The 268,677-nt window shown below is 57.0% G+C and overlaps 18 protein-coding genes across 59 annotated transcripts in view; 7 read left to right on the forward strand and 11 right to left on the reverse strand.

Annotated features, from left to right (window-relative positions):
* Positions 1 to 12,658: 12,658 nt before the first annotated feature.
* Dhx58 (DExH-box helicase 58) lies at positions 12,659 to 18,152 on the reverse strand. Of its 2 annotated transcripts, XM_063251560.1 has the most exons (13): positions 17,787 to 18,152; positions 17,406 to 17,607; positions 16,943 to 17,133; positions 16,436 to 16,552; positions 16,025 to 16,151; positions 15,667 to 15,858; positions 14,947 to 15,200; positions 14,682 to 14,831; positions 14,425 to 14,586; positions 14,159 to 14,349; positions 13,931 to 14,027; positions 13,261 to 13,357; positions 12,956 to 13,144 (listed from the first exon to the last, which is right to left on the reverse strand). In XM_063251560.1, exons 1-12 carry the CDS (start codon positions 17,952 to 17,954, stop codon positions 13,280 to 13,282), a joined length of 1,929 nt encoding a protein of 642 aa, XP_063107630.1. In that variant the 5' UTR covers positions 17,955 to 18,152; the 3' UTR covers positions 12,956 to 13,144; positions 13,261 to 13,279. The 2 variants fall into 2 exon arrangements, with proteins under 2 accessions (XP_013005131.1, XP_063107630.1); XM_013149677.3 differs by lacking the exon at positions 13,931 to 14,027 and having other exon boundaries at positions 12,659 to 13,144; positions 17,787 to 18,148.
* Positions 18,153 to 18,478: 326 nt separating this feature from the next.
* On the reverse strand, positions 18,479 to 23,427 carry Kat2a (lysine acetyltransferase 2A). Of its 2 annotated transcripts, XM_063251554.1 has the most exons (16): positions 23,122 to 23,427; positions 22,918 to 23,041; positions 22,662 to 22,807; positions 22,484 to 22,573; positions 21,990 to 22,363; positions 21,527 to 21,633; positions 21,314 to 21,424; positions 21,084 to 21,220; positions 20,800 to 21,008; positions 20,553 to 20,679; positions 19,899 to 20,009; positions 19,638 to 19,781; positions 19,425 to 19,539; positions 19,300 to 19,336; positions 19,156 to 19,219; positions 18,479 to 19,039 (listed from the first exon to the last, which is right to left on the reverse strand). In XM_063251554.1, the coding sequence occupies exons 1-16, from the start codon at positions 23,410 to 23,412 to the stop codon at positions 18,761 to 18,763; spliced, it is 2,466 nt and encodes an 821-aa protein (XP_063107624.1). In that variant the 5' UTR covers positions 23,413 to 23,427; the 3' UTR covers positions 18,479 to 18,760. The 2 variants fall into 2 exon arrangements, with proteins under 2 accessions (XP_063107624.1, XP_063107625.1); XM_063251555.1 differs by lacking the exon at positions 19,300 to 19,336 and having other exon boundaries at positions 18,804 to 19,039.
* Positions 23,428 to 23,548: 121 nt separating this feature from the next.
* Positions 23,549 to 25,231, forward strand: Hspb9 (heat shock protein family B (small) member 9). The gene has a single exon (XM_003467119.4). The coding sequence runs from the start codon at positions 24,727 to 24,729 to the stop codon at positions 25,204 to 25,206; it is 480 nt and encodes a 159-aa protein (XP_003467167.1). The 5' UTR covers positions 23,549 to 24,726; the 3' UTR covers positions 25,207 to 25,231.
* Positions 25,232 to 26,142: 911 nt separating this feature from the next.
* Rab5c (RAB5C, member RAS oncogene family) lies at positions 26,143 to 40,575 on the reverse strand. Its single transcript, XM_003466981.5, has 6 exons — positions 40,429 to 40,575; positions 28,675 to 28,939; positions 27,908 to 28,059; positions 27,655 to 27,777; positions 27,203 to 27,296; positions 26,143 to 26,950 (listed from the first exon to the last, which is right to left on the reverse strand). The coding sequence occupies exons 2-6, from the start codon at positions 28,838 to 28,840 to the stop codon at positions 26,835 to 26,837; spliced, it is 651 nt and encodes a 216-aa protein (XP_003467029.1). The 5' UTR covers positions 28,841 to 28,939; positions 40,429 to 40,575; the 3' UTR covers positions 26,143 to 26,834.
* Positions 40,576 to 40,726: 151 nt separating this feature from the next.
* On the reverse strand, positions 40,727 to 56,880 carry Kcnh4 (potassium voltage-gated channel subfamily H member 4). Of its 9 annotated transcripts, none has more exons than XR_010048346.1 (18): positions 56,519 to 56,880; positions 54,813 to 55,046; positions 54,574 to 54,720; positions 54,337 to 54,464; positions 53,386 to 53,629; positions 53,059 to 53,216; positions 50,464 to 50,671; positions 49,616 to 49,807; positions 49,282 to 49,481; positions 47,882 to 48,131; positions 47,114 to 47,358; positions 46,766 to 46,804; positions 46,360 to 46,679; positions 46,051 to 46,157; positions 44,955 to 45,028; positions 43,308 to 43,622; positions 42,850 to 42,930; positions 42,148 to 42,345 (listed from the first exon to the last, which is right to left on the reverse strand). XR_010048346.1 is itself a non-coding variant. In XM_063251542.1 (17 exons), the coding sequence occupies exons 1-17, from the start codon at positions 56,592 to 56,594 to the stop codon at positions 42,112 to 42,114; spliced, it is 3,171 nt and encodes a 1,056-aa protein (XP_063107612.1). In that variant the 5' UTR covers positions 56,595 to 56,880; the 3' UTR covers positions 40,727 to 42,111. The 9 variants fall into 9 exon arrangements, 6 of the variants coding, with proteins under 6 accessions (XP_063107612.1, XP_063107615.1, XP_063107617.1 ...); XR_010048345.1 differs by having other exon boundaries at positions 42,850 to 42,988; XM_063251542.1 differs by lacking the exon at positions 42,850 to 42,930 and having other exon boundaries at positions 40,727 to 42,345.
* A 1,650-nt stretch (positions 56,881 to 58,530) lies between these two features.
* Positions 58,531 to 61,949, reverse strand: Hcrt (hypocretin neuropeptide precursor). The gene is made up of 4 exons (XM_003467121.5): positions 61,781 to 61,949; positions 61,208 to 61,293; positions 59,587 to 59,710; positions 58,531 to 58,938 (listed from the first exon to the last, which is right to left on the reverse strand). The coding sequence occupies exons 3-4, from the start codon at positions 59,605 to 59,607 to the stop codon at positions 58,627 to 58,629; spliced, it is 333 nt and encodes a 110-aa protein (XP_003467169.1). The 5' UTR covers positions 59,608 to 59,710; positions 61,208 to 61,293; positions 61,781 to 61,949; the 3' UTR covers positions 58,531 to 58,626.
* On the reverse strand, positions 60,510 to 63,293 carry Ghdc (GH3 domain containing). The gene is given in 7 exon segments (XM_023563941.2): positions 60,510 to 61,084; positions 61,208 to 61,293; positions 61,781 to 61,914; positions 61,984 to 62,055; positions 62,133 to 62,325; positions 62,579 to 63,080; positions 63,171 to 63,293. Coding segments are annotated over 7 exon segments (1,329 nt in total). The 3' UTR covers positions 60,510 to 60,865.
* A 2,441-nt stretch (positions 63,294 to 65,734) lies between these two features.
* Stat5b (signal transducer and activator of transcription 5B) lies at positions 65,735 to 98,830 on the reverse strand. Of its 5 annotated transcripts, none has more exons than XM_063251548.1 (19): positions 98,489 to 98,830; positions 81,398 to 81,535; positions 79,014 to 79,142; positions 77,196 to 77,285; positions 76,282 to 76,456; positions 75,925 to 76,055; positions 75,701 to 75,852; positions 75,387 to 75,542; positions 75,108 to 75,287; positions 74,805 to 74,892; positions 74,597 to 74,719; positions 73,677 to 73,769; positions 72,661 to 72,867; positions 71,862 to 71,956; positions 71,648 to 71,778; positions 70,438 to 70,608; positions 68,410 to 68,461; positions 68,090 to 68,194; positions 65,735 to 67,549 (listed from the first exon to the last, which is right to left on the reverse strand). In XM_063251548.1, the coding sequence occupies exons 1-19, from the start codon at positions 98,813 to 98,815 to the stop codon at positions 67,423 to 67,425; spliced, it is 2,670 nt and encodes an 889-aa protein (XP_063107618.1). In that variant the 5' UTR covers positions 98,816 to 98,830; the 3' UTR covers positions 65,735 to 67,422. The 5 variants fall into 5 exon arrangements, with proteins under 5 accessions (XP_063107618.1, XP_063107622.1, XP_063107623.1 ...); XM_063251552.1 differs by lacking the exon at positions 98,489 to 98,830 and adding an exon at positions 98,166 to 98,284 and having other exon boundaries at positions 79,014 to 79,170; XM_063251553.1 differs by lacking the exon at positions 98,489 to 98,830 and adding an exon at positions 98,166 to 98,244 and having other exon boundaries at positions 79,014 to 79,170; positions 81,398 to 81,538.
* A 5,643-nt stretch (positions 98,831 to 104,473) lies between these two features.
* Positions 104,474 to 114,637, forward strand: LOC100716811 (signal transducer and activator of transcription 5A). 3 transcript variants are annotated; one of them, XM_013149664.3, is made up of 19 exons: positions 104,474 to 104,634; positions 105,195 to 105,328; positions 105,534 to 105,690; positions 106,409 to 106,498; positions 107,576 to 107,750; positions 108,443 to 108,573; positions 108,646 to 108,797; positions 108,956 to 109,111; positions 109,211 to 109,390; positions 110,546 to 110,639; positions 110,733 to 110,855; positions 111,021 to 111,113; positions 111,308 to 111,514; positions 112,007 to 112,101; positions 112,184 to 112,314; positions 112,410 to 112,565; positions 113,211 to 113,262; positions 113,519 to 113,623; positions 113,814 to 114,637. In XM_013149664.3, exons 2-19 carry the CDS (start codon positions 105,201 to 105,203, stop codon positions 113,974 to 113,976), a joined length of 2,388 nt encoding a protein of 795 aa, XP_013005118.1. In that variant the 5' UTR covers positions 104,474 to 104,634; positions 105,195 to 105,200; the 3' UTR covers positions 113,977 to 114,637. The 3 variants fall into 3 exon arrangements, with proteins under 3 accessions (XP_013005118.1, XP_063107626.1, XP_063107627.1); XM_063251556.1 differs by having other exon boundaries at positions 105,195 to 105,287; XM_063251557.1 differs by lacking the exons at positions 104,474 to 104,634; positions 105,195 to 105,328 and having other exon boundaries at positions 107,581 to 107,750.
* Positions 114,638 to 115,282: 645 nt separating this feature from the next.
* Positions 115,283 to 144,282, reverse strand: Stat3 (signal transducer and activator of transcription 3). 5 transcript variants are annotated; one of them, XM_005002452.4, is made up of 23 exons: positions 144,085 to 144,282; positions 130,430 to 130,576; positions 129,612 to 129,756; positions 129,096 to 129,194; positions 127,544 to 127,636; positions 127,374 to 127,455; positions 127,049 to 127,143; positions 126,808 to 126,959; positions 126,469 to 126,627; positions 125,988 to 126,080; positions 125,625 to 125,684; positions 123,384 to 123,413; positions 123,200 to 123,293; positions 123,005 to 123,052; positions 121,785 to 121,868; positions 121,102 to 121,200; positions 120,871 to 121,006; positions 120,285 to 120,337; positions 119,976 to 120,210; positions 119,373 to 119,585; positions 117,621 to 117,663; positions 117,247 to 117,359; positions 115,283 to 116,541 (listed from the first exon to the last, which is right to left on the reverse strand). In XM_005002452.4, the coding sequence occupies exons 2-23, from the start codon at positions 130,555 to 130,557 to the stop codon at positions 116,486 to 116,488; spliced, it is 2,310 nt and encodes a 769-aa protein (XP_005002509.1). In that variant the 5' UTR covers positions 130,558 to 130,576; positions 144,085 to 144,282; the 3' UTR covers positions 115,283 to 116,485. The 5 variants fall into 5 exon arrangements, with proteins under 5 accessions (XP_005002509.1, XP_013005128.1, XP_003467032.1 ...); XM_013149674.3 differs by having other exon boundaries at positions 117,247 to 117,309; positions 119,376 to 119,585; positions 127,544 to 127,639; XM_003466984.5 differs by having other exon boundaries at positions 119,376 to 119,585; positions 127,544 to 127,639.
* A 12,038-nt stretch (positions 144,283 to 156,320) lies between these two features.
* On the reverse strand, positions 156,321 to 167,082 carry Cavin1 (caveolae associated protein 1). Its single transcript, XM_003466986.5, has 2 exons — positions 166,469 to 167,082; positions 156,321 to 158,131 (listed from the first exon to the last, which is right to left on the reverse strand). Exons 1-2 carry the CDS (start codon positions 166,940 to 166,942, stop codon positions 157,427 to 157,429), a joined length of 1,179 nt encoding a protein of 392 aa, XP_003467034.1. The 5' UTR covers positions 166,943 to 167,082; the 3' UTR covers positions 156,321 to 157,426.
* A 16,931-nt stretch (positions 167,083 to 184,013) lies between these two features.
* On the forward strand, positions 184,014 to 228,079 carry Atp6v0a1 (ATPase H+ transporting V0 subunit a1). 14 transcript variants are annotated; one of them, XM_013149662.3, is made up of 22 exons: positions 184,014 to 184,142; positions 185,722 to 185,883; positions 198,260 to 198,338; positions 199,632 to 199,729; positions 200,670 to 200,798; positions 205,197 to 205,300; positions 205,450 to 205,576; positions 207,142 to 207,224; positions 208,175 to 208,268; positions 209,656 to 209,868; positions 211,616 to 211,766; positions 212,260 to 212,399; positions 212,664 to 212,821; positions 213,041 to 213,131; positions 215,754 to 215,872; positions 217,002 to 217,218; positions 217,363 to 217,470; positions 221,375 to 221,482; positions 222,125 to 222,142; positions 224,388 to 224,505; positions 224,592 to 224,763; positions 227,333 to 228,079. In XM_013149662.3, the coding sequence occupies exons 2-22, from the start codon at positions 185,767 to 185,769 to the stop codon at positions 227,424 to 227,426; spliced, it is 2,538 nt and encodes an 845-aa protein (XP_013005116.1). In that variant the 5' UTR covers positions 184,014 to 184,142; positions 185,722 to 185,766; the 3' UTR covers positions 227,427 to 228,079. The 14 variants fall into 14 exon arrangements, with proteins under 14 accessions (XP_013005116.1, XP_013005117.1, XP_005002510.1 ...); XM_013149663.3 differs by having other exon boundaries at positions 184,056 to 184,142; positions 185,726 to 185,883; XM_005002453.4 differs by lacking the exon at positions 184,014 to 184,142 and adding an exon at positions 184,230 to 184,376.
* A 3,371-nt stretch (positions 228,080 to 231,450) lies between these two features.
* Naglu (N-acetyl-alpha-glucosaminidase) lies at positions 231,451 to 235,895 on the forward strand. The gene is made up of 6 exons (XM_003467122.5): positions 231,451 to 231,898; positions 232,417 to 232,564; positions 232,779 to 232,925; positions 233,017 to 233,102; positions 233,526 to 233,782; positions 234,391 to 235,895. Exons 1-6 carry the CDS (start codon positions 231,498 to 231,500, stop codon positions 235,599 to 235,601), a joined length of 2,250 nt encoding a protein of 749 aa, XP_003467170.2. The 5' UTR covers positions 231,451 to 231,497; the 3' UTR covers positions 235,602 to 235,895.
* Positions 235,896 to 236,275: 380 nt separating this feature from the next.
* Hsd17b1 (hydroxysteroid 17-beta dehydrogenase 1) lies at positions 236,276 to 238,403 on the forward strand. 6 transcript variants are annotated; one of them, XM_003467123.5, is made up of 6 exons: positions 236,276 to 236,436; positions 236,503 to 236,670; positions 236,759 to 236,938; positions 237,272 to 237,365; positions 237,566 to 237,740; positions 237,827 to 238,403. In XM_003467123.5, the coding sequence occupies exons 1-6, from the start codon at positions 236,331 to 236,333 to the stop codon at positions 238,055 to 238,057; spliced, it is 954 nt and encodes a 317-aa protein (XP_003467171.1). In that variant the 5' UTR covers positions 236,276 to 236,330; the 3' UTR covers positions 238,058 to 238,403. The 6 variants fall into 6 exon arrangements, with proteins under 6 accessions (XP_003467171.1, XP_063107666.1, XP_063107670.1 ...); XM_063251596.1 differs by having other exon boundaries at positions 236,276 to 236,670; positions 237,566 to 237,731; XM_063251600.1 differs by lacking the exon at positions 236,759 to 236,938.
* Positions 238,404 to 241,906: 3,503 nt separating this feature from the next.
* Psmc3ip (PSMC3 interacting protein) lies at positions 241,907 to 252,878 on the reverse strand. 4 transcript variants are annotated; one of them, XM_003466993.5, is made up of 8 exons: positions 251,922 to 252,878; positions 251,738 to 251,838; positions 251,565 to 251,654; positions 250,821 to 250,932; positions 250,101 to 250,246; positions 249,979 to 250,032; positions 249,848 to 249,907; positions 249,529 to 249,775 (listed from the first exon to the last, which is right to left on the reverse strand). In XM_003466993.5, the coding sequence occupies exons 1-8, from the start codon at positions 252,253 to 252,255 to the stop codon at positions 249,719 to 249,721; spliced, it is 954 nt and encodes a 317-aa protein (XP_003467041.2). In that variant the 5' UTR covers positions 252,256 to 252,878; the 3' UTR covers positions 249,529 to 249,718. The 4 variants fall into 4 exon arrangements, with proteins under 4 accessions (XP_063107664.1, XP_063107663.1, XP_003467041.2 ...); XM_013149679.3 differs by having other exon boundaries at positions 249,848 to 249,937; XM_063251594.1 differs by having other exon boundaries at positions 241,907 to 249,775; positions 249,979 to 250,246.
* Coasy (Coenzyme A synthase) lies at positions 242,656 to 245,891 on the forward strand. Its single transcript, XM_003467124.5, has 9 exons — positions 242,656 to 243,385; positions 243,931 to 244,145; positions 244,302 to 244,433; positions 244,521 to 244,710; positions 244,793 to 244,857; positions 244,965 to 245,049; positions 245,129 to 245,226; positions 245,331 to 245,477; positions 245,572 to 245,891. Exons 1-9 carry the CDS (start codon positions 242,656 to 242,658, stop codon positions 245,626 to 245,628), a joined length of 1,719 nt encoding a protein of 572 aa, XP_003467172.3. The 3' UTR covers positions 245,629 to 245,891.
* Positions 246,114 to 249,540, forward strand: Mlx (MAX dimerization protein MLX). Its single transcript, XM_003466992.5, has 8 exons — positions 246,114 to 246,266; positions 246,518 to 246,554; positions 246,916 to 247,005; positions 247,225 to 247,331; positions 247,431 to 247,530; positions 247,616 to 247,715; positions 247,880 to 248,081; positions 248,843 to 249,540. The coding sequence occupies exons 1-8, from the start codon at positions 246,114 to 246,116 to the stop codon at positions 248,897 to 248,899; spliced, it is 846 nt and encodes a 281-aa protein (XP_003467040.4). The 3' UTR covers positions 248,900 to 249,540.
* Positions 252,879 to 253,023: 145 nt separating the features above from the next.
* Positions 253,024 to 268,677, reverse strand: part of Retreg3 (reticulophagy regulator family member 3) — a 15,733-nt gene continuing 79 nt past the window's right edge. The window contains exons 1-9 of the mRNA XM_003466995.5: positions 268,458 to 268,677; positions 259,150 to 259,256; positions 257,878 to 257,908; positions 257,141 to 257,267; positions 256,636 to 256,720; positions 255,689 to 255,826; positions 255,142 to 255,224; positions 254,809 to 254,941; positions 253,024 to 254,662 (exon numbers count right to left, since the gene is read on the reverse strand). The exon at positions 268,458 to 268,677 is cut by the window's right edge and continues 79 nt beyond it. Of these exons, the coding sequence (XP_003467043.2) occupies positions 254,205 to 254,662; positions 254,809 to 254,941; positions 255,142 to 255,224; positions 255,689 to 255,826; positions 256,636 to 256,720; positions 257,141 to 257,267; positions 257,878 to 257,908; positions 259,150 to 259,256; positions 268,458 to 268,677 (1,382 nt within the window). The 3' untranslated portion in view covers positions 253,024 to 254,204. The remainder of the gene's footprint in view (positions 254,663 to 254,808; positions 254,942 to 255,141; positions 255,225 to 255,688; positions 255,827 to 256,635; positions 256,721 to 257,140; positions 257,268 to 257,877; positions 257,909 to 259,149; positions 259,257 to 268,457) is intronic.

The following is a 268,677-nucleotide window of genomic DNA, read 5'->3' on the forward strand; positions in this document are numbered from 1 at the left end:
TGATCCCAGCCTGTCTGGGCTTCGGTCAGCCCTTGGTTTTATGCCTAGGGATACTTTCATCTCAGTCTTTTATTTCTATATCATTTTGAGACAGGGTCTCACTAAGTGGCTAAGTTGCCCAGGCTAGGCTTGAACTTGGAATCCTCCTGCCTCAGCCTCCAGAGTGCTGGGATGACAGACATGTGTCATAACACCCAGTTTGGTTTTGATCCTCACAGAGAAGGACTGGCTCAGGTTGAGCTCAGGGTGTCTGAGGCTGAGACAATATGGGGAGGTAGGTGGGGACCTCTGTACCCTCTTTCTACCCTCTGCTGCCGGGAACCCCCGTGGACCAGCAGCTGTGAGAGGACCTTGATGCCCATGCCTGTGCCCACTGCTGGGACCATCACCTGGTCCACTCCCTGCTTCTGGCCCAGCTTCTGTAGGATGCAAAGGGAATCATCATCCTGAACCCCGCTCCTTGCCCTGGCAGTTCCCCAAACCAGCACTTCCAAGCTGGCACCAGAGGGAGCAAGGCTTGAGGTCCCAGCTGCTAGGGGCAGAACTTCCTGTGCCATGAAGGGGTGCAGGCTGGGAGGACACAGAGGCCTTCAGTGCCTGGGAATGGCAGGTGGGCAGCCAGTCAGCCCACCTCACCCACCTGGGCAGCGCTGGTGACGTGGCCCAAGGTCCCAGCCCACCCCTCCTGCCGCCCGGGCCTACCAGCTTCCTGGATTTGCTGCAGGGAGGGGTATGCGGGGCTCCCTGGCTGGGGAGCTGGGCCAGATAGTGAGAGCACCCTGCCTCACTGGATTCATCAGGCCTGGGGAGCCCCGTGGTCCCCCACTTTGCAGCTGGGGAAGAAGACTGGACCAGAAGTAGGCTGACAAGGCACTGGCTCTGAGGTGCAGGGCCGGGTGGCATTTCTGGTCCCCACAGCATGGCACACACACATGGGAGTGTGACACCCCCCAGGGAGGGCAAGCAGTTCTGGTGTCCTGATGTCTAGTCCATACTGTGGGCCCTGAGCCCTCCAGCAGGAGGGAAACAGGAAGCGAGCAAGAGCTGGAGAAAGAGAGGACACCGGAGAGCAACCCTACCTTGTGGCCTTCCTGCCCCACACACCTCATATTTCCTCTGGCAGTGTCACCTCCAGACTGCAGCCCTGCCCTGGACACTCACCTGTGTCCCCTGCACAGTGGGGCCTCTATATCCCAGGGATCCGTGTGTGACACAGCCCTGAGCCCGTTCACACCCAGGAGGTGTCCTGCAGGAGGCCCTGGGCGAAGGAATGAATGAACCAGCGTCCCCTGGACCAGCCTTACGCAGCGCTGGAGAGCAGCTGCCCGAGCAAGCGGCGGGTTGGGGAGGGCACACGGTCCCGGCCACCTAGAGCACACCTATCTTCCAGCCGGAGTTGGCCCGGCCCACACCCCGCATCTGTCAGTGCAGAACTGCAGTTGCTGCAACTTGGAAGGGATCTTGGAGGTCACCCTGTCCGTTCGGGAGTAGCCTCCAAGCCCTGCTTGAGCAGGCCGGGGACGGCGAGCTCACCACCTCCCAAGGCAGGACACTGTTGTCACTGGGGCCGAACCTGAACTCCGTTGCTTTGGTTTTGTTTCTTTGCCTGTTTTTTTAGACAGTGTCTCGCTATGTAGCTCAGGATGGTTTAAACTCACGCTGATCCTCCTGTCTCGGCCTCCTGAATGCTGGGATTTTAGATGTGTGCGGCTTCTGTCTCTCAGCACTGGGCCCCACACCTGCTGATGCCTTCTATCTCTGATCTGTCCCCAGCCTGAGAGATGTCTTGATCCGTGAGTGGCAGACCTGCTGTGTGCCTCGGCCCCTCCTGTCCAACCCAGTGAGAACAGGAAATCCCTCAGCATGACCGCAGGTGCCAGCTTGGGCCACCCACAAAGCTGTGGGTCACCAAGATACCCAGGAATAACACAGCCCTGAAGGCCCACCTCACATACAGAACCGGTACCTTCCCATGCCCTTGCCAGCACCCCCCTCCCTGAGGTGACTCTGGGCGGTCATGGTCACTGTACCTCTCTGGGGTTTGAGACTGGGCAGGGGTGGTGTGGAGGTTAATTCATCTGCCTGGACCCAAAGCATCAGGGGGTGGGATGGCCCATCTGGGTGGCTCTGCTCCACGCCATGCTTTCTTCTAGGCCAGGTGCCCCCCAAAGCCCTGCACCAACATCCCCAGTGACCCCAGAAACACAGAGCTGAGGTGTCACCATCCCTTGCCCAGTGAGGGATCCAGGATGCTTGGTCAGAGAATGACCTGTCCTCTATCTAAAGCCTGAGTCCCCAGCCTGGCTGCTGTGGCCCCCAAGCTGGACCTCTGTGTCCTGTCCCCAAGTCCACCCTGGCCAAGGATGAAGAAGTGGCTCCCACTGCCCATGTGAGGATGGGGAGCAGGGCCTCACAGGTTGTCACTGGGCATCCCCGAGCCTCAGTTTCCCTTGTGTGCAGCCGGGTGAGGGAGACATCCCTGCAGGGGTGATGGACTTAGGGAATCAGCGCTCCAGGCTCCAGGCTTGGACGGAGCCACAGAACCAGGGGTGTCCAGAGGGGCCAGGGCCTGGGGCTGGGAGGGTAGGCGAAGCTCCTGGCTGCTTGGATGCCAGGCGCCCACTAGTTCTCCTGTCCACCCCCACCTCTGTACCTAAAATAGCCCCAGCACCACGTGGCCAGGACAACTCCCTGAGGGATGCAAATCCCCTGAAATCAAATCCCCACCGGGCTGAGCAGGAGCAGGAGTAGCGTGGCACCACCTCCTGCACCCCAGCTGGGCGCTGGCAGGCTCCCCCTGCCTGGGTGTACAGCTGTCCTTCAGGGTGACCTGGCCCGAAATCCTCTCCTAATGAAGCAGGCGCTGAACATGAAATCTGATACCATGTTAATTGGTTTGCTTCAGGGCGGTGGGGCCGAAGTCCCCAGCACCAGGGAGGGTAGGGCCACTCCTCTGAGGGATCTGGAACCGAGGTGACCATGGGGCACAGCTGGGATGGACGCTCTGGGACATGGTCCCCCAGGGATGTGTGACAGGTCTGCCTGGAATTGATGCCAAGGCCCTGTTCCCCACTACCCTGCAAACCCTACAAGGCACAGCAGCAATGTGGCCTAGAACCTGAGTCACAAAACACGAAGGAAGACAAACAGGCCCAGGCAGTGTGCAAGAGCCTCACCAGGATCCCTCTCCCGCTGCACACCAGGACTGGTCCAGCTGCTTGGGAGGCTGAGGCAGGAAGATTGCATGTTCTAGGTTAACTGAGCAATGTAGCAAGATTGTCTAAAAACAAAATTTAAGGGGGCTGGGGATTTAGCTCAGTGGCATAAGCGCCTGCCTTGCAAGCAGGCATGAGTTCGATCCCCGGTACTGATAAAAAGGAAAAAGACAAAAAAAAAAAATTAAAAATAGGACTGGTAAAGCCAGGCATGGTGGCGTGCACGTGTAACCCTTGTACTTGGGAGGCTGAGACAGGAGGATTGTAGCAAGTTTGCAACCAGCCTGGGCCACACAGAAAGTGCCAGGCCAGCCTCACAGAGACCCAGTCTCACAGAGACACAAAAATTAAAAAGTAAAAATGGGGTGGAGCCGTAGCTCAGTCTCTCCCTAGGTTCAGTTCCCAGTATTGACACGCGTACACACGCACACACGCACACACATACTAGTGCAATGGAAATTATCCTCTACCGGCCTGGCCCGGTAGAGCTGTCCGTGGTACACAAGAGAGACCTCATGTAGGCACAGAGGCTAGGGACTGGGGCGTGGCCTCCTCAGACAGGGGTGGCCACAGTAGTCAGCTTGTGATGGGACTTTCTGTATAGCCCCTCCCTGCTAATTTTTTTAATTTTAATTTTTTCCTAGTATGTAGTTCTCAACTCACTATGTAGCCTAGGCTGACCTTGAACTCAGTGATCCTCCTGCCTCAGCCTCCCAAGGACTGGAATTGCAGGCACATGTCACCACCCCTGGCCTGAGCTTTGGTGGCATGAATGTCCAGTAGGGTCCTCCCAGCCCTGCCCACCAGCCTGAGAAGACACTGGGCCCACCTTCACCTCAGAGGGAGGGAGAGGAAGCCAAGAAGACCCTGAAGGGCCCTAGGCCTGGAGGGGGACAGTCTCAAGGCCAGGGGTGACCATAGCTACTTTGCTGGCCTGGGGGCATCTGTGACCACATCAAGGCAAGGTCCACTCAGATCTACCTGGTGGTAGACACGCCCAGCTGCCGTGGACCAGGAGAGGGGTCTTCAGTTCAGCCGGGGACCCCAGAAATGCCCAAGGACTGGCTGTGTGCACATATCCAGTGCCCCGGCCCCAGGAGGGGCCCCAGTCTGGTGTGGAGGATGAGGCCAGGCCTGCCTTGGATACAGGTCCATGCCACTCCCTGGACTCAGCAGGCTCTGAGGAAAATCCAGCCTCAAGCCCAGGCCTGGTTTGAGGCGTGGCTGGGGTGTTAAATTCTGCCCCTTTATTCCCTGTCCTTTCTTCTCCCTCTCTTCTAGGGGTTGAGCCCAGGCCCTCCACAGTAAACCACAGCCTTTCTTTTTAATTTTTTTATTCTTATTTTTTAATTAGTATCAGGGATCGAAATCACAACCCAGCACTTGCAAGACAGGCACTTATGCCACTGAGCTAAATCCCCAGCCCCCACAGCCTTCCTTTAAAATCCTGAGACAGGGTCTCCCTAAATTGCTACATTGCACAGGCCTGGCTCAAACTTGCAGTCTTCCTGCCTCAACCTCCCAGAGAGCTGGGCTTGAGAACTGCACAGGTAACTGATGGACAGCGCTGAGTGAGAAGCGCAGAGATCCAAGGACGGCCGGGCCACTGCCCACTGCAGAGCCCCGGAACCCTGCATGAGGGCCCTGAGCGCCTCTCCCCCACTGGCACAGTGGCCTTCCAGTTTGCACAGCCAGGCACGCCCCAGGGCACCACCCCACCATGTCTACCTGGCTCAGCAGTGGGTCAGGGGTACAGGGCTGTGACTACACAGCAGGCCTGACTAAGGGTGTGAGACAGCTCTGAGGAGTCTGACTGCCCCTCTTCCCCCTCCTGAGGTTATACTAGGCGCTCAGACCCCTTGTGGGAGACAGGGGCAGTTCTTTCCCCACAGCAGATCTGACCCAGGGATTGAGGACCCCTACTCCCAGGCCAGTCTCGGCAAGGACCCCGATCAGGCCCAGAGCAGGTCAGCCACAGGGCCCAGGACACTTCCTGGCTGTGTGGCTTTGGCCACCTCTGGCCTGGGCTTCCCACCTGTGCGGGCGACTTTGCTTTGGGTTATTCTGGAAACCAGCGTGCTGACTATTGCATATGTGTCCATGCCAACAGTCAGTCAGCCACCAGCCAGGCCCGTGAGGCTGCAATTCAGGTCCTGCATTACAGGCCGGACATGGCAATACACAGCTGTCATCCCAGCACTCGGGAGGCTGAGGCAGGAGGGCAGCCTGGGCTACGAAGGAGAGACCCTGGCTCAAAAACCAAAATGAAGAAGAGGAAGAGGAGGAGGAATAGGCCAGACCCCGTTTTCCAAGCAGGGGGCTGAGCCCAAGGACAGGAAGTGACCGAGCCCCCAGTACCAGAAGCTCCGTCGCCATCACTCTGAACTCCCCATTCCCTGGGCACTTGGCCCAGCCCAGGTAGGCGCTGTGCCTACAGGCCCACAGAGCTCCCTTTGTGCCCCCGCAGGGCCACACCCTGGGTCTGACAGGTGCCCTGTCTGCCTGGCTTCCCAGCCAGGTCTGTGGCCACAGCCGCTCCGGTGACAGGACGGGCGGGTCACCCACTTCTCTATCCTAGGCACTCACCCTCAGCAAGGCACCCCAATCCGGGCTTCACCCTGTGCCTTCTTCACCCCTAGCTGTCTTCCAAGCCTCTTCCTTCCCATTTGGATCTGGAAACAGCCACCTTGCTCAGATTTCCCACCTCCATTCCCTCCTCCACTTTTGTCCCCCCAACAGTCTCCTCACAGAACCCAGATGAACCCCTTTAAGAAGCAAACATGGGGAACTGGGGATTTAGCTCAGCGGCAAGCAGGCAGTCGTGAGTTCAATTCCTGGTACCGATAAAAAAGGACAAAAAAAAAAAAAAAAAAAAGAAGCAAACATGCCCAGCAGGGTGGTGGTGCACGCCTGTTATCCCAGCCATGGGGAGGCTGAGGCAGGAGGATTGCTGCAAGTGCAAGACCAGCCTGGGCTACAAAGTGAGCTGAGAACAGCCCGAACTGCATATGAGACCCTGTCTCTAAAACACACACACACACAGTAAGCAACTCTAGGCTGCTTGCCACTCAGCAGCAGAGGGCCTGCCTAGCATTGTGAGGCCCTGTGTTCATCCGACAGCACTGGAAAACCCATCGGATCACATCAACATCTCCCTGGGGCTCAGCACAGCCTGGAAGATCCGCCTGCCCCATCCCCACCCCACTCCTGCCTCCTGGCAGCCCTCTGCTCTGTGCCTCCCACAGACAATCTCCCAGATAAATACCTCCTGCCACCTAAAAAGGCACCCATGGAAGGACGCTAAGGACCACCAGCACTGGACACAAAAACCTTGTTGTTAACTAGGTGGACCAAAGAAGCAACTCTTGCCAGGCGTGGTGGCACACAGGTACAATCCCAGCACTCAGGAGGCTGAGGCAGGAGGAGCGCCTCAAATGTGATGCCAGTCTGGGCCATATAGCAAGATCTTGGCTCAAAACAACCAGCAAAACACACAAAGGAAAGAAACAAAAGAAAAGAAAAGAAAAATGATCAAAATCGGACCAAAAATCTTTTTATTTCAGTCTCCCTGGTCAGTTGCACCATGGCAGAGTGGGATGGGGATCGGGGGAGGAGGAGCGCGTGGGACCCCAGCAGCCCAGGGACTCAGGAGTGGGTGCTGACAAATATGCCAGGAGGGGAGGAGCTGGAATCAGCGGGATGTGGGGAAGCTTCTGCAGGCCAGGGTGCGAGTGGGAGGCCAGAAATGTTTGCATGCAAAAGACTCTCAGGGGCCAAGCATACAGGCCTCTCCTGCCCATTTCCCTGGGACTCCAGTGCCCCAACCGGAGGCTCAGAGGCTGGGTTCTGGGTCCTGAGTTCCTCCCTCTCTGTCCAGTTCCTGGGGCTGAGGCCAAAAGATCATCTCTGAGAGAGCAGAGGACTCTCCACCCTCCCAGACTGAACCCTGTGCCTGAACTGCACCCCACTCTTTTTACCATGAGTCAAGGTTTTGCCAAGTCTCTAAGGACTGGACTTAGGGCTCTCTTGCCTCAGCCTCCTAGGTTGCTGGATGCCAGGATGTAACACCAGGCCCAGCTCACTGCCCTCCATAGGGCAGATTTTGCTCTCCCTCGCCCCCTCATTCCTCCACCTGCTCTTCCTTGTATCCCTAAGACCTGGCAAGGAACCCATTGTAAGTGCTCAGTAAGTATGTGGGGGACTCATCAGTAAACCACTGACCCCAGGGGTAGGGGGAGGGCAGAGGGTTGGGGCTGGGAGTAAGAGGGACCGGGCGGCGGGGGTTCCCTGGGCTGTGACACCAGCTCCTGGACAGATGGAAGACACCTGTGTGCCTCTCCAGTGCCAACCCACCAGCTGCCCACCACCCAGCTCCTGGGCCTGGCCACCCTGCCAGTCTCCCCACCCCTGAACCCTGTCCTGCTGACCTGGCCTCCACGTGGGAATAGTCCATTCCCATGGAGCGCCCAGGTGGCTGGAGCCGAGGTCACTGTCCCCTCTGGAGGCGGCTAAGTGGGATAGAGTGTTTCAGAACAGGGTCACAGGGCTGTGCCTGCCCCACACACTGTGCCGGCCCGGGCCCTAGGAGTGCACTCAGGCCGGGTTGAGGGGCCACACAGAATCAAGGCCTGGCCGGGCCCTCAGTCCCCAGAGAGAGAGTGCAGATCACACAGAACTGCCCCACCTGCTGAGCCCAGCGTGCTGGTACCCTGGGGAGGGGAGGGGACCTGATAGGGACTTGCTGGAGTAGACATGGCATCAGCCAGCAGGGTGCAGAGGTCTGGCCTGGGCACCAGCAGAGGCACAGGGACCTGAACACAGTGGTGGGCAGTGGGGAGCAGCTGGCCCTCACCTTGGCATCTGGAGACGAAGAAGGGGCAGGGAGGTGGCTGGCCCCACCCAGAACCTCAGTCCCTGAACAAGAGCCACCCAGCCGGGCCTGTTTGAGGCCCTGGGAGCCCAGCAAGGCGGCAGTGTTGGCCAGGCTGGGCAGGGGCTGAGCTTGGTCACCCTCTGCCCTGTGCCAGTGCCTCTCCCTCTCCAGAAACCCCCATCCACAGCCACCCACTCGAGGTCAGTGGGTCACTCGGACAGGGCCCCACCCAGCACCCTGAACTCCTCATGGGTCCTGGTGTGTTTACCCGCCTGCCCAATGTGCCAGCCCACAGGGAGACTGCAGCTCCTGGACATGCTGCCACCTTCTCCACAGGTGGCTGCCCTGTCCCCTGGAAAGAGGAGCCTGGAGGAGAGCAGAGGACAGAATGGGACAGAGCTGGTGGCATCAGCCCGGATAGAGAAGGTGGAGCCAGGTGGAGGCTCACAGGAATGTCCAGGACAGGTGGACAGAAGGGAGAACAGCCAGAGAGTGCAGGGAATGGGGAGCCCTGAGTTACTGCAGGCTCCTGGCCCCGGCCACCCCCAAGCAGACCAAGCCTGGCAGGTCACCGGAATGAAGAAGTCAGTGGTCAGGGATGGGGCAGCAGCCACTGCAGAGGGCATGGGGCTTGGTAGGGTCAGGAGCTCCCCTGGGTGCAGCTCACGTTCAGTGCCACCAAGCACCTCAGGGCAGGGACCAGGCCATGGGGACAGCAGGATCCCCAGGTGGCCCTGACAACAAGCTCCCTGGGGCAGTGTGCCCTCCGTCCCCACTGGGATGTCCCAGGGCCTGGCCCCTGGCCCCACACTGCCCTGTCCACAGCCCAGGAGAGAAACCGAGTCGCAGAAGCCCAGCCCCTCACCAAGACAGCGGGGACGGTGGGGGGCAGCCTGAGGCCCCGCCCCTTGTCTCCCCCATTCCCCACCCGAGCTCAATGCCCCTCCTCAGCCTTTCTCTGGCAGCTTTCAAAACTGTCCCAATTTTGGGGTGGAGAATGAGGTCAAGAGACCCAAGGAGACACAGCTCTGGTGACAAGTGGCTTCTTTGATTCACCTTGAAATTCCTTCCTGGTCTAAGAAGTGAATCCCAAGCCTAGCCACTCTGGGTGACTGGGAGAATAGGAAGGAATGAACCAAGGGCTTGTGGTCACCTACCCGCCAGCCCACTGGGTGCATGGGCAGGACTGGGACAATAGATATACGGATCCATGTGGCTTTTTTTTTTTTTTTGAGGCCTCTATGGGGTTGAGCCCAAGGCCTTCAAACAGAGTTACTTCCCCAGCCCTTCAGTCATTATCAGGCTGCCTGCCCTCGGGCTCCTGCAATCCTCCCATGTGGGCCTCCCGGGGAAACTACACCTGGCCCAAAATAGTCTACAGTTACCAGTGAAGACAAGAAGAAAACCAAATGCTGTCTGAGGCGGTACCTTAACTTCCTCCACACATGCACTTTCCCAAGGCCCAGGGTAAAAGTTCCAGTTCAGGCTGCTCTGCCCCTGGGGATTCACACGTCTTTGAGGGGCACAGTGATGTGAGGGACACTGGACCGGGACGCTGGCCGAGAGTCCCCATCTCATCGCTAGCCAAGGATGCCCTTGCAGGTACAAGGGTGACACCTCTATCCTGGACCCGGCCCACTCCAAAGCTGTGTCTCCAATGGGCCACACAGGTGGAGGATGGGGACAGTGGTCCAGAGTACGGCTGGTCCCTGTGCCCCGTTAACTCCTCACAGGACAGGAGGTATCTGGGAGGAGCCCGAGTCCTGGGTCCCAGGGTACCTGGCAGGGCTCACTGGCAGTCGCTGGTATTATCTTCCTGGAAGAATTCTGTGTGGCTTGGTCCCAACCTGGGAATTTCTGGAGGGAGGTGATGCTGAAGGGACTTTTTAAAAAAGTGTAGTCTCCAAGCCAGAGCCCGTTCCAAGGAGGCAGTGCCATAACTGGGCTCCACTAGGCACTGGCCCCTGCCAGGGACTTAAAAGCCACACGGCGATCAATTGGGTGATGGGGTGGCAGCCGGATGAGCCCCATGTGCCAGCCAGCAGGGCCAGGGTGGTGACAAAGGGCACCGTGGCACTTTCCTCGTTGGCCAAGCTTTAGAAATCCTTCCACCCCACCTCGCCCCCACAGATGGGCTTTGCTGTCCCAAGGGAGGGGACAGGAGGGACGCTTGGGCTCCCCTGAGCTCTATCTAGGCGCCTGGCACTGCGCTCAGCAGGCCCGCTCCTCTTAGCCTAGTCTCCTCTCCTTACCCCCTCGCCGCAAGGAAGCAGGTGACCCAGAGGGTCAGGTGAGGGAGCTAGCCCAGGCACCCTCTTTCCCGGAAGCGAGAAGAAGCCGGCACTGAAGAAGAGGAGAGATTGAGGGAGGACAAGAGGGGGAACTCGTACCCTGAGGGCAGTGGGGACACGGGATGGGGGCTGCCAGTGGCCACAGGAGCGGCCACCTTCTGTCTGAAGGCCTTCGATGACCTCCAGGAGGCCTCTGGGGCCCCAGGCAGAGCTGCCCCGCTCTGCCAAGAGCTGTCCCCAGGGTGCAGAGGCCGCTGTCCAATGCAACCTCCACATCCAAGCCTTGGCCCCAGACACGCCTCTCCAGCGTGCTCCCCTCGGGGTCTGGGCGGGGAAACTCCCTCCCCCACCCCACCACGGAGAGCGCATGCACCCCCAGTCTGTAACAGGTTCCCCAGCGCCAGACCACACACCTCAGAGTCCAGTGTGGTAAGTGGGGTGCAGGTGTCAGGCCCGTACCTCCCGTCTGCAGAGCAGCACCCAAGGGGACCTCTGCTCACCGTCTCAGTCACCCCTTTCCTTGAGCCCCTCGGAGTACATCCAAAGGCCCAACGGGCACCTCTGCCCGCCTCGGATACCCAGTGTCCATGTGAAAGTCCCCACGGTCTTAGGGGACCTGGGCAGATGGCACCCCGGGCCGGCACGATGGGGGACACCCCGAGTCGTAGTCTTACCTGCAGGGACAGGCAGCGCGCCGCGGCCACCTGCACTCGCAGGGCTCCGAAAGCCGCGCCGGCGACACCCGGCAGGCAGGGGGCGGGGCCTGGGCGGGGCCTGGGCGGAGTGGGCGGGGCTGCCCGGCTTGACCAGACTGCACGGGAAGCTTCCGAGCCTCTGTGCCTAGGTGGGCCTGAGCTGGGTCCTCAGGGCCCTTCCCCAGATTCAGGAAGTGCAGAGACCTGGCCTGAGCCATAGCCCAGCTCTTGGAAACCCACCCAGCCGGGGGTGGTGCCTCATACCTGTAGTCCCAGGACTGAGGAGGCTGAGGCAGGAGAATCACAAATTTGAACCCAGCCTGGACAACTTAGTCAGACCCTCAAATAACAAGAAGTCTGGGGATGTAGCTCAGTCTGAAAGCCAGGGTGCAATCCCCAGTACCAATCAATCAATCGATCAGTGCAGGCTCCCCATCCCAGAGTCAGCCGCATGGGAACTTAGGGTGCTTGGGTGGCTTACAGGCCCAGGGCGCCCCCCCCACTGAACCATCTGTGGTCCCTCAGCTGTTACTGTTTAGCCCTGGAATGACAGGCACCCGGACTCCGTGAGCCCAGCCACATTTGAGGCCAGGGAGCTTAGCACCAGGCACTCCCGCCCTTCGGCTGCCCAGAGTCACTAATTTTATTGACTTGTGACAGGCACGTAGCAGCCGCTGAGAAGACATGACAACTTGGGTGCCACGGGAAGCAGGTGGGGTGCAGTGGCCCAGGAGATGGGGGAGGGGGCAGAGATGGGGGAGGGGAGGGTAGAAGGGGGTCCCCACAGAGAGCAAGAAAGCAGCTGGGGACAGAGCCTGCACTTGGGGGTACACAGGGTGGGGTCTCAGCCCACAATCACAAAAGAGCAGACACATCACTGACACCCACTGGAGGATGGGAAGAGGAGAGGGACCAGAGAGGTGGGACGGTCATCCTCTGCACCCTATCCAGCTCCCCCCCCCCTTGACGTGAAGGTGACTCCAGTCCTCTGAGCCTCTCACTGCAGAAATAGCCCTTTCCCTGAAGAATCGACCTACATCTACAGCTAGCCTTATTAAAATGAGGCCGGAAATGAGGCCTTTGTAATTCTCCCTGCCCCCTTCCCATCTACGCCCACCCCTCCAGCCCTGTGTCTCTCCACTCATCCCCACCCAGGGAGATGGCCTGGCACAGACCGAAGGCCTGAACGGGTCTTCGGAACTCGGGCTCCTGTTCCAGCTCATGCAACCCACCCGCAAAAGCTATGCTATGGAGCAGGGCCCAGGTCTTCTGTCTGGACTCTCTCAATGCTTCCTCTCAAGGAGGCAACAGACACCCACGACACCGGAGTGTCCAGTGCCACACAATATGTGCAGCCTGCTTCCTGTCAATTATGCCTCAACAAAGCGTGGTTGCAAATACCATACATCACCAGGCATGGTTATACACCCCTGTGATCCCAGCGCTAAGGAGGCTGAGGCAGGAGGATCACCTAAGTTCGAGGCCAGCCAGGGCTACCTAGTGAGTCCAAGGCCAGCTTGAACTGTATAGTGAGACTTGGTTTCAAAAAACCCAAAACTAAACAAAAACAAAATCCCACACAAGTTCGACCCCCATTTCCCACTTCTTTTTAATTTTGGAGGCGCCGTAAGAACCAGAAGCGGCCTTGGCAGGGAGGGGGTTGGGATGCTGCTGGTACTGTAGCTCCTCCTGCCCCCACCCCCAGGCTCTGTCCAGTCCCTAAGTGAGCGCACGCGCGCAGCCAGCGGCCAGCGGCAGCGCTGCAGCCCCTCCAGCTGCCTTGCCATGCAGGACCCAGAGTCAGCCCGGGTCCAGAAGGAGCAGGTCGGGCCGCGGACTCTGCTGCCCCCTGCAGGCCGAACCGGGCACCGCAGCGACCGGCTGTCAGTTCAGGGAGAGGTCGGCCAGGTTCTGGGCGCAGTGCTGCACGAAGTCGAAGTCGTCCACCGGGAAGGGCACGCGCGACCACTTCTTGACCTGGATCCGCCTCTGCGGGGTCTCCAGGAGCAGGCTGCGGACCTTGAGCACCGGCAGTGTCACTGACTTGTAGATCATCTGTAGTCCCCAGCTCTGGGTGGGGCAGAGAGGACAGCGTCTGGGGCCCGGGTCCCTGTATCCCACGGCAGTCTCCTTGGCAGGGCTCCCGACCGGAGTGGGGCTCCCCGGGAGCAGTGGCCTGCACACACCTCCCCACAGTTGCGGCAGCTAATGGCGCCCCCTGGCTTCCAGTCCTTGAAGACTCTGTCGATTACCACGGGCTCCCGGGACACAGTGTAATAGATCCTGGGGGGAAAACGGTGGCTACAGACCCCATGGGCCCTGGGCCCAGGCCTTGCACCCTGTAGCCAGCAAAGCCTCCCCTTGCTGCCCACCAAGGGGCACTGTCGTCCTGGAGCCAAGCTGAACCCCCATCTCCAGGGTGCAGCAACCTCTCCCACCGAATGCCCCGAATGTCCACCCACTGGCGGCTCTGGTGGGTTGCATTGTGGGAACGGCCCAGGGCTGCTCAACTTCAGGACCCTGCAGGGCTCCCCTGTCTGCAGTCTGCATTCCCCACCCAACCCTGCCACGCCCCCTTGTCCAACCTGTGACATCTTCTACTCATCTTCTCGGAGCCAAGTGCTGCTCCCCCCCCCCCATGCAGGAAGTGGGACAGGACCTTGGCATGTAGGCCCCTAATAAATGCTCCCAACTCCACAGGAGTTGGCTGGAGCAACACTACTCTCCAGGGGACCACGGGTGGGTGGGACATGGCTTTCAGAGTCAGTCATGCTATATTGCCTAAGTGGACCTTGAATTCCTGGGTTCAAGCCACTGTCCTGTCTTAGACTCCTATGAAGCCAGAACTGCGTGTACCCCCATGTGGGACAGCACCAAGCATTTGACACCCTGGGCTCCAGTTCCTGCTGCGTGGCACAGTGGCTCTGGGAACACAGGCAGGTCACTGGTTCCTCTGTTGTTGAACAGGGCAGGGATAAAACTCATGTCACCAGGTGCAGCTTGTCATCTCCCCTGACCCCGCAAAGGCTCCAAGCATCCTCCCACTCCGCCTCCCTCTCCTGATAGCCCTCTCAGCAGGCTCACGAGAAGGTTGGGTTCACGTTGACATGGTGGGTGCCTTCCACCTTCCGCAGGTCGCTGCCGTGACCCACGGCCACCATGCAGTTGATGCAGAGGAGCTGCACGCACTCGGCAGGGAACTGTTGCCGCTGTCTGTCCTTCTGAGAGGCCCGGGCAGCACGCTTGACCACGGCTGCAAGCTGTAGATCCCGGATCTGGGGGTCACGGAGGGAATGCAGTTAGAGTCCTGCCGAGCACAGCACCCAGTTGTGACCCCACCTGCTGCCAACCTTGGCCTGGTACTCGGCAGGGTCCATCCTCTGCACGGTGGCCACTGCCTGCTCCATCAGGGTCTCCAGCCTCTCATTGGTCAATTCACGCCGCAGCTCCCGGCTGCCCTCCGTGGCCACAAATGAGTACACACTCTGGCTGGCCCGTGCACGGCCCCGAGCCTGCAGGGAAGAAGACCTGTCCAGATAGGAGCAGGGCTGGGGTGCCAGCTCCCCTGAAGCTGCTGGGGGCTGGGCAGGGCACAAGGGCTGAGCACCTGGACCATAGAGATCTCGTTGGTCAGCAACCCGTAGCGCACCACCACGCTGCACTTGGCAATGTCCAGCCCCTCCTCCGCCACGCTTGTGGCCACCAGAAGATTCAGGCTGCCCATGCGGAACTTCTGGATCACTTCCTGCTGGTTCCTCTGTTGGGATACAGGCAGCCCTCCACCTTAGCTGGGGACTCAGCTCGCACCCTCACCACAGAGAGTCTCCCTGCACCCTGCCAGGGTGTACCCCTGCCGGTCCCCAGACCCTCACCTGGGTCATGTGTGCGCTCTGGCTGCTGTTCCCCGCCCCAATCAGCATCTGGGCCCTGATGTCCACTAGCTGCAGGCTCGGCTGCTGCTGGAGCCAGAGCAGCAGGGACTGGGTGCTCTGGCGAGTTCGGGTGAAGATGATGCCCCGGGGGTTGGCGGGGTCCTTGAATTTCACCCGCAGAATCTGCTCTAGTGTTTCCAGTTTCGGGTTCTCAGGGCCATGTGTCGCCAACTGGGTTAGTTCGTCCTTGTGGTCTGTGAGGACCCCAGAGGTTGGTTTAGCCCAATGCCTTTGTTCTGAGCTACATCTGAGACTCTTAACGTTTTCCTGTTTTGAAACAGGGCCTCCAGGGGCCAGGGATTTAGCTTAGTGGCAAGTGTGAGGTTGTAAGCTTGATTCCTGATACAAAAAAAGTCTTCTTAGAGTAGGTAAACTGCCCAAGCTGGGTTTGAATTTGCGATCCTCCTGCCTCAGCCTCCAGAACAAAAAGATGACACGTATGTGCCAGCATGATTGGCAACCCAGTTTTGGATTTTTGAGGACCATTCCAACTAAACAGTTTAAACAAATATCTGCCAAAAACACTTTTAAAAATTCTGTCAATAAGGTAAACTTGTGCACACCTTCACAGATGAGGAAATGACCCTGTCAATAGCCATGGCTGTGGATTTGGGCTTGAAAAACTGGGTTCTCCCCACGGCCCCTTCTCAGGCTCCTCACCGTCGAACAGGTCTAGCAGCCAGCGCTCAGCGCGCAGGATCTGACTCTTTGTGTTGCGCTCCCGGTTGTAGAAGTCCTGCAGCGAGGCCAGCGCGTCCACGGCGCGCACTGTGTCGTGGATGAGCAGCGCATCATTGTAACGGCGCAGGTGAAGGGCAAGGACTCGGCGTTGCTGGAGCCCTGCCTCCGCGGCTGTGAACAGGGCCAGCGTCGGGGTGGGGGCGAAAGGAGGCCCCGCCCACAGGTCAGGACTGCTGGAGCTCCAACCCCCAGCGGCCAGCCCCGCCCCTTGAACGACCAGGTTCCCCCCCAGTCCCGCCCTTGAGTGGCCAGTCCTAGTCTTGGTCCTGTCTCTCACCTGTCTTGGACAGCTGAACCACCTGCTGCTCATACATCTGCGTCCCAAAGTCTTGGGTCAAGTCGGGCATTTCTGGATGGTTGTGGATCTGAGCCATAAGCTTCTTTATCAAGTCCCCAAATGGGTCCTGGGCAAGAGAGTGGATGAGGCGGAGCCCTGGGTGTAGCAGAGACCGGGTCCTGGTCTCGCCCCATGTGCTCTGTTCATACAGGGCACAGGCCAGCGCTCCTGCTGCAGGACAGAGCTCAATACACCCCGGGAGCAGCCCAGGCTTGTGCCAAGGGCCTGACTAATGTCCATTGTGCCACCTGGGACATAATGGAGACACAGGCCCAACACACAAGCCAGGGACCTGCCCTGTCCAGCTGGCGGGGTGCAGGCAGCACAGCTCCCCCACACCTCCCCTCACACCTGGCTGCGCTGCTGGCACAAGTCGTACTGCTTGCAGGGCTCAGGACGGTGCTCCAGCAGTGCTGGGCGGTGGATCTTGGGCGACATGATGCGCCACGCATCCAGGTTGGCACAGAGCTGCAGGAGACAGGAAGGGCCTTGCTGGGAAGGGGCAGTGGGCAGGACTTCAGGGTGGTGGGTCCCAGTGGGGGACTGCAGAGCCTGAAGCAGGCTTGCTGAGCAGGGGCAGGGTTAGCACAGCTTAGGAGCCTGTCTCACACTGAAGAAGGCTGGGCTGGAGCTCCCCGAAGGCCCTGGGCTTAGGCCCCAGCTTCATGAAAGTAAACGAGTAAAATGGAAGGACAGCCAGCAGGTTCTCAACAAGCACGGGGCAGTGGAGGATGGCACAGAAATGAGGCTGGGGAGCTAGTTCCAGGCACAGTAGGGGTAGGGAGGCCTGGGGGTCAGGAGGCCCTGGCAGGAGACCCTGACCAGGCTGGGGCAGGAGGGTCCCAGGGCCCAGCGGACCTGCAGGATGTGACTGATGGCCCCCTCGAGCTTGGAGTTCCCGCCGGTGCCTGGTGAGGCCGTGAGACCCAGCACCTGCGGCAGGCGCCGCGGGCTCTGCAGCTTGTGCTCCAGGTACTGGCTCAAGATGACGTTGTAGACGGTGTCCTTGTGCGTGTGGTGACACTCATCCACCACAATGAGGGAGAAGGCTGGGGCCGGGGGGTGGGGGGGGAAGCCAGGATCTAGGTCACATGTGGGGCCTTTCCTTCTGTTACTCCTGCCCTGGGGTCCTGCCATGTCAGACCTCCACAACCCCAGAGAAGGAGGGCCAGGTGGGGGATTTGGGACCAAATGATGGAGGAGTACACTGAGGCTCGCTTCAGGAAGGGACCCGCCCCAGGTCTCCCTGCAGCACTCTGCCTGGCCCCAAACGCCCTGGCTGGGGAGGGCCCAGGTGTGCGCCCCCATGGCCTCGGCCCACCTGTGAGCTCCATGTGCTCCTCCTCCTCTGTGCTGTTCAGCGCCATCTGCAGCAGCTCAGCAGTGCAGATGAGCAGGTCGTGTTTTCGGGCTGTGTGGCCAAAGCCTGCTCGTGCTCCCATGTCCCCACTCAAGGTTGTCATGGCCCAGCGTCCACCCAGCACGAGGCTGAACTCCTCAGCGTGCTGGGTCACCAGGTGCACCTACGGGTGCAGACAAGGTGGGGAGAGGATGCTGGATGGGGGGCAGGAAGCAGGGGAGGGGTGCGGTGGCCCCTACCTCCTGGCTGGTCCTAGATTGGGGTGGAAGCTCTGAGGGTTGGGGCCACAGCAGCTGTGGTGTCCTAGAGAGGACCAAGGTGCCTGCGTACTGAGCCACTCACCCTGTTGACCAGAACCACCACCTTGGCTCCGTCCACGGTCTCCAGGTGCCTCTTGGCCACATAGGCGGCCGCCCGTGTCTTGCCAGCACCCGTGGGCAGCCAGATGATGATGTTTTTGCCCTCCAGGGCAGGCATGATCACCTCCCACTGGTAGGGTCGCAGCTCCATGGCCTCAGGCCAGCCCCAGCCCGTGCCCACCCAGTAGGTACAGAAACCGGCTTCCCCTGGACTCAGCCACCTGAGGAAGCTGGCAAGCTTCCCGGATCCACCTGCAACCTGCTGGCTGACCAGAAGCAGAAGCAACAGAGCCTGCACACTGGAAGCCACAGAGCTCTGTAAGTACAGCCAGCTGGGGCTGGGAACAGGAAACTGAAACCAAGGGGTGGAGCCAGCTGGCCTGGAGCTGGAGCCTGAGCATGCGCAACTGGGGCAGCCCCTGCAGAGGGGCAGTCCGTGCTGCAGAGCAGAGCAAAACTAGATGGGCAGGGCCTTGCCAGGGGCTGCAGGCACTGTGTCCACGTCAGGCTGAGGTTGCAGCAGCGGAGGGTTTGACATTGCTGGCCCTGGCATCTGGACGGGGACAACAAGGACCACAGCCTGGCAGATGCCGCCATCTCTGGCAGAAGCAGGGACTGGCATCCCTTGCTCCTGGTGTGCAGGGGCCAGGGCAGCAAGACAGAATTACACAGGAGAAAAAAACCACAGAGCTTTATTGTTCCCTGGAAGGGGTTAACAAGTGGTTCCCATGCCCCCAGCCTGGGGGACAGACCACAGGACAGTGCAGGGCAAGCCACAGCCCCCCAGCAGGACTTGGCTCGGACTGCTAAAGTCACCTGTGGAGGTGACATGGAGCAGTCCTGGCCCTCAGGGGCAGAGCCACCAGGCCAGGTCAGGCCCAGGCCCAGGCCAGGCCCCATGGCTGAGGGATTGTGGCCACCAGGGCCGGCAGAACCCGAGCTCCAGCCCGGTGCCGGCTACTTGTCGATGAGCCCACCCTCCTTGAGCTTGAAGTAGAAAAACTTCTCCAGGGCGCTGGCACAGCGGCAGTACTCGCTGTCTGGTGGGTTGTACTCGCGGCAGTTGGCGATGACCCGCTGCAGGTCGGCCACAAAGAGCTTTCGGGTCACGTAGTAGCGGCTGCGTAGCCGCTCGCTCATGGTCCTCAGGTCAATGGGGAAGCGGATGACCTCGTAGTAGTCAGGGGCCTCGGACTTCTTTACAGGCTCCATGAAGGGCCAGGCGCTGGGATGTGACTGGAGAGAGCAGGAGCTGGGGTGGAGCTGCCCCAGCCATGTCCCGCCCACCTGGGAAGGGGACCCAAAGCTCAGCTGGGGTGCAGGAAGCCCCAGGGGGCGCCCGGTCTCCCCACCTTGATCTGGGCCAGCAGGTTTTTGAGGGTCGTGTACAACTGGTCAGGGTCCTTGAGCTCCTTGCTGGGGTGAGAAGCCAGGTCTCAGGTGGTATGTCCCTGAACCCCTAAAACCCCAGCACTGCCCCTTTGCAGCTCACTTACCCCTTCTCCTTCCCCAGCGGCTTCCAGCCAGTCTCTCCTGGAAAGGGAGCGGCACAGCAACCCTAAGCCCACCTGTCTATGCAGCAAGCAGGGACCCCACCCACCCCGATGAGAACCCCGCTCACGGATGCCAGGGACGCTCTCCACGGGGATTTGCCGCACGCCCTCCTTGAAGCAGCTGAGCCCAGGGTAGACCTTGCGGATCTGGGCCTGTTTACGCTCAATCAGCTTCTTGATGATCTGAGGGGGAAGGTAATGAGACCCTGCTCACCCAGGGGAAAAGCCAGGGCACCTGGCTTCCCTCCCCGGTCTGTGGAGTGGGGCACATCGCACCACACCTCCTTCTGCTTCTTGATGATGTGCGACAGCTCCGTGTAGGGGATCCGGGGGTTCAGCTCGCACTCCATCAGCGTCGCCCCCTCATAGTCCTTGATGTAGCCCAGGTAGCGGCTCTTGGGGACCTTGATGTCCTTGGAGAAGCCCTGGAGTGTGCAGCAGGGCTCCATCCTTCAGCATGCACACCCCTCCCCCACGTCTGGGGGTTACAGGGACCCCATGTGTCTCAGCTGGGCAGCAGCAGCCCAGGAGGCCGGACTCACCTGCTTCTTGAAGTAACCGATGGCATACTCATCGGCGTAGGTGAGGAAGTAGAGGATGCCGTGCTTGATGTGGTACTCCTTCAGGTGGTTCATGAGGTGCGTGCCGTAGCCCTGCGGGGAGTGGGCGTGGTGCAGTGGGCAGGCTGACCCGGAGACCTGTGTCCTGCACACATTGGGGCCACACAGAGCTGGGCCACCTGCTTGGGACACTAAAGGGCCCTCCTGCTGTTCTGTGGGGCAGGAGTGCAGGGCTTTGTGCCGATGAGTGCCCTACTGCAGCAGGTGCACCATGATCAAGTGGGGGTTCAGTCCTGCTGTCAGGGGTGCAGCCTGGGGCAGGGAGATGGCCCAGCACTGAAGGAAAAAATAAATGAGCTCTCCTAACTCTTGAGCTCCGTTTCCCAATAAGCAAGTTCCTTATCTTTTTCCCAGTGCTGAGGCCTGAACCCTCGGCTCTTGCACAGAGCTCCACCCCTCCCGTTTATTTCCAGACAAAATCTCATGAAGCTTCGACATCACCCAGGCCGGGCTTGAACTTGGGATCTTCCTGCCTCAGCCTCCCAAAGCACTGGGACTATAACAAGCACTGGCCACTACAGGGGACAGACTGAGCCTGCTGCAGACCTGGCCTGTGGTGGCCACAATCGGGCTCACCTTGACCTGCTCGTTGGAGGTGACAGCACAGAAGACGATTTCAGTGAAGCCCTGGGTGGGGAACATTCGAAAGCAGATGCCACCGATGACGCGCCCGTCCTTGATCAGTGCCAGCGTCTTGTGCTTCCTAGGAGAGGGAGGTGCATCACAGCCAAGCCTGTCACCCCAGGGAGGCTCAAAAGGCCATGCTGTGGTCAGGGAAGAGGGAGGGAGGGAGGAAATGGGTGGGGTGGGGAAGGGGACGCACGGGTCGAAGACCAGGCGGGCAATGTACTCCTTAGGCATGCGCGGCAGCTGGTGCGAGAACACGTTCTGCAGCCCCACCAGCCACAGCAGCACCCGCCGGTTGGCCTTGGGTGCCAGTGAGTTGCCGATGACATGGAACTCGATGATGCCCCGCCGCTCCTCCAGGCGGGCTGTCTCGTCTCGTGCTGCGTTGGCCGACAGTAGGCTGGTCTGGGGGAGGGGAGGGCCGTGAGTGAGGGCAGGGCTGAGGCCCAGCCCTGTGTGGTCAGCAGGTCGGCTGCCCACCTCGGGGCCCAGCATGGCAGCAGGGTCAGTGATGGTCAGCATGACCTCGTTGACCAGCTCCATGGGGATGTCGCCCATCACACGCAGCCTCTTGGCATCCTCCAGGGTCAGGTTCTCTGGCAGCTTCCTCTTTTCCCCTGCAGGAGGGTGGCAAGGTCACCGACGAAAAGCAGAGCCAAAGGCAAGCAGGTTGGAGGTCAGGGGTCGGAGGTCAGGGCTCAAGTGCCCACCTGGCATGGGCTCAGCTCCTGCCGCATCCAGACTCAGGGAGGTGTTGTTGCCCCCTCCCATGGTGGGGCTGAAGATCGGGGTGCTGGGAACTACTGCGGCGCTGACCGTGGCTGAGGAACAGACAGAGTCAAGGACAGGGACAGGAAGGTGATCCGGGCCCTCTTGGCTCCAGCACAGCCCCCAGCACGCCCCCAGCCTGTAGTGCCACCCACCTGGCCTAGGCACCAGCTGAGTCCCCTCCGAGGGTGGCATGGTGAAGCCCGACTCCCAGATGGGTGAGTTTGCCCCATAGATCTCCTCCTCCAGCATGGACAGGAACCTGGGGGCAGCACGGATGGTCCTACCACCCCATTGTGCAACCAGAGGGGCCCTTAGGGGCCCAAGGTCACTGGCTACAGCCTTCTTTTGGGGATTGGGAGGCTGAGACAGGAGACAGTGTTGCCCTTGAGAAGCCTTCTAACTGCACACTCACTGGAGGCAAGGAACTGCCCAGGAGGACCAGCAGAGCACCGGAGCAGAAGGCCCTGCTCAATGTCACCTTTCTATTCCCTGGGCTTGGTGGGAATGTTGTCACCTTGAATGTAAACTCTGGTTTTGGGGTGCTGGAAGCCAAGGGGCGGCAGCCAGAATGTGAAATAGGGTGGCAAACTCTCAGCGGGCAGCATCGAGCCTTACTTGGGGAAGTGGGTGAGGATGAGGGTCCTTTTCTCAGGTACCAGTTTGTCCTTTTCCACTCGGAACTTTTCCAGCAGCTGCCGGCGGGTGACAGTGAAGATGGAGCGCAGCAGGCTGCGCCCGAAGACGTGGGTGGTCTCGTAACGAGGGAGGCTGTCACAGCTCTGGGGCACATGGCAGTAACAGAGCCACCTGGTATAGTTGACCTTGTAGGTGGCCACATCCTCTGACTGAGACCTCTGCCGGAACTGGGCGGGCGTCTCCAGCTTCCAGTAGTTGAGACACAGTAGGAACATCTTCGAGAGCTCAAACATGGTCTGGCGCTCCCGGGGAGCCAGGTGGCTGAACTTGTACTGCACAAAGTTGAGCACACCCTGAACAGGGGACAAACCAGAAGGGTGCTGAGTGGGTAACCAGGAGGAGGTGGACCCAGGTCATGATAGGAGATCCCCCACTGCTCCATGCCACCTCCAGCTTCTCCTTCCCTGTCCCACCTGCTCAATGTTAGGCTTCTCAAATGGGGGGCTGCCCAGGGAACCTTCCACCACGGGCCGGGTCATCTGCAAGATGCATTTCCGCAGGAGCTGGAAGACAGGGACAGCAGAGCTACAGAAACCCCCAACACCGGACCAAATGCACCCCTTCACTCCCACATCCACCCCAGAAGCTCACCTTGAAGAGGTAGAAATACACCTGCTTGGTGTCCGTGTCCTCCTCCTTGTGTACCGACATGAACAGGTTCTCTACGTCCACCACCATGCCCAGCAGCCGGTTGATCTCGTCCTCCGACACGTTCTCCAGGTGAGACACGTGGTCAGCTGCCGTGGGGTCAGGGGCGGGGTTGGGAAAGCCGGAGAGACCTCCAAAGGGCTGCCTGCGCCCCCGACCACCTGGGTTTCCCAGGAGCCCAGGCCCTGCCCGCGCCTACCCAGAGGATGCTCGCAGCTGCGGCACAGCTCGCCCAGGTTGGCGGCCGGCTGGTGCAGGTCCATGCGGGGCGCGGTGGGTGGCTTGGGGTTCTTCCAGCCATTGCACTTGCAGGTCTCGTTGGCCTGGGTGCGGGACGGGGAGTCATGGCAGTGCACCCCAGGCCAGCGCCTGCACCCCGCGCCCACGCGCTCCCATCGCCCACCTTGCAGGCTGAGAAGACGCCCAGCTTCTCCAGTTTCTTGGCGCGCGGCAGACCGCGGACCTGCGCCTTGCGCTGGCTGGCGCGCTGCTGCTGGCTGAGCCCGGGCCGCGCAGGGTCCCCGCCGCCCCCCGGAGCCCCAGGCCCCGCGCTCCCGGCAGGGGCTGCAGTCGCGGCGGGCGCGGGAAGCGGCGCGGGCGCAGAAGCGAGGCCCGGTGCGGGCGGCGCGGGCCCCGGGGGCGGCGGGGGGCGGGGCTGTGCGGCTGGAGCGGGGGCCGGGGCCGGGTCCGCCATGGCCGCCCGCAGCCCGGCGCGGCGCTCAGCCTAGGGCCGCATGGGCGCGGGCGCAGTACGCAAGCGCCGCGCGGCGCACGCTGGGAGTCGCAGTCTTCCGCCCGGAGTTCCAGACGGTTCCGCCCGGCAAGGTCCGGGCAGGTGTGCAGTTCCTCGCTACTGAGCCTTTTTTCTCTCTGTTTTTCATTACTGAAGATTGAATCCAGAGCCTTTCCATCGAGCTGCATCCTTTTTTTTTTTTTTTTTTTTTTTTTTGAGACAAGGTCTCGCTAAATTGCTAAATTAGCCAGGCCGGGCTCTAACGCGAGATCCACCTGACTCAGCCTCCCCGGAGTGCTGGAATGATACACCTGCGCCACCGCGCCGACCACTTCTCATCTTTCTTGATGTTGGCTGGGATATTCATGATTGCTGAAAGCATCTTTAAACTTAGACCCTGAAGGGGGTTCTCTATCCAAGCTCAAGGGCTGAGGCACAGGGCTTGAGTTGCCTTCTTTGATCTGTCCCACCCATTTGCCCCACAAAGGTCCTAGCCTTTCGAGGCTGGGGACACGGAGCTGTCTCTGCGCTTGAATAAAAAAAAAAAAAATTTTTTTTTTTTTTTTTGGTATTGGGAATTGAACTCAGAACCCGCACTTGGCCAAGCAGGTGCTGTGCCACTGAGCTAACATCCCTGGTCCTGCGGTTGAAATTTAAATGCAGCATACCTGGGCGCGGTGGCGCTCGCCTGTTAGCCTAGCGCCCTGGGAGGCTGAGGCAGGAAGATCTCCAAACTTAAGCCCAGCGCTGACAACTTAGTGACTTAGGGAGTTTCAAAATAAAAAAAGAAAGGACTGTAGTTCGATCCCCAGTACGAGAGAAGAACTGTGGCAAACAGCACTCCATTCCTTGCTGGTGACTCAGTGTGCTGGTTTCTGGACATGAGCCACCCCCGATTGCGCTCCTCCTGTACACAAGGTAAACGCAACAGTTTTATTATCCTCGCACTGAGGCGAGGAGAGCCGCAGCCGCGACTGGCGCCAAGTGGGCGAAACCGAGGCTGCAGGCATTCCGGAGCTCTCGGATCTGGACCTGAGCAGGTTGACGTCCTCCCTTCCAGGTCCCGCACGCATAAGCTCTGCGGGTGACAGCGTCAGGGCTGGAACCTGAGCGTCGCATCATCCTGTCCCGCCCTCGCCTCTGCGCAGGTGGGCGGGGCCTTAGGCCCCGCCCCTGACGCCGGCAAAGTTCCAGTCTGGCGCACCTGCACCTCTCTTCCTGCCACCTATCTCGCGCACCTGTCGCCTAACCTCCCGCCCACGGTTGCGCCCTTCGATGCGGCGCGTCGAGGGCAGCGTTTCCAACGACCGTGGGGTGGCGTCCCCAGGCCCCAGCAAGGCGCTGGCACAGCCAGAGCGGGGGGCCACGCTGCCCGTGAGGCTGCTGAGGGATACCCCTTTGGCTGTGCGGGACACTGGCCATAGCCAGGACTTCCAGATGAAGATGGACGCGCGAGGATTCACCCCGGAGGACCTGCAGGTGCGGATGGATGGGCAGAGCCTGGTAGTGACCGGCCAGCGGCAAGAGGAGGGCCGCGACCCCCACGGGGGCAGCTACAGCTTGACGCAGAAGGTGTTCCGGCAGATGCAGCTCCCCGGGGACCTGGACCCTGCCACCACCACCTGCTCCCTGACCCCCTCCGGCCAACTGTGGGTGCAAGGCCCGTACAGACCGCCACCTCTGCCTGCATCCCTGGTGGGCCCGTCCCAGAGCCTGTCACACCAGGGCTCTCAGAAAGGCCCCAGCCCCACCTGAGCCAGTAAACAACGACGACGCACAGCAGCCCGTGTCCACTGTTTTCTGGGGCCCCAAAGGCAGAGGGGCTGGAGCCTGCGGTACACACCTTAATCCATCCTCTGGAGAGGCTGAGGCAGGAGGATCACTGCTTCAGGCCCAACTGGATCAACTTAGACCATCTCAGAATCAACAGTAACAAAGGATGGGAAGGGGGCTCACTGCTGTGTCAGAGTGCTGGGTTAAAGTCCTAATGTTACCTCCATAGAAGAGGGTAGAGGGAGGCAAAAAAGGCACCCAAAAGTCAGGGGAGCCCAGGATTAGAAACCAGGATGGGGGTGTGGCCTTTGCAGCCTGCACTGGCTCCAGCAGGGAGCTGCAGAGTGGAAAGGACCCACTTGTCACCTGACCCAGAGGCAAGGTGACAGGAGGGAAGGAGCGCCAAGGAAATGGAGGGCAGTGGCTTTGGACTTGTGACCGAGCCAACATCCCAGGAGAGGTGGGCAGTTTCCTTTCACTTCTAGGGAGACCTGGTACAGATCAACTGGCTCCATGGGTGTGGTAGACCATACCTGCAATCCCTGCAACTCAGGAGGCTGAGGCAGGAGGATCACTTTGTCTGAAGCCAACCTGAGCTACAGAGGGAAAGCCTACCTAAAAAGTGTAAAATCCCAAAAAACAAACCCATGGAGATCATGTTGTCTTAAGAGTCCAATGTCTACACACCACACCCACCAGTATAAGCTGTTGGGCCAGGGTGGGTAGGGGGCAGCAGTGAGCCCTGACTTCTGGTGTGGCTGGCCCCAGACCAGTGCCCGGCAGGGCTGCAACTTCAGTCTTGTTTCCCAGTTACCATGACTACCAGCATCCCAGGGCAAGGGGTTTTAGATTAGCATCAGGTGACCAAGAGCGGCTGAGGTGTGTCGGACTCTGCCACAGAAAGACAGAAGACGAGGGTTAGGTCCATCGATCAGCTGACTATATTGACAAGATACTGATTGGTTACATGTTGAAGAAACATACAATACAAAATACAGAAAAAGTTGGTTCTGTCCCTTCCCATGCCCCCTACCCCCCAATACTCATCATCGTGATTTGGTCAGAACAGGGCTCAGAGCAGAGGTCGGGTTGACCGAGGGGGGCATCTGGGCCATGGGTGTGTGGCTGTCACAAGGACGCTGCAGTAATGCTGTGGTCCCCTCCTGCCCAGAGCTGGCTGGCAGCAGGGTAGCAGAGGAGGGCCAGCCACAGGGAGTAGGTCCCTTCCAGGGCCCACCGTCCTGGGTGAGGCCACTCCTGACAAGGTGAGGACACAGGTGCCCCAAATCTGCCCTTCAGCAAGAAGGCACAGAGGGGTCACCTTTGGCTGTATCCCCAAGGCGGGGACAAGAGCTTGGCCATCCCTGCAAAGGACCAGCGGCAGAGTGGTGGAGGGGGCGGTGGGAAGAGAAGAGATCATATATATATTAAAAAAGTGACTTAAGACTTAAAATTGAATTAGTATTTGTACAGAAGGTGCAGGTGGAACATTGCCCCAGCCCAGGATCAGAGTCAGAGGAGGGTCCCGAGCCTCCTGCCCGCAGCCAGCAGCGGCCTAAGTGCAGTGGGCGGCATGGGTTCCGGCAGTTGTGTTGGTCTGAGGGCAGCGCTCAGTTGCTGCAGCACTGGCCCCGGCTGGCTGGGCTGCTCTCCTGCAGGTCAACACCTCGGTTCCGGCCTGGCGCACCTGCTACGTTCTGGGGCTCATTCTTGGGCAGCTTCTTGGCTGTGGGGGAGGGACAGGCGTCTGTGGGCTTCTCCCATGGGCAGAGTAGGCCATCACCACCCTGCCTGGGACCACAAGGTACAGCAGTAGGGTCAGAACAGAGTGAGAAGCTGGTAAGTAGGGGCAGGGAAGCCAGGGCATGAGGGCTGACTGGTCTGGCTTGGTGCACTGCTCTGCACCTGGCTCAGACATGGGGACTGCCGGGCCCCTGGCACTGAGGCCCAAGGAGCCCAGGCGGGCCGTGCTGCTCACCGATGGCCATGAAGACCTCGTTGACGTTCATGGCAGTCTTGGCAGATGTCTCCATGAACAGCAGGCTGTTGTCCTCAGCGTAGGCCTGGGCATCCTGGCAGAGGGCACAGGTGCTGTGTTGGGGCTGAACCCAGGACCAAACGTTCCCAGCATGCAAACCTGGGCCTCCTCTTGGCCTGCCTGGGCCCGCGGGGTACCCCTGGCTTCTGGAACCGGCAGAGGAGGTCCCCATACCCCTTTGCATCCCTGAGAATATTGGGGAAGCCAGCCTCACAGTGCTGAGCAAGGTTCAGTCCCCTCTCGGGTCCCGGACAGGCAGTGGGTGATGCCGTGCCATGGTGCGTGGGGCATGTGTCCGTCCAGGGACAGAGAAGGACCCATGGAGGCGGCGTAGGGCCAAGGCCTCCCTGCCACCCACAAGCCAGGGAGACGGGCCATGGGCCCAGGCCCACCTGGAACTCCACGGCCCGCTTGCTGGCCAGGTCGGCCTTGTTCCCCGCCAGCGCTATGACGATGTTGGGGCTGGCCTGCCGCTGCAGCTCCTTCACCCAGTTCTTGGCCCGCAAGAAAGTGTCCTGGGGGAACAGGGCTGGGATCAGGGGTAGCAGGGGCCTCACCTGGAGCTGGACAGCCATTCCCGGCAGGCAGGAGACCCCGCCACTGTAGGCCCAGGAGGAGGGCAGGGAGGGTGCCACCGCACCGTACCGTGTTGGTGATGTCGTAGACCACGATGGCTGCCTGTGCGCCGCGGTAGTACATGGGCGCCAGGCTGTGGTACCGCTCCTGGCCAGCTGTGTCCCAGATCTCAAACTTGACCGTTGTGTCGTCCAGGCAGACCGTCTGTGTGAGGAAGGCCGCTGCGCAGAGGCGGGGCCATGGGCACGCTCGAGTCAGGGCTTCAGGTAGGGAGACTGAGGCAGGTCCCGCTCCTCTGCCACAGTGAGCAGCCTCGGGGGCCCCCGGCCCTTGGCGCTCCTGACCTTCATGTCCTAGGGGCACTGCCCCAGGCTCCAGATCCTCGATGGCCACGCCTGTCCCCAGCTCTGGTCCAGCCCAGCCTGTGTGGTCACCTTGAGCTCTGACCCTCAGGGCCATGGGGACTGTGCCCGAGCTGGGAGCATGGGGCACAAGGCCAGTGTGCTAGGGAGGTCTGGAGCTGTGACAGACAGCTGGGGTGCCTTCTGCCTCACCCGAAGCTCGCCTGAGCAGTCTGCGCTGCTTGGTCCCCCCACTCAGGTCATCACCCCACTTCCTGTGTCCAGCTACCGACTGGGCAGATGTGGAGGAAGCAGGACAGCTGACGTGAAGGAAGCAGGAGGTCAGCTGACTCGAATCCCAGGCTGGTCCTAGTCCTGCCTCCACCTCAGTGCTGACCAGCAGGAGCCCAGCAGTATGCTCAGAGCTCCCAAGCTGCAGAGATGCCAGCCATCATAGCTGCCTCCCAGTCTCCAGCTGCATCCTTGGCCACTCACCTCCAATGGTGCTCTCCTGGTACTCGTGGAACTGGCCCTTGACAAAGCGGAGCACGAGGCTGGACTTGCCCACTGCCGACTCCCCCAGCAGGACCAGCTTGAACTGGCAGATCTTGTTCCCCGAGGCTGGTCCGTTGGGGCGAGCTGCGCCTCCCCGACCCGCCATGGCCTGTGCTGCTGACTGTCGTGGTCCCTGGGAGCGTGGGGTGGGGGCTGGTGCTGCGGTGCTGCGCAGAGAGGCACTTGGTGGGAAGGGGGCTTCCAACTGCAGGGACAAGGGGATGGGTGAGCCTTACCGAGTCAGACGTGGTGGTGCACTCAGGGAGGCTGAGGCAGGAGGATCGAGTTTGAGACTACACAATGAGACCTCATCTCAAAAAATAATAAAGCATTAGGACTTAGGGCAACAGCCCTTAACCTGCAGTGTGGCCCCAGTGCTGCAGCCTGTGCCGCGCGGGGCCAGAGCCCATGGAGGCAGCCTCTCAAGTGGGAGCCAGGATCCGGCTGGCTAAGCTACCGGTCCCAGCCTCCTCCCCAGCCAGGGGCACAAACTGGACACACACTGAGCACCAGTGCACATGCGTACCCCAACCCAGGCTCCCTGAGGAGCAGCGGGCTGGCCCCCAGCTCTTCTGGTCCCTCAGAGCTGGGAGAGTTGGAGAATAAGAGGAAGTCGGGGCAGAGACCTGCGCCCCAGAGGCTAGGGGACTCAGCCCTGCTTTACAAACTGGAGCTCGGGCAGCCAGAGATCCAGGAGACAAGGCTTCAGAGGGGACCCTGGGAAGGCCGGAGCCGCTGCAGCAAGGGGTGTGCAGCCCTGTGGCTGGACAGGGCATGAGGAGGAGGGCACCTTGCTCTCCACAGGCCAGCGTCTGGTGTCCAGGCCGGGCTCCCACGGCCGCTGCCCAGCATGCATCAGGAAGCGTGAGTCACTTGCCAGGAACTAGTGTTTCCTCCCCAGGCAGCCCTGGAGCACAGGGCCCTGAAATGGGGGCCGCCCAGCCCCGAAGTACAAGGAAGGAAGTGGGGGGGTTTCACTATGTCAGGGAAGACACTGTCCTCTCTGCGTGCTTACCAGGCTTCCTCTTATACCCTGTGTTCTAGGAACTCGCAGTGCTGACCCAAGGGAGTGGCTCTCAACTCAGCGGGTGTTTGCTGAGTGACTGTACAACCATTATCTCCAAGACATAAGCAGCGCGCCAGTTTTAGACAAGCAAAGGACACTCAGTATGTGAATGGGAGTGGGTAGCACCTAATGCCTCCTGCATGGCAGGGACCCTGGGTTCCCCAGTGATGGATGCCCACGGATAATGGTGGCCCCCCACAATGTCTGAGAAGTGGAAGCGAGTAGCAGTGACACCAATATTCACAAAACCTTCTAGGATCCCGGGGGAGGCTGCCCTCCCGGGCCTGAGGGTGAGCACCAAGGAAGGGGCTCCAGAGCCCCAGACAGGGCGAGGCACCGAGGACACCCCCAGGATGGCAGCTGGAGGCTGAGGTTCTGACATGACCACCAACAGTTGAGTGGCTTGAAGATGGCACACAAGTAACCTTGGAGTCTGAGGTCAAATTCCCTTCCAGGACAGCCTAGGACAGGCGGCGACAGCACTCCTGCCCCCAATCAGAGCCCCATTCCTGCCCACAGAAGGGAGAGAGACCACGAGGACATGGGGTGCCCTGCTCTGTGTGTCCCCCAATGCACAGCAGAGGGCAGATGATGTGCTGGACAGTCGGGGCCCAGTGGGAGGCCAGGGAGACAGCAGGCCCTACACCTCCAGGGTTGGCGACACTGCGGCCCTGTGCGTGAGGAAACAACCTGACTCCCAGAAGTGAGTCTCTGGGGTGTGACCCAAAACCCCATATCATTAACACAGGTTCCTGAGTGGTTCTCGGGGCCAACTCGGGCTGTGGGTGACCTGGGGGTCCCAGAGAGCTAGGAACCAGGGCAGCAGGGATGACCTGTGGATCATTCTGACTGGTGCTGCCACAGTGTCCTGTCCCCGACAGCCAGCCCCGGGGACATTGCCACTTCCTGTCCCTCCTGGTGAGCAGGTACAGGTCAGGCTGCCTGCATCTCTTATGCTTCCTGTTTGCTGCAGACACATGTGCAGACCGCCACCAGGGCAGTATGGGCCACTGACCAGGCCGGTGGGGTGGGCAGGTGGGGCCAGGTGGTTCTGGCTAGTCTTGGGGGAGGGGCAGCCCCCGGGCCCATAGGAGAGGCTGGGGTCATGGCAGGGAGTGACCAGGTTCAAAGGTCAAGCTGGGGGAGCTGCACAGCACGTCAGTGGGGCAGGGCCTTGCAGAGGACACCTGGGCCCCTGTTCTGTGGGGAGGAGGGGGCCTCAAGGCAGCATAGCCTGGCTTTAGATTGGTCACAGCCACAGGAAGGGCACAGCTAAGGCCCTGCGGTCCCCAGCGTCCAGTGTGACCGGGCAGCTGGGACACAGGAGGCTCCGCCATCGGCTGTGACCTCAGCCAGTCACCCAGTCATGCTCTGATGCTATCACTAGCACTAGGCTCCTTATCTGCACACTGGAATTCTGGCACTAATTGCCCTGGGTGGCCACAGAGGCAGGAGGACAGCTTGTGCACTGGGGTCAGGCCTGGGCTTCCAGGATAAGGCCGGTAGCAGCCAGGGCCCAGCCCTGCCCGGCCAGGTACAGCAGAAACATGGGTCCGATAGCTACTGGCCAGGGTCCAGGGCAGGGGCAGCCCTGCACCAGGAGGACTCGGGTGGATATGGAGACCGGAGCTCAGGAGCGGCAAAATCGCCAGCTCAGCCGCTAATGGCAGGGACATGGCCCCATGGCTCTCGGCGCAGGAACAGAGCTTTCAGTGTCTACCAGGCCCGCAGCCCTGCTTCGGGGAAGCTGCGCCCACCGGCCAGGGACGCAATGCCCCTGTGTGAAACTCCACCGCCTGACTGTGCACAGCCCCAGGAGCACACACACCAGCAGTGATGGGGTCTGGAGCGGGCAGGGGCGTTAACTCCTGCACTCAGGATGACAGGAAACCCGCCCAGCTCGCCTGCCTTTAGACTTCCTGCTCCATCCTCGCTGACCTGGAAATGCAGAATGCGTTCAACGACAACCATGAGATGGGCACAGTGCTGGCACCAGGGAGGCCCTGGGTTTGCAAAAACTAAAAAGGCCTCGCTGTAGTGGCACAGGCGGGAAGCTCTGGAATGCGAACAGGGATGCAGCACTGTGGGCCTGCAGCTCACACCCAGGGCTTGGGTTGGCTCTGGCATCCAGAGGTTGTGGGGGGGGGGGCCTGTACTCCCTGCCACTCTCGACTGCCACAGTGAGCAAAGGGCTGGGACCAGGGCAAGGTATCCTCCTGTGCCAGGGCCACCGGAGTGAGAGCACAGGGTGCTTGACAGCTGGGCTGAGGTCCAGGAAGGTTCCTCACCCCACCAGTAGGCAGGGAGGTAACAGGAGCTGGCAGCAGAGGGGAGGACGCTGCCCATCAGTGGCCCCAGAAGGTGACTGCTTGGGGACAGATCACATCCCAGCACACCCTGCCCCTTTCAGGGCCAAGGACGGGGAGCTGTACCTGCAAAGCCCCGGCCTGGCCCTGGCCCCCACCAAGGCCCGTTAACGGGCACCAAGGCGTGCTGGCCTGGGACACACTGCCAAGTGCCCGGGCATCTCCCAGAACAGTACGGCCAGTTCCTGTGGCCCTTTCCCTTGGGCAGGGGCCCAGTGGTGCTAAAGGGAAGCTGCCCTTCTGGGACAGGCCCTGCAGAAGCTCAGGAGCCCCAAGCTCTCCACGGCCCATAGGATACAGCCTGCTTTCAACTAAGACCAAACCTCAAGCCTCCTGCCTCAGCCTCCTGAGTGTCAGTGTGCAACCACAGGTCTGGCTTTGCCAAGGGGTTCTGGGAGGCCCCTGAATCCTGAGATGGTTTCCAACACTGCACCCATTGCAGGCTTGGCTGCAGCACTCTCTGTGGCCCAAGCCCCCATGAACACTGTCCAGACGGGGTGCGGGGACAGGTTGCAGCTGTGGCTCACACTACAGTGACATCCCCAGGCCTCCCGGCCTTCCCTGGGCAGTGACTGCTGCTCAGGACGCCACTGACTGTACCTCGCCTGGCCCAGGAGAGGCCCTGCTGGGCGAGGACAGTGGCAGCTCCATGCTGCCCAAAGTCAGGCCTCTGGAGCTGACACCACAGGCACAGCCGACTGCCCTCAGTGCCCGTGGCCAGCCGGCCCTGCAGCACCATGCCAGGCCATGTCCAAGACAGGAAGAGGGGATGAGGCTAATGGCAGTAGCGGTGGTGGCGGTGAGGGCAGCAGCCACGGCCCAGTCCCCTGAGCACAGCAGCAAGGCCTGGGCGGGAGAGGTTTCCAATGCCCCAGCAGCAGCGTGGATGCCCAAGGATGTCCTTTAGGGTGGCCTTCCTTTCTTCACTTTTGCTGAATGACACCTAGGACAGTACAGCTGAGGGACTCAGGGGACTTGGGGTCAGAACCCTGATGGCCAAGTCACACTTTCTGCATGGCGCCCCTTCTCAGAGACTGCTGTAGGGAGAGACCTTGAGAGCTCAGGGTTGAGAAGACCAGAACCTGGAGGCATTGCTGCCACTGCCACTGTCTGATGACAAGGACCACTGTGCAACCCAAGGCTGGTAGGGCCCCTCTGTCATCACTGCACTTTGCACTGGGTATGCTCTCGGGTATGGGGAGCACAGCAGGCCTGGGGAGGTCTGTCCCTAGGTGGCCCTGTCCCAACGGCCACACAGCTCCAGTCCAGCCCTGCAGCCCTGCTACCAGGGTGCTGTGCCCCTCCCTGAAACACCTCCTGCTTCCCAAGGGGGATGGCACCCGCACCTGGGCACTGGATGATGGCAGAGTGGGCCCTCAGGAAGGACCAGTCCCATGGCACTTGGGTTGCTGGTGCCTCGGGAGCCCCTGGAGGCCACAGGTCTGCATGCCCCACTCCTGCTGTCTCTACCCCTCCCCCAGGCCCCACCTGGAGGGACTGCTGAGCGGGGCCCCTCCCCAGTGAACCCTCAAGCACCCCCACCTCGAGCTCCTAGGATTGGAATGGGATGGATAAGCTCGTTCAGAAATGGGAAGAGACCCAAGTTTGCTGCAGAGGGGGAGGGGCCACCAGTTCCTTCTGAACCCAGCTGAAGAAGGCCAGGCTGGACATCGGGTGGCACCAGCACTGCAGTAGCTCAGAAAGCAACCTGATGACCAGGAGGGCAGCCACAGTGACCGGGCCTCCGGAGCCCCCTCCATGCCACCTGACAGGGACACACGCAGGGCTAAGAACACAGGCAGAGTCCAGTGGGGTGCTCTGGACACACAGTGGGAAGAGTCAAGCGACTCCATGATTCAGGATCACAGCACCAAGTGGCAGCCACCTTGGGCTGAGAACCCTCTGGGAGAAGGGGTGGGTTTCTGAGCGGAAGCAACAGTGGCGGTCCAGCCCATGCAGTCTCTCAAGGAACCACAGAGCAGGAGTGCAGGCAGGTTTGTGGAGGGAATCTGGCCCTGAAGCGGGGCGCCTCTGTGCATTCACCCCCCCCCAGCCCCAGTGCAAGGTCAGACACAAAGTAAACACCAAATCCTCTGGGCACAGGTGCAGCCAGCTACAGAACAGGCAGGAGGAGTACAAGAAAGGGGTGGCTGCCAGGACCGGGGCCGGGGCTGGACCCGAGGGCCAGGTGGCCCAGACTCACATGCGCTGGCCCTGGTGACACCGGCAGGAACAACCTGCACTGCATGCAGGCCAGAGCTCTGTCAGTGCATGAGGTGGAAACAACCATGACCTTCGGGCTGAGCCCAGGAGGCTCTGCAATCGGGCAGGAACCATACCGAGAGCACTGTACTGGGCTAGAAAGCAAAGATGCCCCCATGCCCAAGCACAGACAAGAAGCCTCTCAAGGACAGGATGGGCCATTCATAGGGGGCTGTGAGCAACTCAGGGGGAAAGCTGGAACAATCCACACAATCAGAGGACCGAGCACAGGCTTCTAAATCAAAGGGTAAAAAAGTACCCCTAGATAAACGAGCGGATACATAAATGAGAGGGGGGCAACAGAGACAGGAGGTACAGGTACTGATTCCCTGCAATGAATGTAACCACTGCCTTCTACAAACACTGACTAAAAAAATCAAACATTAAAACAAAATTAAGAGCCTGGTGTGGTGATGCACACCTGTAATTCCAGGATTGGGAAGGTTGAGGCAGGAGGATCCTTGCAAGTTTTGTGACCAGCCTGGGCTACAAAGTGAGCTCAAGGCCAGCTTGAACTGCACGCAAGACTCTGTTTCAAAAAAATAAATAAAATTAAGGAGGCCTTAAATCTAAACATACACACAGGGGAGCAATGTTGCCTGCCTTCAGGGAGGTGCTTAACTCCGGGTGCCCCAAGAGTGGGAGCCGTTTGGGTGACGACACTGGCCAGGCCTGACCTTGGCCACACGATCATGGCTGCCATCCACGGCAAGGCCACCTGGGATGGAAGCGCCACAGTGTCCAGGTCTAAACCTAACCCTCTTCCTTCTTTGGGCGTGACAGATTATGGCCAATGGTGACAAAACCCAAGCAGAGCCAACCCAGGGCTGCTGTACAGACACGGGGCCAGAGCACCTCGAGACACCATCGTCGCTGGCATCAAGGGAACACAGAATCTAGAATTTGCTGGCCCCTGGACTGCAAAATGGGGACCGGAGGCTTGCAGCTCTCCTGGGTGCTGGCCCTGAGGGCCGCGGGCGGGGGGCTGGGGGAGCCAGGCTCCAAGTCTGGCAGGTTCTTTCTTCCCTGCCTTTCCCCCGGGGTGCTGAGGTGGGCGCCCAAGGCCTGCTATCCTTGCTCTGGGCCGAGCAGCACCCACAGAGCACGGCCATACTCGTGGCCCGGGCCCTGCTGGGTGCTGGCCTGGGTGGGCGGTCCTGGGCAAGCCTGTGCGTTCCATCCTAGCAGCAGACCGAGACGCGGATCGAGACGCGGATCGGTCACTGGGAGGACAGCAGCCCCGCCCCGCCCCATCGCCCCGCCCTCCGCCCCGCCCCTCGCCCCTTCCACCTTCCGGTCCCCTCGGCTGGGTCGGAGCAACTTCTAGAGCAGAGACCAAGACGCGGCTGGCGCCCGCAGCAAATAAACACAACTGCGGACCCGGCCTGTAGGCAGCTCTAGGCGGGCAGCTCCGTTGTGGTCCAGAGGCCAGTGGGCCCAGACATCTCCCGTTCCTAGGCAGCGCCTCGCCACACGCTGGGGACCCAGCCAGCAGCCACAGTGGGACTCCGCCTGTGCCCACCCCCTCACCCAGCAGAGCTTAGACGCCAGACGGGGCACAAAGCGCAGGGGCAACGGCAGGTGGAAGAGAGCCTGGGGCACCTGCGGCAGGGGCGAGGGGTTGCAGCTAGAGGAAGCGTCCCTCCAGCTGATCTCCTGCACCAGCAGCAGGCCCCACCTCTTGGAGCGAGGGGGCGGAAACCCAGAGCCCAGGCTCCCAGGGCTGCCCGCTGGCCAGCATGGGTTGGTGTGCTTGGCCCTGTGTGCTGCGCAAACAAGCCTCTCCCGAGGCCAGGCCGCTCCTGCTGAGGGCTCCTTGAGAAGTTCCCGTTCTCCTCTGCCAAGTCTCATGGAGGCACCACTGCCTCGATTTTTGGACAGTAGTGCTTTGGGTTTGGTTTGGGTTGGTTTAGAATTTTTTTTTGGTTCCAGGGATCGAACTCGACCTCGCGCTTGCTAGGCAGGTGCTTATGCCTCTGAGCTAAATCCCCAGCCCCTTTGTTTGGTTTTTGAGACAGGGTCTTGCTGTGTAGCCTAGCCTCGAACTCACAGCAATCCTCCTGCCTCAGTCTCGGGAGTGCTGGGATTACAGGCATGTGCCACCACATCAAGCTGGACAACATAGTTCCTGTTTATTTATTTTAGATTTTTGAGACACGGTTTCATTATATAGTTCAAGCTGGCCTTGAACTCCAGATGACCCTCCTGCCTCAGCCACCTGTATGCTGAGATTACTGGCATGTACCACTACACCTGCCTTTGGATATCCTTATTTGTGTGTGTATGTATGTATTTTGGGGGCTTGAGGCAGGGTCTCACTGTATAGCTCAAGCTGGCCTTGAGTTGTCGACCCTCCTGCCTCAGCCTCCTGAGTGCTGGATTACAGGTGTGTACAACCATGTTCAGCTTTGGACATCCTACTTTTTAAACCCTACCTGAAACACTGCTTCCCAAACAGCTCTGACAAAAGTACCATGGGGCAAATGCAAAGCCCAGGAATCCCAGCAAGAAGGAGCCCAACGCAGCTGGCCACCACCACCAGCCATGCTACATTAGCTTGAACCATGTGCACCTGCATTCAAACCCGTACCAGACACAGGCTGCTTTTACCCGCAGGTGCCTTGTGCCTGGAAGGTGGAGGCTTTGCTGGGTGGACTAGAAGGGCCTGGGGACCCCAGAGGGGAAGCAGTGTTTGTCAAGTATTCCCCTCTGCGCAATGGGAACACAGCCCACGCCAGTTCCATTGAAGATCAGCTAAGCGAGAAGACCGGAATCACAGCAGCCGAGGTACTGACCTGCCCCGTGCTGGACACCTTCCCACTCGGTTTCTAACTCCGCAAGCCTTAGCCTCCCCACATCCTGGAGGGGCCAGGCCTGGGGTGCTCACGTGACAAGCCTGAGGTCCCATCAGGGAAGAAGGGTGGGGTCTCGACAGAGCACAAGTCTGGCTGACTGCAGAGGTCTGCCCTGCCTCAGTTTCCCAACAAGGGATTGCAAGAAGTGACAAGTCCTGCTGGGTGGGGCTGAGCTTCCCTTTCTGACCGAGCTCTGTTTCCAGGTAAATTCTGATGGGAAGATGGGAGGACTGGATTTTTCCCACTCCAAGCAGTGGGCTCTTGGGGTGTGTGTGTGTGTGTAGATCCCAGACCAGCTAAACAGGTCCCAGTCCTTACTCAGCAGTAGGCCCTGAGTCCTTTTCCTTTTACTTTCATTTTCCTGCAGTTGTGATGTTAAAGTTCCCAGGAGATTAAATGCACACAGATTGTCAGCAGACTCCTGGACCATGGAGACGACTGGCCTGGGGCTCTCCAGGATCCCCAGAAGCAGAGACAAAAAAGAGCAGGTGAAGAAAGGTGGGAGGTTGAAGTAGAGGCCACACTGTGCCTGCCCATTCATTTAGTGGGAGGCTCGATGGATGGGAGCAGGGCCAGCTATGGGGAGGACAGTTTATAGCTGACCCCAAGTCCCAGGCCACACCTGACCCTTTGTAACTGCACGGTCTGGGGCAAAGTGCCCAAGTCCCTGAGATTGTCTTGAAGGTACGAACACAAACTACCACCACTATCAGAACACTTGGGGGTCAGGAGAAGAGAAGTTTCACCTTTACAATTTATAAATGTTAGTTGTCCAGTCCTCTTGCAGCAGGAAGCCAGAAAAAGACCAATGGATTTCAAGAGGCAGAGAGGAAAGGCTGCATGCAGGGCAGTCTTGCCCTTGGGAGCAGTGTCACACCTCTGCCTGCTGGGACCCTGCCATTTTTGAACGAAAGAACCTGTGTAACCATCTAGGCGGCGTTCCCTCACTGCTCCATCTAAGCCTGTTCGGAGTTGGAGCCAGAAGGTTCATGCACACAAAGGGAAGAAGAGCCCCTCCAAAGCAGCCCCTTCATCGTGGAAGCCTGGGGAGCTCTCCGAATTAAAGTCCACGCCCAGAGAGCTAAACTGAGCACAAGACAGTGGCCACATCTCTCAGGCAGACACGGCTCACATCTGAGAACCAGGATGACCACACTGTTGGGCTAGCCCACAAGGATAAAGAGTTTGCGATCCACCTGCTGACCCTAAGCAGGACTTTCTTTTGGTGACTGTTGTCCAGGAAAACGGGAAGTAGTTCACTGGTCTAGCTCACAATATGGGAATCAGAGCAAGGCATAGTGGCTGGGAACTAGGACCTGGGAAGCTGAGGCAGGATGCCTGCCAAGAGTTCAACATGTGCTGAACTATACAGCCAAACTTGTCTCAAAAACAACAGCAGCAAATTGCTGGGATTAGCTCAGAGGCACAAAGCCTGCCTGGCAAGCATGGAAGTCCTGAGGTGGACTCTGGGTATCAAAAGCAAACAGGTGAAACAACAACAACAACAAAAACCCCAGCAAGTGGTAGGAATCAGATACTTGTAGCTGTCCCGAAATAGTCAAAAAGATCACAAAGCAAAACTTTAGCTCCTGTAAACAGCATCCAAGTGCAGTTAAAGTGGCCCTGAAAGCTAAAGAGCTACAGAAACTTCCAATGTCTGTGTGGTTTTCCTTCCCTTCCTCCCTCATAGATAGCAAGGGTCAGTCCTGGCCTAAGCCAGGCTACTCCTCATTAAGGCATAGTCTCCAGCCTGTACTTTGGCCACGTAAGAGAAAAGCCTGCCAGCTCGGCCTGACACAGCAGCCATTTCACAAACTTAGGTCCCAAGTCACCGCAAGGACCATGCATCCAGAGGCAGGGAACCTGCACTGTCTGACATGTATATGAATTCCCTTGGCTAAAACCTCAGCATGTCAGGAGAGCAGAGTGCACTGTGATCTTCACTTACTACTCTGCAGTAAGTCCCAGCCAGAATGGACTGGGGACCTCGGTGCCACAGGAACCGCTGTTCAGGGTGGTGCACACGTTTGAGAAGAGGTGCCCCGGATCCCAGAGTCCTCACAGGCGGCTAGGAAACCACTCACATGCTCTGGGAGGGCAGGACTGAGCCTGAGCTGGGGGGAGGAGCAGCAGGAGCTGGAAGAGGAGGAGGAGGAGGAGGAGGAGGAGGAGGAGGAGGAGGAGGAGGAGGAGGAGGAGGAGGAGGAGGAGGAGGAGGAGGAGGAGGAGGAGGAGGAGGAGGAGGAGGAGGAGGAGGAGGAGGAGGAGGAGGAGGAGGAGGAGGAGGAGGAGGAGGAGGAGGAGGAGGAGGAGGAGGAGGAGGAGGAGGAGGAGGAGGAGGAGGAGGAGGAGGAGGAGGAGGAGGAGGAGGAGGAGGAGGAGGAGGAGGAGGAGGAGGAGGAGAAGGAGAAGGAGAGAAGATAATGAATGGGCAGATCGGCCCGGATCTGTGATCTGGAGCTAAGATTGAGCAAGCCTCAGCTAAATTCTTCAAGAGGCAGGAAGAGAGATATGGAGAAAACGACACGACTGGGGGACAGGGCCGGGGAACAGGGGGCAAAAGAAGACAGCTTGTCCCTACTCAGTGACCCGTATTTCAAAGTCTTCTGAGGTTCTGGCTCGAGAAGGAGAAGAAGTGAGTAACGGGGGAGCAAACTTACTTCGAGGCCGTGGATGCCACCCGTCCGGACCCCTCCCCGGCCCGACACCCGACACCCGCCACCCGCAGGAAAGCAAGATAAAAATTCTCCAGGGCTGGAGGGGACAACTGTTTCCGATGGGACCAGGAGGAGAGCGTGGACAGACAGCGCCTCTCGACACCTCTAAACATAAGGGAGGAAGGCTCCTCCGCACCTGGCGGGGCCCCTCACATTCCGGGAGCAGGGGAAGAGGAACTTGGGGTCTCTCTCTCCACCACTGGGTTGGCGAGGCAGGGGCGAGCCGCGGAGGTTCCCAGGCTCAAGCGTGACAGCCCGGTGAAGTAGAGGGGCTCCCCCTTTGGCCCGACGCCCCGGGAGCTCCAAAGAGGGGCTACGGGTCGGGGGAGGGGTCAGTACCCCTAAGCCAGGAATGGGCGGGAGGAAGGGGCGGCTCCGAAGACGTTTCAGCTCAAGCAAGACCCTGATCCCGGGACGGGCACACTCACCGTGGCTCCGGGGCGGCGGCGTCCTGTGAGGCGGGGGCTCGGGCTGACTCCGCTCCTCTCCCCCCCGGCGGTGTCCCAGGCTCCGACCTCCACTTCCGCCTTTCAGCCGCTCCGGATCCGGATCTCCACCTTCGGCCCGCCCCTCCACGCTCCAGGGTGATTGATAGGAAACAGGAACCAATGGGAGACAACCTCGGCCGACCGGAGAGCTGCGACGGCGGGGAGCACGCGAGAGGCGGGTCGGAGCGCGCAGGGCATGGCGGGAATTGTAGTCCGAAGTGCGGGGCGTGGCCCCGATATCCCGGACTCCGGCGTAGGGCGGAGCCGTGGGTCCGGGGGAATAGGCACCGCCAACCCGGCTGTCGCGGTCCGGGAGGGGCCTGTTCGGTGCTCTCCCACCGAGACTGCGCCGGTGGCAGGCACGAGGAGCGCCGGCAGCGCGGTGACAGGTGTGCAGAGGACCGGTGAGCCCTACCCGGACCCCTAGGACCGGCCCCACTTCACCCCACCCAGAGCCACTGTGTTCTCTGATGCCTGCACCCCGCCTGGCGCCCTCCACTCGTCATGGAGATCAGAACCATATCTCCCAGTGCACGCCTGTACCTGCTCTTTCCTGCATCTCCCGCAGGGACTCTACGCAAAACCTGCAAGCAGAGGCGGGCGTGGTGGTGCATGCTTGTCATCCTAGCCCCTCCGGGAGGCTGACACAGGAAGATCGCTGAAAGTCCTAGGTCAGCCTGGGCTACACAGTGAGTTCCAGGCTAGCCTGAACTACATAGTGAGACCTGTTTTAAAAAACAAAGAGCTGGACGTAGTGGCATCTGCCTGTCATCCCAGCAATTGGGAGGCTGACACAGGAAGGTCACGGAAAGCCCAGAGCTACAGTGAGTTCAAGGCCAGTCTGAACAGCATCTTGAGACCCTGTCTAAAACAAACACCTGTATGGAATCAAAACCCACCTCAGAGAGCTGTGGCCTTCATCCCCTTGGACACTGGCCAACACCAATCATACATTTTGGAGTGAGACGTGAAGAATCGACCTGCCTGAAGAGACAAACTGACAAAAAGCTATGCCCTCACCTAGTTCTGTCTGGTTGTCAGGTTACCTGTTTCTTTCTTCTTTTTTTCTTTCTTGAGACAGAGTCTCTCTAAGTAATTCAAGCTGGAGTTGAACTCATTGTTGATCTCCAGTGATCCTCCTGCCTCAGCCTCTCAGGTTCGGGGATCACAGACCTACACTGCCACACCTGCTATGGGTCCCTGTTTGATACAACACCTCAAACCCTTCCTGCCCTGCTCTCCAGCAGTGACCGTCAGAGTGGAGTGGTTACAGATGGGAGAGAAGCCAGGTCTTGGGAGGCCAGGAAGGACTCCTAGCTGGCTCTCAGCTGGGGACAACCTGTCCTATACCCTTACCCAGCAGCAGCTCCATATACGTAGAGCTGGGGGTCCCCTGGGCCCATGTTTCCAGGGCTGGATGTGGACCTGCCCCAGGATGGGGATGAGGGGTTGTAATGGGCCTTTAGGGACTCATTAAGGTTTTTCTCTCAGCCCTGGGGCCCCTGGGGGTGGGGTGGTGCCCAGTGGACTGGCTGGCGTCTCTGCCCTTCCTAGACACAGCAGCAAGGCCCTGAGAGTGGCGCTGGTGACTGTGGTGTGGACTCCTCCAAAGCCATGGGGCTCTCAGCCCAAACCCCAGGAACAGCCAATGCTAAGGGCTACAAAAATAAAGAGTTTATTTCCTATCCAAAAGTGAGACATTGGGCAGAGGAAGGCAGGGTTCAGAAAAGCCCAGACCCCGAGCAGAGGGCGCTGAAGTGAGGGGCCCGGCTGCGGCGGGGGTGGGCAAGGTCGGAGCGATGCTGGAGCCTTCTGAGTTGCTGCCCAGCAGCAGGAGACACCAGCCTGAGTGACAGCCTGTAGAGACATGGACACAGATGCTGGCCAGCAGATCCTGGGGTAGAAACAGATGCTTGGGGCCCAAGAGGCACCAGCACAGGTGCCAAAGCCCTGCGTGCAGACCCTGCCCGTGGAGACCAAACTGCTGGGTGTTGGGAAGTGACCTGGCAAGCTGGGACTGCAAAGGGCCGGCAACTGTAGGTTCTGCCTAAAGGGGACAGTGGGCATCTAGGCATGGGGACATGTCCCTGTGACTCCAGTACTCTGGGAGGCTGAGACAGGAGGATCACCAAGTTCAAGCCCAGCCCGGGCAACTTAGCAACTTAGTGAGACCCTGTTGCAAAAAAAAAAAGAGGTGGGGATGTAACAAAAGTCAGTGCAAAATCCAGGGGTTTAACCTCTAGTGGTCCCCAAACCAAGCAATAACCAAAAAGGCCATCCAATAACAAGTAGTCACCAGTATTTGCCAAATAACTACTGGCTCGGGGTGCGAGCTTTGAAATCCTGAGGCAAAATTCTTACTATATTCCCAGGCTGGGCTTGATCTTGCAGTCCTCCTGCCTCTGCCTCCCAGAGTGTAGAAATTACAGGTGTGCGTCACCACTGCCAGGCAGAATACGGAATTTTAATGTGACCTGTCTTCTTTGTTTAATGTGGGCACCTAATCCACATTTTGGAAAAATGCAGAGAATGCAGAGGAGGAGCGGTCAGTGTGTTCCCTGCGCACACTGGGAGCCCCTCTGGCCTGACCCAGGGCCGGAACATTCTGGTTGCTCAGATGCCACCCAGAATAGCAGAGGTGCAACCTCAAGGTGGCACTGCCCTCGGGGTCTCCCGTGGAGAACCCAGGAGCTGGGACAGAGGGCCCAGGGTTCACCAAGCTACCTCCAGAGTGGAATTCCCTTCTGGGGACACAGAGTCCTGCCCAGGCTTTCATTCCAGGCTGCCCCAGGGCCCACCCACCCACATCCCAGTGCTACCTGCTCCAGGATCCAAGGAGGAGAGGAGGCAGGGCACTGTGTCCGCCCGGCCCAGTAGGCTCCATTTCCGTCTCTGCTGTCGGCTGTCTGTCTGTGGATGGCCCCTCGATGAGGGGGATGGGGGAAGTGGTTTGTAGAAGGGGTTAGGGTCAGAAGTCCAGAGAATCCAGAGCCAGCCAGACCAGCTGGTGGCAGCCGACCCCCAGGCCGAGGGCCCACCTCCTCCCCATCGGTAGGCGGCAGTATCCACTCCAGACAGGCCCGGGCCCCAGCCGGGGTCAGTGTAGCGTGTCCGAACTTGACTGGAAGCCAGGCCTGGTAAAGTTTAGGGTGGGAGGTGAAGCCTCCGGCTCTGGGGGGGCTCTTGGCAAGTCTGGCTGTGAGGGATGGGGTGCCAGGGTGGATGGTGTGAACCTCGTCTCCACTATCCCTGTGCTAGCCGGGCAGTGGACCTCAGCAAGCGTTGTATCTTGGAGACTCTGGGGAGCTCCAGATGCACATGGAGAGCTTCGTGGTAGCCGCTGGGGGCGATGACGAAGGTCTGGGGGCCAGGCTGTGGGTGCTGGGGGGCCCAGGGGACCCAGGTGGCCCTGCAGCAGCCCCATCACATGCCGAAGCTCCTGGCTCAGCTGAGACACCTCCCGGTTGAGGCGGGAAAGCTGTTGGGGACATACAGGGCGTCTGGCAGAGCCACAGCCCTGGGCACACACCCTTGTGGCTTGTAGAACTCCTCAGCCTCACCCCAGAGAAGGGTCCAGGCTGGACCCCTCAGTCTCCATTCCCTTCCTCAAGGCAAGGACATCTGGGCCCACCCCAGCTACATTCCAAGCTGTTCAAGCCCGTTTTAATGCTTGGGATTGAACCCCAGGCCTTGGCCCGGAGCTGCAACCCCAGCACTTGTGGACCTTTACTTTGAGACCTTAGTCTCACTAGTTACTGACTCACCCAAACTGGGTTTGAATGTTTAATCCTCCTGCCTCAGCCTTCTAGAGTGCTGGGACTACAAAGCAGGTGCCACCGCACCCAAGGGACTCCAATAGACACTCAGGTTTGGGGACCCTGACCTAAAGGTGGAGGCACTTCGGGAAGTGACAGCAGGAAGGCTTGTCCCTCATCTAGCAAGCAAGGGCTGGTCCTGCCCGGGCCTAGGCTCCATCCCTTTGGGGTGCCAACTGTTTATCAGAGCCCAGGGAAGGCAACTCCCTGGGGCGAGCCTGGCTGCACTATGGTGACAGACAACAGAGATCCTGGACCCTGGGAAGGAGGCAGAATAGCACATGGCCTGCCAAACCTGGGCTTGTCCCAGCCGGGTCCCCCAGGCATGAAGGCCTCTCCTGTCCTCTGCCACCATGAACCTCTGTGAGCTGTCCTTTCCAGGGCCAGGTGTAGGGGGCCAGCCCAGGCAGGAGAGAACCCCAGCCTTGAGATGGGGGTGGACAGGAGACCCAGGCTGGCCATGAGAGCCTTTCACTGGGAACTGCAGTGCATCTCACACCTCCGGGGAACATGTTTTACTGTTTCACCCAACCCAGAGAGCCTATGGGACTCACACAAGAAGATCCAGCCCTGTGAGGACTGGACCCCAGGACCGGCTCCAGAGCCCTCGGCCCTGCTCCTCAGGATGGCAGGAGCACCCACCTCACCTACCTCCTGGTTCAGCCTGCACACTTTCTCTTGCACCTCCTCGGCCTCAGTGGTCAGCGCCCAGCCTGTCCCGGTGCCTGCACGAGAGGGAGAGAGGGGTGGGGCATCTCAGCCCACAGCAGGGTGAGCAGGAAACAGGGTAGGAGGAACTCTGGGGTCCTGGACTGGGGAAACCAAGGCCCACGGGCTGCTGTGAAGGTCCTGGAGTTCCCCAGCCATGTCCCCTCCTCTACCCTCTGGGCAAAGCCTCTCAGCACCTGACCACAGCCCCCGAAGCTGTGTGTGCCCTGATGCTTTCCATGGCTGTCCCACTCCACAGGGCTCTCCTTTCTTTTTGCTTTTTTTTTAGTACTGGAGATTAAACACTAAACTACATCCCCAGACCTTTATTTAATATTTTATTTTGAGACAAACTCTTAAGTCGCTAAATTCCCTAGGCAGGGTTCAAAGTTGCAATCCTCCTGCCTCAGCCATCCAGAGAGTGTGCTTCACAGGTGTGCGCTGCCATGCCAAGGGATCTCTTTAAGAAGCAACTCCAGTGTCCTCTCCTCACAGAGTCCTGTCTGTGTCTTGGCTGGGGTATTTCCCACCTGATTTTAGACTCATTTATCAGGGTACACCATTGTTCCCAACACTAGGGAAGGGATCTCCCAAGGAGTGGGTCAGGTCTCGTTTATCTGTGCATTCCTAGCATGGTGATTGGCCATGGTGCCATGTGGACAGATGGGTGCATGAATGGAAGATGGATAATGGGTGACATGTGAAGGAAGGATGGAGGATGATGTATGGAGGGTGATGGATGGGATGGTGATGGATGGAGGGTGATGGATGGAGGGTGACGGATGGGAGAATGATGGATGGAAGGTGATGGATGGGATGGTGATGGATGCATGGTGATGGATGGAGGGTGATGAATGGAGGGTGATGGAATTGTGATGGTTGGAGGGTGATGGATGGGAGAATGATGGATGAATCATGGGTGATGGATGGATGGTGAGAGGATGAGTGGTGGGTGACGAACGGTGGATGGAAGATGGAGGAAAGATGGAGGCACAGATGGAGGGATGACTGTGAGCTGACATCTGCCACTGCCCCTTACCTGTGTGTGGGGTCTGTGAGCGGGGTCTTGGGGGCTCAGGCCTCCTGCTGAACCGGAAGGTGGAGGCCTCAGCTGTGCTGCCCGAGTCTTCGATGCCATCCACTACCCTGGGGATGGGGCAGTGCCCGTCAGCACCACGCAGGGTGCGTGGGACTCAGCCACGGAACGAGGAAGGGCAGTGGTTAAAGGGATGCGCTGCAAGCTGCGTTTAGGGGGTAGGGGCTGCAGAGGATAGGAAGAAAAAGCAGTAGTGGAAAGTTCTGGAAGCCAGAGGGGACTCGGGAAAGGCAGCAGAGGCTGGCGTCTCACCGGGGACTGAGGTCCGGAGGTCCGCAGGTTCCCAGCGGAGGAATGAGAAGCTGGGGGGGCTTCCAGGCAGCAGAGCCCCTGAGAGGGCCGTGGGGAGAGGGGGAGGCAGAAAGGGAAGAAGAGGAGGCCGGGGCGGAGAACAAGGGCAGCTCCTCGCCCAAGAGGCTGACTAGGGAGCCCTGGGGCTGGGCGGGGCTGAGGTTGGGCAGCAGGACGGGCCGAAGGGGCCTGGGTCCTCCCCCAGGCTCCAAGCTCGCCTCTGTTTCCGCGATGGACGGCAGGGTCTTGTCCGAGAAGGAGCCGAGGCTGTCGGAGCGGGGCTGCGCAGAGGGATGGTGGCATTGCAGGAGAGGGACAGCAGCCTCTCCCCACCACGCCTGCCCCACCTGCCTGGGCCGAGGGTTACCTGGGAGAGGCGGGGTGACCGGGATCCGCGGCCCAGGCCCTGTAGGACAGGAAGTTCAGCCCCGCCCAATGGGGCGGAGTCAGACACCTCCAACCCGGCCCCAGGTTCAGCCCTGCCCCATGGGGGCGGAGTCAGATACCTCCAACCTGGGCTCCAAGGAGAGGAGGGTAGCGAATGGGAGGCCGAGGGTGCTCACAGATAGGGCATGGGTGGGGAGGAGGAAGCAGAGTCCAGCGGGTCGAGGAAGGGTTGGGGCTGCAACAGTCTCCGGGGATGAGGGTGTCCCCTGGGCTCCCGGGGGGCTGGGGCAGTCGGGTTTGGAGAAAGCAATCTAGGGGGTCGACATACACTTGTGTGGCTGCCCTGTCGCAGGTTGAACGTGAGGTCACGGGGCAGGCCAGCTCGGAAGGTGGCCCCGTACTCGGGGTACAGCCGCAGGACCTCAGCCAGTCCTCGGCTGCTCAGCTGCTGCAGGCCACAATAGGTCAGGGCTTTCACATCGGCACTGGTCTTCAGCACGCAGCTTGGATCGGCTTCTGGCCCGGAATCCAGCCCGGGCTCAGGGATGTCTGCCCCAATTAAGTCCCCCTTCCCTGAGGGGAGGGATGGCGCAGTCAGCTGTGGCAGAGGGATGACTAGGAAGGGTGGATGGATGGACGCATGAAGGATGGATGGATTGGTGGGGGATGGTGGATGGATGGGTGGGTGGATGGGTGGGTGATGGTGGATGGATGATGGCTGGATGGCTAATCCATGAGGATGGTCAGATGGATGATGGGGGGAGGTGGCTGGTGGATTGGAGGGGTGATAGGATGTTGGAGATAGTTATGGAGGCCGGATCCAAGGCTCAGTGGAGATCACCAAGGGAGGTGAGACAAGACCAGTGGAGGATGACAAACGGAGCCAGGGAGACATGTATGGGTGTGTGAGGAGGGCTAGAAATGACCAGTGGAACCGGGTGACCATCCATGCAGCAGCCAGTTAAAGGGCCAGAGCCCAGAAAGATCCAGGTCATCGGGAAACAGTCGACAGAGCTGGGCCCATAGGGAAAGCGCAGTAGCCTTGGGGGGAGCTCAGATGGGTTGTGGGCAGTGGCAGGTGGTGTGAGACCCTCACCCAGGATGGCCAGCACCGTGCTGTCTCGCAGCACCTCCAGGGAGCCAGAGCACACATAGTAGTGGGCCTGCAGGGCATCCCCGCGGCGCAGCAGGTACTCGCCCGGGGCACAGAAGGAAGTCTTGATGTGCAGGGACAGGGCCCGCAGGCAGCCCCGGCTCGCTGCCCCAAACAGCGGCAGCTGCAGGATCTCCCGGTTCAGGTGCATGGCGATGTCGGCTCTGAGCTCTTCTGGGAAGTCGCGCAGTAACTGCATAAGGGGCAGACGTCACTCCACTGCACACGTGCCGTGCATGTGCAGGGCAGCACCTGTCCCCCCACCTCCAGGAAGCCTCCCACGTTTGCAACCTCGATCTCATTGGTTGTGTCCAGCTCCCAGCCTGACACCCGGAGCAGAGGTGGGGCTTCCTCCTGGGGCACCACATGAGCTGCCCCGTCACTCTCACACGTCCTCACACATCGTCGTTCTCAACCCCCCATAGCCCAGAGCCACTGCAGCGGATTAGCCTTTAACCAGGAATCAGGACACGCTGCCTCTCCAGGGGCCTTGGTCACCCCAGGGTTATACAAGGTCCTCCTAGGACCTTCTAGGACAGAGCATGTGTCCATGTCTGCATTTCCTACTGGGGCGGCCTCGACCACTCTGGCCTCGCCCCCTATCTATCCCGTCTCCTCCCTCAGCCTGGGCCACCTCTTCCTGTTCCTCCCCACCCCACTGTGAAGCACCTGTCACTGCCCACTCCTCCCTGCCTGGGCACCAGCTCCTGATTCCGGCGCCCTTGGGAGGTCCCTAAACTCTACCGCTGACCTCACCCATCCCTGAGCCCCACCAGCCCCACCCTCACCTGTGCTGCCTCCCCCTCCCCACAGTGCCCCAGCCCACGCTGGGCTTCCTTAGGGTCTTTCTTGCACCTAGCTGGAGACCACCCTGGGCCCGGCCATCCAGCCCTCGAGAGCCCCAGCAATCCACTCCCTCCCCACCCCCGGGGCTGCCTTCTAGGCTCAAGGTGGGCTGCTGGGCCTCCTGCCGCCTGCTCTGCAGCCCCTGCCCTTCTCACCCGGCAGCTCTGAGCCCTGAACTCGCTTGGCTCTGGTTCAGCTGCCAGCCCTTCTGGCTCTGTGTTCCTACATCTCTTTCTCTCTCTCTTAGTTTCACTAGGTAGCTCAGGCTGGCCTTAGACTCTTAGCGATCCTCCTGCCTCAGCCTCCCGGGTGCTGCTACGACAGAGTACCCCATCCCTGACATACTAGTCTCTGGAGTGGCAGGGTCCAGGCCTGAGCTGCCTCTGACTCCCGTGGTTAAATACAAAGAAAAGGGATTTGGACAGAGTGGGAGGGCGCATCATGGCTGCCTGTTCATAGACGGTGGTGACCCCAGCCTACCCCGTGAGCCCACCCACCTCGTCGGCGTCGATGCCGCAGTTGGCAGCCCACGTGGTCTGGAAGTACTCGAGCACACGCTGCTTGAGTGGCCGCGGCAGGCGGTGCACGCGCACAAAGTCCTCCAGATCCTTCACGCGGCGGTGGTAGAGCGAGCGGCGCGAGTACAGGCGCTGGATAATGGCGGTGACGTTGCCGAAGACCACGGCGTGCATCAGCGCTGGAGACAGGTGGGCGGGGCGTCACAGGTGTCCCGGGGGCTCTGCACACCCTCCAGGCCAGGGCTTGGGCCCCAGAGTCCCCAGCCAGAGCCGGGCTGGCGCCTGGCCGCTCCCTGCTGGGGCCTGCGCTCACCACCAACGAGCATGGTGCAGATGGAGAAAACCTTCTCGGCGTCTGTGTTGGCGGACACGTTGCCGAAGCCCACGCTGGTGAGGCTGCTGAGCGTGAAGTAGAGCGCGGCGATGTAGGCGCTGCGCCGCGAGGGCCCCGCCGAGCCATTCACATAGGGTGCGTCCAGCCGCCGGCCCAGCTCCTGCAGCCAGCCTGGGGGTGGGCGTGGGCCGGGTGGGACTCAATGGCACTGGGGGAGGCCTGGTTCTGAACCGCGGGGCGCTTGGGGACCTGGAGCGAGGCAGGAGGGTCCCCTAGGGCATGGGTTGGCTGAGGTAGGAAACGTCAAGGCTCGAAAAGAGAAGGTAGGCGGCCTGGGCCAGGAGGGAGGCAGTGCACTGCCACTCCGGGGCACAGAGCGGGCCGCGGCTGCGGAGGTGTTCGAGCCCAGGAGTGGGGGCAGTGCACGGGACTGAATCCAGGGTTTTCCACGGAGCTGCATCCCCAGTGGTTTTTTTAAAAACTAATTTATTTATTTATTTATTTTTGAGACAGGGTCTCACTATGTAGCCCAGGCTGGCCTCAAACCCATGATGATTCCTCCTGCCTCAGCCTCCTTGAGAACTGGGATGACAAGTGTAGGATACCATGCTGGTTAAGATTTTCTTAATTATCTCGATAATGTCCTTTGGGGCTGTGTTTTAGGCTGCCAGGTTTGCCCTGGGCAGCATCCTTCCGTCTGATCTCCACGGAGCCCAGGCAGGTTTGGGGGATCACTGGGGATGTGGGGGAACCTGAGAATCCTGGGGAGACTGGGGGGGAGAGGACAGGTGACAGGTGGGAAGCATGAGTCTGGGTTGGTGGCTCACCAATGTCCCAGAGCAGCGGGTTATTGGCCTCCATCTCTTGGCGCCCGATGACGTACCAGATGCAGGCCATCCAGTGGGCCAGGAGCGCGAACACCGACATGAGCAGCATGAGCACCACAGCGCTGCACTGTGAGTACCGCTCCAGCTTCTGCAGCAACCGCAGGAGCCGCAGCAGCCGCACCGTCTTCAGTAGGTGTACGAGGGAGGTCTGCAGAAGGAGAGGGATCAGAGCAGCTGGGTGGACACTCAGGAGCCCAGGCGGGGAGAACCGGGAGATGCAGGGGGAGAGGAAGGAATCAGACAGCAGCCACTAAGCATCCGTGATCCTCATAAAGACCAATGCCAGGGGTCTAGCTCTCAGCTTAGCTCCTATCCCTGGGGCCAGCCACGCACCAAAGCCCTTAGGGGGCGCCCTGCCTCAGAGCCTGTTGGGACAGTGCAAGACAGGGATCTGGGACCAGGGAGAAGCTCTAGCGAGGGCAGGAGCTACAAAAAGCCTGGTAGGGACCCTTCCTGTCAGGGGCTGAGCTTGGGTGGGTGAGGCCACTGGGGCTTCGGATAGAACCTTAAGGTGCATCTGGATCCCAGGGAGTTGCATTTGGGCGCCGTTCTGAAGAGCCAACCTGGCAGTGCTCCTTTGCTGAGCTGTATCCCCAGACTTTATGTTCGGAAACAGGATCTGGCTAAAATGCACAGTTGCCTGGTAGGTAGGACTGGAACTTGGTGCACTCTTGACTCAGCCTCCTTCAGTGCTGGGCAACACTGGCTATATCAGCACAACTGTTTTTTCTTTTTTTAGTTTTGGGGATTGAACTGGAGCCTTGAGCATGCCTGGCAGCATTTTAACACTGACTTACACCCCAGTCCTGAGATTGCTGTCTTCATTATGGTTATTATCATCACTGTTTGTTGTTACTGTTTAGAGATAGGGCCTCTTTATGTAGCCCAGCATGGCCCTGAACTCTCAGCAACTCTCCTGCTTTAGCCTCTCCAGTCCTGGGATTACAGACATGTACCACCACACCTGGAAATTACTGTTTTGTTTTGAGACAGGGACTCCTTATGAACTCACAGCGATCCTTCTGACTCAGCCTCCTGAGCACTGGGACGACAGGTGTGCGCCACCATGCACAGCTCTATGATCATTAATTCTTAGTTAGCCCTTCCTGGTGTGGAGATGAGAACACCGCTGGGTTCTGCACCGCTCCTGAACTGCCCTGTATTCTCTCATGTGGGGTGCAGGAAGTGGACAGGACGTGGCCCCAGTGCTCCTCATAGGCCTGTCTAGGGTTCACACCTGCCTCGGCCCCTGGCTGGCTCCAAGCCTAAGCCCTGCAGGGTGTCCCCGGCCCCTAGGCCCTGTGCCCTGTGCCTCTTGCTCTCCTCAGGCTGGAAGGTCCCCGGCCCGGCTACTTTGCATCTGTGCTGTTGGTACCTTGCCTTGCTATCACTGCCTGGCCTCTCTCTGGATGCCCAGAGGGCAGGTGACAGCTGGACCAGGAGCCCGGGACCTCAGCAGCCGCTGACTGTGTGGCCTTTGGCATACTTTGGAGCCTCTCTGAGATGACTCAGAGGCAGAGGATTCAAGACTCTTCCCTGAAGACAGCAGGGGAAACACAAGCCGGACTGCAGTGTGCCCCTGGGCTGGTGGTGCAGGTTATGCCCGCAAGGAGGGCTGGGGACGGCATGGTCAGGCAATTCCAGTATGGGGGATGGCTAGGGGTGAGTGTACACCTGTGAGGCTACAGGGCAGTCATGCACAAGCACACGTGTGTAGAGTGTGCACACACATGTGCACAGCCAGAAGAGGAGGCCTGCAGCCGTTGGCGGCTAGTTAAATCAGGCTGCGTGTAGGTGGTTTCCTGCTATATCCCAGTGCCGGGGAGGCACCAGGGAAAATGCTCCCCTCCATTCCCCACAGTTGAGGGGGTCTGGGGACACAGGTACAGCTGAGAGGGCCAGTGCCTACCACTCCGGGCAAAGCTGGGGGCCCTGGGTGAGGGTCAGGTCCTCCCTGTCTCCTTGGGACTCTGCACACAGCCTGGCTCCATGCCCGGCTACCTGGGCTCCCCTATGGCCCCGGTTACCCCTGCCTGCCAAAGTCTACGCACCCCAAAGCCCCAGCCCCAGCCATGGAGCCGCTGCACCTCCTGCCCAGGCTGCCCCAGCCCCTGTGTGCCAGGCTGCTTCTGCCCCCGGTCCCCTTCCCTGCCACTTTTGCCAGTGGTCTCCAAGCTTTTCCCAGCCCCCTGCCACAAACCTTGGCCCCAGCCGGCACGCCACACACTTCTCTGTCCCAGGGTCCCCTCGCCCGCCAAGGGGCTTGGGGGCTGAGCCCTTGTCCCTTCCTCCTACTGAAACCATGCCCTGAGTGGGTCCCAAAGACGGCTAAATGCTCATCATTTGTTTGCTAAATAGAAATGGGAAAAGCACCACTCTTCTGGCAGCTGCCCAAGCCGCCCCAGTCACCAGAGTTAGCTTCTGTTCATCTCAGTTTGCCTCAGACACCGGGGGGCGGGCTGAGCAACCGGCACCCACCCAGCCCAGGACCCCAGTAAGGCAGAGCGGCAGAGGCCTGTGAACGAGGTCACTCACCACGGTGACATTGAAGACATAAAGTAGGTCAAAAGGCAGAGCGGCAATGAGGTCCACAAAGAACCAGGTGGCCAGGTAGTGGAGGCCAATGGAGCGAGGCGCCGAGACCACCTGGCCAGACTGGGACACATAGGTGGTTCGGAAGTTCAGGATGATGTCTGTGGTAGAGAGGCCGTTCCTGGGTGCATGGCCAGGGGAACTGGGGCGTGCTGGGGGTGAGCTGTGAATAGGGGCATGCAGGGCCCGGGTGGAGGAAGGCTCGGCCCAAGAGGTCCCCACAGCCCACCCGCCAGGTCGGTCTGCGGCCTACGAGTCGGAGGCGCTGACCCAGGATGAAAAGCATCTCCACCACGATGTCACTAACGAGCGTGTGTCGGGATGCCGTGGGAGTGTCATCATCGCCCGAGAAGCAGACGTTGTAGGGAACAGTGACCGCAACATAGAAGGTGGCAAGGAGGATGAGGCCATCCCAGACAGCCTTGGGGATGCTGTAGTGGAGGAGGAGGCAGCGGGACCCCCCCACGGAGGCCACCTTGTACTCGGGCACCGATGGCTTTGGCTCAAACATGTTCTAAAGGGAGAGGGGTGTCGGTTGGGGACACTTGGAGGAAAGGGGAACCAGGGCTAGGGAAGGGAGGGCAAGGTATGATGGGGAGAAGGGAGAGGCGAACCTTGCTAGGGCGGCCACGGCAGGAGATGGTTTGTGAGAGAGACCAGAAACTGACTCCTGCCATGTCCTCCTTTCTGTGTGGCCTCGTTTCATGGAGGGCCCCTCAGGACTCACCCCATGTGGCAAGGAGATTCTGACCAACCAGGTAGATTCCTTACCTGGAGGCTGGCTGGCCTCTCCCTCAAACTCCCTGGGCTCTGGGGGCCTAGACAGGGCGGGTAGGTTGGGGAAGGGGCAGCTAGCACCACCGACCCCGTCTGTGGCCCTAACTCTCTCTGCCCTGGTTCGATATGCCCCTAGGAGGTGGCACACAGGCGAGATGCCAGGCCCAAGGGTGGACTTTCTCTCCCAAACCAGAGCCGGTGAATTCCCACCTCAGGGTCAAGGCTGGGTTACATGGCAGTGCTGCCAGCGCTCCAGCCATGTGACATCACAAGGTAGCAATTGGTTAACCAAGGAGGATGGGCACGGAGGCAGCTTGTGGGCATGGATGGGGCAGCATGGTACCCAGAAGTGGGTGGGCAGAGTGCAAGCAGATGATGGAGACAGGGCAGCCGGGGCACCAGAGAGACAGCCCGGAAATTGGGGCCCAACAGGACGGCACTCACATTACTGGTCTTCATGCCTCCCTGGCCCTGGCGACGGAAGTGGCCAGTCAGCTGGTGTAGGATGGTGCGGCTTTGCCTCTTGGAGGACCAGAGTTTGGAACAGGCTCCCCTCCTGCCAAGGAAATTTTCTGTGGGAGGAAGGAAGGGTGTGTGAGGGTCTCCTGGGGACAGGTGGGTCTTGGATGACACACTGGTCAAGGACTTCCAGCCTTCCTACCTCCCACAACGTGCAATTACCATGGCTATTGTCACCATGAACACCTGGGGGGCCAAGCCCAGGGCCTCCACTCTGAGTGATGTCCTTGAAGGAGAAGAGGAACAGCACAACCTCACCCATCTCGTTCTTGATTGGCATCATGTCCAGGAGGCACCAAAAGGCTGAGCCTGCAGCATGGCGAGGACGGAGAGGGTGAGCTGTAATCCCCACGTGCCTGGCTTTCCTCCAGGCTGAGAGAGTTGGGGTGGGTGCCACTCACCGTCCTTGCGGTAGAAGCAGATCTCAGCCCGGTGCTCCTGGTGGCCCTCCAGGGCCTTGTGTAGCTGCTGCAGCACTGGCTTACTGGTCTCTGGGCCATAGAGGAAGTGGCAGCTGCAGGTTTTCTGCATGACTTCGGTGCGGCCGTAGCCAGTCAGCTCACAGAAGCCGTCGGAGCAGTACACGATGGGAAAGCCCCTTGGGCCCTGTGCATTGGCCAGCAAGAAGTTGCTGTCTGTGGGGGCAGAGATCAAGGTCAGGGTTAGTCCAGGAGAGGAGCAAGCTCCCGGGGCAGGGGCAGTAGCTCCCCTGAGCTGTGTCCCAGAGCCAGTGGCTTTCCCTAATGATGTATTCTGAAGTCAGGATGAGAGGGAGCAAAGGGACGAGGACCCAAGGGTGCCTGTAGCTGAGGCCCAACCACTGAGGTATTGGAGAAGGAACCCTTAGGGGCCATGCAGGCCGCCCCTGCCATGGAGCTCCAGTGAGGCAGCGCCTCCGGATCCGCGGGCCATGACCCTAGGCACCTTGATGACCTCTTCTGGGCCTCAGTTTCTTCAGCAAAGTGGGAGAGGAAACACTTTCACGGGTGTGAGAGTCATGTCATTCACTTGGGAAAACAAGTCCTGCATGACAGCCACTGGGAATGGGCAGGATGACACCCTTCCCTCAGCTTCAGGGCGGCAGGTGGCCTGTTATCCTGTGACAGTGATCAGGTGATGAACCCGATGGCCTCACGCCCTTTTATTCTCCAAACCCACAAATTGCCTTAGTTTGGGGGGCAGACAGGGCTGAGCAGGGTCCTCATGCCTGCCTTCCGGGAAAGGTCTCCTTTCTAACACCCTTTAGTTGCCCTCAGGGATCTCATCCCAGGGTTGGACATCGGGTGGGGGAGGGCAGTGAGAGTGGGGACCTGAGAAGCCAGCGACGCCAGCAGCAAAACCAGGCTGGTTCCCTGGGTCCCAGCAGAGGGACTTGTGGGTTATCTGGGGACAGTCTCAAGTGAGGGATGGGGCTTAAAACACGACCCATGCTGGGGCCTAAGGAAGGTGACAGTCAGGGGTAAGCTTCGATGGGGACATGGGGTGCAGAGGAGGCCCCAGGTGCAGGCTCCTTCTTCCATCCCAGGGCCTGTTGCCTGGGAGATGGGTGCTATGGAAACAGGGAGGGGTGGGGGGAAGGGGTAGGCGGGAGGGCACTGGCGGCTCATTTCCGCCCTCGGGTACCGCTCCCCTCCTGCGCCCTGCGAGGGTTCCCGAGGGGGCGGGGGGGGGGCGCACTGTGCCCCAACAGGGAGAGGGTGTTGGAAGAGGAGGCTGGGAGGAGCGATGCGGCTGTCCAAGGTGCTGATCCGGGACCGCGCTCGGGTGGGCGACGGGGTCTCTTGGACGCTGGGACGCCCCATCCCCTCCGCCCCATATCGGTCACAGGCGCCCCACTACTTGGGGGAGCGTGGCTCTCATCCAAGCCGTAGGCTGCCGCGGTCCGATCTGTATCTTTTTCCCTGAGGCAGGAGAATTGGCAGGGTCCTCAGAACACTTCGCCACTTTGTCCCGCCCTTGGGCCTCAGAACCTCACGCAGGTCACACCCCCTGCCCATCCCAATCGCACCGGGCTCTGTCCTCTCGGCTGGGGTTCCAGGTTTGCAGTGGTCGCGGGGGTCCCTGGCCCTCGGCGCCGCCCTCGCGCGGCCCGGCCCGCCCAACTCACGCGTGCCGTCAAAGCGGGTGGCGATGGTGTCCAGAAAGGTGTTCTGCGGGGCCAGCAAGCCCTTCATGACCGGCATGGCCCCGGGCCGAGGCTCCACAGCGAGCCGCGCGGCGGGGCCGGAGGGGGCACCCCATGCGCTCGCTGCGCTGCCTCCGCTCGCCGCGCCGTACCCCGGGCTCTGAGCGCCCGGCGCCGCCGCGCCCGCACTTCCCGCGGCTCGGGCTCTTCCCCTGGTGGCCCGCGCTCGCCACGTGTCCCTCACGGGAGGGGCTGCCGGCGACACCGCGCCGTTCGCTAGCAGCCTGGCGCGGAGGGGCGAGGCTCGGCGGTAGGACTCGCCTCCTCCAAGGGACGGCTGCGCCCCAAGCGCGTATTGGGAGAACAGGGGATACGCCCCCGCTTTAGGAGGCGTGGCTTTGAAGGGATACATCCTCCTTCCGGGACGGCCACGCCCCCATGCAATTGCTCCGAGGTTGGGGCCACGCCCACCTGATGGAAGGGCGGGGATTGGGAGCGAACATGCCCTCCTTCCTGTGGCCACGCCCCCGAGTGTGGTTCGGAGGTGCTTCGGCGGCTCCGCCCCATGGGTTTCCCCGCACGCGGCCCACGCCCGGGCTGGCTCCTGGTGCACAGTGCCGCCTACCGGAGTTTGGGGATCTCGCGACGAGCAGGCGTCCTGTGCTCCCGGGAGGTCGTAAGGGTTCTGAGGAGGGGGCGGGCGTCACGCCGGGAGCGGCTGGAACCCCAGCCCTGGAAAGCTCAGCCGGAGATCGTCGCCTCTCTGTCCTCGCGGCGCAGCGGCGCGCTCTGCTTCTGCGATGGCGGGGCTGAACTCGAAGCTCCTGGGTCGATTCGGGCCCCATGAGGACTCAGCCTGTCCCAGCCGAACAGTACCTATCACCCGGCAGGAAATAGATGAGGCAGGCGGTGGTCGGGACAGAAGAGCTAAGGCCGGGAAGTTTGCGCGGGAGGGGCCATGCGGCGACATGCTCCGGTCGCCCAGTCTGTCCCCAGGCGGAGCCCGTCCTCCTGCGAGGCCCAAGGGGTTAGCAGAGCCACGCCTTTTTACTCTGCTTTCGCGAGTCGCGGAGTGTCCCGCGGCCCCTACCCACCGAAAGCTGCCGTCCCGCCCCTGAGCCGGAGTGCAGGTGATAGCGAGGCACGCGCCTGCCGCCCAGTGGCCCGCGGTCGCAGGGAAAAACTTGGCACTGGTAGGCTTGTGGCTGCGCCCCCAGGGTCTCCTCTCAGGTTCCCGTGGGTCTAGGTTCTGTGTCCAAATCCTCCTTCTAGTAAGAACCCGACTGGTGGAGGGCCAGAGGTCTCCTGCTCCGGTTCCCCTTGTCCTAATGTATCGTTTACCAGGACCGGCATGCTGGGGTTAAGTCTGCCCCTCAGGAATTTGGGGGAACAAGCGTCTTTGGCTAGAGCTGCAGAGAAATCTTACCCTTCCCCCACCCTCATCTCTGCCTGGGAACTTTCCGTGGTCAGTTGTGGTGGTCCAAGCTCGTAATTCCAGCTACTGCGGAGGCAGAGGCAGGAGGATCCCAAATTCAAAGCCATTCTGCTTACATTTAGGGAGGATCTTCCGCAACATGAAATTAAAAAGGGATGGGCTGGGATATAGCTCAGTAGCACAGTTCCTGCCTGGTAAGCGCGAGGTCTTGAGTTTGATTCGTGGTACAAAAAAAAAAAAAAAAAAAGATATAAAGGGCCAGAGATGTCACTTTGTTCCCCAGGGTTAATCCCGCCCGTGATGAGAAAACAAAAACTTTCTGTGCCCACATAGGATCTCTCCCCAATCTCTACGCCTCGCTGAGCGCTGCGGGAGGTTCCCTGTTGAACCCAGATCCAGGCCTGGTCTTTCCTTGTGCAGCCTGCCTCGCCCTCCCGGGTTGCAGAGTGACTTGCAGATCCCAGGGTCACGCGGGATGCTCGCTCGGGCGTTGCATGCTGGCCCAAGCGCTTGGGGCAGGCATGAGGCTCTCCCGCCCACCCGGGGACAGAGACCAACATCACGCACAGACCTCATCTTTATTGCTTTCTGTTAAGGACCGACACTGGGAAGCAGGGTGGGAGGGGTGGAGGCGCGCAGCGGACCTCGAGGGGGCTCAGAGCCCTCGCCGCGGCCCCGGCTGCGCACCTGCGCGGCGGCCCATGGTGAGGATGCCAGCCGCGTGGTTGCCGCCCGCCAACAGGAGGCGCTGCAGCCGGCCCTGCAGCCCCGCGGGCCTCGGCCGCCGCTTGCCCAGCGTGAGGATCCCGGCCGCGTGGTTGCCCGCGCCGTGCAGCAGCTCGTACAGCCGACACGAGCAGGTCTTCTGGCGGCAGCAGTCGGGCAGGGGCTGCGCGGCCGCCCAGGGGGACAGCAGAGCGGGCGGCAGGAGCAGCAGCAACAGCAGTGTCACGGTGGCCCAGGAGACCTGGGGGAGGGGGCAGCACGGGTGCTGTGAGCTGGGAGGGGGTCCAGACCCACGGCCAGCACCGTGCCGCTTCTGTGGCCTCACGGTCACTGCACTGTCCCACTTCTGCGCCCTTTCTGGGATCCTTCAGGGTCTGCAGAGCGCCGCCTTCAGGAAGACCTTGGAGACTGCAAGGCCCCCACCCCGCTTCTCCGGTTCCTTTGGGCTTCCCGCCCGGCTTAAAGCCTGTGCCCCGCCTGAGCACGCGTGTCATAATCTGTGTGTGCCACAGCTTGGAAACTCGGGGGAAACAGCGCCCCCGTTTAGTGTATTTCTGTTTAGTGTCCGGCTGGGACAGTGGGCACTGGCAGGACCCCAGGCAGTCATCTGCTGTCTGCTGCCTGCTGTCGCCTGGGGACACAGCAGCCAGGCCTGTGAACTGTGCTGAGCAGATCCTCCTGGGCAGGGCTGCTGAGGGAACCGGGGGGTGGGGGGGACTGGAGGTCAGAGGGACGGGAGGTGACTGTGAACACAAACTCTTAGGAGAACAGGGTGCAAATGCTGTCAGCTGAGGGGGACACCTGTGGCCTCTCCTGCAGCTCTGCAGCACTTGCTCCAGTCCCCTCATGGGCCACGGAGTGCTCCCATTCCCATGTCCCCGAGTCTTACCTTTGTGGGGGGCAGGCTCATGGTGCCTAGGGCTCTCTGGAGTGTCTGCAGATCAGGGGTCTGGGTGCCCAGGGTCCTCCCGGCTGTGACTGTGGCTGCCGCCAGGGCTGGGGTTTATAGTGCTCTGAGTTTCCGGGGAAGGGGGAAGCAGCTAAGTGTTCCCAGGGCCAAACAAAGGCTTGTGGCTAAGATTAGCACCCTGCAGAGCCCGGTCTCCAGGCTGAGGCCCAGGAATGGCCGCCCAGACTCCAGGCCCCCGTCATCGTCTGCCTGCCTGCTCCCTGGAGACCAGCGGTCTTGGGGTGCTAATGAGGCCACCTTGCACCTAGGAACTCGAGCACACAAAGCAGGCCTGGGACAATGAGGAGAAGGAGAAGGCGCTGGCTAATTAGGGCAGCACGGGGACCCACCATTGGGCCCCGGTGTCCATGCCATGCTGCAGGCCTCTCCCTCCTCCATCTGTGTCACTACCTTGGGGCCATCTCCATGGAGACGTTCCCCGGTCCTAGCATGGTCTCTCTGGCCCCTCTGCCCCCTCCATGGAGTGACATGGTAGAGACTTGGGATGCTTGCTGCGGGTAACAGGAAAAAAGGACGCCAGAAGCCACTAGAAAGTGTCTTCTAGGCTTGAGCCTCCGGGTTCAGGATGCTGTCCACTGCGCACCCAGCATGGAAGTGGTTTGTGGGGCCTCCAGGAAACCTGCTCTGGCAACGGGAGGACTTGGGAACAGCCTTGCCCACTCCATGCTCTGCTGGGGGCACAGGTGAGGCCCTGGGCTTTGGGGGACACTCTACTGTCCTGCAGGTATACTGCTTGGAGGATGAGTCTAGCCCAAGTGTGGGATACCTTGGCACTCAGGGTGGAGAGGGGACTGGGTGGTTGGGGACCCTGAGGGGTTCCCCAGAGCAGACTCGAGCCAAGGTTCTAGGTGGGAGAGGAGGTTTATTGGGGGCTGACCCAGGAGGCACCCTATGGTATGGGGCACTGTTTGGCAGAGTCCCTCCAGAGAGCTGTGAAGGACACTTCAGGGCCATTCCTTGATGGGCAGTGTCACTGTCTTTATTCACTCGACCTGTTCCGCTCCTCCCTGAGCAGCATTACCCTGGGGAGTCTCCCCACCCCACTCCCGGCTCGGGGGTCAGGCACAGGGCTGCAGCTAGGGCACACGGGAAGCTCCAGGAGGTGGAGGTGGAGGCAGGGCTGGCAATAGCTCTGATGGGCCAGGGACATCAGCTGTGCTGGGCAACTAGGGTGACCCAGGGCTTTTGAGGAGCAGGTTCAGGACAGCACCCCACTCTGCAGGAGCTGAGCCAGGTGCCTGTGCCTCAGGACACGGGGCATCTGGGGAGAAGCAGAGGAAGAGGGCCACGCAGCCAGGGTGGCTCCGAGGGCACTGAAGGCCCCACGGGCCACGAGGTGCACCTGGGCGGGGCCCATGCTGCCTCGGAGGCACAGGAACTTGTAGCTCAGGGAGATGTCCTGCAGGCAGAGGTCCAGCTGGGGACAGAGGCCAGGGTGAGGCGGGGTAGTCTGCATGCAGGAGTCAAATGTGTGCCAGGGCCTTCGCTGTGGAGCCTGCCCTCCCTCCCTCGGGCCCCAGAGGGAGACCTGGCCTCTCACTTTGCCTCGGTTTTCCTCCGACAGGTTCCTCAGCCCCCTCAGGTCCAGGAACACCTCATAGTGCGGAGCGGATCCCTTGGAGGAGTCTGCAGAGACCAGTGCCCACTGTTCCCTCAGGGAGGTCCTCTCCTGCTCCCCACATTGGTTTTTGTTTTTTTTTTTTTTTTTGATAAAGGGTATACTATGCAGTCCAGGATGGCCTGGAACTCACTATAGAGCCCAGGCTGGCCTCAAACTTGCTGAGATCCTCCTGCCTCAGCCTCCTGTGAGCTGGGATGACAGTTATGCACCACCACACCCAGCTTGAGATTCCCTATTCTGAGATGCACAGGAAGAGGGCTTCCTGGGGAGGGTGTACATAGAGGGAGGCCCAGGGCCTCAGCCTACACTAGACGGGCAGGGAGAAAGTAGGCAGGGACTGCAACAGGAAGGACTTGAATGGGATCAGCAGAGGACCTTGGTGTGGGGCCTTGGAGGAGACAAGGAGTAGAGTCCCAGCCCATCTGAGGTCCCCTGGCCTGGGATGTGGGTCACAGGGAAGCCAAGGACAGGAGGCAGGGCCCTGATGCTCACCCAAGACACTGCATCCCACACAACAGTGGTCCAGCAGCTCGGCGCCTGGCCACTGTGCCACAGCCCAGTACAGGGCCTCCAAGAACAGGTGCTCCCTGGTGACTTCGCCACACACGCTCAGGGCCTGGTCTAGCCTGGGAAAGAGCATGGCGGAAGTGCTGGGCCCAGGGCCCGGGGCAGCCCCTGGTACCCCGTGCACTCACCTGTAGACAAACCTAACCACTGGACACTGATTATGAGCGCCGACCACCTGAATCACATCACCCAGGTGGTACCTGAAGGGCAGCAGTAGGAGGAGGTCAGCTGAGCCCCTGCACCCCGAAGGGCTGGGCGGGCAGGGCCAGGCGGGCACCTGGTCAGGCTGGCATGGTCTGTGAGCACCATTTCATACTCTTCACCCTGTTGGGCCTTGGCCAGGAGGAGGGTGCAGGGTTCGTCCTCTGGGGCTCCCTCCTTGGCTGGCAGCAGCTCAATGAAGGGGGGCCCAGGGGTCAGGAGGTAGAGCCCCTGTGGCTGATCTGGCCACAGGTTCAGAGCTAGCACCCCTGAGGGGAAAGTGGCATGCCTGTCACCTGACACTGCTATTTCTTCCCGTGGGCTGTGGTAGCCTCCAGGTCTTGCCTTGGGCCCAGCCCCTCTGCTGCCTTCCAGGTTCCCCCCACCTCAGCTCCCCAGCTGCCCCCTTGGCCCTGGCTGGTGGCCCACAGGTGGCAGAGCTGGGTACAAGCTAGTGGGGAGATAGGACAGAGCTGGTAGCAGCCACCCCCTGCCCCACAGCCCTGCCCAACATCCGCTGACCTCCGGCAGCTGCAAAAGCCGGAGAGAAGAATGCCAGGCCTTGGCACCACAAGGCCCTGAGGGCAGCTACTGCCTCAGCCTGGCCGCCGGCGTCCAAAGTCACCACCACCTGTAGCTGTGGCCAGACACGCAGGGCCAGACCCCGGGGCCCCTGCTCCAGGGCTGCCCGGAGCTCAGCCGCCCGCCCTGGAAGAGGCACTCCTGGGTCCCCGGCAGCTATGGCCCCGGCCAGCTCTTCGCCCTGAGCCTCCAGGCCCGTGAAGACATCCAAAAGCCCCGTGGCTGTCCCGGCTTCCAGGACCCTGATCCCTGGGGATCTCAGGGCAGCCAGCAACAGGGTCCAGGGGTCCTTGGCGCCAGGGGGTCCTGCCAGGCCCAGGATGGGCCCCAGTCAGGGCAGTGGGCATGGCCATGGGGAGGTTGGGGTCACAAGGGCTGCAGTCCCAGGAGCCAGTGCAGCAGGGTGCGCCTTGCTGAGGGCCACCAGACCCAGCACAGTGGCCTGGGGACAAGAGTGGCTGTTGGCATGGCCCGTGGGCTGGAGGCTGGTACAGAAGGGTCCCTGTGGGGCTGGGCTGCAGGCATCCGTTACCTGCAGGGCGGCCTCCTGGGGGTACTGGCTTGAGACCAGGGGCTGCCCCCTCTGCTCCCCATTTTCTTCCTCTGGGGCCTGGCTCATCTTGGTCAGAGGGAGGCAGTTCCTGAAGGGACTCATGTCTGCAGTCCCCAAAAACACCAGAAACAACTCAAGAAGCCAAAGTTTCCCCAGTTTCAAGTGAGACTTGAGACTCTAGAGGAAGGGATCCCGAAGAGGCCTGGGGGGTGGGATGGGAGTGGGAGACGAACGGGTCTCTGCTGGAGTGGCTGAGCTCTGGGATCCGACCATCCTCCCTGGGGGTACGGTGGGGACCCAGGACTCCCCGAAGACACCACACCAGGGTCTGCTGCTGGCTTCAGGCTGCATGGTGGGTACTGTGTTCCAGTATGCGCCACTACCAGGCAGCCACGCAGTCCAGGGCACCCTGGGCAGCACCATAGCAGGCAGCAGCAGCAGGAACCAGCATGGCCTGCAGTGACTGGGACCACAGCCAGAGGCTGGGCAAAGCCAGAGCCCCAGGGCAGGCGGAGGAGACCCTGGGAACCTCACTGGCCTGGGTTCAAATTCTGCTGTGCAGTGCCCGAGCTCACACCCTCATCTCCGCAAGCAGGAGGGCAGCATCGGCCCCCTCAGAGCCCTGGGCTTGGCCTAGAGCTGCTGTCCAGCTAGCGACATGGCTCCCTGGCCACCTAAGGCTCTGCTCTGCTCAGGATCCTCTCTGTCCTGCCTCTGTGTTTCTCATGCGTCTGCCAGCAGGCCGGTCCCTGCCCACTCCTGCCCTGCTGGGGCCCTGAGCACTTCCACACTCTCCCACTTCCCACTTCCGGCTAGAAGGTGGGTGGGTGACTTTAAAGGACCAGTGCGCAGGGACATCCGGCATGGGTGGGGGGGACTCTTAAAGTGACAGGGAGGCTAAAAGAGGATTAGCTGGATGTGGGAGGCTGGGGACAAATAGCACCTCCCCAAACTTGTGGGGTGAAGAGAATGCGGCTCACTGCACTGTGGAGCAGATACAGGCCTGAGAGCCTTTAAAACAGAACTTTTTCCCGGCCCAGGTCATCTTCTCAAAAGTCGTGCTGGGCTGCACCCTTGCCTTTTTTAGTTTTTATCTTGAAACAAATCTCAGTTACTCAGGCTGGGGGAGATCCTCTTGCCTCAGCCTCCTCTAACATGGGATGACAGGTGTGCATGATTACGCCGGGCCAGAGAGAAAGTAGGCTTATTACTGAAGACGAGGCCTGCAGGTGGTATGTGTCAGGGGAGCCGGCTAAGGCGGCAGCACAGAGACTGGGAACCAGGGCTTTCAGGATAGACACTGACCGGTACCCAAGTGAGTCAGCCTTGAAGCCTGAGTTCATCCTGATGGAGCCTGGGCTCGGGGCAGCTGTGTTGACTCTCACTGGCTTTATCTGCAGGAGACTCAGAATTCTTAGATCTTCAGGACAGGAGGGAACAGGGTACCAACAAAGTCAGCCTCCTGCCCTCAGCCAAATCCTAGGCTCTGCCCAGGGCCCCTCCTCTGCCTTCTTCCCCACCCCTCTTACAGGGCCCTGGGCTCCACCCGCCTCCAGGGTCTCAGGGATCAAAGGTCTGCACCACCACACCTGCCTCAACTTTTGTAACATTTGCATTGGAACACAAACCTTTAGCTCGGTGTGGTGCTGCACACCTACAGTCCCAGTGCTCTAGAGGCTGAGGCGGGAGGATTGCCTCCAGTTGAAAGTCAGCCCTGGTCTTCTCAGTCCTGAAAACAAAAATGACCTCCCAAGCCCATCTACTTTTTAGCCATTTCCTTCCAATGTCTTCCCAATAGCTAAGCACCCACAAATCTACCTGTTTTGGGGGGACAGGTCTTCCTGTGTAGCTCAGGTTGGCCTTGAACTCACGGAGACCCTCCTGCCTCAGCCTCTGGAGTGCTGGGGTTACAGGCGTGCACCACGCCCGGCCTCAGGGTCTGTATTCTTCAGACATGTTAGTCATGTGCTGTCTTGGTGTGAGGATAATATCGGCTCCATGGTTTGAGTTGGGAAGGGTTCACTCCAGTTTTTAGAGACATTTATGAAGAATTGGTATTAATTCTTCTGTGTTTGTGGAATTCAGAGTCCTGAGCTTTTTGCAGAGTATTTTGAGTCCTGACTGATCTAGCTGGAAATTATTCCAGCTGTCTTTTCTTTTCTTTTTTCTTTTGAGACAGGGTCTCACCATGGAGTCCAGGCTGCCCTCGGACTTGCGGCAACCCCTCTGCCTCAGCCTTCAGTGCTGGCACACTCAGGACTGTTGCACGCCACCCTACCCTGCTCCACGTGCGAATCTGAAGCCCGGCTTTTCACCAGGAAGCATGCGGGCTGCCAGGGGAGCCAAACAGTCCCCCTTTTCCAAACATCACACGAGCAGGATGGTCCAAGGCGCCCTATCTGCCATCTCAGCCCATGCCACACCCTGAAGGCCACCTCCTCCAGCAGTTCCTCTTTTCCAGGCCACACGAATGACTCAGAACTTTTTCCTGCAAAGGCTCCCCTCCCCCACTGCACGACGGAAAGAAAGAAAAACCAGGACTCTGGGTGGCCCTGCAGGGGGAGCCTTTATTAGAAATAACATAAAATGCGCAGTTTGGTGATTGCCCCGATTGCACACGATACTCTTTGCTGACTAGATACTAATCTGCTTTGATGCTAAAAATACATATCTCAAATAATTTCATAAGTTTGAAGAGGAAAAAAAATTATAAAAGTATGCTTTTATTGTAGGAGAGGGGCTCTGCTTGAGTCCTCCCCGCCCCTCTACAAGCCCTGCGAAGCACATGGCAGGAGACGGGGACCAGGCTTTCCTGGCCTCCCTGGCAGCTGCAGGGACAGGGAGGCAGAGGAAGGTGCAGAATGCAGGCAGCGAGCGGGCGCACCGTCCAGTCCCTGGCCTCTCTCTGTCATCATCCAGTCCAGCCTGGTACCCACGGTCCTGGGACCGTGTCCACCACCAACCTGGAAGTGGGTCAAGGCCCCAGCCCTGCCAGGACAGAGGCAGCGGTTGGGGACACCTCTAAGACTGGCAGGGAAGGGCCGGGTGAGCCTGGGCCCCTAGGGTGGGCATCTGAGTGACACTGGGGTGACAAGGGAGGGGTTCGGTGGCCTCCACGTCCCACACAGTGATTCGCCTGCTCCACTGCCTGGCATAAAAAAATAAATCAGTGTACGAACCCGGGCAAGGCGAACAGCAGCTCTGCAAAAGGTCATCTTCCAATAAATAATTTACTACAGAGTCGTCTTCTTCAACAGCAAAACACTGGTAAATTCAGAAATTATTTTTGTAAAAAAAATACGTTTATTTACTCACATATAAAAATAAGGTTTTCGGGCCACCTCACCCGGGCGCCCTGCCCCTTCCAGGAGAGGGGCCGAGGGGTTGACCAGGGAGCTGTACGCTGGCCCTCTGCCTGCCCCTTCCTCCCGGGGTGACTGTGGAGAGATGGGGAGCGGCACCAGGCTGGGGCTTCCTCACAAACCTCTGGGGTCCCTGTCACCAACCCTGGCCAGCGCCTGGCATGCAAGGTGACAGGTGCTCTGGCTCCAGGCGCCCAGGAGAGGAGCAGGAGGGACCAGGCTGTGAACGGCCTAGGACCTGATGCACGCTGGGAGAATTTGGGTGTCCAATTCGGGTGTCCAGGAGAAAACCAAACAAGACCCAGTTTGGAAACAAGAACATTGGTGTCTGTACAAAGCCGTTACAAAGAAGAAGCATTCGGGAATCCGGGGATGGGAGGCAGTGGGGGCACAGGGCCCTGGGGAGGGCGCAGTCCTCTTGCCCACGTGTGAGACAAGTGGCAGTCCCAGAGGCGGGGACTGGACAGAGGGAGGCCACAGAGAGGCCAACTGTCCCTCCTTGTCCCTACCCCCGAGGCATCCCCACCCTCTGTCCTTCTCCTGTGGGGGCAGCCACAGGCCACCACACACAACCCCTCAGTCACCTCCTTGCTGCTCGAGGGAATCGCAGGGCCACTTGGGGCTCGGGAGGGGGGTGGGTGAGAAGGGGAGAGGGGAGGGGCAGAAGCGCCAGGAAGGGCACGCAAAGGGACGCATGCGTGCGCCCCCGCACGGTTACCACCGTGCACAGAAACACTAGCGTCACGATGAGGCCCAGAACTGTACTTCACATTATAAGCTTTGTTTCCAAGGAGAAGCAGGTCACGGACATGGTGTCCCCTAGTGCTATCCCCTGGCCTGGCCAGGACGGAGAAGCTGAGGAGGCTGGGTCATGATTGTGTGTGGGGCATCCACTGACTGTCCATGGGCCGGCCCAGGAGCTCCTCCACGCGCCGAGCCACGTCCATGGTGTCCTCCAGGTCGAAGTCCCCGTCTGTGTCTAAGACGGAGTCCGGGCTTGGAGAAGAAGGGAGGGGAGGGCATCAGGGGCCAGCTGGAGCTCACTAGGGGCCAGGCTAGGGGCCCCAGGCAGCAGGGGTCCTCTAGAAAAACAAGGCTAGTGAGCTAGCTGGGTGGCACACGCCTGTCAGCCTAGCACTCAGGAGGCTGAGGCAGGAGGACTGCTGTGAGCTCGAGGCCAGCCTGAACTGTACAGTGAGACCCTCTATCACAAAACCAAAAAGGAAAGAAAAGCACAACTGATTGGAATACTGAGGACTGAGGTGGTCTGCGCCTGGGTTCTGCAGACAGAAGTGAACCCCAGGGCCCACTGCAATGCAAAACCACTGCCAGGCCAGGCTGCATCACAGCATGAGGCAGGGCTGGCACCTGACTCAACCCCACTACATCACCGCTGTCAGTGGCTGCATCCTCCTCGAACCCCACCGGCCAGTGCCCTGGCCCGGCCCCAGTGCTGAGACCCGCCAGGCTGTGATGTCCCCGGCCCTGTAGGGGTATGACCCGACGCCAGCCCCCCATCCCCTGAACACCACCTACTTCTGTGGGTACAGGTTGTACGGCGCCTGGGGACACACGGCTGGGGACGGGGCCTGGTCCATGTAGGTGGCGCTGGCCCCACTGTCCGCAGATGCAGTCGCAAACCTGCAAGGGGTAGCGGAATGGTGGGGGGCTCAGCTTCTCCGGGGCTGTCTTGGGGGGCATCTGGATGGCTTTTCAAAGTACAGAAGGACAGTGCTGGGGCAGGGGTGTCGGGCACAGCATGACTAAGCCCTGCTCCTTCCCAGGGCTGAGCCGGGGATCCCCAGGTGCCATGGGTTCTGGGGTGGGGGTAGGGTTGGCAGCGGGTGGACACTTACTCGGGGACCACCTGCTTGATCTGCGGCTTCACGTAGCCATCCACTGCTTTCGCTGTGGGACAGTGGGGGTGAGATAAAAATGCATCTCGCTCAATAGGACAGCAAGGTCCCTGCTCTTAGGAGGAGATGCAGCCACCCACCCTATCTTAGGATAACAGCACCTCCCCAGCCACCTGCCTCCTCTAGCGTCTCCTGGGACCGCATAGCAAAACCAAGCCCCCAGGCCGAGATTGCACCAAGGTGAGGTCCCCCAGGCCTGTGCTTTTCACACCTGTGGTGTTCAGGGTGACCTGACGCCCCGCCCCAGGGCTGACCATGGGACTGGACCCTGTCAGAGGACAGGAAGAGCAAAGGTGGGTGAGGCTGGCTTCCTGGGGACCAGCAGCTCCCGTGCCATCAGCTCAGCGGCCCCAGAGGAGAGGTTACTCAGCCCCAGCCGCCCAAAGGCTATGCATCTGTGCTTCCGCCCACAGCTAGACAGATACTTTAGGAGCAGAACTTTTTTAGTAGAACGTGGTGGTGCACTCCTGTCAGCCCAGCAGTCAGGAGGCTGAGGCAGGAGGATCGTTGTGAGTTGGAGAATAGCCTGGACTACATAATGAGCTCAAGGCCAGCCTGGACTACATAATGAGCTCAAGGCCAGCCTGAACTGCACAGGGAGACCCTGTCTCAAACAGACAAAGAGGACTCAAAGAAAATGAGCCAGGAATAGTGACACACAGTGCAGAGGAAAAGCAAACGGCAATGATACTGGATTAGAGACCTGCTCTGGAGTGGACAAACTCAAGCCCAGGGTAGCTGCTCCCAAGCTGTGTGGCTTTAGATGAGTGGGTTTATTTCCCTGGGTCTCGGTTTCCTCATCTGTAAAATGAGGATGATAACTAACACACTTCCTCCACTGTGTAGACAAAATCAGTCCAACAGGGACAGTGCTCAAGAGAGTTCAGGGCACATGGTTGGCACCATGCAATGCCAGCCGTAGTTATGGGACTATTTATCATGGCCGTCACGATCAATGAAAAGGTATCTGTGGCTGCACAGGATCCAGGCAATGGAAACCAGACCACAAGACACCAACTCTGAGCTGCTCAGTGGCCAGGTTGACTGGGAGCTGGCACCTGCTGGCTGGAGGGTGTTGTCGCAGCTGCATAGCTCGAGCCTGGGTGACAGAGGTAGAGTCTGCTTCCTGAAGGGCAGCTCCAGAAAGACTGCTGGGAGCTCAGAGAGCGCAGGCCCTTTGGCACAATGCTGCTTTAAGAATTTATCGCTAATGCCGGGAGTTAGCTCAATGGCACAAACACCTGCCCAGCAAGCATAAGGTTGTGGGTCTGATCACTGGTATCAAAAAAAAAAAAAAAAATTATTGTTAAGTTTCCACATTTGGAAAGCTTAGGCAGGAGGCTCACTTTAAGTTCAAGACGGCAATACCCAGTCTCAAAAAAACTCAAGAGAATTTATCTTAAGAAAATGGTTAACGAGATACAGGTCCCAGGTTACTTCAGCACTCATCAAATCAAAAATGGAATAAAGTAAGGACCAGGTATCTCAGGGGATACCCCGGGCATGGAATTGCCATGTAATGGGCTCCCAAGGCGTTGGAAGTCTGCGCCGCTGACCTGCTGCCTGGGACGCAGTGCCAAGTGGGAGAAAACCAGGCACAAGAGATGAAGTGTGACCCGCCCCAGAGCCGGACTCCTGGGCCAAGGGGCACCCCAGCCTCAGGCTGTCTCAGCCTGTGTCCCGCCTGGCCACACTCCTGCCCTCGGCTCTGCTCTTTTCCTGTTTCAGTACAGGGTCTCAGGCCGGCCTGGGACTCCCTGTGTGGCCCTGGGGCTGTGATTTGTGGCAATTGGGAGACAGAGAAAAGAGACGCAGACAGCTGCCTGGGGCTCTGTCCTGCACCAGCACGCTGACAGCAGGAACCAGACACTGGCTGAATGGGGGTCATACAACAGATAGACAGACAGACCCAGGGAGAACCAAAGGCAAAGTTGCAACCACATGGAACCAGAAGGTGAAAGCAATTACCAGTGTCACGCTCGCAGGGCACAGGTGTGTAGTACTTGGAGTACACCTCGTCCTTCGGCCGGTCAGGAAACACGTAGATCAGGTAGTTCAGGTCCCCCAGGCGGTCGGCCAGGGACCGGATGGAGAAGTCCCTGGTGGTGAAGGGCATCAGGTTCCAGAACATTCTTTCCTCTGCATTGGCAAACAGAAATGATCACGTGTGTGCCACAGTTTCTTCTTTCTTTCTTTCTTTCTTGTTAGAGGATAGGGCCTCACTATGCAGTTAAGGATGGCTCTAAACTCACTGTATAACCTAGGCTGGCTTTGAACTTGTGGTGATCCTCCTGCCTCAGCCTTCCAGGTGCTAAGATTGCAAGTGTGCACCGCCACCACCCCCAGCTCTCCTCATGATTCCCAAATATGCTCCAACATTATTTCATTTGTTCATTTAGAATCAGGGTCTTGTTATGCAGTTCAGGTGGCCTTGGACTCACTATAGAGCCCAGGCTGGCCTTGAACCCACAGCGATCCTCCTGCCTCAGCCTCCCAAGTGCTGGGCTGACAGGCATGTGCCACTGTGCCTGGCACAAATCTCCATGTTAAAGCAGGCACCGGCTGGAGAGAAAGCAGGAGGTGCAGGTGGTTCCCACAGCTGAGGTCAGCACGGCCTCAAGCAGCATCCCTGCCTGTCTGTCAGGAACACGCAGTCCCCATCGTGCCGTTCCCTTGGCTCTGCACAGGGCATCCAGTGTGGCAGGAACAAGTACTCCCCGAGTGCACTTCTGCAAATCACAAAGGGGCCTGAGAAGCCCAGCCAGCAGCTGCTGTCTGCTGAAACGAGCCCACGTAACAATGAGGCCGGGGCTTCAAGAGAGCAGCAGCTGAGGCCTCTGGCTGCCTATGAAAGGCTTGTGCTTCTGTGTGTCCCCGTGTCAGAGTGGCCGCTCCCCAGCCACTGACCTGCATGGCCCCGGCCTCAAGAATGGCCCATCAGCCCTCCCCCTGCCGGGGGAATCTCAGTGCAAGTCAGCCCTGCACACGGCGGGTGTCACCCAGGGAGGGGTGTCATCCATGAAGGGGGTGTCATCCAGGGAGGGGTGGTGCACGCCTGCCATCCCAGCACTCAGGAGGCCGAGGCAGGAGGATGGCCTCAAGTGTGAGGCCAGCCTGGGCCACCTACCAAGACCCTGTGTCAAAAAACAAGGAAAAAAAAAGGAGGTGAGGTGCTCACGGGAGTCGAACTTCCAGGCGATGGTGACACCGCCGATCTCTGAGTCGCTGAAGCGCAGCAGGAAGGTCCCGTCGGGCTTGTTGATGAGCAGGTCGTGCGCCTGCTGCTTGTTCACGAAGCCCAGGATGGCGCTGGACGAGCAGAGGGGGACATGTGTTAGTGACTGAAGGGAACCCAGGTGTGTGTGCGGCTGCTGGGGGGGGACGCAGCTCACCCGTCGTTCCAGTGCGGCTTCAGGTGCTTTTTCAGCACCTCCATGACCCCGTCAAACCACTGCCAGAAGGTGTAGTTCCGTCCTGGCAGGTTCTCCTGGTCAGAGAGGACACGGCCAGGGAGCCGTGAGAGGTGAGCGGTGTGTGGCCACCACCGGGGACACGGGACCCATGACACCCCCAGGGATCTGAGGGTCCCGAGAGGCCTGAGACCAGAAAAGCAGGGTGCAGGGTAGGGAGCGAGAGGCTGGGGACAGAAAGTGTTCTCCTGACCTGTGCCCGACAGTTCCAGAAGCTCATGGAGGGAGGCATGTTTTGGGGGCTCCCGCTCAGAGCTGTGGGGTCACAGTTGCACGGACACTGGGCTGGGTCACACCAACTGTGAGGCCAGTACGGCACGATGGCACCGGTTGCCCAACAGTGACCAGCCGACTGCAGCCACCTGCTTCACTTTCTTGTTTATTTGAGAAAGGCTGTCACTATGTGACCCAGGCTGGCCTTGCACTCACTATATCTCTGGTTGCCCTCAAATGTGTGGTGATCCTCCTGCCTCAGCTTTGCGCCCACTGGGATGACATTCGGGCACCAGCACCACCAACTGGGCTCCATCTTTTTTGTAAAGGAAGGAATTGCCTTAACTCTGCACCAAGTACAACTTAAAGCATGGAAAGCTGTGATTGCGGAGGGTGACTCCAAGCTGCCCCTCCACTCAGAGCTCCTGCTGCTCGGCACATTTTATCAGAACTTGGAGGATGCTGGTCGGGTGTGTGGAGCGGGGAGCAGCGGACAGTGGCCCCTCACCCTGTTGAACTGCGACCAGGACACGGACATGCCGCTGTAGTCCTCCAGGTGGCTGCTGCCGCTGCTGAACAACTTCTGCGCCAGGAACACCAGGTTCTCCTTGGTCAGGCCCCTCGCACTCTGCACCTCGGCCTTGAACTTCATGTTGAGCGCCTCGCACAGCTGCGGCCACAGCACTTTGTCGGGCACAGCGAACGGCACCCTGCCCTGCGGGGACATGGGGCCAGGGTCAGAGGGGTCTTGGGACCGGCACCCCCACCTGCCAAGGAGAAGTGAATGTGGCAGGCAGCTGTCATCGGTGGCCCTGCACCCGAGGGTCTCCATGTGGCTCAGGGTCTGCACTGGGGCAGCCCAGGGGCTCTTGGTCCACTGTCCCTTGCCATGGCCACGCTGCTATGTCCTAGATGACCTGCTGGCCATGCGGCTAGGCCCTAGCTTCTGACACAACAGGAACCAAAGCTGGACCAGGGCTGGCTCTTCGGTGTGAGCTTGCCGGGAATCTAAAGCCCAAGAGAAAGCTGTCCAGTACAGCAGGACACACGCTCAGCTGCACATTCGTGTGTACATGTGTGTAATGCCGCCCGGACACAACTCAGCGGGATGGGGTGGGAGCTGGAAATTTCGAGTTGGCAGCTTTCTTGGAAGCAGGTTAGGACAAAAACTTTTTTTTCTTTGGAGACATGGTCTCGCTATGTAGCCTAGGCTAGCCTCAAACTTGCAGCAATCCTTCTGCCTCAGCCTCCAAGTGCTAGCCTCCAGTTCGGCTCTAAAATGGTTTCCTAATAGACCCTTCCTTTGCATGATGTAAAGCACAGGAGGCACAGAAGCACATGATGAGCTGCCCACCTGGGTCTGGCTTTTAGGTCCCTTCTTTGGGAGCTCCTAACGTGGCAAGGACGCTGTGGCCTATGGTGGCCAAACTTGGTGCTCTGGGTATCGCCAGCGGGCACCACTCACCCTCCCCACTCCCTTCCCACTGTGCTGCTGTGCCATGGGCGTGGGGAACACCCACTCACAGGCTCGGCGAAGGCATTGTCCCAGAGCACCGTGGCCGTCGCATTGTTGTCCTGGCTGCCATGGACGATGACCACCACTGGGAGTGACAGAGTCTGAAAGACATGGGGTGGCAAGGGTTGGCTCCGCCCATCCCGCTCCTCCTTCACCCCACACTGGGAGCAGCCACTGCAGGGCCCGGACCCCGACAGCCTAGTGATCTACACTGAGGTTCCCCAGACCTCTCTTCTCATTTACAGAGTCATTTGTCTTCGAGATGGGGGCTCTCTATGGAGCCCAGGCTGGCCTAGAACTCGGGGTGCTCCGCCTACCTTAGCCTCCCGAGTGCTACGATTGCAGGCCTGTGCCACCATGCCTGACCCCTTGCTTGGATAATTCTATGTGACAGGGTGAGTTTCTCAAGGTTATGGGAGGATAAGTGGGAGAAGAAAGAGAATAAGGAGACATTTCTGGACAAAACCACAAGAAACCTGTGTGAAACCTGATGTCTCTCCCAATTCAGATTTACAAGGAGTCTCCTGGGAAGCATTTTGCACCTACTCTCCAGCCATGTCACCTTGGGTTCCTGGCTTAAGAGACTCTTATGAGATAACGGCTCCAAGGACAAAGCCTCTCTGTTTATCAGTAAGGAGATGTCACAAGCCACAATACCAGTGCTCTGGGAGGCTGAGGCAGGAGGGTCATAAGCTGAAGCCCTGCCTGGGCAACTAAGCATCTTAGTGACTCTGTCTCGAAATAAAGGGGAAAAGGTGGCTGGGTACTGGGCCAGTGCCATACTCTGGGTTCAATTCTCAGAACCAGAAAACAAAGAGCAAAGATTGTGAGCACAACTGCTTTGTGACGAAGTGCAGGGCACATGCACAGGCCTTGCACAGATGCACGCGTGCAAGTCACACATGAGCCCGGGGCGGCGGGGCCTCACCTTGACCTGGAACACGAGTTCGTTGCCACCGATGCTGAACTGCGACTCAAACAGGATGGTGAACTTCTCCTCTGTCACTGACTCCGCTCCACGCCGGTCTGATCTCTTGATGCGTTTCAGGGACTGCAGGGGGGTGGGTATGAGCACTGGCACTGCCAGCCAAGCCCAGGGGACCCCTCCCCGACCATCCCGCTGTCCCCAGCCCTACCATGTTGCGGAAGTGGGCGCTGAGCGTGCCGGTGGCCTGGTGGTACTCCATGACGCAGCAGTTATTCAGGATCTCCCCGCTGTACTCGCTGCCAAACAGAGCGGGGAGCTGGGGACCCTGGGCTCAGCCCAGCTCAGGCAGGGGACATGGGGCCCCACAGAAAGGCCACTGCAAATCGCGACACCCACAGGAAGTGGCGGTCGCGTAAGTGGAGCCTCTGAGCCATCATCCATCAGGACACACCAGGAGGGAATGGGGACACAGATTCCCACCTGCCAGAGCTACGCGGCTCCAGCCACCTACTTTCGGGTGCTCTCGCTCTTGAGCAGCGCCTTGGCCTGCTGCTCGCTGATGATGGTGGCCTTCACCTGCGGCGGGTTCATGTGCACGTTTAGCTTCCCACCCACCAGCAGCCGCACAGTGGCCGCGAACTTGGTCTGTGTCTTCAGGACCTGCGGGGGCTGCTTCTCGATGATGAAGGTGCTGTGGGGACACAGGGGACATGGGGGACATGCTGGCTGGCTGGCTGCTGGCCAGGGAAGGACAGGAGGCAGGCAGGGCGGGGCCAGGCAGCAGGGTCACCTGGTGACCAGGGCTGAGATGATATCCGTGATGGTGGCGTTGACGTCGGCCAGCATCTCCTCCACTGGCCCCGGGATGGGCAGCTGCTGGCACAGGTGCTCAGCCCTGCGGATCTGCTGTCGGTTCTGCCAGATGAGCTCGGCCAGCTTCTCACACCTGCAGGGCCCAGATAGGGACCATGGCTTCCCAGTGCCCAGTGACCCAGGGCCCGGCCCCTTGACTTTGGGGAGAAGAAGACAGGGCCTGGGACCTTACCGCCCCCACCTCCCATGCCCCTGCATGGCTCCTGCGGCCCAGCATGGGCCGGGCCTCACCAGGACTGCAGCACATCCAGGCTGCCCTCGGGGGGACCGCCATTCCCTGCCAGCTGCTGCCGCCGCTTCCACTGGATCAGCTCGTCGTCCAGGATGACCGTCTGTTGCTTGCGTAGCAGTTGCAGGGTCTTCTGGTGCTTCTCGGCCAGCTCCTGGGGGCGGACACGGCCCTGAGCCCCAGCCCGACGGCCCCAACCCAGCCCTGGCCTGACCTGGCCACTCACCACGCGGTACCGCTGCAGGGTCTGTGCCTCACGCTGCAGCCAGGCCTCCAGTGTTGCCTGCTTCTGCTGCAGGGCCGACTCCCGGCTCAGCCGCTCCTGGGGGCTCAGCTGCGCCAGCTGCGCAAATTGGGCTGAAGGGACGGGGCCACCACCATGTCACTGCATGTGTGCAGGGCAGAGGACCGTGGTGACCCCGTATGGCCACACCCAAGGCTGGGACACCCCGACCTCGGCCCCAGGTGAGACCTTGAGCCGTGGGCAGCCGGGCTCTGCCTCGCTTACCATACCCCAAACCCGAGGCCCAGTGTCATTTTGCACGCGCACATTCCCATCCCTGAAGCCACCCTGCAGGCTCACCCTGGACGCGCAGGCTCTCCTGGTACTGGATGATGAAGTACTCCTGGGCCTGTTGCAGCTTCTTGAGCTCATTTTCTGTGTCCTGTGTCACCAGCCGCAGCTCCTCAAAGGTCTGGTTGATCTGCAGGTGCTTCTGCGACAGGGCGTCGGCGAGGCCTCCGGCCGGGGAGCTACCCTGGGGATATTGAGGACAGCGTGGCTCTAACCCTGGGGAAAGCCTTGCTCTGGGCTGGAGGAATTGGGCTGAGGTGGACAGGGGTGGGAGAGCTGGCCCAAGAGGACACGGGCCTCCAGAGCAGAATTTCCCTCTTCAGAGCTAAGCCATACCAGTGTCCTCCAGAGAGGAGAACCTGGCACAGATTGGGTGTCATCAGGGACCCCCCTCTTTGAGGCTCACCCTTGGGTTCCCCACTTGTGTTCAAGGCTATGGGCTGGACAATGTTGGGGCCCAGCGGGACCACAGCCCTGAGTCTTCCTCACATCTCTGTGATGGGGTCACTCGATCCTGGGCACCCTGAGCCCCCCAGGACTTCCACGTCTAGCATGGCAAACCAGGCCAGTGTGGACTGTACCCCTTGGGGACAACTGCCCCAGGTGGACCCCAGCACAATACCGAAGAGTTCAGTTGCTTGGTTTTGTGTTTGAGGCAGGGTCTTGCTCCACAGCTAAGGATAGCTTTGAACTTCAGCAAGTCTCCTGCCTCGGCCTCCAGGGTGCTGGGATGACAGGTGTGAGCCACCTTGCCCGACATGGGGGTAGATTTTATTCTGTCCCTTTCCCTTGGTTGCATGGCCACAGTAACAGTAAGGCGGTGCACCCCTGGGGACCACATCTTGGGGATACTTGGGAGTGTGCATCTGGACACCCAGAGGGAACTGGACCCGCCGCTCGCCCAGCACCTGCCAGGGACTCACATTGGTGGCCTCGCGGACCAGCCTCTGCTCGTTGTACAGGATGTGCCGGATGCAGCGGACCAGCTCCAGGGGGCAGCGGTCATATGTGCTCTGCAAGATGGGAGCCGCCTCTGTGTCACGGCTGAGTGACAGGGTCAGCGGCAGGACAGCAGGTGACCCAATCCTCCCGCACCCAGGGGAACATGGAAGGGGCTCGAACTCACAGTGATCCTCCTGCCTCAGCCTCCCAAGTGCTGGGATGACAGACGTGTGTCACCACGCCCAGCTCCACTAGTTTATTTTAGCTCATTGAAAAGACAGTTTTGTGCATTATCTGTTTGTTGCTTTTTTTGTCAAAAGTCTTTTAGGTTCCTGTGGTATACTCTGAGTGACTACTCTGAGATAATGCAGGGTATTAGCTGCAGTTATTCTCTTATTATGTGTTATGAAATTTTTTTTTCCACAGAAAAATTCCGAGACCGAGTGTGCAGTGTGAGTTTGATCTCACAGTAACAAAGTAACAGGAAGTAAAGGAAGAACCCCTGTGGGCCAGGGCCTAGGCCTGGGCAGGGCACTGACCTCCCACTGGGCCCCAGGTTCTGCCCCTCAATCCCTGTCCCCCCATACATGTAGGTCTGTGCTGCGTGGTACGGGTCGCTGAGTACATATGTGATAGCCGGGTGCTGGAGGTCCAATCTGTAATCCTGGCTTAGGCTGAGGCGAGAGGACCATCAAGCCTAAAGCCGGCCTGGACTATTTTGTGAAAGCCTGTCTCAAAAATTAAAACAAAACCAGCAAGAGTGTGCTGGGCTTGGTGGCAGTGCCTATAATCTAGCTACTCAAGAGGCTGAAGCAGTAGGATCACTTGGACCCAGAAGTTCAAGGTCAACCTGGGCAATGTAGTAGACTGTATCTCAAAAAATAAGGGGAGGTGGATGTGGTAGCACACGCCTGTTATCCCAGCACTCAGGAGGCTGTGGGCAGGAGGATCGCTGCAAGTTCGAGACCAGCCTGGGCTACAAAGTGAGCTCAAGGCCAGCCTGAACTGCATAGCTAAAACTCTGTCGCAAAAAAACAAAAGAACAAAGGAACAGGTACATCAGTGATGAGGGGAAGGCTGCAAAAATGGCTACAGATTAAAGGAGACTGAAGAAAGAGACCATCAAAGGCAGCACCCTGTCTTGGGTGGTGGAGGCCCTGAGGTGACTTCTCTGGGTCGCTCTGGACAGGATGTCACCGGCACCAAGCCAGCAAAGCCAGCAGAAAGCTAAGAGGACCGAGGTGCGGCCTGAGGGAGGAGGCACCGCTCGCAGAGGAGGCACGGGATGAAGGGTCTCCGTGGGCCTGCCACGTGCAGTGGCTGTAAAAGGTACACGGGGCACTGGGTGTGAGCGTGGGTGTGCACAGCACTGGCTCCAGGCACGTGTAGCAGCTCTGTGTCGTTCTTGAAGTTCTTTTTTTTTAACCTGGAATCGAACTCAGGACCTCCTGCTTGCCAGGCAGGCACTGTGCTGCTGAGCTACATCCCTGGCCCAACATTTTTTTTTTGAGACAGGGTCTCACTATGTCTTTCACACTGGCCTAGATTCACAGTGGTCCTCCTGCCTCAGCCTCCCGAGTGCTGGGATGACAGATGAGCACCACCATGCCAGCCTCTTGCGACTTTCTGTCTGTTTCAAATTATTTTCAAATAAAACATCAAAAGATATCCTGGCCAGAGAAGCAAACCTTCAGAGCCCTGTGTGTGCCAGGAACAGGCCAGCCCTGGCGGAACTGCTCTCTTGAGCTTCGGGAGTGGGAAAAGTGCCCTGCCGGAGCCTGGTGCCCACCCACACGCACCTGCAGCTGCGTGGCGTAGTGGCCTAGCTTGATCTTCAGCAGAAACCCATCCTCCCCCACCTGGTGCTCCGCCTTCCTCTGCAGCTCCTGCACCAGGCCCTCCAGGAGCTGCGTGGCTTTGATGTGCTCCTGTGGATTATCAAGATCTATTGAGTCCCTGGGGAAAGAAATCACAGGACATGTACTCAAGCGTGCTCAGACCCTGCACCGCGCAGCACGTACCTACTCACATCGGGATCCCAGGCGGAGCCTAGGGCCTGATGTGTGCAGTCAGCGTGCTGCCCCCAGTCACAGTGCTGGCCCTCAAGTGGCCCCTTCATTTCTTTATTTACTAATTGACCACTGAGACAGGGCTTTGCTGTGTAGCTCAGGCTGGCCTGGAATTTTCAGGGATCCTCCCACCTCAGACCCCTGAGTGCCAGGATCACAGGTGGGCACACTTCCGGCTCACAGCTGTCCGGCTAGTGGGAGCAGCGGCCGCTTTTCCGCCCCACCCTCCTGTTCCCTCTCCTCTGACAGCAGGGCCTCAGGTGAGCAGGCAGCACTGGATTGCGGCAGGAGGACGCCCAACAGCAGCCAGCTGAACTACCACCACTCCCCAAGGGCACTGGGCTGGACAGGCCAGCATTGCAGATAGTGGACTCCATCTGCCTCCAGCCTCGGGGTCAGCTGTCCACTAATCTCAAACCTGCGCCAGAATAGCAGGGTCTGGACATTCCAATGGGTGTGGTGGTGCACACCTGTCATCCCAGCACTCGGGAGGCTGAGGCAGGAAGATGCTGTGAGTCAGAAACCAGCCTGGGCTACACAGTGAGCCCCAGTCACAAAAAAAATAAACAAACAAAGAAGAAATCTTTCAGAGACAGCATCAACATGAAGGGCTGAAGACTGAATATGAAAATCTTCATTTTCCGAGGAAAATCAAATCTACATAATATTCATATTTTTCTTAACATCTACATAAATCTTTTTAGCACTCATTCAATAACAAGACTGCCTGGGAAATCTGCTACGTGAAAGGTTATTTGTCTTTTTTGTCTGTTTTTTGGAGACAGTGTGGCTGTGGAGGTCTTCCTGCCTTAGCCTCCCAAGTGTTGGGATGACAGGTGTCACTACACCTGCCCTGTATTTTGGGTGTTTTTTTTTTTTTTCCAACTCCATTTTATTGCAAGGAGAAAAAGAAAGAAAAAAAAGAAGGAAAAAAAACTAAAACAATTTCAAAATACAACAATCAGGAACGTATGTTGTCATCCCCTATATTTTGTTCTGAAACAGTAGTCTCACCATCCAGTATAGGCTGGTCCCATGTGACCATCCTGCCTCAGTCTCCCAAGCAGCTAAGTCTTTGGGCTCAGGGCCAAATGAAAACACATTCTTATTTCTGTGCTGGGGGCCAGGCATGGTGTCTCACACCTCTCATCCCAGCCCTGGGGAGGCTGAGGCAGGTGGATTGTGAGTTCAAGGCCAGCCTGGACCGCAGGGTAAGAGCATGTCTCAAAAAAAGGAAAAACAGGGCCCGGGATTTAGCTCAGTGGCATAAATGCCTGCCTGGTAACTGAGAGGTTGTGAGTTCAAACTTTGGTACTAAAAAAAAAGGAAAAACGTTCCCTTTGGCAGTAGTGGGACTCAAACCCAGGGCCTGGCCTCGGAGGGCACTGTGCCCGGGCCACACCCCAGCCATGGGAGGAGGCTGAACCTGAGGCCCTGAGCTTCTGCTCCTCGGAGTGTGCAGCATCCCCTCAGGAGGGAGGCAGAAGGGAGCACAGGATCCAAAGCTGGGCTCGCCTGGTGCTGCCCTCCACCCAAGCAAGGGGCAGTGAGACCTGCTCAGCTGCCCAGGATGCTGCCTGCCCCTGGCTCCTGGCTCCTGACCAGAAATCAGCACCCCCAGACAATGCAGTGACAGATGCCCCCCTGCCACTATGCCAGGAGTAGCACAGACAGCCGGGCCAGGCCACCCAGAACCACACTGCCAACGTGCAGCCCTGACGCAGGCTGCAGGAGGTGTGGACGACCCCTGTTGGCCAGAAACAGCAGGGCCAGGCCGCTCAGAGGTCAGCGCCTGCCCAGCTGGGCAAGGCCTGCAGTTGGGTCCTCAGCCGCACAAACAAAATACAGCAAGAAAATACAACTGGGCTGCCAGCTGGCCACACAGGGCCAGTGCCTTCCTGCCCCAGATATGCAGTCAGCAATCAGAGAAATCAGAGTAAAAGTATTGGTGTGGCCGGGTGTGGTGGCGCATGCCTGTCATTACAGCACTCAGGAGGCTGAGGCAGGAGGATCACTGTGAGTTCCAGGCCAGTCTGGGCTGCCCAGACAGACTCGTATGTCAAGACGCCCCCACCCCCAGTAAAAATAAAGACGTGAGACCCTCCTTCACCTACCAGGCCTGGCTCTCTATCCACTGGGCCAGGTAGTGGCGCACCTCGATGGGGAAGTGCTGGCCATACAGCGCCTGCATCTGGCGAAGCGCGTCGCCCTGCAGCTGCTGGGCCTGGATCCACACAGCCATGGCTCACAACCTGCTGGACAAAGGACCTGGGGTGGGTGACCCGTGCTTCCCACGTTCTCCTCCCAAGCCAACAGTCACTGCTCACCGCTGAAGACTGAACAAGGCTCTTCTGGAGACCGCAGAGCTCGCTCCCTTGCTGCTGTCCCCACGTGTAATTTTTATTTATGTATTTAATTTTGAGGCAAGGTCTCCCTGGCCTTCCTGGCCTCAGACTGGCCTTAAACTGTGGCTATTCTCTTGCCTCAGCCTAACCAAGTTCGGGGATGACAGGTGTCTGATGCCACACGGACCCGAGATCAGCCTTCTTGAACTGAATGTCAGCTCCACAGTTTTCAAGATGCAGACACTCCGTGTGGCCCCAGCAAAGAATCGGCCGGGCCTGCGAGGCTCAGGGTATAAGGGTCCTGCGGTTCTTTACATCGAAGCACGAAACTGCCACCACAGATAGGTTCTCTACCTTTGTACAGAAGTGTCAGCAACAGCCTGGCATGGTGACACATGCTTGGGGACCCAGCCCTCAGGAGGCTGAGACAGGAGGACTGCTGCAAGTTCAAGGCCACCCCAGCTGCAGTGTGAGACTGTCTCCAACAAACACGCATGCACAGAGTCATGAGGACACGGGGCCTGGCGGCTCCCCTGGTCCTGGGTCCCGGGGTAGCCCCGCAGCACGGCTCTGCGCTCCCCTGAGCTCCCGGGTGGCAGTGCCCGCCCCTGCCCGTGCAGCCTCGCTGTTACAGGAAACTGCAGCCAGCGGCGATTTCCTTCCCGAAGGTCAGCAGCCTGCGCCGCCCACAGCGCCCGCCTGCGTGCGCCCCGTGGGTTCCAGTAAAGCGCAGAGGAAAACAGGGAGCCCCGCCCACCTGCATCAGTGGGAGGCCTGGCCCGCGCCAAGCGTGCACTGTGACGGACTGGGCTGGGCCTGGGCCCAGCTCCACTACACGCATTGCACCCAAGTCCCCTCTAAAGACAGTAGAGTGAGCTGGAGGCCATAGATGCGAGCATCCATAGGTGGACACACAGCCAAATCAGTGTTTAGATTTCCTCTGCTTAAACTAAAGTCACAATAGTACCGCGCGCACACACACACACACACACACACACACACACACACACGCACGCACACAAGGGCACCCGAGGGTCTCACGGCTGCCACCACCAAGGCAGACACGGGGTGCACACATTCCACCCCAGCACTCAGGAGGAGGAGGCAGGAGGATTGTGGCAGTTCCAGGCCAGCCGGGGCTACTTGGGCAAGATCCTGCTCCACAAAACAAAACAAAAAAAGTGAATAAACGCGGACATGCAGGTCCTCAGGTGGGACGTGGAGAGACCAACAGAGAACAGAGAAAGCAGACATCAGACCAGCCTGCCGCTCTCTGGGCGGGGATCTCAAGCAGCTCAGCCCCAGCCCCCAGGAACCAGCACCTGTGCTCACCCTGCAGACCCAGGCGGACAGGGGCCCCGCAGCCTCCCACAGGAAGCAGGGCTGCAGCCCCCGCGATGATGCCTCTCGAAGAAGTGGTTCCTGCCTCTCTCTGTGGCGGCCGCCCCCTTGGGGGCTCCTACCCTGGGCACAGAGCTCTGCTGGCTCGTCACTTTCGGTTGTGGTGGGGCCGCAGGAACAGCGCTCTCTCTGTGACACCAGCTCTCACTCCAAAACATCAGCACTTTGGTGACAGGAGGTTTGGGGGTTTTTGTTTGTCTGTTTGCCCTTGGCACTGAGGGTGGAATCCAGGGCCCCTGCTCAGTCCTTCTGAAACTTATTTTTTTAAATTTGAGACAGGAGCTTGCGAATTTGCTCAGTGGCCCAGGTGGGGCTCCTACTTGGGATCCTCCTGCCTCAGCCTCCCAGAGTCTGGGGTGACAGCTGTGTAGCACCAGGCCCAGTGCAGATGAGAACGGTACAGGGCTCAGGGCAGAACTCCTGAGTTCATCACAAGTTCTGGGGCGTCCCAGAGACAGCTTCAAGATGAGCAGAAATGTCTTCACCCCTCAGCTCTGCTGTGCGCAGGGGCCCAGTCTGAAACTGGCCAACTCAGCCTTGGCAGTAAGAGATACCATAGTGACAAGCAATTTCCAGGGCTGGGCGAGGTGACGCAGGCCTCTAACCCCAGCATGGGAAGGCTGAGGCAGGAGGGTTGCTATGAGTTTGACATCAGCCTGGGCTACACAGCAAGAACTCATCTTAAAAACCACAACAAACCAAATGGAAGGAGGAAAACACCGAGGCTCCCAGACTGGGCAAACCCTTACCCAGAGGAGCTGGAGTAGCTGGGCCATTCACCTTGCAGCTCCCGGCCCGTCAGAAACCAGCCACGGCTCTTGGTGGTTGCAGGAGCGGCCGGGAGTAACCAGAAGTGTCCCGAACCTTGGCCCTGGCCACTCGTGGTCTGATGAGTAGTGTGACTTTTCTAGGAGGTGCGCCTGCACCCAGTCCCGGTGCAGTCTCCGTTCTCTGTGTTCCTGCTCACTACCAGCGTGTACACAGATCACCCAGGCTACGGTTTTCTAACGGCACCAAACATTTCCCACAGAGGGGCAGTGTCGTGGATACAGTGGAAACACAACTACCGTGGCCAGGCACAGTGGCACACGGCTGTGATCCCAGCACTCGGGAGGCTGAGGCAGGAGGATCACTGCTGGTTGGAGTTCAGCCTGGGATACATAGGGAGACTGTGTCTCAACAAACAAACAAACCAGTCCCCCTGGTAATTAGGAACTGTTAACATGAAATAACATAACCATACCATCCTGTTGTGCTCAGCATACCGGGAACACTGGTACCAGGGTCTCCAGCTCAGCAAGCCACACTGTGGTAGATGCTGCTCTGGGGGCAGGCAGCTTCTCAACAGTGCATGCAAACACATCGCTGGGAAATCTGGACAAGAACGTCCAGGGAAGAGAGACAATGTTTGTCTTTGGATCTTTGGACAATCTCTCACACCTTAGCTAGAGGTTGAATCCATGTGGTACTCCCCCCACCAACGCAGTGTTTGAATTTTTAAATTTTGTGACACAGGTAGCCCAGGCTGGCCTCAAATTGGTGCTGATCTTCCTGCCTCAGCCTCTTGAGTGCTAAAATCATTGGCCTGTGCCACTGTGCCTAGAGCTTCGTCCAATTTTTGTTAATATTTTCTGTTTGTTTGGTTGGTTTTTGAGACAGGGTGTCTCCCTCTGTTGTCCAGGGTACCCTCAAACTCTTGGCGATCCTCCTGCCTCAGCCTCCCAAGTACAGGATGCTCCGTGTGCCCAGCAAGCCCAGGAGTCGTTTGGCAAAGACTTGGTGCTCTGCTACCATAAGCTCACAATGTACCTGGCACTCTGGGCTGAAGACGAAAAGCAACCCCAGTTCCTGGGGCCCAAGACCAGGGAAGCCATCCCAGCTCCATTTCCTGAGCACAGCCGGGCGGGGCACACAGAGCCAGGCCAGGGAAGTATGGCTGGGCTGGCAGCTTCCTGCACCCTGTTGTTCTACCACCTCGGGGTCATGGGCTCACTTCCTGGCTCCAGGAGCGACGGACATGAATCACAGATTCTAGAAAGCAAAGGCTCTGAGACACCCAGCGCCAGACCCAGGAAAACATGGTCGCAAGCCGCACCGTCCAGAAATACGGTGCCATGCTTGTGGCATGGCCCACGGCGGCCTGGAACTCCAGACAGGAGTTACGCGGGCTTCAAGGACCCCAGAGAAAGCGGCTACCGGGCAGACTCCAACAGACAGGCTCTAGCTAGCTGTGGTCCAGCTCTTGGTCCAGCGCCCTCTGGGACCCACAGCCCAGCACTGCCCGAAAGCTCAGCACCACTGTCCACTTCCCAGGCCTGCTCCTCAGGCCTCTCTCCCACCGGGTCAGTGTTTACCATTCTGGCCAATGCGCCAGTGTCTATGCTTCAGAGAAGCCCGGCTATTTCTGCCCGCAGCTCAGGACCCACTGTCTCTCTGCCAAACACAGTGACTACCAAGGTCCGGCTGTCTCTGTATAAGCGACCCAGGAAGCCGAGAAGAAGGAGAATTTAGGAGGTGGGGGAGGGAAAGGCCAAGCAGGAGAAGGAGAAAGGGAGAAAAACATAATGCGACAGGAGAGAGAGAAAAGAGGCTGAGTCGGATGGCGCACGCCCGTGATCCCAGAACTCAGGAGGCTGAGGCAGGAAGATCCCTGCGAGGTTGCAGCCAGCCTGGGCTCCATAAAGAGATCCTGTCTCAAAAAAACAAAACTAACAAACAACGACACCCCTCCCCACCACACACACAGGAAAGAACCACATGTGTGCTTCGTTCCCCATGCAGCCTGCAGAGCCCGAGGCCCCACGTTGCAGCGTCTGAAGGCAGTGGGAAGCAGCCTTGAGGCACCGGAATCTTCCAGCTGTGTCGGCTCTGCACGCTGTGCCTGGAACGTGGAGAAGCACTCGTCTCGGCCATCACAGCACCAGCTGCTCAGCGTGGACTCAGTCACCTCAGTGGCCCCAGCAGCCCGGTGCCAACAGTGCTGCCGCTCTCCTAGATGGGGGTGTTTTATTTTAAAAAGGATGACACGGACGCCGAGAGGCAGCTGCATGTCCAAGCTGCTGTCACTCGGGGCCACCAGGAGCTCAGGTTGCTAGGAAACGCCAGGGGGTGGGGGCTGTGGAGCCACTTGGACAGATGCCGGGGTTTGCTTGCCATGGTGACAAAGTTCTGGAGAGGGAACGTGCGGGTGGTCGCACAAGTGTGTGTGTGTGTGTGTGTGTGTGTGTATCTGGTGCCTCTGAAATGGGCTCCCAGAAACAGCTACAATGGAGCCAGGCCTGGTGGTGGGCACCTGCCATCCCAGCCCTTGGGAAGCTGAGGCAGGACGATCGCTGAATGTTGGAGGCCAGTCTGGGCTCCACCTCAAAAACACAAAGACTCAAAAATGTCAAATGGGGGCAGTGATGCAGTGTAGGGTGCTGGTCTCTTCTGTGGGGCGCCCATGCCCATGGCACCTCCAGTATGCATCCGTCTGCCCTTTGACACAAACGAGGCCAGGTTCTGTCTAGGGAGCGTGTGACTCAGCCACGGTGACTCCAGGCCCAAAGCAGACGCAGGGCTTCCGGCTTTGCCCTCTGCTCCTCCCCACAGGAGGGACTCTGGAGGGAGACTCGGGAAGAACTGGAGGGCAAGCTTGTCCTGGGGACAGCGCCCCCTCCCAGGACACCAGGTGGGGTCCCTGCACGTGATGCTTAGCACTCCAACCTGGGCTCTAGGCTGGGTGCTGAGGCCGCAGCCGAGTCCAGGTTCTCAGCTTTCTCCTCCTGACCTCTCGGTCCCTCCGACCTGAGGGTGGGGGCTCAACACCGTCCCTGAGCTCACAGTCCCCATGCCAGCAGCTTGTTAGGATCACATAAACCAGGGCACCTGCTCAACCCTGGTGGGCAAACGCTGCTGGGCTTAGGGAGTGGTTGTTCGTGCCAAGTAAACCAGGGCCAGACAGGGTCCCCACCGTGCGGAACCCTCAGGGCTTCCACCCAGAGCACAGCTTTACTTGGAGGGACAACTCAGGCCCGCCAAAGTCCACGTCCAGCTGAATCCTTCACCTTTCAAAAGTCAGCTGGGCACGGTGGTGCACGCCTGTGATCCCAGCACTCAAGAGGCTGAGGCAGGAGGATCGCTGTGAGTTCAAGACCAGCCTGGCTACGCACCAAGGCCTTGTCTCAAAAACCAAACCACAACAACAACATAAACCGAAGATGACTTGCAGAGCCAGGCTGCCCGAGGCACTAAAAATATACCAAGCAGAGTTAAAAATTCACGAGGGCACCGAACTTCCCGTCCACAACACACGCACCACAGACAAAATGTAGGTCAAATCCCAGCAGCACATCGACCCTACAGATGAGTGGAACAAAAACACCGTAAAATCCTCTAGTGTGAGCACGTGTTTCTTGGTCCCATACAATGCACTTCTGTAAAAGCAACAGGAAAAATTTTTTGTTTTATTTTTAAAATTTTTATTTATTTATCTACTTATTTATTTATTTTGATATTTGGAGACAGGAGCTCACTCTGTAGCCCAGGCTGGCCTTTGAACTCATAAGAGACTCTCCAGCCTTAGCCTCCTGGGTGCTGGGGTGACAGGGGTGCACCACTGTGCCCACTTGGAAATTTCCTTTGGGAGGAGAAATTATGTCTGTAACTATCTCAAACTTGAAGCATCAACTTTTGTGTTTCATAAAGATGACCAATAGCTAAGAGCAAAGGTTAAGTCGAATTCTTTTTCATCAAAGCAAAAGAGAACCTGCCAGTCCCCGCGCAGATTTGGTGTACCTGGGATCCCAATACTCAGGAGGCTGAGGCAGGAAGGATCATCCTGAGTTCAAGGCCAGCCTGGGCTACACAGCAAGACCCTATCTCAAACATTCAAGGCGCTCACAGGTCCTGCCATCGGTGTCAGAGCCTGACAGTGCATCTCGACTGACAGAATTACCATTCTACAATCTAATTTTCCCAGCAAGGTAGATTTAAAAAGCCTAAATCCAGCAATTCTATAACACACAAATGGTGAGGCTCAGCCATCTGTTCAAAGAACACAGAACTCATTTGGAGCTGCCTCAAAAATCCACCCTAATACACATCAGAAAGGAAATCCTTGTAACCCTGCCGCTTCTGATTTACTCCCTGAAAACATCAATGATTCACATAAAATGCCTAGTACTTAAAGCAGGACGCTCTGTCCAGAGCACACTTATCAATGGATACAACAGACAAGAAGTAGATCTGGATGTGTGAGGACCTAATAAGGTGGGCACACGCCTGTCATCCCAGCACTAGGGAGGCTGAGGCAGGAGAGTTCCTGAAAGTATGAGGCTAGCCTGGGCTCCATCCCAAGACCATATCTCAAAAAACAAAAGTCCGCTCGGCAGATGGCTGCCCAGGGAGCTGGTCCCAGGAGAGGCCGAGGCCACCCAGTTCTACGACCTGCACCCCATGCTGTTGATAAGAGTGGCAAAGGTTTTACAAATGTTTGGGGATTAGTGTGGGGTGGTTATATAACCTATGAGCTGTGGGTGAACTCACCCTGAGCCCCGCCCCCAAATAACAAGAGCTGGGAAGACAGGTATGGGCACCACCCAGGATGGATGCAAGGTCCTGGGAGTGTGTATGTTGTCCTGGGGAGAGGGTCAACCGTTTGCCACCGGTTTTGAAAACTCTGCTAACCCTGAATGTTTCCAGGTCAAGCTACATTTTTAAAGAGCCTATCTGAGTGCAGGACGTGGTGACACACCCCTATGGTCCCAGCCCGTGGGAGGCTGAGGCAGGAGGACCAATGAGAGTTTGAGGCCAGCAAGATTCTGTTTTGAAAATCAATCAATAGAAACCATGGAGCAAGACTCTGTTTTGAAAATCAATCAATAGAAATCACACCAACTGAGACATGATTTTGAATGAAATGAAACTGCTACAGTTTCAGGAGGCAAAAGGGGTTACAGCCAGCAAGGGGAACGTAACCAAGACATCAGGAAACCAGCTTACTAACACAAGCACACCTGGGCAGCTCATTTAGAGCTCCATGTCTTCTAGTACTGTTTCTTTATCTGCACACATTTAATTAGCTATCTATAGATTTGAGCTTCAGAAGCACTAAGGGCTGTGTCCTAAGACAATTTTTTTCACGCTTTAGTGTTCCCCAAGCCAGCTTAAAATAAACATTCTGGTATCGGAATCAATTACAGGGCCTGATCCAGGATCAGGCAGCCTTTTATAAGTAATCAAATTTTGCACAAAAGGAATAGACTTGCCGGGCTCAAGACTCTGCTTTAGAGCTGTGACTGTGTTTGCTGTTGTGCTCCGAAAGTCTCCCAAACTTTGGCCTGGAACTGATTTTTGTTTTTTTCCGTAAAATCCTTACCATGGTACAGCATGTGAAAGTCCTGGCTCTGGTTTACCGAGGAGCTGAGTGGGAATTTAATTAAGGATGAAGGCAGAAGGAAGACACCCACGGGAGAGCCTTCGGGGTTCCTGGGCCAGCTCTGTCCAGCTGGCAGCCCCAGGACGTGTTTAGAGAAGTCCTGAAGTCTGACTAACACAATCACACGGAAAGAAATCTACAACGCTTTCAGAGGCATCATCATGAAAGAGAAAGTAGCTCAAAAACCAAGGCTCGGTGTACGCTGGATCAACTCGATGTTCAGTGCAGCAGGGGGCTGAGGCACACAAGATCTAGTCCTTTTTCCCAACCTGAAGAAGCAGCAGGGGTTGTGATACAGGCTTACAACACCAGCTACTCCAGCGGCTGAGGCAGGAGGATCCCAAGTTTGAGGCCCGACCTGGGCAACTCGGTGGCTTGGTGAGATCGTTTCTTAAAACATTTTTGAGGGTGGGGAGTGGGAAAGACCTGTGCTCAATTCCCAGTACTAGGGTGGGGGAACTCCACTAACTGCAAACAGAAACAGCAGCCTTTCCATTCTAAGGCCAATCAGCATGCAGAAGTCACTGACACAGCTTTCTTCCTGCCTTTCCCGGGCTCTCTGCACTCGAGGCAAGCTAGCACCGAGCTCCATGACTCTTTACATTTTTATGTGGTGACCGAGTCTCCCTACGTTGCAAGGGCTGGCCTTGGACTTGTGACTGTCCTGCCTCAGCCTTCTCTGAGGATCGTATCATAGTCATGAGCTGCGGTGTGGGGCTGTGTCATTGGTTTTATTTCTAGTTTTTTCTTTTTTTTGGTACTGGGGATTGAATTCACAACCTTGAGCTTGCCAGGCAGGCACTATGTCACAGAGCTAAATCCCCAGCCCTGAACACTATTTTATATATTATTGACCATTTGGTTTTTTTTCTTTTGGTCATTTTCTTACCATAGGAACCTTCATTCTCTTGCTACCTATATAAATTACGTATGTACTAAAAATATTGCCTGGCGTGACAGCTCATGTCTATAATCCCAGCACTCAGGAGGCTGAGGCAGGAGGATTGTTACAAATTTGAGGCCAGCCTGGACTACACAGTGAGTTCAAGGTCAACCTGAACTACATAGTGAGACCCTGTCTCAAACAAACAAAAAATAGTCGCTATCCCTTACCAAATATAATAAAAGTTTTGATTCTGTCGTTTACCTTTGGGTTCTGGGATTTTTACACCTGTCTGCACGGAACAGTGTCTCCAGAGTTATTTCCTCAAAGCTCCTTTTGTCTGCCTCACTTTCCCAAAGGGCCGGGAACGCTAGGTCCAGTTCCAGCCAAACTGGACCTCTCTGTGCTTGGGGAGCACGGACTTCAAACTCCCCCACTTTTGAGGGGTTTCACATTTGCAGGGCAGTTAGAAAACCCACACTGGAGGCAGGAGGCCGCCCAAGCACCCAGCGCTTTAAAACTCTGGGCTCTGCTGAGGTCTTGCGACACCCAGGGTCACCACCCCAGCGAGTGGATCCCAGCTGCGTCCTCTGGAGCCAAATATTTTCTAGTTTGTTTTGGTGCCTTGGACAGCGGGGCACAGCCAATCTCTGACCGCGTTACACTTTTACTTGGTCATTCAACTCCCAGAGAGAGAGGCGCATCCCTGCGACACAGCTGTGGCCTGAGAGTCTCAAGGCAGTTTCCCAACTGCACAGTAACTGGAGAAGAAGGTAAAGAGACAGGCTGTGGGCATCCCAGCCCTGCCAGAGAGCTTTGACACTTCTCAAGGCGAGCCCCCCAGCCCCAGCCCCCTATAATTGTCCCTGACCTTCTACCAGAAACAAAGCCTGAGCCACATGGAAACTCACCAAGTGAACCGTCATCTTGCACAGAGCTGTAGATTTCTAATTTACTATGAACCTAACAAAATGACCAGGGATGCCAGGCGTGGTGGTGCACGGCTGTTACCCCAGCTCTCAGGAGGCTGAGGCAGGACAATCACCACAAGTTGGAGACCAACCTGAGCTCTAGAGTGGCTATAAGGCCAGCTTGGACTGCATAGTAAGACCTTGTCACAAATAAAAACCAAACTAAACCAAAACAACAACAACAAAGACCAAAAGATTTCTAGAAATATTAAACAAAAAAAAGCCAACATTTCTGAGCGAACACTGCCTCTTTAGATTTGCTCTGTAACAAAGCTGACCAAGCCCAACACTGGACAGTTTTACAGATTCAGTGTTGGACAATTTCTCTTTCTCTACGAGGCCATGGCATTTATGAGTGGACCTCACTGACCACATGGCCCCGAGCTGGAGTTTTAAAACCTTACTCTTATAAAAGCAGGGCCGGCCCCAGCCGCAGGCTCTGCACTTCAGACAACACAGGATTTTTACAAACTTTTTGATTCACCTGCACCTGGAAGCCTGGAAAACCCCATGGAAGGCTTTAAAATTCACCAGACATAGGAGGAAGGGAGAAAGAAAAAAAAGCCACCAGAAAAGCAGCCAAGGCGAGGGCTCCACGCGGCCTGAGGAAATTCTGAGCTGGAGGCACCTGGCCTCCTCTTTCCACTGAGGTGGCGTCTTGTTTCTGTCAACAGTCATGGAGCAGAGCGCAGAGCGGCAGCCCTGGTCAAAGGTGACAGGTTGGCTGTCCTGGAAGCTGACATCCTCTGTTTGTTTGCCCAAGTCTCTGCTCCAGGCCAGGGGTTTTCTCCTCTGTGACTTGGGCTCTGGATTTTGAATCACTACACTTGAGGGTGGTGAATTCTGTCTCTAAGATTTAACATAACAATCCACTCCCAAGGGGAACTACTGAGAAAAGAATCCTCAAATGGGAAGAGAAATACAGTTTTGTTTGTTTGTTTTTGAGACAGGGTCTCACTAGGCAGGCCTTGGACTCGCTATGTAGCCCAAGCTGGATTCCCAGGCAATCCTCCTGCCTCAGCCTCAGGAGTGCTGGGATAATAGGCATTCAACTCCACTCCTGGGTTTAAAACACACATTTCTGATCTTGTCACGTCTAAACACAGCAATTGGCTCAACTGTCTTAAAAATAAAGTAAAAACCTGATAAATCTGTTTCAGAAATCACAATTAAAAAGCCCTCCTAGGGGGCTGGAGGTTTAGCTCAGCGGCATAAGCGCCTGCCTTGCAAGCAGGCAGTCGTGAGTTCGATCCCTGGTACCAATAAAAAGGAAAAAGACCAAAAAAAAAAAAAAAAAAAAAAGCCCTCCTAAACAGGTTCAATGAAACCAGAACAGGACCATATACCCTGCAAAACCAAGTTGTAGACAAAATGCCCCAGACACTGGAGCCCTCAGTATAGACAGTCAGGTGTGGTGGTGCACACCTGTCATTCTGATACTCAGGAGGCTGAGGCAGGACGATCTCCATGAGTTTGAGGTCAGCCTGGGCTGCACAGTGAGCTCAACCAAATGTCTTCTCCCAGAGGTACAGCTGTTCACTGGCTCAGGGTGGTTAAGGATGTATAACCGCAGGTATGTTCGAGTGTGTAGGATGGAAAACCATATTACTGAGCTTTTATTGGATCACTGAATGGAACTGTGTACAATGTCACTGTATGAATGTCCACTTTATATGCTTTAATTTTGTAATTTGGACAACTGTTTCTGGGAAGATAATATGTAACCTATCAACTGGTGATTACTTACTGTATATTTTTTTTCTTGAAATTCTCTATTACTTGTACCCTTTTACTGCTTTGTTTTTTCATGTCCTTTCTTTATTTCTCTTTAAATTAAAAAAAAAAAGATGTAGTCTCTAGAGTCCACTCTGTTTGGATTTGGATCCAGCCTGTATGACCAGTAGTGACCAGTACTGTGACCTTGGACAAGTGACTTAACTTCTTTGGGCTCCTCTGGGGACCCTGAAACATGGCGAGGGCTGGGAACAACCCCCACAGGGCACCTAGCAAGCGCACAGGGATAAACAGGCATGTTTCAGTGATCTTTATGCCCTGAGGCCCCGGCACACCGTCTCAAACTCTGGGTATGCATATAATCTTTAAAATTAACTTCCTGGCTGGGTGTGGTGGCACACACCTGTCATCCCAGCAACTCGGGAGGCTGAGACAGGAGGATCTCAAGTTAGAGACTGGCCTGGGCCACACAGTAAGTTCAAGGCCAGCCTGGGCTACATGGCCAGACCCAGTTAAAAAATTTTTTTCCATTCACTTCTTTCAAGATGGCATGGTAATTGTCACATGGGTGATGAGAGTGTCTGCCGGGCGAGGCCCAGGTTGAACTCCCCTGCTAAATAATTATTTCAAGACAGATGATGGCTGTGGTTCTTACTGGTAACTCTGGCTTGATTTCCTATATGCAAAGAAATCCCCTATGGGGGAGGCAAGCGGCACTAGGAAACACTGGGGTCTGTCCCGTTCTGCTGGGCTGCTGAGTCCACGGTCACCGACTCACTCCGGACACAGGGCGTGGCGCCCGGTCCCCGTGTGCTTCCCCTGCCCCTTGCAGCCTCTGCTCCCCAGTGAGAGAGGAAAGTTTTCATCTTCTGAGAATCTCATCACCCAGGCTCCTGGTCTGAGTAAATTTTACGAATGAGTCAGGCCCAGCCTTCCCGGCAGGCAGTGGCCTAGGCACACCGAGAACCTGAGGCAGGAGGAAGGGACAAACCGTGGCACAGGGCTGGCCACCGGTGTGGGCCTCAGGGATGGAGCCCTGTCCTGAGGGCCGGGGAGGAGATGGAGCCTTGGGCAGTGCCCTCGGGGCTGGACCCGGGTTCCAGGTCCAGCACCTTAAAGGGGGAGGGGAATGAGCATTTAAAAGTTGTCAGGAAGGGCTTTGTTTCTCCCGCATTTGTTTCACCTCCATACCTTACATTTCTGTTTGTGTTTTTGGGTTTTTTGGGGTATGTGCGTGTGAGAGACAGGGTCTCACTATGCAGCCCAGGCTGGCTTGGAACACTTAGTGATGCTTCTGCCTCTCAGCCTTCCGAGCGCTGGGATGAACGGCTGCGCCACCACACCAGCTCCTCGCTGTCCTGACAATGTGTGTGGCTCTAGGTAAAGTCAGAAAACCTGCAGCCACTGCTTCGGATGTGAGGGGCTGCGGTCCAGACCCCGACGGCGGCTCTGCAAAGCCTGTTTCAAGGCTCGTTCTCTCTCTCCGTCTCTGTCTGTGTCTTTCACTGTCTCTATCTCTGTCTCTGTCTCCATCTCTCTGCTTCTGTCCGTCTCTGTTTCTCTGTATCCATCTGCCTCTGTCTGTCTGTCTCTCCATCTCTGTCTCTACCTCTGTCTCTCCATCTCTATCCCTGTCTCCATCTCTCTATTTCTGTCCATCTCTGTCTGTTGCTCTGTATCTGTCACTATCTCTGTCTCTCTCCTTCTCTGTCTCTGCCTCTGTCTATCTGTCTCTGTCTCTCTCTCTCACGGTGCACTCCATCTTCCCGGTACCGGGGAGGAAGCCGCAGCACCCCTCCTCTGCTAACCATGCCCCTGGTGCTGCAGTTGTTTTCAGGTTTCTCTGGCTGCCTAAGCTCCTGCTTGTCCCGCAGCTGCTGCCAAGCAGGGCCAGCGAGGCCCGGGACAAACCACATACCGCCTCGTGCAGCTGCCTTCGGGTGCTCAGAGACGGCGCCCGCGGCCAGAAAGAAGGCACCGCATGGGCCTAATTTTGAAAATATAAACAGGAAGCACCCCCACCCCAATATTACCTTAAAAAAAAGGAAACCGAACCCTGCAGAGGCAGCCACCTCCCGAGGAAGCCATGGGTGTGACTCCAGCTAACAAAGCAAGCACGTCCCCAGGCCTCAACTGCAGGCTAAGGTGTTGCCTGCTGCCCCTATACGGCACCTGCCAGATGGGCGCTCAAGGATGGCTCGGGTTGGGCGCTCGAGGACAGCTCAGGTTTGCTCTGGAAGCGGGGACGGGCACTGTTCTCACATCAGCAGGAAAACTTAAAAGCCTTTCTGCCACTGTGACCTTGGATCTCCACGCACAAGAAGCTGTCAGGTCTCTGGAAACTGGGGCTTAAAGCTGACTTTCTCATTACCAGAAATAAGCATAAAATTGTTGATTGCCAACACTGGGGGGGGGGGGCGACAGTTCTGATTTTAGAATAACTTTATTTACAAAATCCAGATTTTTAAAAATAGTCCTTTAAGCACCAGACACATTTGGGACAGTGATACCTTACTTGTTTTGTTTGTCTGTCTGTTTGTGTTTTTTCCAGACAAGGTCTTGCTAGGTAGCCCAGGCTGGCCTCAAATGCATGGCGGTCCACCTGCCCCAACCTCTCATGGGAACAGTGAGACTTTAGAGCTCCCTTTTAAACATCACTTTTATTTGAAAATTCCAGAGCTTAAGTCTTTGGATAGTATAGTACATAGTCAAGAGGATATTCTGAAGGACTCAGGAACCTGGACTAGCCAGGTAGCTTTTTAAAAGAATAAATTTCAAATGCTAAAAGAAAATGAAAATTAAAAGAAAAACTTTTAAAAACTCACGAAAATGTTTTTTTAGAAGATTTTTCTGCTATCTTTTGTAGGAATACTATGATAACCTATATTCTATCTTCCCATACCAGGGGGAAATGCATGACTAACAGAAAATCCACACACTGGTGAATACCTCTACGATACCCACAGGCCCTGTAGCCTTGTGGCCAGCACAGTTAGGGTTCTTGCGATTCTAACTTCACCTCTAATCTGTGCTTCACCTCGTCATCACATCTTCCTTTTTTTCATTTTTTTTTTTGAGATTGGGTCTCACCACCCAGCTCAGGCTGGTCTCCGATTCGAGGTGATCCTCCTGCCTCAGCCTCCTGAGTGCTGGGATCACAAAGCATATGCAGACCACTGGGCTCCCCAACCTGCACCACTGCAAGCCCGAGGGACCCCGGACAGCATGTTCACAAACAAGCCCAGATTACCAACGATCTGAGCCCCCACGGTACAATTTGACAAAAGCTAAAACAAAGGAAGCACCCACACACACAACGCTCAAAGGCATCGTCAGTCCCCAGCTGTCAACAAAACAAAAACAAAACCCACAGGAAAGGAGGAAGATAGGGTAGGAAGTGAGGCCGGAATCCTGATGGTGTAACCCAGCACCCTACGACGTGCTCCTCCCCCGGCCCGTGCCGCCCAGCACACACTTGAGGACCGGGTGGGCCCTGAACCTCTAAACATGACCTGGCCTGTGCTGTGTGCAGGGGTGGGGAGCAGCGGCTGATCCGGGTGCGGCCAAGGGTCCAGGGCCTCTGACTCCAAGTTACGCAAGGGCCGAGTGGCTGTGATAGGAATCGCCCTTCCCTCACACTACAACAACAACACAGCACAGCAGGACAGCTCTGCATGTGGCTCCAGGCCTGTGCCAGACCCCTGTGCAGGGGGCGGTGGCAGAGAACCTTCCAGCAGGCAGTGGGCAGCTGTGATTACCCTGGACGTGGGGCCACCGCGGGTACACCTTATTCAGGGCGCTCGACCTAACACCTTAGGCCTCCGAGAAACGCTGACCTCCAGGACCAGGAAACCCCAATCCTGGCACGCTCATGAGGCAGGGTGGGGACCCCACCTGAAATACCCAGCACCCAGCGGCCTACGTCCTAGTGGCTGCTGAAGGAAATCAGAGAAACAAGAGACACCAAGCAGTTCGGTCCCCTTCCAGGAACTCCAGAAACTCAGAAGGAGACAATGGGGCCATGGCGACCAGGAGTGAAGAGCCCTGGGCGGAGATGCCAGCGACAACCTTACCGGAGAGGGGGGGACCCAAGGGCCCAGCAGCCGGCCCATGCTTAGGCACCTGAAGCACCCCTCAAAACCCCTGGGAGACCAAGGACAGGAGGATATGACTGCTAGTCTGCTCCAGGGCCACACACATTCAGGTTGCTTCAGTGACCAGTTTTGCTGGGCTGGCATCCAGGGAGAGTGGGATTCCCAGGGAGCAGAGCGAGCCCCCCGCCAGGTGCTTGGGGGTGGAAACTCAGGTCTCTTTGTGGCATTAAAATCCTCATGGTTTCTACCACTCCTGGCGTCCCGCACACCACACGAGTGCTTGGGTCTCTCCTGTGTTTCTGCTCTCTCCATCCCTGCTAGCTGCAAGTGTCCAAACACCGGTCCGGCCCAGGAGAACCCCTCCACTCCCCACCCCAGCCTGGGGCCACTTCTGTGCGCTTTATCCCTGCCTCTAAAAATAAAATGCAATGAAATAAAGAACACCCTGCCCAGCATGGCAGTGTGGGACCAGCAGCCCCGCCACAGCAGGTTCTGCTCCCTGTCTGAGTCCTTATAAGGTGCTGGTTCCTAAGCCTGTGGTACCCCATCCCACAGGGCACCCTCAGGCTCATCTCGCCCTGGGGAGGGGGCACAGGCACCTTTTTGTGTGTGGGGGGGGGGAGACTAAGGGGACGCAAGGACTCTGGCGCACTGGAAGAGGGAAGGGACAGGAAGGTGCCAGGTGGTGGACAGAGGCCCCTTTGCCCTGAGGGGTTCAGCGCTGGGTCTAAATCCACACCGCACACCTGTCGCAGCCCGCGCACGACCCTCGAGCCCCTCTGTTTCGGTCCCCCAGAACCTGTCCCCCAAGGTTCTCGATCACCCAGGGCTCCCAATCGCCCAGGGTCCCCAATCTCCATGGTATCCGATCGCCCGGAGTCTCTGATGGCCCAGGACTCCCGATCCCTAGGGTCCGGATCACCTGGGTCCCCGATCCCCAGCCCCCCACGTCCCCGCGGCCGGAGCGAGGGCGAGACCAGGGCTCAAGACCGGGCTCGGGTCCCGGTGTGGTGGTCCCTCGCCGTTGCGCTCCTACCTGGCCCGCCCGGCCCGGCCCGCGCCGCTCCTGGTCCCGCGAGGCCGCGATCCGCTCGGCCGGGCGCGCGCCCGCTCCGCGCCAGCGCCGCTTCCTGGTTCCGCCCGCGCGCGCCCGCGCCCCACAGAGCGGGCGGGGCGAGCGGCGGCCGGAGACCGCGACACCGTGCGGCGACACCGCAGGCCGGGCTGGCTCCATGCGGCGGCCGCCACCCGGGAGCCCCGCACCCACGCGGCGTGGCGTGAGCGGCACTGACCCCGCGGGGCCTCGGATCACGTCCGCGCGTGGGCGGGCGGCCGAGTCACCCTCGCCCCCGCTCGTACCCGCTGGCGCAGTTTCCCTGGCAACGCTCGGGGCGCGCGCTCCAGGCTCTGGGCTGCGCGGCCGTCGCCCCTCGCCTGCAGGTGGAGCCCGGCGGGCTGCGGCTCTGCGTGGGCCTCGAGGTGCCCGGGATCGGGGTACCGGGGGCCCAGTGTCACTGCGCACGCGGGCTGCGCTTGCCCTGGAGCCGCCCCTCCCCGTCCCACCCAGCCTGGGCCTGCACCCTCTACAGAGGGACAGTTTCTGCTCACCCTGCCCCTGCCCCGGAGGGTGCACAGCTCGCCTTTCCCTGCAGGGCCCCCCACGCTGCCCAGCTCATCACCCCACATCTCTGCGGTGTGCTGGGAATGGAACAGACAAGGCAGGAACAGCACAGGAAATAAGAGCCTGAGGTCTAAAATCAGACTGCGCACCCTGAGCAGTTGTGACCTCGAGTGTGTCTCCTCATCTGTGATAATGGTGATGGTTTCTACTTCACTGTCGGGAGCAGGGTGTGGGGCCTCATGCTTGTAATCCTAGCATCTGGGAGGCTGAGGCAGAAGGATCACCACCGATTTAAGGCCAGCAAAGGCTACCTAGGGAGTTTAAAACCGGGCTAACCTATGTAGCAAGAGCCAGTCTCAAAAAAAGCAAAACAAAACAAACCCCTGTAAGTACTATATTGCTGTTATCTGTTACCAAAAGCTGGGCATGCCTGTAGGCCCAGCCTACTCTGGAGGCTGAGGCAGGAGGACTGCAAGATTGAGCCCAGCCTGGGCTACTTGCAAAACTCTGTCACAAAAAATGCAGACTGCTGGGTGTGTAGGTTCAGTGATAGAGCACCGCTGGGTGATATCCCCTGTGCTACCCCAAAAGGGGGGATTGACTAGGACTGGAGTCAGTTCTCAAGGCTGCTGCCAAGCAGCACCTACAGTCTGCCAGGGTGGACGCCCAGGGGTATAGCAGGTGTGCCACTTGATTCTTCCAAAGATCAGCAGGTACCAGGGAGACCCATCTAGCCAGCAGTTGGCACAGCCTCAGCAAAGCAGAACACTGTCGACCAGAGGAGGATGCAAGGCCCCATGCCCACTCTTGCCCACTGCCTCAGTGAGGAGCTTCTTCTTAGGGTCTCACAGGCCTGGGTCCCTAAATCTAGGGGACCCCAGCTGGAGATACTACACAGGAGTACTAGAAAGCAACTGAACAGAAGCCAGGCTCAGTGTTATGTGCAGTCATCTAGCACTGGGGAGGCTGAGGCAGGAGGATCCTCACACATTTGAGGCCAGCCTGGGCTACAAAGTGAGTTCAAGGTCAGCCTGAACTACATAGCGAGATCCTGTCTCAAAAACCACAAGCCAGGAATATAGCTCAGGGAATAGCCCCTGCCTAGCAGACATGAGGTCGTGAATTCAATTCCTAGGACCAAAAACAAAACAAGAAAAAAGAAACTAAGCAAGAATCTAGGACCCAGGAGATCCAGAAGGCTCTTAAGGGAAGAAGCCACTAGTCCTGGCTCAGACCTGCACAGTGGGGTTTCCCTGCCTCATTCTCTGCGGGGACCCCATGCTGCAGAGCGCAGCTAGCCTTGTTTCTGTCTTCCCTCGCCCACTGCCAGGGGCTAGGAGGCAGCCACCTCCTGGGAGCACAGCTGAAGCCACAGCTAACCGTCCCTCCTTCCAGGGTTGGCTCCAGTGCTCCCTCTGCCACCCCTGAGTGCCAGGAGCCCAGCTGTCCCCAGGGCCACCTGCTGCACACGAGCCATGGAAGGGCATCATGGGTGCTCCACCAGCTCAGGGCCCTGGAGGCGTGGCCAGGAGGCCAGGGAAGTTTAGCAGCTGGACAGCTGAGCCCAGGGCCCTAGGCAGCGGACTTGGGAGCAGTGCAGTCAGCCCCGCTTACAGAGCACCCTCCTTGTGAGACCTCCACCACCTACAGACCATAGCAGGGCTCAGCTTCCCCTCGAGTGCAAGCCGCCACCTGCACACATCAGTGTGTGAGGTCTGTCTGGGGCTCACCTGACCCCCAAAACAGCGGGTGCCCCTCCATGAGGGACACAGGCACTGGAGTGAAGCCCACTCTCCCTCGTCTGTCCTTCGGAACCGAGTGGAATCCAGCACTGTGTGTTGCCTGTGGGAACACTGACGAAACGCAGTTTTTTAAAAACTTAGTGAGCCAGGCATGGTAGTACACACCTGTCAGCCCAGCATTCAGAAGGCTGAGGCAGGAGGATCCCTGTGAGTTCAAAGCCAGACTGGACTACATAGTGAGTTCAAGGGCAGCCCGAGCTACACAGCAAGACTCTGTCTCAAAAGAAAGCAAAAAAAAAAAAAAAAAGCAGAAAACAAGAGTGTGTGATGTGCCCAGTGTCTGGAGGCAGAGGGTGCTCCCTCATAAAAGTGGGTTTTCCCGCTCCACCTGAGAGCTAGGGAGGTGACGTGGGCTGTGCAGGTCCCTGCAGGACCCACCACCTGCAGGACACCCAGGGGTCTCATCTGTCTAGGCTCTCTTCCAGCAGAGGTGGGGGGTGGTGTCACCTTGTTCCTGGGTAGGGTCACTGTGCCCTCTCCACTCGGAGTCCAGTCTAGGAGGGCAGGGCTTGTGAGGCCAGGTGAGAACTCAGAGGCAGGCGTGTCTGCCACCCTGAGAAACAGGGCCGTGGGACTGAGCCTCCTGGTGTGGTGGGCAGGGTCTGGACCAGGCTCCTTGCCTTCACATGTGAACCCTGTGATGGCCTATGTTGTCCCTGTGGGCAGCTGCTTCTCAGGGACCCAAGTACAGTGGAGGCTTAGCCAGAGGTTGAAGAGCCTGCCTGGCAAGCATAAGGCCCCGAGTTCGATTCCTGATACCAAATGTAGCAGAGGCCAAGGGGCCAAGCAGAATACATGGTTGCTGCCCAGACCACTCCATGGCAGGCCCTGGACTGAATCTCTTTCACTCTTGAACTGACACAAGGCTCTGTATGTAGCCCAGGCTGGTCTGGAATGTGCAATCCTCCTGCCTCAGCCTCCTGAGAGCTACAGCACAGCCGTCTTCCAGAGGCCACGCTGACTCACCCTGATGAGGAGGAACGTCACCCTGCCTTCTCGTCCCCATGACCTACAGCTTCCGAGGGTGACTGCATCAAGGAGGGTGAACTGGGGTCCCTGAGGGTAGCAGATGCACCATGCAGCCATGGTGCTAACTGACATAAACCAGACTCTTACCTGAGGAACCCAGAGTATAACTGAAGAACAAAGTAAAGTAGGTGCCCCGGGAAACGGGGAGAGAGATTTGCATGGAAAGGGGACCCAGAGATGGGAGGTGGCACGAAAAGGTCGAGAAATGTCCATCACACCTGTGCCTCAACTCCCTATGCACTGCCAATGTGGATGCATAAAAAAATAAAAACTATAATGTACAAAGATCTGAGAAGCCAGGAGACAGTGGGGCAGAGACCGCGGGCGGGAAGGAAGAGCCGGGGGCAGCCCAGCCCAAGGGTGCCAGGCTGGCCAGGCACAGAGAGGCCCTTGTTGGGCTAGAGGAGGAGGGGAAGAGGGGCGATAGCCATCGGCCCAGGGTGTGAAATCCAGTGGCCCCAGGCTCAGGCTGGCAGCCAGGCCCATGCTGTCCCCTCCATTCCCCAGGGAGTGACAGAGATATTCAGGGGACAGAGCTGTCCCCTCCTCCCATGGGCAGAGAGAAGGCCAGGCTTCCCAGGCAGGTGGGCACCGGCACTGGCACAGGGCAGGAGGCAGGGCCACCACCCGTGCTGCCCTTTTCTCAGCACGGGATTCCCAGAAGCCGGCAGTCACTGCCTCAGGCCACGGCCCTTTTTTCCCCTGGTTCCCTGTAACTGGACTTCCCTGAAGAGCAAGGGGCAAGGTGGGAACAGGCAGGAGGGCTTTACCCAACTCCCAGCCCACATTCACACCCAACTCCTCACCACCATTCCCAGACCTCCTCTGCCCTCAGGACAAGAAAGCCTGGCCCTCCTGGCAGGGAACACTTCGAGCTTGGCAGGGTGGGGACAGAAGTTCCAGCAGGGCAGGGAGGGAGCCAGAGCAGGTCATTCAGCGCCCCAGGGTGCCCCTGACCTGTATGTCTGGGCACAGGGACCTTCCAAGGACCATGCACCCCTGCCCTGCCCCTGCCCCCAGGCAGAGGAACTAGATTTGAAGGAGGGACTCAGTGGTTGGCAGCCTTCTGCCCCAGGCCAGGGTGACCCCATCTGTGTGTCTCGTGCCCCTGCGGGCAGGGGATGGCAACATCAGCGATGGCAGGGGGTACTGGTCCTGCAAGTGCTGGGCTTGGGGATCTAGGAGGGGCACTCTGGAGCCAGTCTCGGGCAGCAGAGGAGACAGCGTGGCCAGCCTGCTGGGCCCCCAGGCCTCCTCTTCACTCCACACCTAGTGCTACAACCTGGACAGAAGACCACGCACTCCAGTCTTCCTGAACCCCAACCCTACTTCCTCCTCTCTATTTCTGGTACCCTAAAACCATGGGGGTTCTTGGGAATGGGAAATAGAGACCAAGCCAAGGGGCCGAAAGCAAGGAGAATCCCCTTTCTGGGGTCTCTGGAGGCTGTGTTACCCAGGGCCACCTGGGCTCCATCCGTTCCGCGGCCTCCGGGCCTCCACCCCTCCTGGGTCCCCTGGAGGAGAAAAGACAGAGGAAAGGGGAGACCCAGGCAGAGTGGGGGCAGGGAAGAAGAGAACCATGCAAGAGGGGGCAGAGGCAGGGAGAGGCCCTGCGCAGTGGCGCTGGAGACCCCAGCTCGCACGTGCAGTTTTGCCTGCTTCACCCAGCGTGAGTTCCTTAGGGCCCAGCCCGGCAGGCAGCTCTGCCACCCACACTGAGACCCGACAGGGCCCGATGTGGTGACAGCGAGCGGCCACCTCCTCTGTGGCCTCCCCCCCCCCACGCTTCAGCCACACTTGAGGGGACCCCAGCCTGGGCAGGCACCCCGCAGCCCGAGTGGGGGAGAAAGGAAAGCAGATCGGGCTTCCTTTTCCCAGGCGCCCCCGCCCAGCCCCACATCTGGAGAGCAAGGTTTCCCCAAATTCCCCGCGCCCCGGGGCGTTTCAATTCCTTTCCCCGTAGTCCAACGGGGGGGGGGCGGGGGAACCCAGACATCTCGACTTCTACAGAAAAGCTGCGTGCTTCCCCCAAGTCAGGAGAGTGAAACCGGGGCGGCGGCCCAGGGTGAGGAATGGGGAGGAAAGGGCGGCGGCAGGGCCAGGAGGGCGGGCGCGGGAGGCGAGGGCAAAGGGGACTGGAGGTGCCAGGGCCTGTGGTGCTGCGCCGGGAGGGCGGGACAAGGGCGCCCAGCCCGCGAGGCTCCAGGGCGGGTGGGTCCATCTGGGGCCCTGGCCCGGCCCACATCACTCTGTCACCCGCGGAGCACCCGGGCCTTTCCCGCCCGCAGCTCACCTGAGGTCACCGCAGCTGTGGCCGCAGCCCACGTGACTACACGCAGACACACGCACACAGTCACACGCGCTCTTCTTTTCGTTGTTGTTGTTTTGTTTCTCTGCTACTGGGGATCAAACAATCCCGGGGTACTGCCACTGAGTTGTGACCCCAGCCCAGTCCCCTTACCCCTCTCCCCCTTTTTGAAACAGCGTCTTGATAAACCGCCCAGCAGGATTTGAATTTGCAGCCCTCCTGCCTCAGCCTCTCCTCAGGTTCAGGTTCAAGCCGTGCACCTCTGTGCCTGCCTCTCATGCTCATTTTTTAGTCTGCGTGGGCAGAGCTGGGCAGCATCTGGCGCTGTCGCCCTCCCCTGCAGCACCCTGCACACGACAGCACCCAGTGTGGAGTCGGACTTTCCAGAGCCTGGGGATCCCCGGCTCGGGCGTCCCGCCCTTCGTCCCGCCCTCCCCGCCCCTCTCCCCGCCCTCCCCGCCCCTCTCCCCGCCCCATAGTCCCTTAGCCCCTCCCCGCAGGGCCCTCCCCACGCTCTTCCGGCCCTTCGCCCCTCCCCTCCCCGCCCCAGCCACGCCTCTCCGGCAATCACCCCGCCCATCGCCATGCCCCCGGGCGCCGAGCTGAGGCCAAGGCTGGAGGCTGCGGCTGGCGAGGGCGGCGGCGCGCGCTGTGTTTGGCCGAGCCGAGGCAGCTGACTTTTGAGGAAATCGCTGGTCCTGGCTCTTCCTGTAGCAGCAGCGGCGCGAGGGGAGCGGGAACCCAGGTGCGTGACCAGGGGCGGGGCGGCGGGCACAGGGGACACTGGAGGGAACGGGATAGGGGCACGGGGAATCGGGTCCCGGAAGCAGGGATGGGACGGCAGGGACGGTGCGGGGACAGGGACAGGGGGTCAAGTACCCGGAGCCACAGTCAAAGTGGGGTCGCCGCCATCCCGGACACGGGGCACGGAGGTAGGTAGAGGGGCGCCGCTCCGCGAGTCCCCAGAGGAGGTCCGGCCTCCCCACCTGTCGCCTGGACGGCGGCCACCAGGTGTCCAGGAACGCGGCCAGCCGGCGCGTGGCCGCAGCTGCTGCCCGGCGTGGACTGGGGCCCTCTCCCTGGAGCCCTCGCACCCCTCCAGGGCCGGGTCTTCCGCCTGGTTTCTCTTTTGATATTGGGTGCCCCTCCCCGGGAAGCCCCTGGGGACAGCGCGGAGGAAGGGGGGCCTGCCCACGGACCCCAACTCCCTTCACCCAGCCGCGGAGCCCGGCCTCCTCACCCGTCCCTCCTTCGGTTCCGTGGGACCCGACAGTCACAGGACTGTGGCTTTCCTTTCTTCCCCAGGTGACCATGGCCAGCTGGATCCGTGCCCAACAGTTGCAGGGCGATGCGCTGCACCAGATGCAGGCACTGTACGGCCAGCACTTCCCCATCGAGGTGCGCCACTACCTGGCCCAGTGGATAGAGAGCCAGGCCTGGTGGGTATCCCGCCCATCTCCCGCTCTGCACTCCAAGAGAAGAGGTGGTGTCTGGGGAAGAAGGAGCAGGGACCCACCCAGTCGGGGCACACGTGCCCCGTGGCCCTTCAGGTCCCTGTCACCTCCACACGTCACCCTGGGTGCCTGAGGTCCTCGCCGAAGGAGGTGCTAAGCACAGCAGCCTCTGTCCCCTGCCCTGGCCTAGGGATGCCATCGATGTGGACAGCCCCCAGGACCATGCCCAGGCCGCCCAGCTGCTGGAGGGCCTGGTGCAAGAGCTACAGAGGAAGGCAGAGCACCAGGTCGGGGAGGACGGGTTTCTGCTGAAGATCAAGCTGGGCCACTACGCCATGCAGCTGCAGGTGCGCGCGGGCGGCACTTTCCTGTCCACCTCAGAGCCCCTGGGAGTTTTGCTGGCCTGGCCCCTGACTCACCCCTGCCCCTCAGCCGAGGAAACTTTCCCACAACTTCCCCCGCCCCCTCTCCCAGTCAGTGACCTTTAGCCAATGTCAAAGTCAGAGGAGGGGGCGTGGGAGGCAAGGGTCCCTGCCCCAGGGGCTGTTTGAACTGCAGGGCACCAGGTCAGGACACAGGAGTGGACAGGGTCAGGAGTCCTTCACTGGGAGACCCCTGGATTTTGGAAATGAGGGTAGAAGTCAGGCAAGGCAGCACGCACCTGTTATCCCAGCACTTGGGAGGCTGAAGCAGGAGGATTGCTGCATCAACCTGGGCTCCATAGAGAGACCTTGCCTCAAAAAGGCAAACAAACAAAAAAAGAAATGAGGGAAAGGGGTGGCCAGGGGTCTGTCCATCTGCTGGGGCTCCTCTGAAGCCAAGACTATGAGGGTGGGGAAGGTAACCAGCTGGGGAAAAAGGCAGTGAGTAGAGATTTAGAAAGGGGATGCAGCTCCTCCCAGGCAGGGGTGGGGGCAAGAGAGGGAGCACAGGGAAATGAGAGCCCTCTGCAGAAGTAGGAGGCCAGAAATTGAGGACATCTCGGGGAAACTGAGGCACACCTGGAGGAGAAGGGCAGGTGTGGCCGGAGCTCAGGGTGGCATTGCTGGCCCTCCCGTCTTGCAGAGCACGTATGACCGCTGCCCCCTGGAGCTGGTCCGCTGCATCCGGCACATTCTGTACAATGAGCAGAGGCTGGTCCGAGAGGCCACCAACGTGAGTCCCTGGCGGGTACCACCACTCTTCTCCAGCAGGACTGTGGTTCTGTGAAACGCTGGCACAGGGAGCACATGAGAGAAACCACAACACTGGCCGGTGTGAGGGCGGCATCGAGACTGCCCGGGGCACCCGGCACCAGTCCCCATGCTGGTGTCTCCCAGCTGTGAATGCCGGCAGGAGGCAGGACTCTTGAGGGCCCTTTTCTTCTTTTCCTCTTCCTTGGCACTGGCAGTGAAATCCTGGCCCCAGCCCTTTTAAAAGAGTTTTATATCTTGAGACAGCATCTTGCTAAATTGCTGAAACTGGTCTCAAACTTGTGATCCTCCTGCCTCAGCCTCCCAGATAGCTAGAATGACAGATATGTGCCACCACACTCAGCTCTTTTTTTCTCTTTTCTTTTTTGTTGCCTTCTTCCTTGGTGCCAGGGCTCAGAACTGGGGCTCTGCTACCAAACTCCATCCCAACCCCCTCTGTTTCCTCTACTGTAAAATGGGCCAAGTGTAGAAATGAGATGCTGGGCGGCCAAGAACAAACAGACCAGTGGAATGCAAGAGGGACCTTAAACATACGTGTGCACACACAAGCATGTGTGCACACACATGAAAAGTCCACGGGAATCAGAGATGGCCTTATGAATCATGAGGGAGCCTGCCATGGCGGCTCAGCCTATAACCCCAGCACTTGGGAGGCTGAAGCAGGAAGATCACGAGTTTCAGGCCAGTCTGGGCTCCACAGTGAGTTTTCATAGGAACAAGCCCCAGCGAAGAGGTTTCTGGGCTCCAATGTCATGCTAGTCAGGAGTCTCCAAGGTGAATTCTGTTTCCTCCACAGCACACCCCTTGCACCCTTGCGGGGCCTGGCTCAAGCCAGACCTGGGTCAAGCCTGACCACGAAGGCCCCCTGTTGAAGGCACTGCTATCCGCCATGTTACCTGTCTTCCCCTCTCCACTTCCCACCCTACTCTGGCAAGAAGTGGCCCTTGCTTCTGTCCCTGGGTTGGAGTTTGCTGTCCCACAGGCCCAGGCTTCCCCTCCTCTCTGCCCAGCCTTGGCCACTTGTGCCCCTCTGTCCTAGGGCAGCTCCCCAGCCAGTAGCCTCCCCGACACCCTGTCACAGAAGCACCTGCAGATCAACCAGACCTTTGAGGAGCTGCGGCTGGTGACGCAGGACATGGAGAATGAGCTCAAGAAGCTGCAGCAGGCCCAGGAGTACTTCATCATCCAGTACCAGGAGAGCCTGCGCGTCCAGGGTGAGCCTGCAGGGTGGCTTCAGGGACAGGAGTGTGCGCGTGCAAAGCGGCCCTGGGCCTTGGGTTTGGGGTATGGTAAGTGTTTCACAAACATGCATCTCTGGAAGCCATAGGTGTAGAGGAAATGTTGTATCAGGCGTTTAGGAGCTAGGGCTGGAGTAGACCCTGAGCCGGAGCCACAGGCTAAGTCAGGCGGGTCTCCTCCATCTGAATCCACCCCAGACTGACTCCGAAACAGCAGGGTTTCCTGGGCTGGGATGTGGTTCCTGCCTGTCACTTGTGCTGCTGACAAGGGCTAGTGGGGATCCACTTGGAACCGAGCGCCTGCCAGGCGGTTCCTTGGCATCTTCTGTCCTCGGTTATTTAACCTCCACAAGGGCCCGGGGCCAGGACTCCCTCAGTTTATATGTGGGGAAACTGAGGCATGAAAATGCTGGTGCTGAGTTCACTAGGTTAGAGCTGAGGACAGGCATCACTGTGGTCTGGGCCAGTCCCACACCACAAGAGGAGGCAGGTGGGTGGGTGGCGGGGGTCCCACAGGAGGCCAAGGAAGAGCCCACCTGCCCATGGTGTGAGGTCTCATCCTGGGGCCGAAGATGTGGTGTCCCACCCTTGGGTGGGGCCACATAGGGTGATCAGGGTCCTCTGCCCTGCACAAAAGCAGTGACACGGTGGTGGCCCCGTCCCCTCAGCCCAGTTCACACAGCTGGCGCAGGTGAGCCCCCAGGAGCGGCTGAGCCGGGAGTCGGCCCTGCAGCAGAAGCAGGCAACACTGGAGGCCTGGCTGCAGCGTGAGGCACAGACCCTGCAGCGGTACCGAGTGGTGAGTGGCCAGGCCAGGCCAGGGCTGGGTTGGGGCCGTCGGGCTGGGGCTCAGGAACATGTCTGCCCCCAGGAGCTGGCCGAGAAGCACCAGAAGACCCTGCAGCTGCTACGCAAGCAACAGACGGTCATCCTGGACGACGAGCTGATCCAGTGGAAGCGGCGGCAGCAGCTGGCAGGGAATGGGGGTCCCCCTGAGGGCAGCCTGGACGTGCTGCAGTCCTGGTGAGGCCCGGCCCATGCTGGGCCGCAGGAGCCATGCAGGGGCATGGGAGGTGGGGGCGGTAAGGTCCCAGGCCCTGTCTTCTTCTCCCCAAGGTCATGGGGCCGGGCCCTGGGTCACTGGGCACTGGGAAGCCATGGTCCCTATCTGGGCCCTGCAGGTGTGAGAAGCTGGCCGAGCTCATCTGGCAGAACCGACAGCAGATCCGCAGGGCTGAGCACCTGTGCCAGCAGCTGCCCATCCCGGGGCCAGTGGAGGAGATGCTGGCCGATGTCAACGCCACCATCACGGATATCATCTCAGCCCTGGTCACCAGGTGACCCTGCTGCCTGGCCCCGCCCTGCCTGCCTCCCGTCCTTCCCTGGCCAGCAGCCAGCCAGCCAGCATGTCCCCCATGTCCCCTGTGTCCCCACAGCACCTTCATCATCGAGAAGCAGCCCCCGCAGGTCCTGAAGACGCAGACCAAGTTCGCAGCCACTGTGCGGCTGCTGGTGGGTGGGAAGCTGAACGTGCACATGAACCCGCCGCAGGTGAAGGCCACCATCATCAGCGAGCAGCAGGCCAAGGCGCTGCTCAAGAGCGAGAGCACCCACAAGTAGGTGGCTGGAGCCGCCCTCAGCACCCCACTGTCCTTGCCAGGGAGCTGGCCTGCTGTTTCGGGCTCTGTGCCAGCCTCATGCCCTTTCCCATGGTCCCGGTCACCTCTGGCATGGGCAAAACCCCTTCCCCAGCCATGAGCTGGCCCTCACAGAGTAGGTCAGCAAAGGCATTGGTCACTTTCTCTCCCTGAAACAAAACCGCCATGGGTCCAAGGCCAGCCTGGGAGACACAGTGAGACCCTATTTAAAAAATAACAAAATAGGGCTGGGGATTTAGCTCAGCAGCATAAGCACCTGCCTTGCAAGCAGGCGGTTGTGAGTTCAATCCCTGGTACTGATAAAAATGAAAAAGACAAAAAAAAAAAAAAAAAAAAAAAGGAACAAGGTAGAGCCAGGCAGGGGCTAAGGCAGGAGGGTGGTGAAGGGAGTCCGGCCTGGACAACTCAGAAGGCTAACCAGAGCCTGTATCAAGATAAAAATATATATTAACAAAGTATTTGTATATGAAAGCACTGGGAATGTAGCTCAGTGTGGAGGCCCTGGGTTTGATCCCCTGTGCTACTACCCCAAAAGTGCTGGTGCTACTTACAGAGCACTACTGGACAGTGATGAACTGGAGATAAAATTAAACCAGTGACATCACAGCTGGACAGGGCTGTGTGTCCTAGGGAGGAGGGCACTCGGAAGGCCAGGGACAGGCTGGGGCAGACCATGGTCCCAGGTCGATCTTTCTGCTTCCTTCCTCCCTCTCTGAGATGCTGGGGACGGAACCCAGGGCCTTGTGTACTGGGGCCAAATGCCCTGAGCCACTCCTGCCCCAGCCCCAGTTAAATTTTAGGTTTCACTAATTGGCCCAAACTGGGCTGGGACTTGCAGCCCTCCTGCCTCAGCCTCCTGAGTAGCTGTGATTTCAGGCATGTGCACCCAAGCCCCGCTCCAGCACGGTTTTTATTTTACTGCCCTGGAAGCTCCAGAGGCCGTGGAGGCCCCACCCCAACCTCAGCGTCCCATATGTACTCGTGGGCCTGCTCCTTGTAGCCTCGAGGGCCTTGGGCACTCGCAGGGTGCTGGAGGGAGACTCACCCAGAGGACTCCAGGCAGCTCCCTTGGGATGGGGGCCGCTGAAGCCACTGACCGGGCCACCTGTCCAGTTGCAGTGAGTGCAGTGGCGAGATCCTGAACAACTGCTGCGTCATGGAGTACCAGCAGGCCAGCGGCACGCTCAGCGCCCACTTCCGAAACATGGTGGGACAGCAGCGGCTGGCCAGGTGGATGGGCGGGCAGCCGTCTGGCCAGGCTGGCATGCAGCTGTGTCACAGCACTGTGTCCCCTCTGCAGTCACTGAAGAGGATCAAGCGGGCTGACCGGCGGGGCACGGAGTCCGTGACAGAGGAAAAGTTCGCCATCCTGTTCCAGTCGCAGTTCAGCGTGAGCGGCCACGAGCTCGTGTTCCAGGTCAAGGTGAGGCACACCTGGTGGCTTCAGGGGGACAGGTGGACAGATCATGGTCAGCCCTCCTGACTGTGGGAGGATGGGCTGCACCACAGGGAGCAGACACGGGGGTGGGTCTCGGAAGCTGGGGCTCCATGGCGGGCCAGGTCCTCAGCTCCTCTCTGGCTTCTGCAGATCCTGTCACTGCCTGTGGTCGTCATCGTCCATGGCAGCCAGGATCATAACGCCACAGCCACTGTGCTGTGGGACAATGCCTTTGCCGAGCTGGTGAGTCACCTCTGCCCCTGCAGCCCTGGGGTCCCTGTGTGAGGGCTGCTGAAGTCCACAGTTACCATCCTTGGCCCCTGGGGCTGGGTCTGCTCCCCACAAACCTGCGCCTGTCCCCTCCTTTTGGAAGGCTCTCCATCCTCCTGATCCATTGATCTCTGCCGCCTCCTGTCCTCGGCTCCGTGTCCCCGCAGGGCAGGGTGCCGTTCGCTGTGCCCGACAAAGTGCTGTGGCCGCAGCTGTGCGAGGCGCTCAACATGAAGTTCAAGGCCGAGGTGCAGAGCGCGAGGGGCCTGACCAAGGAGAACCTGGTGTTCCTGGCGCAGAAGCTGTTCAGCAGCAGCAGCAGCCACCTGGAGGACTACAGCAGCATGTCCGTGTCCTGGTCGCAGTTCAACAGGGTGAGGGGCCACAATGGCTGCCGTGCCGTCTGCCCACCTGGGACTGGTGTTGCAGCCTTCGCCTCTGCCTCCCACAGCGACAACGGCTGGGGCCTAGACCCCAGGATGTGCACGCAGCAGGGGCAGCCATCAGGGCAGCAAGTATTTTCCAGTTTGTGACACCCCCCACCTCAGTTGCCTCCACCTTCCAGAGGAAGGGGTGAGGCAGAAATGACCTTAGAGGTCCAGCCGGCCTGGCTCACTCTTTGTAACTCCCACTCCCAAGCTGAGCCAGGTAGTGCATCCGGGTAGTCCCAGCCCTGGGGGAAGCTGAGGCGGGAGGATCATGCGTTCACAGCCAACCTGGGCAGCTTAATGAGACCTTTCAAAGCAGCCAACATGACCCAGTCTCAGACATGCAAGGCAAGCTCGCTGCTGGCTCCTGGGACTCCCATTGGGGAGGCAGCAGGAGCTAAGAGTCGAGGCCCTGACTCAGTTTCCCCATCCCCTCAGGAGAACCTGCCAGGCTGGAATTACACCTTCTGGCAGTGGTTCGACGGGGTCATGGAGGTGCTCAAGAGGCACCACAAATCACACTGGAATGATGGGTGAGGCTGGGGGCTTTGGGGAAGCACAGAGCTTGCAGTCCACAGCCTGCAGCCTACGCTGACCCTCCCGCCCCTCCTGCAGCGCCATCCTGGGCTTCGTGAACAAGCAGCAGGCCCACGACCTGCTCATTAACAAGCCCGACGGAACCTTCCTGCTGCGCTTCAGCGACTCGGAGATTGGCGGCGTCACCATCGCCTGGAAGTTTGACTCCCGTGAGCAGCCTGCCAAAGCACATGCCCCCTGCCCCAGGGGCACCCCCTTCCCGCTGGGCCTCAGCCTCCCCCTCCTTCTCACCCTCTCCTCACAGCCGACCGCAACCTGTGGAACCTCAAGCCCTTCACCACGCGGGACTTCTCCATCAGGTCCCTGGCAGACCGCCTGAGCGACCTGAGCTACCTTGCATACGTGTTCCCCGACCGGCCCAAGGACGAGGTCTTCTCCAAGTACTACACGCCCGTGCTTGGTGGGTCCCTGGGTCCGCTGCCCTGGGTGTGCCCCGTGGTCCCTGAGATGGTGGAGGGGATTTTAGGGCTCCCAGCCCAGGAGTGAGAGGTCAGTCCCCACCGTCCGCCCTGCAGGACATGAGGTGAGATTCTCACTTGTGCACCGCACTGGGACACGGATAATTCCCAGCCACAGACACAGCCAGGTCACTCCCACACACACATACACACCCTTTTTGAGAGTGGAGGGGAAGCAGGGTGTGGTGGTGCACATCTGTCCTCCCAGCTCTCAGGAGGCTGAGGCAGGAGTTCCCGGCCAGCCTGGACTATGTAGTAAGACTCTGGTTAACAAAAATACCAAGGGCCAGGGATCTAGCTCAGCAGCACAAATGCCTGCCTGGCAAGTGCAAGGGCCTGAGCTCGGGAGGGGGCTACTGTCCCCCATGAATGCTGTTCTCCCAGAGGTGTGTGGGCAAGGGGAGAGCTGGTCCCAAAGCTGGGGCCTCCGGGCTGGTGGCACTGGGATACCTGTATCAGCAGAGTACACAGATTTCCTGGGGAATCCTACCTTGGAACCCTGGGGTAACACGGGCAGGGGCTGGCACTATGTGCACTCCTGCCTCACCCTGGGGCAGCCACTACACTCACCCCCGCTGCCCCCGCAGCAAAAGCAGTGGATGGCTACGTGAAGCCACAGATCAAGCAAGTGGTCCCTGAGTAAGTGTCCGCTCGCCGCCAACCCTACCCCCACCCCGGAACCCTTGGCACCTGGGGACTCCCGGCCCAGCCCCGGGAGGGAGCAGGACTTGGTCATGCTGTGCCCAGCCCCGGGAGGGAGCAGGACTTGGTCACGCTATGCCTGACTCCCCCAGCTCCGGCACTGTCCTTCCACACCTTGAAAAGCCATCCAGATGCCCCCTAAGACAGCCCCGGGAAGCTGAGCCCCCCAACCCCCATTCGCTGCCTCTTGCAGGTTTGCGACTGCATCTGCGGACAGCGGGGCCAGCGCTACCTACGTGGACCAGGCTCTGTCCCCGGCCGTGTGTCCCCAGGCACCGTACAACCTGTACCCTCAGAAGTAGGTTTTGTTTGTCAAAAGGTGGGTGAAGGGCTGCACTTCTGTAAGGTCAGGGACCCCGGAGCCTAGTGGGTCTCAGAGCACGGGGCTGTCCGGCAAGGAGGGCAGGGCCACGCCTGTGTGCACCCCAGGGCACGGTAGAGGCCTTCACTTAGCACAAGCTCCCTAGCCATACCCCTCTCTCCGCCAGCCCCGACCCGGTCCTGGACCAGGAGGCCGAGTTCGACCTGGATGAGACCATGGACGTGGCCCGGCATGTGGAGGAGCTGCTGCGCCGGCCTGCAGGCGGCCTGGACTCCCGCCTCTCCCCGCCCGAAGGCCTCTTTGCCCTGGCTCCAGGGTCCCTGTCTTGAGCGTGGGCTCGGGCATGTGCACGGCAGCAGCAGCCCCCAATCGCCGCACTGTGTGTGCGTGCGTGTGCACCTGTGCATGCGCACACTGGGCCCGTCCCGTACCCCTCTATGGCCCTGACCTGTCCCTATAAGCAGCGATGGCCCCTCTTCCTGTGCGTGCCCGGGCCACCGCTGGGCAGAACTCGGCTCCCCTGCGTGGGGGCAGAGTGGCCCTGTCCTAGTCTTGTCCCCTTGCACTGTCCCCTCCCTTAGTCCTGTCCTGCCCTGGCCTTGTTTCCGTGCCACTCCCATTGCAAACTGGCTCAGAGACTGGAGGAAGCAACTGGTCCCCAACACGGGGTGACTGCGCCCAGAGACACTGAGGGTGGCACCGGCCCTTTCTGGAACAACATCAGGAACGAGCGGTGGCCCAGGGCCGGAACCCGGACTAGGGATGAGCAGCGCAGCCGCAGCTGTTGCACAACAGCCTGAGGTCCTGGAGGCCAGGACCCTGCCCCCACGTCCCGTCCCCATGTCCCAGGCTGAGTGACAGCTGCAGCTGCGGTGCGGCTGGGAGCCGGGTGAGGCTTCTCTGCAGCGCAGGGCGGGGTCTTCTGCATGCGCTGTACACAGAGCGCAGGTGTGTGTGACCCGTATTTGTAATAAAATATTTTTGCACAAAGCAGCTGGCCTGCCTCCTGGCTGCAGGCTGCAAGCGCCCTCTAGGGTGAGGACAGAGACCCCAGAGCAGGAGCAGCTCCTCCCCTTGTGGCCTATGTGGTTTCAGCCCTTAAGGACACTTCTGGCCCTGTTCTGTGTGCTTGGGGAAGGAACTCAGGCCTCTCCCACTTTTGTCCTGGAGCTGGTGACCGCTGGTCATTGGGAGCACAGACCAGCAGGGGGCATCAGCCAGCTGCCCAGCTCCCCCAGTGCAAACCTGGCACCCAGGACAGGAGCTCCCGGGGTAGAGGTCAGCAGGGGACAGCGACGGGGCTTGTAGCCGAGAGCCCAGCGTGACAGGCAGAAGGGAAGTGGGGTGCAGGCTGTAATCTCTGCACATCTCCCCAGGGGAAACGGCTGCCTATCTCCTTCTCCAGGGCCCCGGAGCAGTGGGATGGGAGCTTCCCAGCTTCCACCAGCCCGGCACCCTGCTCTGAGGATGATAAAAGCACCAGTGGTGGGGGAGGGGCAGTAGGGGGTCCACACCCCAGCCCTGGGGGTTGCTTATCAGACCCCACAGGACTCAGGGTGGAGAACAGAGGAACAGCGACCCCCCGCCTCTCCCACAGGACCTACAGGCCAGACCATGAACAGGCTTGGCGGGCTCTTGGATGGTTCCGTAAACTTTTATTTCTGGAAATTAAAGTAGATACAGCAATATACAAAAAAAAAAACCCACAATAATATAAATTTGTACACAAGGAAGTATACATTGGAATCAATGCGGCCAGGGCAACAGCTCACAGGCCGAGTGGAGATGCACAGCGGCCGGGAAGGCACCGCTCACAACCCACGGTGGGGCTCGGGGTCCTTGCTGCACGGTAGCTGCACCTGGTGCCCAACTTGGGCCCCTCTGGTTCCCGCTTCAGCTCCTGGGGTTGCCTACTCGGTCTTTGGCCCAGAAACCGGCAGCCAGGGGCCTGGGCCGGCCGCCTCCCTCAGCACTCCTCACCCACCGCAGGATGGGTGCACCTGGCCCCCAAACTGGCTGGGGTTCCCTGGGCCCTGGGCTCCTTAGGCGGCCACTGCCCTGCACTGGCAGGAGAGGAAGTGCCTGCCACGCCTCCACAGCCTGGGCCGAGCCCCGCTGTCATGTCCTCTGGCCTCCTAGAGGACACAGCCATCAGATGGCCGGACATCACCAGAAGCCATGCTGTGGTGGCAGAGTTGGCTCCGGGAGGCAGAATCGGGGAGAAGCTGCAGGGAAAGTTGGCTGTGTAGGGCCCAGGACAGACGGCCCCTCTCCAGTGGCCCCAGCTTGAAACTCAAGGCTACACCCTGCTCAGCTGTGGGGTACCCAGGGGCAGGTCCCAAGGCAGGTGGCCTCTGGGGAGTCCGAGTCTTCTGCCACGGGGAGAGAGTCCCTTTCCCTGCCCTCAGCTGCTGTTCACTCACAAAGGGACCAGGGACCCAAACACCACAGCTCCTGTCCACACGATGGCAGGATTGTGGGCAAGGCTGAGTGCAGCTGCAGGCAACCATGGTGCCAACTTGGGACACAAGCAGGCACCCGGAGGCACTTGGCTGAGGACAAACCCGGGGGGACAGAGGGACCTGGACACTTCCGTTTCACCTGCGTGGCCACCCTACCCGTGTCCTCCGCCACAGCCTCAGAGATAACGCAACCTGTCACCCACACCACTTGCGTCTCTGTGTCTGTTTCGGAAAGTGCCAGATGCTCGGAGATAGCAGAAGTAGGAGATTAAAAAAATCTGGAACCACAAGCTGGGAGATGCTCTGGGGCTTGGCTGCTCAGGTAGGAGGCGGGGCGCCTGGCCCTGCAGCTGCGGCTCCCACTCCCTGCCGCCCCTCACATGGGCGAGGTAGCGCACTCTGAGGTCAGGTCCATGTCGAATGTGAGGGACTCTGGGGAATAGGAAGAGTGTGGTCAGCTGCTGGCTCCAAGGCCGGCAGGCTCAGAAAGCCAGACTCCAAATGGGGCATGGGACACTCACTGGTGACCAGCACTCAGGAGGCTGAGGCAGGAGGATCGCTGGGAGTTCGAGGCCAGCCTGGGCCACTCATGGAACCCCAGGCTCCCTTGCTTCCTGCAAGGCTTTGGTCCCGGAAGGATGGGGTCTCCCTGCCCACCATGATCTGCCCTGAGTAATGGCCACCTGACTATGTGGGGCTGTGACTGCCCACAGTGTCCCTGGTCCCAATCAAGGTGTGCAATGGTCATTGAAAGTCCCCCACATTTCCTTTTTTGTGTCAAAAAAAGGAAAAATATTCCCTTATACACTAGAATGAGAGTGTTTGCCTCCTGTATCTAATGGGGCCTTAGGAAATTTACTGTCACACCCTTCTGCTCCATTTCCACTGGGGAGCATGGCTCTCAGACCCCCTCCCAAGCCAGGTGTAGTGGTGTGAGCCATTCCAGCATTTGGGAGGCTGAGACAGGAGGATTGAGACAGTCTGGGCTACACAGCAAGACCCGGTCTCAAAAACCAGAAACAAACAAGAAACAGATCTTGCTCCTCCCATGCAGGGGGCGGCTCTGGGCTCTGCACTGGAAGGTCGTGTGCCGGGACGGGGCACCATGGGGGCCAAGGTTGGGCGCTGCCTACTCACCAAACTGCCCTCCTGCCGAGGGCTCAGCACCTTCCCCGTTATTTCCAAACTGCATCAAGGAATCTAGAGTGCGAGGGGACATCGGCAGGTCAATGGTATTGCTGCAGGTCGTTCTGTGGAAATGGGGAGCGCAGGAGGGGGCCGGGTTGACAAGACACAGTGGAGGGGGTCACCCACGCACACACATACATGCCACACACATGCACATACCACACGGAAGTGTGCACATGCCTGCGCCACACAAAAGCCCATCTAACCCATGCACGCACACGTGAGGGTCACAGCGCAGCCGCTCCGAGTGCCCCCCCCCGGCCGCCCTGCTCGGGGAGAAGCTGAGGACACAGCGCAGGTGGCGGGGAAGGGAAGCCACTTACGGGGTCACGCAGATGAATTTGGTCTTCAGGTACGGGGCCGCACCTGGAAGGAGAGCGCAGGGCTCACTTGGGGGCCTCCCCACTATCCCAACTTGCACTGTGCAGCCCTATCCCAGCGGGGCCTGTGCCCATCCTTTCCTTTCCTGTGGGGCCAGTGCAATGCTCCAGGGGCTGGGGGCTGCATCCCGGCCTGTGCAGGCCGGCAGGGTGTCCCTGTCCTGTGCAGCTGCCACCGCACTAGAGCCCCGAGGGGGACACACGGACAGCAGTCACCCGTGGATCTGCTGCTGAGGATCCTCCTTCCTGTCCTCCCGTGCCCGTCACATTGTCAGGGTGGAGAAAGATACCAGATGGAAGTGGCCCTGCCTGTGGTCCCAGCACTCGGAGAGGCTGGGGCAAGAGAATCACCAAGTTTCAGCCCAGCCTGGACAACTTAGCAATTTGGGAGACCCTGTCTCAAAATAAAAAGTTTGAAAAACAAAAAAGGTTGCCAGATGTAACGGAGCACGTCTGTTACCCCAGCGCTTGCGAGGCTGAAGCAGGAGGATTGCTGCAAGTTTGAGGCCAGTCTGGGATACACAGTGAGACCCCGTTTCAAAAAAGGAAAAACAAAAATAACAGATGGCCTCTCTAGAGGGAAGGATCTGTGCCATGCGGTATGATTCATATAAACCGTTGCACAGCAGGACCCAGGGATTTTCTCAGCCAAGAGCCCAGGCATAGGTGGGACAGTGATGGTGGCTGCGGTTAGTCCTGACTGGAGACGAGGGGCAGGGACGGCGGGTTCAGCTGAGTCTACACTGAGGCCAGCAGTGCTGTCAGGAAGGGAATCAGGTATGAGGCTTGGGGCTTCCAGGGAAACTGAGTCAGTGTGCAGGGTGTTGGTCTTCGGAGGCCTCCGTGGGCCAAGAAACATATTTACTTGGCTCAGAAGTAGAAGGAAGCCCCATGGCAGGGTCTCGAGTTGCACAGATCCACCTGCTTGGACAGAGGACCTGCTCTCCCAGGACACGGCCAGTGGCCTCAGCCCAGGACGGAAGGCAGAAGCCGGAAGAACACCAAAGCAGAGAGGAACACTGCGCATGAGCTGGGAGGAGGGGCCCGGAGCCCGGAGAGGTTCGGAGTTGGGAGGGGTGGGGGAGGGTCGTCTTGAGACATCCAAGCCATCGGAGCCAACACACTTGCCAGGCAACAGGAAGTGGTGGCAGCTCCTTGGGGGGGGGGGCACCTCACCCGGGCATACACTTGCTCCTGGCCACCTGTGTGTGCCCTGGGCACTCAGTGTGGTCCCCTGTAGGGGGACCTATCTCCTGGGGTCCTGGCACCCCATCCTCCTCCTCCCCAGCAGGAACAAAGGGCAGCGTGCAGGGATAACAGAAGTCCTAACTGAAGGCCAAGGTGCGCAGGGAGATAAGGACAGACAGGAAGCCCGGGAGCCTTCCGCAGGGGGCGGGACCAGCGCGCACAGAGGTTCAGAGCGGGATCTGTTCCCAGGCAGGCTGAGGGGCGCACGGGGCTCCAGCTAAGCCTCCTGAGTCGGAACCACTCCGATTCCCCAGCTGGGGTGCGCGCACGTGTGTGGCCCCCCGACCCCCGGGGACTAGGGACAGGGACGGTGGCCCTGCCTGCCCTCCTCCCGGGGAATAAAGCCGCCCCGAGTGTCCCCAGCCCTTCCCCTGTGCGCTCCCTCCCTGATCCCACGGGGCCCAGCACTGCCCAGGAACCCAGTGCCGCAAACGGAAAGCCAACAACTACCCGGGTCAGCCTCCTGGTGCTCCTGGCTTTCGGGCCGGCAGTACTTCCCAAAGGCCTCCTCCTTGGGGATGTCGGGGTACAGGTAGACCAGGGGGGACACCAGGATGTTGGTGGCATCCATGATCTTGTAGCCCATGATGATCTCCGCGAAGGACATGTTGTTCAGCTGCTGCTTGGTGTACGGCTCCACTGACTGGATCTGGGTTTTGCCTGCCGTGGGGCACGGAGGAAAGGACGATGGGACTCAGCCAGGTCACCCCGCAGCACACTGGGATAGGGGATATATTCTGGGGCCAGATATGGAAATGCTCGGTCTGGCCTCAGCTTGGCTCTGAGGCCGAACCTCGCTGTGCAGTTCAGGCTAGTCTCAAGCTCACTCTGTAGCCCAGGCTGGTCTCAAATTTGCAACCATCTTCCTGCCTCAGCCTCCTGAGCGCTGGGATGACCCGTACGCCACCAGGCCCAGCTGGCTGGAAGACTACCCTTGCAGGAGCCCTAAAGCCAGCAGGTATTGGCGTAGGCCCGGCCCTCCTCGGCCCCACCCCCTCCTCAACCCCACCTCTCGCCATGCCGCTATCCGCCCGCAGGGGGCGTGCTCACCGCTGATGTCCTTCTCCACCCAGGTGAAGGTGACGCCGCCCTCCTTGCTGCTCTCGCTGAAGCGCAGCAGGAAGGTGCCGGGTGGCTTGGTGCTGAGGATGGCACGCTCGCGCTCCTTGCTAATGAAGCCCATGATGTAGCCCTCGTTCCACAGTGCCAGGATGTACTTCTTCACCAGATCGATGATGTTGTCCAGCCACACCCAGAAGGAGAAGCCCTTGCCGGCCATGTTCTCCTGGGGACAGCACAAGCGTGGTCACCCGCCGTGCCCACCCAGCTGTGCCCACCCGGCTGGGCCCACCCGCCTACCTTGCAGAACTTGGCCCACGTGATCTGACAGCCTGAGTAGTTCACGCCGGGCCCTGTGGGGGACCAAGAATAGGTGAGGTTCTTCAGTTTAGGCCAGAATCGATTCTTAAGGCTGAGGCCTGTCCCACTAAGTTGCCTGGGCTGGCCCGACCTCCCAACCCTCCTGCCTCAGCCTGCGGAGGGGCTGCAGTTACTGCCGGCACGCACCACCGTGCCAGGCTCAAGAGGGTCTCTTCCTGTGGTACTCAAGGTTGAACCGGGGCCTTGGCACTGAGCACCAACCCCGGCCCTCGTTTTTATCTTGAGATGTGAACTTGCTAAGTTGCCCTGGCTGAGCTTAAGCCTTCAATCCTCCTGCCTCAGCCTCCCGTCTCCATCATGCCTGGTTTTTCTGAAGGGAGAAAAATTAGACCAAGCATGGCCAGCAGCGCACGTCTATGGGTCCCAGCAGTAGAGTGGCTAAGGCAAGAGGTCGCTGTGAGTTCGGGACCAGACTGGGCTACAAATAAAAGGAGACTCAGCAGCCCCTGCCAATACCCCCACCCCTGCTGGGATGGAGAGGCTGGAAGGCAGGGTGGCTGCTCACCTAGCAGCTTCTCAGCCAGTGTGGTGAGCTGCTCGATGCTCAGGCCGCGCTTGGTGGTGGAGGAGAACTGCCAGCTCAGCACCTCGGCCACCTGGTCCCAGGTTCCGATCGGGGGCTTGGTGAAGAAGTTCACATTCTGCGAGGGAGAGAGGGAGCAGGGGCTGCCGGGCGCTGGCTGGGCTGTGGGGCTGTGCGGGTTGGGGGAGACAGTGGGGGCCGGGGCAGGGCTACCTTGGGGTTGTTGGTCAGCATGTTGTACCACAGGATGGACGCCCAGGCGTTGGGCATCTGGCAGATGTTGGAGATCACCACGACAGGCAGGGAGTGAGTCTGTGGGTGCAGGGCTGTGGTCAGCGCCTGCACCCCCAGCCTGCCCAGCCTAGCTTGAGTCCTCGGAGCAAGGGCGCAGTGCAGGGCTTTCCTGGGGCCATAGGGAATGGTGCCAAACACACCTGGGAACTGCACTGGTGCAAAGCTCCCCTGGCCTCTGCCACCCCCCATTGTGAGTTCCTGAGGCGGGCTCCAGACACCCAAGGTCAGGAGCTCCCCTCAACACAGGGCTCGGGACCCAAGAGCCAGCTGCCTCCCTTCTGCCGCTATGAGACAGGGTCTCCCTATGTAGCCCAGGCAGGCCTTGAATTCTTGTGATTCTCATGCCTCAGCCTCCCAGTGTGGGGATGACAGGCGTGTGCCACTACGCCCTGCCTTTGAAATGGCCGGCTGTGGTCTGCGTTAAAGAGCCAGAAGGCTGGAAGGCAGACCTTACGGGCCTGGACTCTACCAGGACTGCTCTGCCCAAACCTTATAAAGCCGCCGGGCCCTGGCTGAGGAGGGAGCTTCACGCTAAGCCCTTGGGGCTCCCTGCATGACGGGGACACTGCAGAGGTTTTGGGGAAGGAGCCCAGCCCACATACCTCCAGGTCGATCTTGAGGCCCTGGTGGTAAACCTCAGTCTCGAAGGTGATCAGATGCAACTCCTCGGTCACGATTAAGGAGGCCTGTGACACAGTGGGGACTGTGAGAGGGCAGCAGGGCCCTGTGCCCTATGGCGCCTCCTCCTCTTTCCTCCCATGCACAAGCCAGGGCCAAGCCTGGGCCCCACACATACTGAGCTGCGTCCCCCACCTCCTGCGGAAGTAACTGCTTTCCAGGCATCGCGGTTTACCGTCCCTAGGTTTCCATAATGACTGGCAAGTTTCTCTGACGGATTCTGGGCTGGCAGGTGTTGGAAAGCTGAGAACTTCAGTCTCTGTGGCTCCCATTTTACTCACTGGATATGGGTTCCTGCACTGTATCACTTTTCGTGAGTGTATAGTACTCTGCTGTAGGACTACCAGTTCTCCACATAGTGAGGATGAGATGGGTCCAGCTGTTACCCAGTGCTCAGAGTCAGACTGCCGGGGCACATGGTGTTTATCTGCTGCCACGATTATGCAAAGACTTCTCTTTTCAAACCCTGGGTCTGCCTCTGGGGTCCTCGGGTGGAGCTCTGGGACTGTGCATGCTGGGTAAAGGCTTTGCTACTGAGTCACACCCCCAGCCCAGGGGCTGCAATGTTAAAAAGTGACTGGCAACTATCTCAGGGGTGCTGATTTTTAAATTCTTTCTTGATGCTAAGAATCCAATAATCTGAATCACTGGGTGATGACAAATACATGTGGGAGAAAAGAAGAAGGCAAATTTGGGGTTTTCTGTTTTGTTTTGTTTCAGACAGAGTCTTGCTAGGTAGCCCAGGTTGGTCTCAAACTTGAGGTGATCCTCCTGCCTCAGCTTCCAAGTGCTGAGACTACAGGTGTGCACCATCAGGCCCGGCTTGGTTTGGGGTCGAAGGTTTCACCCAGACTCATTCCACGACACCCTCTGTCCCATCTCAGCAAGGAATTGGGCTGCTAATGCCACAGACGGGGAGGGAGAGGACCCACATGGGCCCGGACTCTGCTCTGCGGGGACTGCTGTCCTGTATGCAGGGTGTCCTGATGCCCAGGAGTGCTCTGCACCAGAGGAGCCCACGGTGACTTCAGAGTGACCACCGCTAGGAGGACAGGCCCAGGCCCTGATTCTGGCCAGTCAGTCCCCCATCACCTGCCCCTGCCATTTCTGCCCCTGCCATTTCCACCCTGGCGGTGACACTCACATCACAGTTGGCTCGGCCGCCGTTCCCACAACGCTGCTCCCTGAGCGTCTGCAAGAGAAACAGCATGGTCCCAGCCGCCAGCCCTCAGAACGGGGTCCAATGGGGACACACTAGGGGTGGGGTCAGGGGAGGGCAAAGGGACAGGAGGGGGAAAGGGAGGGGAGAGTGAGGGCACCGCCGCAGCGTGGCACACACCAGGTGTTTGAACTCAGCCGAGAGGCTGCCGTTGTTCGACTCCTCCATGTTCATCACCTTCGTGTTGGTGCCCAGGATGTTGAACTTGCGGGAGCTGAGTGGGGAGGGACCGGGTGAGTGTGCTGCCCTGGGGCCCCAGGACCCCGCAACCCCGCCCAGAGCTGACTTGGGGCACGGAACTTACCCGCGCAGAGCTGCCACGTCCCCCGAGTCCCTGCGGAGGACAGGGGAGGTCAGTGAGCCCTGCCCTGTCACACTGACCCCTGCTGTCATTGTGATGGGAATGAGGCCAGCGCCCGGGACTATGGAGTCCGTGCACTGTCTTGCTTTTTTTAGGGAGGCGGTCTGGGGATTGAACTCGAGACTCCCGCTTCCAGGCAGGTGCTTGTGCCGTTGAGCTAAATCCTTGGCCCTTGCTTGCTTTTTAAGCCAGGGTCTCGCTACATAGTCCAGCGTGGCCTCAAACTCAGGGCAATCCTCTTGCCTCAGCCTCCCAAGTGTCAGGATGACAGATGTACACCACCACGCTCAGCCAGGGGCCTGCCTCTGAGACGGCTGGAAATATCCTTCCCAAGGTGAACTCTCTTTTGGGGGACTTTCCCTTTCATGTCGGCACATTTCTCAGGGTTTACCTTGTGTAAGATTTTGGCTAACGTTGGAAAAGCTTCCTCCATTTCTGTACAACCTTCTATGTGGACTTACGGGAGAAAAGTGATCATTTTAAAGCCGTCCCATGGCATCCTCCGCATTTCACCACCAGAGCTGGCCGCAGTGCGTACCTGGTACTCCAGCTCACGGGAGGCTGAGGCAGGAGGATCACTGTGAGTTTGAGGCCAGTGCGGACTACACAGTGAGACTGTCTCAAAAGCCAAAATTCCCAAAATCACCAATCAGCTTTGGAGCTGGGAGCCTGCTCACTGTCATCCGCCTACTCAGGAGGCTGAGGCAGGGGGCCAACACGTGCAAGCTTAGCGGGGGCAGCTTGGAGTGACACTGTCTCAAGAAGGAAGGACAGATGGGGGTGGGGTTCCAGCACTGTCCAGGTGCGTGAGGCCCCAAGTTCATCCCCAGGACTCAAAAAGAAAAAAACAGCTTTCGTTTTCTTTTTACACACAGAAGGCTGCTGCACTGTAAAAGGGAAATGGGGAAGAGTCCTCAGCAGGGAAGTTTCAGTTTCACGAGATGGAAGCCTCCAGGAGCCCTGCTGCGAAATAGAACACTCAGTGCCCCTCACAGCCTACAAACACCATGGCAAACTTTGTTAGGCACCTTTTGTTTTACTACCTACTAACATTTTTTAATTTACCAGCAAATTGGCTGGATGTGGTGGGGCATGCCTACAATCTTAGTACTCAGGAGGCTGAGGCAGGAGGATTGCCCTAAGTTCAAGGCCAGCCTGGGCTACACAGCAAGACCTCACACAATAACAAAACCAAACAGCAATTTGGTTTGCCATCTCTGCTTATTTTTTTCAGCTAAGCTAAAACCTGGAAAACATTTTATAGATTTTAAAGAATCCTCTTCAGATCCCCGCTGGTGCCACCTCCTCAGGAAGACTTAACATCTGCAGGTCAGAAGTATGACATTCCCCCCAAGAGTTTTCTCCCAGTAGATCCTAGAACAGTTATTAATTTTTTTAATTTCTGCTGCATATTATGAATCATGTTTCTGTTTTAAAGCTAACACATGGCTAAAGATACCAATCTTTTTTTTTTTTTTCTGACACAGGGTTGCAATATGTAGTCCAGGTTGTCCTCAAACTCCCAGTGACCCTCCTGCCTCAGCCTCTTATAAAGTTACCAATTCTCATCTGTTTATCTATTAAACCTACCAGCATCATCAACTCCCTTGACTTCACTGAGACTCACTCTCAGTCCTCAGGACAGGACTTGTGTCATCTGAAGGATGGCACATCCACTGTTTCCTTCCTTGCTTTCTCCCCTTCCCCGTCTTTTTTTTTTTTTTTTCTTTTTGAGACAAGGTCTTGCTGTGCAGTTTAGGCTGGCCTTGAACTAACTTTGTAGCCCAGGCTGGTCTCAAACTCCCAAGGATCCTCCTGCCTCAGCCTCCTGAATGCTGGGATGACAGGCATGCTCCACTGCGCCTGGCTTTTTCCTTTCTCGTTGCTTTAAAGGCTGTGCATGGCTTGAGCTGACCACTGGTCCAGAGCACAGCGAACTATTTCCCCTGGTGGTGCTGGGATCTGAACCCAGGGCTGTGCTCTGTCCCTAAGCCACCTCCCCAGCTTGGGACACAGGAAGCTCTGCCCTCTTCCTGCCCCTCTAGTGAGTGGAGGCATAAATGGCATTTACAGATCAAAGGACACCAATGACAGACAAACTGGAATCCCAGCCACACAGGCCTGCAGGGGAGCAGCACTGGGGACCAGGCTGACCCATGCAGCTCTTCTGCCCCCGGGACTCACTTGTCTATGCACACTTTGATTTTCAGCTGGTAGTTCAGCTCCGGGAACTTGACCAGCAGCCTGTGGAACAAGGAAACTCAGCTGGTGATAAAGCCTTCCCAGGTGCTTCCCAACCCAGGTCCCTCCATGGCTTTTGCTCCCCGCCATAGAGCGCCACCAGCCCAGGTCCCTGGCTTGAACTCTAGCGTCACAGAGCAGCCTGAGCCCAGGGTAGTGATCACACCTGGGGTCCCAGCTCCCTGGGGTTCCAGAAGCCCAGAGCTCCTGGGGTCAGGGCCACAAAGTGAGTGGCTTGAGACCATGGAAAGGCGACACTGACCAGCCCTGAGAAAACTGCAGGCAGGGAAGCGCGGGCCCACCTACCTGACTTTTGTGGTGAACTGGACGCCAGTCTTGATGACCAGGGGCCGGTCAGGGTGCATGGGCATGCAGGGCTGCCGTTCCACCACAAAGGCACTGGTGGGACGACACAGCTCATTACAAGGGCCGTGGCCGTCAGCTCTGCCCGACCCTCCGGAGGAGGCTCCCAGCCTCTGGCTTCAGGGCAATATTTCCTTTCTTTTTTAAATGAGTACCTTTTCATGAGGCTCAACACAAAACTCACAGAAAAGCAACTACTCCAAATGCATGAAGAAGACTGGCAACTACACTGAGTTTGCAAACCCCAAATCTGAATTGTGTCTTTAAATAAATACACATCAATAAAAAAAGAGGGAATCCCAGCTCTCAGAAAGCCGAGGCAGGAGGACAGTCCCCAGTTCAAGGCCAGCCTGGACTGTGTCAGGAGACCTAGAAAACCTAGCTGTGGGGGAGCGAGGGCAGCTGGGCGGGGCAGCCGGGTCACCTCTTCATCAGGTTCCGGAACAGCTCCACGATGCGCTCCTCCAGCATGGGCCGGTGCTGCACGATGGGGTCGCCCTTATAGGACACCTTCTGCTGCAACTCCTCCAGCTTCTTGATCTGCTGGCGCGTCTGTAGCTGTGACTCAGCCAGTGAGGTGATCCTGCGGGGCACACAGCATGGCAATCACTGGGGCCAGGGCCTGGAACTGCGGGGGGCTTGGGCAGCCATCCGGCAGTGCACACAGCTCCATCCCCCCCCCCCAAGACTGGAAATCGAGTGCTGGGACCTTCCTCAAGCCCCGTCTTGGAGCACAGGGAAGGGGTGCAGTGCTGAGCCTCACCAGTTCTCAAGGCGGTCCAGGCAGATGTTGGGGGGACCCCCGATGCACGCGATCTGTTGCCGCCGTTTCCAATCGGCCAGCTCCTCGTCCGTGAGCGTCTTCTGCACGTACTCCATGGCCGACAGCAGCCCTGCCAGCTCACTCACGATGCTCTGGTCAGCGCCAGGAGCCGCGTCAGTGAGGCTGCCGGTGCGCAGGCACCCAATAGCACCCGCTGAGCACCCACCGGCCCAGGCCTTACCCTGCGCATCTGGTCAAGCGCTGTCAGCATCTGCTCCAGCTGCTGCATCTTCTGCCGCGTGGCGGCCTGGCTGTTCCCATTCAGGTCCTGCATGTCTGCAGGGAGACACCACGGCTCAGGGTCCCAGCACTCGGAAGGCTGAGGTAGGAGGGGCGCCCGGGCCCCAGGCCAGCTGGGGCTACACAGGAGACCCCATATCCAAAACCAAGAGCAAAACCCAGAACAAAGCCAAGAGCAAAACTGAGGCTCTGGCCAGGGCTGAGCCCCCAAAGTCTACACAAACACAGAGCTCCCTCTGCACCCCGGCCTCTCTGCACCCACTTGCCTCCCTGGCTCTTGAGGGTTTTGTAGTTGAAGTCAAAATCGTCCTGCAGATTCTCTACCACCTTCATCTTCTGCTCCAGGTCCTGTTCGGAGGGGAAATGAAAGTGAAGTAAGGCCAGCCGGGGGTCCCTGTGTTCCCAGCTGCCCCCACCCCGGGCCGCCCACCCTGACCTGCACACGCTTGCGCACATCCTGCAGGTGCTGCTCCAGCATCTGCTGCTTCTCTGTCACCACGGCCGCTGTTGGGTGGTTGGCCTGGCCTCCCTGCTACGGAAGGGGATGCGCACTGATGACCATGGAACAGGAGAGGGGAACAGTATGCCTCCACCCCGCCTTCCTGCACTCCTGGAGAAGCTGCCCTGGGACACGAGGGGAAACTGAGGCAGGAATGCTCTGGGGGTGAAGTGCTGTCCGTGTTGCTGGCTAACCAACAGGTCCCACCAAGCCCAGAGTGAGCAGTCAGCGAAACTCAGGGATGGGCAGCCGCACGACGGCAGCCGCATGCCTCAGCAGGACCAACCTCAGCTCTGCAAAGATAAATCAGGAAGGGCTGAGGATTTAGCTCAGCGGCACAAGCGATCGCCTGGCAAATATGAAGTCATGAGTTCAACCCCTATTACCAAAAAAATTTAAAAATAGACAAATGGGCAAGCCCAGAACAACTGGCCATAACAGACATCAACACCTATTGGCAAGGCATGCAAGCCAGCACTCCCAGCACTAGGGAGGCTGAAGCAGGAGGATCACAAGTTGGAGTCCTGCCTGGGTAGCATGGCAAGAAGAGCCTGTCTCAGAATAAAAAACAGACCAGGCTAGGGCTGAGGCTGTGGTTCAGTGGAAAGGCTCTGGGTTCAACCCCCAGCACCGCCACAGGTAAAAGCAATTGTGTCCAACACGTTTCTGTCCTCTCGAGCCCAGCATCCTGGGGAAGCCTGCAGGTGAAGCTTCAGGAGGCTGAGGCAGGAGGACCATGAGTTCCAGGCCAGCCTGGGTTACACAGCAAGACCCTATCTGAAAAGTCCCGCCCTGGGGAGGACGCCCTGCACAGATGGGCATAATCTCCAACAAGTCCGCACCCCGTGAAGCCTGTTAGTGGCCGAGGATGGAACCAAGAGTGGAGGGAGGCTGTGGTCACCCACGCTTCCAAGAAAGGACCCTTGGGCACCCGAATTCCTCCAGGTCCCCCCCAGGCCGCCACCTTCCTGTCTGTCCCTGAAATCTGTCGCAACATCTCAGCATCCAGGGCCCTCTCTGCTGCCACAAGTCTCCAAAACAGGCCTGACTCATAGCTTGACATTTTTTATTCGTTTTGCTTTTTATAGCAGTGGGGATTGAACCCAGGGTCTTCTCACTGAGCTCACAGTTGCCCAGGCTGGGCTTGAACTTGTGATCCTCCTGCCTCAGCCTCTCAAAGTACTTGGATTATAGGCCGGCATCACCACACCTGGCTAGGTGTTTCTTTGTTTCATTTTCTTGAGACAAGCTCTCAGTGTGTATTCCAGGCTGGCCTGGAACTTACAGGGATCCTCCTGCCTCTGCCTCCCATGTGCTGGGGTTACAGGTGTATGCCTGGCCAATGCTATAGACCTATTTGACCTTTTAACCTATTTGATCTAATGGAAGTTTTCTATCTTCTAGCTTACTAGTGACAGGTGTTGACTGCGTCTCAAGCTATTGGACTTGCCATATCTCTTGGCCGCACCCCACTCTCACTCGGTCTCACCTGGGCAGCGGTGGCCGCCGTCTGCAGGAGGCGGGACTCTTCCCACAGGCACCGGGCCACGATGCGTGCAATCTCCATGGGCTTCTCCAGGTACCTGCTCTGTAGGGAGGGCAGCACGGGAAGCTGAGGCTGGCCTGGTCTGTGGGGGCCAAGCTGAACGCTTTCTCTGCCTGGCTGGGTGTGGCGGTTACATGCCTGTGATCCCAGTACTTGGGAAGCTGAGGCAGAAGGACTGCTGCAAGGTCCAGGCCAGTCTGGGCCACACAGCAAGTCCAAAGCCAGCACTGGGCCAGTGTCACGAGGGGAATAGAAATCTGTGGGCCTGAGTCTCTGAACCGTCACCTTGGTCTCCCTAAATGGTAGCTGACTGTGTTGCCCTCTGTCTGATTTCTAGGTAGGCCTTGAGGGCAGCCGTGATGGACACAGGGAGATTGCTCACGACAGTGGCCACAGGGCCTCCTCTGGGGACAGTGCCGGGGTGCGGGAGGGACTCGGCAGGGACCCCCGCCTCCATACCTGCAGGAACTGCTTGATGCGGCGCAGGTTGTGCTGGTAGAGAACATTGGATTCCTGGAGGAAGCGGCTGTACTGCTGGTCAATCTCGCCCAGGAGGTTGTGGAACACCAGCGTGGCGTGGGACTCCTTGCTGGCTGCATACGCCCTGGGATGGAGCGCAAGAGGTGCGGTCTCAGGCCTGTGCCCTGGGAGGCTGAGGCTGGGAGACTGCAAGCTTGAGTCCAGTCTGGGCAGGTCCCTGGCTCAGGAAAAACCCATCTCAAAAACTAAAAAGGGCTGGGGATAGAGCTCACTGCTCAGGGGGTAGGTTCTGCAACCAGGACTGAAACTGAAACCAAAAGCACCAGGGCAGAGCCAGGCATGGCAGTGCACACCTGCTTATAATCCCAGCACTTAGGAGGCTGAGGCAGGAGAACTGTTTTGAGTTTGAGATTAGCTGGGGCTACAAAGTGAGCCCAAGGCCAGCCTGAACTACATAGCGAGACCCTGGCTCAAAAAGACACAAAATAAATAACGTGGCGCAGCAGGGCAGATCTGCTGCCAAAGCTCACTTGCTGTTTTTGAGCTTTCTTGCTCAGTGACAATTTGGTAATTCCTAATAATTTTCCCAGGCACTAGGAACTTGAGTAACCTGTATGTGAAAAAAATCAGTATCAAAAAAAGACATTTCTTGGCCACATCCCTGGAGAACCAGAAGACAGAGGTTCCCTGGAGGTGAGGCCCAAATGACCTAGGACAGTGTTTCCATGCAGAGCGCTCCCCTGCCGGTCCTGGGGCCCGGCCCCGGCCCCACCGCGGCTCCCTTGCCCCGCACTCACCAGTCCTGGCTCTCGATCCAGGGTGCCAGGAACTGCCGCAGCTCCATGGGGAAGCTGTCACTGTATAGCTGGTGCAGCTGCTCCAGGTAGCGCGTGTCCAGCTGCTGCAGCTGGTTCCACTGCGCCATGCTGCTGGCTTGATCCTGCCTGGAAGCATAGCCACTGTCACCACGAGCCCTGAGGGGCCCGACCCGCCAACACCCCACCGAATAGGTTCGGGATCCAGGGCTTGGTGGTATTGTGTTTTCTTCCAAGCCAGCCTCTCACTATGAGCTCAGGCTGGCCATGAACTCTTGGCAGCCATCCTGCCTCAGCCTGCACTGCACAGTGAGATTCTGTCTCAAAACCAAACAAAAAAGCCACAGAGGTGCGTGAGGCAAGAACTCCCTCTCAGGCCAGCTTCTGTGTGTTCCAGGACCCAGCACTCCTAACCCCACGCCTTCGGGCTGCAGACGGGCCTCCTCTGTCCACCCCTCTGTCCGTGCCAGGAGACCACTGCGCCCCCTCCTGAGGCAGGAAGGAGGTGGGGAGCATGGCGGCTGCCCTGGTGCAGTCTCGGGATGCAACTGTGTGCTCGGCTCTCGCTCCTGAACTGAACATCGGAAACCCAGGCTCACAAGCGGTTCCCGGATCCTCAGGGCCACAGGCTACCCTGTCTGTCTCCTTCCCCAGGGCTGCCACTTGGGACTCACTAAAAATAGCTGCAAGTCAGAGCCGCAACCAGGGCGCAGCAGGGCTCCGACAGCAGTGTGGGTAGGCTCCCTGCTGAAGCCAGGAACTGTGGCAGAGCAGCTTCGGTAAAAAAACAAAGGCCAGCAGGGGCACACACCTATAACTGTAGCACACCAGAGGCCGAGACAGGAGCATCTCCATGAGTTCTAGACCAGCCTGGGTTACACAGCAAGTTCACGGCCAGCCTGAACTACACGCAAGATCCTGTCTCAAACAAAACAAGAGCAAACCAAGGCCACACCCATGCAGAGTAGCCCAGCAGGATGGCTGACACCTGCCTCTCTGGGTCAGGATCCTTGAGTTTCTCAGGACCTCGCTGTGCAGAAATCCACACATCCTGTGAGCGGTCAGACCACTCACAGATCTGTCAAGGCCCAGCTGCTGTGGCCAAGAGTAGCCCGGTTGCTTCCAGCCAGGCAAGGCTAGGCTGTTATCCCATCCCTCTGGGAGGCTGAGGCAGGATTCCAAGTTTGAGCCCAGCCTGGGCAATTTAGGGATTTAGTTAGATCCTGTTTTCAAACAAAATCATAAAAAAAACAAGAAAAACATGGAAGTCTAGGGAGCCAGTTCAATGTGAAGGCCTTTGGTTGGTCCTGAATACCACTGCAAAAGGAAAAACCAAAAAAAAAGAGGAAGTGTTTAGATGCATTGGACCAGGCCAGGCATGGTGGTGCACACCTACAAACTCAGTACGTGAGAGGCTGAGGCAGGAGGATCACTCAGAGCTCAAGGCTGGTCTGGGCTACACATCGAGACAGAGCCTCAAACAAACAAACAAAAAACAGTCAAAGAGCAGGCGGGGCTTCCAAGTCTAGCAGGACCCATGGCTGTCGGCCGACCACTCACACTAAGTGACGTGGCAGCTGCGGTAGTCAGACCAGAGCCCTGCTGTGCGCCCAAGGAGCCGGCACCAAGTGCCTAGGTGAAGCCGCCAACCAGCTTTCGTTCTCAGGGCTTTACTAGAAAAATCTTAGAAGTGGCCACTTTATTTCGCCATCCCAAGGCTGCTTTTCAGAGGACCAATTAAGCTAAAGTGCGCCCTCAGTTCTGCGGAAAGCGCTGCTTTTGTGCAGAGTAATCCTCACGAAGTGGGAAGAGGCTAAAGAGGAAAGGGAAGGTGGGGCAGCAGGGGGGGGGGCTGGAAGATACCAGCTGCCCCTAGGGACTCAAGAAACCCTTCCTGATCAGGCATGTGCACATGTGTGTGACCCCACCTGTGTCTGTCTCCGCGCCCCCCCCCCCCACTGGGGAGGCAGAGGCAGGAGGATGGCTTGGAGTGAGCACAGCTGTCCTCATAATGAGTTCAAGAGACCCACCTAACTACAGAACCACCCTGTCTCAAAAAAAAAAAAGTTTTAAAAAGAGAAAACAAGAACAATTCTAAGCCCGCAGGGGGAGTGGTTGCCATAGTGGTGGCCTCAGGCGTGGCTTGGTCCTCTCAGGGACCTGGTGGACTGATCTTGGCATTGAGGGCCCATGGCAGAGCACCTGGGAGCTTGTTCTCTGTAACAGGACACAGAGGGAAAGGACGGCCACATGCTGTCACCCAGGGCTTCCTGGACTTCCCAAGGTGCCTGTGGTCAATGGGGCTCTTGGGGTCAGACCCGCCCCAGCCACCGAGTCCTGGTTCTGTCTGTGCTCTCATCTGCGGAAACCAGAGATGCGTCAGGAGCCCCAAGAGAGGCCAGGGCACTGCCTGGCACCAGCTCAGACAGAGGAAACTCGAAGCCCAAGGGAGGAGGTGATGGGACGATAATCCAGAGTGGACAGCAGGCTGCGGAGAGCATCTGCTCTCGTGTCACGAGTCTTCCTTGAAGTATCCACACTTTACACTCAGGAAGCTGAGGCAGGAGGATCCCTGTGAGCTCCAGGCCAGCCTGCGCTGCACAGGTCTCAGAAAACCCCAGTAATAATAAATAAGGGTCACTACTTCAGCAGACAGCAAGGATCCTACGGCTGCCCCATGGAGAACCTGGACCTGGCCACTTTGACAGCCACTTACCCCTTTGTGCCTCAGTTTCCTCACCTGTGAAGGGGAGAGAGGACTTGAAGCTCTCAAGACCTAATCGCTGGCTGATCCTGACAGGTGGCTAGGTTGCTCCATTGCTGTCCATGCCTCAGCTAAGCTCAGAGCCCTGCCCCGACCTGGACCCACCAGGCCCCATCTCCCTGCCCACTACACTGACCCCACAGCCACCAACAGCCACCCTACAGGACAGCCAGGCCATGGCAAGGACAAGGATGGCACTACCCTGCCTTGGACTCCCTAAACAGGGACTCAGAGGGACAGCCAGCTCTAGCCTCGAGGCCTCTGGGTCATGTGACAGGCACACCCCCAGGGGCCCATGCTCCTGAGAGGGGTCCGTCCCTTTCCCTGGCACTGGCTATGCCGGAAACTACTCTGACCGGCACTTGGGAAGCTGAGGCAGGAGGATCACTGCAAATGTGAGCCCAGTCCGGGCCATATACCAAGACCTGTCCCCAAAATTCCAAGAACTCACAAGAAACACCTGCTGCTGTGTTCTCATCTCCAGCTGACATCGCTTGCAGTCACTGTTCGCCCTGGGGACCTTGGACAGAGACCTGTCCACCCCAGTCACTGCCTGACTCTGCCCTGGGTTCTAGACCCAACCCCATCCCGGCCACCACTTCCCCTATGCAGCAGAGGAGAAGCTGGCCCAGGACAGCCGGGCCCCCTCCCAGACCTCCAGCAGCTGCCAGGGAGTCAGTGAAGCTTCCGCTCCAGGGCACTCCATTATGGCTCACTTCACACCTGAGCATCGTCTTTCTGAGCAGAGTAAAACACTGGGAGGCAGGAAGCAGCGGAGGTGGTGAGGAAAGGCATCTTCTCAACCTACCAGAAGCTCGACAGGTGCCTAAACTGGTGGAGCAAGGGGTGGGGGCACTCAGGAGGCTGAGGCAGGAGGGTTCTGAGTGAAGAGGCGGACTGGACCCTAGGTTTGAACCCCAGCACCACAGAAGGAAAAAGCAAACAGTAGCCCAAGCCCATGGCCCGGGGGAAGCTGGAGGGCCGGGAAGCAGCTCTCATAGCTGGGCAGGGGCAGGAGGCTGCTTCACTCCACAGTAGCTTCTAAGCTTTCTTTGGTTTTCAAATATTTGCATGCATTACCGGGATGCAAATTAGTGTTATTTTTAAGCAAAATGGTTAGTATCAAAAAGCAATAGAAAGACAAAGAGTAGCATTTTATCTTCCCTTACAAGGAACCTTTAAAAAAAAAAAAACGAATCACTTTCTTGTTTTCTGATTTGCTTTTGTTTTTCCTGACAGGTTCCCACGTAGCTCGGACTGGCCTTGAACTCACTATGCAGCCCATGCTGGGCTCCAAGACTCGGCAGACATCTCCCTGCTTCAGCCTCTGCTGGGAGGGCAGGTGTGTGCCACCATGCCCAGCCTGGAGACCCCTCTTAATGACCTTACTCACCCAGTGACCTAAACATTCCTGATCTGGAGCCGGTGGCAGAGTAGAGGTGGTGACGCCAAAGACAGGTCTTTGTCCCCGCTGAGCCCAGCCCGACCACACCCTGGAGAACATGACCCCAACCAGAGCTGTAAAGATAACAGGACAGCGCCCACCTGGGCCAGGTGTCCACCTAGGGCAGGTGTCTGCTCTGAGCCCCTGGGGTTTTTCCGAGACAGGTTCCCCGAAGCCGGAACTGACCTTGAGCTGCTGGGCTCAGCTTCCCCAGCTCAGGGTCAAGACCTGAGCCAGGCCCAGGCAAACCCTAAACTTTTCAACGCTAAGCTCTAATCTGGGGTTTCCAGAGCCAAGCAGGTGCAAGCCCACACTCTGCCACACTTGCTGGGCCCATCAGTCTCCTTGGAAGCCACTATCTCATGCTGTTCTTTAAGCTGAACCTCCAGAGCCAGGTGTAGGGTTGCAGGCCAGTCACCCAGCCCTTGGGAGGCTGAGACAGGAGGGTCTCAAGGTGTTCAAGGCCACCCTGAGCTACACAGCAAGATCCCTGTCTCAAAAGAAAAGAAAACTTGGAAGCTGCAGCAAACAGGGCCCAGTAGACTAACAGGGAAGGGGACTGTGCTCATTCCTGTGCAGTGTCCACTCCGCCATGCAGACCAGCGTGTGAGGCTGCGCCCGCAGGAGGGTGAGCAGCTCCGGCCAGCCTGGGAGACTAAGCGATCCGGCCTCTACCCCGTGGAGATAACTTAGAAAGGGCTGGGAGAGAGCTCAGCCTTCCCAGGTTCATTCTCCGACGCCACGAGCCTGGAAGCCGCACTCGGGCACACATGAGTAAGAACATGAGTCTGGAGAGGTCTTGAGGCTAGCAACGGGGTGGTGACAACTGGACAGCAGGAGGTGACGGGAAACAAAGCCAGGCCCATCGGTGTACCCCAGTCGCCAGCTGCTTAGGAGCCAGCGAAACCCAACCAAAAAAGATAAAAAAGATCCCCGATTCCGGGCTTAAGAAGAGGTGAAAGTCGGGATGTTCAGGGCCCTGAAACTGCTGGGTGGCAGCAGTTACAGAAACACAGGCCACAGTTAATAAGCTGGTGCCTGCTGGGTTCCCCAGTGGTGACTGGGGCAGCACATTCCCAAAGCTGTCACCAGCGGAGCTTGGAGGGCAATGCATACCTGGGGAATGCAGTATGCACCTGGGCACAGTGTCTGTAAATCCAAAACCACTTGTGGGTGGGGTGGGGATGGAACCCAGGGCCTTCAGCATGCTAGGCCAGCGCTGGGCCATTAGCCCCAGGCTACTAATTTCTGGGGTTTTTTTGAGATAGGGTCTTGCTATGCAGCCCAGAGTGGCCAGGAATCCTCCTGTCTCAGCCTCCTAAGAGCTGGGATCACGAGCTGCTTCCAGTCTATTAACTTTAAAAACTTAACCTAATTGTGCTTTTATAGCCAGGTGTGGTGGTGAGTGGTTAGAATCCCACCATCTTGGGAAGCTGAAGCAGGAGGATCACAAGTTCAAACTCAGCCTGGGCAAGTTAGCAACTTCAGGGTGGCACTGTCTCCAAAAGATAAAAAATAAATTTAAAAGAGCCGAGGTTTGGCTGTGTGTGATGAAAGCCCTGAACAATCAATCCTCAGTGCTGGAACAAAAAAATAAGAGACACCTTTCCAGTGTGTGGCAGCAGAGTGATTAAGGTCTGAGCTGCAGAAATCACACCCATGGGGGGGGGATCACACCCATCATTGCATCTAGGGCAGCAAGAATTCCACCCCTGCCCTCTGGGCAGGGTAAGTATCATCCCCCAGATAAGGGTGAGCATCTCACAGCCCCAGGCTTCCCCAATTATCCACTTTTAAATCTTATCTCTACTGTTAAGATCTCTAACAACCACAAGCAAATGTCTTTTCAAATTTGTTACACAATTACAAGAAAATTGAGAGCTTTGGTCACAGGTAACAAAAGAGAGTGAACCTCATTCCCAGTTATCTGAAGTAAATCAGTAGGTTACTAGTGTTAACTAGTTAAAAAAAAACCAAACAAACAAACAAACAAAAACCAAAAAAACTTTCAAAAATTAATTCAGGGGCTGGGGACTTAGCTCAGCGGCATAAGCGCCTGCCTTGCAAGCAGGCAGTCGTGAGTTCGATCCCTGGTACTGATAAAAATGAAAAAGACAAAAAAAAAAAAAATTTTAATGCAAGCAAATTCCAGCACTTGGGAGGAGGCTGAAGCAGGAGGATCACCAGGAGTTCAAGGCCAACCTGGTACAGAGGAGCTCAGCCTCAAACTACAACAGAAAGTTACCCTGCAGGCATAAACAGCTTTTAAAAGGTTCACAGACCTTCTAGCAATAAAACCAGCCTTCGGATGGGGAAAACTGGGAGTCCTTTCTTTAGTCAGTCATAACCTTTCCTTGCTTAACAGTCAGGTACATAAACTCCGGGAAAAGTAAACAAAATAAAAAGGAATCTTCAAAGCATTTTTCTTTATGTGTTACTGGCTCACTGGACCGTTCATCTGTATTTGAAAAACAAAAATTCCTGAGCCCTATGGGCGCAATTTGATCTCAAATAACCAGGGAATTTTTTTCTTTTTTCTTTTGGTGTCTTTCGAGGCAGGGTCTCAATACATAGTCCAGGCTGGCCTCAAATTCACTGCAATCCTCCGGAGGGAGGACAGGCATATGCCACTGGGCCCACCTTGCTTAATTCATTTTTAAAAATAATTCAAGCCTACTGCATGCTAAGAGTAGTTACTATTTTCCAAAGTAAACCAAAAAAACTAGTAGAAACACTGGCACTGCTGGAAGTTTTGGAAATCTGCCATCTGGCACAGCAGAAAACGGCTGAATTCTTGTGACTGCTCTCAATCAGTCTGTTGTAAAATCCCATCTTGGCTGAAGTACTTGAGGAAAATTTAGCTTCACACAAACATACTAGTTAGGAAAGGGAAAGACCTTTACAGTCTCTTCGGATAATTTTGAGTATTCTTCTATAACACCACACCCAAATCCTACATGCCCAGCTGTGATGCGGGACATGAACCCAGGCTTTGCTGGCATTGGCAGAGATCCTCCTGCCTCAGCCTTCAGAGTGCTGGGATGGCAGGCACATGTCACAGTGCTCTGCTAGAAGCGCCCTCTCTGTGCCTCCCATTTCTTCACAGATATCAAAAGGCCACCAGTGCAGGGCGGGAGGGGAGGAGTTGCCCCGTGTGTGGTTTTACGATGGATAACAAACCAGTTCTGTTTGGGGGTAAGTATGCACATGTGTTTACACATATGTGTGTGTGCCTGTGCACGCTGTGCCAGATCTGGGGCCTTGAGCCTGCTCAGCCGAAGCCCCTGAGCCTCCACGCACCCGAGGCCCCTGCACTTCTGATCCCAACATCTCATGTATTTCTTCAGAAATGGCTCTTTTTCTTTTTTTGCATGAATAAGCTTTCTGACTTGGGGATAGTTTTAAACTTCCAGCAAAGCTGAGCAGAGAGCTCTCGTGCACCCTGGTGCGCCTCCCCCCCACCTCCAGCACTGGGACGGGAACAGGGCACAGGACAGGTGTGTGTGACAAGCAGAGACCTGGGCGCTCTGGGGCCTGACCATCTGAGGGTGGAGTCACCTGGTGACCCCAGGGAGTCCCAGAGATCTGTTCCCTTCTGCTCGGGTGAGGAAGCACAGCAACTCCTGCTCAGGTGAGGTGGGGGCTGAGGCGAGAGGACCACATGCAAGCCCAGCCCGGCCACCTCACTCCATGGTGAGGCCCTGCTGGAGACAAGAAAGGGGAGGATGCAGCTCGGTGCTGAAGACCTGGGTTCAATCCCAGTAGTTTAAAAAACAAGGAGCAAAGCCACACCCGCTGCGGGTGCTACCGGGACTACATGGCCCTGAACGCCAGGCCAGGACCGGGCTCTGGGCTCTGGGCTCCAGCCGCTCTTGGACCAAGCTGAGCCACAAGCCCTGTGGCCGGGCCTGTCCCTGTCCCTTTCCGAAATGGCTTCGACCGGCAGCCCAGCCCCACTTTCACTTTCTCTTTCGGGCCCTGCCGGCTTCCTATTGCCTACACCACAGGAGACCCAGGCTCCCGCTCCTCCTGTCCCCCAGCACGACAGCGATGAGAGGCCCTGGGCCCCATTAGAGACCCCAGGGACACTGTGATACTGGTGTGCAAAGCAGTCACAAGGGGCCCGGTACGTACAGGAAAGAAAGCTGCTGCACGTGGCCGGTCCCCAGGACGCACCCTGACTCAGGCTTGCAGACGGAAAAGAAAGGATGGCGGCTTCTGCTGCTGCCAGCCAATCCGTGCTGCCTGGTGGGGCGCAGTGCCTCCCAGCTCCTCAGGAGGTAGAGGCAGAAGAGTTCCCAGCCAGAGGTAGAGGTGAGACCCAGCTTTCTCCAGGTGCTTCCCTGACAAACCCTGAGCCCCACCACTCCTTCAGGGTCACCTGCACGGCTTGTGTCACCAGAAACTCCCAGGCACCATACCCCAGGCAGAGATCAGGGTTTAACATGCCAAGCAGGCGCACACCTGTGATCTTGGCCTTCTGAGAGGCTGAGGCAGGAAGGTGCCAAGTTCAAGCCCAGCCAGGGCAGCTTAGCAAGACCTTGTCGCAGTAAAGGGCTGGGGCTGGGGTTCAGCACGGAGGCCCTGAGTTCCAGTGCCAGCGACGGGAGAGGGGGAGCAAAAACAGAAGGCTCCTAGCATGTTGCGCTCAGCTCAGAGAACACAGGTTTTGTCAGAGGCAGGGCACAAGAGCGAGGGCTTTGCGGGTGGAGGCCTGTGAGGCCTCCACGCAAATCCCCAGCCCAGCTCAGTCTCTTCCTTGGGTCACCCTGACCCCCGTGACTCATGATTCCACGTGCACACACTGTGATGGTGACAGCACTTCTTAGTGCCTGGCTCCCGGCCTTGGCCTCCGCTGTTGCATGGCAGACCCAGAAGCCTCAGCCTCTGCATCCTGCATGGGACCCACAGAACCCAAGCAGCAGCCTGAGGTCCGGTACAGAGCTGGATCGGAGCCGCGCGGTCCTTGCCTTGAAGCTCTCAGAGCCAGAGCCTAGTGTGTGTCCCAAGGCCACAGCACAAGTCTCCTGCAGGCAGAAAGTCCTCCCCAGCAAGCAAAGGCCAGGTAAGCACTTCGGTGATAATCACATGACTGATCGATCTGAGTGATGCTTATACTCCACACATGAACAGTGACTGACATGACTCAGTGGCCTCCCCTCCCCTGCCGTCCTAGACCACGAGCAGTGCTTGGAAGGCTCCTGGCTGCTCCTTCAACCTTGAATGGAACTACTACTCCTGTGCATCCTACAGAGCCCTGTCCAGGTGCTACCTGAATAAGTCCTCTGTAATAAAGGCCTGGCCTTACCCCTGGAGAGAATGGATCTCTTTTCTTGGGCATTTAATAAGAACTTCAGTTTGGGGGGCTGGGGATTTAGCTCAGTGGCATAAGCACCTGCCTTAAAAGCAAGTGGTCGTGAGTTCGATCCCCGGTACCGATAAAAATGAAAAAGACAAAAAAATAATTACATTAAGAACTTCAGTTTGCAAAGTGCTTCATAAGCACCAGCAGACAGCCAAGCACTTAAGTGCAGTTTCTGCAACAGCACCTATGGAGCAGCACTGTCATCATCCTCTCCTTCCACAGACAAGGAAACTGAAGCTCAGATCCTACACAGGAAACAGCAGGCCCCTACCTAGCTTCTCCCTGCCCGAACCTCATACCAGTCTTCTGGAAGCGGACAATTTGTTCTTCTCAGGCCCAGCTGGGCACAACCAGTTCTCCATGTGCGTCTGCTGATGTGGGTGGGAACCCTCGCCTGTCCCCCAGCTCTCAGGAGGCTGAGGCAGGGTGATCGCTGCCAGTCTGAGCCAGCCTGGGACACATAGTGACTCTGAGGCCGGCCTGAGGTCCGTAGCAAGACCCTGTCTCAAAACACCAAAAGAGCTGTGAGACTCCTGATGGGACGAGAGAGAATGAACAGCGTAGGAACTTAATTCTCCCACAAGTTTCTCCTCTGAAAACCTGGGAATGTTAAACAATTCACCACCAAATCCTACCCCGCCTCCACAGGACACGGAAGCCACAGTTCGCAGGTGGGGGACCCAGTCAGGCCACATAGTCCAGCTGTGCCCTGGGCAGCGGGGCTCTGGGGACCCCCCTGGGTGCTGCCGCTGACTACGATTTGCCTGTTTGCATTCTCTGTGGGCTCAGAGACTGCACTCAGGGCCCAGCGTACCTGTGCCAACCCTCCGGGAATGGTCAATGCCCTCAGCCCTGTGGGTCATTTTCCCTAAAATAAAGCCCCCAAAAGCCACCATAAAAATATTTTTCAATATGAAAGACAAAAATGGAAGCAGCAGGGCAAAAACAAAAACAAACAAACAAAAAAGAACTGGGTGGCAATGTGTATGTAGCCAGTCAACAATCCGCAGAAACAAACTTTTGCACATAGGTTCCCTATACTTTTCACCCCGAGTGCGCAGGGCAGTGCCAATGGATTCTGCTCATGCCAGCACAGCCCAGACTCACTGGAACCCAGGATGGGGCCTCAAGTCTGTCAGGGCCCCAACAACCTCCCGTCCTTATCGAGAAGGCCTTCACAAGCAGCAATTCCCTTGCCCTTACTAACTCCCCTAAACCAGCATTTGGGGTCACATCTCGGTATCTTCTTGCCCCCCATTCTTTTATTTTGATTTAACACTGGGTCTCACCATGTAGCCTAGGCTGGCCTCGAGCTCACAGGGATCCTCCTGCCTCAGCCTCCCAGAGTGCTGGGATCCCAGGTATGCCGACCACCACAGCATGGAAGGCACCTGTCCTTGGTGTGCTTCAGTACCAGCGGTTACCTGCCACACAACACAGGTCAGCCCCAGATGGCCTCAGTCTGTCACCACAAATGGTTATAGTGCCTGCTACCTGGCAAGACGGTACTCACCTGTGACCTCAGCGCTCAGGAGGCTGAGGCAGGAAGAGCATCATGAATTCAAGCCCAGCCTGGGCTACAAAAGGAGCTTTTTGTGTTTTTTTTTTTGGGGGGGGGGTTGTACTGGGAATCAAATTCAGGACCCTGCACTTGCCAAACGGGTGCTGTGCTGATGAGCTATATCCCCGGTCCTACATAAGGAGCTCAAGGCCTGCCTGGACCACACAGACTGTCTCAGCGAAGCAACGAGGAGAGCATTTATTAGGCTGCCCTCGCAGACCCAACACTGACTGAGCCAAGTGGGAAAAGTTACCCTCTGCTGCATTCCACAGCAGTGCTCAGAAACCAGGAGCTGCAGAGGAGCTGGGCTTGGTCCTCCAGGAGACTCCCCCCCCCCGCCCCGCCCCTCTCAGCACAAGGTCAGGTCCCAGGAGGGGCCGAAAGGAGACCGTGCAAGGTGACCGCTGCAAAACCACGGACACTTGGGTTTAAAGGACAATTGAGTCGAGGTTGCCTGGTACCCACATCTCTGCTAGCAGCAGCTGAACCTCACTGGGAATTCTGCTGACCATAAAACCAGCTACTTCCTGAGCAGGGGTGAAAATGACCTAAATCAGCCCATTTCTGCTTCTCTTTCTCCCCATTCATCCTTGGAGTCCCTTAGCTCCTCCAAGAGCCGGCGGGGACCCCTGACCAAGTCCCCGCACTCAGCACGGTGCAGGCGCCGAGAACTCACAAAATACAGAGACTTGAGTTGCCCTGTGTGGCATTCTCGGGCCTCCCTTTCTTTGTCTCCAATCAAGGGACAGCGTCACAGTCACAGGTCCCTGCCCCACACACCTACCAGGGCCACATCATCACTGAGGGCCCCAAATGGCTCTTCTTTTCAAACAAGCAAGACAGCAAAGATCCAGGAATCTGAGCCAGGTGAGGCAGTGCAAACCTGTCATCTCAGCTACCCAGGAGGAGGGCTGCAGGTGTGAGGCCAGCCTGGGCAATTTAGCAAGACTCTGCCTCAAAATCAAAAACATAAAACACTGCTGAGCCTTGTGTTACATGCCTGTGATCCCAGCAGCCAGAAGGCTGAGGCAGGAGGATTCCCACAAATTTGAAATTAGCCTGGACTACAGTGAGTTCAAGGCCAGCCCTAACTACATGAGTCTTTGTCTCAAAAAAAGCCCCAAACATGTATATAAGTATATATGTGAATTTTTTTTAAGGGCTGGGGATGTAGCTCAGTAGTAAAGTACTTTCCTAGCATGAATGTGCTCAAGTCCTTTGTGACAGGTACACTAACAAATAGACCAAGATCAACACTCCGCAATTATTGGTTTTTAAATTCCAGATTTTGCCAGGGATTTTGCTCAGCAGCATAAGCCTCTGCCTGGCATCATGAGTTTGATCTCTGGTACGAAAAAATATATAAATACATAAATATATTCCAGATTTCTCCCCCTACCGCCGCCACTGTGCAAATGTCTGAGCAGAAGCTCCCCCAGTCTGGCGTCTGGGGCTTGTAGTAAAGAAACAGTGTGTCGATTCCAGGAACATATACATACTTAGCAAGACTAAGAATTTGGCTGAAGCAAGTCATAACACAGCCTTGCTACGTTCGTAAACGATGGAAATGATTCACCACTTTTGATTTACTCCGAAGAAACCCCCATGCAAACCACCAGTCCAAACCTTACGACGGATGCCAGGCCAGGCGACAGAGAAGCCCTCGATTCCTCCCCGGGCGCCAGCAGGTGCACTCCGCGTTGCTTTCGCTGGTTAATGAGAAGTAGAGCCGAACCCCTGGGGAGCCCAGGCGTCTCCACACTCAGCGCTGGCCGATTCCGGGGAAGAACCGACTTGCGCAGGCGGCTCCCGGCCTGCTCGCTTCCCGTGCAACCGCAGCCGGCGGCGCAGGTACGAGGTGCCCCGGAGCTCGGCCAAGCCGGCCAGCCCGTCTTTGTCTCCCTCTGGTCCGCGTTTGCCAAGACCTTGGCTGCGCGACAGGAAACTCGGGCCTGATTGGCCCGCGCTGCCCCGTGCAGTTAGTGAGGCAACCCCGCTCCGGCGACCGCAAGGCTGGCCGCTCGCCTCCCGGGCCACTTCCCCAGGTGCTTCTGCGGGGGCGACGCCACGGAGGAAAGACAGGCGCTCCGCGCCCCGATCACGTCTCGGGTTCACTTTATTATTTTATTTGTTTGCCAGGGTGGGCGCGAGCGGGGCTTCACCCAGGGGCGGGTGTAAAAAGGTATCAGGTCTTACGGTTTCCCGATAGGAAACCCGACTGTTAGGCAATGGCCGGGGCGACACCTATCCTACCCCGGGGGCAGCCGCCCGGCCCGGCCAGGAAGTGGCCCAGCCGGGCAGCCGAGGCAGGAGGGCCTCTGCCCCCGCCCAACCCCCCCACGCACGGGGCGGACGACTGACAGTCGGCCCAGTCCCTCGGGAGTTCCGGGCGTCCCCGCGCCGTTACCCTCCATGTCACCCGCGTGCCCCCACTCCGATCGCCGCGACCCCGGTCCCGGTCCGGCCCGGCACTCGCGCGCCCCGCAGCCCCACCCAGCCTCACCTGCTTCCCGGCCGAGGCCCCACGGGCCGGGCTGTGCGGCGCCGGGCGGGCTGGGACTCCTCGGGCCCGGGCCTGTCGGGGCCGAGAGGGGACGCGGCACCGAGCGGGTTGTCGTCGGGATTCCGCCGGGACGCTCTTCCCTCGGAGGTGGCAACGTCGGAACCTTAGGCTCCCCCTCCCGGGCCGCACCGCCCCAGCTCCGGAAACCGCTGAATTACAGCTCCTTCAGCCAATCCCCGACCTGCCCGGGCCCGGCCCAGACCCGCCTTTATGCATAATTCATGAGACGGGCAGCGCGCTCGGCTACTCAGACGCCCCAGCGGGGGCGCTGGGCGGCCGAAGCCCCACCTACTGACCAATCAGAGGAGCCTCCAGCGGAGGGGGCGGAGTCTGGAACCCGCTGGGGACGCCCCTATGTTGGCTGTTCCGAGGGCGCGTTGCTCCTCCTGCCGCGGCGGCCCGGGAGGAGCTGGCACAGGCGTGCGGCGGGAGGGCGCGCGCTGGCGGAACGGCCTGCTGAAAACTCAGCTGAGTTCCTGGCAGCGCGTGACGTCAGGGCGCTTTAAATGCCCGCTTGGCCCCCATCATCCGCGCCGCCTCTGCCCGGGCACAACGTGGGCGTGGGCTGCAGCGCTGCTCTGGCGGGCCCGCGCCCCGCACCCGGCCCGGCTGCCCAAGGCCGCGAGGGGACCTGGGCCCCCGTGTACCAGGACGCACGCGCCCTAGTCGTGACATGAGCGCGGAGAAATTACCGAGGTGCGTGGGGGGCCGGGCAGCAGGGCAGCGACACTGTGACACCAGTGACACCCATGACCGGCCCGGCGCGGGGACACGGCCGCCAGGCGCACGGGGTCGCCCATCGGCTCCTTTGCACTTCGTGTACGTGGTACCTGAGTCACTGCCTGCACAGGCCTGCTCTCCTACTGGGGACGGAGTCTGGGGCTTTAGCACTGAGCGAAGTCCCTTGTCCTGCTCTCTGTCAACTTGCCCAGGCTGGGCTTAAACACCATGCTCCTGCCTCAGCCTCCCAGAGTTCGAGGGTCTCAGGCCCCGCTCGGGGATAGGGCTCATGAGCCCAACATACAGATAATCCCTGGTGACAGTGTTTTCAGTGAAATGAACATTTATCTTTGGTTTAAAAAAAAAAAATAAAGGTTGAAGGTTGAAAATGGAGTCCCTTCCTCCAGTCCTTCCTGGAAATCGGTGTCCTTATTAATTCCTGGTGAGAAAATCATTGACCATGCCAGGTTCGGGGGCGCATGACTGTGACACCAGCACTCGGGAGGCTGAAGCAGGAGGATCACGGCGAGTTCGAGGTCAGCCAGAACTGTACAGGGAGACCCTGTCTCAAGAAACAAAAATGACTCAGCCTTTAGGGTTAGGGCTTCACAGTTCTGCCCCCCCCCCCCAATTCTGGGAATCCAATCCAAGAGCTGCACACTGAGTTACATCTTTCCCCTTTTTATTTTGAGACAAGGCTTAAATTGTGAATTTGTGATCCTCCTGCCTCAGCCTCCGGAAGAGCTGGGTTTACAGTCTGTGCCCCCATACCAACCCTGCTGTTTATCTTTGTCTTCATGGCAGGACAGACCTCACCCATCTGACTGAGCTCGATTTGGCTGTGGACTCCCATGCAGTCCCGCCCCGATACCAGGCTCTAACATTTGTCAATGACTTCTATTGGCAAAGTTCTTACCACCTCTTCTCATGCCAGCCCCATGCGCAGAGCGGAAAGGCCTTGCCACCCACTGAGGGAAACCAAAGCCAAAGCAACAGTGGTCAGGCCGAGGGCTTGGGGCTGAGGTGGGGCTTCCTATAATTACAAGGCACTGGGTTCCATGCACAGCACTGTAAGACAAAAGTTACTACGGACGCTGGAGTTAGCCTGCCTCCTGGGCAAACAACTTGGGTTACAGCCTGGCTCTGGGGTTCACCTTGACCAAAGCCTTGAGTTTCGACCCAAATGCCGGCCACTGTGATTGCAGCAGTGTATGTAAACATCGATCTGAGCCCAGATGCGTGAGTCTGTGCATGTGATTTTGGTCAGTGCTTCGTCAACTCACTGTGATTCCTGCTACGGAAAGGTAGCTGAGAAAGGAAGGGAAGAGACAGAAGGCAATCTGGGACTGGTGATACACCTCAGTGACATAAGCACCTGCCTGACAAGTAAGTGCAAGGTCCTGAGTTCGATTCCCAGTACCAAAAGGAAGAAGAAAGCAATCACGATTGGAAAGAACAGCGTTAGACCAGGGAAGCAGCATCTGGAGAGCAGTTTACAGTTCTGAATAGGTCCAGAGTTCCTGAGGCAGTGACAGGTCCTGGTGGGCTCCAGCTTCTCCCGAGGACAGAAAGGACAGAGAGCCGATCCCTGATGTCCGTAGAGGAGGGGACACCCCTTCCAACCATACCCCCCTTCCACCCATCCTCCCCTCCTGCCAGTGGGAGAGGTCAACCTGAATAGTGAGTGCAGCGTGAAACTTGGTTTCTGGTAAACTAGGAACATTTGATAGCTTTTTAGTGAACATACTGGGAAGATTATTGCTGTCTCTGGCAAGTTATGCAGCCCTGTATGCTACTAGGAAAAGGTTAGTTAAGGGGAGCTTTGGGAGGCTTGGAACCCACTATGGGCACTTCCATTATTTCTTGTGGGAAAAATAGTCTTGACTTACAACCAGCCTGAGTTAGAGGTAGCCTGTGTGGACAAATTGAGTTCAAATTCAATAAGAGTCCACTGCACAAGCCGGGCATGTTGGTGCACACTTGTGATCCCAGCACTTGAGAGGCTGAGGCAGGTGGATTGCTGTTGAGTTTGAGGCCAGCCTGGGCAATACAGTAAGCCCCTGTCTCAAAAACAAAAACAAAACAATGAGCCTCCAGCACACCCAGCTGCTGTCACTGCTTGTGTCCCCTCGGTTTGGCCCCAAGATTCCACCAAGTCAACATGAGCTTTGCATCCTTCCCACCTCAGGCACCACACTGTGCCACCGGCCCTGAACTCGTCATCTCCTCCATCTTCTAGGTGTTCCCATCCACCTAGAATACCTTCCCTTTCCTCCTTCCTTCCCTGTAAACTCCTACTCACCCTTCTAAGTCCCAACCCTGCCTGGGATTTAGCTCAGTGGCATAAGCACCTGCCTGGCAAGCAAAAGGTCCTGAGTTCAATCCCTGGTACCGCAAAAAAAAAAAAAAAAAAAATTTTCATCTCATGTGAGCTCCCCTGGGTCTCCCCAGATTCATCAGACTAATTTTATCTCTGCCTCTGCTGACTCCACCAGCAGCAGCTCCTCCCTAGTCCAGATCAGAGCTTACCACCTCGTGCTGGAATGTGTCCATGTAGCAGCTGCTTCTGACAGTACAGGGAAGGCATGTGTGGGCCGATTCCCATGTCCTGGGAACCGTACCAAGTATCTCCCACAATCAGTTAGTCATCATGGAACCAGAAGGCAGGGTTAGGATTCTCACCCCACATCTGGGGGAACCTCTAAGTCATGGGAGAGGAAAGGCCCATCCAGGATGGGTTCCACAGTGGGACCTGAGGGGCGGACTCAGATGAGCACAGCCTCTTGTACCCCTCAGCTCTGCCCACCCAGAATCCCGGCACCTGCTTCTTGGCTTGGAGTAAAGCTACAGGTGGAGCCAGGGTGGACCCAGCTCTGGCAGAGAGCACTCCTCTCCCACACAGGGTCCTGGGCTTGGTCTGCAGCTCTGCAAAGGAAAACAAAAGCCCTTGAGTTAACAGAATGGAAATAAAGTTGCCTTAAGCTGGGTTTGGTGCAGGCCTGTCCTCCCAGCATTCAGGAAGCTGAGGCAGGAGGGTCACCTGGAATCAGCCAGCCAGGGGAGCTAAGCAAGACTGTGACTTGGACTTGCAAAATCTGGGGTGCAGTGTGCCCTGGGGTTCATCCCCAGTGCCATAGAAATAAAAGAGTTCGGACACCCAGTGAGTGCAAAGATGGTTTATAAGTGTGTCCAACTCGCTGAGAGCCTCCCGTGGTCTGCACCCGTGCTTTAGGGTGAACAGAGAGCTCGGGGCACCCCAGTGCAGGCTGAAGCCAGCAGACCTCAGCCCGCCCAGGTTACCGATTCATGAGCAAATAAACTCTGAGCTGGGAGAAAGCACTGGCTCCCCATAGCCTCATGGAGGAGAGGATTATGGTTTAGGGGGGGCCAGGCCATGGCAGCTGCTCTAAGGCAGCAGGCAGGACACAGCGGGCGGGGGAAGATCAGAGAGGAAGGGGTCAGGGACCAGACTCAGTCTCCAAGGCCGTGCACTGTGACCTGCCTGCACACACCAAGAACACACCCTGATGCCCCCCCCCCGTGGCCTCCAAGTCAATCATAGTGACACACTCGGGAGGGTGGCTGGTTACACAGGTGCGGGTGATGGCAGTTTTCCGTGTCACCTCAGAGAGGCTTGGGAGCTCTAGCCACATCCGGAAGAGACATCCGTCAGGCTTCTAAAGTTCTAAAAATGTCTTTGCGCTCCCCGAGCTTGGTGGGATTAGCTGTCGGACCCCAGCTCAGGGAGGCTCGGCAGTGACCACACCCTGTGATACCACACTGTTCGAGGCTGAGGCAGGAGGGTCACACGTCGGGATCCTGTCTCAAAAGTGAAGAGAAATCATAAGCTGGGGAAGGTGGAGCTCAGTGCCAGAAAAAATTTCAAAAGACGCGTGGCAAAGAGATCTGGGGAGAGACCCAGGATGTCACCAACAGGGACAAAAAGCAATTGTGCTGGGCACAGTGCTACATCCCTATGATCCCGGCACTCAGGAGGCTGAGGTGGTAGGATCACTGAAAGTTTAAAGCCAGCCTGGGGCTTGTCTCAAAAAAAAAGAGGAAGAAAGGAGGGGGGGAAGCAATTTATAAAATCAACTTGTCAGGTGAGAGGACCCCAGCCTCACAGCTGCTGCCCACTAGCAGGGGAGAAGCGGCCTGAACTCCGGGGGCACTCGGGGTATGCCTGCACACAAACGCCACTGTCTCCACACAAGCACCCCACTCTTGTCCAAAGGGTGCTGCTCTCCTTTGGATCTCATGACATCAGCCACACCTGTTCTGCTGGTCCTCAAGAAGCCTCACCAGGCAGGCTCTGCTGCCCAAGGATCCCGCCTAGCCTTCCTGTGCAGGGCCTTTGCACGTGCTGTCCTGGCTCTTCCTGCTGGGCCTCCTACTGGCCTTTCTGTCTATTCTGGGAAGGTTGCACTAATCCCACATAGTGAGTATTGCTCTCATCTCAACCAGTTCATCTGGATTGCTATTTTTGTTGTCTTTTTTTTTTTTTTCCAGTACCAGAGATTGAACTCATGACCTCACACTTGCCAGGCAGGTGCTTGTGCCACTGAGCTAAATCCCCAGCTGTTTGTTTTTAAAACAAAGTCTCGCTGTAGTTGTTGTAACCCCCCCAAAAAAAACACAACACCCCATGATGAAAAATCCAGTAAGACCCCCAAGATGAAAAACGGGGCAAGATGACGTCTTTTTAAAAAAAAGTGCATTTATTGTAGCTGGCCCAGCGACACAGTGCAGATGGAATTTGCAAAGCTATGCAACTGAGTTAGAATTTTGACTAATTTTTATAGTTCATCTATTTTATAGTTCACTGATCATTAAGTACATAGCGATGAGAAACAAGGTGGGCCTTTGTTCCCCTTTGCTTGAGGTCAGAGGCATTTCACAGTGGGTGGTTAGCCAATTCATAGCCCTTGGTCTGCCAATTCTAGGAACATTTGTCTCTCATAAAGGGAACAGTGATTGACACAGCATCATTTGTCTCTTACAAGGGGAACAAAGGTTGACATAGCAAACAGGTTACTGGGGTGGAGCGGGGGAACGACGCATACAGAACAGCATGAGGATGCGGTCAGTTAATCTATAACTATATGGTTGGTGCTTGGTTACTAGGGCGATAAGCATAAAGCATGACAGTAGTAACTCAGGCTGGCCTCAGACTCACAGGAGCCTCCTGCCTCAGCCTCCCAAATGCTGAGATGACAGGCATCTGTGACCACACCAGGCTGTCTACCCGGCACTGCCCGCTGCTCCCTCTTCCGCCCAAGACGCCCTCCCCCAGGGCCACTGTGGCAGTCAGCTCAGCAGCTGCGCTGCCTGGAAAGCTGAGGAGTTTGGGCCTCTGAAGAAGAATGCACTGTGCAGGCACAGGCTTGTGGGCCCAGGTACACTCGTGTGCAAATAGAGAACACAATTCTACCTTGCTTAACTTGCATGAACGGCCTTTGGCTGGAGACACACTTGCACTTGGAGCAAGTGGATGAGAGCCAGACCAGGCAGGACACAGCTCAGTGCCCTACTCGCCCTGCAGCTGACCTTGGGCTGGCTGCTTCACCTCCCTGAGCCTCAGTTTCCCTTCTAGGCACTGCTCATTGTGCAAGCCCTGCCAGCTTGGGGCCAGGCCAGCAGGTCCTGCTGCTGGGTTTTACACAGGTGGATGGAGAAGCCACTCGCACAGAAGCCAAGCTGCTCCCAAATTCCCACACAGTGTGAGTGGCCACTCCTGGGGAAGTGGCAGTTCCGGGAACAGAGACTGGCTTATCCCGCTGAGGCCATGGCAGGCACGTGTCACAGCTTGACAGAAAACGTTCACCTCGTGTCTGTCTGCTCAGAGATCACCGGTCTGAAATCCTCCCTGGCTGAACAACGGTGACTGGTGCTGCAGACCTGAGGGGATGCCCCATGGCAGGAGCCCCCATCTTCTCTGATGGTGCCCACACCCCTGCCATCGTCCCCATAAAGAGGGTTCTCCTGCCTTCAGTTCTTTTTTTTTTTTTTTTCCTGCCTTCAGTTCTTTTTGGTACTGGGAATGGGACTCTGAGCCTTCTCACTGAACTGGTTGTTTTTTAAATTTTGTTTTTTTTATTTTGAAGCAGGGTGTCACTAAATTTTCCAGGCTGGACTCAAACTTCCAGTTCTCCTGCCTCAGCTTCCTGGGTGCTGGGATTCCAGGCCATGCGCCCTGGAATGGACAGCACCTGCTGTTGGAGTAGCTCCAGGGCCCCTTCACCAGACTTGCTCCTCCCGCCAGCCGTGGACCCTGTGCCTCAGGTATTCTGTGGCCTGTTCCCTGGCCACAGGTCACGAAACCCACAGGGAACACTAGTGTTGACTGGTTGAACTTACTTCTCCCGGCTGGGAATCTCCATCTGGGAACTGGGAGCCCCAGAGCTGAGTCTCATTACCACCAGTGCATCCGAGGGGCGTCTGTCAGCTCCTGGGGCAAAAGTCTGGAACATTCCCGGATTCAAGTCTGAAGAACAACCCGGCAGCTGTCCAACATCGATTTCCCTCTTCACATTGGCCAAAGTCCTCTCCTTACAACCCTGACAGATGGTCATGTGCACAAAAGAGGTCCCGGAGGATTACATTTCCAAATAAATAAACCAGGCATGGTGGTGCACACCTGTGATCTTAGCATTCAGGAGGCTGAGGCAGGAGGATTGTAAATTTAAGACCAGTCTGGGGCTACCTGGGATCCGGCCAAGGTGAGACTTAGGCAGCTGCACAAGAAGGCAATTCACCCCCGGTCTTGGTAAGCGCTCCTGGTGTGGGCCCGGAGGAGACTCAGTCAGTGGCTCCTGTGAGCTTACGGTGCATGGGCTGAGAATCAAACACCCCCCCCCCCACCCCACACCCGGTTAGCACCTGGGGTCAAAGGTCAGAGCATCTCTTGGGAGGATGACCATATGAAATATGGCAAATATGGGGATTTCTTTCCATCTTCTGTTTGCAGGCAAAGGTTGTTTTCACTGTTATGTCTTGTAATGATTGTTTTGCTCTATTTAATATTCTCCTGGATTGGTTTTATAGTGTTCTGTTTTTGAGTTGACTTTGCTCTATCTGATGGAATGGACAACTATTGTGAAGATAACAAGATCTATTGTGGTACCTGTTACTGGATCCTGCTCTAAAGTTCTATACCAATTTCACTGCATTGTCTCGATTGGCTTTGTTCTGTTATATTTTACTACCTTCAAAATAAAATTTAAAAAAAGGACCAGTCTGAGCTGCTCTATTGAACTGTATCTAAAAAAATAAAAATAAAAATAAATAATATCTCCAAATGATACTGTACCAGGGATGGGGATGTAGCTCAGCAATGCAGTGCCTGCCTGGCAAGTGCAAGGTCCTGAGTTCAATTCCTGGTACTCACAAAAAAAGAAAGAAAGACAAAACAAATGATCCATACCTGCTGGGTGTTTGTGTGTATGTAAGTATACTTTGTGAATTCACACGTCAGAAATCATCTAAGGAAGGATTTAAGCAAGATATGATATTTTTCCTATCAGGTTTTTTTTTTTTTTTTGTTTTGTTTTTTGAGACAGCATTTTGCTATGTAGCCCAGGCTGGCCTAACTTAGCCTCCTGAGTGCTGGGATTGCAGGTGTGCACCTCCACACCCAGCTGAAGCAATGCAAGATCTCCTACCTTGGACCAGGCAAGTTTTTGAGCCATGGTTAAGCTCCAAGCTCGGCAGACAGGAAAATCAAGTAAGACGTGGCCTCTATCTCCCAGTAACACCTGCAGCCCCTCCTGAGCTCAGGGAAGCGGCTCTCAGCCCCTGTGCCCGGAGGAGCCCCAGCCTCACCGACCCACTCCCGCACACAGTCTGTGCGCTACAGGCCTAGGGGCTTGCAGCTTTCTGGAACATCTGCAGCTGTCACTGACTGTGTGAAGCCCGCACACAAATGGTAGGGGAGGAGCTCGGGTGGCCGGTCTGCCCCCTCCAGCTCTGCTGAGCCCAGCAACCACGGGCTCCGGCCCAGCCAGCGACCCTCCCGCCTGGGAATCCGCTGGTACTGCTATTGGTGCCCAGGGCTGGCGCAGGCGACGCTGAGCCTTCTCCCAGCTCCCAGCTCCACCCCAGCCCGGCCCCTTGCTCACCGCCCCTAGCGCTGGAGGTGGGAGGCGGCCCTGCGAGTTCTGAGCAGATGCCACGCCCTCAAGCGCCTCTGAAAGCACCTAGCAGAAAACCCCGTCTTCACTGGGTGCTTGGGGCAGCATTCGGAAAGAACCTCCGCTATTAGCACACACCCGTGCTGGCATGGACCGGGAAGAGGAGGGTGAGTCCTGGTTCTGCATCAGAGTCTGGACGCACCCAAGGGAGTCGCCCTAGCCCAGCTCTGGGGATTTTTCCCTTTACGTAAATTCCCAGTACTTTACTTTGCTTGTTTTTGCTACAATCGGTTTGAAAAGAGTTTATGACACTTGGAAGGGATTAGAATCCTGTCATTCATCCACTTAGTGACATTTAGAGCAGTGATTCATTATTAGCTAGGCATGGGAAAGAGGGCCCGAATCTCATCACTCAGGAAGCTGAGACAGGAGGATCATGAGTTGGAGGCCAGCCTGAACTGCTAATCGAGAGAAACAAAAAAACTGTAAGTGTTTATTTCCACAAAGCTTTGTGGGAAGTGTGAGAGGAAGTTGATTAGAGTGACTAAAACTCTGGGGAAGAGGTTGGTTGAAGAGGAGAGGAGGCAGGGCATGGCACTACACATTTGTAATCCTAGCACTCTGGGAGGGTGAGGCACGAGGATCTCAAATTCAAACCCTGCTCAGGCAATTTAGAGACGTAGCAAGGTCTAAGTCCAAAACAAAACAACAGATGTAGCTTAAAGGCCCTGTGATCAATTCCCAGTGCCAGGGAGAGAGAGAGAAGTGGGGATCACATCCCCCAATCGAGGACAGGCCAGGGCAAAGCCCCCAGCCCCAAAAGCCCATGGTCCTACCTAGCCTGAAGGGGGGGGGGGAGCGCAAGAGCCAGGGCCAGGACAGGGCTCTAGGAGGCCTGGGACACCACACAAGGAAGGAGCCCAATCCTTTGGTCAAGGGAAGGCAGTTAATCTGTAGCGCTGGTTCTCTTTCAAAATGTTTTCAGGTTCTCCTTGATTTACACCAGGGCTGCACATAGACAAACCCACTATGGACTGAAAATGCAGGGATACCTCGGATCAGGGGTCTTTCTGATTGTGGACAATTTGGCAAAATTTTGATTCTGTTTGTGAACTCTGCATTGGCTGATGAAAATGACTACAGCAAAGGCCAGGGATTTAGCTCAGTGGCTTAAGCACCTGCCTGCCAAGCACGAGGTCGTGAGTTTGATTCCCAAGTACCAAAAAAAAAAAAAAAAAAAGAGAGACCACTCCCATTGCTCCTGCAGGAACATGATGATCATGGCCATCTTTTCTAGAATCATGGGATGAACTGACTTTGTGCACTGAGGTGCCGTTGTATTGTAAGTTGAAACTCAGCTGGGTTTGGTAGTGCATGCTGGGAATCCTACTACTCCTGAAGCTGAGGCAGGAGGATCTTGAGTTTGAGGTCAGTCAGAACAATTTAGCAAAATCTTGTCTCAAAATTTTATCTATTTAAAAAAAATTTGTGGGGGCTGGGGCTTTAGCTCAGCAGCATAAGCACCTGCTTGCCAAGTGCAAGGTCATGAGTTTGATCCCTGGCACAACACAAAAAAAAATTGAGGCAGAGTCTTGCTGCCTATCCCAGGCTGGCTTTGAACTTGAAGTGATCCTCCTGCCTCAGCCTCCCAAATGCTAGGCTTCAAAATTTTAAAATAGGGCTGGGAAGCCAGGCATGGTGGCTCACACCTGTAATCCCAGCGCTTGGGAGGCTGAGGCAGGAGGATCGATGTGAGTTTGAGACCAGCAAAGGCTACATAGTGAGCTAAAGGCCAGCCTGAACTGCATAGAGAGACCCTATCTCAGAAAGTCAAAAATAAATAAATAAGTAAATAAATAAAATAGGGCTGGGGGTTTAGTTCAATACAAAGGCCTTGAGTTCAATACCATACCCCCCCCCAAAAAAATATGTCTAACAAGGTTGACAGCGTTGCTTACCCTAGCCTACCTTAGAGTATTTGCATTAGCAATGAAGGGGAAAAAGGATTTTTTTGTCTTTTTGAGACAGTGTCCCGCTATGCAGTTCAGGCTGGACTTCAGCTCACTTTGTTGCCACGACTGGCCTCAAACTCACAGCAATTCTCTTGCCTCAGCCTCTTCAGTGCTAGGATAACAGGCGTGTGTCATCACGCACGGCTAAACAAGAAAAAGAATTATTTGTGCAAACCCACAACTGGTCCAAGTAACCCCTATTTTATTACATCCTGAGTGGTTCCCGACCTCTGCCGTTGCCCTGGTAAAAGTACAGTGGGGCATCATGGGAGCACTGGGCCAGGGTCTCCAAGCCCAGGGGAGCCCCCAATGCTTGGTCCAGCTCCCATGGAGTGTGCAGCCCTCTTCACAAAGCTCAGTGACCAAAGTCAGGGATGGTGCAGTGCGTTTCTGTACAGCCCTGTGGCCTGAAGGACAATCAGAGTGCAAACTCCACACCAGGTCCAAGGTGTGGGACCTGACTATCCCAACCCCTGGAGGAAACCCTGGGGCCAGAGGCTTAGGGGTGGAGGCTGGGCTCGTGTGCATGGGCCTGGGTTCCATCCCCAACACGGGGAAAAAGTGACTTGGATGGTGCAGTTTGGTCCCAGAGGATGGGGACAGCTCAGTCCACGGCTCCTGCAGGTCGTAAATTCTCAGGCTGAGCATTAGTGTTGCCTCCTTCAGGTGAGAGCCAGACCCTCCCCGGGGACTTGGGACCAAAGACTCTTAGAATGGCCACCAAGGTGGTGCAGGGGCAGCAAAGTGGCCATGACTCAGGAGTGGCCTCTACTGTCAGGGTGCGGGCAGCAGGCTGGGGTGGAGAGGCTTGTTGGGGCCACACCTCCTCAGGTGGCTGTAGAGGACCTGCAGCAGTCCTTGGCACCTCCTCCCACCCATCGTGAAGGCAGCCTTGGTCCCTCCTCCAAGTCTGGGATCCTGGGGGAAGCGCTGGGGGGATACATCTGGAGAGTGAGCATCCCGACCTCTCCGGGTGACAGGACAAAACCCCAGGCAGCCTCTGAGCCCGGGTGTCTGCCTTTAAGAGTCCCACACTGCCCTGCCCAGCTGTGACCTCAGACAGGGTCTCTCCTTCTCTCTGACTTTTGAGCAGGGTCTCACTGCGCAGGCTGGCCTTGCACTGTGTAGTAGTGGCTGGCCTGGAACTCTCGGTGTCCCTCCTGCCTCAGCCTCCATAGCGCTGGGATGTCAAGCATGTGCCACACCTAGTTTGCAACCCAGGCAGGAGGTTTATAACCAAGTGTGCCTCCCCCGAGGGTCCCCAGACCCCTTTGGCTCCACGGTGGCCTCCTCCTGAGAACACAAGGGACAGAGATCCTTTTAGAAAAGCAAGTTTATTGGTCAGGCTGTCACAGGCCCAGCAATAGGACGGCTGCTCGTGCCACAGCACTGGCCCCTTCAGCCCCCTAAGCACCAGGGGACCCACATCCCTGCCCTCCAAGGCGCAGGGCTCTAGCCACTCAGGGGAGAGAAGGAAGCCAAGAAAGAAAAAGGGAAAAAAACAAAACAGAAACAAAGCCAAGTTTCGTGTATAAAAGGTTCGCGTCCCCTGAGCCCTCCCTCCCCCTAGTGGTCAGCGGTGACCCTAAAAAGCGCAGCGTGGGGAAGGGGTAGGAGAGGACTGGGACAGAGGGTCTTAAGTGGGTGTGGGGTGCAGAAAGGCACCCCAGGGGCAGGGATGCCAGTTTTCCGTGCCTTGGCAGGGAAGGTCCAGGTCGGGACCCTGGGAACGCCCCCAACCCCAGCCTGGCTCCTGCACTTCTCCCCTCATCTCCTCTAGGACTAGCATGCTGGGCTGGGCTTCCCCAACCGTCCTTCTCCCCCCTAGGTCACCCCTTTCTCTCAAGTCCTCCCCAGCTGTCCTGAGAACCCCTGTCCTGTCCTGAGTCCCTCACTTCTGTCTTCCTCCATCCCATCTTCTCCTTCTCCTGCCTTCCTCTGGTGCACAGGCCCTGTCCCTTGCCCCACGGCCCGAGTTCCCAAAGCTCGAGACCTCGGCCCCTGCCACGGCCCAGTCCCCAGAGGCCCTCAGCCCCCGGCTCGGGGTCAGGTAGGAAGCCAGGGATGGAAGCCCCAATGGGGACGGCCAAGGTGAGGAGCGCGTCCTTCCCGTTTCCACCACGATGCGCCCACACTGGGCTGCCTGTCTTCCTTTTCTCCCTCATTGTTCGCAGCCGTGGGGAAGCGGAACCCAGGGCCTTCCCTGGACTGGACTGAGCTCCACGCCTGCCCTCCGCCTCCTGTATTCAGAGGCAGGGCCTCCCTAAGTTACTACGTGGCCCAGCAGGCTCAGCTGTCCTCCTGCCTCAGCCTCCAAGGAGGTGATCGGAAAGCTCTTAGCCGAGCTGGGGCGGGCAGAGAAAGACAGAGCGAGAGAGGCGACAGAGCAAGCGGCGGGGTGCGGCGGGCTAGCGGGTGGGCTCAGTCGCTGTCGCTCCTGTCCACCAGCACGGCGTCTGACTCCTCGGTGATCTCCAGCAGCGCGTGCACGTCGGGACTGCTGGCGCGCAGCAGGTCGCCGGCTTCGCCGCGCTCGGGCTCAGGCTCGTCGTCGGTGCCCACCGGCACCATCTCGGTGGCGCGGGGCGGCTCGGCCACGCCCTCGCGGATCTTCTTCACGTGGAAGGTGAAGGGCGGCACCTTGTAGACCGCCGTCTTGGAGCGCGCGTACACCACATGGTCGGGCGTGAAGGACTTGCGCAGCTTCTCCCGAGAGGACCGTAGCTTCTCACGGCGCTCAGCCGGCACCAGACGCGCACCCAGCGTGGTCACGCGCCGCTCCAGCGAGTGCCGCGTCTTCTCCAGGTTCTCGCGCGTGCGCACGCGCGTCTTCTCCAGGTTCTCCTTGGTGCGCAGGCGCGTGCGCTCCATCTTCTCGCGTGAGAAGGCTTTGCGCAGGTCATCCACGCGCCGCATGCCGCTGCGCCGTATGCGCTCGGCGCGCGACTCCTCAATCACCTCCTCTACCTCCACCGCCTCATCCGACGACAGCTCGGGCGCCGCCGCGTCCTCCTCATCCTCGGGCCGTGCGCCCTCGCCTGCATCCTCACCCTCGCGCTCGGGCAGCGCCTCTGCCTCCTTGAGCGACTTGCTCACGCTCAGCTTGGCCGGGAGCTTCACCTCATCCTAGGGGAAGAGAGACAGAGCGGATGAGACAGAGGTCTCCAAAATCAGCCTGACCTGCGCATTGGGGAAGTAAACCGAAGGCCTCTGCATGAAGCTGCATCCCCAGTCATCATCATCAGTTGCCCAGACTGGACTGGACCTTGCGACCTTCCTGCCTCGGCCTCTCAGTCGTAGGCCACCACATCGTTGAATGCACGGACACCGGCTGGACAGCACGCAGAGGTACAAGGGCGGGTAGGAGCCCGGTCCGCAGCACCATTGCGCTTGGCCCAAGTGTCTGTGCCCTCCAACCCCAGCACTACGAACCCCCCCCCCCCAAGGTTTTTGATTGTGAGCTCGGCCTACTCCGTCTGAGTTCGGCGGTGGAGGAGCGCCCCCTGGTGCCCAGATCACACACTGCCAAACCAGGTCAAAGACCAGCGGGGACGCAGCGTGGGTCTGGGTTGGGTATAAGAACCCACCGGGCGACCCCGGGACCCCCCACGCAGGGTAGGAAAGCAGGTGCTGCTCAGACTAGATTGTCCTGGAACACCACCCTTTACCTCCGCGGTGACCCCAGCCGGAACCTGACATCCCAAGTGGACATTAACGGAGGAAGAAGGTCCGCCTGGGCTCCTTCCCACCCCCGTGGAAGAGCGCGGTGGCCTTTTCTCCAGCTCCCAGGCCTGGGCCAGGGTGGACCCCAATCAACTGCCATGACCCTGGGCTGCAGAGCCAGCTGCTGCTTCGCCCCCTCCCTTGAGGATCCAGCAACACCTGGGTACTCTGAGATGTCCGAGGATCATGTCTTCGTGTTCACATTGGGCACCTCAGGATCACACCCCCGCAGCCCCCCAAAAACAGGCTTCCCGAGCAGAGAGGGTGCCCAAAGACCTGATCAGAACGAGAGGAAACAAACAGGTTTACGTCGCCCTGCCTGGAGGCTGAGGCAGGAGAATCAAAGTTGTAGCCCAGCCTGGGCACCGAAGAAGGAAGGAAAGACACTTGGATTTCTAAGGGGCTTCTAGACATTATTTCCGGGCATTGTAAGAGAAACTCTGTCTTCTGAGAAAATAGGGCCACGTGAATTCATCCCTGTGCGTGCACGCACGTACACACCCCCACCCCCCTCAGGATGTCTGCACACCTGCCATACAGACCCCGTCCCCACCCCATCGCCTTCCTCTTCGTCCCACTCACATCCCTCTGGGTTTCCTGGTTTACACTGGGAGCTGGGAACACCTCCTCCTACCGACTTCCTTCCCTCCCTGTCAACATCATTAGCAGGGACAAAAGGGCCCTGCCCTCCCCACCCCACACTGGTTCTGCCGGGCACACGGTTGTCCATCAGCTCATCTAAGACTACACTTCCCAGCAGCCCTCGAGAGCGGGACACAAAGCATGCTGGGACTTGTAGTCTCCACCTGCCGTGGACGACTACAGCTGTAAGGTGTGAGGAATGGCTCTGTCCCTCTGCCTCTTATCCCCTGAGGCTCCGCGCGGCGTGGCCCTATTTGGGGGTGGAGAAGACCAGCTTCTCCGAGGTTTTATCTGATGTCAGGGGCACCTTTGGGTGTCCTCTAGTTATCCTGGCCTGCCTGCTACTGACACCATCAGTACTTTGGTATCACGCTGGACTCCGGGATTTAAACTTTGCTCCTCTTCACCCATTGCCACAGCCTCCTCACCTAAAAGCCTCCCCACTTGGCCCCACGGGGAAAACCGCCTCCCACTGGGCTGGCGGCCCAGAGGGCGGGCGAGGGGCGGGGGTCAGTGGGAAACACTCAGGAAGCCTTCCCGGCGCTGGCACACAAAGCCACATTGTCTCTGGCCCCGCCCCCAGCACCCTCAGCCTCGCCTGCGGGCCTGAAGGCCAAGCTAGCTGAGTTTCCCCGTTCTTCTAGGGCAGAGCCATGAGGCTGCAGAATGGGGTCTCTGGGACGTGGCTTCCGCCCGGAGCAGCAACTGAGCCTGGGCTCCCCTGGAGCCTTCTGTGAAGGGCTCCCCATCCCCTTCCCAGGCTGGTCCCCGTGACTCACGGCTCAGGATCCAGCTAGGCCCAACCGGGGGCGGCCGTTGCTGGGCGGGTACAGGGGCCTCTGGGCCTCGTACCTTCCTATCCCCGCTCCCAGCCTCCCTGGCACAGAGCCTGAGCCCTGGGAGTATGCGCATACAAGTGCGGGGCGGGAGACCCGACTTGTTCTGTTTCCCTCCTGTTTACTCAACAAAACCACAGTCCAGCAGCCTGGGTTTCCAGTTACCTTTAATGACCAGGTCTGAACAGGTGTCACACAGCTCCCCCACCAGCCAAATGCACCCTGCACCCCAGCCTCTTCCACCCATACTACATATGATTACAATTGATACGGGGCTGAAGCAGGAGGGTCGAAAGTTCCAACCTAGCCTGGGCAAGTTTAGTGACTTGGCAAGAACTTGTCCCAAGATAAAAAATAGAAAAAGGGCTAGGGACAGTGCTCAGTGTGAAGGCCCCAGATTCAACATCTAAGTACTCCCAAATGATAATTTAACTGAGCACCTACTCTGCACCTGGTCCTAGCCAGGCACTTCACACAACAGGGACAAGGGCCATGCGCTGAGCTGGGGCTTGTCTTGATCTGGTACTGTCCCCAACCACTGCTGAGGAAGACACTGGACAGGTGGTGTGGAGGCCCCAGAGCTGTGTGGACACTGCTAGGCAGAGGATCAAGTCACGGACCTGTCTGATAGATTGGAAACTAGAGAAAACAAGGACACTGGAAGCAGCAGGTCCTTCCTCCTGCTCCACCTTCCTAGTTCCCCACAGGGGGGTGCTGTTCCCAACGAGGGAAGCTTGGACTGGAGGTCAGAGATGTATCATGGTGGTACATGGTGTTCCAAACAGTGCTCTGAGAGGCTGAAGCAGGACAGTCTCAAATTGAAGCCCTGCCTGGCCAGTTCAGCAGCTTGACAAAGCCCTGACACAAATAAAGGCTGGGGCTGCAGCTTAGCACCATAGCCCTGGGTTCAATCCCAGCACCTCCAAAGGAGGAGGGGAACACGGTGGGAAGTCCTGCTCAGGGAAGCAGCAGGGCTGGGCCAGTGCCAGCTCCAGATCCCCAGCTGGCCTCAGAGCTGGCAGTGGCCCGGGCCCCGCCCAGGGCAGGATCCGGCAAACACTTGGATCTCTGCAAAACAGTTTCCAAAGAAACTGGAAAAAACAAGCATAAATGTTTCCCTTGGCTGCAGGGAGTGGGTGGACAGGCGTGCTGGGCTGGGTGGGCGCCTCCTGTGTCCCATCACCCCTCCAAGGAGCAGGTGGTAGGCAGGGGGACAGAGGACAGGAACACAGGGCGCTCGATCATGGGCGGGCTAGAGCCTAGGCGGCTCTGGCCTAGGCAGCTGCTTTTTTTTTTTTAACCATTACTATCACACAAGAGTAGGCAGCTGCTTTTAAAACAGGACCAAGCTTGTGCCAGGATGTAGCTCGGCAGCACAAGTGCCAGCCTGCCAAGCACGAGATCGTGAGTTCGATCCCCATTTCCAAAAAAATGAAAATGAAGTAGCACCAAGGGCCTGGAAGCAGCCCTGTGGGAACCTAGCATGCAGGAGAACACAGCAAAGCGGACACCCCAAAACCAAGCACACACTCTAAAAACCCCCAGCGCCTGTAGGCTCTCCTGGGCTGGGGCAAGGCCCCAGTTCGGGGTAATAAGGCAGTGTCCTGGGCAGCTGCTTGTAGGGTGGGTGCTCGGGCACTGGCTTGGTCGCAGGCAGAAGGTCAAAGGGCACAGTCTTGGGCGTGGCCGGTTCACAGGAAGCCTTGGGCTTCTGGGGCTAAGACAGGAAAAGGGGTTTTAGTGGGCCGGGATGGGTGCGGGTGGCAGGCAGAAAGGGACTCTGTGGCCTGTAGGGTAGGGAGTGGTCAGGGCGGGCACTGGATCACGATGGTGAGAAGCCACACTGAAAGTGCTGCATCCAGGGGGCCCTGGGAACAGGGAAAGGGAGGACTAACAAACAGCCTCTGGAAGCCCCCCACCCTCTGGGACCTCCATCGCAATTCCTTGAGCTGCCACCACTGGGGACCTGGGGCCCGGAGTTCCTGGGGTCCAGGAGTCAGACAGTGGCCCCGCGGGGAAAGAGGGCACATGCGTCTGTTGGTGGCTTCTGCTGTCCCCTGGGCAGGGTGGGCACCGTGTTGCCCCGGATGAGCACAGGGGGTGGCAGGGAAAAGGGACATCCTGGCTGCTTCCTTTTGGCCATGTCCCCATCTTCTGTCCCCTAGCCACACCCAGGGGATGGCACAGAGGACCAGGCTGTGTTTCTCTCTGGCAGGCGGCCCTGGGGCCTCCAACTTGCCCTGGTGGGGGCTGTGCACTGACTGGCCAGGAGCCATGAGCGGGGACAGAGGGACCAGCAGACCGGACAACAGCAGTGATCAGTAAGTCCTGTGCTGTCACCGAGCCTGGAACAGAGACTGGCTGCCCTGCAGGTAAAGACGGAGGCAGGCTTGCCAGGGAGTGGGAGCCAGGCTCCAAAAACGGCCCTCTCACCCAGTGTGGTGGTGCTTGCTTGTGATCCAGACACTCAGAAGGCTGAGGCAGGAGGATCACCATAAGTTCCAGGCCAGCTTGGGCTGCATAGTGAGTGCAAGGCCAGCCTGAACTGCGTAACAGATCCTACCTCAAAAACCCAAAACAAAACAAAAATAATGTCCTTCTCCCAAGGTATGCAGGGTCCGTGCCTGGGGATGGTCCTTGCTCCTGGTAGGCTGTCCTCCCACTGTCCCTAACCCAGGGGACACACGCCAACAACATCAGCACATGTGAGGTTGAGCAGCAGATGGCCACTTTGGCCACTTTAGCCACACACATATAGGCACAGCAGCCTTTGGGCCAGAGAAGGAAGCCAGGGCAGCCTGGGCCTGGCCAGCTTTCTCCAGCATGGCTCAGTCCTGACCCTGACCCCCAGGGACTGTGGCCAAGTGGTATCCCTTCTTGGGGCCCAGAGCCCTGGACCGCACAGCAGAGAAGTGGCTGGCTTGGCTGGGTGTGTCTGCTCAGAGTCGAGGGGGCCAGCAACGCAAGTCACTGTCAGTCAGCTCCAAGGCAGGGTCAAGACGCAGCTCATGGGGAGGGGGACGTCACTGTCTGCCCCTTGCTCTGCCCACTCCATGCCACTGCTGCTGGGAGGCTGAGGCAGGAAGGTACTATGCTCAATCCAGCTCGGGGGACTTAGCAACATAGCAAAGCCCTGTCTCAGAAATGACAAAATAAAAAAGGGGGTGGGTTCAACCCTACTACTAAAGAGAAAAGAGGAAGGGACAGGCAGTTTTGTGAGCACTCCTAAAAATAGCCTTCCCAAAGCCAACTCAGTGACCAAGAAAAATAAGGCACACACAGCTCTCTGAAGGGAGGGTGTGACAGACTCTCCCTGGCTATTAGGCCTGGGGGCACCAGCTGTGGTGGCGCACACCTGTCATCCCAGCACTTGAGAGGCTGAAGCAGGAGGATTGCTGGAAGTTCGAGACCAACCTGGGCTACAAAGTGAGCCCAAGGCTAGCCTGAACTGCATAGTGAGACCCTGTCACAAAAAGACAAAAAGAATAAAATAGGGTGACGATTCGCCTGGTATGGGGGGAAGAAAGTATCGCCTGGCATGGGGGGAAGAAAGTATTAAAGGCTAGGCTGGGATTTGGGGAGAAGCCAGCAGGCTCTTCAGTGCCCACGGCCACTTACTCTTTCCAGTGCTTCTTGTCCTGTCGCCAAGAACCAGGCACAGGCCAATGGGTCTCAGTGCTGGTCGACAACTCTGCCTGACCAAAGCTACTTCTGAAAGCACTGGGTGAATGCTTGTAGCCCCAGCACTCCCGGAGGCTGAGGCAGGTGGGTGGTGAGTTCAAGCCCAGCTTGTGCCAGTCAGCTCTTCAGCAAGACCTTGCCTCAGCCTAAAGAAGTGCTGGGATGTTGCTCAGTGTGGAGGCCTTCCCTAGTGCTGGGAAGACAAACATAAAACCCCAACTGTCCCACAAAGCATTTATTTTTCCCCTTTTGGGTCCTAAAATAACTAAAGGAACTAAAAATATCCCTCAGTTCTCTCCGGAGACTCAGCTGGTCCCGGCTCCCTGGTGATCCACACCCCGAGGGGCTCATGCCCACTCCCCAAAGGTTGGGGACTGGAATTTACTCCCAACAGGGCCTGCAGCCACCTGCCGGGATGCCTGGCACCACCGCTGGCCCTGATCGTGGGTACACAGGGGTTCCCTCTGCTCCCCAGGAAGAGCTGAGGGCGGCAGATGGCCGTGTCACCTTCCATGTATCTGCAGTGGGGTCCCAGTGTTCCTTCCCCATGTCCCCTCCCCTGAGGCCTGGGTCCCTGTCTCTGTCCCCACCTGGCCTTTCCCGTAGCTCCGTGCCTGGCTTCCCTATTAAGGCCTGCCTAGCTCACGGTGACTCTGGCCTCGGTCCAGCCTCGGGCTCACAGCTGGGCAGACTTCGGGGCAGGGACACTCCACAGGGGCCCCCAAGTGGGTAAAGCCCTCTTCCTGGCCTGTCACTGCTCCCAGCACCGGCACCTCCCCTGGGGTGGGTGGGAGGGCACTGAACCCACTCCCTTCCTCCTCTGCCTGGCCCTGCTTAGTCAGAGCCACCCCAGGATGGACACTGCCCCCAGCCACTCAGCCTTATGCCCTTATATGGAACTATTGCCACTTTTTGGCTTTTATTTTTTTAAATTTGGAGACAGGGTCTCACTGTGTAGCCCAGGCTGGCCTTAAACTCCTGACAATCCTCCTGCCTCAGCCTCCTGAGTGCTGGGATGACAAGCTTGCACTGCCACATCTGTTGGTGTCTCTCTAGCACAGAGACTTTACCTCCTAGGGACTTAGAACTTTCCCAGGTTGCCCCAGTGTGAGGTCACTCATCCCTCAACTATGGGTGGAAGGCAGGGCCAGCCCACGGGGGGGGGGGGGGGGGGGGCCTCAGAAGCCCCTGGGACAGGCAGGTCTGAAAAACACCTCCCAGCAGGGGCTGGGGATTTAGCTCAGCGGCAGGCACCACATGGTGATCCAGCCACCATGCAGACATCAAGTGAAAAGAGTTTTGGGGGGCTGGGGATTTAGCTCAGCGGCATAAGCACCTGCCTTGCAAGCAGGCAGTCGTGAGTTTGATCCCCTGTACCGATAAAAAGCAAAAAGACAAAAAAAGAAAAGAAAACAGCTTTGGGCAAACATTTTCCCCCAGACAGTGCTGTAAATGGGAGAAGCAAAACTTAACAAAAGCTAAGATAGATGCCTGCAGTGGTACCAGCCTGCAATCCCCGCTGCTGGGGAGGCTGAGTCAGGAAGGTCACAAGTTCAAGTCTTGCTTGAAAGAGACCCTGCCTCAAAATAAAGAACTGGGGATATAGCTCACAAAGACCCTGGCTTCAATCCCCAGGCAGCAATGCCGACAGCCCACGTGGCACAGGCCTGTAATCCCAGTGCTCTAGGAGGCTGAACAGAGCTCCAAGTTCCAGCCCAGCCTGTGTGTGGAAATCTAATATTCCTTCTCTTTCCATCTCCTTCCCCAGGGAGAAGAAAAGGAACACAGCATAAAGGAGCCCTGTGGCCCAGTGATCCCAAAGAGGGGTGGCACAGAGGCTGCCTTTCTGGTTATGATGCAAAACTGCATTTGTATCCGGTAGGAGGAACCTCGAGAAATGCAAAAGGAGCAACAAAGGGCATGGTGCACACTTGTAACCCCGACACAATGGAAGGCTGAGGCAGGAGGAACGTAAATTCTAATTTTGCCTGCCGAGTTTAGAGACTTACCCAGACCTTGTCCCAAAATAAAGGGGTGTCGGCAGGGGCTGCAGCTCAGTGGCACAGCGGCGAGAGTTCACAGTGTGGCACACAGTCGTGAGTTCAATTCCCGATACCAAAAATAAATAAATAACTAAATACAGGGGTGTGCGTAGAGCTTGGTTCAAGCCCTGGGTTCAACCCTCAGCACAAAACAAAAAACACTGGGAGCAAGTAGGCACGCCAGTTCCCCCCACCGTTCCCAGCCACCACCCCCGCAAACATGCGGGTGATTCACTGCTGGACCGGGGGCGCCCTCCCCCAACAGTACCCCTCCCCGCGCTTTCAGCGCTCGGCCTCCCCGGCCCCAACCGCTCTCGAGGCCACGCTGTCCCCAGGGCGCGCAGAGCGGGGCGACGGCGCGGGGGCAGATGCGGGGGCGTGGGGCGCTGCGGGGCGGCCGAGCCCCCGCCCGCTGCATGCCTGAGCCCTGAATCACCCACTATATCGGGCGGGTGGCTCGCGAGGCCCCGGCCGGCCGCAGTGTCCACTTACAGGGTGGCCGCGGCGGGAACCCGCGCCCGAGCCCCGGGGGCGCTCACCTGGTAGATCATGACTTTGAAGTTGCGACGCCGCAGCAGCTCGGCCTCGTTAGCCTCCAGCTTCTTGATCTGCGCCGCCTGGCGCTCCAGGCTGCCGCGCACCGTCTTGACGTTCACGCTGACCTTGCGCACCTTGTCCAGCAGCTTCCCCACCGTGCCGCTCGTGGCGGCGTGCGCGCGGCCCAGCTTGGCCAGCTCGGCCTGGATGCTCTGCACCGCGCCTTCCATCTCCGCCTGCCGCTCTTCCAGCTGCGCCTGGGTCAGCTGGATCTGGTCCACCGCGCCGATGATCTTGTCCAGCAGGCTGAGTACCAGCACGCCGTTCACCTGGTCCGCCTTGATCAGCTCCTCCGTGCCGGGCCCGGACGGCTCCTCGGCGGCCGGGGCGCCCCCGGCGGGGGGCTCGGAGGCCTCGGCCGCGTCCGGGTACCCCGCCAACGGGCGTTCCACGATGTGCAGCGTGACGTCCTCCATGGCTGCCCGGGGCCAACTGGGGGCAGCGGGCGACGCGGAGCAGGCGGAGGTGGCGCGGGGCAAGAGCGCGGGGAGCTGGGCGCGCAGGAAACGCGAGCCACGTCCGTGCGCCCCGGGACAGCAGCCAGCACTGCCCGGGCCGGAGACCGGGCCGCGCCCATAGGCTGGTCACGCCCTGAGGAGGCAGGGATTCTGGACGCAGCGCCGCGTCCATTGGCTGGTCTCGCCATAAGGCGGGCCCGAAGGGACGTACCGGAGCGCCCACTGGCTGTTCTATGAGGAGGGGCGTGTCAGGGTGCCGCCCCGTCCTCGGATGGTTGGGATGCTTGGAGCTAGCCCGGCCGGGCGGAGGCGCAGGAATGTGGGCGGGCGGAGTCGGCAACCAGCCCGCTGCGCTTGCCCCGCGCTTTGGGGCCTAAAATCCAGAACGGAGTCATAAGGACCGCGAGGCCTTCAGGCTCCCGACAGGTCCAGTGTTGGGGATGCCAGTGGCAAGATCCTACGGTCTCGGTGTCCAGTTCCTACCCTCGCACCCTCGGTGCCAGGTGTAGACTCGCGTGGTGCTCAGGAAAGGAAGCTGCGGGTGCCTGGAGGGTGCCCTCGGGAGGGTCGTCCCGAGAGAAGGATCGGGATGAGCAAAGCCACCTTCCCTGTGCCCCTTGCCCCAGAATCAGGCAACGCGGGCCTTGGAGAGGGTTAGCAATCTGGGGAATCGGGGACCCCGCCGGCTCCCTGCAAGGCGGGAAGGGGACTGGGGGGAGACAGGTGATGCACCGCGGGCACCCAGACGACCCTTCACCGGCCCAGGGAGAGGTACCTGCGGCTCTGGGGTGCCCGAGGGCTGGATCCGAGCGAATCCCCCCACCCCATATCTGGCCCTGAGCCCCGCGGGCGTCGTGCGTCCCAGAGCACCGCCCCCTTCCCCCAGAAGCACAGCGCACTTTTTCCTGCTTGGGAAACAGCGCTGGGTCCCAGGGGGTGAGCTATGGGTGCAGTCAGAGGTCACTCGGGGCTGGCACTCACTGTCGATGGGAGTGGCGCGCTGCTGCGTGGGCACGGAGAACGGAGCCAGAGGTACTGCGGCCCAGAAAGAGCCGAGCTGCAACTCGGAGCGGGGAGCCCGTCCCCTCTCCCCCAGTAGCTGCTTCCTCTAAAACAGGTGGTTTTCTCATCTGAAGGTCAAGGAGAGTAACTTACAAAAGAAACACATACTGTATTTTCATACAGCGGCTGGAACTGGCATGTGACCAGCACAGCAAAGAGTCAGAGAAGTCGCTGGGTGTGGTGGTTCGTCTCTAGCTCCAGCAACTCTGGGAGGCTGAGGCAGGAGGAGTGCCAGTTTGAACCCAGTCTGGGAAATGTAGCAATTTAGCAAGACCCTGTGTCCAAATGAAAAATAAAAGAGGGGTTGGGTTTTAGCTTAGTGTGAAGGCCTCAGGTTGGAGCCTCAATACTACCAAAAAAAAAAAAAAAAAAAACCTTTTTGAAAGAATAATGCGTTAGAGAAATTTTAATGCATATAAAGCTTTGGCAAACACAGACCACAGAAGGCTCACAGGGCATTCATAATGTTTCCACCTTAAAAGTTGATGTGATTTGGGCTGGAGGTTTAGCTCAGCGGCATAAGTGCCTGCCTTACAAGCAGGCAGTCGTGAGTTCGATCCCTGGTACCGATAAAAACGAAAAAAATTGATGTGATTGACAGATGATGTGCTACATGCAGGCATAAGGTGGGGATAAAGTGTTATTTTTATTTCCCTCCCTCCTGGGACATAATTACGAAGACTCCCTTTTTGAGTCTTCTGCAGAAAATTCCTGCACATATGAATTTTAGGAGTGCTTTCATATCTTAGAGATTGTTCTATGTCAGCATTTGTACAACTCTAATTTTTTTTTTTTTTTTTTCTGAGACAGCATCTATCTCACTCTGTAGTCCAGGCAGGCCTCATGCGCAGTGACACTCCTGCCTCAGCCTCCCAAGCCCTGGGATTCCAGAGGTGTTCTACCATGCCTGGCTTAGAACTAAGCTTATGGATCAATTCCCTACCAAGAGACGTTTATGGATTACATTGTGTTTGAACTGGGAATGGGGCAGGAACCACCGGGGACGAGTACCGAGCCCCATGCTCTGGCCTTGGACTGCAGGGACGCGTTCCCTTGTGTTCCACGCCTGCCAAAGGCCACGGAGCCCATGCCGTGCTGGCTTTCCCGCCAGGAAAGTACTTCTGCTCCAGCTCTTCAGCAAGGAATGTCAGTCACTTGATGAGTCAGTTCCTGTCCAGGGCCATCGGGGCCAAAGCAACCGACTGGCTACTCCTCCTTGGCAGACCCGCTGTAGTGCGCGGCCTTGGCCCGTCCTGCCCGAGCGAATCTGCCTCAGTCCCAGCCGCGTCCGGTAGGGGGCGCGCCGAGCCCCGCTCTGGGTGAAAACGCGAGGCTGCTCTGGAACCTATTGCCCAGCCCAGAACGAGGATGGGGAGCGGGCAGGGACAGCTCACAGCTCAGGGGGTGCTCAGTAAACAAAACAAGAGACCCCAGCCTGCCACCCTGTCCGCAGGTAGAAGCTTTTGTTTGAGATAGAGCCTCACTGTGCAACCTGGGCTGGCCTTGAACTCGCAGTGACTGACCTTTCTGCCTCAGCCTCCTGGGTGCTAGAACAGTGTGCACCACCACGCGTAGCAGACTTCCACAACCCAGCAGCCGGTCCCTGAGCAGCGGTTCAGCCCTTAAATCTATGGTTTGTCCAGAGGGTGGCTTCCTCCTGCCCACAGAGGACGTTGCTATGAGCCGAGTGCAGCAGCACACACCAAGCTGCCCAGCTTCTTGGGGGGTTGAGGCAGGAGGGTCACAAGGTGGAGGCCAGCCCCAGCAGCTGAATCAGACTGTCTCAAAATGCAAACGAAAAATCTCACAAGCGCCTCCCCCCTCGGCTCTTCTGTAACTTTATCTGGAAGCCACACCTCCCTGACATTGCTACAGTTTGGCCTCGGCCTTGGGAACTGTAACCCTTTTTGCTTATCTGTTAGTTTATTTCTTCTTCCTTTCATTTTCTTTTTTAACAGGTTCCAGCTGGCTTGAACCACCAGGACACAAGCATGACTGTCCCCAAGGGGATTTGTACCACCCAATGGGACTGTCCCATGTGTCTGTGGAGACAGCCATGCACATACCACGGGGGACTCAGAGCTGCCCAGAAGCCAGGAATCAGGCATGTGAATTCCGGCCCCAGCATGAACAGGTTAAGACAGTAACTGTGTGTGTGAACACTCAGCACAGGGGATGGAAGCCAGGGTCTTCACACCCAGTGACACTCCACATCTTTTTATTTTTGAGACAAGGTTTTACTAAGTCACTAAATTGCCCAGGCTGGATTTGAATTTGAGATCCTGTTGCCTCAGCCTTCTGGAGTCCTGGGATTAAGGCATGGGCCACCAGAGCCAGTTCTAATAACAGCTTTTGAAACTGCTTTCAAAAGGAAAAAAAAGGAGGCTGGGGGTTTGGCTCAGTGGCATAAGCACCTGCTGGGCAGGCATGAGGTCCTGAGTTCCATCATTGGTACAAACACAGACACACACACACACACACACACACACACACACACACACACACAGGAAAAAAGGAAAGGCCAGGGCAGCTTCCTCATGCTAGTCCCCCCGGGGGGTACCATTATCTTGCCTTGTCCTCTTACACTTGGTTAGCTCACTCAGCAGAGCTGCTTTCTCCCTCACTTTTCACTTTTACTTTTTCCAACAAACTTTGTCACTGCTTTAAAAATAAAATTGTACAGAAAGCTGGACACAGTAGTGCACACCTATAGTCTCAGCACCTAGGAGGCCGAGGCAGGAGGATAGCTGCAAGTTCGAAGCCAGCCTGGGCTACACAGTGAGACTCTTGTCTCTAAATAAATAATTAATTCGTTAAAATTAAAAAAGAAAAACACAGCAGCTCTATGGAGATGTAATCCACATGGCACTGAAGGTGGATAGTATGGTTCAGGGATGTGTAGCGCATTTGCAGGGTTGTGTGAGTGCGGTGGATTTTAGGGGGGTCCTCATCACCTCATTTCATGTCATTCTTGTCAAACGAGCACAGCCTCAGCTGCAGCGGACAGACCCAGAGCTCAAACCTTTCCTCAGGAGGGCAGGACAATGGCCTTGGGGTGGACACTGCAGGGACACAGGTGGCCTTCAGTCTGAGGCCGGTGGGAAGGAAGGCTGCTTTCCGGAGGGCAAGGCTCGCGGGGGGGGGGGGGGGGGGGGAGGGCGGCCGAGGGGTCGGGGCCTGCGGGGGTGGGGTGGGGGAATGGCGTGGTGGGCCCGAGAGGGTGGGGCCGGCAGGGGCAGGGTGGGCCCCCCATGGGGGCGGGGCCTTGGGGCGGGGCGGGGTGACCCGACGGGGGCGGGGCCTGCAGAGCATGGGCAGGAAGGCCCGAGGTGGGCAGGGAGAAGCCCGTGGGGGACCTGGTCCGCACCCAGTGCTGGTATCCAAGGGGACCTCTGGCGGTGTGGACACAGAGTAGAGACAGGAGGGGTCATGTTGCCCTGGGCCAGAGAGGCACCAGTGTGACCCTGTCCCCTTAGCTGTCACTCCCTTGTCCTCCTGTCCCCGGTCCCCAATGATTTTCCTATTCTGGGCACTGTGGGCAAACAGGGTCGCGATCCACACAGCCACTATGCTGATGTCTTTCTCATAGTGTTTCTGAGCCAAGGGGCCAACAAGGCTCTAGACTGCGACCCAGGCTGGGGACACGGGGCCGAGCCCGAGTGCTTTCTACCATGCATACGGCCCACGTTTCATCCCCAGCAAGGAAAAAAACAAATGCAGGCCCCGGGGATGGTGGTGCACATATGTCGTCTTAGCACCGGGAAGGCTGAGGCTGGAGGATCGCAGGTTGGAGCCCAGATCAGTGATGCAGCAGGACCAAGGAAGCCGCACCCTTGCTACACATTCATTCGCTCATTTATTTCGAGACAGTCTTGGCCTCAATGCCGGGTACTGAGATAAGAAAATATAAACTTTTCTCTTCCTGGCTAAGTACTATTCCACTTCCTGACCGCACCACGCGGTGGCGCCAGCTGACAGACACTGGAGTTGTTCCCCTTCAGGCTCCTGGGAATGACCTGGGAATGGCGGTCGAGCAGTTCTTGTCTATCTCGTCTTTCCCCTCATTCAACAGGCTAAGGAGGTGCTGCGCTGGAGGCAGAAGGCCACATCAGCTCCTCAGGAGGGCACGACTGTGCCCTCTGCTGCCATGGAGTCCTGGGCCCCAGATCCGCCAGGGTCCTGCAAGGTGTCCTAGAGTCATCACTGAATCCAGACAGAAGTGGAGCTGGGCTTGTGGGGGGAAGTGGGGTGCCAAAGAGTTGTTCACCAGTGCAGCCTGAGGGCACTTTTTCCTTTTTGTTTCTTTGCTTTTTGAGACAGGGTCTCACTAGGTAGCCAAAGATGGCCTCCAACTCACAGAGATCCTCCTGCCTCAGCCTCCTGTGTGCTGAGATTACAGATGTGTATGAAGGTTTGCAAACTGAACACACACCCCTACCACAGCCTCCGCCTCTGTTGCTGGCCTGTGTCTCCATCCCCCCAAAATAAAATTGGGTAAATTGGGACACACTTGTAATCCCAGCTATTTTAGAGGCTGAGACAGAAGGAACCTAAATCTGAGGCCGCCCTGGGCAATTTAGAGAGATCCTGTAACAAAATAAAAAAAGTCAGAGATATAGGTCAATACAGCGTGTCTGGGTTTGACCCAGTGCCCCCAAAACAATTCTTTTTTTTTTTTTTTTCCAATTCTTTTTTGTTTGTTTGTTTGGTACTGAACTCATTACCTTGTGCTGGCTAGGCAGGCACTTATGCCACTGAGCTAAATCCCTGGTCCAAAACAATTCTTTATGGATGGAAACTGAAGCATACCAATGATAAGACCCCACAATAGCTCCGGAGAAGACCGAATTGAAATCAAGCAAGGAAAAAAAAGAAATCCAGCAAGGAGACTCCAGGGCCACAGGGCCACGTGGTGGTATTGTATTTTCTGCATTTGAAGTTTCCCAGAATAAAAAATATCAAGCCAGTGTGACAGGCATATCCTTGGTGGGCTTACAGGGAAGGGCTGAAAGATCAAGCCTGGCCCAGACAATTTAGCAGGACCCTGTCTCAAAATTTTAAAAAAGACAAATTCACCTTAAAAGCTGTGCTATGTCAGGCACGGTGGCACACACCTGTAACCCTGGGAGGCTGAGGCAGGAGGATCATTTTGAGTTCCAGATGGGCCTGGGCTACAAAGTGAGCTCAAGGCCAGCCTCACTCATAGCGAGATCCTGTCTCAGAAAGACAAAAAAATAAAAAAAGACCAATCTTCCAGCTTCGAGGGCTTCGAGGTGGTTACATGCCAAGGCAGCTGTGTGTGGAAAGACATGTCAAGTGAACACTAACCTCCAACGGTTCAAGAGAAATGCTATTTTTAAAATTTTTTCTGACCATGGTGCGAGCAAGTGAGCTTCGAACCAGCCAGGAAGAGACCCAGTCAGCGTCTCCCTTGAGCCTACAGGTGGCAGCTGAGAATCAACATCCCATCCCCCACCCCATCCCACCCCACCCCTATCAGCAATCCCCAGGGGAGGGGGCAGAGGTCTGAGCATCTCTTGGAGGATGACCCTATGCAGTATAGCAAATATGGGGGATTTCCTTCTGTCTTCTGTTTGAAGGAAATGTTGTTCTCACTATTTTGCTTTGTTTGGATTGTTTTGCCCTATTCAGTGTTCTGTTTTGGGCTGGGGGTTTAGCTCAGCAGCATAAGTGCCTGCCTGGCAAGTGCAAGATCATGAGTTCAATCCCTGATACCCTCACAAAAAGGTTCTGTTTTGATAGGTTTTATAATGTTCTGGTTTTGGTTTGATTTTGCTACACCTGATGGATGAACAACCATTGTGAAGATAAACAAGATATACTATGGTACCTTCTACTGCTATCCTGGTCTCCTGCTCTAAATTTCTGTACCAGTGTCACTGCATTGCCTCGATTGGCTTTGTTCTGTTGTATTTTATTACCTTCAAAATAAAAAAAATCAATTAAAAATGTTTTTCTCTGTAAATCTGAAAACATTTTAAACATTTTTAAAGTGACAAGTCAGGAATGGTGGTCCACAGCTATAACCCCACACTCAGGAGGCTGAGGCAGGAGGCTCACCATGAGTTCGAGGCCAGCCTGGGGTACATAGTGAGACCCTATTTAAAAAAAAAGACAAAGGAAAAGAAAAAAAAAACTACACCAAAATAATAGTGCCCTTGCCTCTTTCGATTTTAGACATAAGGACCTGATTCTGCTTCCCCCCTTGGTACTTGAAAGCCCCAGGGGTACAATCCCTGGTGCTAGGAGTAGAGAGATGCAGGTGTGAACATGAACCCAAGTCTCTGCCCCAGAATGGCTGCGTCTACCCAGCACCAAGGCAGCACAGCTCCTAGGAACCCGAGGGACGAAGCTCCAGTCCCGAGGGAGCGACCATCGGCACAGAGGAGCCGGCGTTGCCTACGTGAGTGGGCAGAGGGGATGCGGACAGGGAGGGCCTCTCCTGGTGACAGCATCGGCAGCCCTGGCTCCTGGCTGCCGCACTTTGCTTTGGCCTGGTCTAGAATCCCTTCCCAGACAGGGACCCCTTACACCTTCAAAACATCCGGGGCCTGGTTAGTGTTTTTCAGGACTGAGGACTGAACCTAGGGCTTCACACTGAGCTGCAACACAAATTGTACTTATTTATTTAGTCTTTTGAGATGGGGTCTCACTCTGCAGGTGAGGCTGGCCTTGAGCTCACTTTGTACCCCAGGCTGGCCTCGAACTCACAGCAATCCTCCAGCCTCAGCCTCCAGAATGCTGGGATGACAGGTGTGTGCCATCACACTGGGCTTTAAAGCCAGGTAATTTGAATCCCTGAGCCTTAGCAGCTGATGAAACTTGAGCATCTGCCAGTGACAAGCTTTAGGGGATGATTCAAGATCACACTTACAAAGTTAGAGTCTCTCTCTCTCTAGATAGATCAGTGCACACATGCATGTGTGTGCATGCATGGATAAGGAGCCAGGGCCCCTTATACAGCAGGCAAGGACTCTACCCCTGAGCCACACCCCAGCCCGCTGATCTGTTTTTTTTTTCCTAGAGACAGGGTCCTCCTGCTCTGTAGCCCAGGCTGGTCTCATACAGTGATTCTCCTGTCTCAGCCTCCCAAGTGCTGGGATGATGGGTGTGCACCACCATGCCAGGCTTGCTCACAAAAAAAAAATTTTTTTTTTGTCTTTTTCCTTTTTAGCGTTACCAGGGATTGAACTCACGACTGCCTGCTTGCAAGGCAGGTGCTTATGCCGCTGAGCTAAATCCCCAGCCCCATTGCTCGCAAAATTTAAAAAAGAAAAAAAAAAAAAATTAAAAAGGACTAGTGGCTTAGGAGAGGCCAATGCAAGGGCCCTGGGCCCAGGGCCAGTCCCCTCTGCCACCAAAAGTGTTTTAAAAAGAAGACTACAGGAACTGTGTTTTTACTCCACTCTCAGGTGAGGCGGGTGGCTTCCATCTGCTCACGGGCAGCGACACTCACCTGCCATGTGTCTGCCTGGGGTTTCCAGGAGGGCTTTTCTTTCTGTGTTTTTATAACCATGAGTCTTCTGCACACAGCTGTTTTGATACTAACTAAATACCCCACTGCCCAGCCACTTCCCTATATTTGTTTTATATTTATTTCTGGTACCAGGGATCGAACTCATGTGCCACTGAGCTAAATCCCTGTTTTATTATTTATCAAGGTTTCTTCATCAAGACTTCATGATTGGAAGGCTGAGGTGGGAAGGTCTTGTGTCTGAGGTCAGCCTGGTTTCCTGGTAAGTGTAAGGCTACCTGCCCGGGCCACACAGTGGCCGGTTCTCCTCCCTCCTCCATGGGCGTCCAGCTCCCGCTTCCTTTGCACCGCTTATGTCCATGGGTTCTAACCTGGTGCTGTCATCGAGCATGTTGGTGCTCAAACCTCATCCAGCGGTTTCCTGACCTTGGATCCCGCTCTATCACACTTCTTTTGCTGTCGCTGGTTATCTGAACCCTATTTCCTTTGGGTTTAGGTTACAAAATCTGCTCAGTGGCCAAGTGCTTGCACTGCATGTGTGGGGTGCTCGCTCCGAGCCTTCCCACAGGCACAGAAACTCTGTTAAGGGCTGGTGATACAGCTCAGTGGCAGTGCCTGCCTGGCAAGTGCCAGGTCCTGAGTTTGAGTCCTGGTACCAAAACAAAACATAAAAACTCTGCTAAGATCTATGAGTATAAGGAACTGGTGTGCTGGTGCTGGCATCCCAGCACTTGGGAGGCTGAGGAAGGAGGTTGGAGTTGAGGCTAGCCTGGGCTACAAAGTGAAACTAAAAAACAATAGCAACAAAACAAAGTGAAACAAAAAAGATACACAGTAGTCCTTCTTTGTTTTTTGGATACAGTAAGTAACCCTTATTACCAGGGCAGGGCAGTATTTCTCATGGATGTTATGAAATTCTTTTTTTTTTTTTTTTAATCGGTACAGGGATCAAATTCTTTTTTTTTTTTTTTTATCGGTACCAGGGACTGAACTCACGACTGTCTGCTTGCAAGGCTGGTACTTATGCCGCTGAGCTCAATCCCCAGCCTGAAAGTCTATTTTTAAACTGTATTTTTTATGCTTTTTTTTGGTCCTGGGAACCAAACTCAGGACCTTGTGCTTGCCAGGCAGGCACTGTGCCACTGACCTATATCCCAGGCCGTAGGGGCTATTTTTAAACTTTTTGTGGTCATTTTCTCCCTCATGATTTACTTTTATTGTTATGAAAACTCCTCTTGAGCCAGGCGTGGTGGCTCATGATTGTGATCCCAGCACTTGGGAGGCTGAGGTAGGAGGATCGTTACGAGTTCGAGACCAGCCTGGGCTACAAAGTGAGCTCAAGACCAGCCTGAACTTCATAGTGAGACCCCGTCTCAAAAAAGACAAAAAAAAAAAAAAGAAAAAGAAAAAGAAAAAGAAAACTCTTCTTTCTGTACCCTGCCTTCAAGTCTACCTTATTAACTTCTCCTACTACCACCTGTCTGTCTTTGCAACACAGGTACTTTCTTTTTTCTTTCATTTTTATCGGTACCAGGGATTGAACTCACGACTGCCTGCTTGCAAGGCAGGCGCTTATGCCACTGAGCTAAATCCCCAGCCCCATAACACAGGTACTTTCAATCTATCTATGTCTTTATGGAGTTGGAGATGAGTTTTTTACTTTATTTTTGATACTTTCCTTTCTTTGGAGACAGGGGCCTCACTATGTAGCCCAGACTGGCCTGGAACTCCTGGTGATCCTCCTGCCTCAGGCTCCTGTAGGTGTGTATCATCACACCTGGCTATTTTTGAAAGTGGAGACTTAACCCAGGGCCTTTGCACTGAGCTACATCCCCAGCCCTTCTGGAAACATTTTTAGTTTGAGACAGAGTCTTACTAAATCACTAAAGTGCCCGGGCTGGGCTTGAACTAGCTAACCTCCTACCTCAGCTTCCCAAGTGCTGGAATTACAGGCAGGTGCCACAATGTGCAGCCGCTCCCAGCTCCCCCTTTTCTTCAGACAGGGTCTCTCTATGTTGTTCAGACCAGCCTCTGACTCAAAGTCTTCCTGCCTCAGCCACCTGAGTACTGAGATTACAGGTGTGTGCCACCATGTCCTGCTTCCCAAGTTTTTTTTGTTTTTGTTTTTTGTCTTTTTCGTTTTTATCGGTACCAGGGATCAAACTCACGACTGCCTGCTTGCAAGGCAGGTGCTTATGCCGCTGAGCTAAACCCCCAGCCCCTGCTTCCCCAGTTTTTAAAAATTTATTTTTGGGCTAGGGATTTAGCTCAGTAGCACAGCACCTGGGGAGGGGGAGGGGAAGAGGAAGGGGAGGAAAGAGAAGAGAAGAGAAGAGAAGAGAAGAGAAGAGGAGAGGAGAGGAGAGGAGAGGAGAGGAGAGGAGAGAAGAGAAGAGAAGAGAAGAGAAGAGAAGAGAAGAGAAGAGAAGAGATACAGAAAGGAAAAGCAAGGCCAGGGATAGCTGTCCCTCCTTGTCCCATCCTGAGGGCCGAGTGGAAATACTGTGTTTGTAATCTTCCTGCTTCAGCCTCCCTAGAGCCAGGATTACCAAAGTACCCCGCTGTGCTGGTCTTTGTCATGAACATCTGCGTACAGGTTTTTCAGTGGACATGGTCTCACTCCTCTCAGCTGTTCACCTAGGAAAGGAATTGTTGGGTTAAATCTTTTTTCTTTCTTTTTGAGACAGGCTCTCACTGTGTAACCAGGCTGACCTCAAACTCAAAGCATCCCAAATCCTGGGAGTACAGGCATGCACCACCATGCCTGGAAATCTGGCAAATTGTTGGGCTGTGCAGTCACTTTGTGACAAAACCTCGTGCAGAGGCATCAGCATTTTCCACAATGAATGCCCCAACTGCATACAGCCTCATTAGTGATGAGAGCGAGTTTCAGTCTTTCCACAGCTGCTATGCGAATATTTTTACTAAAACAGCATTATTAGCTTGGGATTTAGTTCAGCGGCTAAACTGCCTGGCAAACTCAAGGTCTTGAGTTCGATCCCTGGTACAAAAATAAAATAAGGTGGCACTATTAGCTGGGTGTGGTGGCTCACACCTGTTATCTCAGGACTCAGGAGGCTAAGGCAGAATGATTACTGTCAGTTTGAGGTCAGCCAGGACTATATAGTGAGACCCTGTTTCAAAACACCAAAAATTAAACCACCACACAAAACCAGGAAACTGCTTCTGCAATGCACAGAAAGGCCTGGGGTGTGGCTCCGTGGTCACCCTGGCCTCCAATGCACAAGGGCCTGGTTTAAGACCCAGCAGCACAAAAAATAAATAACTAATAAAAACAAAGCCAAAACCTCAACTGTACACAGCAATCTCCAGCCTTAAATAAACCTCACCTATTTGATCACACATACAAGTAACCACCAGGTTACTGTACCCGTAATACTGCTGCTTGGGAGACTAAGGCAGGAGAATTTAATGTACCAATTGATCTTTTTATTAGGTCGCTATGTAAGCTTCATTGTGAAGCAAAATTATAGAACCACACCTTCAGGTGAGGGCTGATGTAGTGATTTAGAAGACCCTGTCTCAAAATAAAAATAAAAAAATCACTGGGATGTAACTCATGGCCAGAGTCCTGGGTTCAGTCCTAGTAATGCATTTTTTTTTTCTTCCAGTTTTCTTGCTTGCTTGCTTTTTTCCTTTCTTTTTTTTTTTTTTTTTTTTTTTCAGACAGAGTATTGCTACGTTGCCCAGGCTGGCCCTGAACTCACAGGGATCCCCCTGCCTCAGCCTCCTGAATGCTGGGATTAAGCAGTGCACTGCTGTGCCTAGCTTGCACAGGGCTCCTAGCTCTAAGTTAGGAGGCTGCTGCCTGTCTCACACGCCTGGTACAGGAGTCACGAGGGTGGCATAAAATGTCACATGCTGAAGGCTCTTTCATGTCTCCTTGTCCCTACAATCATTAGCAGAGCCTGAGGCGATCTGCTGCCTTCCCTTAGAGCCTCAGAACCTAGTGAAGAGGTTTTTGTTTCTTACCAAGAGCTTTATGTAAATTGGCAAAGAACAGCACTGTAAGGCTCAGGAAGTCAGGGGTGAGAGTTTACCAGGCCAGGGATTCAGCTCAGCAGCACAAGCACCTGCTGGTAAGTAAAAAGCAAAAAACCCTAACAATGAAAAACTGGGCCCTGAGGGGCAGGGCCACCAGCCTCCTGGGAGCAGGTCTTTTACCCAGGAGGATGAAGATGTTTACAAAAGGTCTAGAGGAGAAACAAGGTGTCTGACCAGCTGAGGAGCACAGTGCCAAGGATGCCCAGCAGACCCTGAAACTAGGAAAATGGAAGGCAGGGTCTTTCCTGAAGGCTGGGAAGTGTCACAGCCCCAATGAAACTTTGCTTCCAACTTCTAGCTTCCTGGAACTTCACGAGAACACATTCTGAGCTGTTTGTTTGGGGAGACAGTGTCTTGCTGTGTGGTTTAGGCTGCCTTTGGCCTCACTGTGTATCCCAGGCTGGTCTCAGCTTTGCAGCAATCCTCCTGCCTCAGCCTCCTGAGTGCTGGGGTGACAGGTGTGCACCCCCACATCCAGCTCATTTTTGCTGTGTGAAGCCACAGTGATTAGGAAACTAATCCAGGAAGCACGGGACAAAAGTGACATTTGAGAGCTGGGTGTGGTGGCTCACGCCTGTAATCCCAGCACTCCGGAGGCTGAGGTGGGAGGATCATTCCAAGTTCAAGACCAGCCTGGGCTACAAAGTGAGCTCAAGGCCAGCCTGAACTGCATAGCGAGACCTGTCTCAAAAGAAGACAAAAAAAAAAAAAAAGTGAGCAGAGACGCATTCCTGAACACTCTCTGACTCCAGGGCTCTCTCTCCTCAGGGCATTCCAGGACTGCACTGGTGGAAATTCAGGCCACACCTGTCATACTTTCATTCAAATGAAAACATAACAAGGAGGGGCCAGGATTAGCTCAGTGGTGCAGAGCCTGCCTGGCAAGCATGAGGTTCTGAGTTTTATTCTTGGTACCCTTCCTCCTAAAAATCAAAAACAACAAAAAAAGGAGAACAAAATCGAAAACAATCAGGCCTATTTTAGCACTCCACTGGAGAGAATTCTTGTAACATTTTGAGCAGATAGTGAGAACCAGGTCTCCACATCTACTTTATCTTGAGAAAGGAAACTGTTTAAAAAAAAAAAAAAGATTAAAAAAAAAAGAGCTAAAAAGCGGCTGGGGATTTAGCTCAGCGGCATAAGCGCCTGTTGTGAGTTTGATCCCTGGTACCAATAAAAACCGAAAAAGACAAAAAAAAAAAAAAAAGAAGGAAACTTCCGTAAATGTTTCACAAATGCTAAAAAGCAGCTCCGTCTAGACACTGTGCTGCCCACTCAGCCTCATGTGGGGTCGCTCATGGCTTCTAGGACCATGAGTAGCCAACAGTAGTTTATTTTTTTTTTTTTTTGAGATTTCTTTCTTTTCTGTTCTGTTTTGTAGTTTTGCATGCTGAAGACAAGGTCTCACTATGCACAGGCTGGCCTTGAACTCATAGTGCTCCTGCTGCCTCGGCTTCCCAAGTGCTGGGGTGAGGGACGTGCAACACACAGGCTAGCTGAGAGTCTTGGCCTCTTAGGGCTGCTGTAAGGATTAAATGAGGTCCTGTTTACGAAACCCAGAGGAAACTGCCTGACTCGCAGACGTTGAGGTCGGAGCCCTGGCCCCGCGGTGTACACCTCGGGAACCCTGACCTCCTGTCCTGTGGGCCAGGGCGGTTGGGCTCCCTGCCCAGGCGCACTGGTGCCACAGGTGCCTCTTGGCTCCTGCAGTTGGCTGCGCAGCGCTGGCCTGGGTGTGGCCCGGGTGTCCCGGTCTCCCCGTCCAGGGGCCATGGTCACACCTGGCCTCTCTCTGGCTGTGTGTGTGTGTGGGGGGGGTGCAGAGCTCTTCCCTCGGAGCTCCTCTGCCTTCCCCAGGGCCTGGCACAGAGCAGTGCCCAGAGACCCCCTATCAGCCTTGGAGACAGGGCATGAACCCTGCAGGAGGACACGGTTTCCAGCCCTGCTGCCTTACTTTGGGCTGAGCCCAGGGCCTTTGCCCACACTGAGCTTCTCCTCCAGCCCTTTGTATGATTATTATTATTATTATTGTTATTGTTATTATTGAGATAGGGTTTCACTAAATTACCAAGCTACCAAGCTGAGTTTGAGCTTGCCACCCTTCTGCCTCAGCCTCCCCGATGGAATGACAGATGTCCTACCACACCTGACTCTATGGATAGATTTAAGGCTGCACTAGGCAAGAAGGTGGGAAGAGAGAAAAAAGGAAACAGAAGCGCTGGGGGAAGAGGCAATGTGCTTTCCAGGAGGAGCCAGGGGGCCGAGGTGAGTGGAGGGGAAGCCTGTCACAGGGCAGAGTGACAACCTGTGGTTAGGAGGCAGCTGACTCTGAGGTTAATTTCACTTTTTTTAAGTCTGGGAGGAAGGAAGTGACATTGTGTAACAGGTTTCTCCCACTTGGCAGGTTTTCAGAAGCGAGCCCTCATCAACCTTGCTGAAAAATAATAAAGTTGGGAAGGAGGACAGGAAACAGGGACAAGGGGTCTTCCGGGTTCTCCAAACACTGCCTTCCAAGAAGACTGCAAGGGGTCTTTTTTAATTTCACTGATGATGTGAGATAGAATATAAAACTACAATGCCAGAAATTAATCCCAGCACTCTTGGGAGGCTGAGGCAGGAGGATTGCAAATTCAAGCCTAGGTAGGAAAATTGTTTTTTATTGTATTGTATTGTTTTGTTTTGCTTTTTTGACACAAGGTCTTGCTGTGTCACCCAGGCTGTCCTCAGACTCACTGCAATCCTCCTCCCTTAGCCTCCTGAGTGCTGGGATTATAGAAATGTACTACCATGTCCAGTGCCAGCTGGGACAATTTAGCAGAGACCTTGTCTCAAAAAAAAGGTGGGGGAGGAGGGACCCACTGGGGTACAGCTCAGTTTGAAGGCCTTGGGTTTGGTTTTCAGTACTGCGGTGGGGGCCCCATGTTTTCCTCTTCACTAATTCCTTTAGCTTAGACACAATTATTAGCATCAATGATCTGCACCATCACCTTCCTTATACTCAAGTCTCCATATGATTCCAACACCCATGGAGACTGAGCAAGTGGTTTTCCAAGTCTTTCTGATAGAATTCAAATGTTACAGGCTTCACCAGGGATCTCTTTCCTTCCCCACCCATACTCAGGACTGAGCCCAGGGCCTTGGTACTGAGACAGATCTCCAGCCCCGACATACATACATGTATTTATTTATATCTTAGGACAAGTTCTTGCTAGGTTGCCCAGGTTGGGCTTGAACTGGTGATCCTTCTGCCTCAGCCTCCCAGAGGTGGTGATTACAGGTCTGTGCCACCAGTTTTTGTTTTGTGTTTGTCTTTGAGACAGGGTCTTACTATGTAGTTCAGGCTGGCCTTGATCTCACAGCAATCCTCCTGCCTCAGCCTTCTGAGTGCTTGGATCACAGATGTGCACCACCATGCAATTGTGCCACCACTTTGACCCTACTCCCCTTTAACAGAAGAGGGAGAAAAGGGAACTATTATTATTATTATTATTATTATTATTATTATTATTTGCAGTACCGGGGATCAAACTCATGTGCTTGCCAGGCAGGCATTTATGCCACTGAAGTAAGTCCCTGGTCTGGGAACTATTATTAATATTTAAGAAAGATTTTTAAAAATAACTGGCATCACTTTGCTTTGAAAAATCTTTCAGCAATTTTGAGGAACTGAAAACCCCTACATAGGCATATGGATGCAGAGGAATCTATTAAACAAGAGAGAAAAAATTGCTTTCACAACATAGACTTCACCAGGGTTTCCTATTAATTGGACAAAAATAAACCCTGGGTAGTTCCTTTGGAGAACTCATTACCACTTTTAAAAGAGGGGTTTTCCGTACTTAAAGCCAATGGGACCCTAAAGCTCTACTCTGCCTGGAAGGTAAAGCTTAGGGATAGAGTTTTCAATTATTTTTTTAATATTTTAGTTTAGTTTAGTTTTTGTACTACTGTACCTGGGATGAACTCAATTTCCACTTTAAGGAAGCCAAAGAAATAATCATTCACGAAAAGGAGCCAGCTTGCATAGACTTCAAGTCAACCATCACAAAAGCACACTGGTAACGATAAAGGAGGACCTTTGTACGCAATGACATACCTAGCCCTCTTTTCATGTATTTTCTCTTTTCAGACAGGGCCTTGCTAAATTGCTAAACAAGCCAGGCTCGGCTGGAATTTGCAACCTTCCTGCCTCAGCCTCCTAGAAAGCCGGGATCACAGGTGTGCATGCCTACCACACAATTGTAAGCGTTCCAAGGACTCAAGAACCCCAGGAGAGACCAGCGGTCCCTATTCCTTCTGAGGAGGGGGTGTCTCAGCACTGGACCCCAGATGACGTCATCACGCAAAGCTTTTATCCTTGCCCCACGCTCTGCGGCAGTGGTGTGAGGCCGCGCCCGATTGGGTGACGGCGATTAGGTAATCGGGGCGGGACCTGTGGTGGGGCGGGACGGGGGCGCGGCCTGCTGACGTACGTGCGTCGGGGGGCTGAGGGCCGGCGCCGGGAGGCTGAGGGCTGGAGCCCAGCGGCTGCGGGAGGTGAGCCGGCTGACGGGCGGGGGTCGCGCACGGGACTGGCCTTGGAGGGGCGTGGGAGCCGCCCTTGAGGTCCCACCGCCGGGCACTGGAACGAGCAGGGGCCTCAGGTCTCTGAGAAAATGCGGGGTCCTCCTGCGCTGGGCACCGTCCCGGGGCAGAGGACCCATGGCCACGCGCGGGGCCCCGAGACCCTTCCCCGGCCCGGGCCGCGCTGCCGCCTTGTCACCGCCGCGGGTACGGAGCGGAGCGGGCGCTAGGCGACGCTGGGTTGCGCCCCCTGGGCGGAATCGCTCTTCATTTTCCTTTCACTGCGCGACCCCCAGAAGCCGCCCTGGCCTGATCCGCTTTCTGCTGTGCTGCAGAGGGCCCAGGGCGCCCTGGGAACCGGCTGGCCCTGGAGGGGGCGAAGGCAGCGCCTCCGAGGCTCTGGGCGCTGCCCTCGCCGGCCGGGCTGGGAGGTCTCGGGCCGCTGACGTGAGCGGCTCAGGTATTCCCGACTTTTGGCTCAGCCCGCAGCATCCTGGAGAAATCCTGGCTTTTTTTTCTGCCTTGAGCGTCTAATGCACAAAGGCTATGGCGTTCAGATTTCTGGAAATGTCTCCCAGCCTCCTTCCCCTGGGTCAATCTGCCTTTCATCTCAGCTCACCTATTCAGTGCAGTGCGGGTGGCCTGGGCACACTACGCATCGGCTGTATATTGGCTGCCGTGCGATACTGTCTGAACGAGAGCCCGAGCCTTCTGTTCGGGCGCTGAGAATAAATAATTGCCGTTTCAGGACCACTGATAGCGCCAACTGTTTTTCCTGCTCGGTAACGCGGTTGACCTAAAATGAAACCTCAGTCGCCTCCTGCGAGTGAGGACCTGACCAAGGGCAGCCTGTCATTACCTTGAAGACAAGCAGGAGACAGACGGCTGCAGAGGTGGAAGGGGCAGTCTCCATGCTGCTAAAACTGCTTCGTCATTATCAGTGTGCTCTTGTCATGCTTGAAGTCTAGCTCCTTTTTGTTAATGATTATTTCTTTGGCCTCCTCAGAGGGGAAATGTTTTTTTTTCTGAGGAGACTGGCAGGTTAAGTCCTCTAATGTAGCCGCAGCTTTATGGCAGTGCTATTGGAAATAGGGGAGAAAACGAGTCACAAGGCTGACACCTTTTAGGAGAGGACAAGCAGGATCTCTTGTTTTTCCTGCTCAAGAAAACAAAGAACTGGATGCTGAATGTCACTACCTCATGGTATTGTGTCCGTGGTATTTAAAGAGATATTTGGGGTTCCCAGTTCCTGTCTTTCTTTGATCTGGGTACATTCTTAGGAACTAAGTGACCCAAAATATTGTCATTCTGTCCTGATGTTGACTGGAAAGGAAGTGACTTCTCATCTGACACTGTGCAATCCAGGACCCAGTAAATGCTTTCGAAATTTCTCCTCTCCACCTTTCTAAGAAACGGTTGCAGATCTGTCGGCATGGAGTGGGTGAAACAAGATGAAATAAAATGTAACGTTAAAGAGCCTTGCTGCAGCAGGGTTTTTACTGTCAGCGCTTGGCTAGCTGCCAGCATCCCTTCACTGTCTTTCTTGCTTCAGATAGCAGTCGAAACCCGGACACTTGGCCAACCACCCGCTGCCACCATGGGCGAGCTCTTCCGGAGTGAGGAGATGACGCTGGCCCAGCTGTTTCTGCAGTCAGAAGCTGCTTACTGTTGCGTCAGTGAGCTGGGAGAACTTGGGAAGGTTCAGTTTCGAGATGTAAGTAGGCCGCTCCTTGATTACAGTGTCCTCGGCATTTCTTTCCAAGGCGGGTGGCTTTTCACATGCAGACAGAACATCCCAGTCCCGAGTACTGTGGGGAGCGGGTATGAGATAGGCTTCCAGTTGTCCTAGAGGTGGCAATGTTTCACACTAGTCCTAGCAGCTTCACTCGCTCCCCCATTGAAAGCCGTCAAAACCCCCTCATGGTAGACACTTAGGGTGTCAAGTGAGGGACCCAAAGCAAAGCCTTTCCCTTAGGCCTGTGGGTGCCGTGTTGTAGTTCTTCCATACAGTGGACTTTATTTTATTCAACAATAAGCATGCTTTGGCTACTTGGAGAAGGTACCAGAAGAAAAGGGACTGGGCTGGGGATGTAGCTCGGAGCTAGAGTGCTTTGTGTGAGCTTCTGGGTTAGATCCCTAGCCCTGTAGAACAAACTAGCAGGCAAAGTGAGAGTAAAGAAATCTGCCCCTGGGGCTCCTACTTGGGTTAGAGACAGAGCACCACTGCTGAAAGGAGAGGCGCTAAGGACTCTGCCCTGCCCCACAAGCAGTGCCTGCAGCTAGGCAGGCTCAGAGTTCCCTACCCCCTCACTTGCAGCACTCTCTCAGAGGGGCTTTGCATTTATCAGCCAATTGAGTCTCTCTGACTGTGACCTAAGCACCATGAGGATGGCATTCTTGGGGTCTGCTTGTATCTTTAGTGGCCGCAGACAAGGTCCTATATCAGTATTTGTTGACCTGATGATGAGTGCAAGAGCAGTAACCAAAAGGCCTGGGATTAATGTGTGTGTGCTCCCAGAACTGGCAGGCTTTCAGGCACTGGGGCTGAGCTAATCCATCACATCACGTGAATTCCTGACTCCTTTTGAGCCGGCTCACACTGAGGCTCCTGCCTTCTCCTCCCAGGCTGGGTCCTGTCCTGGCCTTCCTGATGGACTGGTCATCCTCTGCTGGCTGTCAGTGTCCCCACAACCTCTGCTCTGCTCCTGGGGATCTTCTTGGCCTTATCTCCCTTCCCTGCCTGTCATGGTGATCTGTCCACCTTCAGATCACTCCTCTTTACTCGGTGAGTCCCAGGATCTGTAGCTCCTGCCCAGCCTTTCACCGGTGCCAGCCACATTCGCAGTTCTCTCTGCCCCAGCCCACAGTGCTCATTCTGGAGCTCAGGCTGTCTAATCCTCATGCACGTGGTTTTGTCTCTGTGGCTTCCTGAGCATGAGTTAATGCGCCCATATTTTCCTAGTTTCTTGGCCAGCAATTTAAGTCAGACACTTAATTTGCAGTTTTAGTCATTGGAAGTCTGTCTCTTCTCTATCTGTTACTCTCTTATTTATTTATTTATTTATTTATTTTCTCTTATTTATTTATTTTTTGGAGGTACTGGGGATTGAACCCTGGGAGCACTGTGCTACACCCCTGCCCTTTTTATTTTTTATTTTGAGATAGGGTCTTGCTGAGTTTCCCAGGCTAACTTGGAACATGAGACCCTCTTCCTTCAGCCTCTACCTTAGCTGGGATTATAGGCTTTCACCACCACTCTGGACTCCATCTCGTCTCTAGGCTGCCTTTTTGTTTTCCTGTCTTATGCTGTGTTTCAGCCACACAAAAAATGTGTGAGGAAGAGTGAAATGCACACTTTTGCTTTACTGCCTACTTAAGAGACAAACCCTCCAGATACTGAGACAAACCTTCCAGATACTAGAGACAAACCCTCCAGATAGGATTGAAATCAGCTGGGCGTGGTAGCGCATGCCTGGGTCCCAGCACATGGGAGGCTGAGGCAAGACAACTGTGAATCCGAGTCCTGTCTGGACAATTTAAAGAGATGCTGTCTCAGAAGGCCTGGGGATGTAGCACAGTCTAAAGGCCTTAGTGTCAGTCCCCAGTGCCACATCTGGGCAGTCCTCTCCCTCCCTCCCCAGAGCTGAGCTGGAGTCACTTTGTGGTCCTCAACCCCATGTGTTTATTTCTGCTTTTGATCTGTGTCACTGGGTGACAGTCCCCAGCACAGGGTTAGGTTCTGTGCTTCAAAACCGTGTACCCGGGGTGACATTGCTGGGGAGGCTAGGCTAGATGCTTTCAAGTGCCTGACCAAACCGGGTGGGGCTCCCCAATGCCCTGCTGCCCAGCAGTCCAGCCACATTGGCACATGTGCAGTTGTTAGCTCTGCGACGCTGAGCCTCCACTGCTGCTGGGTCCCTTCCTGGGGTGCACGTTCTCGTGAGGCTCCTGAGCTTGGTCTCCGCCGTGGTTCTGGAACACTTTGCCCTCAGAATCTCTTTGTGCTCTTAAATACAGTTGAGGACTCCAGGGGCTTTGCTTCTATGATTTTATTGTATGCGAGATTAAAACTGAGAAGTGCTTAAAATATGAAATGATAGTTTACAGTGGTACGAGTAGGGAGCCACCCAGAAAGAAGAGCAATGGCCTCCATGGACTGACTGTGCAGAGCTGGCCAGGCCATTCTTAGGCCTTCGACTAACTTTACGCAGTGTGAGGTGGGCTGGCTGAGGAGCTGATGCTAGTCTGAAACTGTGGCAGACAGTCCTGTTTCCCCGCCCAGCAATGCCCCACATACGTGGCTGACCCGGGTGGGGTATTGAGCTGGGCTTCACACTGTGAGCTGGGACAGAGCCTTGAGAAAGGGGCTGTGACTCCCCAGCAAACAGGACTGTGCATCACAGTTGAGTCACCAGCCCCAGAACATTCGTGAGTTACTCTGCATTTCCTGTCCTCTGCATGTCACAGCCCTGACCTCAGGCCTCTTACCCAGTCCAGCTCAGGGCAGTCATGCATTTCCTGTCTCCCTCACTGTCAGTCATCCTCGAGCCCCTCCCCTCATGCAGAATTAATAAACCTCGACTTGGGCCCTGGATGTGGCCTTGGTTCCAGTGAGCCTTCATCCTGCTGGACTTAGGACCCTGTAGCTCCCCACAACTGTAACTATGCCTTAGGGTCTTTATTCTCACCTTGGGTTGCACTGAAGTAGTAGATTAGCATTAACTCGCTACAATTCCAGTAACTTCTCCATGGGATTACAAGTAGAAACCATCCTGGGTAGCAGCAAGGGTGGGAAGGAAACTGCATCTCATTATAAATGTTTTCTGAGCCAGGCATGGTGGCTCATGCTTTTAATCCCAGTACTCGGGAGGCTGAGGCAAGAGGATCCTTGGGAGTTCCAGACCAGCCTGGACTACAAAGTGAGCTCAAGGCCTGCCCAAACTACATAGCGAGACCCTGTCTCCAAAAAAAGACAAAAAAAAAATAGACATTTAAATGTTTTCTGAAACTGAAAAAGTTATGGTGAAAGTAGCATTATTTTGCTTTTGTTTTTTGAGGCAGGGTCTCACTGTGCAGCCCAGGCTGGCCTCAAATTCACGGTGATCCTCCTGCCTCAGCCTCCCTAGTGCTGAGATCACAGGTGTGTGCCCCACAATGGGTGAAAAGCCCTGTCTTGTCTGAGTAGAAGGCAGCTGAGTCTCCGCCTTTTCCCGGCAGGGCTGAGCCCCTGGAAGCCTCCCTTAGGGGCATTGCCACGAGGGGCGGTGCCGAGTATGGTGTGTGTGCCCTGTCACCTTCCACACTGGCAGGTACCTCCCAGTGAGGTGCTCTGGCTGATGTGCCAGTCCCTCTTGAACTGCCTAGGTGGTAGGTGGTGCCTGTGTGTCCCCTGGGGCCTGGAAGGCCCCTTGGTGCTCTAGGTTGGCTCCTGACCCTCTGTTGAGCCCTCAGGCCTGCAGTGTGAGGTGGCCACATGGGTTCTTTTCTGCTACATTCATTTTTTTCTTTTTCTTTTTCTTTTTCTTTCTTTTTTTGGTCTTGCCTATTTTCTCCCTAGGATTTTTATTTTGAAAAAATTTAAGCCTAAGAATCCTTTGATAGATTCACAAATTATTAACTTTTTGCCACATTTTATTTGATTTATTATGATGCTGAGAACTGAACTCAGGTTTTCACAAATGCCAGGCATGTGCTCTACCACTGAGCTATGTCCTCGCCCTGCTTTTTATATACATAAGTGTGTGTATATCTATATCTATATATAGATAGATACAATTTTTTAATTTATTGTGGTACTGGAGCCTGAACTACATTCCCAGTTGTTTGTTTGCTTTTTTTTTTTTTTTTTTTTACTTTTTTAGACCAAGTCTCACTGAGTTGCTTAGGCTGAATCAGACTTGTGACTCTCTTGCCTCAGCCTCCCAGGGTGCTGAGCATACAGGCTTATTTTACTTACTTGTTTAGAGTACTAATAGAGGGAGGCTGTGGCCGTGGTGACATTTTGTTCCCAGATAGCCACACTTCAGGGTGAGCAGACATTTCCCTTATAGCCACAATGCACTCATTGGTCACATGCCACATGTCCTTTCCCCAGTTGTTTCGAATGTTGCCCTGTAAAGCCGGGCTGGCGGCCCTGCTCCGTTCAGGTTCATGTGTGTTGGAGGGTGAGGGCGGGTGGATTATCAGCGAGCAGCCGCTGAGCGCGGTCCTGGGGCCGGGTCTCCGTTGGGCACGAGCGAGCATCGCGCAGTGCGCGCTCGCGGAAGGCCCATATACCTGGAGTGCCGGGCCTTTGTTCCACAGCGGTCTCTCACCTGCCGCTGTCTCTTGGCGCTTCCTTTGAGGTTAAGCGCTTCTGATGCATGCATGGGATGCCTGCGCGTGATCGTGCGCTCCGTCTGTCCTGCGTTGGACGCGCGGCGTTGTTGTTCTACGATGGTACAGACCCAGGTGAGCCCTGGGCGGAGCGCGGCTGGCTGGGCTCGAGGCGCAGCTGTCCCTCTTTGTGAACAGGTGATGCGGGCGGCCCTGGGCCTGCGCCCCCTGCTCTCCTGACAGGCTCCTGCGCGTGCCCAGTCTTGCCTTCCTGTCTGGGGGCGGGGGAGGAGGGGGGGGGCACAGTTGCCTGCTGAGCCCCGTGTTCCTCCTGTGCTTGTGAGTTACCTCTCTCCTGTAGCAGAGCAGAGGCCTCCCTCCTTCCTCCCGGCTTCCCCTTGACTCCTGTAAATTCACTGATTCGTTGCTACTACATGTATTAGAATCTTCACTGTCACGTTTCCTTTTGGTGCTCTAATTGTCCCAAATGCAGCCTGTGAACATAAATGAGTTCCAAGGATTTTGTTCTGTTTTTAAGTCAGGGTCTTGTTGTGTGCAGTTGAGGCTTCCTTGAGCTCTTACCTTCCTGCCTCAGCCTCCTAGTGCTGCCACCACACCTGGGCAGGTGTCACTGCAGCAGCATGTGTCTATACTTTTCCTTTATGGCTTGTGCTTTTTGTTTGTTTTGGTGTTTTGTTTGTCAGAGACAGGGTCTCACTCTGTAGTGTAGGCTGGCCTTGAACTCACAATGATCCTGTTGTCTCAGCCTCTTGTGTGCTGGAATGACCCGTGTGCACCACCATTACTGGCTCCTGGCTTGCTTTTTGTATCCTAGATTTCTCTCTCTCTCTTTTTTTTTTTTTTTTTTTTTTTTTTTTGGTCTTTTTGTCTTTTTTGAGATGGGGTTTCGCTATGAAGTTCATGCTGGCCTTGAGCTCACTTTGTAGCCCAGGCTGGTCTCAAACTCGTAAGGATCCTCTCATCTCAGCCTCCCGAGTACTGGGATTACAGGTGTGAGCCACCATGCCCGGCTCTGTATCCTAGATTTCTTAATTAGTTCAGGCTGATCTTGAGCTTATTTTGTAGCCCAAGCTGGTCTAGAACTTGCAATGGCCCTCCTGCCTCAGCCTCTTGAGTGCTGGGCTCACAGGTATGCACCACCATACCCAGCTTTTCTTGCAAAATTTAAAAACATATTTATTTCGATTTTGATCTGCTTGGCTTCTTAAGGGACTAGAGTATCTTTCCCCCATGTGAATACACTGCAGTCTCAGAACAACTCTTTGAATAATACATTTGTGTTTTGTGATCTCATCTCCGAGTACCAACTTGTCCTACATTTCAGCTCTGCTCCTGGGTTCTCCTCTAATCCTCAGCTTGTTTATTAGCTGAGCTTACAGAATAACAACCTAAGTGACATACTTTAGTACAAGGTTCCAGGTTTTATAAGGGACAAGGTCTCCCACCTTGTGCATCACCACTGTCTTAGCTCTTCTGGTCTCTGTGTTCTTTTACTTAGATTGAGAATTTAGAATCAGTTTGCTGAATTCCATGAAATTCCAATATTGGTAGCGTTATTTCCCCTAGAATCGCTTATATATTTTTATTTAGGCTTATGCTGAGTCACTTTATATTTTTGCTGTTACAATTGGGATCATTTGAAATTTAACTTTCAAATGTGGTTGATATAAAAATAGTACAATTGATTTTAGTATTTTTTTTTCTTTTGGGTACCAGGAATCGAACTCATGACCTCATGCTTGCCAGACAGGCGCTTATGCCACTGAGCTAAAGCCCTGGCCCCTGGATGTTATTCTTATATCTAGCAACCTCAAGGAATTTTACTTCTTTTTTGTTGTTGCTGCTGCTGTTGTTGTTGTGGGATCTCACTGTATTTCCCAGGCGGACCTCACAGTCCTGGACTGGACTGATCTTTCTGTCCCAGCCTCCCAAGGCGGGGACTATAGACACAATTGTGTCCCAACTTAAGTTATCTCTTTTTTTATAAAGTTCTAATGGTTTGTTGCAGAGGCTTTTTATTTTTCCATGTATTCAATTTATTACCTACAACTTTCCCTCTCCAAATCCTTATCTTTTACTTACTTATCTTACACGCACTCACCTTCAGTACCACAGGGAAGAGTGGTTATCAGTTGTATTGCTGTATTGATCGCTGTGTTGATCATGGGTTAGTGTTAACTTTTCTGAAGTAACTTAAGACAACTACAGGCCAGTCTCTTTAATGAACATAGATGCAAAAACCCTCAACAAGATACTGGCCATCCCAAGGCAACAAGTCACTAAAAAGATCACACACATCGTGACCGAGGAGGCCTCGACCTGGAGATGCAGGGACTGGTTCACGCCCTCCAGGCTGAGTGCAACTCATCCCCTGGAAGGAAGCCAGGACAAAGTCCTGTGGTTCTCTCCACAAGACAGGGGTAGACCTGGACAGACTCCACCACCACCACCCCCCCCGTGCCTAATAAAACCCTGAAGATGGCCCAGGGATCAAGCTCAGAGGCACAGACACCTGCCTGGTGGGTCCTGAGCTTGATCCCCAGTTCCAAACAAAACAAAACCCTGAAGAAAAGAGGAACAGAAGATCTCATCTCAGTCTGATACAAGCCACTTAGGGCAAACCATCAACCAGCATCACATTATTAAGTGAGCAAACGCTTTCCCTCTAAAACCAGGAACAGGACAAGGACATCTGGTCCCCCCATCCTGTCCCATATAGTACTCACAATTAGCCAGGGCAGTCAGGTAAGAGAAAGACAGACAGTACATTTAGGAAAGAGCAAGTTACTGTTATTTACAGATGACATGGTTCTTTACATAGAAGAGCCAAAGAATTCTGCCAGAAGACTTCTAGAATTAACCAAGTTCAGTAATGTAGAAGGACAGAAACTCAGCACACAGAAATCTGTAGCATTCCTGTATACATTCTTCGAGAGAGAAATTTAGGAGAGTAATACCATGCCAGAAGCTTCAAGAAAAATACCTAGGAATTGAGAGAACTCTGTTGTAGATTAAAAACTGGTGGTCAACTTAACAGCAGCTGGATTAAATCAGCATGGTTCTGCATGTAGATGGCCCAGTTGAGGAAAGTTGTCAGCATAAACATGGAGAAGAAGAGCAGTGTGTTTGTGGGTTTTCCTAAGTGTTGCTATTTGAGCCGCTGGTTCTCCTGGAGGAGCTCATCATGCTGGCTTCCCCAGTGTGAGTTTGACCATTGTCACTGGAGGAGCTGGGGACCTTGTTGGTGAGACTGGCTGTGGTTCACTGTGGGGGAGCACTGGGCCTTACATGGAGCATGGCTTCCAGGAGGGGAAGATGTGTGCTGTTTAATCTCCAGGAGAAGCTTGTCATGCTGGCTTTCTGGCATGTTCTCCACTGTTCTTATGATCAGAGGAGCTCAGGCCTCTAAGGATGGCTGTGGTGCTTTTCAGGACAACTTGGTCCTTATTTTGAGTGTGACTCCAGTGTAGACCCCAGTGTAGACCCCTCAACCTACCAGCACGGCTTCTTCACCCTGCTGGCATAGACTTCCTAGCTTCCACTGCTGACCTTTGGGCCTTCCGTAAAAGGCCCAGATCCGTAAAACAGACTGGGGTGAATGCTTGTCATGGGCTCTAGAACTCCAGTTGGACTCATGGGAGGCATTGCCATAGGTTCAGGTCTTCATCTGGACTCATGCAGGACATTGCTGTGAACAGAGCTCCCACTGGACAGGACACCCAAGAATCAGCACGGGATCATAGCGAAGCGGAAGGTTTCTGCACAGCAAAAGAAACCTACAGAGTGGGGTAGGGGGGAGCTGGGCAGCTTCTCCTGCACAGAAGACTGATATCTAGAATACACAAAGTGCTAAAAAACAGCAGCCTCCCCAAAAGATCCAGTCAAAAAAATGAGTGACTGGTAGTCAGGTGTGGTGGTGCACACTTGTAATCACAACACTCAGGAGGCTGAGGCAGGAGGGTTGCTGAGGCCAGCCTGGAAAACATTGTGAGATCATGTCACAAAACCAAACAAAACAGGCAACCGAAATGAACATCTTCTCAGAAGTGTGGATAGCCAATACTTCCATGAAAAAACTGTTCAGCATCAATGGCCATTAGAGAAGAGCATAAATAACACTGAGATTCCATCTCATTCCAGGAAGAATGGTCACCAATGATCAGATAGTAGCCCATGCTTTCGGGCTCCTGGGGAGAAGGCATAGGTGGGAATGTAAACTGGTGTAATCACTATGGAAACCGATATGGAGAGCCCTCAGAAAGCTGATGCCAGAAACCCCGCTTAATCCAGCCATCCTGCGGCTATCTTCCTGCCTGCTCTCCTCAGCCCCGTCCAGTCCAGTGGGCCCAGTTCCTCCTGCACCCCAGTGTGCCACACAAGAGCCCAGTGTAACTTTTTATCTTTTAAAGAGGGTCTCGCTGTGCAGCTCAGGCTGGCCTTGAACTCACTTTGTAGTCCAGGCTGGTTTCAAACTCACAGTGCTCCTCCTGCCTCAGCCTCCCGAGTGATGAGATGGCAGGAATGTGCCAGCACGCCCAGTCATCCCAGGGTTACTTCTGATGAGGGTGAGCCCATCTCACTGCCTGTGCAGGGCCATTTCCTTCTCCCTCAGCCACGGCTCTGGCTCTAGCACGGCTGATCTGACAGCACCCTCCAGCTGCTCTTCCAACTAGCAGTGCCTGCTGCCCTCCCGGCTGGGGCGCTCAGCTGCCTATCCTCCCCCTCCTCCCCCTCCTATTCCTCCCCTTCCCATCCTGTCCCTCCCCCCTTCTGCCCCCACCCATCTGGTTCCTCAGTCCCTCCCCTCCAGCCTTGCATGCCCTACCTCAGGCCATGCTTCCTAGCGCGCCTGGATAGTCCTCCCTGGAGGCTCTGGGGACAGTCCCCACTAGCTCTCCAGGCTGTTAGCTGTGATCTCTATCTGCAGCCTTCCTGAGACTGTCACCAGACCCCTCTCTCCTGTCCCCTCCTGCAGATGTGGAGCCTCCTCCAGGACAGTTTATCCCACAACGTCCCCACCTCGGGGGCCACCCTGCCTATCTCGGACCTTTGGGACTCATCCTTTTGAGACAGAGGGGCTATGTGTCTCCCTCACCCTTAGCCTCCCTGCTCTTCTCCGCCTCTGGGTTCCCCGTCCCTGCCTGGCCCCAAGGGGTGGTCTCTGCCTGGCTGCCCCTCATCCCTTGGTCATTCCCATGCCCACTGCAGTGTCGCCCCCGCCTTGCTTCTCACTGCCCTTACCCAGACTGGAGCACCAGGAGTGCCAGGCTGCAGCACCTCCTCTCGTGGGTCCTCCGGGGAAGTGTCCTGCATCCTTGTCCTCCTGCCTCTGCCTCACTTCGCTCCTAGGACAGCCCCTGCTCTTGGCTCCCGGAGACCATCCAGGGTCCACCCCGCTGGCTCAGCCACCTGCCTTCTTTCCCCTCTCCTCTGACCCTGTGGTGGCTTCCCAGGCTGGCGCTGATTCACCCACCTGCAGCTCCAGTGCTCTGGCTTCACCGCCACCGCTGTTGCCCCTGCAGCCAGACTGAAGAGCAGCCCGCCTTCCTGCTCCTCAGTCCCCAAGAACAGGTGACAGCTAGCGCTGTGCTTCTGGAGCTCGAGCCTGCTTCACCAACCACCACAGACCCACAGACTGCGGCTTAGTGCTGATGGTGGGAAGCCAGTCACCTTTGCTGCTGATCTCAGGTCCCTACCTGAAGGAGACACTGGGTCATAGGGCTCTAGTGCTTGTGTTGTATGTCTGTTTCTGCCCCTCGGGCTGGAGCAGGGCCTGGCACGTTTGGGGCAGGCATGCACACCACCTGATCCCTGCATATGGCCTTGGCTCATTCATATGCCCCGGCCGGGCACAGGCACCCACATGGATGGCGCCCCTCGTGGACAGAGCTGTATACCCAGTGCAGCTGTGCTGGCCTTACCCTCACTGTTTTCCCAACGGCCCCCATGCCTAGTGTGTGGTGGGCTCCTGTGTGCGGCCCAGAGAGTGAGGCGAGGGGCGCCCCTGCACCAGCACCCTCATGGCCCACATCCTCCTGAGCAGCTGCCTGAGGGCACGTGGGCATGTGCTGGGCAGATGTGTGTTCAGGTTCACGCCAAGCTGCCGGTGGCTTCCAGTCCTTACTCGCCTTTTCCTCTTGTGCTGGGGATTGATTTTCCTTACTAAAAAATTACTGAAGATCTCAGGAACCAATTTTTAATGATTAGAAAGTGTTACAGCGGTGTAGCACATAGGCTTACTGTTGCCTGTTTTATAACATGATGACTTTTTAACAGCATATATCACCATAGATTTTTGTTTGTTTGTTTTTGAGACAGGGTCTTGCTATGTAGTTCAGGCTGGCCTTGAGTTCACTTTGTAGTCCAGGCTGGGCTTGAACTTGCAAGGATCCTCCTGCCTCAGCCTCTTGAGTGCTGGGATTGCAGATGTTCACCGCTGCACCAATGGCTGGGGTTGTTAGTTGTTGTTTTGAGACAGAGTATCACTTTGTCGTGTAGGCTGGACTTAAACTCACTATGGAGGCTAGGCTGGCCTGGAATTTGAAGCAATCTTCCTGCCTCAGCTCCCGAGTGCTGGGATGATGGGCATGTGCCACCATGCCTGGCTCATCACAACAGATTGGAATTACTGGTTTGTGTCTGTCTTTTCTATGGAGCTGAAGACCAGAGTGTAATCTATTATTAGTGGTTCTCTTATTCACTAATTCTGTTTTTTTGCCTTGGATTCCATCTGTCTAATGTTGTTACATTGAGTTCTGAGGAAAGAACCATTGAATGCAGGAATGTATATATGTACACGTGTATCTGAGTATGTGTGCATATATGTACACGTGTATCTGAATATGTTTGTATATATGTACACACGTATCTGAGTATGTGTGTATATATGTACATGTGTATCTGAGTATGTGTGTATATATGTACACGCATATCTGAGTATGTACAAGTGTATGAGGTTGTTTATTCTGTAATATGTCTCATGCACATGCATGTAGCTGTGATTGTAATACATGTGTGTATGTGTACACATGTATGTGCATATAGTGCATGTATAATCCATGAGCCAGCGTGATCCACTGTGTCACATAATACAGCACGTGTGTGTGTGTGTGTGTGTGTGTGTGTGTGAGACATGCGCATGTCCATAAATGCAGGCCCATTCAGCATGTTGTGCTGTGTGTGAAGCGGATGCTTCTGACTGGCATTTCCCCAGCCCCGTGCAGTGTCTGGTGCACACTTGGTGCTGAGCAGCAGTGACTCTTTGTGTGACTTTTAGGGGTTTGTGACACACCGTCTTCTGGTTGCGTCTCTGCCTTTCTTTGCTGCTAAAGCCTGTGTTTCCCAGCGAGCAGGAACTCAGCTTTGTGTGTCCCAAAAAGTCTGTGCCCTTCCTTGGAAAATGGCCTGTGTTGTGACGGAACAAAGCAGCGGGTCCCCGCCGCCCATGGCTGGGGCGGAGAACGGGCAGGGTTTACCCTCTATCCCCTGGGCTCAGCAGACATAGCTTTTGCAGTAGCTGTGCTAGGCTTTAGGAGGTGCAACTTCTGGTTCCCTAGATGCCGTGCCCCTGTAGCAGGGGGGTCCTGGCCTGGATGGTGGCAGGCACAGAGCTCTTGTTCGAGCCGGTGGGCAGTTTTGACCAGTGTTGCATTGTGCATTGATGCAAAGGGAGGTTTTCACTGCAGAGTGTGGTGTGTATGAACCAGGGAAGAGATGCAGCATCCAAAGATTGGTACTGTGGTCTTATTTTTCAGCTAAATCCAGATGTGAATGTTTTCCAGCGAAAGTTTGTAAATGAAGTCCGAAGATGCGAAGAAATGGACCGGAAGCTCCGTATGTACACTGCGGTTCTGTGTGACGCTCCTTCTGTGAGGCATCACATGTCTTAGATGGGAAGCAGCTGAATAGGCCGGTGCAGGAGGAGGGAGAGCCCTGCAGCTGTGGCTCAGGGCGAGCTCCGGCCCGGGCAGCTTCCTGGTGTCTGGACGAGGCGCTGCTGTGTGGAGCCCTGTTGACCACAGCTGCACACTGATGGCACTGTGGTGTTGCTCACTGGCACTGGGACAGCAGAGCTACGTTACAGACCCCCCCAGGGGTCACCCTACACAGGGCCAGGTGTAGGTGTCAATCTAATGAACTATGCCCCCAGCTATTTTTTATTTTGAGACAGGTTCTCACCAAGCTGCCCAGGCAGGAGGACTTGAGCTTGTGATCCTCCTGCCTCAGCTTCCTAAGTGCTAGGATTACAGTGTGTGGCACTCTGCCTGGCTACAGCCGCCTTTTCATTTGAGCTTGAGGAAGGAAGCCCCACTGAGGCTGAAATACGTAGGAGTGAATGAATGCTGAGTCCTTTTGCTCCCAAACATCCTTTCAAGATGGGTGCTCCTCATTTAATAACTGAAATTCTAGGAGCCAGTGCATTTCAATACTGTCCGAGGCCTGTGAGAGCCCGTGAAGGACTCCTCTTCCCAGGCAGAGCTGGCCAGCCCCACGCCTAGTCCAGCTGTTCTGCGAGTCCCAATTAGCTCGCTGGCAGGAGGACTAGGCCTTGCTGTGCAAGAAAGAAACCAGCAGTTGTCAGCCGAGATGTTTCCCTGGTGTTCAGCATCTTTATTCCATTCTCTGCCTATAATTTTTATTTTCTACACTTGAAACTGCCCCAAGGGGCTGGGGAAGAGCCCTTGGCAGGCACCCTGGGGTTTATCCTCGATGCCTAGCAGCCCACACTGGCACCAGCCTGGCGGAGAATGGGAAGGCAGGCATGGTGGTAGATCGCCCTCCACAGGCTCACTTGACCCCGTGAGGCTGTGGCGAAAAGGCTGCTGCTTTTCTAAGAACACTCTTCTGCTCTGGGGTTGGACCTTTCTCTTTCCTGAAGTCCAGAGACTGCACCCTGGGCCTTCACCCCAGCCATGTCTCTTCCTTGAATAGTTTCATTTAGTTGCCAGCTTGCTCAGGCTGGGCTTGAACTTGGGACCCTTAGGCCTCAGCCTCCTAGAGTGCTGGGAGTACAGGCATCTGCCACCAGGCCGAGCTTGAATGAAATTTCATAGCTGGGTTTTGGGCCTTCCCTCCTGTCCCCCAGATAATAGTGATTTCAGGCATGTGTGGCTTCTGTCACTGTAGGGTTCGTTGAGAAGGAGATAAGGAAGGCTAACATCCCGATCGTTGACACCGGTGAGAACCCAGAGGTGCCTTTCCCCCGGGACATGATCGATCTGGAAGTAAGCCTGCCTGGGCAACCCGTCTCTTCACTGAGATGCCAGCAGGGGAGGTGGGGGGGGGAGTGGGAGGGGGTGAGGCTCACAGCCAGTGCACTAAACCTGGGATCGGGGAGCCCTGTCTCAACTGCAGGTCTCTAGAGGTCAGGATTAAAGGCACCCCACATTTGCAGAATACTGTGCCGGTCCAGCAGCTCACTGACCTCATGGACTGAGGGAGTAGTCTCTGGGCTTTCCCTTTCTTTGTTTGTTTTTCTCCTTTCACAGTATTGCAGACTGAACCCATGATATTTGTATCCCCAGTTTCTTTTTCATATTTTGAGGCAATATCTCAATGTCACTAAGTTATCCAGGCTGGACTCCAACTTGCAGTCCTCCTGCCTCAGCCTCCCAAAGAGCTGGGATTATAAGTGTGCACCACAGCTTGTCTTTCTTATACTTGATATTTATTTGTGCCTTTTCTTGGTCTTTTTTCTTTCTTTCTTTTTTTTTCCTGACCTCTGCAAGCAAAAGTCTTTTTCTTTTTTAATGTTTTTAATGATTGAGCTCAAGCCTTTGCACTGAGCAATATTGTCAACCCTTTAAAAACATTTTTTTAAAATTTTGAGACAAAGTTGTTAAATTGCCTGAAGTGGGTTTAAACTTGCCATCCTCTTGCCTCAGCTTCTGAGACTGCTAGAATTACAAATGTGCAGCCCTGGGATTTTTGGTAATATTTTATCCATCTGAAATCCCGATGAGATTTAGAGTGTAACATAGACTCTATAGGCAAAGACTTATGAAGCACAAAAATTGCGTGAGGAAAATTGCTCTCATAGTCCCCGAATCGATGGTGGGGGTAGTGATTCTGACAGTGGGCTGGCCGCCATTGAGCAGGTGCGTGCACACTGTCTTTCCAGTGAGCATCCTGAGCTCTGAGCTCTGAGTACTTCCTTTCCTCTAGGCCAATTTTGAGAAGATTGAAAACGAGCTGAAGGAAATCAACACAAATCAAGAAGCCCTGAAGAGAAACTTCCTGGAGCTGACTGAGCTCAAATTCATTCTCCGAAAAACTCAGCAGTTTTTCGATGAGGTCAGCCTGTTGTTTCTTTTAGCCTCGGAGCAGCTGGTGCTACACCTGTGCAAAGGGGCCATGTTTTATTCCAGAACTATTTTAATTTGCTATTTTGGAAGTGACACCATTTTTGCACTCTATTTTAGTTAAAAAGTCAGATTATGTTCCATTGTCATGCCGTGCATAGACAGCCATGGTTCTATATGTTTTCACATTTTCTGCAATTTTTTCATCTCAACATGGGACCCTATTAGTCATTGTGTAAACATAAATAGTTGAAATTTTTACATTACACTGATGTGAAAATATAGTACAAGGTAAGTAGATGCTTACAGTTAAAGTTGAAACAAACATCTAGTTATACACAAAATTATAACAAATATTTAATCTCCAAGCCTTTTGGCATCAGATTTTGATTTCGATTTTATTCTCTGTGAAACTGCTCACCAGTCTCTGGGTTGAGGAGGTGGTGGCTGCCGGGCCAGGTGACAATTTGCCTGTAGGCCCCACGGCAAGGACTCAGAGTCAGAACCTGGGAGGAGGCCAGCTTTCAGCCGAGATGTTCTGACCCCAGAGCCCAAAGAGCTGGTAACTCTGCTCTTTCCAGGTGTCTGCGCCCCAGACTGGAAACAGGTTTACCAGATGGCTTAGGCTGGCACTGTTCTGTGTGTCTTGTGAAGATTTCATTTTATTTGCTCAACAACAGAAAGCTGGCAAAGTGTTAGGAATACAGTTGGCCTGTTGGAGTGGCCTCTGATGGTCTCAGCTTCGCTTTAATTTTCTGCCCTGGAGAAGAGACCAGGTCTCCATGGTCCTGTGGGCCAAGCAGCAGGAGCAGCTCCTGGGGATCCAGGCAGAACCTGCCCAGGGTCTCCGCCCTGAGTCAGGCACCCTGGCGGGTGGGAACCTGGCCAAGGGACAAGGTGTGTCGGAGACCTGCTGGGTGGAACTGTTAGTCTGGGACACACTGCAGCAGTGTGACACGTCCCACAGCACGGAGGACCGGCCAGAGACACTGTGCTGAGGAACAGCTCTGCAGCCCTGGAAGTGTGATGGGCCGCTGGGGCTCACAGCTTGCCGAGGGTGCTGCCCAGGCTTGTTCCCACTGGTATGGCCTCGGCTGTTTAAGGCTTTTTGCTGCAGGCAGAGCCCACAGGCCGCAGGGTTCTAACCACAGAGCGACGGCCTCCAGGCTGTTCACCCCAGCATGACCACTCACTGCATGCTGTTCTTGAGGTGCGAGGCATGTCAGGGGCTGACGCCAGTGGGCCACTTTGTGTGCTCACAGACATGTGCTCCACTTTTTCTCTCCTGCCTGGTGCTGGGTGTGACCCCAGGGCCTGGTGCACCTGGGCACATGCCCTGCCCTGCTGCCTACAGCACTGCTTACCACACTGTGGTACACCAAGCGTCCCCTGCGCTTGGTTTTTGTTCTGTCAGTTCTCCTCAGTCCCTTCGAGAGCCCTTCCCTGTACCTCTGTGACCCTTGAAAATATCCTTCTGACCTTTGGCTTTGAGGGTCGGAGGATGCACCTCGCTGTGGTTCTACTGAGGGACCTTGGGGAAAGACTGAGGGATGTGTAGCCTGAAGGAAGCTTGGGTTCCATGCCCTGACCCCCCCAAAAAGATAAATAAAACAAGCTCTTAACTTTCTAAGATACAACAATGAAGATTAACTCTGTGATTGCTGAGCCTGAGCAGTAAATGCCAGGTCCTGGAGGCTGGCTGTCACCCGCCTGCTCATCCAGTCTCGGAAGCCTCTAGCCAGGCTGTGCCTTGATTTCCCCTGCTCCCAGCCCCACAGCTGCTCAGGAGTCCCTGGCGGCCCTCCTCGTCTTCCCCACTTTCCTCAGCTGCCTTGGGTCCTCTCCACATCCCTGGCCCACTGTGCTTCTAGACAGCACCGGCAGGGCTCAGGCCTCACAGCGGGGCCACACATGTGTGTGAGTGCAGGTGTAAACAGTGCAAGAGGGACACTCTGTGTTGAAGACGGAAGAGTTTTTCATGAGGATCTCTTCTGTGCCCCAAATGGTAATGTTAGCAAATGGCCTTAAACACTACCGACGTCTAACCCGCTGGCCTTTGCGGTGCTTTGGTGAATATAATCAACCATGTATGGTAATGAGCAAGCAGAGGCCATAAATCAGAGTGTGATTCTTTGTGTACTGAGACATGGGCTTGCAATCACCAGGGGAAGGGTAAACAGCTGCCGCATCTCCTGTGATTGAGGTGATGACAGAGTCACAGAGCCCTTCCTACCCAGAGCGTTTCGGATGACTTGTTGATGACTGCCCTTTTCTCAGTCGTCTTGCTTATGAAGAGCTGTAAGAGCTGGAAAGATTGCTCTGCATCTTTTACCATAAGCACCATGACAAAAGAGCGTAAAGAAGACTGGGAAAGTAATGGTTAATGGCATGCAGACTCTGTCTTCCTCTTCTTCTGCATTTTCCATCCACCTGCTTTCCTTTTTTTCTCTCCCATCTGCTATGTCCTCCCTCCAGCCTCAGGTGCGCTTGGGTCAGTGGGTGGGGAAGAGCTGCTGCCAGGGCCAGGATCTGGGCTTGTGTTAGGGCTCTGGATGTTGGGTGAACAGAAGCCCGCTACGCTTCCTTGGGGAAGGCGTGGCTCTGCTTGGTGGCCCATGGCCAGGTGATTTGGAGGTCAGGCAGCATGCAGGTGTTTGGGGTCAGAGTCCCTAGGTTAGGGATGGGTACACAGCATGGTTTCAGTGTTGCACTGAAGGCTTTCAGCCAGTGGCGCTGGCCCCAAGCCCCTACCTGGCCCGAGCTCTAGTACTGGGGTTCCTAAGCATGACATGGGGATTAGTGGTGAGGGGCTAGGCTGGCGCAGAGGGTGCCCAGCGCTAAGTTTGTAGTGCAGTCCTGTGAGAATCCCAGCTCCAGGCAGGAGCCCTTTGGTGGAAGGGCTCTGCTCCTGGCCCTCCATTACCCCTCAGGGCACATGCCCTTGAGTGGGACCTTGAGGTTGACTGGGCCCTATGACCTGCTGAGGGGTAGGACAGGGTCCTGTGAGCCACACACAGCTTGTTGACTCTGGCTGTCCAGTCCACGAACCCAGTGCCTCCGGTCAGGTGATTGGACATAGAGCCAGAGAGCCCTCTGCATGCTGGTGGCAGCAGGTGTAACCACGGTTGCAGCCCTGGCTCAGAAGTTGCCAGTGCCCCAGGGCTCTCCTTGTGCCTGCTGTGTTCGATTTTTTGGACCAGCCTGGTCCTCACCTCTCAAATAGTTGCTCTCCCTCTTCAGGCCTCGAGTCCCCTTGATTTATGCCTAGTTCCCCACTGACTGGTACATGTCTGGGCCTGTGGCTTTGTCAGGGAGATCCTCCCGTGGTACTTTTTGATAGTGTTGTTGACAGGAATAGATTCCAATTGGAATTGGAATGAAAATAACAGAGAAAAAACTTCTGTACAGTTTTACTTTTGAAAAGGCTGATTTTTCTGGTCCTTGGTCAGCTGAGAAACCTGAGGGGGTTCAAGCTGAGGAGCACAGGCAGCAGAGAGGTGGGCTGCGTTTGGTTTTGCAGGATGGCTGCTCCTGCTGGTGGCAGTTGAAAAGGCAGGAGAGAGAGGCATTGAGACCTCTGTGTAGTCCCTTGTCCTATGCTGCGATGTATAAGCTGTCCCAGTAGACGCCGTTGCCTGCTAGGCAGGCCAGCACAGGACTCTGGGTCATTGATTATCTGCTGCTTTTCCTGCTCCGCCTGGTTCTGGAGCTGTGATCTCAAGAGCCCTTACACCCTAAAACCTACAGACTCCCTGCAGATGTTTCTATAAGGCGGGACTGCAAACACATTGCTTCCTTTACAAATGGACAAGGTGAGGTGCAGACCTGCCAGCCACCATTCCCCACACTTTGAAAGGGGACACACTTTCAGTCCCACACTGCAGGCCTCATTGGGCCGTGTGCAAAGTTCTCGTGTCCCCAGTTTCTGTGGCTGGAGGACCTGGTCCCTAGAGTCACTCCCCAGTCCTCCTGGTCACTCTGTGTGCCTGGGGAGGCACCCCTACCTGTCACAGCGGTCCAGAGGGCCGAGGCCTAGTTTGTAGCAGCTTCCTGTCTGAACACAGGGTGCTCTGAGCGCTCACGTCACTGGAGCCAGGAGAGGGAACGGTTCCACCAGGAGCAGCTTTGCTCCCCTCGACATCGCGCCCTGTGTCTGTGTGCACCACTGGAGTGCTCCTCCGGGTGCTTTGCTGGGCAGCCCAGCTTTCTTCCCTCTTCTCCTTTGTTTTCTTCCCTCCTTCTTCCAGTCTGCCCTTCGTGGGTGTGTCTTGCCATCCGGTGGTTTGGTTTCAATTTTTCCATTTCTCTTTTCCAAACCTACCTCCTGGTTCCTCGTGCCCTGCATGCCACTAACTATTTTCATTAGATATTAATTGATTTGTGAATTCAGGCTGAATTGCATCATCAGCAGATGGCGGATCCAGACCTGTTGGAAGAGTCCTCATCGCTCCTGGAGCCCAGCGAGATGGGGAGAGGTGCTCCGTTGCGGCTGGGGTAAGCCCTGTGCGGCCCTGGGGGGAGTGAGGCTGGGGTGCCCCTGCTGGCCTGTCCAGCAGCTGCTGGCTGTGACTCCTCCCTCGACCTCTTCCCATGTCTGGCCCCGCCCCGAGCTGTGGGGCAGCCGCCATCTGCTCTCCCTGCAGCTTTGTGGCTGGCGTGATCAACCGAGAACGCATCCCCACTTTCGAACGCATGCTGTGGCGTGTGTGCCGAGGGAACGTGTTCCTGCGACAGGCGGAGATTGAGAACCCCCTGGAGGACCCTGTGACTGTAAGACAAGGAAATAGTATGCCCTGCAGGGGGTCTTGCGAGGGACCCTAGCCTAGGACACAGCGTGGGACCACCTTCCCTGTCCCGATCCTGCTCTGGTAGAGGAGTGGAAGGGCCACCACACACCCAGCACAGCATCTGCAATGCATGTGACCTAGATGAGATTTTAAGCTGAACCCCAATGGGTCAGTTTGGATTGGAAATAGGGTTTTTCCAATTACTTAATGCTTTAGCTTTATTGATTCCCTCTTACGAATTTGGAACTGAAGGAAAAATTGCCTCTCATGACAATTAACTTAGAACAAGACATCAGGTTCTACACCGGGTAACATTCACGTGTGAAAACAGGAGTGACTGCCAGGTGTGGTATGCATGTGAAAGGCTGAGGCTGAAGCGGGAGGATCCCTGTGTGTTTGAGGCCAGCCTGGACCACATAGTGAGTTCAAAGCCAGACTGAATGACATTGCAAGACCTGGTCTCAAAAAGCCCCCCCAAAAAAAGAGGAGTCACTTCCTCTGCTGCAGTCTTTATGAGCTGATAACACTTTGCTGGGCAGAGTTTTGTGCCATTGTTGGGAGAATGGGAATTTGCTAAGAGTAGCCACTGTGTAAGACAGGAGGCCTCGAGTGCTGCTCCTGTGGAAGAATTACTTGGGGCCTGGCGTACCTGGGGAGCTCCTAGCCTCTCCCCTAGCACCTTAGAATCCCAGGCTCATGCTTTGGTCACTTTCTTAATCTTCCTTCTCTGCCTAAGAAGAGAGATGCTGCAGAGCTGGGTGTTGGGGTGGATGCCAAGGCAAACCCCCTCACTTAGACGAGTTCATTGCCTTGCAGGGCTCTCCTGCCAGTGGAGTGGTGCTGGCCACCTGGTCCAGGCTCCTCCCAGCCGCAGAGGCAGATTTATGAGCAGACTCAGGAGAGGCCAGTCTGCCACAGGGCTGCATGGTTGGAGGGCGTAGAGCCTGAGCCTCGCACCCCTGGCTCTGTGTCCCTGGCCCTCTATGGGGACACTTGCTTTCTTCTCACAAGCCAGTGTGTACTGTTCAACCCAGCAGTTGCAGCAGCCAGGCCCTCAGTTAGCGGGCCTTGCCCACCCCTCATTAGCTTGGTCTCTCTGCTCCCTGCCTGTACCTCAGATGCGGACCTGGCCTTTGTTGCGGCCGGCTGCCTCTCCCCCAGCCCGGTCTGGGTTAACAGATCTGGGCTTCTGGGTTGCAGTCTTCTGGGAATCAGCTTCATGTAGTCATGGGCCCTTACCTGGGGCTAAGCCCAAGACGGATAGCAGAGCACCCCCACCCGATCCTTGGTGCTAATAGAAGATCCACAGTTGGACTAGAGCTTAACCAGGCTGGCGCTGCAGCCCCTCTGTCACTTTGAGCACGTCTGAAAGCAGATTTTGGTCCTAGGAGCTGCAGGCCGATGTCATTGTCATGATACTTTGGCCGCGGGCGGGCGCAGTGGCTACATCCTCATGGGCTCCTAGTATCCTCCACTACCCTGGTGAGCTGATGGGCGATGATTTCCAGATAGAGCTCTGAGCCCCTGCCTTTCGCTTCTGTGGCCCAGGGCGACTACGTGCACAAGTCCGTGTTCATCATCTTCTTCCAGGGTGACCAGCTGAAGAACAGAGTGAAGAAGATCTGTGAGGGGTAAGGGTCCCCACCTGCACCAGGGTCACTGCCTGACTGTGGGCGAGGGGTCTTCCTGTCTGCCAAGTGGACTGTGTATTCCACAGCATTGGGCTGATTCTGAGCACAGGCCAGAGCTGGTGTGGTGGTGTGCACCTGTAACCCCAGCTCTCCAAAAGGCTGAGGCAGGAGGATCACAAGTCTGAGGCCAGTGTGGGCAGCTTACTGAGGCCCTATCTCGAGATAAACAATAGAGAGAGCTGGCAGTGAGCTCGGTCAGAGTGGGGTCCCCACCAGTACCTCGAAGAAAAGGCCCAAGTTCTTTTTCTCAGAAGTATGCAGTCCTCTTTGGGGGCAGTAGGCCTGCATAGTGCCATCAACACTGCATCCTGACATTGGGGAAAGTCTTAAGGACAGAATTTTTTTTGTGGTATTTTTCTCTAGTAATTTAGTCTTTTTATTTTTTTATCTTTTGGGACTGGCAATGCAACTCACGACCTTGAGCTTGCCAGGCAGGTGCTGTGCCACTGAGCTGTACCCTGGCTTCCAGTAATTTGTAATACAGCCCCTTTCCTTGCTCCCAAGGGAATCCTGTAGCCACGGAGGAGGTCTTGATAGTCCAGGTGCACCCCGATGATGGCAGGCCTCCTCCCGTAAACAGTGTTAGCGGGCAGTCCAGCCTCTCCCCACTCTGACCCCACCCAGTAAGTTAACTCTCCAGTGATCGGTCCCCAGTGATTGACGCTGAGTGTTAAGAAACAAAGCTGGAGGTAGTGGTGCATTCCTGTAACCCTGGCACCTGGAGCTGGGCAGGGTTACAACTCCAAGGTCAGCCTGGGCTATACAGCAAGTTCGAGGTCAGGTCGGACTGTAGAGGGAGACCCAGCCCCCAAACAACAGCTGCCAAGAAAAGGAAGAGGAAAGCAAGCGGCAGGCGGGCACGTTCCTCAGGCCGTGTCTGTGTGTTGCAGGTTCCGGGCTTCACTCTATCCCTGTCCTGAGACACCACAGGAGAGGAAAGAAATGGCTTCCGGAGTCAATACCAGGATTGATGACCTCCAGATGGTATGCAGAGGTGGGAGGGTCTCTCCTTCTAAGTGTGCACTCAAGGTTTGCTGGGTGCTGGGGGTGGCCCCAGAGTCCAGGCACCGCATGTCCTGGGTACAGGTCCCTCTGGTCTCAAATTGCCTCAGAGAACAACTGCTGGATATGGCACTGTCACCAGCGAGATGAGTGCTGTGTATTCAGCTCCCTCCACCTTGAGCCAGGTGCTCCTCTCCAGTGGTGACACCAGGATCAGAGGTGTGCACACCCCTCTCCTCCCGGCCTCACCCCAGGGCCTGTGACCCCACTGGCTGAGGGACGTGGCACAGTCTCAGCACTGAGCCCATCTCACCTTCGCAGGCTGACAAGTGGAGTCAGAGAATGGTGTTAAAAATACTAGAATTTGAGTTTTAAAAATCAGGCTCTAGGAACTGACATTTTCAAAAGACCTTAAATACCAAAGTGTGGGGTGGAGAAAGAAAGACAGGTACATGGTGGGTCACATGGTCACATAGCAGCCTTCCTGCAACGGTGTGGACCATGACTGCGAGGGCGTGGACACGGTCAGGATGGGAGATGGCTCTCCTAACATCACACTGAGTTTCCCTGTCATAGATCTTTGCTTTTTTTGTTGTTGTTTGGTTGGTTTTTGGAGACAGGTTCTCACTGTGTAGCCACGTCTGAGCTCAAACTCCCCAAGATCTTCCTGCTTCAGCCTCCCAAGTGCTGGAATTACAGACACTCAGATCCCCACACCTGCTCAGCCTTTGCTTTTAACCTCTTAGAGATCACCTTGCCATGTGCAAGGTGGCTTCTCAGGGCCGCATGACCACTCTGTCTGGCTGAGCTGGGAACTTTAATGTGGCTGGTGTGAAGCCTTTCCGGTAGCCTCTCCTGCAGGCTGTGGAGGGCTCTCTGTCCCTGCTGCCCAGTCTGAGAGGTGGTGTTGTGGGCTCAGGCTGTGAAATGCCCCTCACCTTCCTCTGGGGAGCTCTGTCCAGGGGCCAGGCTCACCATGGAGTCTGCTCCGCAGTCCTGGATCTGTGTATGTCCTGACCTCTGCATCGGAGCCACCAGGGTTGGGTGCTCACACAGCACAGGCAGGGCTGGGCTTGGGGAGTCGCCACCCCTCACTGTGCGGGGTCTGGATTGGGGGAGAGGGAGCATAGGGAGCCAGGCTAAACAGCAGCCTCTGAACAGTTTAGTTTGAAGCTAAATGAAAACGAATATTAGTAATTAGTACCCACATTTCTTGTAATTTGACCAAAAAATAAAAAAGTTTTATTTTCAAATGGTTTCCATGCAGCATCTATTAGAAAGCCACTTCTGAAAAAAAAAAAAAAAAGGAAAAAGCCACTTCCAGTGGCCGCTGGCACTCAGGGCCCCACTTCTGTCTCTCTCCCTAAAGGTTCTGAACCAAACCGAGGACCACCGGCAGCGGGTGCTGCAGGCCGCTGCCAAGAACATCCGGGTCTGGTTCATCAAAGTGCGCAAAATGAAGGCCATCTACCACACGCTGAACCTTTGCAACATAGACGTCACCCAGAAGTGCCTGATCGCCGAGGTCTGGTGCCCCGTCACTGACCTGGACTCCATCCAGTTTGCGCTCAGGCGGGGCACGGTGAGTCCCCACAGCCAGCCAGGCCCTGCTTTCTCCTGTGTCTCCGCAGTGCGTGGCCCTTGGTGAGCAGTGCGGACACCCAGGGGAGCAGTGTGGCCGAGCGCTCCAGGCCCTCTCTCTGTGTCCCTTGGGAGGCTCACAGGCACGCTGTCTCAGCTGCTGCCTAGGCTGGGGGCACAGCCAGTGATGAGCCCCACTACCACACAGCTGCTGGGAGGGGTGGGTGCTAAGCTCCCGTAGCCCAGTGAGTGTGGCCTTGTGTGCTGGGTGTCCAGAGAAGGCTCCAGAGGGCGCAGCATGGCAAGGCGGGTGCAGGTCTATGCCGCAGCATTTCTAGCATAGCCTAGGTCTAGTTTCTGTCCCCAGCACCAGGCCATCAAACAGCACTGTGAAGCCCAGCAGAGCAAGGTGGCGTTGGCAAAGCCTCTGAAAACCAGAGCAGGTGGGGACTGAGTTTAGCAGCCTGTACCAGGCACAGCCTGGCCGTTTATTTGTTTTTTTGGTATTCAGGGTCTCACTGTGCCTTTCAGGCTGGCCTTGAATTTACTAGGCAGCCAAGCAGGCCTCAGACTCATGGCAATCCTCCTGCCTCAGCCTCCCGAGTGCTAAGATTTGAGGCAAACACCACCACACCAGGCATCAGAAGGGTTGTTGAAAAACCGCAATGCAGCCATGGTTACAGCCAGGGATGCAGCTCAGTGGTGCAATACCTGCCTGGCAAGTGCAAGGTGCCGAGTTCGATTCCTAGTACAAAAAACCAAAAAATAGGTCAGAGGCTTTGCATGTTATCCCGAGTTGAAATAATCCCAGGCGAGGGATTCTGCAGGCAGCAGCAAATGTGGCCATCACCTGGACGAAGGAAGTGCTAGCCAGCCCAGGCCCAGACTTGAAGGTGGAGGAGAGGATGTGGGATGTGCAGGGCTACTGAGGGCTGAGCAGGGCCCTCGGTGAGAAGTCGGGTGTGTGGCGCCCTGAACCTGGGCTGTGTCTGGAGGGCAGCTCCTCAGGCCCCACCCACATGGGCTGAGGGGCAGAGCCACACTGCTGCTGGGACAGGGTGGAGGTGAGGGCGGCTCCTTGCCAACTCAGGCTGCAGTTCAGTGTTTAGTTGGTTTGTGAGACTGGGTCTTGCTGAATCTTGGATTCTTATGCTCGGCCTGTAGCCAGCTCCACCCAGCCTTCTGCTCAAACATGGTAAGGGCTGCTTCCAACAAAATATGTTTCTTACTATTTTCTTGCAATTTTAAAAAAGTGTATTGGTGGGCTAGAGAAATAGCTCAGTGGCAAAGTGCCCGCCTGGCAAGTGCAAGGTCCTGATTTTGACTCTCAGTACTGGGGGAAAAATTTCATTGGTATCTTTCAGATGTACATAATGATCACATTCATCGCAGAGAATTTGTTCCTGTACAAGATATATCTTGCTGCTTATTTTTTTCCCCGGCCCCCTCTCCCTCCTTTTTACCCCCAATTAAAGTGTTTTCCAACTTTTGGATTCAAGTGATCCTCTTGCCTCAGCCTCCTGAGTGCCAGACATACTGTGCATCCCAGGCCTCCATTAGAATCTCACACATATTACACCTTGTGGCTTTTCCAAACCTGGGAGGCAAAACCTCTCCCCTCATTTTCCCTTGGCTTTGCTGAGATAATTCACACAGATGGGGGCCTCTGTCTGGCCTCTGCCTGGTGGCCTGGTGGTCCTGCTGTAGGGGGGGGGCAACCTGACCCTGGCATGTGCTGTGGTCTGCAGGAGCACAGTGGCTCCACGGTGCCCTCCATCCTGAATCGGATGCAGACGAGCCAGACACCCCCCACCTATAACAAGACCAACAAGTTCACGTCCGGCTTCCAGAACATCGTGGACGCCTATGGGATCGGGACTTACCGAGAGATTAACCCAGGTATGCCCTTGCCGCCGGTTCTGTGCAGGGTTGTGCACCAGACTGTTTGAACTCCTTCCTGTAAACCCTGGTGGGCTGCAGGCCCCAGCTCTGGCTGAGCCCACAGGGCTTCTGCCCTGGCCCGGCTTCCTGCATGTCCTTGGCTGGTGTTTTCCAGGGCATCCCCCGCTCCCTGGAGCTGCCTCCCAGCCTCTGTCCTGGGACTGCTCTCCCTGGGGTCTGAGGGCAGAGAAGCGGCTCAGCAGAAAAGACCAGCAGTGGTCCATGTGAGGGCCTGGGTGGGTCCCCAGCAGGAGAGAAGCAGCAGCCCTGAGAGCCAGCACAGCCCAAGCCTCGCATGACTGCTCCTGGCAGCTGGGCTCAGCCTTGGCCCAGTGCTGGGCTGGCTGCAGTGCTTTGCTGGCCTGTGGTGGTATACAACTGGGGCCCGCCATGGCGGGCAGCCGGCCTGGGCTTGCTGGCCCTCATGCACCCCGCTCCTGGCCTCTCCCAGCCCCGTACACCATCATCACATTCCCCTTCCTGTTCGCTGTGATGTTTGGGGACTTTGGCCACGGCACCCTGATGACCCTCTTCGCGTCGTGGATGGTGATCCGGGAAAGCCGCATCCTCTCGCAGAAGAATGAAAATGAGGTGAGGGGAAGCTTGACACCTCCCTGGCCTGCATGGGGCCTGGGCCCCACAACAAGCCTCGCCCCAAAGTAGAGAGTGACACTGTGGAGTGGGAGTGGGTGGAGGGGAGTCCGAGCCAGTCCTGCTAGAAAACAGGGGCAAACCCCAAACCCTAAGCTGCATCTGCCCCGGCCAGCCAGCCAGCTGGCCTGGAGTGCGCTCTCCGCAGCTCCTCTGGGGCACAGTACTCAGCAGTGCAGCCTCAGGCCCCTGACTCTGCCCCAGATGTTCAGCACCGTGTTCAGTGGCCGCTACATCATCCTGCTCATGGGCATCTTCTCCATCTACACCGGTCTCATCTACAATGACTGCTTCTCCAAGTCCCTCAACATCTTCGGCTCGTCCTGGAGCGTGCGGCCCATGTTCACGCTCTCTAACTGGACGTAAGTCACAGGGTGGCTGGAAGCACAGGGCTCCGACTCAGGACTGGCTGCCTGGCGCACACACCAGCACAGTTGTGCCCCTTGCCCCACAGCAGCCCACCATGGGGACGCTGACCCCCAACCTAAGCACATTGATCTGGTCTGTCCTCTGCTGGGCAGTCCTTGGCCCAGCCGTCCCGCTGTCCCTGTGAAAGGCATCCTCTGGCCCTCTCCCTGCAGGGAGGACACACTCCGGGGGAATCCTGTACTGCAGCTGAACCCAGCCGTGCCTGGTGTCTTCGGTGGCCCATACCCTTTTGGCATCGACCCGGTGAGACTCCCTGTGTCCTGTGTGCCATCCAGGGTCATCCTGAAGCCAGGGAACGGAAGTGAAGACAGTGAGCTCTGTCTTTTCTGGCAAGCCAGGGGAGGCCCACGTGTGACAGGAGCCTCATGGAGCGCCAACACTGTTTTTTCTTTCTTTTTCTTTCTCTTGTTAGTTTTTGAGATGAGTTCTTGCTCTGTAGTTCAGGCTAAGCTTAAACTCACTGTGTAGTGCAGGCTGACCTCAAACTCACAGGGATCCCCCTGCCTCAGCCAGCCACCCAAGCGTTGGGATCACAGCTTCCAACACTGCTGATTTCTAATGACCACGTGTAACCCATTGTGCCAAGGGAGCTCCAGCACTGGTTCTCACTGAAGTAGTTCAAAGTATGGACGCTGGGAAGACTGTCAACACACCCTTTCCCAGTTCTCAGTTCCATCCATGGGGTTTGCTGTGTTTTGTTTTGTGTCTCTATGCAGTTCAGGCTGGCTTTCAGCTCACTTGGTAGCCTGGGCTGGTCTCGAACTCACAAGGATCCTCCTGCCTCAGCCTTCCAAGTGCTGGGATTACAGGCGGAAGCTACCACACCCTGCAAAAACTTTGGTGAATGGTTTCTTTTCTTTCTTTCTTTGTTTTTTTTTTTTTTTTTTGGTACCGGGGATCAAAGTCAAGACCTCAAACTTCCAAGGCAGGCACTTATGCCACTGAGCTAAATCCTCGGTGGGTTTGCTATGTTTAAATGTTTCCCAGATGGTTTAACAAAGTACCAGCGATTTCAGGTTCCCAGCCTTGTCTTTACTTGGTTATAAGAACCTTACCTCAGAATTATCCTTTCACAAATGCGGCAGCAGATAAGTAAGGCCAGGTCTTTGTTATGGCGTTTGAGCTGAAACAGCGAAGCATCAGACCAGGATTAGAGGTGCTGGGGGGAAAGCACCCGCTGCGCTGGGAGGGAGGACGGTTCCCTGTGAAAGGAGAGTGGCTGGGTGTGAGCTGTCCACGCGGAGGGCTGTAGGGCTGCTGCAGGCGCAAAGCAGGGCCCAGCACTCAGTGCCGGCTGCAAGGGGAGCGGGTCCCCAAAAGGCCTGCGCAGCCTGGGCGCGCTATGGGGCTGCCCTCAGTGACCAGCTCAGGCAGGATGTCTGGGACAGTGAGGAGTGCAGGTGTGGCTCTCCGTGCAGAGGCCGTTCCACTCTGTTTCACAGCTGCCATCCGCTTCCTACAGTTACCAGTGCGTGGTGTCAGGTGGGGGGCTCCCAAGGACCACAGTGTTCTTGCTTGGGGCTGTGTGGAACAGCACAGCAAGGAGAGGCTGTGGCCCTCACATGGGTGAAGGCCATCCCACTGGGGTCCTGAACCTTCCCATGTGCCACTGTTGGGGTCCTTGTCCACTCTCGCTGCGTCCCCTCACTGAACGGTGGAGAGCACCCAAATGCTACGCTGCCCAGGCAGCCTGTCCACTACGTCATGCTCTGGGGACAGTGCTCGTGCTCGAGTGTGTGACTGCATGTGCATGTGTAGGGGAGGGTGCTGAGCCCTGGCCCTCCACAGGAAGCTCTGTCCCTGTCCCTGCCCTTGCCTTTTCATTTGAAGGCAGGGTCTCACTAAATTCCCAGGGCTGGGCTCCAGCTCTGGAGCACCCTGCCTCTGCCTCCTGAGGGGGCGGGTTACATGGTGCGGCTTTGTACTCCATACTTGGCGTTGAGTATTTTTGATCTGGTTGGTGGTCGAATCCACAGACGTGGAACCTGCACACAGGGAGCTGGCCATACCGAGCTGGGACAAGCTTCAGGCCCCACCTCAGTGAATGAGGCGGTGATGTCCCAGGCTCCCTGCATGTGCCCACTGTTCTGAGGTCACCGGATGTGCACAGGGGTGTAGGAGGATCTCAGAGCACCCTGACTGGAGAAAGGACAGTCATGTGTCACCACAGCAACCCTCAGCCGGGAAACATGAGGGTTCAACTTCCTGAGGACTGCAGGGGCTAGGAAGGCCCCACCTTAGGCCAGGTGGCAGGTGGCAGGGCAGAGAAACCTCAGGACAGCAGAGGGGACAGGCGCGGATGCAGGGTGGCCCTTGCCTAGCACTTTTGACACCCAGACTCCATCTCCAGTGTCTTGGGGATGTGGGCAGCAGGCTGCAGGCTAGGGAGGAACCACACAGAGCCCGGCAGCCACAGGGGACAGTGTCGCAGGAGGATGTGTGGTCGGACTTAGGGCTGGGTCGGGCTGACCCTAGGCTGAGTACCCAGATCGCCTGTTACGAGGCTGGATTCCATATAAATGTGGCACAGACTGTGTATATGGTGTCCAAGAATCACTGCTGGGCGGTGGTGGCTGCAGAGCTCTCAGGAGGCCCTGGGTGGGTCATGGCCCCAGGAGAGGAAGCCGTCACCACACATGCTCCGGGGTGCCATGCGCCATGCTCAGGTTTTGAAGCTGGCCCCTGCCCCTTAGCCGGCCGCGCTGTAGTCATCACGGGTGAAGTGGTGCACTCTCTGGCTGGGTTTCTCAGCCTGGACAGGGATGCACTGGTCCTGCTGTGCACATTCAGGTCCTGTGCTCCTGTGAGGACGCTGACCTCCCTTGGGGCACTCACACCATGCCTTTCCTGTGCCTGAGTCGACAGATCTGGAACATTGCCACCAACAAGCTGAGCTTCCTCAACTCCTTCAAGATGAAGATGTCGGTGATCCTGGGGATCGTCCACATGCTCTTTGGGGTTGGCCTGAGCCTGTTCAACCACATGTAAGTCCCTCTGCCTGGCCTCAGGGGAGGGGGAGACACAGTCACACCTAGCCCTGAACCATCCCATAAGGCCTCGTTAGTTTGCATGAGACAGGAACTCACTATGCAGCCCAAACCAGCCTAGTGCTGAAGTTCTGCCTCAGTGTACTGCTGGGATCACAGGGGTACCCCAGAACACCCTGCTATACAAGTCCCATGGTCTAGGTGGGTGTGGTGACACACAGCTGTCATCCCAGCACTTGGAAGGCTGAGGCAGGAGGCTCGCTGCAAGTTCAACACCAGCCTGAGCCACACAGTTCAAAGTCAGCCTGAACTATATAGTGAGACCTTGCCTCAAACGCACTGAAACAGATGCAGTAAATCATACATTATTAGATGAGACAATATTAGTCCCTTACAGTTTATGGTTGTAATAAAGCTTCAGTGATTTTCACCAAATGAAATGAATTCCTATTCTTTTTTTTTTTTTTTTTTCCTGGTCTGTTTGAGACAGGGTTTCTCTGCAGTTCAGGTTGGTCTTAAGGTTTGTCTCAAACTCACAACAATCATCCTATGTCAGCTTCCCAAGTGCTGGCATTACAGATATGGGCTACTACACCTGGCTTCCTTTTCTTTCTTGATGTGTAAAACAAACTGTGTGTGTGGTGGTGCACGCCCATGATCTTGGCACCCTGGGAAGCTGAAACAGGAGGATTGCCATTCTGAGCAACTTGATAAGCACCTGTCTCAAACATAAAAGCAATAATTTAAAAAAGGTTAGAGAGGGGTTAGGGATTTAGCTCAGTGGCATAAGCACCTGCCTTCCAAGCAGGCGGTCGTGAGTTCGATCCCTGGTACCGATAAAAAAATAAACAAAAATTTTTTTTAAAAGCTAGGGAGATCGCTCAGTGTGAAGGCCCTGGGCCTACAGGGGTTTGGGGGTACCTGTGGCAGCGTCTGTATTTCTAGACTGCCTGACTTTCCATGGGGAGCCCTCTCCCGCCCAAGCTATCTTGGTTCACCCTAAGTTCTGCCCTCACCGTCGGACACAGACCTGAGCGAGCAGCCATGGCGCTATCCGAGCCTCACACTCCGCAGGGCCTGGCCTTTCCCATTTGCCCCCAGAACGGTCCCCGCTCTGCCCTTGCAGCTACTTCAAGAAGCCCCTCAACATCTACTTCGGGTTCCTGCCTGAGGTCATCTTCATGTCCTCGCTGTTCGGCTACCTGGTCATCCTCATCTTCTACAAGTGGACGGCCTACAGTGCGCACACTTCGGAGCGCGCACCCAGCCTGCTCATCCACTTCATCAACATGTTCCTCTTCTCCTACCCCGAGGCCAGCGGGGCCATGCTCTACTCCGGCCAGGTGCGGCTCTCTGCCTGCCCGGGCTGGGGCGCAGGACCACAGAGGCCTGGGCTGTGGGCTCGGGGCTGGCTGGGGGTGCTGCTGCTGGGTGCGGGCCTCCCTGACGCTGCACATCCTTGTACTACCTGCCCCGCTCCACTGCAGAAGGGAATCCAGTGCTTCCTCGTGGTCGTGGCGCTGCTCTGTGTGCCCTGGATGCTGCTGGTGAAGCCGCTGGTCCTGCGCCGCCAGTATCTGCGGAGGAAGCACCTGGTGAGTCTGCTGAGCTCTGGCTCAGGAGTGAGCCCTGTGCATGCATGTGGACTCCCTTAAGAGCTCGCTGGTGCCCTGTCCCAGTGTCCCTTTGTCCAGCTGCCTACACAGGTCTGGGGCCGGCTCTGAGGGCTGGGGAGCCTAGGCCCAGCTCAGGTCCTAGCTGTGCTCCTGGCGGGCTGTGGGCTCTGTGCCAGGCGCCCTGTGTGTTGGAGAAGTGGGCAGCCCGAAAACTGCCTTTGAAAACACAGCCTGCCGAGCCGAGCCGAGCCGAGCCGAGCCTGGTAAGGTGTGCTGCAGGGTGCTTGGCATTTTTCTTCTCAAAAGCAGTGTTCATGTGTCAGTGGACTCGAGCTCTGTGCATGGCGCAGGTGCCCTGTGTGCCCCTGTGCACCCCGCTGTGCAGCAGTAAGCAGTGAGTTTCAGGGAGCAGTGAGTGATGATCCCCCTTCCCCTTCCTGACCGTCTCCTTCCTTGCCCGCCTCCCTTTCCTTCCACCTCCTTCTCTCCCATCCCCATCAGGATGGGCACCCCATGGAGGCCCCAGGCAGCCCGGCCCTGAGCCAGCAGGCACTGGAGGTGGCAGAGGCAGCCACAGTGAGTGAACCCAGTCCATCAGGGGCCTCTGTGTCGCGCAGTATGGCAGTGTCCTTGCGTGTGGCCGCGTGCCCTGGGGAGCGTGTCCACTATGCTCTGAGACTCCGCAGAAGAGTTCGCTGCCCCTAGTGCAGACTGGAGCTGCCTTCCCGCTGTCCCCCAGTCCCCGCTGGGAATGTAAGTCCGCGCCGGGCCAGGCGTGGCCACCATGCGCTCTCTGTGTCCGCCGTTGCCTCAACCTGAGGTGCCCAGGCAGTGAGGCCTTCCTGGCAAGCGGTTTCAGATTCCTTGACTCGGTTTCCTGTGTTAGGGGTTCGCCGCAGTGGCGCTTGAACATCTGGACCTTGTCAGCAGTCCCTTCCCTCGAGAGCTTGATGTGCATGTATCTCCTTCCCACTCGGGCCGCAGACAGGATGTCCTCACCCTTTTCACCCCACTCCCACCTCGTGTGCTGGACATTGCTGTGGTGGCTGCCCCTGCCACGTCTTTACATCTGTGTAGGGACCTAAGTCCCCTTCTGCCTTGAGCCCCTTCAGGATACTGTGGTTCAGTAATAGCACTTAGAACATTAAGCACGGTAACATTTATCCTTAGAAGCGTCTTCTAGCCAGTCTTGTAATGCACTGGCCTCGGACTAGCCTAAGGTCTTCTAGGCAATGGGTCACAGAGCCTTCCAAGTCTTTGGCAGCCATTACCCGTGTCTGCCAAGTCTCAGTAGCATTCAGTCTTTTGAAGAAGTGGGCACAGGAGCACAAGGTATGATCCCAGCCCTGGGGAGGCTGAGGCCAGAGGAGCGCTGTGAGGTTGAGGCCAGCCTGGGCTGTAGAGTGAGCTCGACGCCTGCTAAACTGCATAGTGAGACCCTGTCTCCAAAAAAGAAGTCTTTTGAAGAAATGAAGCAGGAGGTGGATGGTCATGTCCTCCAGGACACAGGTTGGAAAGCCTGCAGCCAGTCTTAGAACTGCTCGGGAAGGGCTGGTGTCTTAGACACAAGACATTTTCATCCTGGTGCTTGAAACGTTTTCCATTGGGCCTCTCCCCGTGTACAGAGGACCCTGGGAGTGCACGGCTCCGCAGCACTCATGCACTCTCCCTGCGGTCTTTGCACATGGCCCAGGGCACTTCCGAGATGCCTTGATGCTCCAGGGATGAACCCCAAGCCAAAGCCCCTGGGCCTGAGTTGGGCATCCTGGAGGCTTTCTCACTGCCCCACCTCCTCCTGGGCTGCTGGGGCTGCTGTGTGAGGGCCTCCGGGCCATCCCACCTTCTCCTCCTGGCTGTGCCCCTGAGAGAGCTGGGCAGGCGGCCTGAGACACTGAGTTCTACTCCTGCTTTGTGCCCTCTGACCTGGCCCAGGACACGCCAGGTACCAGCCCCAGGTCCTGTAGCCCTCTCCCTGGAGTGCTCCCTGGAGGGGGGTCACATGTGCTGGCCTAGAGGGCCCAGATTTCAGTGGCTTCCAAGTCCGACTGTGCATTAGAATCCACTTTGACCTGACAGCAGGTGATCAGAATGTATGAGGCAGGCTTGTCATCCCAACACTCAGGAGGCTGAGGTAGGAACATCACCATGAGTTCCTGCCCAGCCCAGGCTCTGTAGTGAGTTCAAAGCCAGCCTGGGCTACAAAGTCAGATTCTGTCTTCCAAACAAAACATGATTACAGTGAAGACTCCTGTCACGTGTCTCCTCAGAATCCCCTCACCCTGCACACACCTGCACTGGCGTCCCTGCCTCTTTCTGGAGCAGCTCTAGAGTCCGTTGTCTATCCGTCCGTCTGCCCCCCCCCCAATGCCTGTGCGCGGTATGAACCACAGTGGCCTCAGCTGTGGAGCACCGCCAGCAGAGGGACACACCATGCGGCTGTGGCTCCTCCTGAGTCAGCGTGGCTGTGTGGGTCAGCCTTGCGAGCTCATTCAAGCCATCAAGGAGCCACCAAAGGGCTTCATACTGGCCTCGGAGTGTGGCACGGGGACTGGGAAGTCTTTTAGGCAGGGCCAAGGCAAGCCTGTCTTACTGGACAGAGCTTCATGTAGTCACCATATTTCTGATCAAAGCTCATATTTCACAGGAATTAAGAAAAAAACAGAAAGTGCCCATAATCCCACAGCCCAGACTGTGCTCTCTGACAGTGCCCCAGGCAAGCAGGGCGTGCGTTCTGTGGTGCTTCTGCAGTGAGGGCTCCACTTCCAGCATCGATGTCGTCCTTGGGACAAGTATGCACGTGTGTAGGGCGACACTGCGGGGTGACACGACGGGAGCTGTGCGTTCTGGGGCTGCACATGGCTTATTAGGTACCTGGGTAGCTGTTCCCTCCTGACGCTGCCCACTCTGGGCACCCCCGTCCCGTGGGATACTGCCTTGAACATGCAGGCACTCTCTGGAACAGCACTGCTGTCCCTGGGCGTCCAAGGTGCAGACCTTGGTGCAGACCTGTCTGCCCTGTGGCTGAGCCTAGCAGGCGCAGGAGTCCCCACAGGGCTGCCAAGGCATAAGGGCGCGGGCATTTGGCACTGCTAGAGCCATGGGTAGAGAATCTCTCTCAGAGAGCGGTCCCGAAATGAAGGCTGCTGGTGGGCAGCTGCCAGGTACCTGGAAGGGGTCTGCAAACCCTGGACTTGGACATAGAGGACCCCAAAAGAAGGTGCCATAGAAGGGTTGTAGGGAGCCTCAGGGCGTGAGCCAAGGGACTCAGGTTTCTCTGGCCCCGTCACAGTTGCCACACGCTGGCGTCTGTCAGGTAGGCCCAGTTCGCCAGTTGTTTTCTTCACCCCCGTGAAGGCAGAGTTCTCCAACGATGCTAACTTGAGAATTCTGCCTATGGAGTGGGGTGTGGTGGTGCAGGCCCATAATCTCAGCACTCTAGGAGGCTGACACAGGAGAGTCAGAAGTTCAAGCCCAATTTGGGCAACTTGGTGACTAAACAAAGGCCAAGCACCGGAAAACGCCACAAGACAAAAACCCCATAAAAACTCCTGCCACAGGGCTGTGCCTGTCCCTATCCCTGCATAGCCAGGCCTCCCAACCGCACACCCGTTTTCCCCAGCCAGGCAGAGCCTGGCCTTTCGGGGAACCCTTGGGCTCCTGTGAGAAGTTGTTAATGAGGTACACCAGCACCCCACAGGCAGCCTGCAGCTTCCCTGGCCTGCCCGGGTGAGGTTGCTCTCCAGGTGCAGGGGTGGAATCGGGGTTTGCTTCTATGTGGGCCCTATCCCCAAGGTTGAAGTACATTTGCCACGCCCTTCCCACCTTGCGGATCTCATGGCACTGAAGCCCAGGCAAATCGGACTCTTTCTGTTCGTCCGTGTAGGGAACTCTCAGCTTTGGTGGGATCAGGGTGGGCAACGGACCGACAGAGGAGGATGCTGAGATTATTCAGCATGACCAGCTCTCCACCCACTCGGAGGACGCGGATGAGGTAAGGCCCGGCGTCGTGGCTCCCGCCTCCGCGTGTCACCCCAGTCTGGAATCCTGGGGGCCACGTGGCCTTCTCACAAACTAAACACTAACAAGCAGCTGCCTCCTTGGGGCCATGTGTGATGGGCCTGCGTCCCACGCTCAGCCTCGCCTGCAGCTTTGTTGCACCCCGAGGTCTGGCTCCCTTGCTCCTCCATGCTCCTCTGTGCTCGCTGCGCCAGGCAGCACCTGGAGGATGCAGGAAATGTGTCCTCCTCCCTCGCCCAGCGGGGTGCAGGGCCTGGGCCTAGTCCTGCTTCCCAGCCTGAGCGCAGAGGCCAACGTGTCGCTGGCTGGCGACAGGGCAGGCGCATCCGCGTTCCCTCGCAGACGCTTCTCCAGTTTCTGGGTCTTTCGCCTCTTCTTTGAAGGAGAGAGGGAGGCAGTGTGGCCGCAGGGCCTTTCCTCTGGGAGGGCTTTCCTCGGGTCACTCCCCTCGACCCCCTGCCCTGCGCGCTCAGCAGAGCACTCACTTGTGGTTGGCTCCTCCGACTGCCCCTACTCATGGACAGGTTCCTATCGCACGGGCACCTCCTCGAGGGCCGAACCTCAGCGCTGCCCCTCTTACCCTGCACCCCACTAAGTGTGCCTTTGTGTTTCCAAGCCTGCCGAGGACGAAGCGGTAAGACAAATCCTGTCTGCTCCCCGGGCTTCCTCCTCCATCTGTGAGCACTGGGCCCGCGCACCAGGCTGCGCCCGCCCGCGTCACTGCCATCTCTGTCTTCGAGCTGTGTTCTGCCCGCCCATCTCCATCCCGCCCACCTCTGTTCGCCTGTCTCTGTGTCTGGGTTTGCCTGTCCGCCGTGCTCTTGCGTGGGCCTAGGCCTCCTCTCTTCTCGGGGCAGCCCTGGAGGTGGTGTCCTCCCCATGCCCCAAGCACATGGCCCCTTTGCTCTGTGCTGACTGACTCTGCTGCGGGCCCAGTCACTTGAGGCAGTCAGTGCGCAGGGCGCACCAGGGATGAAGGGCTGGAGCGAGGCCTACCGGTGGGGTCCCTTTCATGCTTCACACTGGGTCTGTGCCTGAGCACCCCGCTGCAGTGTCTGTACCTCCCTCCAGCTCCGCCTGCTCCACCCACTGTCCTGGCCCTGGTGCAGCGGTGGAGAGGTGTGCCTTGTCCTGCCAGGCTGAGCAGGCCTCACTGGCACCAGGGCATCCTGTGCCCACTCTGCTACACGGCCATGTGGCCCGCATCCAGTGCCTCTGCCACCACCAAAGGTGCAGCCAACTGTATAGCACCCGGGTCCTCCCTTGCTGCTCTGTCCCTGGGTGGCAGGTGAGGAAGAGACGCATTCAGCCTCCCCAGCTTGGCCACTGCACCCTGGGCTCCAGCAGCAGCCCTGGCGTTTCACTTCCTCAGGCCCTGCTGCCCGGGCAGGCACAGATAACTGTGCCAGCCTCCTTACCATCTCCACAGAGCTGACTCCTTAACAGACTGGCCCCATCCAGAGCCCTTGCCGGCTATGGCGGCTGTCCCTCCCTGCTGACCTTTGTTCTTCCTGTCCCAGAGGCCTTCAGTCCTTGGATGATGGCTGCCTGGCAGCCAGGGCCAGGAGGTCACCAGCGGCTCTGGGTCAATGCTTCGAGGCTGGAGAGGAGGGGACAGAGGAAATGGCCCAGCCTCCAGGGAGCCCTCAGGGCAGCAGGGTGTTCGCCTGGGTGACAGCCCTGCTTTGGGGGCATGCATGGGTGCTGTGAGGGCACAGGGAGCTCCAGGGAGGCCATGGCCTCTGAGTGGGAGTCCCCAGAGGATGCAGGCCTCATGGTGGGGGAGGCTAGGGGGGGGGAAGTAGGTCCTAGCTGGATGGAGCTGAAGAAGAATCAGAGAGGTGGGGGAGCCCAGGTGGCAGCCAGAAGAGGGGCTGTCATGGCAGCCACCACAGCTGGACGGTCCATGTCCCTAAGTGGCTGGGAGACTCAACTTCCAGGAAGTAAAGGGAGCCAGTACTTGGAGACTAAGGGCAGAGCAGGTCGAGCTGGGGAAACTGAGGTTGAGAAAACCAGGGTGTAATGGTTTAGTGGGGTGTGCTGACTGTTCCCTCCCCTGGGAAGGCCTGGGCAGAGGCTGCAGAACCCTGAGCAGAGGTAGACAGGAGAAGTGTGCCAGGAGGAGCTACCCCAATCTATCTCCCCTCCTCGCCTCCCCTTCTTTCCCTCCCCACTCCTTGTTTCCCTGACCCCCCAAACTGGGCTGGGGACTTGGACACCTGGGTCACCACAGCTTCAGGGTGAGGAAGAGAACCAGGAGCTGCTCTTCGAGAAGCCAGAAACGCATGGTGGGGTATGGAGTTGGGAGAAGGACAGTGAGCCCCCTGCCTCCCTGGCCACAGCCTGGGGCCCTAACAGTCCAGCCCCCAAATTCGGGCAAAAACAAGGGTAAAAACTGGACCCCAACTCAGGTAGGGGCCACTGCTGAGCTCAGGAGTGGAGCCCACAGGACCCGCCCAGCCCACAGGAGCTCAGGGAGGAGCCTCCTAGTGCCCATGGGTGCCGGGCCCGGGGTTAGACACCCACCCACCCTCACTGTGCTGGGCAGACCGGGACGTGCACCTGAGAGCTTGTCCAGCCCAGGGCAGGGCACACCCGGCTGTCATTCCAACACTCTGGGAGGCTGAGGCAGGAAGACCACAAGTTCTAGCCCAGCCTGGGCAGTTTAGTGAATTAGACACTGTCTCAAAATAGAAATTAAAACAGGCCTGGGGGTGCAGCTTAGTGTGAGAGCTGTACCCCTGCTCCACTTCTCAGTACTGCAAACAAACAGAACAGAGTAGAACAGGAAATGAGCCAGGTTGGGGTTGCACGCTGCGCTGCCGCAGTGCCTATAGTACACTCGGCCTGATGGCCCCTGTCTGGCTTCCTCCATGCAGTTCGACTTTGGGGACACCATGGTCCACCAGGCCATCCACACCATTGAGTACTGTCTGGGCTGCATCTCCAACACCGCCTCCTACCTGCGGCTCTGGGCGCTCAGCCTGGCCCACGCGCGTGAGTGGCCGGGGCCGGGTAGGGCCAGGGCCAGGCTGCGGGCTCCCCTCTGTGCTAGGCCAAGCTGACCAGGCTGCCTCCCCCAGAGCTCTCCGAGGTGCTGTGGACCATGGTCATCCACGTGGGCCTGAGCGTGAAGAGCCTGGCAGGGGGCCTGGCGCTCTTCTTCATCTTCGCCACCTTCGCCACGCTGACCGTGGCCATCCTGCTCATCATGGAGGGGCTGTCCGCCTTCCTGCACGCCCTGCGTCTGCATTGGTGAGTGGCACACAGAGTGGGCCCACAGAAAGACCCACCCGTCCCACCGTGGACTCCTGGGGGAGCTCTGTAGCCCAGGCTGGCCTGGAACCCACAGCAGTTCTCCTGCCTCAGCCTCCTGAGTCCTGGGCTGACAGGCGAGCACCAGCACAGCCACTGAAGGCTGGTTCTTCATAGGTACAGTCCCCAGTGTGGTCCCAGTGAGCATTTCCCACTTTGCCTCCTGTCAGACCCCTTCTCGTTTCCTGCCCTGCCTTGCCCTTTTGCTCTTGTACTGGAGCCAGGGTTGCTCCAATGCCCAGCACACCCCAGCCCCCACACATTGATCTGGGTTGGAGTCCCGACTTTTGTCCAGCCTGTGCCTCGGCCCCCTCTGTGCTGAGGTGTAAGTGCCCAGCTTTATATTGCAGTTTCTCTCTGTTCTGGGGTCTCCAGCTTCAGTCTGGAGCTCTAGACAGTTCTGAAGGACCCCTCAGCCCCACTGTGTCTCGCAGGGAAAAGGGTCTCACGTGGCCCACCCCAGGGGCCAAGCTGTCGCCTGGAGCCCCGGGCAGCCCCCATCCGAGGAACCCCACTCGGACCCAGAAGCCCTTGCCAGTGCCCTGGCCTGTGGTGTCACCCGGCCCTGCAGGCTGGCACAGGGCTGCTTGTTTATCATGGCTGGGCCAGGTACTCCCTGCTTATCAGCTGCTGGGTCACTTCCTCCCTGCAACCCTCCCCTCCCCACGTGACTCACTCTTTCCTGCCCTCATGCCCAGCTGCGGGCCCCAGACCAGGTGGGGGCTGCCCTACGTGGGCTGGGACCTCAGGGAGGTTGCCTCCTGGGCTCCAGGAGCCCCAGCTGTCACAGGCAGCCCCTTCCCCAACTGTGCTCTGGAGCAGTGCCAGAGAAGGTGCCTGAGTGTGCAAGTGGCTGCTCTTGAGGGTGACACCCCAGCCTGTATGGGGAGCAGGCACAAGAATCCAAAGGCACACGATGCCGCCTCCCTCCGAAGCGCCCTGGTTGGAGGCCCTCGGGTGCCGGAAAACGCTGGGAACCTGCCTGGCTGGTGCTGAGCTCCTGCGCCCCCTGCTGGTGACACAGGCATCCCGCCCCTCACCCTGGTGTGTCCTGACTCAGTTGAGACAGCTCCTGGGTCTTTCTGTCCAAAGCAAGAGGGAGCCTCTTCAGAGAGTCATGACAGGTCAGGGGAAGCTGGCCCGGTGGCCCTGTGTGCAATCCCAGCCTGGTGACCTCTCAAGGCCCTGCCTCAAAATCAAACCAGGGGGACAGGGTGTGGCTAGGCACTGGGTTCACTCCCCATTGCTACCGGAGGGGGCACCAAGGAGATGACATGCGGTGAGCAGCCTGCAGGGTGCTCTGAGGGCCCCAGGTGTAACCCAGGCTCCTGAGTGTGCAGCCAGTGGGGTGCTGGGGCTCACACAGGGGTGGCGTGGGGCTCACACTGTCACCTCTGCAGCCTGGGTGCGGGTGTCAGGAAGCATTAGGGTACAGAGGGGGGCGTACCCCAGCCACCTGAGTGCAGAGCCTCTGCCCCTTCGCTCACAGTAAACCAGGCTGGGAGCCAGCTCAGCAGGCCCACCACAGCTGGCCTTTGCCCAGCATCCTGTGTGCTGCCCTGTCTGCCCACTCCCAGCCCTGCAGGCCTCGGGCTGGGCTGGCAGAAAGGACTCTTAGGATTACTGGGAGAGTGAGCCCAGCCCCTCCTCTGATGCAGAGCCACCTCTGCCTACACCCCACTTCTCTCTCCCCCCCTCAGGCTGTGGTGCGCCGGCTGAGTGCCAGTGGGAACTGCCGGGCCTCCCCCAGCCTCTCCTCTGAGCATACATTTTTCTGCCCGTATTTGGGCAGGTGCTGGCTGCAGGCAGCCCTACAGGGCAGGGCGGGTGCCTCTCCCCGAGGGGCAGTGTGTGCCTTTGAGGGAGTGCCCCATTCTCCCCTCAGTCCCCAGAGTGGAACTCTCGGGCATGTGTGTTTGTGGAGGGAACATGTGTTTGTCCTAGGCTGGGAAGATTTCCCCTGCTGGCTTTCCATGTTCCTGGGAATTCCTCCCCTGCACTGCAGGCTTTTGGGGCATTCACTGCCCACCCACTTCTCTCTGCCTTCCCTCCAGAAAAGACTGGGGAGCCAGAGGGTGTGGGGGCAGATGGGCTCAGGTGCACCCTGGAGCCCCGGAGGGCTTCAGAAGGTCTCTGTGGGCCGGGTGCAGTGGTGCCTACCTGGAATCCCGGCCACTGGGGCATCTCGGGTGTGGAGGAGGCGTGGGAATTCAGACTCAGCCTGGGCAACTCAGTGATTCTGCCAGAACTTGCCTGAAACTCGAAACTAGGCTGGACATGTGTCTCAGTGCGCATGCCCTGGGATCCATTGCCTGTGCTATGTGTTTATTTACCTAGGGGTAGGGTCTTACTATGTAGCCCAAGCTCACCGTAGAATCATGGAGATCCTCCTGCTTCAGCCTCTGTAGTGCTGGGCTTGTAGGCCTGTGCCACCACACTCGGCCCCCAGTACTATTGTTTTTTTAAAAACGCTTCTGCACGATGACGGCTGCTTCTTCCCTCTTGCCAGGGTCGAGTTCCAGAATAAATTCTACAGCGGGACCGGCTTCAAGTTCCTGCCCTTCTCTTTCGAGCACATTCGGGAAGGGCAGCTGGATGAGTGAGCCAGAGGCCGTGGACCCCACCCCCCGCCCCGTCCCGTCCCGTCCCTTCCCTTCCCTTCCCGTCCCACCCCGTCCCACCCCGCCCCCGTGATGAATTGTGCGTGTTCAACCCACGTGAAGGCGCAGCCCTGCCTTGGCCAGGCCTGCCCCCCTCCTGCTGCCTCCCGCTGCTGCCGGGGTTGGAGGGTGCAGACAGGCTCTACCCAGAAGGGGGCGCTGCTTATTTATCACACCCCAAGAGCCCCCAGACCCAGCGCCCCCGCGAAACCCAGCCGATGCCACCCTCGAGTCCCCGGCTGCCCCTTGGTGGTTTCCTCTGCGGGCTGCGCTGGTGGCCCGCAGCTCTGCCGTCTTGTCCTGTCTTGTCCTAGCCCCACGCAGCGCCCCGGGGCCCCCTCCCCCACTTCCAAGGGCAGGCAGCAGGGCTTAGGCCTGGTGACCTGGGCGGAACGACCATCACCGAGGGTCTGTGGACGGCAGGGCTGAGAGTGCGGGCTGCGGGCCCGAGCTCTGGCTCTTGTGCCGGCACAGCAGCCGGGCTGGCCTGACCCGTCCTCCTGCCCAGCTCGCGGGGCACCCGGTTCCCGCGGGCCGGTGCTGTGTTTGCCCGCCTTCCTTCATACCCGTGCTCAATAAAGTGTGTCAGACTCCCAGGGACGCTGCCGCCCCACACCCTCCTCCCAGCAGCCGTGGAGGCTGCGCCTGTCGTGACCCTGGCCAGGCCGAATGTTCATGTTCCTGGGAACCTTGGCTTATCTCCACTGTCCTGTCGCCTTGGCTCAGGGGCTCTGCGGATGCTGCAGGCGCGAGCGCCGCCCCCAGCTGCACGTTCCTTCCCTTCGGGCAGGGGCTGGGCGCCTCACCCCCTGCTCTGCCTATTTCCAGCCCGCACTCTTGGCCTTTGGGTGCCAGGCGGGAGGTCCGGTGTGAGCCCGAGCCAAACCCCCTCCAGGCTCAGCATGCTGAGGGTGCCTCCCCGCCCGAGGTGGCCTGCTCAGATAAGGTCCTCAGCACTACCCTGGCTGCCTCAGGACAGGACAGAGAGGCCTTTGCAGACTGCAGAGGAACCAGGCTGGCCCTGCCCCTCCCTGCAGCAACGCTGTCTGGTGGGGGGGGGGGTCCGGGACAATCACTTGGGGAGCGGCAGTGATGCCCCCCACTGCAGTGAAGAAGGGAAAGTCATGCATGCCCTGCTCTTGGACAAAACAGAATTCAGACCCAGCCCTGGGACGAGGGCAGAACTGGCCATATATCATTATTTGTAGCCTAGATAAGCTGCCAGCCCTGATAGAATTTTGGCGCGGCTGAAAAGATAAGTACGAGATATAAATGACCTTTATTTTAAGAATGTGGGGAGAGACCCCCTGACCCTCTGGGGTCTGGCATTCTCTCCTTTGGACACGTGGAGTGAGGGCATACATGTAGCTTAGGTTTGGGATGGTGCCTGAGGGGCGTTAGTGATGCACAGGTAGCCCATTGCTATTCGTTTCATGACACAGGTAAATTCCTAGGGGCAGAGAAGATGACCTCAAGATAGAGCCTCTTGGTTCTGCCTCCAAGGCTTTACCAGCTGCAGTGTCCCGTCTGGGCTAAAATCCTTTCAAGCCCCAGCACCGGGGTTTTTTATGCCGGGCAGGATTAAACAGACATCGTACAAATAAGTGACATAGATGAGCACAAACCATGAAGAGACGCTCAGTATCTTCAGTCATCGCACAAAATGCACATCTAGTCAGGTGTCCTGTTGTCCCATTACCAGGGAGGCTAGGGCAGGAGGGTCGCCACTAGGCTCTGGCCAGTTTGGGCTACATAGTCCTAGGTCAGTTTCAGCTATGCAGGGAGGCCCTTCTCAGAAGTAAAAATGAAAACACACAGTAAAGAGCCAGGAGGGCTGAGCAGCCTGTATTCCCCACACGGAGAAGCAGAGGCAGGAGGGTTGGGTTCAAGGCCAGCCCAAGTTACACGGAGAGGCTTACAAGACACATATGCACACACAGACTCCAAATACATCTGCCAAAGGATGGAGCAAGACCACACCACGGGCTGGTAGCAGACGGAGCCCGGTTCCCTGCCTGTAAGAGGGTGCACTTCCCAGAGACAATAAACATGAAACCAATGAAGGACGCGGCTTCCCAGCCCCTGGTACCTACCCAGGGGAAAGGCATAGGTGCCCCAGCCTCAGGGCCACCACAAGGGCAGCTCTCAGGAGAGGGCCGGGCCGCCCAGGTTCAGGTCACACACGGAGCCATATGAGGGCATGAGGTCAGCAGTGCCCACACAGGGTCACCCCCACTCCCCCTACCAGACACAGGATGCGGGAGACTGATGTCATGGAGACCCCAGGGGACACCTGAGCATCCCAGATCTCAGGCAGAGGTGGGACAGGGTCCCGAAGCAGCCACCAGTGTCTGGTGCATGGGCAGATCACGTTTCAAAGCCCACCCCAGGTCACAGGTGCTCTGAGGACCCCGCCAGCACTGACTGTGCTTCTGGGTCTCCATAGTTCCACGCAAGCTCCATGGACCAAAGCCGTGTATCTGAGGCACAAAAGCTGGGCTCCTAGACACTCAGAGCTGGCTTAGAATGTGGCAGTGTTTTCTCTTTGTTCCTGAGACAGGGTCTGGCTGTGTAGGCCAATCTGGCCTCAACTCACAGTGATCCTCCTATCTCAGCCTCCCGAGTGCGTGTGCGTGGCTCCCAAGCCTGCTGGAGGTGGTGTCACCTGTGGAGTGGATACTAGCTGGGTAGTATGCGTTTTGTACGATAAGGAAACGCCTTGCTGAGGGAACAAAGGACACGATTTGTATGCCTTCTTCCTGGTACACAGCTCCAGAAATCCCGAGTAACTATATATCATTGCTCAAACAAAGTAAAGAAATTCCCCCCAACTAGGAACAGCCCAAATGTCCATTTGCCAGGGGGAAGACGAGGGGCCTCCCCATTAGATGGGTCTTATTCTGCTATAAAAGTGGGGAGAGCCCTAGGGCCCCTCCCCACTGCACAAGCCTGGCAGGCTCAGGTGGGCTGGGCACGGAGGGAGCATTCAGGTGACACTGGGTTCCAGGGCAGGGACGGGAATGAAAGGAGTACAGCGCAACACGGGCCGAAAGGACAGAACAGTATGAAGACCCAACTGAGCAGGTCCGCAGAAGGGGTTTCTGATTTTTTAGTTTTTATTTCTGGTACCGGTAATTGAACACATGACCTCAAACTTGCCAGGCAGGTACTTACACCACTGAGCTAAATCCTTGGCCTTTTTTTGGTTTCTTAAGCACAAAATTACACTGGCTGCCATGACCCTTTGGTTTTTTCAGCGGGGGGGAGAGGGGAGTCCTGCTGTGTTGCCCAGGGCTCAAGCCTACCTTGAAGCTACAGGCACACACGACCATGCCCAGCGTGGCCTTTCACAGAAATACAGTTTGCAGGACATGCAAGTCAGCACCCCGCCCTGCAGGGAAAAGCCGAGATGCTCACAGACCTGTAAAGGCACCCCAGCTCTGCCTGCTGCCTCCTGCCAACCATGCTGGACGCAAGGCCGCCCCCTCCTCCACCGTCTGATGCTGAGCAGGCTGGGTGCCTTTGCAGGGCCTGACACAAAATCAAATAGGGCCTACGGCTGTCATCCGACACTAAGAGAAACTGAGGCAGGAGGATTGCAAGTTGGAGTCCAGCTTGGCCAATTCAGTAACTTAGACCCTGTCTCAAAATATAAAATAAAGGGCTGGGACGTAGCTAAGGGCAAAAGCCTTGGGTTCAAACCCTAGTACGACCAAAACTCGAAAACGTCCCAATACATATTTAGTGGGTGGGCTGGGGCATTCAGGAAAAAAAAAATGCACCCGCAACTAAGGGGCGGTCGGGGACTGACTGCAGCGACGTGCGGAAAAGGCGCGTGGCACAGCGCAGCCCCGAGACCCCGCTGGGCCCTGCCAGCCCGGAAGCAGAGCCTTTCGTAGAGGCCGGGCTTCGGGATCACGTGGCCCGAGGTCCGAAGCTGATTGGCCTCGGGCGTCCCGCCCTCTCTAATCTCCCCTCCCCCGCCCTCGGAGTCCGCGAGTGAGGGCTGCGACCATGGTGACAGCGGAGGCGCTGCGGCTCCCGCGGCTCCTGGTGCTCCTGCTCCTAGCCTGGGAGGGCGCCTGGGGCGCGGTGCGTGACGAGGCGAGAGAGACGGCGGCCGTGCGCGCGCTCGCGGTCCGCCTCCTGGGGCCCGGGCCCGCGGCCGCCTTTGAGCTGTCGGTGGAGCGCACCCTGGCGGCCGGGCCCGGCGCCGACGTCTTCGAGCTCAGCGGCGGAGGCGGCGGCGCGCGAGTGCGTGTGCGCGGCTCCTCAGGCGTAGCGGTGGCGGCCGGGCTGCACAGCTACTTGCGCGACTTCTGCGGCTGCCATGTGGCCTGGTCGGGCGCTCAGCTGCGCCTGCCACGACCGCTGCCCCCGGTTCCCGGACAGCTGACGGAGGCCTCGCCCTACAGGTACGGGACGCCGCCCTCCCCACTGGGGGCCTGAGGTCTCCAAATCAGGTGCTCAGAGAAGAGAGCCGCGTGCAGGGCAGGTGGCCAGGGTTTGCACTTCGATTGGTGCAAAGCTGTGATCCGTGTGTTTCTACCCAGCCTTTGATGCTGCTGGAGCGATGCCCGCCCCTCTGCAGCCTCGGGATCGAAGGGGAAGGAGCTATCTTGGATAGGGACCAACGTGCCCAAAAGGTTCTGTCACACAGGTGTAATGATGCAGGCATCATCCCAGCACTTGGCAGGCTGAGACAGGAGGATTGTGGTGTCAAGGCCCGCTTGGACCACATAGCAAGACCTTGTCTCAAAAAAATAAAACCTAGGGGCTGGGGATTTAGCTCAACGGCATAAGCACCTGCCTTGCAAGCAGGCGGTCGTGAGTTCGATCCCTGGTACCGATAAAAACGAAAAAGACAAAATAAATAAATAAATAAATAAATAAAACCTAGACTGCGTATTACTGAGACGCTGCCCACCCTCAGGTACCGCTACTACCAGAACGTGTGCACGCACAGCTACTCCTTCGTCTGGTGGGACTGGCCGCGCTGGGAGCGGGAGATCGACTGGATGGCGCTGAACGGCATCAACCTGGCCCTGGCCTGGAGCGGCCAGGAGGCCATCTGGCAGCGGGTGTGTGTGTCGCCACACGGTCAGGGTGTGCGGCCTGAGGCCCACAGAACAGAGGCTCAGCAGCCTTCAGAGCCCAGCTGTGCAGCCCACCTGCTCCCCGGACCTGGGCGGGGGGCCTTGGCACCAGGCGGTGCATGAGTGCACATGCGTGAGTGGGCGTTTCCTCAGTGCGCGCAGTGCTGCGGAGTCGGACGTGTGCCTCCCTGCTCCCCAGGTGTACCTGGCCCTGGGCCTGACCCAGGCAGAGATTGACGAGCACTTCACCGGCCCGGCCTTCCTGGCCTGGGGGCGCATGGGCAACCTACATGGCTGGGGCGGGCCCTTGCCCCGCACCTGGCACCTCAAGCAGCTCTCCCTGCAGGTACCCAGCGGTGGGGCGGGGATGGTGGGCTGGGCGCCGCCTGGGCCTGGGCCCAGACCCGGGCCCAGCTCACTGGCTACCCTCCTCCCAGCACCAGATCCTGGACCGCATGCGGGCGCTGGGCATGACTCCCGTGCTGCCCGCCTTCGCTGGGCACGTCCCCAAGGCCATCGGAAGGTGAGGCTGCCCGGGGACATCAGCCCTTGTAAGCCAGGACTTAAAGGAACCCTGAGGTCGCCGCGGAGGCCTGGGTTGGGCCACTGCCCGACCTGTGCCTCAGTGTCCCTGCTGAGCTACCTCAGTGTGTGTGTGACTCAGCACCGGACATCAGCAAGTGGCCAGGAGGTGCTCGGCTGTTAGACCCAGCTCAGACAAGGGAGGAGAGAGACTTCGTTCAGCCAGGGGGAGAGGCAGAGCAAGCAGAAGCTTTGTAGACAGGCAACTGTCACAGAATGGTGTAGAACATGCACACACAAAGCAAGGGGGCCTTGGCACCTAAAAAGCCCTGGGGCATGAGAACCTAGCTGCGTCTGGGCACTGTGAGTGAGGCTGCTGGGGGTCACAGGCCATGATGTGACTTGACTGTTTGCTCCCCACTAGGGTGTTCCCACAGGTCAATATCACCCAGCTGGGCAGCTGGGGACACTTCAACTGCTCCTACTCCTGCTCCTTCCTTCTGGCTCCGGAAGACCCTCTCTTTCCCCTCATTGGGGGCATTTTCCTGCGGGAGCTGATCAGGGAGTTCGGCACCAACCACATCTATGGGGCTGACACTTTCAACGAGATGCAGCCACCCTCCTCTGACCCTGCCTACCTGGCCGCTGCCACTGAGGCTGTGTTTAAGGCCATGGTTGCAGGTGCGGTGCCTGGGCTGGTGCAGGGGGGCTGGCTCTTAGAAACTGCAACTCTGAGGTTTCCTCCTTCCCCTTGAGGCTTGGGCACGGTTGGGGCTCCTCTTGCCGGGTCCACAGGGCTGGCGGGGGCGTGGGGGGACCGATGCAACCAGGCACCTGGGGCCAGGGAGCACACAGCAGAGGTTTGTTTAACTTGGGCATGGAGGGTCAGGGTCGCTGCTGGGGTGCCTTCCCGTGGGCAGATCCCAGAGGCAGCATGGGGCATCATCTCATGCTCCAGCTTTTTTCGTGGGCTGTGTCGAGGACTCCCCTAGCCCTGAGCAGTTCCCAAAGCCACTGCTCCTGACACTGTGGTCATGTTAAGTTGCCCAGCCTGGGCTGGAACTTGTGATCCTCCTGCTCAGCTCTTGGTGTGCTGGGGTTGCAGGTGTTAACCCTCCTCCAGGTAGTGCACCTGCCCATGAGGCTGTCGAGGTGCACTCAGCTGGGAGCCACCAGGACAGGGCTGGCGCTGTGTTGGTGTCTGCAGGTGGGCGGCTGGAGGGACTCTGGCTTCCTGTCTGTGGCCTGGGCTGATCATCTCCCCTCCCCCCTCCCACTTTCCCCCACAGTGGACTCTGACGCTGTGTGGCTGCTCCAGGGCTGGCTCTTCCAGCACCAGCCTGAGTTCTGGGGCCCGGCCCAGGTTGGAGCGGTGCTGGGGGCGGTGCCGCAGGGCCGCCTGCTGGTTCTGGACCTGTTTGCTGAGAGCCAGCCAGTCTACACCCGCACAGCCTCCTTCCGGGGCCAGCCCTTCATCTGGTGTATGCTACATAACTTTGGTGGTAACCATGGCCTCTTCGGGGCCCTGGAGGCGGTGAACCGAGGCCCCACAGCCGCCCGCCTCTTCCCCAATTCAACCATGGTGGGCACAGGCATCACACCAGAGGGCATCGGCCAGAACGAGGTGGTCTATGCGCTCATGGCAGAGCTGGGCTGGCGGAAGGACCCCGTGCCAGATCTGTTGGCCTGGGTGAGCCGCTTCGCAGAACGGCGTTATGGGGTGGCCCAGCCAGATGCCGAGGCCGCCTGGAGACTCCTGCTCCGCAGTGTCTACAACTGCTCCGGGGAAGCGTGCCGTGGCCACAACCACAGCCCACTGGTCCGGCGGCCGTCCCTGCAGATGAACACTGCTGTCTGGTACAACCGATCGGACGTATTTGAGGCCTGGCGACTGCTGCTCAAGGCCTCACCCAAGCTGACCACCAGCCCGACCTTCCGTTATGACCTGCTGGATGTCACCCGGCAGGCACTGCAGGAGTTGGTCAGCCTGTACTACGAGGAGGTGCGGGCTGCCTACCTGCACCAGGAGCTGGCGGGGCTGCTGAGGGCTGGGGGTGTCCTGGCCTACCAGCTCCTGCCTGCACTGGATGAGGTGCTGGCCAGCGACCACCACTTTCTGCTGGGCAGCTGGCTGGCGCAGGCCCGGGCAGCAGCTGCAAGTGAGACCGAGGCCAGACTGTACGAGCAGAACAGCCGCTACCAGCTGACCTTGTGGGGGCCAGAAGGCAACATCCTGGACTATGCCAACAAGCAGCTGGCGGGGTTGGTGGCCCATTACTACGCGCCCCGCTGGCAGCTCTTCATAGAGTCACTGGCCGACAGCCTTGCCAGGGCTGCCCCTTTCCAGCAGCACCAGTTCGACAAGGATGTCTTCCTGCTGGAACAAGCCTTTGTCCTGAGCAGCCGGAGGTACCGAAGCCAGCCGCAGGGTGACACTGTGGACCTGGCCAGGAAGGTCTTCCTCAGGTTCGCCCCCCATAGGGTGGCCCGAGCCAGCTGACAGTGACACCATAGAGCTATCTTCTGGGGCCTCGGCCCAGAGCTGCACTAGCATCTCAGGGACCTTGGGCCTGGGGAAGGACCCAGGCCTGGTTCGGGTGCAGGGCCACTGAGAGGGGCATGAGCCACCCTCCACTGCCACCCCGAGGTTGGGAATAAAGTTGCTTCCTCTCACTTCCATAAACTGCCAGGTCGGGCCAGGGATTCAGCTCAGCAGCACAAGCCCCTGCCTGGCAGCGTGAGGTTGTGAGTTCGATCCCCAGTACCAAAAAAATAAACCGCCAAGTCAGACTGATCTGTCGGAAGGAGTCAACTGAGTGCCCTCTGTGAGGTCCACTGGGGTGGAGTGGGTTCTCCCAGCTGTGCCTCAGCTTCTGCATTTTTCATATGCTTGGTGTTTGAGAACAGTGGCCTTTCACAGCACAGCAGCAAACCTGAGCACCCATAATTGGTTTCTGGACAGAGACTCGCAGTGGGTGCTCTGCCCCCGTGGGACCCCACACATGGTTAAAGTCACCCACAGCCAGGACAGTTCTAGGTTAGGGTTTCCAAGATTTTGTCCACTTTGACCCAGAACTGGTTGGGTGGCCATGCCCAGGGCCCAGTGGAGGCTGGCCTTGAGATTGTGGTAGACACAACACGGGGCGGGGAGCGGGGGGGGGGGGGGGGGGGGGGTTGGGCGGGCTACAGGGATATCAGGAGCTCAGCCTGCAGAGCTGAGTCCCACACCATGGACCCTGCCGCGCGCACCGTGGTGCTCATCACCGGCTGCTCCTCGGGCATCGGCCTGCACCTGGCTGTCCGCCTGGCCTCGGACCCGTCCCGGAGCTTCAAAGGTACAGGATGGGGGCGCCCGGTAGGGTGGGCTGTCCCCAAGGCCTCTGACCCTGTCCCCATTGCAGTGTATGCCACCATGCGGGATCTGGCAGCGCAGGGCACGCTGTGGGAGGCGGCCCGGGCCCGGCGCTGCCCTCCTGAGTCCCTGGAAACACTGGAGCTGGACGTGAGGGACTCGGACTCGGTGGCTGCAGCCCGGGCACGCGTGACTGAAGGCCGCGTGGATGTGCTGGGTGAGCCTCCTTGGAGCGCGTGTGCTCCTGCCTGGGGACAGCGGGGACAGCAGAGGACAGGCCAGACGCCTAGCCTGCTCTACTGCAGTGTGCAACGCTGGACGCGGGCTGCTAGGGCCGCTGGAGGGGCACGGGCCGGGTGCCGTGGGCTCTATTTTGGACGTGAATGTGGTCGGGACCGTGCGGACAGTCCAGGCCTTCCTGCCAGACATGAAGCGACGCGGCTCAGGACGCGTGTTGGTGACCGGGAGCATGGGCGGCCTGATGGGTGAGGAGGGTGCTCCGAGCAGGCCACGCCCACCTGGGGCGGAGCTGCTGGCGGCTGGGAGATGGGGTGGGGGTTCTATAGGGGTTAGGGGTTGGAGACCTGCGTGGGCTGCGCCCAACCGAGGATAAGGCACAGAAAGCCATGAGGGGCGAGGTCTTGAGGTATGACATACACTGGCCACACCCAATCCAAGAGCAGACAGCTAGGGGCGGGGCTTATAGTGCCCCGCCCGGTCTGGGACCAGTTGAGGCCTGAAGCTGGGAGGGGCGTGGCATAGTGGGCGGGTTTACATGGTAGGCGGGGCCTGCCTCAGCAAACCCGATCGCCCGCCAGGGATACCCTTCAACGCCGTGTACTGTGCAAGCAAGTTCGCGCTCGAGGGTTTGTGCGAGAGCCTGGCGGTCCTGCTGCTGCCCTTCGGGGTCCAGTGAGTCACTCCCCTGCCCGGCCCCTGGGACCTGACCTAGGGCACCGATGCCGCTACATTGGGCGGAAGCGACTCTGGGGGCAGGGCGGGGCTGGGTGGCTTCCTATCCCACGGGTCCCAAGGGTCTCATGGGCCCCACGGGCTGTCGGCTCCCACCGCCCACCCGCCGCCTTGCCCAGCTCTGTCACCTATCGCCCCAGCGTGAGCCTCATTGAGTGCGGCCCGGTGCACACCGCCTTCTACGAGAAGCTGGAAGGCGGCTTGGGCGGGGCGCTGGACCAGGCTGACGCCCGAACACGCCACCTCTTCTCACTCTACCAGCGCCACTGCGAGCGGGTGGCTCGAGAAGCACAAGACCCGGAAGAGGTGGCGGAGGTGGGCGAGGGCCTGGGCGTGGCCTGGGCTAGGGGTATCTTCACAGCAGGCTCCACCCCACGCAACCCCTGCTTCCTTACCCTCAGGTCTTCATGGCCGCTCTGCACGCCCCGCAGCCGGCCCTGCGCTACTTCTGCACCGAGCGCTTCCTGCCCCTCGCGCGCCTGCGTCTCGACGACCCGAGCGGCCGCAGCTATGTGGCCGCGATGCACCACGCTGTTTTTGTTGCCGATCCCGGGGCCATGCAGTCTGGGGACTCTGAGCCGGATGCCGCCCCCGAAACGGCTGTCCACGCCTCTGATCGGTGTCCCCTGTGACCTAGCTCTTAAGCTGCAGAAAGACCTGAAATTGCCGGACGTGGTGGCTCACACCTCTAATCCCAGCACTCCGGAGGCTGAGGATTGCAAGTTCCAGACCAGCCTGGGCTACAAAGTGAGCTCAAAGCCAGCCTGAACTGCATAGCGAGACCCTGTCTCAAAAAGACAAAACAAAACAAAACAAAACAAAAAACCCTGAGCTAATAAAGCTGCAGTTTGGGGCTGGGGATTTAGCTCAGCGGCATAAGCGCCTGTCTTGCAAGCAGGCAGTTGTGAGTTCGATCCCTGGTACCAATAAAAACGAAAAAGACAAAAGAAAAAAATAAATAAAGCTGCAGTTACCGTTTCTGTAGTACGTGACTCCTGGGACCCTCCCCTACTGGCCAGGGTTGTAGAGGAGTGTAGCTCCCCTGAATAGAAAGGAGGGGGCACGGTTTGATGGAAATACACGGTGAATGGTTAAATTAAAACATGCGTTATGTATTAAGAGACACACTGCCGTGATCCCCACAGAAGCCTCTCCCCTGTCTCATACTCATCATCCCATCGCTTTAGGAAGCAGTTTTGGAAAATACAGTGCGCCCTGCTGCCAAGTGCCACCCAGAGAAAGGCAGCGCGTAAAACCATGATTCGAGGGCCCTACTCACCAAAGCAGCACCTGCACCTTGGGCTCTTTCCTAAAGTCAAAGTGACTCTGAAAGGGAAGTGTCTTGGACGTTGAGGCTGCTACTGCGACAGTACTAACGATACACAGGGCAGGGGAGTCTCAACTTGCTGCAGAAAGTGGCCAAAACACTGGGGTGAGTGTTTGAAGCGAGGAGGAGGATTTTGAGGGGCGTTCATGGCATTGTATCTTCTACTGTAATGTTTTTAAAACTCACAATTCAGGGCTGGGGATTTAGCTCAATGGCATAAGCGCCTGCCTTACAAGTGTGCGGTCGTGAGTTCGATCCCTGGTACCAATAAAAATGAAAAAAACAAAAACAAAAACCAAAAACTGTCACAATTCACCTCTAGGTGTGACGGTGCACACCTGTCATTCCTGCACTTGAGAGGCTGAGGCAGGAAGATCTCTGTGAGTTCCAAGACAACCTGGGCTACACAATTGGGACCTTGTCTTCAAAAACCAAAAAAAAGAAACCCCCCCCAAAAAAAAGAGAGAGAGAGAGAGAAAACAAACAAAAAAAGTGTAACTATTCACATTGCTTGACCACACAGTGCTCCCCAGATGCTTGGTCAGGGTCCAGGGCCACTTGCACTGCCCATGGCTTGTCCTCCTTCCCTGTTTTCAAGGGCACATTGCGGGAGACCTGAGCCGTCCCCACTCCCTGGCAGGAGTGACAGGAGAGGCAGGGCTGGGGGCGAGAAGGGGCAGCAGGATTCCGGGGTGGGTGAGCAGTGGTAAGGGCAGCACAATGACATTTTTACCGCGCTCTGCGTCCTTGGAGACAAGACCTCTGCACCTGCCCCTGCCATGCTCCCTGCCCGCTGCCCTCGTGCCCTGCTGTTCCTGTTGTTTCCAGGAAGCCCCGAGGCCAGCGTGGCTGGAGATTCTGAGGCTTGAAACCTGCCCCGTCCCCAGCTGGCCCTGTAGGATCACAAGGTCACAGCGTGGGTGCCAGGGGGTGCCCCCGTGTCACAGGTTCATATTCACCATAGCTTCACACTGTTGCATGGCTTCAGGTATCATTTCTTTCTTGAGGCAAGGTCTTGCTATGTTGCCCAGGTTGGCCTTGAATTCATAGCAATCCTCCTGCCTCAGCCTCCCAAGTGCTGGGATTACAGGTAGACACCACTGTGCCTTTATTTCCATGCTGATAGCCCCCAGGTTTGTATCTCCTCCTGTCCACTCAGCTGTGGTGCCTTCCAGTTCCCAATTCCTAGCAGGGCATGATGGTGCACACCTGTAATCTGGCAAGCGGGAGGCTAAGGCAGGAGGATACAAGCTGGGTTTCACAGGAGATGCTAAATGAAACCAACCAAGCATCTAATTCCAATCGGGGCACCTGCCCCTCCTTCCATCTTCCCCACTTCTCCAGATTCCTCCCTTTTCCAAAACCCTTGCAGTATGACTCAACTGCTCCTTTCACCCACTCTGTCCACACTGCCTCCCTCTGTCTCCAGAACGCCCTGAGTCACTGCTGCCCCGTCTCCACTTGACTACCACAGCAGCCTCCACACTGGTTTCCTGATGCCATCTGTCCAGGCAATAGTCACAGTGCACTCAGAATGGCATTGCAAGAAACGAAAGTCTGCCAGGCATGGAGGTGCACTCCTATAATCCTAGCTCTTGGGAGGCTGAGGCAGGAGGATTGCTGCGAGTCTGAGGTCAGCCTGGCCTCCCTGTCTCACACACACAAAAATTCTGATCGCATCTCTGCCCTAAACTCCTCCAGCAGCTTCTTCACTGAATAGGATCCAAGGTTTCCGTAAGGTGCCTCGACCTCTGCTAGCTGGCTCTGCCCTCTCCACCCTCAACACTTCATCTTTACCCAGGTAGGCACCCCACCCCCGCCTCAAAGCCTTTGCACTGGCTGTGATCTGTGGTTCACCTTTCCCTAACCTGATTCCATCGCTTCTTCACATCTTTGCTGTTGCCCTTGACCACCAGCCTTCCCTGCCCTGCAGGGTGGCTCCTTCCTCCCACGGAGTTTTCTTTGTTGCCTTTTTTTTTTTTGAGACTGGGTCTGGTATGCAGTTCAAGCTGGCCCTGAATTTACTAAACAGCCCAAGCTGACCTCAGCTTGCAGATAACATTTACTGTGCAGACAAAACCACACCAGTGCTTTGGACACTGCCTAATGACCTTTGCTGATTTACTTTCAAATAAATGAAGCTTGCTTGGTACTACCGTCTCTTCTGTCTTCCTCTCTCCTACCCTCCTCTCTCAGTCTCTATGTCTCTCTGTCCCTTTCTCTCCAAATAAAACACAAAACTTCCCAGGCTAGGCAGGAACCTTGATCCCCGACTCAGCCTGCAGCCTGGCTCAAGCCTCTCCTTAAATTCCAATTATAATGTGTCCTGCAAAGAACCTGATGCCTTAGTCTTTAGCCTTGGCTCCACAGGCAGGTTTAGTGGCTGAGAGCTCATGTACTCTGGATGCCCTCTTCAGGAAAGGCAGAACCAATTCCATGCAGTGGCCCTGCAATCCCAGTACTCAAGGGGCCGGGGCTGGATTCATGCAAGGCATGTGGGCAAGTTAGCAAGACTGTCTCAAAATTAAAACAGGGCCAGTGGATGTGGCTGAGCAGCCACTGGGTTCAGTTCCTATCCTCACCAAACAAAATCAAGCTGTGTGTGGTGGTGCACACCCCTGCAATCCCAGCACAGAAGGCTGAGGCAGGAGGATCACTGGGAGTTTGATGCCTGCCTGGGCTACAAACATCTCAAACAAAAAAAGAAGGGAAGCCAGGGCACGTGGTGAATGACTGTGGCCCCACATACTTATGGAGACTGTTGAGGCTGTGGTTGTAGCTCAAGAATGGTGCAAGAGTGCAGATACAAGGCCTTGGGTTCAAGCACAGTGCTCCCAAAAACAAAACAAAAACCCCCAAATTAGGGCTGAGGATTTAGCTCAGTGGCATAAGCGCCTGCCTTGCAAGCAGGCAGTCGTGAGTTCAATAGCTGGTACCGATGAAAACGAAAACGGAAAAAAAAAAAAACCCAAAATGGTGTCAAGGTGGGCATTTTTTCATTACAGCCTATTACTGGGATCTTGAGGGCCTCTTTATCTCCTGAGGTGACCGCAGAAAATCAGTTACCTGAAATGTCTTCTTGTTCGTTTTTGTTTAGCATTACTGGGGAACATCGGGGTCTCGCACATGCTAGGCAAACACTGTACCCCTTAGCTGCATCCCAGCTCTTTTTAATGTTTATTGTAAATTTTGGGAGAGGGTCTCGCTATATTGCCCAGACTCTGACTTCGTGATCCTCCTGCCTCGGCCTCCCGAGCAGCTGCAAGCACCAGCGTGCACCACATCTGGCCCGAAACGTTTTCTGCGGGCTGCTTAGCTTCATACCACCCGGAGACCTGAGACTCCAGCTCCAGCCTCAGTTGTCTCTGTGACATCCGCCCCCGTGATGTCCTCCGGCCGCGAGGGTTCCGGGACGCTCGCGCCCCGTCTCCAGCACTTCAAGGGCTCTGGATGCCCAGGCCGGACTCAATGTCCTTTCTCTGCAAAGGAGCCCAAGAATCGGTAACCCTAGCACGCCTTCCTAGGAAGTCGGCAAGGAGCTAGGACCCAGATATCCTTTTGCATCATCAACGCTTCCACACTCCACCCCCAAGAAGCTTCTCGCGAGAGTTGCGCTGCGAACCGCATTTAAAAGGTCTGACCCTTCTCCTTTTCTGTAGTGCGAGCCCTGAAACAGTGCTTCCGGGTCTCGCGGGTGGTGCGCGGAGGGCTCGGTGAGTAGCGGTCAGGTGAGAGTAGGGACCCCCTTCCCGCCCTCCGGGACCCCAGTGCAGCTGAGCGAGGCCGCCCGGGACTCATGGGCCCCGGCGCTGTGACTCAGGCGGGTTCCTGTCCAGAGTTCCTCGCCGCGCCGCCCCTCCTCCGGGCCGGGGCTCCTTGCTCGCCGTAACTCACTGTCGCTCCATGTCCCCGGCTGTCTGCAGACCCGGCACCATGGCTGCCTTCCGCTCGGGCCTGCTAGTGCTCACGGCGCCGCTGCCCGCGCTGGCTCCGCGCCTGGCTCCGCTGCTGAGCTCGGCCGCGCGCCTGGTGAACCGCACGCTCTACGTCCACCTGCAGCCCGACCTGAGCCTGGAGAGCCCGCCGCAGCCGCAGCCTGGTCAGGTGCCCGCAACCTTCGAGGTCCTCGACGTCCTCTCGTTGCTCTACGCGGGCGCCGATCGCCACCGCGGCCTGGACGTGCGCGTGCTGCTGACCAACGTGCAGGCCAAGAGCGCCCGGCCGCCCGCGCCCGCTGTGTCGGTGCAGAACCTGGCACACCCGCCCGAGGTGGTGCTCACTGACTTCCAGACCCGCGACGGTAGCCAGTACAACCCGGTGAAGCAGCAGCTGGAGCGCTACGCCACCAGCTGTTACAGCTGTGCCCCGCAGCTGTCGTCCGTGCTGCTGTGCCCTGATCACGGGACCGGAGAGCTGCCCGCGGAGCCCCTGGATGTCCCCTCGCCCTCCACCATCAGGCCTGCGTCCCCTGTGACCAGGTCCCCAAAGCAGCCCGTGCGGGGCTACCAGCGCGGAGCCGTGGGTGGCACCTTCGACCGCCTGCACAACGCGCACAAAGTGCTGCTCAGCGTCGCCTGCGTCCTGGCCCAGGAGCAGCTGGTAGTGGGAGTGGCGGACAAGGACCTGTTGAAGAGTGAGTGAGAAGCTCCCCGCGTCCTTGCAGGGTCGAGGAAGAAGGGCCACTACTCCCTGGCCATCTGTCCTCATGTCTGACGCCTGGCCAGTGCTGAGGACACTTTAGTAAAGGAGCAGATACAGTTCTCTGTGCCCCAGAAGTCTGGACTTTGACCTCATGCAGGTCACGGGCTCTAGAGACACCAGGTCCATGAACATGAGTTGTAGGAGCAGTGAGTGCCAGAGAGGGGACTCCAGGACTCTGTGGTTTCAGATCTGTCATGCTCTGGCAGGGCTCTGACATGACTGTGTGGCAGCTTCTCAGGACATAGGCCAGCCTTGCAGCAACCACAGTGCTTGTTGGTTTCCTTCATCCCCACTCGAACCTTCTTGTCATTCTTCCCTTTGACCAGGAACCCAAAGCAGCTTGTGTATGGTTACCGTGGGCGGGGGCGGGGCCGGCTTTGGCAGCCCACCAGGTGCCACTCAGCCTCACCTGTCATTCTGTCTTTGGGAACACTTGCTCCCCAGTAAAAAGACCTCACTGCTACACTCCTCCCCCAGGCAAGGTGCTCCCTGAGCTGCTCCAAACTTACGCTGACCGCGTGGAACACCTGAGTGAGTTCTTGGTGGACATCAAACCCTCCTTGAATTTTGATATCATCCCACTGCTGGACCCCTATGGGCCCGCGGGCTCTGACCCCTTGCTGCAGTTCCTGGTGGTCAGCGAGGAGACCTATCGTGGGGGGATGGCCGTCAACCGATTCCGCCTGGAGCATGTAACCCCTGTGGGAGATGGGCTGGGGAGTGGGAGGGGAGGAGCAGGGCAGCAAGGGTGGAGGGTGGTGGGAAAAATCTAGGACGATGGGATCCTAGATGAGTTGGAGGAACCTGGGGCAGGTTGGGGGTCTGGGTTTATGCCCTGTTTCCCACAGGGATTGGAGGAGCTGGCCCTGTACCAGATTCAGCTGCTGAAGGACCAAAATCACAAAGAAAATGAAGAAGACAAAGTCAGCTCCTCCAGCTTGCGCCAAAGAATGCTGGGCACCCTACTTCGGCCCCCAAATGTAAGCTTCCCCACCCCTGGGCCTCCTGCTCATGCCTGGAGGGCTACGGCCCCAAGCCTGAGCCAATGTCCCATCACCCACCTGCAGAAGAGGCCAGAACTCCCCGCCTGTCTCTACGTGCTTGGCCTGACGGGCATCAGCGGCTCTGGGAAGAGCTCTATAGCTCAGAGGCTGAGGAGCTTGGGGGCATATGTCATCGATAGTGACCAGCTAGGCCATCGGGCATATGCCCCAGGCGGCCCTGCCTACCAGCCTGTGGTGGAGGCCTTTGGAACAGGTAAGGACTAGGGGAGCTTGCAGGTGATTTGAAGCCGGGAAGTGGCTTTGCCTGAGCTCTGTCCCCCTCCTGTGTCAGCCAGACATTCTCTATAAAGATGGACTCATCAACAGGAAGGTCCTGGGCAGCCGGGTGTTCGGGAACAAGGTGAGTACTGCTCCCCGGGCTCCTCAGCACCAGTGGCACCGTTTCATCTGCTGAGCTGGCTCTAGCTCAGGGCCCTCACCTCTGCTTGCTCCCTCCGTCCCTCACAGAAGCAGCTGAAGGTCCTCACGGACATCATGTGGCCAGTGATGGCCATGCTGGCACGAGAAGAGATGGACGTGGCTGTGGCCCAGGGTGAGCAGTGGGGCTGTGGTAGGCCTTCCCAGGGCTGGGATGGGGGAGGCTGCTGGCAGTGACAGCCCCCATCTCCCAGGGAAGAGGGTGTGTGTCATTGATGCTGCTGTGCTGCTGGAAGCTGGATGGCAGGACATGGTGCACGAGGTGTGGACCGTGGTCATCCCGGAGACTGAGGTATGCACGCACAGGCTGTGCCCAGGCTGTCCCCCGGGACAGATGTGCAGGTCAGATCTCAAGGCAGAACCTGGACCCTCCTGACCCTGCCCATCTGTGTCCAGGCTGTGCGCCGCATCATGGAGCGGGATGGGCTGAGTGAGGCTGCCGCGAACAGCCGGCTACAGAGCCAGATGAGCGGGCAGCGGATGGTGGAGCAGAGCCACGTGGTGCTCAGCACCCTGTGGGAGCCGCAGGTCACCCAGCAGCAGGTTGGTAGCAGGTGGTGGCCGCGTGGGGCAAGGCGGTCTGGGGCTGCCTGCCTGACCTTGTCAGTCCTTCCTTTAACATCTGGGCTGTCCGAAGGTGGAACGAGCCTGGGATCTCCTGCAGAAGCGCCTGCCCGAGACTCTTCGCACCTAGCACTGACTGTGTGACTTGTGGGGTCACGGTGGCTCCCGGAGCTACTGCTACTGGAGGGCCCGGAAAGCCCGATCCGAGGAGGCAGCAGCCGCCGCTGGCGGGGCCGGGCGGGACTCCGGAGGCACACCTATCCCCACCCCGCTGGGCCGCGTGAGGCCAGGCAGTGGGAGAAGCCCGGGCCTCGGAGCCTCTCCAGTGTCCGCGGCGCGCTGGCGGATTGGGGAGGCGAGGTCGGTACGGAATTAAAGGTGGATGCGCCCCGAGCCGCGTGTGCTGCCTGTTTTCTGCCCCGCACCGTGCCGGAAGGCGCTTAGGGCCATACCTGCCTCCGCCAGCACTAGTGTGCCGGCCTGCAGCAGTGGTGACACAGGCCCAGGTTCTCCGGTCTGGGGAGGGGGCCGAGGCCTCACACTCACCGGCAACACCAAGTCGGTTCAGCACCGTGGATACGAGGGGCGCTAGCCTGAGCGCCTGGGCGCCTCCGAATGCGCATGCGCGATATCCTCGACCCGCCCCCATCTGGGGCTCGCGGATTGGCAGAGTTGGGTCACGTGGGCGCACCGTGCGGACTTCCGGTCCGGCGGGGTCAATCCGCGATGACAGAGCCTGGTGCCTCTCCCGAGGACCCCTGGGTCAAGGCAAGCCCCAGGGTCGCGCACGTCCGCGAAGGGAGGGCGCGGCGGGCTCGTGCGCGTGGGGGTTTGGGACGACGAGGGGCTCCCTCGAGTTTCCCTGCCCTCTGCGTCGCGGGGCTGTAGAGAGGGCCCTGCTCCTGCGCGCGCCCATGTGGGAGACCCCGGGGCGGGGCAGGGTGTGGCCTGCGACCTTCCCTTAGGGCTCTCGGGAGCGCGCAAGCGCAGCCTGATAATCGCCCCCCGCCCGTGCGCAGGTGGAGTGCACCCTCAGCGACACCAGCCTGGACCCCGGTGAGTGCCCACCGCGCGCCGCGGGGACGCCGGGCACGGCCGCCTGCAGGTCTTGTGGCCACACCCGAGCACAGTCCGCGGCTGAGCCCGGGGCCCCGCCAAGCACAGAGGCCTAGGCCGAGGCCCGAAACACCACCGGGCCGCGCTGCCGTGAGCCTGGAGGCAACCGGCGGTGACAGCGGTCCCTCCCTCCACCCGCGTTCCCCCTGGCGAGTGACAGGCTTCGCCTGCAGGCCAGGAAGCAGAGTGGACGCTGGGGTCGAGGGCACTGGAGCATAGTGTGGAGGAAGTGGGAGCCAGCGGCGGCGTGTAGGGTGCACAGGTCCCAGCCGACTCCTTAGCGACCGTGCCTCTCTTCCAGGGCTTTTTGTGGAAAGTGTCCGCAAAGGGAGCGTGGTGTCCCGGGCTAATAGCATCGGCTCCACCAGTGCCTCTTCTGTCCCCAACACAGGTGGGCATCTGCCAGCAGCACAGCTGCAGGGTCACACGAGGTTGCATCCTTATAATGTCCATACCAGACAGGAGCCTCCTGTCCACCCACGGAGCCAGAGCCCAAGGCCAGAGCCAGCTCTGCCTCCCCGGTGTCAGACTCTGCCATTTTCCATCCCGCGCCAGTCTCCTCCAGGCAGGGTCCCATGGTGACTTTACCTGCCCCCCACTCTGCATGTAGATGATGAGGACAGTGACTACCAGCAGGAGTCCTACAAGGAGTCCTACAAGGATCGGCGGCGGCGGGCACACACGCAGGCCGAGCAGAAGCGCAGGGATGCCATCAAGGTGACAGGGAGGCACTGGCCCCTTTGAGTCCCTGTGCCCTCAGAGGGCACACATAGGTCCTCCTCAGAACCCCTCCTGAGGGTCCCACTGTGTCTGCAGAGAGGATATGATGACCTTCAGACCATCGTCCCCACCTGCCAGCAGCAGGACTTCTCCATTGGCTCCCAGAAGCTCAGCAAGGCCATCGTCCTGCAGAAGAGTACAGAGGGGCTGGGCTGGGGGTCGGAGGTAGGGGGCCCGCTCTGCCTTAGGCTTCCCGCTTGACACTTCTATTCCTGCCCCAGCCATCGACTACATCCAGTTTCTGCACAAGGAGAAAAAGAAGCAGGAGGAGGAGGTGTCCACGCTCCGAAAGGATGTCACAGCCCTTAAGATCATGAAAGTGTAAGGGGGTTACTCAGGGTGGGCCACTGGAACGCAGGGCTCCCCTTCAAAGATCACGTCAGATAGGGCCCAGGGGAAACTCCTGCCCTGCACCCACCGGTGGTTGGGAAGTGCCCTCCTGCTCCAGGGCGCCCCCTGGCGGCTGAGCCACACCTTGCTTTCAGGAACTATGAGCAGATTGTCAAGGCACATCGCAACAACCCCCACGAGGGCAAGGACCAGGTCTCCGACCAGGTCAAGTTCAACGTGTTCCAGGGCATCATGGACTCGCTGTTCCAGTCCTTCAACGCCTCCATCTCCGTGGCCAGCTTCCAGGAGCTGTCAGCCTGCGTCTTCAGCTGGATCGAGGAGCACTGCAAGCCCCAGGTACGCTCCCTCTTGGCACCTGCCCATGTGGAAACACCAGGCACCAGCACTGGGTGGGGGTGGGATTGTGGGCCTGCCCGGCCAGCTCGAGCAGCTGTCCCTGTGTTCCATGGTGGCTGCAGCTGCTGCAGCCTTTCGAGGCCTGGCTGCTTTTTCTCAGGTTTGGACTTGGACCTGAGATTTTGCTTCATGTGTTTTGGTTGTTATTTGCAGTACTAGGAGGTGGAACCCCAACCTGCTAAATTGCCTGAACTGGGCTTGAACTTGTGACCCTCCTGCCTCAGCCTCCCAGTGTTAGGATTACAGATGTGCCCTACACCATACCCAACTTCCCAAGATTTTTTTTTTTTTCTTGGTACCAGGAATCAAACTCACAACATACATGATTGCAAAGCAGGCACTTATGGTGCTGAGCTAAATCCCCAGCCCTCCGTTTTTTTTTTTTTTTTTTTTGAGATGGTCTTGTGTAGTACTGGCTGGCTGCAGACTCGCAGCAATCCTTCTGCTTCAGTCTCCCCAGTACAGGGATCACATGTGTGTGCCACTGTCACCACCCAAGCCTGGCTAAGTTAAATGTGCTGTCACGGTGACAATTTGAAGGCGAATAGCTGTAGCTGGTGCCTAAATTCTGCCACCAGTAGTTAACTGTATTTGTTTTTTTTGCCTGCACTGCCAGCCCCTCTTGGGGCGTTCCAAGGTAGGGGCTGAGCCCCAGGGAGCTATTGGCCACCCTGCCTGAGCATATCTCCCTCTGCCCACAGACACTGCGAGACACTGTGCTGGGTGTCTTGCACCAGCTGAAGAACCAACTTTACTGAAGGCCACAGGCACCTTGGAGTTCAGCTGTCCCCTGCCTGGCCAGACACCGCCTCACCAGCCAGGGGGGCTCTAACTGCTACTTGGTGGCCCAGTGCCTGGCACCTGTGCAGAAGCATGTTTCATGAACACTTCTAATTTATTTTCTGACCATGCAGCTGGACCTGTGCTGGCCCTGTAGAGAGCCTTGGCCTCACCAATCTTCAGGTCCTGGGCCAGGACTTGAGGTTCACAAGCTCCACCTGCTCCAGCCTACCAGGCGGGAGCTCAGGTGTGGGCACTTAGCAGTGGCCAGAGAGGACACAGACTTACTGAAAGGGGGCTGGGCCGGGCCAGGATCTGGGCTCTGGAGTAGGCACAGCCTCCCAGCCCTTTGTGCCTCCCCCCAAAAGCAAGCAGGACACAGGGCTGCATGTTGCAAATCTTATTTTTTTCAAATACCAACAATGCAATTCTGCTGGTTACCACCTTGGAAAGTGAACTGCCTCCGAACCACCCAGCCTGTTTCCCCAGCACCCCAGGGCTCGAGGGCAGAGGCCTTTCCACCCTGAGCCTAAGGACTATCCACAGGGTGGCTGGTGGGACTCTGCCTGCCCACAGGGAAGTCGGCATTTTTGTATGAAATTAAACATCAGGTGTGTTCCTCCAGCCTCATTTGTTCCAAGGCTGGTGCTAGCATCACTGGCTCAAACCACTGCGACATGGCAGGGCCAGGGACCCATGGTCCCCTCCCTGCTGGGCTGAGTGCACCATGCTGCTCTGCTCCAAGACCAGGAATGGACAACCGGGAGAAGCTGGCAGGCACGTCTCCCACGGAGGTCTCAGGGGTCTGGGGGCGCCACATTGTGGTCCTCATCCGTCTCAATGCCCACCTCCTCCTGTGGGTGGTGACAATGAAGGCACTGTACCACCAAGGACCCCAGGGCACCTCGAGGGCTGGGGCCACTTACAAACAATGCCTTCTTGCTCTTCGAGTAGCCTTCAAGGATGGCTTCACATAGCTCGGTCGCCTGCAGGGGACAGGGGCACAGATGACCTGGCTGCACAGGGCTTAGCAGCCTCAGGCATCTCTGCCACTCACCATCCTCTTGCGCACACGCCACTCCCTGCAGACCCGCTGCCGCTCGAGGTACACCTGTGGGGACAGTGTGGCTTGGCTGGGCTCTGCTCACCCTGGTCCCGCCCCCTGGCCACAGCTCTCACCTGTTCCTTCTCCTCAGGGGTCACATGCGCGGCAGCACCCTTGATGCCCTGCAGCCTCTCTGTGAAGACAGCGCACTGGGCCTTCAGCTGCTCGATCTCGCGCTGCATCTCTGGGGTGGTCAGAGCACTGGTCAGCTCCTTCAGCTCTGAAATGGTGGTAGCCAGGTCACCCCGGGTCACCTCAGCCCACAGAGGAAGGAGAGTACTGCTCAGCAGGTGTCTGGGCCTGGAGGTTGCCGCCTTGTGCAGGTTCAGGTCAGAGGCGCAAGGAACTGGCCGTTTGCTCAATTTTTTCCGCACCTCAATCTCTGAGTAGTGGTAAGGTGAGGCCAGGGGTTCTGGCAGCCCCGCAGGGGCAGAATACAAGGAGTGGGGGACAGGGGACAACAAAACAGCGTGCATCCAGCCTGGGTCTGCACAGACAATGTCAGTTTGTGATTTCTCCAGTTTCCTGGCAGTGCTTGGGAATGAACCAGAGCCTTCAGCCCCAGCCCCTCTGTTTGTTTTGGAACAGGGTTTCAAGGTGCGCTTGTGATCTTCCTGCCTCAGCCTCCCAGAGTGCTGGGATGACAAGCCTGCCCCACCACACCCCGCTATTTTTTAAAGTCTCAGGTGATCCCTGAGACACTGCTGTGGTGACAGCAACAGATTGGAACCCAGTACCCAGTATCTCCTGACCCCAGGAAACCTGGCCCATGGGAACCTCAGGGCCCGGCTTACCGGCCTCCAGGTGGCGGCAGCTCTGCTGCAGGCTCTGCACCTTCGCAGTGAGAGCCACAATCTTGGCATCCAGAGTCTGGAGATCCGCATCACTCACAGTGTCAAACTGGTCCTGTCGGGGACAGAAAGGCCGTGCGAGTGACATAGGGCACAAAGCTGGGGCACAGCCAGGAGGCCGAGGACACCAACCAAAGGGCACCTCTCAGAAGCTATTCCCTGCTTCGGAAAGAGAAAAGAGTCTGGCACAGAGGCACAGACCTGTCATTCCAGCCACTTTGGAGGCTGAGGCAAGAGGCTCACCCTTGAGTTCCAGGCCAGCCTGGGCTACACAATGAGTTCAATGCCAGCCTGAACCACATAGCGAAACCGTGCCTTTAAAAAAAAAAACAGCCCAAAGCGAAACAAAAACAAACCGAGCTCAGCTGTGCTCTATTGAGCAGACACCGAGGGGCCAAAGGGAGAAGAGCAGCAGGCAGCAGCCTGCCGGGGGAAATGAGGCCAGGACACTGCTGTGGCTCCGGAGCCAAGCTGGCGAGCAGCATCTGCAGTGTGTGCCGCGGAGGGGCTGCGAAGGTGGATCTGGCAGAGGGCGAGGCCGGCCCGGCTGCTGGGAAACAGGGGCCCAGGCAGACGTGGCCCCAGTAACAGCAGGCGGGGAGCTCGCGAATGCAAGCCGTGGAAAAGGAGGGCACGGTCTGGGGGGGTCGCTCCCCAGGGCCCGGGCGATGGCCGCGCGGCCCCCACCTGGCCGGCGAAGTAGATCTTCTGCTTGCCGTAGGTCTTCTCCCGGATCTTGCCCTGCTGGGCCAGCTGTTCCAGCGCCTTCACCACCGCCTGCCGGGAGGGTGCAGCTGTCAGCGGTCGCACCCGCGAGGGCTCGGAGGACTGGGGCCGCGGGGCGCGAGGCCGGTGCTCACCGCCTTGCCCAGCCCGTGTTCCCGCTGAAGGTTTCCGAACACGTCCTGCGCGCTATAGGGCCTGTTCTGTTCCTGCAGGTACCTCAGGACCACCCCGGGGGCTGTGGAGAGACGCAGCGGGAGGGGGTCGTTTGGCGGGCCTCCTCCCGGGTCCCTATTTCCTAACCGTTCACTCCGCCGTTACCTCCGGCCGCAGCTTCTGCTCGGCCTTTACTCATGGCCGTTTCCCGCCGCCAAACTGAAAACCGGATGTCGTGGTTGCCCAGGATGAAGGCTCCTTCCGGCAGCGAAGGGCGGGCCTCAGGCGATGATTGGCTGGAGAGAAACCCTTCTGGTGATTGGTTCGAAGGGAAGCCTGCCCGATGACGATTGGCTGAAAGGGAAGCCTCTCTGGAGCGCGGCTGCCCTTCCTGGGCGCAGTGGTTCATCTCAGCCCCGCTTGCATTTCGTACCGACCCGCCAAGCCCTGGGACGAAGGCTATCTCGAGCAAAGCCTTGCGGCGTGGAGCCCGGGGCATCCTCGCCTAGCACTCGTGACCCTCAGGGGGACCTGCAACCGCTTACTACAGGGCTGCCTGGCCCCACGACCGTGCTTGCGGCGGGCCTGATGCGCGGGAGATCGGGCCGCCACCTGCCGCCCCCAGGCCGCGCGCGCAGGTGGTGCTCGTCACCGCAGTGGTTCCGACCCGCAAAGGTAGGGCCAGGGAGGGGCTACGTAGTCGGCTCCGCGGGCTGGGCAGCACCTGGCAGCCGGGTGCTTTCCACTCCTGACCACAGTGGCCAGAGACTGAAATAAGTATTTTTAGTTTTGAGATCAGCTGAAAGCCGGAAAGCAGCTGTCTTCGCGACCCACAGAATCCAGAGGAAGAGCCTGGTGCGCTCCCTTAGCACTAGGGACCACGTTTATTCCCTGTGTAGCCCAGCCTGGCCTCAAACTCGCAGCTGTCTTGCCTCGGCTTCCCGAGGGGTGGGATTACATTCGTGCGCCGCCATGCCTGGGAACACGGCGCTTTTTAGTGTCTCTGCTAAAACTTAACCGGCCTTCGTCTGAAATGTGCTCACTGCTCATGTTGCAGCGCTAAGAACTGTAAATGGAAACTGCCGCTGAATGCCACCAAGATGGCCAGTGAATTCCTGCGTGCACTGCAGAGGGATGGTGGCCCCTCACTGTGCCTCCTGTTCGCACCATCCCCAGAGAAAACAGGTGCGACTCCAGCACTCTAAGCAGTTGGAATTCAGTAAACAAAGAGCACTAGCTCTTCAAGGAGGACACAGGTCAGCACTACTTAAAAGATGATTCTCGGAGATTTATTCCCCAGCACCACCAATCCCACCCACCCCATTCACAGTGGAGGAAGCAGCCTCGAGGTGGGCGTGCTGGGGGCAAAGCCAGGGTGGTATAGCTCTCCTTCCTTCCCCTGTGACCTTCCACTCTTTTCCCCCACACCTCCATGTCCTCCACACCAGAGCCCCCTAAGACACCTTGTGGCCCTACAGCCTGTGGGAGAACTTGGTGAATCTTCCTAAGTGGTGACCACCCACACACCCAGCTCTGCCCCGGGAGGTCACCCATCTGTCTGCCTAGAGCTACAGGTGAACATACCCCACCTGTGATGGCCACCTGGGCTCCGCTGAACACCTCTCACGGGCAAGTGGTCCCTGAGGATTGGCAGCAGTGGGGACATGGGAACAGTTTGGCTTAAGCTCTGTGGACTGTGGCAGAGGTGAGGCTGGCACAGGTTTGGAGCCAGTGACAGTTGGGTTTTTGTGACACATGATTTGAGTAAAGGCCAGAGGCGTCACTTCCCAGCTCCTGTCGGCAGGCTCCTCATGCAGCTCACCGACCAGGGGAGAACAGCCTTGGCCCTGCGGTGCTTGTCACAAAGCCACCTGTAAAGTGCTACTGTGCCGTCCCTGCGGTGCTCTTGCTTCTCCAGGAGGCTCTGGGGAGGGACAGGGACACCAGGATGGACACAGTATTGCTTGGCTCACTGTGCAGCCTGAGGGTATAAGGAGCCAGGGACAGCAGCACCAGAGACACCACAGAGCCCAGGAGGGTCGGGGTGCTCAGTGGGCAGGGACGCCTCACAGTGGCCCCTGTGACCCACGTGTGAAAGATGCCAGTCCTCACCTTGCCTGAACCTCACAAGCAGTACTTCAAGGTCTGTTGTTGAGGCCCAAGGACAGGTGGGAAGGGGTGCAGGCCTGCTCTGCAGAACCAAGGGATGGGCTCGCTCTGGAAACACCACACCGTGGTCCACAAAGGACAGAACAACTGCTGCTGCCTGGCTGGGACTCCAGAGGAGTGGGTGAGGGTGGGCTGGGCTCTCTGTGAGGGCCCCCAGCGCCCCTTCCTGACTCGGTTCCTCAGGACCTTCTGGGGAGCGTGTGCCCTCATGGTGAAGCACAAATAGTCCTGGGCAGCAGGCTGGGCATCCTGCAGGAAAGCACAGTTCCAGCCCACCGCTCAATGGCTTCTGGAGCCAGCAGGGTCCAGCTGGTTCAGCTCCGACTGGTCCAGCAGCTCAAAGTCATCTCCCTCGGCATCTGTGTCCAGGTCAGAACTGGGAGCCCACAGGACACCCCGGGTCGCTCTCCGGGACAAGGGGACAGAAGGGCCTGATTGGGAGGCCCCTGCCAAGGCCATCTGGATTACACCTTGGGAGACCAGGCTGGCGAGGTTGCTAGTGAGGGCGGAGCCTGCAGGCAGGGTGCCCAGTAGGAGCTCTGGCAGTGAAGCCTCCTCTCGGCCTGCAGGGGGCGCCTGGGGAGCCTCAGCCCCAGTGGGGGACCGGAACATCAGGCTGGGCATCCCGATGCTGGTGTCGTCCTCATCTTCCAGGCCAGCAGGGTCCACGTTAATGGAAGGGAAGTCTGGAAGGTCCCTGGCAAAGGACTCCTCCGGGTCACTGTGCCCATCTAGGTCTGGGAGAACACAGGTGTCTGAGCCTTGGCCTCCAGAAGGCAACTCACGTCTCCTGTGTCTTCCTGCAAAGCCCCCGGAGGCTTCTCCCACACCATCATGAGCCATGACCGCACCCCCGCCCTCCACGGAGGCCTCCCTCCCTCACCTTCAGAGCCCTCTGTTAGGGGCGTCTGGCCCCGAGAGAGATTGAAGGTGCCATTGTCTGTGCAGGAGACCTCAGCATCTGAGTGCTCCGAGTCTGTGATGGCCAGTTCCCTGGCCACGGCGGAGTCGTCCAGCTGGGGACAGAAAAGCCCATACGTGCGTGAGGAATAGCCACCGACCACTGGGAGCCTCCCTGGGCTCAGTGCCATTGGTGCCATCTTCAGGACCAAGGGACCCTCAGTTCTCAGGGCCCATGCAGGCCTGTGAGTGACACCACCTGTGTGTGAGTGCCTGCCTGGTGGGAGGCTGGTGGGGCAGTGGCACATGTGGATACCTGAGGACAGAAGGCGGCCAACTCCTCCTCACTGTCACTGCCATTGTCCCCAGCACGTTCCGGGTGCAGAGCTCTACGGCGCACTGTGGGTAGACCAGGCAGCCATGATGCCTCTCTCTGAGGAGCACGGCCTAAAGGCAGGATCGCTCCCCAGCACCCCTGCCAGGTGCCACACACACAAGCAGCCTTGAGCACACAGCAGGTTAACCAGGCAACACCGATTGACCACCTGGCCCAGAACTAGCCTGGCCACAGCCTAACACAAAGCCTGGCTGGAAAAAGTTGAAAGGGATAGAGAGAGGCCAGCGCAGTGGGAGGCAGCAGCCCAGGGCCCTCAGCTGGGGGAGGAGGGATACTGCTCACCTCTAAGGACTGTCATGGGTAAAACACATCGGCCGGGCCTGGGCACATGGAAGGGCTCCATCCACCCCAGGAGACACCAAGGGACAAGCCTGACACCCACCTTCCTTGGCTGGGTGTGTCTCTCAGTTCCGCAGTGCCCCCCCCCCCCCCCCCCCGCAGCCAACCTGCCCCTTGGGGCACTCACGCTGCCGCTCCCTCTGCCGGAACATCATGTAGCCGTGCACACTGAAGTCCAGCCGCTGCAAAGCCGGCTCTAGGCGTACATAGGCCCAGTCCCACAGGCGGTGGTACACAGTCAGGGGCCACAATAGCACTGCAACAACTGAGGACAGGAGAGGGGATGTGACATGTGGGAACAGGTAGCATGGAGCACCCCACTTGCCCTCACTGCCTGGTGGGGCTCCGGCGTTCCTGGTTCTGCAGCACAGGGAGCCTGCGGACCTGGGCCACTGCCTGTGGACAGTGTGGTCACTCGCACATGGGTGCCACCAAGCCACAAGCTGGGCTGCATTCATGTGTGGTTCTGATGTGATAGTCACAGCTGACACTCAGGGCCACTAGCCCCGACCAGAAGTGAAGAAACAGACACACATGTTCTCGGGAGGGTAGGTGCTCCTGGAAAGCAGGACCGAGGAGAGAGTTCTATTTTGGTATCAGGAATCAAACTCATGACCTTGTGCTGGCCAGCCCAAGGTAGGACAGCACTGTGCTGCTGAGCTGTGTCTCTGGCAGGACCTAGTAGAGGAACCTGAAGTCCTGTTCTGAAAATCTCCATAAGTAGCAGCTGGCAGTTATCTGCACTGGCCACATCTTGGTGGTCAGTGGATCTGCAAACCTGGTATGGTAGGAGACGGCCTTGGCTGGGAGAGGCTATGTTATAGCGCTGACCTGATAGGTGTAGGGCCCAGGCAATGACCCCTAGTACCCACAAACAGCCAAGAGACAAATGGACTCCAGTCACAGAAGCTCACTGCAGAGGTGGGGACACTTCCATGGCACTGACCAGGTCACAGGGACCCAAGAAAGCTGCTTTCTGAAGAGGCAGGCTAGCGCAGGCCTTGCCCCAGCCATGAGGCTTGCCGCAGCTAGGGCACCAGGGGCAGTGGAGACATGAAGCACGCCCACACTTACGGAGCAGGTAGGACAGCAGGAGCCCAGGGACGCATCGGCCCAGGATGGCCAGGAAGGTGAGGAGCCCACAGCTCAGCAGGCAGAACTGGGAAGGAAGCAGGTGGTGTTAATCCTGGGGGCCCAGCTGGGGTCCCTAGGTGAAGCTTGGATAGGCCAGCACTACCGGTGTGCCTGCCTGTGTCTGTGAGGGAGGGGAGCCATCTGCAGGCACCCCCTTTTTTGTAGCTGACCCCACGAGGCTGCATCTTTCAGGCCAGAAATGGGTGTGCACGGGAATTGGCCAGAAATGCATTGGAAAGCAGTCCTGGCGTGGGGACGTTAAGGAAGCAAACGCCATGAGATGCAAAGCCCATCAGTTTCACATAAAGAGTGCACAGGAGCAGGCAGGGCAAGGGGAGGGCGGCTTGGGGGATGGAGCAGCTGCCCCAGCCTCCCTGCTCGGCCTGGACAGCGGATACTGAGTCCAGGGCCTGCTTCCTTTCAGCATGCTGGACAGAGGGCTTACCTTGCCTGGGTTTTGCTTTTTGAAAAGCAGGAGATTCCTCATGAAAACAGCCCCGCTCACCCAGACTTCGGCGACATGGCGGCAGAGCTCGGGCACGCTGAGCAGCCGAGGGTGCACAAAGCCCCAGCTGTGGGGGAGGGGGGCAGTCATGAGTGGGCACTGTGTGGGTGGCTGCAGCTTCCAGGTGCTGCAGAGGGAAGTGCAGCTCTGCTCTTTGCCCCCCAGGCTGAGAGCTGAATTTGGGGGCTGGGAGAGCAGGCATATCCAGATGGGAGGCCGCCACCAGTGTGGGAGACCAGGACACAGCACAGCCCCATGAGCAGGGCAAGGGGACTGAAGCCAGCGTGGGCAGGAGTGGCAGACATGAGAGCAACCTTTGGCATTGGCTTCCAATGGCAGGAACCAGAGCGTTTTCTGGCCAGGAGCTTTAAGTAGCCAGAGGTCACAGGGCACACTGAGGGGCTGGTATAAAAGCCAGGAGGCCAAGAAGGCAGCCACCCCCACGTCTTATGCGAGGGCCAGTAACGTAGCCAGTCTCGGGCACATTCTGGGACAAAGCTCAGAGGACGTGGCCGTCCCCACGCACACTGCTGCCTGGGCCTTGGTGTCTGTTACAAGGACAATGAGAAGAGGCTGGGCCCTCAGCTCCCACTGTGTGCCCAGAGCATGGGGTCAGCCGCACTTAGCTAGGACACTGCAAGGGAGTTGGCAGGGGAGGGACCATCAAGTGTCCATACCTCTCATTGTCCAGTGTGTTGGGCCTCGGCACTGCAACATTAAAACAAACAACAGGGTTAGTGGGCTGCGGCCTGACAGCCCCTGCTGGGAGTCTGGGGAAAAGGAATAGTAACAGCCGGGGACCAGGAGACGCCACATCACAAGCCAGGGCAGGGGCTGTGCCTGCTTCACTTGGGGCAACACTGGTTCCAAGTGGACTGCAGAGGCCCTCGCATCCCCTCAGCTGACAGCCCCACTGTGGGAAGTCTCTCACAACTCCCTGCCAGCCATAAACGCATCTGAACACCGAGTCCCCAGCTGGAATGGCTCACCAGCACCTCACCACAGCGACGCTGCTGCAGTCCTCTACCGGGTCCTCTGGCCTCCTGCTTCACTTTTCTGTGGGACAGGATCACTTTGGGGCCAGCGGATTTCAGTTTTACCTGCGGACCCCCTCTCCTTAGCAGCTGTGACGTGGGACTGGACACAGCACTGCTCAGTCCTCCCCAGCCTGTGCTATCCCATGTGCTCTGTACCCTACCAGATGCGCTGAGCTGTGGCTCCCTAAGCTAACCTAGCTGAGAACCCCACCCCCCACTCTGCCTCACCTGGGCTCCTGCCAGGGGCAAAACACACAACCAACTGCACCAGGCCTGGGGCCCACTGGGGCGCCTCCAGGATTCTCCAGTAACTGCCATGTAATTTGTATTTGTGTGTAATCTCTGAAGAAATGAACCGTACCTGCTGGCACCTTGCATTCATATAACATCTAGCCTAGTGCTTTGCAAATGAGCAATTTTAAACACAACAAAGTTTCATTTTATCTTTTTCAATCTTGACACAAGGCCTTGTGATGTAGCCCAGGCTGGCCTCAAACTCAGTGGTCCTCCTGCCTCAGCTTCCCAAGTGCTGGGATCCCAGGTGTGGGCCACCACAGCTGGCCAAAAGAATTCTTCTCTACAATAGTCTCACTGTGTTGGCATCCCCTGGACCTGGAAGACATTCTAGAGGCAGACTGATGCTTTCTTAGTAAAGATCAGATCCAGGAAGAAGGGGTACTTATTCCTTGGCTGCGGACACGGACTCCCAGCCCCATGCCCATGGGAAGGCAGGACCGCTCCTTCCTGGCGTCTCCCAGGCAGATGACTCCAGCACAAAGCAGTGTCCAGGGCCATGCACACCTCCCAGCCCCCAACTCCAGGCAAGAAGGACAAACGGCCATGTCCACTCCACTTCTCAAACACCACCGAATCACCCATTTCCGCTTCACTTCTTAAACACCACCAACTTACCTTTGATTTCAGGCCAGATTTTGCTCTTCCACTGATCGATACACACGAGGATCATCAAGCTGAAGGCAAGCAGAAACACGAGGCGGAGGGAGGTGAGCGCGAAGAACCTGAGGAGGGCAGACACAGATCAGCAACTGGGTGAGAGCCTGGGGGAGGGGACACAGGCCTGGACCAGCGTCCTGGTCTCTGGTTCCTTTGTCCTGATGCTAAGTAGTCAACACAGCTTTACAGACGTGGCTGTGTGCCTGGTGCCAGGGTTGCCTGCTCAGTAAATGCAGAGCGCAGAACCATCCAGGAACCTGCCCAACCCCCTCCCAGCCCATGGGTTTGTGCAGGGCAGGGAGAGGCCCCAGCACGATGCATGGAAGCCAGCACCTCCCCACAAGCAAGGCCAAGCTCAGGCACCCACGCTTGATAAAAGATGTCCTACCAGGGGCTGGGGATTTAGCTCAGCGGCATAAGCACCTGCCTTGCAAGCAGGCAGTCGTGAGTTCAATCCCCGGTACCAATAAAAAGGAAAAAGACCAAAAAAAAAAAAAAAAAAAAAAGATGTCCTACCATGCCAGCAGTGATGGGACAGAGAAGGCCAGCGGCCTCACAAAAGCTGCAGTTCGTTATCCCTTCAGAAGCCCAAATACCCGTACCAAAAAAAAAAAGGATGCCAAGCATGGTGGCACACATCCATAATCCCAGCACTCAGGAGGCTGAGGCAGGAGGATCACTGTAAATTTGAGACCAGCTTGGGCTACAAAGTACGCTCAAAGCCATCCTCAATTGCATAGTGAGAGCCTGTCTCAAAAAAGGAAAAAGTAAGTAAGTAAAAATCAATGAAGAACAATTTCCTACTTGAAATCAACCCTAAGCTGCCATGTGTGAATGAGCTGGGACATGTAAACCCTGATAGCACTTCCAGTGACAATGAGACATTACTGATTTTCAGGTGTGCCGCTTAATGTTTTAGGGATATCTATCTTTTTGAGATGCACAGGAAGATGTAAAGAAATTAGTAAATTAAATGAAATATGAGATTTCCTTCAAGATTATAGTCTGGCAAGAGAAAGGTGTGAAACTGTGAGGACTGACATGAAGGTGTGCTCTGCAGAAGCTGGGTGACAGGCACTTGGAGTTTTTGTATTATTCTCCTTATTTCTGTAAATGTTTAAAATGTAAAACAGCACGGCGGGGGGGGGGGCACACCTGTCTTCCACACACTTGGGAGGCTGAGGCAGGTGAGTCCCTGTGAGTTCAAGGCTGGCCTGAGCTACAAAGTGAGTTCAAGGCCAGCCTGAACGGCACAGCGAGACCCTGCCTCTAAATAAATAAATAAACTATAAAACACCAAAAAGAAAACAGAGCCCAGTTCTTCCACTGCTTCTGCAACATATCCTGTGCCAGTGTTTGCCCACAGGAATCCCAGTAGCCTATGATGAGGTACAGAAATTCAAAGTAAATGTTCAGATATTTACAGCAAGCTGTCCAAACCATTTTGAAGCTACTATTATACAGGAGCTGCATTTTCTATGTCTTTTCACATCTAATTTCTTTGGTGACTCACACTATACTTTTTATAAAAGCAATGACTCCCAGCAGATAAGAGTTAAAGGGAAAAAAAAAAAAAAAGAGTTAAAGGGAGTCACTGGACCTCCAGCACCACAGGCTGGGTGGGAGACAGAACTCTGAAAGTCCCGGGCTGAGACCTGGCTGGCCGCCATCAGTCAGGAGCTCTGGAATGAATCAGTGTCCTCATCTACTATGGCATTAACTAATCTCACAAGCACCAATCCTGGCCTGGTGCCATCGATCACAGAGCAACTCTTGGGCTGGAATTCTTTCCTTACTCTGCAAAATCAGGAGTTTGTACAAGGACCTAGGATCCCCAGCACTGAGAAAAAAAAGTCCCGGTTTTTTAAATAAAAGTTCCACCCAGGTTTTTATATGCATATTCATACACACACACACAGGCATTGTTAGTGAAACTCTAAACTCTGAGGCCATTTTTGGGCTCCTGCTTTTTTGTTTTGAGACAGTCTCACTATACAGGTTCAGGCTGGCTGCAAATGCCTCAGCTCGGGCCTCTGGTATGGGGTAATATAATGCTTTAAATAAATGTGAGCACACATTAGCAGTGAGAATTTTTAACACATTGCTTTAAACATGATACAAAAATAAGGGAGGAAGGGCAGTGAATCAAGAATCCAGTCATCAGTGGCAGCCTCGTCCCAATTTCACCCACCAGCCCCTTAAAGGACACTGAAACCACATTCGAGATTGAAAGCAACTTAGCAGGAAAGGCCTCCAGAGCTGCACCAGGCCGTGAACCTCTGCTACACCGCACTGCACCGGCCCAGGGAAAGCGAATGTCACAAGCCAGAGCCTGGCCAGTGCCACGCCAGGCTGAGCGGGGCTCTGGTCCCAGCAGCAGCTGCAGCGTGAGCAGCAGAGGCCGGAATTGGCCCCCACCCCCACCACCGTCCAGGCCAGGCCAATCTCCCTTCTGCGCAGGTCTGGGAAGGGGCAGGTGCTCTTCCCAAGGTGACTGCAATGGAAACACTGTTGCTCCCAGACCCCGACAATTCAGAGAGTGGCCTGGCAAAGCAGCTTAAACTCCATTCTGATTCTGCAATGCGGCTGGGCACCTCCGGCCTGGGCTCAAGGGAGGTGGCTGGTTAAGAGCACACCTGCATGTGGCATGTGGCGTGTGTGTCTGTGTCAGACTCCAGGGGGTACTGCTATGCCCCATGTGCCCAGCCCAGCCACCAAGGGTACCCAGGCCCACAGGACTGAGCCTAAGTATCTTTTTTGAACACGTGTGGCAGGACCTTACAAGGAAGAGGAGCTTTTCCGTGTGCTAGAAAGTAACATTTCTCAGGAAAACTGCCTCCTTCCAACTGATGCCAACTGCATAGAAACATCAGATTGGCATGGAAAAATCGGGGGTAGAAGGGGAGTCTCCACCCCAGCCTGACAGACCTCAGGCAGCGGCTGCTGCTGCTCTTGGAGTCCAGCAGATGCAGCACACTGGGAAGCGGTGCCCTCCTCACGGCCCAGCCCTGCGCAAAGGGGTACAGCGGCCCCCAGACAGGGCAGCAAAGGGAGGCTGAGAGGGCAAGGCCGGGCCAGCTTCCACACGCAGAAGCTCGGCCAGACACACAAGCCTCAGCCACCTGCTGGACAGGGCTCCGTCCTTGGGCTGCAGGGCCTGATTCACACTTGCTTTCTTTCTTCTTCTTCTGAGACAGGATCTCGCCACCCAGTTCAGGCTGGCCTTGGGCTCACTTTGTAGCCCAGGCTGGTCTTGAACTTCCAATGATCCTCCTACCACAACTTCCTGAGGGCTAGGATGACAGGTGTGGGCCACTACATCTGGCTTCTGATCTAGGCTTTTTAAAAATAATTATCCTTATTTCTAAAGACAAACATGCTTATTAAAGAAAATTTAAAAAGTGTAAGTAAAAGTTAAATAAAAAATGTGAAGGGGGCCTCACTCTGAAACAGCCATGCCAAAAAGAATCATGGTGGTGAGCACAGATCTGAGCAAGGCCAGGTCCGCTCTGGAGCACAGGGAAGACAGCTGGGGGGCGAGAAGGGGGGGTGTTAGGAAGGTGCAAAGAGCTGCCCTGCAGGCCCCCCCAGCCCCCGCCATTGTAATGTTTACCACCACCTGTTTGCAACAGGTAACAGTTTCCTCATGGGGGGGGCCATACTGCACACTTCAGTTCATCTGCCCCACCCTTGGGTGTTTTGTTGTTTGAGTCAGGGTCTTGCTATGTAGCCCAGGCTGGCCTGGAACTCCCAACACCTTTGTGCTTGGGGGTCCTGAGTGCTGAGATGCTAGGTGAGCACCACAAAGCCCAGCCGGTGAGTCTTTCTTCGCTTTTTTTTTTTTTTTTTCCTTTTTTGTGTTAGGAGGGCTCAATCTCATGACCTTGTGCTTGCCAGGCAGGCTCTTATGCCACTGAGCTAAATCCCCAGCTCTCTCTTTATTTTGAAACACAGTCTCTCTGTAGTCCAGGCTGGTCTTGAACTCACTATGTAGTCCACACTGGCCTCAAACTTGTGGCGATCCTCCTGTCTCAGGCCCAGGAGTGCTGGGATTATAGGCTTGCACCACCATACCCATCTTCATCAAAATAAAAAAAATTTTTTTTTGTACCAGGGATCAAACTGGTGACCTCATGCTTGTCAGACAGGCACTTACACCACTGAGCCAAATCCCCAGCCTTTCCTCTCCATCTTTTGTAAAATACCTATCTCCCTTATTTCCTATCATCTATCTTTATTTTGCTGTTTTATTCTTTGATGTCAATCCTTAACACTGTTTTTTGAACAGCCCAAAGGCCTGGTAGTGTGATATAACTCACCCTGACACTAAGTCAATGCTTTTATTATTTAGGTTAGTAACAAGAACCGAACTCATGATCTCAGGCTTGCGGGCACCGTGCTGCTGAGGTCCATTGCTGGCCCTGAAGTTGATGGCTCCAGTCTGTAGCTGTGCGCAGCTGTCACCATTACCTAATCCACATCCTCTCATCACTGAACAATCACTCCCTAGCTCTCAGCTCTATTTTTCCATGTATGCTTCAGAATTAAATATCATTAAGCAGAAATTAGTAACTTCATGTCATTTATATTTGAATTTTTAAACTTTCTTGTGAGTTACACACACATATATACACATATATGCTACAGAAATTTTTTCTTCCTTTTGTCAATTGTCCCTTCACTTCATGCAGACCTAAAATCCAAGCCATTTAAATAAAACAGCCCTGAGGGCAAGACCCCTACGAAGCACCTTTATGTTCTGTTCCCATAATTAATATAATCGGCTTCTGCAAACATGAATTAATACAAATGTTTTAAAATAAATAAACTGTCACTTGGGTAGCAATCTGGTGTCCCGAAAGAGATGAGGAACTGGAGCAGCACTCTTTCGGAGGGTGGTCACACGCAGACTGCGTCTGTCGGCCCAGGTTACAGTAGCAGTAGCGTTTGTTCTAACTGACCGCCCCACCCTTTTCCACCAAAGTAGACACCATTTTCGGACCTTTGTTAGCTCAGCCAGCCAGCGTGTCTCAGGGCCACTTGGGAACAAAGCCTCCTGTCCTGCAGCGACAGTAAGCCCATTATTGTATGACACCGTGGCTGTCTGGTTCACGAGCCAGGCTGGTAAATTAAAAGGAAAAGAAAACCCAGCCTGTGTCCCGTAATTAGAGTCATAATGATAGTTGTCGTTGCACAGAAGCAGAAATGAAACCAGACAGCCATGAGGACCTCGCCTCATACGAAAGGAGAAGGCACGCAACCCTTTGGTCTGGAAGGATCAAAACTGAGGCACAGGGGCGAAGTGAACCACGACCTCCCCAGCAGTACCCCGGCTCACAGGAGCACCCTGCAACCCGCTAACAACCCCTCTGCTGCTTTTCGCTCAAGTTCAGTGAGTAGAGTTTTCCTTCTACTTCCTGTCCCTCTCGACTGTTTTTATATTCGTTTGCAGTACTTAGGATCAAGCCCTCAACCAATGGGTGACATCCCCAGTCCGTTCACTGCGGGATGGAGGAGTTTCAGTAACTCACCCGTGCTGGCTTCAAGCTACTGAACCTGCGACCCCTCACCTTCAACACCCAGAGGAGCTGGACCCTCAGGCACACGCCATCTCACCGTGGATTCTTTGACAATCAGAAGTGCTGTGTGCCCTTAGCTACCTCTCAGGAACTCTTTTGGGGGTTTTTTTGAGGCAGGGTCTCACAATGCAGCCCAAGCTGGCCCCAAACTCACAGGATTCTCCTGCCTCAGCCTCTAAGCGCTGGGATCACAGGTGTGTACCACCACATCCAGCTTATTTTTTGCTTTTTGGGGGAAAAGAGGAAACACCTTTTTTTTTTCATTTGTGAAAACAAGATTCCACGACAACTGCAGACATTCTGTGTCTAGGAACTCTATCAGACCCATTGGAGATCACCACAGGGCCTCAGCCTGTAGGCTGCACGCCATCTCCCTAATTCAAAGAACACCTAGATTCATAGGATGTTTAAATCCCCTGGGCAGCTTAGTGAGACCCTGGCCAAAATGAAAGAAAGAAACTTTTTGTTTTTTGGCTTTTTGAGCCAGGGTCTCACTATGCAGCACAGGCTAGAACTCATGGCAAGCATCCTACCTTAGGCTCCAGAGTGCTGGGGTGATAGGCGTGTAAAAAATTTCCCCAAAGGCCTAGGGATGTCGTGAAGTGTGACGGCCCTCAGTGCATCCCCCAGTACTGGGGGAAAAACACACTATCAGAAGGGAAAACTGGGTCACCCCATAGATATGGCCAGAGGTAATGAGAGCTAGTCTAGGCGGGGAATACCTCCAGCCCGACCTCTAATTCCTCTAAACCTGAAGACATGGGGGAGGAAAGCCTTGGGATGCTACAGACAGGAGCCACTTAATGGGTCTCTCACTCATCCACCTAAGATGTAAGAGGGCTCCTCAGAGGCCTGGCAAAGCCCCGGGTAGAGAACTACCTACCTGAACTTGATGACTTTTTTTGTACTCCTGTCCACACCTCAAATGCACAAAACATTCACGATGTACCACTATTCATAACAAATAATGAAAGAAAAATTAAGTATTTCAGACTTCCAGTCATAGAGGCAGCTGAGTCTATGTAGCGTTTGCCACTGGTTCGCTGTCTGGCGCTAGAGTGCTGCACCTGCCCAGGGGTGGAGCTGGCATGCAACGGAAGAAAGGAAAGGAGGCCTGCATTTCCTCTTTTTGCTCTTTTCCCCTTTGTTCTTGTGGCTGCCAGGAACCTCTGCCCCTGCCTTGGAGCCAGCTGAGTATGGACTGAAACCAGAACCAACTGTGAGCTAAATAAACCTTTCCTTCCTTCATTCTGAGTGTCAGGTATTATCTCAGCAACAACAGAGAAGTAACCAAGACAGTCACTCTTCCAAATTCCAAAGTAAACGTGAACACTCATGCTCAGCATGAGGTAATGGGTAGGAGAAGTCTTTCAGGTTAAACCCCAAACTCCTTCCTAGGACACTCCCTTCCCCGAAGATTCTGCAGACTCCAAGCCACCCTGCCCGAGGCTCCAAGCCTGAGCACACCTTGTCCTCCTCCCTATCAGAGGCAGATCCAGCTACCCTTCCATCTCAAATCACACCTCCTTCTCTCTCTCCCTCAGCTCCTGAGTGTGAAGGGAAAGTAATAAGGGTGACTGTGTTCTGGATTCTCGGCACACAACTACCAGGAAATTCCAGAGATAAAGACCCATCACACGCCATAAGGGACCCAGGGGTAAAAGGGGCTCTGAGAAGGACCCTAAACATAGCACATTAGGAAACTGAAATGCACTGTTAGGTGTCAGCAAATTAAAACTTGCTATGGAACTGAATGTCCCCCCAGTCAGGTCAGCTCCTTGTATGCAGACCTTGAGCACGTATTCAATCAACTGGTTTAGTGAGGTTCCAAACCCCACACAGGAAATGGTTTGGACTGGGTAAACACTCCTGAATGAGGCGATGTAGCCAAGGGTTTCTAAGAGTGAGCAGTGCCAGGAAGTTTGTACCTGGGGTCAAGAAAAAAGCATTACCAAAAACAGATGATGATGGTGTTTGTGCCTGTGATCTCAGTGAAGCAGGAGGACTGCCAAGAGTTTGAGGCTCTTCTGAACAAGAGCAGGACTCTGTCTTAAAAAGTTTGCAGCATACTCTGGAAGCCAGACTGCCAGAGACTGCTGTGACACCTTTTAACTTCAGTCTCCTTTAAACAGGGAGGGGACTGACTTAAACACTTGAATGTCTTCTAGTCACTCAACTTGCAATTATTTGTTTGCCTTCAGTTCACTGAAAACTTATTCAGATAATGTTTTAATTTTTTTTGTTTTTTGGTATTTTTGAGACAAAGTGTCACTATACAGTTCAGGCTGCCTTTGAGCTCACTTTGTAGCCCAGTTGGTCTCAAAATTGCAATGATCCTCCTGCCTTGGCCTCTTGAGTGCTGGGAATACAAGTACACACCATCATGCCCAGTAATGTTTTTATTTTAAAACCAAGAGCTTTTAAGAGAAAAAAAAAAAAAAAAGCCATTTGTTGTTTGTTGATTTAGACAGGGTCTCACTATATAGTTCAGGCTGGCTTCAAATAGCAATCCTCCTGCCTAGGCTTCCCAAGAGTGGGGACTACAGGCATGCACCACCACATCTAGCAAGAAAGCCATTTTTTTTACCAATGACACAGCTAAAAACTGCACACTTTGTAGTTTCAGGCTTTTCCACATTAGCTTTCTTTTCTTTTTTTTTTTTTTTTGAGATGGGGTCTCGTTATGCAGTTCAGGCTGGTCTTGAGCTCTCTTTGAGGCCAGGCTGGTCTCAAACTCGCAAGGATCCTCCCACCTCAGCCTCCCGAGTGCTGGGATTACAGGCATGAGCCACCACGCCCGGCTTAGCCTTATTTTCAATCAGCTGTAGAAGCTCCCTACCTGTTAGCTCCTTTGGCATTTGGTCAATATTTCCACGTCACTAATAGACACCAGCCATGCTTGGCACATTACACAAAGACCTAAGTCCTTTGGGGGGGTTGACGACTCAGGGGAGGGGCAGCAGATCTGTCTTCCTGCGTGTGACACCCTCAGACACTTGACACTTATTTCTAGTGCCAAGCGTCCCGTTCTGGAAACTAGCACCATCTCACACCCTCGATTTCCATCTTCATCTTCATAAACCGCACCTGAGGACCGCCTACTCTCTAATTCCTTGGGACAGGAAGAAGCTGTAATTACACGTGGCTTTGCAAACAGGAGGAATCCCCCAAGCACTGTTGCCTAACTGTCCTTTAAACAAGTACACTGCTTTGCTCCCAAGCTGCAGTTCTGCAGGCTTGCACTGGCGCGGATGTAGAGAATGCTAGTTTGTACTAACTCATCCGATTTGTTTTCTTATTACATCTATGGGCGCCTAGGCCAGACCTCGCGCCTCTCCTCCCATCGCCACTACGAAGATCTTTGGGGCCAGTCACCAACTCAACTGGGACGGAGAACAAGCGAGGCGACAGCCTTAAAAGGGAAACAGCTTTCCCTGGCCTGCAAGAGGCGGCCTCGCTGGCCAGATGTGCGGACGCAGGTAAGCAGGGGCACAGCCGAGAGCCCTGGGGAGGACGGGGCGCCACAGCTGGACGCGGGATGGGGCGGAAGGAAAGAAAGAAAGATCGTGGCGAAACGAGGCAGGCACGGGAAGAAGCAAGGCGCCGAGGAAAGCAGGAAGGCGAGAGGCAGAGCACGGGAAGCTGACGACCCGCGCTCCGTAGGGCTCTGAGGTCCGGTTCTCTCACCAGAAAGCCGCGTTCAGCCCCAGGCACCACAGCGCGCTCCGCGCCGGCCGCTCCCACACCAGGGCCGCCTGGAGCCGGCTCAGCAGTGGCTCGTACGGCCCCAACACCTGCACCAGGGCCTGCTGCACCGCCTCCACCTGCTGGTCGCGCTCCCAGGACCCCGAAAGGGCTCGACGGCCCTTAAACGCCGACCCTACAGTAGGGTCCGGGGCCGCAGCCA

The sequence above is a fragment of the Cavia porcellus genome, unplaced genomic scaffold (assembly GCF_034190915.1).
Source record: "Cavia porcellus strain 051 isolate PalLab524CR breed Dunkin Hartley unplaced genomic scaffold, mCavPor4.1 scaffold_6, whole genome shotgun sequence".
In the NCBI taxonomy this organism is placed as follows: Eukaryota; Metazoa; Chordata; class Mammalia; order Rodentia; family Caviidae; genus Cavia; species Cavia porcellus.

What these genes read in the sequence shown, in the direction of transcription:
- Dhx58 (XM_013149677.3), bottom strand. Translation starts at nt 17,954, where the DNA reads ATGGAGCTGCGACCCTACCAGTGGGAGGTGATCATGCCTGCCCTGGAG. An exon ending in CCATCAGTCACATCCTGCAG is followed by an intron (nt 16,553 to 16,942) that starts GTCCGCTGGGCC and finishes TGTCTCCTGCAG; the next exon opens with CTCTGTGCCAACCTGGATGC. An exon ending in GGTTCAGCTGTCCAAGACAG is followed by an intron (nt 15,859 to 16,024) that starts GTGAGAGACAGG and finishes CCCTGTTCACAG; the next exon opens with CCGCGGAGGCAGGGCTCCAG.
- Kat2a (XM_063251554.1), bottom strand. Translation starts at nt 23,412, where the DNA reads ATGGCGGACCCGGCCCCGGCCCCCGCTCCAGCCGCACAGCCCCGCCCC. An exon ending in TCGGTTACTTCAAGAAGCAG is followed by an intron (nt 19,782 to 19,898) that starts GTGAGTCCGGCC and finishes TGCACACTCCAG; the next exon opens with GGCTTCTCCAAGGACATCAA. An exon ending in TCATCAAGAAGCAGAAGGAG is followed by an intron (nt 19,540 to 19,637) that starts GTGTGGTGCGAT and finishes CTTCCCCCTCAG; the next exon opens with ATCATCAAGAAGCTGATTGA.
- Hspb9 (XM_003467119.4), top strand. Translation starts at nt 24,727, where the DNA reads ATGCGGCGCGTCGAGGGCAGCGTTTCCAACGACCGTGGGGTGGCGTCC.
- Rab5c (XM_003466981.5), bottom strand. Translation starts at nt 28,840, where the DNA reads ATGGCGGGTCGGGGAGGCGCAGCTCGCCCCAACGGACCAGCCTCGGGG. An exon ending in CCAGGAGAGCACCATTGGAG is followed by an intron (nt 28,060 to 28,674) that starts GTGAGTGGCCAA and finishes GCCTCTGCGCAG; the next exon opens with CGGCCTTCCTCACACAGACG. An exon ending in CGAGGTCTTCATGGCCATCG is followed by an intron (nt 26,951 to 27,202) that starts GTGAGCAGCACG and finishes CCTCCCCCACAG; the next exon opens with CCAAGAAGCTGCCCAAGAAT.
- Kcnh4 (XM_063251542.1), bottom strand. Translation starts at nt 56,594, where the DNA reads ATGCCGGTCATGAAGGGCTTGCTGGCCCCGCAGAACACCTTTCTGGAC. An exon ending in ATGTCTTCAATGTCACCGTG is followed by an intron (nt 50,672 to 53,058) that starts GTGAGTGACCTC and finishes CTCCTTCTGCAG; the next exon opens with ACCTCCCTCGTACACCTACT. An exon ending in CACGGTGCTGGCCATCCTGG is followed by an intron (nt 47,359 to 47,881) that starts GTGAGGGTCTCA and finishes CCCTCCCCTCAG; the next exon opens with GGAAGGGGGACTTAATTGGG.
- Hcrt (XM_003467121.5), bottom strand. Translation starts at nt 59,607, where the DNA reads ATGAGCCTGCCCCCCACAAAG. An exon ending in TGAGCCTGCCCCCCACAAAG is followed by an intron (nt 58,939 to 59,586) that starts GTAAGACTCGGG and finishes CCCCTCCCCCAG; the next exon opens with GTCTCCTGGGCCACCGTGAC.
- Stat5b (XM_063251548.1), bottom strand. Translation starts at nt 98,815, where the DNA reads ATGTGGGGTGATGAGCTGGGCAGCGTGGGGGGCCCTGCAGGGAAAGGC. An exon ending in CAGGGAAACTGCGCCAGCGG is followed by an intron (nt 81,536 to 98,488) that starts GTACGAGCGGGG and finishes TTTGTCCAGCAG; the next exon opens with GTTGTGAGCCATGGCTGTGT. An exon ending in CCTGGTCGCAGTTCAACAGG is followed by an intron (nt 71,957 to 72,660) that starts GTGAGGGGCCAC and finishes CTCTCTGACCAG; the next exon opens with GAGAACCTGCCAGGACGGAA.
- LOC100716811 (XM_013149664.3), top strand. Translation starts at nt 105,201, where the DNA reads ATGGCCAGCTGGATCCGTGCCCAACAGTTGCAGGGCGATGCGCTGCAC. An exon ending in GCGCCCACTTCCGAAACATG is followed by an intron (nt 110,640 to 110,732) that starts GTGGGACAGCAG and finishes TCCCCTCTGCAG; the next exon opens with TCACTGAAGAGGATCAAGCG. An exon ending in CCTGGTCGCAGTTCAACAGG is followed by an intron (nt 111,515 to 112,006) that starts GTGAGGGGCCAC and finishes CCATCCCCTCAG; the next exon opens with GAGAACCTGCCAGGCTGGAA.
- Stat3 (XM_005002451.4), bottom strand. Translation starts at nt 130,557, where the DNA reads ATGGCGCAGTGGAACCAGCTGCAGCAGCTGGACACGCGCTACCTGGAG. An exon ending in TGGATCGAGAGCCAGGACTG is followed by an intron (nt 129,757 to 130,429) that starts GTGAGTGCGGGG and finishes GCTCCATCCCAG; the next exon opens with GGCGTATGCAGCCAGCAAGG. An exon ending in CGGCGGCCACCGCTGCCCAG is followed by an intron (nt 127,640 to 129,095) that starts GTGAGACCGAGT and finishes CCCCTTCCGTAG; the next exon opens with CAGGGAGGCCAGGCCAACCA.
- Cavin1 (XM_003466986.5), bottom strand. Translation starts at nt 166,942, where the DNA reads ATGGAGGACGTCACGCTGCACATCGTGGAACGCCCGTTGGCGGGGTAC. An exon ending in TCAAAGTCATGATCTACCAG is followed by an intron (nt 158,132 to 166,468) that starts GTGAGCGCCCCC and finishes CTCTTCCCCTAG; the next exon opens with GATGAGGTGAAGCTCCCGGC.
- Atp6v0a1 (XM_005002453.4), top strand. Translation starts at nt 184,308, where the DNA reads ATGGCCACGCGCGGGGCCCCGAGACCCTTCCCCGGCCCGGGCCGCGCT. An exon ending in CTGAGCCTGTTCAACCACAT is followed by an intron (nt 215,873 to 217,001) that starts GTAAGTCCCTCT and finishes CTGCCCTTGCAG; the next exon opens with CTACTTCAAGAAGCCCCTCA. An exon ending in CCATGCTCTACTCCGGCCAG is followed by an intron (nt 217,219 to 217,362) that starts GTGCGGCTCTCT and finishes GCTCCACTGCAG; the next exon opens with AAGGGAATCCAGTGCTTCCT.
- Naglu (XM_003467122.5), top strand. Translation starts at nt 231,498, where the DNA reads ATGGTGACAGCGGAGGCGCTGCGGCTCCCGCGGCTCCTGGTGCTCCTG. An exon ending in AGGAGGCCATCTGGCAGCGG is followed by an intron (nt 232,565 to 232,778) that starts GTGTGTGTGTCG and finishes CCTGCTCCCCAG; the next exon opens with GTGTACCTGGCCCTGGGCCT. An exon ending in GTCCCCAAGGCCATCGGAAG is followed by an intron (nt 233,103 to 233,525) that starts GTGAGGCTGCCC and finishes GCTCCCCACTAG; the next exon opens with GGTGTTCCCACAGGTCAATA.
- Hsd17b1 (XM_063251595.1), top strand. Translation starts at nt 236,331, where the DNA reads ATGGACCCTGCCGCGCGCACCGTGGTGCTCATCACCGGCTGCTCCTCG. An exon ending in AGGCCGCGTGGATGTGCTGG is followed by an intron (nt 236,671 to 236,758) that starts GTGAGCCTCCTT and finishes GCTCTACTGCAG; the next exon opens with TGTGCAACGCTGGACGCGGG. An exon ending in CTGCTGCCCTTCGGGGTCCA is followed by an intron (nt 237,366 to 237,565) that starts GTGAGTCACTCC and finishes CTATCGCCCCAG; the next exon opens with CGTGAGCCTCATTGAGTGCG.
- Coasy (XM_003467124.5), top strand. Translation starts at nt 242,656, where the DNA reads ATGTCCCCGGCTGTCTGCAGACCCGGCACCATGGCTGCCTTCCGCTCG. An exon ending in GCCGGGTGTTCGGGAACAAG is followed by an intron (nt 244,858 to 244,964) that starts GTGAGTACTGCT and finishes CGTCCCTCACAG; the next exon opens with AAGCAGCTGAAGGTCCTCAC. An exon ending in CGCAGGTCACCCAGCAGCAG is followed by an intron (nt 245,478 to 245,571) that starts GTTGGTAGCAGG and finishes GGCTGTCCGAAG; the next exon opens with GTGGAACGAGCCTGGGATCT.
- Mlx (XM_003466992.5), top strand. Translation starts at nt 246,114, where the DNA reads ATGCGCATGCGCGATATCCTCGACCCGCCCCCATCTGGGGCTCGCGGA. An exon ending in AGCGCAGGGATGCCATCAAG is followed by an intron (nt 247,332 to 247,430) that starts GTGACAGGGAGG and finishes CTGTGTCTGCAG; the next exon opens with AGAGGATATGATGACCTTCA. An exon ending in GGCCATCGTCCTGCAGAAGA is followed by an intron (nt 247,531 to 247,615) that starts GTACAGAGGGGC and finishes TTCCTGCCCCAG; the next exon opens with CCATCGACTACATCCAGTTT.
- Psmc3ip (XM_063251593.1), bottom strand. Translation starts at nt 252,255, where the DNA reads ATGCCCCGGGCTCCACGCCGCAAGGCTTTGCTCGAGATAGCCTTCGTC. An exon ending in AGCAGAAGCTGCGGCCGGAG is followed by an intron (nt 251,839 to 251,921) that starts GTAACGGCGGAG and finishes GTCTCTCCACAG; the next exon opens with CCCCCGGGGTGGTCCTGAGG. An exon ending in AGATCTACTTCGCCGGCCAG is followed by an intron (nt 250,933 to 251,564) that starts GTGGGGGCCGCG and finishes TGTCCCCGACAG; the next exon opens with GACCAGTTTGACACTGTGAG.